This window comes from Halichoeres trimaculatus, unplaced genomic scaffold, assembly GCF_033239565.1.
Source record: "Halichoeres trimaculatus isolate MK-OKI-2021-1 unplaced genomic scaffold, fHalTri1.1 fHalTri1_scaffold_16, whole genome shotgun sequence".
In the NCBI taxonomy this organism is placed as follows: domain Eukaryota; kingdom Metazoa; phylum Chordata; class Actinopteri; order Labriformes; family Labridae; genus Halichoeres; species Halichoeres trimaculatus.
The window spans coordinates 1,033,776-1,266,288 of NW_027437194.1; the positions used below are offsets into that span (position 1 = coordinate 1,033,776).

The 232,513-nt window shown below is 40.1% G+C and overlaps 11 protein-coding genes across 20 annotated transcripts; 7 read left to right on the forward strand and 4 right to left on the reverse strand.

Moving 5' to 3' along the window:
- Window positions 1-9,038: 9,038 nt before the first annotated feature.
- On the reverse strand, window positions 9,039-108,464 carry adamts6 (ADAM metallopeptidase with thrombospondin type 1 motif, 6). The gene is made up of 25 exons (XM_074691111.1): window positions 107,970-108,464; window positions 104,549-104,969; window positions 101,133-101,515; window positions 95,982-96,186; window positions 93,912-94,102; window positions 93,739-93,822; window positions 91,170-91,315; window positions 89,403-89,446; window positions 82,074-82,179; window positions 77,144-77,290; window positions 68,657-68,798; window positions 62,156-62,263; window positions 56,095-56,240; window positions 52,701-52,764; window positions 46,889-46,991; window positions 44,665-44,798; window positions 37,724-37,847; window positions 37,031-37,111; window positions 34,061-34,224; window positions 28,651-28,789; window positions 25,638-25,767; window positions 22,366-22,570; window positions 22,105-22,281; window positions 17,457-17,613; window positions 9,039-11,549 (listed from the first exon to the last, which is right to left on the reverse strand). The coding sequence occupies exons 2-25, from the start codon at window positions 104,649-104,651 to the stop codon at window positions 11,440-11,442; spliced, it is 3,393 nt and encodes a 1,130-aa protein (XP_074547212.1). The 5' UTR covers window positions 104,652-104,969; window positions 107,970-108,464; the 3' UTR covers window positions 9,039-11,439.
- Window positions 108,465-111,736: 3,272 nt separating this feature from the next.
- On the forward strand, window positions 111,737-119,757 carry plac8.2 (placenta associated 8, tandem duplicate 2). 2 transcript variants are annotated; one of them, XM_074690698.1, is made up of 6 exons: window positions 111,737-112,073; window positions 115,289-115,422; window positions 115,576-115,669; window positions 115,762-115,886; window positions 119,118-119,226; window positions 119,312-119,757. In XM_074690698.1, exons 3-5 carry the CDS (start codon window positions 115,585-115,587, stop codon window positions 119,220-119,222), a joined length of 315 nt encoding a protein of 104 aa, XP_074546799.1. In that variant the 5' UTR covers window positions 111,737-112,073; window positions 115,289-115,422; window positions 115,576-115,584; the 3' UTR covers window positions 119,223-119,226; window positions 119,312-119,757. The 2 variants fall into 2 exon arrangements, 1 of the variants encoding a protein (XP_074546799.1); XR_012599717.1 differs by lacking the exons at window positions 111,737-112,073; window positions 115,289-115,422; window positions 115,576-115,669; window positions 115,762-115,886; window positions 119,312-119,757 and adding an exon at window positions 117,592-117,748 and having other exon boundaries at window positions 119,118-119,197.
- Window positions 119,758-123,650: 3,893 nt separating this feature from the next.
- On the reverse strand, window positions 123,651-129,962 carry cops4 (COP9 constitutive photomorphogenic homolog subunit 4 (Arabidopsis)). The gene is made up of 10 exons (XM_074690378.1): window positions 129,828-129,962; window positions 128,258-128,337; window positions 128,018-128,169; window positions 127,825-127,928; window positions 127,579-127,732; window positions 127,312-127,462; window positions 126,964-127,134; window positions 126,736-126,851; window positions 124,458-124,542; window positions 123,651-124,255 (listed from the first exon to the last, which is right to left on the reverse strand). The coding sequence occupies exons 1-10, from the start codon at window positions 129,899-129,901 to the stop codon at window positions 124,122-124,124; spliced, it is 1,221 nt and encodes a 406-aa protein (XP_074546479.1). The 5' UTR covers window positions 129,902-129,962; the 3' UTR covers window positions 123,651-124,121.
- Window positions 129,963-131,177: 1,215 nt separating this feature from the next.
- Window positions 131,178-141,859, forward strand: lin54 (lin-54 DREAM MuvB core complex component). Of its 2 annotated transcripts, none has more exons than XM_074691118.1 (14): window positions 131,178-131,291; window positions 135,592-136,345; window positions 136,529-136,640; window positions 136,746-136,876; window positions 138,889-139,038; window positions 139,138-139,339; window positions 139,422-139,495; window positions 139,576-139,770; window positions 139,852-139,943; window positions 140,048-140,119; window positions 140,210-140,312; window positions 140,398-140,535; window positions 140,624-140,826; window positions 140,912-141,859. In XM_074691118.1, the coding sequence occupies exons 2-14, from the start codon at window positions 135,611-135,613 to the stop codon at window positions 141,111-141,113; spliced, it is 2,409 nt and encodes an 802-aa protein (XP_074547219.1). In that variant the 5' UTR covers window positions 131,178-131,291; window positions 135,592-135,610; the 3' UTR covers window positions 141,114-141,859. The 2 variants fall into 2 exon arrangements, with proteins under 2 accessions (XP_074547219.1, XP_074547220.1); XM_074691119.1 differs by lacking the exon at window positions 131,178-131,291 and adding an exon at window positions 133,042-133,209.
- Window positions 141,860-145,235: 3,376 nt separating this feature from the next.
- On the forward strand, window positions 145,236-171,274 carry sec31a (SEC31 homolog A, COPII coat complex component). 4 transcript variants are annotated; one of them, XM_074690150.1, is made up of 30 exons: window positions 145,236-145,462; window positions 147,821-147,900; window positions 150,586-150,709; window positions 150,800-150,998; window positions 151,160-151,255; window positions 151,416-151,556; window positions 151,653-151,795; window positions 153,022-153,121; window positions 153,197-153,358; window positions 153,429-153,581; window positions 153,662-153,892; window positions 153,972-154,046; window positions 154,117-154,158; window positions 154,289-154,330; window positions 154,435-154,482; window positions 156,042-156,359; window positions 156,442-156,742; window positions 156,827-157,005; window positions 157,075-157,201; window positions 157,283-157,428; window positions 157,536-157,709; window positions 157,825-158,097; window positions 159,919-160,011; window positions 160,522-160,621; window positions 160,909-161,328; window positions 166,674-166,729; window positions 168,497-168,748; window positions 168,846-168,965; window positions 169,063-169,134; window positions 169,245-171,274. In XM_074690150.1, the coding sequence occupies exons 2-30, from the start codon at window positions 147,822-147,824 to the stop codon at window positions 169,422-169,424; spliced, it is 4,446 nt and encodes a 1,481-aa protein (XP_074546251.1). In that variant the 5' UTR covers window positions 145,236-145,462; window position 147,821; the 3' UTR covers window positions 169,425-171,274. The 4 variants fall into 4 exon arrangements, with proteins under 4 accessions (XP_074546251.1, XP_074546252.1, XP_074546254.1 ...); XM_074690151.1 differs by having other exon boundaries at window positions 160,909-161,283; XM_074690153.1 differs by lacking the exon at window positions 160,909-161,328.
- Window positions 171,275-172,082: 808 nt separating this feature from the next.
- tmem150c (transmembrane protein 150C) lies at window positions 172,083-175,548 on the forward strand. Of its 2 annotated transcripts, XM_074690633.1 has the most exons (8): window positions 172,083-172,301; window positions 172,492-172,574; window positions 174,099-174,152; window positions 174,234-174,260; window positions 174,341-174,408; window positions 174,556-174,683; window positions 174,755-174,932; window positions 175,025-175,531. In XM_074690633.1, exons 2-8 carry the CDS (start codon window positions 172,501-172,503, stop codon window positions 175,231-175,233), a joined length of 738 nt encoding a protein of 245 aa, XP_074546734.1. In that variant the 5' UTR covers window positions 172,083-172,301; window positions 172,492-172,500; the 3' UTR covers window positions 175,234-175,531. The 2 variants fall into 2 exon arrangements, with proteins under 2 accessions (XP_074546734.1, XP_074546735.1); XM_074690634.1 differs by lacking the exon at window positions 172,083-172,301 and having other exon boundaries at window positions 172,495-172,574; window positions 175,025-175,548.
- Window positions 175,549-177,804: 2,256 nt separating this feature from the next.
- On the reverse strand, window positions 177,805-183,504 carry enoph1 (enolase-phosphatase 1). The gene is made up of 6 exons (XM_074690232.1): window positions 183,175-183,504; window positions 180,989-181,090; window positions 180,711-180,913; window positions 180,383-180,515; window positions 180,157-180,280; window positions 177,805-178,648 (listed from the first exon to the last, which is right to left on the reverse strand). Exons 1-6 carry the CDS (start codon window positions 183,256-183,258, stop codon window positions 178,509-178,511), a joined length of 786 nt encoding a protein of 261 aa, XP_074546333.1. The 5' UTR covers window positions 183,259-183,504; the 3' UTR covers window positions 177,805-178,508.
- Window positions 183,505-184,600: 1,096 nt separating this feature from the next.
- Window positions 184,601-190,070, forward strand: hnrnpd (heterogeneous nuclear ribonucleoprotein D). 2 transcript variants are annotated; one of them, XM_074690231.1, is made up of 8 exons: window positions 184,601-185,099; window positions 185,184-185,352; window positions 185,680-185,841; window positions 185,952-186,083; window positions 186,172-186,271; window positions 188,047-188,202; window positions 188,317-188,410; window positions 188,729-189,576. In XM_074690231.1, exons 1-7 carry the CDS (start codon window positions 184,930-184,932, stop codon window positions 188,382-188,384), a joined length of 957 nt encoding a protein of 318 aa, XP_074546332.1. In that variant the 5' UTR covers window positions 184,601-184,929; the 3' UTR covers window positions 188,385-188,410; window positions 188,729-189,576. The 2 variants fall into 2 exon arrangements, with proteins under 2 accessions (XP_074546332.1, XP_074546331.1); XM_074690230.1 differs by lacking the exon at window positions 188,729-189,576 and adding an exon at window positions 189,589-190,070 and having other exon boundaries at window positions 184,602-185,099.
- LOC141805281 (vesicle-associated membrane protein 8) lies at window positions 190,045-195,047 on the reverse strand. Of its 2 annotated transcripts, none has more exons than XM_074690233.1 (3): window positions 194,915-195,047; window positions 191,696-191,866; window positions 190,045-190,446 (listed from the first exon to the last, which is right to left on the reverse strand). In XM_074690233.1, exons 1-3 carry the CDS (start codon window positions 194,915-194,917, stop codon window positions 190,309-190,311), a joined length of 312 nt encoding a protein of 103 aa, XP_074546334.1. In that variant the 5' UTR covers window positions 194,918-195,047; the 3' UTR covers window positions 190,045-190,308. The 2 variants fall into 2 exon arrangements, with proteins under 2 accessions (XP_074546334.1, XP_074546335.1); XM_074690234.1 differs by lacking the exon at window positions 194,915-195,047 and adding an exon at window positions 194,497-194,723.
- Window positions 195,048-198,748: 3,701 nt separating this feature from the next.
- On the forward strand, window positions 198,749-204,109 carry mat2al (methionine adenosyltransferase II, alpha-like). The gene is made up of 9 exons (XM_074690348.1): window positions 198,749-199,193; window positions 200,430-200,507; window positions 202,313-202,435; window positions 202,520-202,632; window positions 202,827-202,970; window positions 203,061-203,279; window positions 203,344-203,526; window positions 203,614-203,747; window positions 203,830-204,109. Exons 1-9 carry the CDS (start codon window positions 199,121-199,123, stop codon window positions 203,930-203,932), a joined length of 1,170 nt encoding a protein of 389 aa, XP_074546449.1. The 5' UTR covers window positions 198,749-199,120; the 3' UTR covers window positions 203,933-204,109.
- A 1,378-nt stretch (window positions 204,110-205,487) lies between these two features.
- Window positions 205,488-232,298, forward strand: LOC141805315 (aryl hydrocarbon receptor-like). Of its 2 annotated transcripts, none has more exons than XM_074690304.1 (11): window positions 205,488-205,851; window positions 212,863-213,041; window positions 222,833-222,942; window positions 223,016-223,105; window positions 223,273-223,390; window positions 225,149-225,285; window positions 225,368-225,573; window positions 225,656-225,765; window positions 225,855-225,996; window positions 228,020-229,442; window positions 231,529-232,298. In XM_074690304.1, exons 1-11 carry the CDS (start codon window positions 205,793-205,795, stop codon window positions 231,652-231,654), a joined length of 2,700 nt encoding a protein of 899 aa, XP_074546405.1. In that variant the 5' UTR covers window positions 205,488-205,792; the 3' UTR covers window positions 231,655-232,298. The 2 variants fall into 2 exon arrangements, with proteins under 2 accessions (XP_074546405.1, XP_074546406.1); XM_074690305.1 differs by having other exon boundaries at window positions 222,836-222,942.
- The last annotated feature ends 215 nt before the right edge of the window (window positions 232,299-232,513 follow it).

Here is a 232,513-nt window from a genome sequence, read left to right on the forward strand (position 1 = left end):
TTTGCTGTCTTTTCCTTTTAAGGTTATGTTTTTTTTGTTTTTTTTAATATTTTTAAACTTTTTTTTTTTTTTTACATTTTGCTGTCTCTTTTCTTTCTGAGTTTATGGGGTTTTTTTTGGTTTGTTTTTTTCCTATTTTTAAACTTTTTTTCACATTTTGCCGTCTTTTTTCCTTCTTAGTTTATGGGGTTTTTTTTGTTTTTTTCTTTTATATTTTTAAACTTTTTTTCACATTTTGCTGTCTTTTCCTTTTAAGCTTATGTTTTGTTTTGTTTTTTAAACTTTTTATTTTTTGCATTTTGCTGTTTCTTTTCCTTCTAAGTTTATACTTGTTTGTTTGTGTGTTTGTTAATGTGCTGTGGTTGTTTGTCCTCTGTTTTTTTTTTTAAATGTATAAATCTAAACTTAATGACGTATAAAAACACACTGATTGATGACATCAATGTGCCTTGGAATATGGAAGTACCTTTGCTCTTCTATACTCACCATACAAAATAAGAAACAGGAAGTTGACATTTTATCTTTTAGGAAAATCTTGCGGACTCCTCCTTTAAGTATCTCACACTGCGGCCAGTTCGATCATGGACTCCTGGTCAAAAACCCGTAAAAAGAATCTGTCAGAGAAAATATTGATGTTTTCAGGGTTGATTTTCACATCGTGGGTTTTTAAAGGCTGCTCAAGGTCTGATCTGCTTCGAACAGGAAGACTCTGCAGCACGCTGAGGCGTCATCCCTCAGGTTCCTCCCACGTTCAGGTTCAGCAGGTACCCGGGTCACCTCTGAGGGACGCCGCTCCACTCCTCCACCTTCCTCCGTCAGCAGAACGCCAGCAGGTAAATGGATTACCTGAATCAAGAATCAATAGCTAATCACTTAGGCCGGTGGAGGAAAGCCAAGAGGCTGTGTGTGTGTGTGTGTGTATGTGTGTGTGTGTGTGTGTAGCCCTCTCTTTAAGGACATCCTCCATCTCTTAAGAACATTATGAAATCCATCAGGAATGAATTATACCGTGATTCAGCCTCTTCTGCTCCGAGCGCCCACGACTCATCAATGACAGCGGCTAATGAGGACAAACGATAATGGCGCCGAAGGCAGGCCGGCTCGTGGTCGTTACGGGGCGCGCTTTCATTGTGATGCTGCGTCTGTCTCTGCTTCATCGCTCACGTGTCCTTCACTCCTGACGGGAGAAGGTGAAGCTTTGTTTCACACGTGGACACGCGCAGGACGTCCACGCCGGAGCTCTGTGATCCGGACCCTGTGAAGACCTGGTCTTCTTTAGGAGCCTGTCTCTGAGGTAACACTGTGTTTAATGGACAGATCAGTCCCTGTGTCTCAGCCGCCTTAATGTAATCTCTACACACTCTCATTACGCTGAAGAAGTGTCCGTGGAGAAGAAATGATCTGATGAACCATTTGGTGAATTAACTCCAGCTTCATCACTCAGTCGTTTTTAGGGAGCAGCGTCTCTCTGAGAGCGGCGTTACGGATGGACTCGTCCTCTTCTTTAGATATCTGAATGTTAGGGAGGACGGGCGAGAACGAACATCAGATCAGTCAAACTTGTTCCTTAGATCATTATTTGTCAAAAGTGGACACTAGGGGGCAGCAAACTCAACACAAAACTGATAAACCTCCAATATTTCTTTGTTCCACTGCAGCTAATCTGACAAATATTTGAATCCTTTGCTCAGTGGATGTTCCAACATCTTCGTCTCATCTCAGGACGTCTTCATCCATGTTGGGCTGTAAAACCTCAAACCTGTTTTCTTCTGGTCTGGCTCCGCCCATTATGTCCGTCTATCGTCGTAGTCAAGATAAATACGATCTAGTTTTGACACAGTTTGTTTTATTTTGAAAGTCATTTGGAGTTTTTTTTGGTAGTTTCCTGTCACAACTTCCTGTCCAGCTCCATCTTTTCTTCTCTGAATTTATGCGTCACAGCTCTGCGTCCGTCAGAAATAGGATGGATCAGACCACGACCCAGGGAATCCTGCTTCTCTGACACCGTTCGACGCCTTGGTCCTTGCCACTCTCCCTAGTCAATCCAGGTGTGGATGAGAGACCACTAGATCAAGACCCAGGCCGTTCTTCAGACCTGAACCACTTTGAAAACCTCTGAAGTGTGTTCAAGAAGAAGATAGACGGCCGCGAGCCGCCAAACGAAGCTGAACTGCTCCAATTTTGTACCAGGAGAGGCATAAAGTCACCCAACATCAATGTGTAAGACGCATGAAAGATCATTCATTCCACTAAACATCGATTTCTGACTCTTCCTGAGTCAAACATTTACTCTGAAGTGTTTGAAAAATCAGTATGAACTTGTTTTCTTCACAGTATTTAAGGCCTTGTAGCTCATTGGGAATATTTCCCAGCAACCCAGTGGTTTAACTTATTTTATTCTGGGGGACCAAACTGCAGAAATCCTGCTTAAATTTCTTCTGCAAGGTCAAAGTTTTTGCAACACGTCTGAGTCTCTGAGGTGGGACTGGTCGTCCTCCCTCAGGGTCCAGGTCCAGAGACCCGTGGTGTCACTCCTGGCTGCCATCCTGAGCCCCTCACTGAAAGCCAGCGTGTGTTTTTATTCTGCAGCTGGGAGGTGTGAGGATTAGCACGGTGACAAACAGCACAGCTTCCTGAGAGTTTCTCCTTCTTAATCAAAGCTGCTGTGGTACCGCGGCGCTGTTGACGAGCGCTCCGAGCGTTTCCGACACTCTCCGCTCTGAAACGGCTCAGCGGGACAAACGGCTCCAGATGGTGTGAGTGGAGACGGTGCACGCACAGACCTGGGGGGTCTGACAGGCAGGAATGCTGGCCTGGGATGGGAAGGTCACGGCTCCGGCACCTGCTATCTACCCGGCTCTGTTTGGGCTCTGGGCTGTTAAGCCGCGCTGCTCTTTCCCACAGCTGAGGCCCAGATTGAACCGCCGCCAAGGAGATCAAAGCCCCGGAGGGCACGGGCTGCACAGGAGAGGGCAACAGCCACCCCGTCACATCCAGCAGGAGGATGTGTTTTTTCCTTCACACCTTAAAAGACGAGGAGAAATGCTTCAGCTGCAGCACGGCCTCTTCCCAGAGCTGGTTCTCCTCTGAGCCTGAGAGCCAAAGACCCCACAGATCCACGTTCAGATCCCAGGAACCAAGATACAGACTGATGCAAGCGTCCTGATGGTCCAGACAGGAAGTGACGCATCAGACCAAGTGTGTGTCTTCAAACTCTCATTATCTAATAATAATAATAATAATAATAATAATAATAATAATAATAATAATAATAATAATAATGATAAAAGTAATAATAATAATAATAACAATAATAATAATAATAATAATAATAAAATAAAAATAAGAATATATTAAAAATAAGAAAATAAAAATATTAAAATTACAATAAAAAATAATAATAATAAAATAAAAACAAAATAATTTATAATAAAAATAAAATCAGAGTTATAACATCTCCCAACAACACATCTGCTGACTGTGCAGATTACGCTCTGATTGGCCGGTTTGGGAGTCCCTTTTTATCAGCAGCATCCATACACTGACGCTCCCCACAGGTGTTAATCAAAGCTAGGGTCTGCAGGAGTTTTGGTTCCTTTTCAGTAAACACTACATTGAAACTGGGCTCCGCCTCCTTGGCTCAGGGCCAGCTGCAGCCCACACCCACAGCCTCCACACTCTCTATCCCAGCAACCACCTGTAGCATCACGTTTCTACATGGGAAAGACTTAAGAGCCATGCACCTGTGATTAGCATGTTAGCACAAGCTAATCACAGGTATAAGACACATACCTGGTTAGCAAAAAGCTAACTCACGTCGCTCTTTGAGTTCCTGAAAGTGAGTGAAAGTTGAGCCAAGCTTCAGGTTCGTTTAAGAAAAAGTTTTATCTGTTTGGAATTTTGTTTCACTTTGGTTGTTTTTCTTCCTCCGTGCTACGTCTGCTAGCATAGCTGCTCTGATTAGCTTCTTCCACTCACTAATCAACTTGTAAAGTCACTTGCACACTAGGTACACTGTGATTGGCTGGTGTAACCATGCTTGCTCTCCACCCAGAAACGCCCCAAAACAATTAAAACATCAACAACCAGGCAGAGGAGGGGGTCGAGGCTGACACTGATACTGACACTGACACTGACACACATATGGTTTATGAAGACAGATCACAGGATGAGCTTCCTGGGCACGATATTTGACTCTTTAAAGGTCAAAATAAAAAACCCAGGTGGCCTCAACGATGCTCGAGTAGCACAGGGATGCAGAAAGAGGAGACACAACCGTCATCTTCTTAAGACGGAGAAGCTAACAGGACTAGCCAGGAGTCAGATTTTGGGGAATGCAGTGCAGTGACTCTTAAAGAAACATGGCTCGGAGGATTGCATCAAGATCTGCTGCCAGATGGAGAGCTAACTGTTAGCCGAGGGCCTCTGATCATGGTACCCTAAACTGGTCAGACTGGAGCTAGCGGGCCCTCGTCTCCCTCTGAAACCGGACTCTGTGGATCAGGAGGAGCCCGTTCCCAGCCAAGTGGGCTAGTTACTGTTTATTTGGACTTAATTACCAAGGAGAGGGGAAAGCTCCCAGCTCCCAGAGAGCCAATCCAGACACTCCAGGCCGGGATGAGAGGAAGGAGAGTGCCATACCAAAGCTATGGCAACAAACCTGGGACAGCTCAGCTGCGCGTTTGCCGCCGCCGGCCCAGAATAGCTGACGTTTATTGTGTTTGACTCTGGGATGATGATGATGCAGCTGGCCTGTGGGAGTTGGTGGATCAGGACAAAAGCTTTCACAAACGCTGGCCTCCTTCTGCCATCGTCGGCCTGAACTCCAGCAGCCAATGAATGGATTTCTTCAGCGCTGGTGACGGGGATCCTGGTGTGATGCCATTGGCTTTTCTCAGGCGGTGGGTGCTTTCCAAGAGCAGGGTGAAAGGACGGAGGGTATATCTGCTAAAGCCTGTGAGAACGGAGCGTCGCGCTGGCACCCACACTTTGGTTTGATCCAGGGTGGACGGAGAGCTTCTCCTCCCACGGGATCTCTGAGGACGGGAGGACAAACGGCAGGCGGACGTGTTTTCGTTTGTTGTGACAAGCTGTGGAAAAATGAGGCTGAAACAGATCCTTCTGGAAAGAAGCCTATCTGTGTTTCAGGCCTCGTCTGTCACTCTGAGAGGAGCTGATGGCACAAACTTCATGGATACTTGAGCGTTTGCTAAAAGCAGAGTTTTGAAGTTTCCTTATCCTCATGAGACCCAATAATGCATCACTTTCAGAGCTTTATTCAAATTAAAAGACCAAAAAGTCTGCAAGGATCAAACCTGTTGTTAACTTTAAACGATATCCTGGGCTTTCCGGTGACATCTGATATTTTAGAGTTTATTAAATTTAACAGATGGATATTGGATATTTCTTAAAACAAGAGTGTCTAAGCTGTATGTTCAGAAGTTTTGATGTCATACTTTATTTTTTTACTTACTTAAAGCAACATTTTTTCCCAATGGTCTCCACAGTGGACATCAGATCACTCGTGGTTTGCTTGTTCTAACGTGTTAAGTCAGGTGCACGGCTCTCGAGTTTCTCCCAGGTAGAAACCTGATGCTACAGGTGGTTGCTGGGACAGAGAGTGTGTTTGCGTTAGCCATGTCCCAGGTTGGGGTCTGCAGCCTACGAAGGCTGAATTTGAAGAGATTACGTCCCACATTACGGCTGACGGATACGGCCTCTCTTTCAAAGCAAGAAACTGAACTTTTGTCAAGTGTTTTTGTCTTGTTTTAAGTAAAAGTCCACAAAATTGTCTCATTTCAAGTTATTTAAAGACAAAATGAGGTCTGAATCTCTGTAACAAGTCAAAAAAATTCTGCCAATGGGACAAAATAGCTGCTGGAAACTAGAAAAATATCTTAATACAAGTAACTTTTCTCTTGTTCCATCAGCAGATTTGTTTTACTTGTTACAGTTATTCAGACAGAGACGCAAAACTACCCAGATCCCTGACTTGATTAGAAGTAAAATATGCAAGTATATAAAATGCGAAAAAACAGATGTGAGTACAAAAAGTAAAAATTACAGGCTCGAAAGTGTACCTGAAAGTATTTTTAAAAATAAAAAGTATTTCAATTGCCCGATTCACTGGTTGCAGGAAAACTTACTTGGTTGATTTTTTAACAAGGGATTCAAACAATATATTTAATCAATTCAGTCCTCAAAATCAATAAATAAATAAATAAATAAATAAAATTAAAACTAAAACAGCTGGCACTTTCTACACTTTGTGTATTTGATCTAACGCTAACTCTGGCTCTTGGTTAAATATTGAAAATGTACGGTATAACTTAATAAAAAATAATAATAAAAATAATGATAATAAAATAAAAATATAATACAAAAATAATAATGAATAAAATAATAAATAATACAAATAAAATAAATAATAAAAATTAAAAATTAAAAAATAAAAATAAAAAAAAATAAAAATTAAATAATAATAAAATAATAATAATAAATGATAGTAAAACTTAATAATTATAGGACAATAGTAACAAAATAAAAATATAATAAATAATAAAATAAAAATATCATAAATAATAATAATACATAATAATAGTTAGAAAATAATAATTCTTAGAAAATAATAACAAAATAAAAATATAATAAATAGTTATAAATAATTATAAAAATAAAGTAAAGCAGTAAAAATAGTGAGAAGAAAAAAAAAGCATCCTGTTTAAATCTAAGCTTTTGGTTTACTCCTCTTTGAAAAGTTTGCCATACTGATTTAATTTGATTTCACTGATGTAAGCCTTACAGGTGGGGGCACCGTTGCGTGACATCAAGAGTGACAAACAGGAAGTGCTCCGTAGACGAGACCATCACCACTCAGTCCAGTTTTTGTGGTCTACACAGGCTGGGAAGGCCAAGTCCTCCAGAGGCTGCAGACCCTGAATTGAGACACAGCTGTAGTCACGGTCGGAGGCAGTGGGTGTGTGCTGCCGCTGACACTGACCCGAGGAGGAGGAGCCAATTCTGAATGTTGTGTTTACAAACAGGTAACAGAATCTCCTGCAGACTCCACCTTTAGGAAAGTTAACAGTCGACTGAGTGGGGAGAATCCTGACCCACATGTTTTTTATTTTATTAAGCTCCTCCCAAAGGCAACAGGTGATTCACTAACACCTGAGAGTTGATCACACACACACGTGGTCTCATTAAAAGCTGCTCTTTTTATTGTATCTACTTTTTAAAAAAAGGGCTGGTGAAGGGCTGTACCACTGCATTTTTTCACTATGCTAATTCAGTTTGCATGCAGTGAAATAAATGTACAGGTGAGACAACGCAATAAATTAGCATATAATTTACATTTGAAAAAAAAATTAGTAACAGTGTACCAACATTAATACTGAATATAAAATATAAGCAAATAATCACGATGCTTTTCATTTCTCTTGCACTTTAGGTACAGGTTTAAGCAATGTGACATTCAGACATCCAAGTTCACAGCAATGAGTACCAGTTTGATTGATTTCACTTCTTTAACGGAGGCGCCGTTTCCCCACGGCGAGCGCACGGTCAGTCCAAGCTGTCCAAACCAAGATTCAGACGCTCCCCAGCACCCGCCGCGTTCAAGGTTTGGGAACCGCAAAACCTCGCTCCACACCGTCATACCCAAGGTGGCTACCAAAAAGTAGCAGCAGCAAAATTAGAAATTAGTTGTTAACAGCTTTGATGAGATTCTGGCACACTCCTCTGTCGTCTCTCAGGTTTCTCCTTCTGTTCCTCCGTAAAAAAAAAAAAAAGCGTGATGGAGACGTTTCCCTTTCGCCTCCCTCCGTGGAGGGAGCAGTAACATCCGGGTGAGTGTCCACAACAAGACGCGGTTAACAATGACATTTCCCAGTGTGAGGTAAAAACAGAGACACACAAACAATCACATGACCAGCATTTAACCCACAGAGATCCTGACCAGGATTTTTGTTCATCGTGTTTGGATCCAGCCTCGCTTCGAACACGCTGGACGGGGCTGGATGGAAGCACCCGAAGCTGGATAGCACCAGAAGCCTGGGGAGGCCGTGACCCGGAGCAGAGCGGGAGGAGAAAGGAGGTAAACACAGCGCTCCACGGAAACACACCCAGAGTCAGGGAGGGGAGGAAGCACCATTGATCCGGGCGTTTCTCTGCCAGGGAGGAAGTTAACGACTGGAGGGAGGAAGTTAACGACTGGAGGGAGGAAGTTAACGACTGGAGGGAGGAAGGTAACGACTGGAGGGAGGAAGGTAACGACTGGAGGGAGGAAGTTAACGACTGGAGGGGTTAAAAAAGAAAAGAAAGACAAGGGGGCTTTAACGTGAACATATCTGTGATTTAAAATCTGTTTTTGCTGAGAATGAGAGGAGGAAGTTGACTCCACACACCACTGAAACAGCAACTAGCCGACAGTTAGCCTAGCTTAGCATAAAGACAGGACAAGGGGAAACAAGTCGCCTGGATCACAGACTGAGAAAAACATGGATGCCCTCCTCTTTAGAGAGTAAAGACATCCGAAGTTTTCCAAAAGCTTCAAGTTCACGACTCAATCATTTTAACTTTTTTCTGTGTTTGATGAGCATATCGTTCATACTGCAACACGTTAAAGCTGTGTTTCGATGAACCTTTCCTAAGTGATGCAGATACATCCGTTGTGATTTCACTCTTTACTTTATGAAGCAAAGTCTCAGTATGTTCATAATAGGTGAGTTATTAAAAACCGTAGAGCTATGAGACCGTAAACATGTTTGATTTTGTAGTAAAACAAAGAAGTATTTTTAGGGACTGTTGAAGTACAAAGATGCAGTTCCTCCAGTGTCCACTTGAGGCTCACTGAAAGTGAATGAAGCCCTGTTTACACCCATTCAAATCTCCTTTTTCGCTACAAAATCATGTTTACAGCCTGTGACAGAAAAGATCTGAGGTCTAAAGAGAACATTTTCTCACCTCCTCACATCAGGGATTACATTTTTTTTAAAAAGCTCTTTCTTCTTTTAAAAGATATTACAGCTACTAATTTGTTTAGGTTCATTTGTAGTGATTTCCAATCATCAGGCTTAAGACTAAACTGGAAAAACTTAAATCTCAAGTCAAATCAAGTGTTTTTGTCTTATTTTCAGTAAAAAATGTCTTTTTAGACTTAATCTGAGCCACATTTAGGGATGGGTACCTTTTACATTTGAAATGATACAGTACCAATGCCTGGTACCTGTCAATCTGTACCGGTGCTCAACTGTACCAATTTTAGGTAATTTTTTGTGTTTATGTTGTAAAAACTATCAATTTTTTAAAAATTAAAATATAACATTTTTTCAATTTAACAAATTTATTCTTCAATATATAAACTTGTAATGCTGCGTTCATGTCCAACGTGGAAAATCTCCTACTCCTCCACTCCCTCACAGTCACAAGGATGCGTTTAGTTACCTAAACATGGTACCTTTTGACTCTACATGAATCAGTACCTGGTACTTTTGATATAATTCAGTCAGTACCTATTAAAGACCTAATTCAGTACCCATCCCTAGCCACATTCTCCTGAGCAGTCCAGAAAAATGTCTGATTTCAAGTTATTTAAAGACTAAATGAGGTTGAAAAATCTGCCAGTGGAAGTTTTTAATGGGAAAATGTCTCTTAAATAAAGTAATTATTCTAGTTGTAAGCAAATTTTTGAGCAAATTTTTCTTTTGAATTGGTGAATTAAAAAAAAAAGCAGATGCTGATAGTGCTCAAAATGCTAAATATCCGCGCTGATAATCAGTCTACCCTAATTTTAACTTCTTAAGGTGATCCAATGGTTTTATCAACCACTGTTTCTGTTTGAAAAGATAAAAGATAAAACCTGTTTTTTTAGGTTAATGAAAAGTGATTTCCAATCATCAGGTCTCAGACTTAACTGGAAAAAAACTGAAATCTTATTGAGTGTTTTTGTCTCATTTTCAGTAGAAAAGACCCAATCTGAGCCACATTCACCTGACCAGTCCAAAAAATGTCTGATTTTAAGTTACTCAAAGACAAAAATGAGGTCTGAATTGCTGTAACAAAATAAAAAATCAGCCAATGGAAATTTTAATGAAAAAATGTTTCTTGTATTAAGACATTATTCTAGTTTCAAGCAATTTTTTTAGCAAATTTTTCTTTTAAATTGGCGTCCTTTAAAAAAAAAGCAGATGCCGATAGTGCTCAAAATGTTAAATATCCGTGCTGATAATCAGTCTACTCTAACTTTAACCTCTTAAGGTGATCCAATGATTTTAGCCACCACTGTGTCTGCTTGGACCTTAGGCTTCCAGTTTCCCCCAGTTTTCATTCTTTATGCTAAGCTAGGCTAATCACCAGCTGCTTCCAAGAGTTCAAACCCCAAACTCTCCTCTGTAACAGTCTCCAGATTGATTTCACTCTCAGCGAGAACGTAAACAGCACTTCTGTGGTTTCAGGGCTGAAGAACGAAACGATGGCGACGATAAACATCTGATGGTGAAACCGTGAGAAAAGCTCAAGCTGCTTCAGAGTGAATCCTTCAAACGTGAACTGAAAGCTCCTCAGCGGGTGTTTCCTAAAGGCCGGTTTGGTCAGAGTGTTGGGTGCAGCCCAGGCGCGCTGATGCTCTCTCTCTTCACGCTACGTCTGGACCACTGAGGGAGGAGCTAAGGCACCCACGAGGGGAGGAAGAGTCTGTCACTCTCTGGTCCTGGGTTAGCATCACACAGAGTATACAATCCTTACAGTATATAAGGTTTAAGGTATGTTACAGTATGTTATATTCACTGAGCTCACTCAGGTCACATCCCCTCCCACCACAGTAGGCTACGATCTGACGCGGCGAGCCCACGGGACAGGCTCTCAGCTCCGTTTGGGTTTATAAATATACAGTACACCATACGAGCGGGAAGTTGGCAAAGTATTTACACAGAAAGAAAAGTGCACCCAAGACAAAAGTCTGCCTGCCAATAGCACCATCACAGTCATCCCAAAGACGGGAGTCCCACATGTCCAGCAGCCCCTCCCACAGCGAGGAGGCGTCCCCCCGTCTGTCCCTCTGTCCGTCTGCGGGGAGACGCCTCTGTGAGCGATGTGTCCAGCACTTTGGATTCATGAAACAACAACACAAAGGAAGACTAACAATGATATTAATAATTATTATTATAATAAAAATAACATCACCAACATAGAATCTTCCCAGCTCCACTTCACAGAAGTGAAAATTAAAAATAAAGTTTGTGTCAGCGCCGTGAGCTGAGCAGTGGTTGGATTCCACCGTGACAGAGGGCAAACAGGAAACTTCACGTCTCTTCCTCTTCTCTCCTCTTCAGCTGGTCCAGAGTTTGTTTTTATCATCTTCCCTGTTTTCTTCACCTCCTCCTTCAGTGCTGTTTCCTCCTCCTCCTCCTCCTCGTCCTCCTCGCCGTGTCTCCTCAGCGCTCAGTGGCCCTGGCAGGTCTTGCAGCACATCTGTCTGAAGTAGGCGCGGCTGCAGAACTTGAACTTCAGCACCAGCGGGCAGTAGGCCACTTTGTTGACGTCTTTGCATTCTGCAGAGCGGAGCAGACACAGGAGTGAGTTTGTAAATCAAAACAACAACAACAACAACAACAATAATAAAAAGCTTTACTTGATGTTTTTTTAATGTCATGTGCTTTTTGTCGTCAAACAATCCTTGAAATGTTGAACAAGAATCTAAAGAAACTGGAAACTAGCATGAGCGGCTAACAGAGCCCAGATCTTGCTTAGTGTAAGTCAGGTGTCAGGTGACCCGTCTCATCATGCTTTGCATTCAAAATTAGAGTTGCTCCTATCAGGGCCCGTATGCAATGGGGAAAATGGACCATTTGTGCTAACAGTGAAAAAAAGTTGATTAGCGGTATGCATGAGCCAGTTAACGGGCAAAAAAAAGGTATATCCAACCATTACAGGCGCTAACGGCAGGATTACAGCGCCTGTTTGGCTGTTTAAAGGAAAACATAGAGCGATGCATAACTGTTTGAAACAAAATGTGCAAAAACAGTGGACAATCCTTTGGAAAAGTGGAGCCGTGAAGCTGGTGCAGCAACTTTAAATTTAAGGGGAGCACCTTCTTTCAGTGTTCAAGCTCTCCAAACTTTCTCTTTCTCTTTGTCCACCTGATTGACTCACAGAAATCAGCTGTTTGTGTTTTCTTGGGATCAAATCTCCATTTCTACGGCTGAAAAATCTTTTCTTGATCTTCTCTCAGTCACACCGTTACCACTCCCCAGGTTTATTCCTGTTTATGAGCGGTAGACATGCTCAGTTCGACTTTGTTTGACGGGGTTTTCCAGGAGGTTCCCCTGAATTATGATGTAATCTGACCCTGTGTCTCTTTCATGGTGTAATTAGTTAACTAGATGATTATTTTAAGTCGTGTATGTGGCTAACGCTGCAGCTAAACGGGCTGTTCCATAACAGAACGTTAGGACCAATGGTCCCGTTTGTTAAATGCAGGTTTGGCCAACTAGTCAGAGACCGAGAGCCACAAAAATTACCGTGGTACCACAGAGAGCCACGTCACACACGAGGTCTTATGAACACACTTCCTCTCACACACAAACAAAATGACATAAAATGAAAATCAACACATTTCCAATTTTCAAAGCGAGATTTCCTGTGTGTGTTCTCAATTTGTACTAGAGAAGAGAAACTGAAACTTAAGTATCAACCTGTACACTCAAATCAACACTGATCCTAACTCTGGCATCAGTTTATCAATATTTCAGATTGATCAGCACACCACTACTCATAACTTTATATATATTTCTATGAATGGATCGAAGAGCTGCACACTGAAAGGCAAAGAGCCACATGTGGCTCGCGAGCCGCAGGTTGGCCACCTCTGGTTTAATGACTGAACGTGCATTCAGGCCCAACCAATAAAATTTGACCAAAGGGAATTGAAATGACCAAACTCTTAAGATCATAAGTTGAAACAAAAACTAAACTCTAAATTCTTTGTACATTGTGAACAAATAAAGTTTCATCTCTTCTCTTTGTATCAGACTATCTATCTGAAGTCCGTTCCCACCAAGTAGTCTGGTTTGAATCAGGACGGTTCATTACGGGTTGTATCAGTTAAGCCTGATCCTGTTTGTGTTTCCACAGCAAACCGTGTCCCCTCATGGTAAGCGGTTTATAAGCCAGGTGACAATAGCTTCGTCAGCTACGTGATAGCGCAACACAATGTACCTCGCTAATAAATCCAACGAAGAAGAAAAATGTGACACAGTAAACAAAGAGCAACCCTGTCCTCTCTGTGATTGTCATGTGTCTCTTTGTTACAAAGAACAATCAGGCATTTTTTCAGAGACGACTGTGAGCCGCCATCACACAGGAAGTGACCATTCTTTCCACCAATCAACAGACTGCAGTGTTGCTAGCTCCACCTTCTGGGATCGGATTGGTGTCGGCCATGTTTACACAAAGTTTTACCCCAAACACTGAGGAACTGAAACGCTGTAGTGAGCATGCCAGGCCTGTAGTTGGCGCTGATGTTGTGTCCAGAAGCTGCTTTTGGGAGATCTCTCACCCTTACACTGTTGTTGTGGAAACAGCCACAAAATGTGTGCCGTACTGAGACGAACTGAGCTGGTTTTTGTTGATATTCTGTCATCAGATGTTGGGCCTTGTGGATGTTCAGTGTCTTCGTTCCTTCTTGTAATTAATTTTGCAAAAATTACAAATTAAAAAAATAGTCAAGCAAAAAAAAAGAAAAGTTAAGAAAAGAAAGGATAGTATAGAAAATATAAGAACAGTGAAGAAAAGATAAGATTAGTCATTAAACGAAAAGGACAGAAACAAAAAGTAACATAAATAAAGGAAAATAAAAAGAAACTTACAAAAGAAATGAAGAGTGAAGAAAAAAAGAAATAAATAAAGAAAAATGAATAACAAAGAAAGAAACTAACAAATTAATAAATATCAAAGAAAAGAAACAAATAAAGAAGGAAGAAATAAAGAAAATAACAAAGAAAAGAATCAAAGAAAAGAAACAAAGAAAAGAAAAGAAACAAAGAAAGGAAAGAAATACAGAAACAAAGAAAAGAAAGAAAATAAAGAAAAGAAACAAAGAAAAGAAAGAAAATAAAGAAAAGAAACAAACAAAAACGAAACAAAGAAAAGAAACAAATTATAAAGAAAGAAACAAATAACAAAGAAGGAAATGAATAACAAAGAAAGAAATGAACAAAAAAATAAAAGAAACAAATAAGGAAAAAAATGAATAACATAAAAAAGAAATGAAAAGAAAAAAAAAAGAAAAAAAAAACAAAGAAAGAAATGAATAGTAAAGAAACCTATGGTGTAAAAGGCGTATTGGGGCCACTAAAGAAATAAAAAAATAAATATATATTTTTGAGAAAAAAACTCAAATTTTCGAGTTTCTAAAGTCGCAAATTTACGACTTTAGAAACTTAAAAATTTGCAAGTTTATTAAGTGGAAAATTTACGACTTAATAAACTAGTAAATTAGCGAGTTTAGAAACTCAAAAATTTTGAGTTTTCTTCTCAAAATTTTATTTATTTTTTTATTTCTTTAGTGGCCCTAATACACCGTCATAAAAAGGAGACAACCTTCAGAGCTGACGATTCAACTTTTTTCAAACTTTCCCCTAAGTTTTCTATGAAATATAACATCATTATCTGATTTTTAAAGGCTGTAATCATCATGAAAACCCTCATCCATCCATCCATCCATGCTTCTTCCTGTCTGGGGTCGTGGGGGGTGGAGCCTATCCCAGGTGTCACTGGGAGTTTAGAGTGACCAATCACTGACGAGCGTGATTTCGGACAATGGACCGCAGAACAAGACGATGACAGCTCCAGTTAGACGCTCTGTGTGTGCACAGATCCTGGTGTTTTTCTCCTCAAATGAAATCAGCTGTTTGAAGCAGCTGAAACCAACACGTGAAGCAGAAACTGGAGCTCAGACCTGAGCGCTCGAGCGTCTTCCTCCTTCTGCAGAACAAAACTCTGAAACTGTACTTGGACCCAGACTCTGGGACTGAGTCGGATCCTGGCCTCATTCACTTGCTGGGCTATCTGCCATCCCTACCACACACACACACACACACACACTCTCACACACACACACTCACACACACACACACACACACACACACACACACACACACACACAGGCAGCGCTCTAAATGCCTTATCACGATCAGAGTGTCTTCCCTTATTAGGCTTTGGCCCCGGGCTCCTCAGAGCCAAATGAAACGAGACGTTGCCTCACTGCTGTCCGTAAAGGAACAATTAGCCTCCAGCTAATCCCATTAGCCCGCCTGTAAACGCTGCTCACGTTTTCCATTCAGGCTAATCGAAAGGCCCTTCTCCATGCATCCCAGCAGCCATCCATCATGTGTAAGCGTATATGGAGGGCTGAGCCGTTTGGCTTTGACCAGCAGCCAACCCCACTGGAAAGATTAATGTCGCTGGCAGAGCGTGGAGGAGTGTGTCATCCCGCCGTGTTTGGGTCATAGCAGAGCGGCGAGGATGGAGATACAGAGCGTTTGTAACTGGTGTGTGAGTGTGTGATGTTCACAGCTGTGTTTGGTTTTTACCTGAAGCTTTCTGCGTTTGCTGCATTTTCATCCACGACTCATCGCGTGATCGCCATAAAAATGTGACGCCGCGTCAAAGCCGTGCAGCAAGGATGTTAACGAGGGACAGTGATAAAACTTTATGTGGACGATGATGAGTTAGTGACGTTTTTACAGGATACAGAGATCAAACTGAGTGTTAAAGACAAACAGCTTCGACAGAGATTTCACTGAGTTTGTCTGACCACTTCAGGACTCCTGATCTTCAAATTAGCTCGTCTTAATCGAGTCACAGCTCAGCTCACAGATTCAGCCCATCCTGTTTCTCCTGGTTTTTAGAGAGAAGTTGTTTTTCTTTACTTATTTTATAATTTTATATTTTGTAGGTGTTAATCATCTTCTCTTCAAATAAATAAATCAAAATTGATCAAAGGGTAAGGTGCCCTTAAAGCTCCTGTGTGTAGCTTTCTGTTTGTGTTGGTTTTGGTGCCCCCTGCTGGTTGTTGTTTTCAAGAAGTAACAATATATGTCCCTCTTTGCACACCGTCTTCAGTTTCCCGGCTAATTAATATCACCTCCTTCTTTTTTTAAAGAGTCTGCTTCAAAAATACGTAAAAGGAGTCAGTTCTGTCCAGATCATCTGACGTTAAAACAAGCGTCTGTTAGCGGGTTAGCATCGCTCATCGATCTTCAGGCTCTGAGTGGAGAATTTAAAAAAAAAAAAAAAACAGAAGAAAAGAAAAAGTAAAGGAAAAAAATAAATAGTAAAGAAAATAAAGGAATAGTCAAGCAAAGAAAAAGAAAGGAAAGGAAAGAAAGGATAATAGAAAAAAAGAACAGTTCAGAAAAGATTAGTCAAAAATGAGAAGGAAAAAAGAAAAGAAATAGATAAAAGAAAAGAAAAAGAAAGTTAAAGAAAGAAATGAAAAGTGAAGAAAAGAAAAGAAACAAATAGCAAAAAAAGAGTATCAGTGAAAAGAAACAAAGAAAAATAGAAACAAATGAAAAATAATTAAATATCAAAGAAAAGAAACAAAAAAAGAAAAAAAGAAAAAAATAAAGAAACAAAGAAAAAAAGAAACAAATCAAGAGAAAAAACAGACAAAGAAAAATAAATAAATAAAGAAAAGAAACAAATAAAGAAAAAAGAAACAAATAAAGAAAAAAAGAAACAAATCAAGAGAAGAAACAGATAAAGAAAAAAAACAAATAAAGAAACAAATAAAGAAAGAAATTAATAACAAAGAAAAGAAAAATAAAGAAAAAAGGAACAAAGAAAAAAATGACAAATGAATAACAAAGAAAAAAAACATATAAAGAAAAAAAATAGAGAAGAAACAAATAGCAAAACAAAGAAACAAATAAAGAAAGAAATCAGTAACAAAGAAAAGAAATCAATAGCAAAGGAAAAAAGCAGTAGGATGCAGAGTTCTGTCAGGAGAAACAAGGACGTTAAAAAAAAATTGTTAGTTTCATAAATCAGTGAAAAGGAACAAAATAATCTAATAAACAGAGAAAAGTTCAGGGGAAAGCTTTGCAATGGGAACGTTAAAGCTCCTGTGTGGAGCTTCCTGTTTCTGTGGATTTGGTGCCCCCTGTGGTTGAGGTGGGAACACGTCTCTCTTTAAAAATTTGCCAAAGATGAAGCTGGAAATGGCAGTTTCTTCAGCTGTTTGTAAATCTGCCGCCCATCCTCCCCACAGGAAGCTACAGACATTCACACAGACCAAGAGGCGTCATTGTTCATGTCAACCCTTAAAAATCCTTAGAGGAGCTTTAAAAAGTGAAGAAAACCTTTTTGGTTCTCCTGGCTTCCTGTAGTTACGGTGATGGTGTCTGCTGACCCAGATGTGTGTGAGTGTGACGTGTGTGTGTGTGTTTTCTTACCGTCACCGTTGGAGACAGGCGTGGCGTCACACTTGCTCTCACACTGCTGCATGGTGGTTGGTCGGAGGGACTCGGCGCAGTCGTTCGACGGCTGCCCGGTGTACGACAGACACTGCACCGTCCTCATCTGCTGACCCAGGCCGCACTGCGCCGAGCACTGCCGGAGAAAGACACCGAGTTAGCGTCAGGGTCAGCCAGGAGCATCTCTCCTCAGTGACACACACACACACTCTTTTTAAGGAAGCCCTGCACACACACTCTGATCCAATCAACCAATCAGGAGGCCAGGAAGGCATGCTGGGTCACCTCCCTTTGGTCAGATTTTAGCAACTGAGCGTTTCTTTTCCTACTCGATGAAGAGAACACAGACATAACACAGTTTCTCCTACTTCTCTGGCCACAACCATAAAAAAAAAAACACCTTCAACATTTAAGTTTTTCAAATTATGAAAAATGACGCTGATGGTGCTTGTTATCCTCCTCATAATCTGCTGAAAGCCAGTCAACAAAAAGAAACCTCTGTAAGCAAAGACTTGACAAGAAACTGACCCAGAAAATACTCAAATTTAGACCTTAATCTGCAACCGTTTCCATCCTGCACAGACTCCTCTTCTTTATGCGACGCCTGTTTTTATGTCTTTTTATGTCTAATCAATAATTTAAAACCCATTAATCAGAGCTAAAACTGTTTATTTCTAAACCCTAGTTCTCAGTACAAATAAACACTCTACCTTCTCGCTTTGAATCCTGGGAAAAGTTGTCTTCAACAACAAAACATCAGCTCTCAAAAGCATGCTTCGGCAGGAGTCACGTCTTTATGAGACTGGGTGCTAGTACTCATGGGAAACTGAGTCCTTCCCCTGGAAAACACTGGCTTTGAGTTTCTATATTCATAGAAAATTGTATTATTACTCTGCTACTTTTACATTGTCACCGTAGTAACTCACAACAAAATAAAATGAGAATATAACTGACTAATTGTAGCTGAGACTCATCTTGGTGAGACCACACCATGGCACACAGGCCGGGAAAAGCCTGCACCAACACCAGCAGCTTGTTAAGCTTCAGAAGAAGGTGGACACCTGTCGCCATGTCTCAAAAATGTTTTCAATTTTGTCAGGATTTAAGGTTCATCATACAGGAGGAAATTCGTCCTGTGTTTGCTGAAAAACAACAAAATATTGTTTCAAAAACTTAAGTCCCTTTAATTGAAACTGCTTGAAGACTTTCACTTTTACAGGAGTAGGTTTCAAGTGAGATACCTTTACTTTTACTCACTTACGTGTAGGGATGGGTACCAAATTAGGTACTTTTATAGGTACCAACCTAATTCTGTCAAAAGTACCTGGTACTGATGCACGTAAACCATAAAGGTACCATGTTTAGGTACTTAAATGCCTCACTGTGACTGTGAGGGAGTGGAAGAGTAGGTGATTTTCCATGCTGGTCATGAACACAACATTGCAAGATTATAAATTAAAGAATAAAATTGTTAATTTGAAAATTTTTACATGTTGTTATTAAACAAATTGATATTTTTCTACCACATAAACCGAAAAAAGTACTGAAAATCTGTACTGTTACAAATGTGAAAGGTGCCCATCCCTAGGTCTGTCTTTCAAGCACTTAACACACCACTGTTTGTTCAGATAGTACAGCAATATAGATAGATATTAATTTATCACAACAACAGGAATAAACTCTGACACCTTTCGATGAAAAAGGAGCTCAGAGCAAACACTCATTTCTGGTTTCCAATTTAAAGACTTGAATCAGAAACTTTATAAAAATCCTGATTCAATGACCCCGCTTTGACGACAGAGCGAAGAGAAAACACACACACACACACACACACACACACACACCGTTATCCCCCCACAGAGTGAGCCAGTTGTAGTAAAACCAGCTCTATGTGTGGTCATTAAACCTGATTAACAGAACGATGGATCAACAATCGACCACCTGCCGCTACAGCTCGTCTCAAACCTGGAGAATCATCAGAACTCCTGGACGCTGAGGACGCACCTGTCAGTCATCACTTCACATGTGTCCGTGTGTGTGTGTGTGTGTGTGTGTGTGTGTGTGTGAACGTGTGAACCCGGCCACCCCGCTCCCCGCTGACGAGAGAAGGCCCAGGCTTTCTGTCAGCTCCAATGATCCTCTCTGACCGCCTCAGATCAGAGCGCCGCGTGTCATCCCTTCCCAATTAGAGCGTCTTTATTAGGACCCACTGCCGGCCATGACAGATGGCGTACGTCAGTGGAGCGACTTAAGTGGGATTTGAACCGGTGACCTTGTAGGCCTGGGAGAGCAGGGCGTGCAGTAGCTGGCAACAATCTGCCCGTTCACTGATGCTGCGGCGAGGAGCGGAGGGCGAGGGCGAGGCCTGTAATTACTGATAGAAAGGAGAGCTACACACACACACACACACACACACACACACACACACATGAGAAAGTGCTGTGTCAGAGCCGGCTCCAGCTGTTGCTCTGTGAGGTATTAACCCAGAGAGGACGCCGCTCTTTGATGGCGCTCTGAGGTTATCAGGCGGCGCTGCGTTGTTTACAGCTGCTCCTCCTCAGATTGAATCATAAAGGTGCGTTATTGATGTCTGTGTGAACGCACATGTGGACTTTATGAGCAGAAGCCGAGGGAGAGCCGCGACCTGGACCGCCTGACTCTTAACCTTTGACCTCTGTGACCCCAACGAGAGCCCAGAAAGCATGACATCACACCGTCCACGGAGCAGAGTGCTCTCCAAACGCTCGACTAAACACCAGAGAGTCTGTTTAAAGATTCCACTTCTCCCCTCAAACGTCAACAAACCTCTCAGAGCAACGGGCCAGACGCTGCTCTCTTCACTCTCTGACGCACGCCGTTTGGCGACCTCCGTCCACCGTGAGTCAGCTGTGTTGTAAAGCCATCAGCGGCGTTTTTTTCCTGCGCGCTAAGTCGTGTCAGAGTGAGCCCAAGAATGCGGCTCCTCGTCTTCCTGGAAGAGATAGCGAGGCTCTGACTGATGGCAGATAAACTTCAAACACCCAGGAGGAAGTTACCGCTGCAGATCACTCGCCGCAGATCACACGCTGCAGATCACACGCTGCAGAATCTGGAGCACGTGTCGGAGCCACAGGTTTGTCACACACACGTAAATATTGTTTACAAACCTATGGGAGCTATCTGATGGTCAGATTACCCAGAACTCTCAGCAAACTGGAATCTTACTCCAGATAAAAAAGGTCAAAGGTTAAAATGCAGCCATGATATCAAGGTTTAACAAGTTTCCAGCAGAGTGCAGGCAGCTTTGTGCAGAGTTAAACATCAGTTTTTGAGATGTTTGATCCAGAGTTTGAGGAGGAAGCAGAGGCTGTAGGAAACAGCTGAGGATGCTGCACCTGAGGTGGCGCTTTAAGCTAAGCTAATCTGCTAATAAGTCTAATTTATCAACCTTTAGCTTCTCAAAACCTGCAGCTAACATTACTAAACTGCAGCATGCGACTTTTTTAAGATTGCAGATTTCTGTGTGTGGATAGTAGTTTCCCATAGTTACTAGCCACTTAGCATTTCCATTAGCCACAATTTTAATGATAAATATTCATGTTTAATATGATTAAAGCTAATGATGACATGCTAAAGTTTACCTGAACTAGATTAAAACCTTTTTAAATGTAAATGACCTCTGTTCACACTCAAATCAAGACAACAGAAATGTTTAACGCCACAGTTGCGCGTGAGGTTGTTCTCCTTTTTTACGAAAACACACCGTCCATGAAGGCAAAGTCATAAAAGGAGCAGTTTATTATTACAGTTAAAAAAACCTAGCAAGAAACGCTGTCTACTTAAATATTTACTTTAGTGCTGTCAGGCGATCAAAAAATGTTATCTAATTAATTACAGGATTTGTAATTAATTAATCGAATTAATCGCATTTTAATCTCATATCTGCTTAAAGTCCTTAAATAAAAAATTTGAATTCAAGGAAGAAAACTTAAAACTTTCCTTTTTAGTGTGGCCTTACTTTTACTTACTTATTTATTTATCTAATTATGTTTGTATCTCCGTTTTTTAAAGGCGTATAATCCTTACTTTTAGTATCTTTTTTATGTGTCTTAACCTAATTATTTATCTTCTCAGTTACTGCACTGTTACTTTCAGCTTTTTCATTTTGTATCTTAAAGTTTTAGTTCTACATCATTTCTTTTTTTCTGCTTTAACCTTTTTAATATTTTATTACCTTATTTGTTTCTTTTAGCTTGGTTGTTTTATTTTCTTACATTTGAGTCTGAGTGCAGAGGAAACCTGCAGAGGAGCAGGGAGGGGGTGTTTGGTGCGAGCGCTCTGGGCTTCTGCTGCACTAAAACACTGCTGTAGGGGTAATTTCTGCCCTAAACCTTGTGATAGGACCCAACTTGTTCCATCCCGGAGGATCACTTTAAGCTGGTTACTGTAATGCAAATGAAACCTCGCGTAAAATCAGCTCGAGGAAAAGGGTAACGCTGAAAATCCAAATGTTTGCTATGTGAAACTGACATTAAGTGAGAGGAAAGAAAGGAGATCCACCTCCCATCAGACCTGAAACCCACAGACCTGAACACACCCTGCTCTACGTGGCGAGCAGACCTCTAAAAAGACAGAGCTGCTCCTTTACCTGTCCCCAGTCCCCAGGGATCCATCGAGGAGGAGGACAGCGCCCCAATGTGCAGCGGATTCGGACCGGAGGTTTGTTGTGGCTCGGGCAGTGCGCGGGCGGGAAGGTCTTGGTCAGGTCGCTGCTCTTACACAAGGCGATGCGGTGCTTGAAGCCCGGTCCACATTTTGGCGTGCACTGAGGAGGAAACGGACAGGAGGAGATTAAAGAGACAGTCTGACTCGACTTTAAACTGAACCCAGACTCTGGACACCGTCTCACCTCGGACCAGTCCAGGGTGACCCATTTGGGCGGGCAGGACTGGTTGTTGCAGGACTCCTGCTCGATGGGTCTGTGAGTCAGGCAGTGAGTGTCCTCCAGCGTCTCCTCCTCAGCCGGGCCGATCCTCCTGATGCAGAGCACCGTTCTCGTCCTGATCCCACCGTCACACGTCTTCCCGCACTCCGACCAGTCGCCGATGAACCACCTGAGGAGAGGACGCAGAGTTAAACGATTGGACGGTAAGGTTAGCACGCCACGCCGCGCCGCTCTTCACCTTTTCACCTCCAGAGTAAGAGCCAGCCTCATCCTTTGTCTGCAGACTCTGGAGAATTAATATGATAAACCTGGCCCAACAACAGCGCTCCAAACACATCCAGCCGCTGATATTACATCATGAGGAGGAATGTATACAGAATTAACGACGTGTTCAAACATCTGTGTTAGCTTTCATTACTGGAGCCCATAAAATCCTGGCCGGTCTAAAACAATCCTGTTTACACGGCCTCCTTTTAGCCGGCCTTTCCTGAGGCTGCCGAGGGGGGGGCGCGTTTCTAACACACACTAATGTTATGTGCGGTGTAACCTAATACACACACACGCTAATCAAAACAAATGAGACAGCACAGGTCTGCGTCGGCCGAGCACTCCTGTGGAAATAAATGCTCCCTGACTGTCGTCTGAATGTATGAAAACAAATTTCCACTTATACAGTAGATTTTGGCTTTTCCTGCTCTGAAACTGACACCGCCACACACTCCACTCACAAATAACTGTCAGATAGTCTGAAACTAATTACGCCGATGCATTTAATCCCTCTTTTTCCAGACGTGTTTGAAGTGAGTCTGGCCTACAGACATTTGGCCACCAAACACAGGTTCATGTTCCACCTGTGTACGTGTGTGTGTGTGTGTGTACGTGTGTGTGTGTGTGTGTTACCCCCGCAGGACCGGCCCGAGACGCCAAAACAATCAAACACAGGTGGTCATTTTCAAGGCTCTAATTTTTGGCACGAGGCGAACTCTGAAAATGGTTAACACATGAAGTTATAAATCACTGACGTTTTATTTTATGGTGTTTCTCCAAACACGTCTCGCAAAGTAAGGCTCGTTGGAGGCGGATGGTTATCATGAGTCAGGCTGAAAAGATAATGCAGACAAGGGGAAAAAAAAAGAAAAAAAAAAAAAAAGGAAAAAAAAAGAAAAAAAGGGAAAAAAAAAGAAAAGAAAAAAAAGGAACAAAAAAAAAGAAAAAAAAGAAAAAGAAAAAAAAAAGAAAAGAAAAAAATATATATATATATCATGAATCAGTTCGAGAAACTCGACTTTACGTCCGCGTGGTCGTAATATCGGTCAGGGTAAAGGTGCCCACGCTTTAAAAAACTCCACGTACGCGGTTGCGTGTGGCCAGGCAGGAACTAATGAATTTGTAAAACCAAATGTGGTGTGGCGTGTAGGTCGTTTCATACGGTGTCATCATTTTAAGACATGTGACCCATGAAATGCGCTGTGATTCGCTGAAATACAGGTGGAGGGAGTGGAAAGTCTGCTAATTGTGATTTCTTTTTGGGATCTGACCGACACATCACACCCGGTCTTAAAAGTACAGAGGGATTATCAGTCTACGCCATCATCAAGACGCGAGTTCAGCGTCATTCATTCAGACGAGTTCGCGTTTTTTAAACACTTAGTTCAATCTGTTAGCAGCATCAAAATGAAAACTCTAGAAACGATACCATTAGGGATGCACAATATATCGGTACCAATATCGATATCGGAAGATATTCACTCATTAGCTGCTGGCCATTTTCAGAGCATCTTTAATGATCTTTCAAGACCTAAAAAATCTTGTTTTCTCTGACTCTGTAAACACCAAAACTAGCTAAGAAGAGTGGACTCTCTTTATTTTATGTCTACTTCCTGTTTTTGATCCAAAAAACAGACAAAACGTACTTTCTTAATCATGTCCATCTTTTTTTTTTGACCAATATCGATATCTGTAAATATCGGTTATCGGCCATAACACCAATATTAATATTGAATATCTGTATCGGCCAAAATGTTTTTATCAGTGCATCCCGAGTTACTATACAACAGAGGCAACGTCTGTCAAGTCCGTCACAGAGCAACCAGTGCTTTGGAGTTGGTAGCAACCAGACTGAGAGTCACCAGTTAGCAGGGTCACACTTTACACTGAAACACCAGTGATGTCTGCGGGTGAATGATTAAATGTGCCGTCTATCTGATCTGGTTTTCTGGACGTAGTTTTCTGATTCTTTTCTTATGAACCGGGTCTCAGACTCAGCAGTCTGTGTAGGGATGGGAATTGATAAGATCTGATTCCCTTATCAATTCCTGTTGTGAATTTTCTTGGTACAAAAAGTATCTTTACAGGTTTTCTGTGTCAACAACATTTAATTGAGTTTATACTGTAAGTGAATAAAATGTAATTGGTCTGAGTCTGGATATTTCTGGGCACAATTAAACAGAAACAGGTCAAAATTTCACTCAATGTGACGTTGATGTACTGTGTTGTAATATATTAATAATTGAAGTAGGCCATCTAGTGTCTGAAAGTGGTTATAGCAATGGTTTAAGTTGTTTGGAACCTTTCAGTCAGCCATTAGCCTTTCATTAGCCTGTTAGCTTTAACATTTGAAATTCTCAGTATTTTTTGCGAAGAGTTGATGTGATATGTTTCTGTGATGAAAGCTGAAATTCTATTCTATTATGCTAACTGCTAGCATATTAATGCAGTTTCCCATATACGTTAGCATCAAGCTTGTGCTGTTTTGTTATTTTGGTAAATAAGGTGATTTATACCATGTTGAATGTACTGAATATGAATCTCCTGAGAGAGAGTGATGAACATTTCTTTATGAAGTCAGTTCTTCAGGAAAACTTCAAGCTGAAAATCCTGAATCAGAGTTTTCTTGGGAAACGTTAGCTAACTGCTAAGCTAAGCTAGCTGCAGCAGGCTAGTCGACGTAAGGCAAATTTTCGAGCTTAAGTCTGGGAGCCCTGGCCACAGACCATAAGGTGAGGTAAAATGCAGGTTAGTCAGTTAGCATGCTAATTCAGCGGGCTAAACAACACAGATATTTACAAACTGGATCTATACAAAGTTGCCCGGTGATGTCCTGCTAACCAAACGTTATCCCTTCCTGTATCATATCCAGATGTTTCTTTGAGCTTTCTTTGTAACCCAAATATAAAAAGATGATCATAAAATGAGTGAAGTGCTGATAAAACCCAGCAGGACTCAGAGCTACGTACTCTGGGGGACAGGGCTCGGTGTTGCAGTCCCTCTGGTTCTCGGGGGGTTTGCTCTCTGGGTCGCAGTAGCTGTTCTGAACCACAGAGTTGTCGTCCAGCCTCTTACACACCACCTCCTGCTTCTGGGAGCCTGCAGAGGAAGAGAGGAAGACACAGATCAACAAGAGGAAGCAGCAGCGTTAAAAACTCCTTCCAGAAAACATGGACGCCGACGGCCTCGCAGTAAATCCAGACGTGTGAATTCCTGATTCCTGCAGGACGTTTCAGCAAATCACTTCCACAGAGCAGGGAGCTCTTTGCTTTGGCCTCTGATGGAGAGAGCCAGGGCTACTGGATCAGCGTCACACCTCCCACTGTGTGTGTGAAGAAAATTTACCAATCTGAGTTCAGCAACGCACAGGGATGAAGTGTTTTTAGTTTTATCTGAGGAAACGTTTCATCCTAACTAAGGATGAGGACCTTTCACTGGAGGTGTCCCAGACCGATATTGATATCAGATATCGGTCTGATATCAGCAAAAAAACAAGTATCGGTATCGTATCAGAATGTATCTAAAATCTCTGATATAAGCAGTTCCTGTTACCCATTGGTTAATGATAAATGGGTCAGTTTTTCCTCATACCTACTGTTGCTGACTACTGTTCTTTGTTTGAATAATATCACTGAATCAAGCCTTTTCTAACACGACAGACACACTACAGAATGAGTAATAAAAGTATGCATGTTTAATGCTGATATCGTATCAGATTAATATCAGCCAATACTCAATGCTGCAGTATCAGTATCGTATCAGGAGTGAAAATGTATTATCGGGACATCCCTACCTTTCACATTAAAACAATAGGGTACCGATGCCCGGCAACGGGCATTAGGTATTGGTACTCACCGGTACTCATTTTTGCAACTTTTATGTGCTAAAAATGTTATTTTTTACTAATAAAAATCACAAAGATTTTTAATTTAACATACATAATCTTCATATATAATCTCTGCCTGTTTTTAAATCCCTTCTTAAGACCCACCTTTTCTCCCTGGCCTTTGATGCACAGTAGCTGGCGATTGTATGATTATCATTATTATTAATTAATTTTATTTATTCTATTTTGCTTCTTCTGCGTTTTTATTCATTTTATTTTGTTTCATGTCTTTTATATTGCTCCCTGTCTTCTGTCTTCTGAAAATGGTTAACACATGAAGTTATAAATCACTGACGTTTTATTTTATGGTGTTTCTCCAAACACGTCTCGGAAAGTAGGGCTCGTTGGAGGCGGATGGTTATCATGAGTCAGGCTGAAAAGATAATGCAGACAAGGGGAAAAAAAAGAAAAAAAAAAAAAAAGGAAAAAAAAAGAAAAAAAAAGAAAAAGAAAAAGAAAAAAAAAGAAAAAAAAAAAAAAAAGAAAAAGAAAAAGAAAAAAAAAAGAAAAAGAAAAAAAAAGAAAAAGAAAAAAAAGAAAAAAAAAAAAAAAATATATATATATATATATATATATATATATATATATATATATATATCATGAATCAGTTCGAGAAACTCGACTTTACGTCGGCGTGGTCGAAATATCGGTCAGGGTAAAGGTGCCCACGCACCTGAAAAATTTTGTGTTTTATGTCTATTCTTTTATCTTGTATCTTATTCGTTCTCCTGTACAGCACTTTGTTTCAACTATGGTTGTTTTTTAAAGTGCTTAACAAATAAAGTTGGACTGGAAGTTCTGCAGAGTATCAACCTGTAAGAAACTCTGCATGGTGACAAATTTTTTTATAACTGACAGCATAAACCTGTAATGTTCCAATCTTATTTTAGTGGAAATTGTTGAACAAAACAATAAAATCATTATGTTTTAACTCAAACAACCAATAAAATGTCCTGAGTTTTAGGTCTCAGAGCAAAAAGCAACAAAGGTTGGCTGTCAGAGCTTCCTGGAGGTTTATAAGATCAGTTTTATATGTAAGGATGGACCAATCACAGAGGAATCACCGTACTGCTCTACAGAGAAGAGTGATCATATTTCTGTTACGTTTCCCCGCCCCCCAGGACCAGCTTTGGTATCCGTCCTCAGAGTCCAGCATCCATCAGGCTCTAACTCGAAGCTCGGCCTCAGACGCTCATTCGATTACTTTGGATCGATCCTGCAGAGGCATGTTTACAAAACAGGACGGCCATGTGTGTCTCCATCTTCAAACGCCTGCTGCAGCCTCTCATGCTTATTCAGTCGAGCTCTTACTAAATATTACAAACCCGTCCAGGCCGCATTTGACAACTGGGAAGAGACGCTATTTATTGTTACATGAAACCCATCGCTTTGGGTCTAAAAGGTTTGGTTTAGTCATTCCTGAGGCCATGGTCGACATTTCACTGCGGTTACAGACTGAAACCTGGGGCTCTGTAGGAAGAGCGGCGGCGTGAGTGTGTGCGGCGCCGCGAAACCAGAAGCTATGCAGAGCAGCTCATTCACAGAAATTACAGCATATTCATTACTCCGGCTGAAATATGGAAAATATACATATTGAATTTATTAGAGGCTGAAACTCCAGCTACAAAGTAATGATTTTGGAAACCAATGGCAAATTATGATACTGGGTTTCCACACACAGCTCTTCAGCAGTTGTGTAATTACTGGTTGGGGAAGATTTACTGAATGACACCACACACACATTATATGAGGCATTAAATATTTGAGAAGGTTAGAAATATTCAGAAAGAATTTAAACACCCGCAGCGTGTTTTGGTATTCAGCAGCGAAACGCTCAGAGGGATCGTTTCGCTGGAGGAAAGCGGGAGCTCGATAAACGTTTGACAAAGAGACTTCTTTGTCTTAAACACCTTAAATCAGCAGCTGGAGACAAATGAAACTGGACTTTTATTGAAGCACAAATCTGCTTTTCTTGGGAGTCCAGAGCTGCTGCTTTTAGGTCGGTTTGCTACGTCAGAAAGGAGGTGTTTCAGGTGTGTTTCAGGTGTGTTTCAGGTGTGTCTGTGGGTGCAGGAGTCAGCTTTGGAGTCACTCACCTCCAGCGCAGGTAGCCGAGCATTCAGACCACGGCAGGTGGTGCCAGGAGAAGCCCACCTCGTTGTCTCCACTTCCTGTCCGCTGGATGGGCACGTTGAACTTGTAGCGGATTCCCAGGTTCTGCTCCTGGAGGAGGACCTGCAGAGGAGGAGGAGGACAAAGAGGGTGAGGATAGAGGAGGAGGAGGTGGGAAGTGTTTGGCTGAAGGTTTGTTGTTTGTGTCCATCTTTACTGCTACTGAACGTTATGATCTCCAAAAGTTGACAAAGGATGTTTTATTTCTGTGCCACAACAATTTTTTCCCAGGATGCAAAGTGACGAGTTAAAGTCTCCTTTCTAGATATCTGCCTGATCCTAACCCACACTTTACAATGAGATTATCAGCACCAATATCACAGGTTATAGGCTATTCCTAAATGCTACTTCCTAGCTCTCTGTCCGGATTGACTGAAGTTTAGCAGAGAGAAGAGAGATCTGAGTTTTTCTCTTTCTGTGATTAATGTTGTAGTGATGGTGGACACTGGAGCCTAACTGTCAGACAGGAAACGGACAGAAGAGCAGAAGAAAGAGAAAAAGAATCAGAATCAAGTTTTATTCCCAAGGACATTTGCACATTGTCTTGGTGTATTGGTGCTAACAATTAAAAAAATAATGAAAATGCAGGTAGAATATAGAAAAAGTTAAGATATAAGATATCAAAATATGCAAAAATATATAGAACAAAATAGTAAATTAAAATAATAATAAAAAATAAAATTAAATAATGTTAATAAAAAAATTAAATAATATTAAAAATAAAATAATAATAAAAAATAAATGAAATCAAAACAAATATATATATGGGAATATTTACAGAAAAATAAAATAATTATAAGTATAAACAGGAAAGAGATAGAGCATGGGCTAAAGGCTAAAACACAAGCTAAAGGCTAAAAGGGATAAACTGTTTGTGCTAATGTTCATTCCAACCTACAGTCAGATTAAATTAGCTCTGATTGGCTAGCGCTACATATGGACAGCTGCTAAACCACTGTACCAGCTAACAGTTAGCTTGTTGCCATGTTAGCCTATGGATACGTCAGAGCACCAGGCTGCCGATAGTACCACATATAGCCAGCTACCACAACGTTAGCTTGTTGTCACTTTACTAACAACAACGCTACCTAACTAAACTGATAAATACCTTACCTCGTGACGTTGTATCTGGGAAAAAGTTGACTAAAACAAAGGAAATTGTTCCAAACAAACACACGCCTGGCTAAAAGTCACATCTTTACAACAGTGTGTTTGGGACTTCAGGCCAGAAGGTGGCGCTGCAGCACATCAAAACAAAAAAACTCCTCACAGGATGAGTTTTTTTTTTCCTCTCCAAAGTGTTGATACATTTACAACTGTCATGCACTTGAATTGACAGAAAAAGTAGAGTTTTCCTGAAATAAAGACTCCATTTCCCATGAGCACCAAGCAGAGCTAACGTAACCTGGCTCTTCATTTTAGTGATAGACTCTAAAGTTTGAACAGACCACTGCAGAATAACTGCTGATTGTGGGTTGGAGTCAACATTAACACAAACAGATTAGCCCTTTGAGCCTTTAGCTTGTGCTCTATCTCTCTCCTGTTTCTAATTATAATTTATTTATTTTTCTGTAAATATTCCGATATATATTATTATATTTTACTTTATTCTATTTTATTTTGTTTTATTTTGTTTTATTATTGTTTTATTTTATTTTATTTTATTGTTTTATTTTATTTCATTTTATTTTATTTCATTTTATTTTATTTCATTTTATTTTATTTCATTTTATTTTATTATTGTTTTCTTTTCTTTTTCATTATTATTTTTTTCCATATATTTTTGCCTATTTTGATATCTTATATCTTAACTTTTTCTATATTCTACCTGCATTTTCATTATTTTTTTAATTAATAGCACCAACACACCAAGACAAGTTCCTCTTATGTGCAAATGTACTTGGCAGTAAAACTTGATTCTGATCCTGTTTCTCTTTCTTCTGCTCTTCTGTCCTTTTTCTCTCTGACAGGTAGGCTCCAGTGTCCAACATTACAACAAAATCAATCCAAAAAATCCTTTTCTTCAGGACAAAGTTCAGATGTTTCCTCTCCCTGTCGGCCAGCGTGGTGTCATCAAATACTCAGGTCAGGTCATAATTCTGTTGTGGATCAGAGATGTTTCCATCTCACACTCTTTTCACTCGGTCTGATTATGAAAACACTGATGAGGCTTCTTAAAGTCAGTTTGTAGTCCACATCACTGGGACTGTGCTGGTTTCATGTCGGCGCTGGCTGCAGAGGGGGGCTGAGGGAGCTGGGTTTGTAAGCCACAGAGAAATGGTCAGCGGTGGAGCGGCCGGTTACTGCTCTATTCCAGTGGTGCTGTGTGGTCTGGTATTTCCAGCGTGCATGTCGAGGCAGAAAACCGCCGAGTATTACGACAAAGAAATGCTCGGTTGCCTCACAGTGACACAAACACACAGACATGCAGAGTGAGACGTGCTCTCAGACAAAACATGTTTCAAACTCCCAAATCCAACGGCTTCAAGCCCAAAAACCACCGGACGGACAGACGGACGGACGGATGAGGGTTAATAACCAGATGCTGAGCAGCACGACATCACCAAAATGTAAAAACACGTCTGAGCAAAGGACGCTGAAGCTTTGGCTGCGTCTCTGACTGTTTAGTCTCCGTGTTTTGGTTTACTGTCAATGCGCTGGTGGTGTTATTTCTGGCTGCAGCAGGCAGCTGGAAACCTTTGATTGGCGTGCTGAACCAACAGTTATTTCCATCTCCAGCGGAGAATGCAAAAAGAGAAGGTGCTCTGTAAACTCCACCACGCTGCCAAATCCCACCAGCTCCTCCGATCACCACATCTGGCCCCGGTGTTTAGACAACAGGAACATCCAGCTCAGATTTGGTATTAACAGTGTCTCAAATAGCTCTGTACCATGTGGATGTGTGCAGCCATCAGATTTCTTTTTGCAGTTTGAGCTCATTCTGATGGTTTTATGGTCACATTTTTGCCCTTTGGTTCATTTTTACCATTGTTTTTGTGTTGATTTTGACTTCAGCAAGAGACTATTTTAAGGTTTTAAGAAGAAAACACTACTTTCTGGGGAACAAACAGCAAACAGGCACATTTAAAGACTTGAAAGTCAAACAGGAGTTTTGAGTGAAGCAGAAATTTCTCTCAGGGTGGTGGAGACCAAAAACAGAGCTAAAAGAAGGGGAAAGTTGGGCTTAGCCTCTTGAGTTGGGGAATGTTATATTAAAGTTGATAAAAGAGGTTTATTTTAAGTGGTTAGGATGGATTTAGTCAGTGAGGAAGCAAACACAAGAAAGGTAGGAGGACAGGAAACAGTTAGGACGAGGTCTAGTTTCATTTCACCCTCAGCTTTCATCGTACAACACATTAATCACAGGACTACAATTAACCATCAGAAAAATGTTTTTTGCTGATGCTGACGCAGCACGTAACACTGCAGGAAACTGATACTGGTCATCAGGGATCAGAGACACCCGAGGGATAGGTGAACTGTGATGTCATCAGTTTGTATTGAAGGACTGAGGAGGTTTGACCACACTTGAGTCCGTTTTTCCGGTTCGTTTTTTTGATCCGTAATCCAAAAAAGAACCATGGCCCAAAATGTGTAGAGAAAATTTGTCAGAAAATGCGAAAATGTGAGCCTACAGAGTCTATAAATAGTCAAAGTACCCAGGAAAAATGCAAAAAAACAAACCTGTTCGGAAAAAAAAGCTCATTTTTTTCAGCCTACATCATAAATTTGTTTATTTATTTAAAGGTAATTTCTCCCCTCCGTGTCAGCTTGCTATTAGCTGGAGCTGCTACGTGAGACTACGACAGGCTGTAAGTGTGAGTGACAGGGGGAGAAGCTCCACAGCTGTAGCTGTAGCTGCTTGTTGGTGAAAAGAGAGAGAATCTTTAAACACAACGCTCGTCGTTTTTAAGAAAGATAAACTCTCTGGGGATCAATAAAACCTCTGGATCAGTCCAGAACAACTGCCTGTAAAACTGAGAAGATGCTCTGGTGGAGGGTTATACTTCAAGATCTCTGACTGGTTCATTTCACTGTCAATCAAAAAGGGATTCAGCCTCAGACAGATCATCCAATCATCATGCAGAAGCCCAGCGTCCAGGCCAGCCCACTGCCTCATAGACCCCCAGAGACGCTGAGCGTCCGATGGGCGGGACAAAGCCCAGCGTTTATCCAATGACCGTCCAGTTTCCACAGTGGAACAACCCACTCTACGCTTCCCTGCTGAAGTCAGAAGACGCTCAGCGTCCGACTGTGTTAAAGCGCTGAGACGCTGCGGAGATGAATGAGAAGGAGGTGGAGCCAGTTACCTGTGATAGGAGCTGATTCTGAACTAAAGATGAAGGAGTTCTAGCTCAGATTTTATCAATGAAATGTTCATACAGCAGAACATATCAACACTTTTTAGGGACATTTTAGGGGAAGCTGAGCTTCTCTTGCAGTCTTAGAGCAATCACCACTGGTGTGCAAAGACCTTTATTTATTTAACAGAGCATTAGCATGTGTTAGTTTCACAGTTGGTGTCAGTAAGAGCTGCTGGTCAAATGTTTCCCTCTTTGTAAAAGTTTGGACAGCTTTGCTTTAAGAAAACGCTGATTCGACTGTGTATCACAACACGGAAATACAGTAAAACCCTTTTTTATAAGACGTACTTTATATCACGGCTTGTTTTTTGAAGTTTCTCAGGGAGAATTTCCATCAAATCCAGTAAACTCACAAAGTGCAGCTTCAGAGCATCTTTTTGCACCTTCCTGCCGTCTAACAGTGATGGTGACCAATTCTGCAAAACTTGACCACCCACGTCCAGCGGCCATTTGTTGTTTACTTTCCTTTCTGAGTGCCATCATAATCACAGACCTTTGTTGACAACTTGATTCAAAAGCTAAAAACTGGCCACAAAGGTGAAATGGTAGATATTTTAATCATGCAAAAGACTTCTGTGCTCCTGAAACAAGGAGAGCTGAGGCTTTTTAAAGGTTCGGAGGTGACGCACAATAAAAAATGTGTTAAAGCACCAGAATGTTGGTCTCCAATACTCACAGTTTTGGGTTTTTTTTAGTGATGAATTGGCAATTTAATATTTACTATCTCTGTTTTATTGGATTTTATTATTGTTTCATTTTTTATCTTCTTGGATTTTGAATTTTAGCATTTTAAAGAGTAGACTTTGAAATTTAATGAGCAGTAAGTTCTGTCTGTTCCCATCTTTGATGACTGCTCTCTGCGTCTTTGATGGGGATAAATAAAGTTATTTCAATCAATTCAACTGTCAAAGCAAACTTAAAGAGTGACATTTTTTTAAAAAAAAGTGGATTTAATTGGTGTTTTCTGTACCATGACCACCAGGTTTTCCGTCGTGGCTCCGAGCGCCTCCAAAGACTCGGGCTCGTCCGTGGGTCTCTTGTAGTGGAAGGCCGTCCCTGCGATGTCGAACTTCCTGGGCCAGTCGATGGTCCACGCTCCGTTGATGTAGTACTCGTCTCCTTCGGCTTTCAGAGCTGGAGGATCAGAGAAAAACAGAAAAACTCTGAATCCACAGAGACGGGAACGGTAGCAGAGACAACAGGTGGAGACAATCACCACCACCATCATCATCATCATTTTCAGTCCCTGTGTCGTCAAAGCCACTTTCATTCCCTGGAAAGACACAGACACGTGCCCGTACATGACGGCTTTCATGTGTGCAGACATGTACATGCGTCTGATTCAGGAAGAGGGGAACACACTCCTCAGGTGAAAGCCTGGACGGCGCTGCTGAATACCGCTCTGTCTGGTTGTCAAAACAAAGCCAGTCTCCAAGCACAACAGATCTGAAAATATCCACTCTCCCCGCGCTGAAACGGGGCCAAATTGAGGAGAAAGGATCCAACCGCTGGCTGTTCTGTGTCTCTGGCTCGTGCTGCAGATTCCCCTCTGCTGTATTTACGCAGATTAGATGAACAATAGTTTACTCCTCTTTAACGTATCACGATCCCTCGGCGTAATAAAATCAGCACATCTGGCTTCGATTAAAAGCATTGTGATTTCGTAAGCTTTATAAGCAGTCTGCGTTTTTATACCGTCTCACTTCGTTTATGCTTTCATAAAACATATAAACCCAAACTCTGCTGACCTAAATAGCTAAGACACAGACAATGCAGCAGAAGAACAAGGCTTTTCCAATCAGAGATGGGGTCAGAGATGCAGCAGCGATCTGCACGGATGGGAAAACGGCTCCAAAAAGCCCAAATCTGGCTCTTTAAAGGGAGATATATGGAGGTTATATCCCCGTAATCCTGGTGGAGCAGGCAGCTGTCACCACAGCCCTATAAATCTGATGCAGCTCTCTGCTTCAAAGTGTTACTTAAGCCCTCCATCAACACCACGGGCTGTAAATCCAACGCGCTGTCACACGTCTTTCTCCGCTTAATGAAAAGACACAGAGCTGCTTTAATTGAATCCGGTTGTTTGATTGTTTTGGGTCTGATGCTGCCCAGTGTTGCAAAAAGTTTTTGTTTAGTCTGGATCAGAGCGGATGAGGCTGGTGCCAAGATGGCCATCGCATGTGTGAGGATTCAGGGGGGTGCAGTTTACGGCAACAGGAGATGAAACGGCGAGAAGACACGACAGAGATCCCTGAAACAGAGCTGAGCTGATCGTAAGAAACAGGATGAAGCTGCAGATCAACATCCATCAAATCAAAGTGTTATAAAATCAAGAAACATCTTCAGGTCACATCTCAAGATCTACAAACGAAGCCGTCCTGTTTCTTCTTCCTCGAGTCAAATTTGTGATTTATGAATTGAGCTGTAATAAAACAAATAAAACGCTGACTTCACTGAATTTCCTTCCTGAATGTCTCAACCAAAAGTCACCGCAAGCTAATCCTCCAGCTCCAACCCCAGTTGTCATCAAATGTCGACATCAAAATTTGAGTAAAGTTGAATTTATTGACATTTATCATCATCCAACCATGAACGTCTTAAAAAGAAAACTCTAGTGCCAAGTTATTTGGTTGATGTAGAGATTTTTCTACAGGATACGTCTGAAGTCCGGCTGTGAAATACAAACTGATTTTGACACAGTTTGCTTCGTTTTGAAAGTCTCTGGTGTTTTTAGGTAGTTTCTGGTCACGACTTCCTGTCCTGCTCAGTCTTCCCTACGCTGAAGCCGTCACATTAAGGCTGCTGGTGTGAAGTTTGGGGAACACAAATCTTATGATTCATCCATGGCACCGTGAACATGGGGGCAAAGTTTTACAGCCACTCCAAAGTTGAGAATGCCAAAGTTGAAGAGCCATCACTGCTCTGTTTTTGGCTGTAATCAGCCACATAGCTCCATGCTCAAGCTTCCCATCTCAGAAGAAGACAGACTAAGTGTCTAGAGTTCATTTATCAGGAAATGTTCCAGCTACACTCAGTAAAACTGTGCATGTGTGTGCTAGTCACTTCACGGCCGACTGCTTTTCCAACTTTGGACAGTCCAACAGAGGGCTAGCCAATAGACTGGTCCTGAATCCAGGCGCATTACCAACCATCCTCCAACAAACCTGGGACCCTGGAAATGTGAGTATTTTAAATGCTGTGTGCTGTGGAGCAGATGGAAGAGCTTTTCCTCAGTGTCCCCCCTGTCTCTGTGTTAGCTTCAGGATGCTAACTTTAGCTGCAGTTAGCCTGTTGTTTTAGCCTGTAATGTTACGGTAAACCAGCTTCTCTGTTTTCTAAACATTGTGCACTCGGAGCTCGTGGCGCCGCTCTCAGTGACGTGGAAGAGCGGGGCGGTATCAGCGGTGGCTCATTTACATATGAAGGCCACGCCCACTAAATCAGAGCGTTCTGAACAGAGGGGCTATGAGAGCCTGGAAACAATGCTGCTGTGCTTGATTTATTGGCTTTTTGGACCAAAACATGTTACTACCATTTCATGAAGACATCAATGATCCAGATTAAACTGCTGAAAAGGAGCAGGATATGGTTTATACTCTGGGTACCATGAATATCTAACCAAAAATTCAAGATTAATTCCAGCTTTATGAGTTTGGCTAGAAAAACTGACATATTTGATCCGAGAATCCAAAATGTCAATATTTTTTCCCTCATGAATATCAAAGAAAAAACTATAAGACAATTTATCTTCAGGGTCTTTACCCACCAACCCATCCATAGCAGCAATATTAAAATCAAGATTGGCCAAAATTTCCACATCAGTGCATCCCTCCCATGAATATCTGGACGATTAAAAAGTAACAGTTTGGTTTCTTGAATATTTCCCGTTGGTTCATCCTGGACTTAAAATCAAACTGGTCGTAAAGAGGCTTTCACTCACCGATATAATTCTTAGAGATGGCGACTTCCTTGATTTCGATGTGGACTGATCCTTTGGGGATCTGGACCACCTCCATGTATCCTGTAAGACAAAGAGCAGGGATTATTACAGTGTTGTTCCTCCTCCAGGATCTCCTTTCTACGAGACGTTTGTAGCATCAAAGAGCGGGCGCTGAGTTACAGATCATGTCAGGTAGGAGCACCTATAGGATAAACTCCCAAACACCCAAAAAGGACAAAGCAGGAGGACAAAACAACCCCCTCCTCTTTCTTTTTTACAGGCTCCTGGACACACACATGCACACACAGTATTTTTAGATGGTTTACTGGCCATACCATAGAAGGAGAAATATGTTTTCTGCTCCTGCTCTCTATAGAGCAGTTCAGGCCGTAGCCAAAACCAAGTCCTGCGTCTCCTCCTGGTTTCCTCGCTCCATGATGTAATTAATGGGAAAATAATTATGTTTTGATCTATATTCTATCAACAGAGCCAGAAACCTATGCTCTGCTGGCCCGTGACAAACGCAAAGGAGTTATATTTTCATCAAGATTATCTTTGAGATGTTTTGGCTTTCGGACAACGAAGGAGGAGGAACTTTGAGAAACTTTAGGACTCAGCTGCTTCACTTTGATTTAAAGACGGATAAAGACGGCGGAGCACGAGGAGACAAACAAACAGACTTCCTGGATTTACCTCCTCGTGGTAGCGACTCGTTGAACAGCCCCTCCGTCGCCTCGCAGGTGCTCCCGTCCCCTCCGCACACACGGCATCGATCTTCTTTTGCATCAGAGCCCAGGATGTTGTCGCAGCCAACGTGCTTGAAGCCAACAAACAAAGTTGGAGAATTCAAGTGAGCGTTTATTCGACTGAAGACTGGAAAATGAATTCAGGACTCAGCAACATTGTACTCTGCAGATTGATACGAAGGCCAGATCCAGAGGCAGAGCGAAAACACTGCATAGTTTTAAAGCATAACTCTCTTTGTTGGCCGCAGTTAGGATGATGTCACCAAAGTTTAACTACTGCTGCACGATCATCTGCTTTTTTATCATTTCCCAAGAGTAAGCACTCACAATAAACTCAGTTTAAGAGTCTGATTATGCTGCAAAGTTTGTAAAGATTATGTAAATCTGTGAGTTTTACTTCCCTGATATCAAATTTAAGTACTTCTCTGTATTTTATTCTGTTATAGATGAATGACAGTCACATTTTGATGCAACTTTTATACCGTACTTGGCAGTTTGGCTCTGTTCTGGGAGCTCCCTGCCTTTCCACACACGTATGTATAATACAAAACCCTGAGGAAGGGAGAGCACACCTCTCTTCTCCTTTATGATTTTCTTTTAACCTTAATTAAACCAGCAAATTGAGACCTGATGAGATTAAAAATCTTTTTTTTTCAAGAGTACCCTGGCCAAAAAAAAATCTATGTGCATAAATGTGAAGCCAAGGCAGGTAGAGCATCAGCAAAGAGACTCAGGGCACAGAACAGAGCGAGCATCAGCAACTTTATGTATGACACTGATAAAATCAGACACAGCAGAAAAGGAGGTGCTGAGGTGGAGGAGTCAGCTGACAGGAGCTGGTGTTGAGAGTTGCTGATGCTCTGTACGCCGAGCTGGACTCTGTGACCTGCCTCAATTTAAATCATACAAATCTGACGTCCAATTAAATAATTTCTTGAGGTTTACGTCTCTAGTATCATAAAGCAGTGTTTCTCAAATTGTGGTCCGCCAGTGCCCCCTAGTGGTCCGCAACAACCGTGAGGAAATTGTGTTTCTTTTTAACGGAACATTGGAGAAAAAAGAAGGGAGTGGGGGGGTGGGAGTTGTTCGGCTGCTACACAAATTGATCAAATCTACAAAAATTGGTTCATAAAAATTTTGAGTAACTTAATTTAATTATTCAAGTATTTAAATACTTGAATGATATATCAGTAATGTAGTTATAATCAGATTTCCAGGTCCATTTTCTCTCTCATTCTGAAAAAATAAAAAAAATAAAAATAAAAATAAATAAATAAAAATTAATAGAAAAAAAAACATACACAAAAAAAATTAAATAAATAATTTTTAAAAAATTGAGGGACTAAGTACACTTTTTTACTCTAGTCACGGTTATTGGAAAAAACACTTGTTCTGAATAAAGCAAACTAAAGAAATAAAATGTATATTTTTAATCGTACAAATAATTGGCATATTAACCCAATTTTCAAAATAATCGATAGTTGCAAGTTGTATGTGTATGATTCAAGTTTATAGTAGATCAGTTTATTCTCTGAGGTGTTGTTCTGGGGCTGTTTAGCTCGTGGTGGTCTGCAAGATTTTTCTGGGGGGATAAGTGGTCTTTTGGTCTGAAAAAATTTGAGAAACACTGTCATAAAGGACGTTCTTGCTAGATTTGAGCGGTTGCCCTCCCGTTTCAAAGGAAGCAGTTCACTTATCTCATCATATGAACAGAAAAAAACAGCAAAATTCCTGTTTTTGCTTCTTTAAATCATTGAAATCAAACATACTTTCCATTTAAATTTATTTTTATTTTATTTTCTGTAGTTTTTGTAATTTAATCCTTGCACATCCCAAACTAACAGAAATACCTTTTTACCATGATATCACTGATGAGATTTTTCACATGGACTGTAATTGGTCCAATTAAAAAAGGACTTTTTGTGTTTCAATTTTCTTTTAAGAATAGAGTTTGATTATCATTATATAGCCAACGAGATTTTACAGTGTATCTGGGGAAAAAGCTGCCAATGAACCAATAAAGAGAGATGCTTGTGTCTAACTGTGTTTGGGAACTAAACAAACTTAACATCAGTTGCTAAAAAAACTCAGAGCTCCTCTTTTAAACACTCCCTGATGTATGAAAAGTGCTCCTGAAGTCTCCAACAAAAGCCGAATTTACTCCATCACCAAACACTTTACGGAGCTTCTTCTCTCGACTCGAGCAGCACTGTATCTCTGACCTATTTCACTTTCCATCCGGGGAAGAAACGAGGCTTTGAGTGCTGTTAAAACCCCATGAACTGTGGAGAGACGGCCTGACATGATGTTGTTGTTTTTATTTGATTGGAGACAAATATAAAAAACGAAGCCAGCAGCAGAAATCAGCGATGATGAAGAATAACTTGGCAGGTTTCTGTTGTTATTAACGGTGATAAAACATGATGAACTCTGAGTGTTCGAAGCAACAGATGAAAACAGCTGTTAATTCAGGGCCCACATGGAGCCAATAAAAAGTAACTAACTAATCAGACTAACTCGATTTAGAGTTATTGCCACATCGTTAGTTGATTGGTAATGCCTGGAGCGTCACACTGTGAGGGTTTGACTGAAGGGAGGATCTGTGTTTTTATTACCCTATGATCTGCTCCATAAGGGGTGATTTTTGAGTTCATGGAGCTCGAAACAAACACAGAAAGTTAGAAAACTTCACCGTTTATAAGAATATACAGCTTTATATCACTAATACAGTGGGGAAATAAGTATTGAACGCGTCACCTTTTTCTCATCACATTTATTTCCAAAGCTGCAATTCAAACAAACTTTCTCCCAGACATTGGTATTAACTCAAATAATCCACACATGAAAAGAGATCACAACGTTCAGGTCCATAAATAATGATGATGGTGAATTAAGAATGATAACACAGGAAAAAAGTATTGAACACACTAACTGAGACTCATCTAATACTTAGTGGAGAAGCCTTTGTTTGCAGTGACAGCTTCCAGAAGCTTCCTGTATGTGGCGGTGGAGGGCATTGCCTGTTGTTTTCTCTGTAACAATTGTACCTGCTGCCTCCAAGTCTTTCTGGAGCACTTTCAGGGTGGTCCTTGGCTGGTTGAGTCCTCTTCTGACTATCTTTCTGACTCCCTGGTCAGAAATCTTCAAGGAGCTCCTGTGCGTGGCCTGTTGATGGTAAGGTGGTGCTTCTTCCACTTGTGAATAATGGCCCCAACGGTGCTGACTGGAATATTCAGGTGCTTTGATATAAGTCTGTAACCAGTTCCATTCTGATGCTGAGCTACAATCAGGTTGTGAATGTCTTCAGAGAGCTCTTTGCCTTTACCCATCATGAGGTGTGTGCTATTTAACTGCTTGGTGAAAAAAACACCTTTTTTATAGGACCATCAATTTGCTCTAGCCCAGCTGATGTTGGTTTGCACTAATTGGAAGTTCAAGTAATAATTACTGACAGATTTCAGGTGGTATGGAGCATTTCCTGTCCACAGTATTCAGCCTTTCCATGGTGTGTTCAATACTTTTTTCCTGTGTTATCGTACTTAATTCATTATAATCATTATTTATGGACCTGAACGTTGTGATTTCTTTTCATGTGTGGATTATTTGAGTTAAAACCAATGTCTGGGAGAAATTTGGTTTGAACTGCAGCTTTGGAAATAAATGCAATAAAAAAAAATTTGACAGGTTCAATACTTATTTTCCCCACTGTACATCCCTCTGATTCCAACACAAGAGTTTTTTCTGAAACAGACAGAAACAGACGATGTGTCAGGGATGTTTCGGTTAGGGATAGACTGATATTTAGCATTTTGAGGTGCAACAGCCTTTTTTATTAATTATTTAAATTTCAGCCTGTGTCATTTTGGCTCCTCTCTGTCAGCAGTCTCTACTCTGTCTCTGGCAAGTGTTGGAGTTCATATTATCCCAAATTTTGACGCCAATATTTTCACTTTTACTGCAAGTAAATATCAACCCTGATATTGGTTATCGGCTTCACTGACTACCAATAATCGGTATCTGGCCTGGAAAACTATATCGGTCTGTCTTAGTTTTGACTTTTGCACAATAAAAGAACGGTTTGTTTTGCCTGTGACTCTGCAGAAATAACCGTTTCATCAGTCGTCGTTAAAGCTTTGGACGACGTAACGAGGAGGATTACTGTTATCACTGATGCTCCCACTTTCTTAAACTTCATCACCATCCCTCCTCTTCCTCTCTGTTATTTCTGATCTCTCCTCTCAGTCTCTCCAGACTCTCTCCAGACTGCAGCGCAGCTCTGAGTGTTTCTGAAATCCCGCCAAGCAGACGGTGTACCAGAGATTTATCACAGCGTGGCAGCACCTCTGAAATAAAACGCTGGATCCAGTCTGGAAAGAAAAGCTGCAACGCTCCTCTGGTAGCAAATATTCCACCTCTCAGGATCTCTCTCCGTTAAAGCGCACACCGTGTTGTGTTTTTATTTTAGAATCAGAGTACTGTTGTTGGCGCGGACGCCGCGCGCTCGTGCCAACGGTACGGTCAGGTGGAAGTCAAAGCAAATACTTAAAGCGAGGGAGCAAGAAGTTATTTCAGCTGCTTTTTTGAAAAAGGCACAAAAAATGACACACACACACACACACACACACACACACACACACACACACACACACACACACACACACACACACACACACACACACACACACTTAGCGCTGTACAATAATGATTTATGCTCATGAAAACAAAGACAGAACAAACTGCCAGCTCCTTTCAATAAAGAGTTTTTATGCTCTCCATTAAATCAAACATATATAAAAATGTTATTCAATCCAAACAATGATTTTTGTTTTTTATTTACTGCCAAACAATCCCGCTCCAGGCTGCAGAGCGCTGATAAGAGTCAGAAAAAGAAACGCCAAGATTTCATTGTTCTCATTTGGAGAATGGTGAAGTTTAGAGTTTACACAGTTTGTGTCTGAAACTCACACAGAGGACGAGGAAACTCTGCTCGGCCACAGAGATTTCACTGATGTTTAAGGGGCAGTTACTGACAACTTTAAGGATGTCTTAGAAACCAGATGGATTAATTATGGCACTGAGGAAGCGACGCCTAAAAACTGCAATCTGGGATGTCCACAGGCTGCTGTATGAAGCTGAAGCTGTACATTCTGCAGAAACTCAACAACCCTTCCAGCTGATGTGTTTAAATCAGGGGTCTGCAACCTTCACCTTCGTAGGAGCCATTTTTCCTCAGCTCACCTGGATTAAAGTCATTCAGGAGCCACAAAATCTACTTTACCTTCACAAATCTAGAGATAAACTATCTAAAAAGAAGTTGTTCAAATTTCTAATATTGTACATGTGATGTTTTAGATCTCTTTTTAGTAAAAAATGTTGGAAAAAAAATTAAACATTCTAAAATTTAAGAAACTGCAAAGAAATTTCAAAAAGTTGCAAAATTTAAAAAAAGAAACAAAGTTAATTAGCAAAAAAGAACTAAAAATTTTGCAAAACAATGTGTCATATTTGAAAACAAATTCAAATTTAAAAAAATTGAAAGAACTAAAAAATATGTGAAATATTAAAAAAAAATGCAAGAATTTCAAAAACTTTTAAAATTTAAAAATTGTGCAAAAATGTCAGATAATTTTGAATTTTCATTATTTCTAAGAAAAGGAAATTAAATTTAATAGGTTTGCGAAATGTTCCAGCTACACTCAGTAAAACTGACCATGTGTGTGCTAGTCACTTCACGGCCGACTGCTTTTCCAACTTTGGACAGTCCAACAGAGGGCTAGCCAATAGACTGGTCCTGAATCCAGGCGCATTACCAACCATCCTCCAACAAACCTGGGACCCTGGAAATGTGAGTATTTTAAATGCTGTGTGCTGTGGAGCAGATGGAAGAGCTTTTCCTCAGTGTCCCCCCTGTCTCTGTGTTAGCTTCAGGATGCTAACTTTAGCTGCAGTTAGCCTGTTGTTTTAGCCTGTAATGTTACGGTAAAGGAGCTTCTCTGTTTTCTAAACATTGTGCACTCGGAGCTCGTGGCGCCGCTCTCAGTGACGTGGAAGAGCGGGGCGGTATCAGCGGTGGCTCATTTACATATGAAGGCCACGCCCACTAAATCAGAGCGTTCTGAATAGAGGGGCTATGAGAGCCTGGAAACAATGCTGCTGTGCTTGATTTATTGGCTTTTTGGACCAAAACATGTAACTACCATTTCATGAAGACATCAATGATCCAGATTAAACTTAGGAAAGGAGCAGGATATGGGACCTTTAAGCAGGAAACACTATTTTCTGGGGAGCTAACAGGCAAATTTAATGACTTGAAGTAAAATACACAAGTGTTAGGTTTAGCAAATATTCCTCTCAGAGTGGTGGTGGAGGCCAAAAACAGAGCTAAAAGAAGGGGAAAGTTGAGCTTCTTCGTCAAATATAAGTTTAAAGGAAATCCTCTGATTTCAGAGTGTCTAAACTGATAGTAATGGGCCCAAAAGGGACGGAGACGTAAACTCAGAGATTATAAATAAGCTGAAAAGGGAGTAAATGTAGAGGATTTAGAGTCGTTTAATGCATTTTTACAGTCACAGAACTTGTGTTTTGTTCTTGTTTCTCTGTGTTTCTCTGTGTTTGCCTGTCCAATCGTGCTTGGAGAAACCCCATTTCATCACACTGTGGTTTTAAAAGCTGACTCTTCATGTCTGCTGCTGTTTCATTTTACATTCTGACTTTTCAGCTCGCAGCTTTATTGCACTGACATCATTGATACGACTGATGAAAAACAGGGCAGGAAATAGGTCAGATAATATAAAACTGTAGCCCCAAAAATGTGTCACTCCTCTGAGAGCGTCATGAATAAACAGATGGGGACGGATATGTGCGGCTCTCTCATGATTGCTTCCTTACCTTGCACTCTCCGTTGATGCAAATGTCCAGAGAGTCGGCCTGACACCGTGTGCCGTCTATGACCGCCGGCGAGCGCTCGGTGTAGAAGTTGTAGCCCTCTGCCAGGCAGTTCAGCGCGCAGGGCTTAACACCACCTGGAAAACACACAGACACAGACAGAGCAGACTGTTATCAGCCTGCAGCCCTGACATAAACAACACACACGGACCAGGAATGACCGGCGCTGCCAGCTCTGGGATCTCCGTCTGACTTTGTTGACAATAAGAGTCATGTGGAGGAAATTCAGCAGATCTAAAACTCCAAAGCTGACGTCACTCTGACACTGGAGCTCGCTGCCAACAACAATTACACTGACACAGGTTATCTGCTGGGTTAACGTGACGGCCTCCAGCTCGAGGAACGCTGCGAGTAAGGAGGTGATGGATTTGACAAAACAGACCCCTGAGATAAAAGAGATCTAAGTCAAGCTATTCCATCTCTCAAGGCAAATAAAGCCGTGTTTACATGCTTCAGACTTTTATCGCTCCTTCTAAGTGGATATTTTCCATGATCTGCAGACTTCAAGAGGAGAACCGAGGGGGAGGACGACACCGGGCCAGAGCTCCCAAACTCCTGCCAATGACTGCAGCACAACAGCACTTCCACTAACTCTGGCTCCGTCTGAGACGCAGCGATCTAGAAGAGAGCAAATAACCAGGCATGGACCGAGGACATTCCTGTGTCTGGAAGTCTGTGCAAAATGTAAAACAGTCCAGGTAGGACAAGAAGTAAATCCAGAAGACCAGGGAGGGTTTTAGAGCAAAACAGGGTGTAGAGGAATCTGAAGAATTCCCAGTCCATCAAAGAGACCTCCCCTCCGCTGGTGTTAACTCAGCGCACAAGACAGGCGGCCTGCAGACTGTCATCTGAGGCGCAAACAGGATGACAGGAAGGTTTTACAGCTCAGCACTTAGGCTGCAGGAATGATCGAGCTGGGTTCAGCATTTTAAAGCTGAGATGCTGTGAGCGCAGCTTTGCTCTCTATGTCTTAGTTCATCAAATTTACAGAAAAGAGTCTGCAAAATTAAAAACATGTTGTTAAAGAAATACTAGTTGTTGCTAAATACTCATCCCCAGGATTTCAAGGTGGAATCTAACTGATAAAATTAATGTTAAAAGATTTGTGCAAGTAATAAAAAATCAAATTAACTTCATCAGAGAAACTTTCAATGATTAAAAAAAGCAAAATATAAAATTTGTAGCAATAATGACACCATTAAAGACAAGACTGACTGTATTTTACACTGCACCGGCCAGAATCAAAGCAACAGAGGGCTACTAATCTTGTTATTTATGAGTGATATATTAAAAACAACACAATTAACAGTGTAAAAGAAAGGTTAAAAACAACAATGACTACGCTAACTCATCAAAAACTGATCTAAAATGACAACTTCGATTCAGAAACATTGATCAAATTCACCAAAAAGTAGAACAGAAGCTAAAAACATCTGTAAATAAACTAGCTAGCACAGAAGCTACACAGTCAGATTGAGAGTTAGAAAATAAAACACTTGTACATAAACCCCAAATATGTCTAAAAAACAGCATATTAACCATTAAAAAAACAATTTAAGACAAATTCTCTGAACACTAATCATTTAGTACATGAGTAGTTCCCTGGCAGTCATGCTAATGTAGCTACGATGACTTGCAGTTTTTGTAGAAGCCTAGTTTAAAATTAGAAAAATAAAGAGATAACTTTAACTTCAACAAACTTGTGAAAAATTGTTAAGACAACCTTTAAAAGTCAGGAAATTGACACAACATACCATGAACTTCAACAAGAGCAGCTGAGAATATGAGCTGAGCTAATTTCGCTAGCAGCTGAGCTAGCACTGCAGCTACAGTACACAATGCAGCAGCATAGCTGAGTCAGCTAGCTACATTAGGAGGCTAAATGCAGCTTTTGGTGCAGAAGAGATTATTTGATCTACACTAAACATTTATAAAATGATGGAAATTAACAGGATTATGATTAAGAAGATCATAATTTATTTATAATTTAAAGATCATGGCAGACAAAGTGCTCCCAGCAGATTAACTCCTGATGTTTAACTCTTTTCTAACCGTTAGCACACATCATACTAAACTTGAAAAATTTGAAAGAGTAAAACATACAATAATTAATTCTGCATAAAAAAGCATCATTATAGATTTTTTAAGATGATCCAGGCTGACTCACCACCAGTATAAGGCTTCCAGTTGTAGTACTTCCCTCGAAAAGGCATGCTGTCAAAGTCTGCACACTGCTTCTCTCGGAAATCACGGGCTCCAGCCGGGCAGGCCTGCAAAAACACATCATTTACTTAAAACAATAAATAATCATTTTCTTTCAGTTTCATGTATAATAAGACAAGATAATTTTCAAATATTTTATTGTATTTTATTTTATTTATTTATTTGTTTTTATTTTTATTTTATTTTTTTCGTATTTTTTTGATTTTTTTTTTATTTTTTTTTATTTTTTTTAACTATTTATTTATTTATTTATTTATTTATTTATTTTATTTGTTTTATTTATTTATTTATTTTTTAATTTTAATTTAATTTTATTTTTATTTATCTATTTATTTATTTATTTATTTATTTTATTTTATTTATTTATTTTTTAATTTTAATTTTTTTTTTTTTTTTTTGGGGGGGGGGGGGGGGGGGGGTTCTTTTGCATTATTTACCAAAAACAATTAATAAATCATTCTTTATCATTCTATAGTATGGAAACCAGGCCTGATGAAATTAAATAGATTGAAGCATGAATTGATACGAATAATACATCTTTATTGAACTATTACAATCACAGAAGAATATTGACTGATTTTTTTTTTTTTTAATTGCAGACTCTGCTTTTTGAAAATTGCACTCTGTTACATTGCCATGTCCATTTAAATTCAATTAATTGTTCAGCCCTATATAGAACCTAAGTAGAGCTATATAAAATAGAACATAAGCACAGGCAAAGCAAACTTCTTGATTATCTTGATCTGAAACACTAGCTGTGTTTACATGGAGCATTATATTCCAATTAGAATTGGTTTAGAAGCCCAAAACCAATGGAAATGCTCCATATAAATACCTCAATCAGAATAAACAGGCTGAAACCAAATGGGATTTCATTCACAGAGGCAAAATGTTCCTTTTTTCCAAACCGATCCAAAGGAAAATTCTGTCCTGTAAATGGAAATTTATCAGGCTGGGATCTGTCTGAGCATGCTCTGTCTTGACGTACAAGTGCAATACAAGTAGGTCTCGTTTCAGCCATCAACTTAGTGACTCTACAGACCTCTCTAGCCACTTTTTATTTATTTATTTGTTTGTTTGTTTTTCAAAAAAGTGACTAGCAACAAATCTAGCAACTTTTCTGGAGTTTGGAAACTCTAAGAGGCACGTCTGGATCACTTTGGCCAGTTCCAAGCCCGTAAAAAGAAGGAGGGTTGATATTTTGGTTTTGAGATAAAAACTCAATCTTACAATGTTATTCCTCTCCCATACAGTATCAATGACAACTGCATGTAAATGACTTATTATGCAATGAAGGTGATGGCGTCATGTAGCGACTTTTAACTTCTGGGACAGCGAAAAGTGACTCTTCTTACTGAGGAGCTGGCAAATAGCTGCAGGCCTTCATCCACAGCTTCGTGGTGTAAAAACAACCTGAACTGCTGTGCTAAATAGATGATAGACCTCCATCTTTGATAATTAGGTGATGTTTTTACAGATTCATGCATCACATGTCTGAAAAACTGCTGTTCTGATTTAAAAGATCACCTCACATGTAAACAGTTGACCTGAGATGTCAGGGAATAAAACAATTAAGACTTTTCTGTCTTATCTCTGTTACTAAGCTGCCTCACTAAGCTGTGATTACATAACCCTGACAAAAGGAAAAAGTCAGTGGATGTTAGCTCTAATGGATTTTACAACTCTCAGGAGTCTGCCAATTGATTTTCATGCCATAAGGAAATGAATGGAAACCAATGCATAACTGGAACGGCTGGAAAGAAACCATTCATAAATCTGAAAACCTGCGGCGAGCATTCACATGATTTGTTGTGGAGGAGCTAAATCTTTCAGGAACTATTGTTGTGGTCCTGCGATGCCTCCAGATGAAAGTTAGCATCAGAGAAGTTTTGGCAGCGCCTCCCTGCTCCTCTTCTGGGAAGTTTTTATTTTTAGAGATAACATGATAATCAAGTACAGGAAAAAGTCTGTAGGAGGTGTCACCACGCTGAAACAGACTCACTTCTCAGAATCTTTAATCAGGAAGAGTTTACTTTGAGTCTGGATGGCTTTGTTTCCCTGAGTCCACGTTGCTCCAGCAGAAACACTTTACTGGTGTGAAAAGGTGCTCAGAAACCCTCCAAACGCTCTCCCATGGGACACATGAACGCTCTCAGGTCAAAGCCGTATTTCTCATGCTGAAAGCGTCCCAGGGTGGAGCGGGTCGAGCCACTTTCACGACCACTCCAGTGTTTGGGCAATAAGGCCGCTTTAAAGTCGCACATCAAACATGCAGATCGAGTCGGAGGAGACAGAATAATATTATTACAAGTGTGTGTTGAAACGCGACACGGGGTCAGATGAGCTGCTCGTGTGCCAGGGAGGAAAAAACCTGGAGATGTGGAAAAAGTTAAGCTGTGTTAAAGATTTACCTTTACATCTGCTGTTGACGTGTTGATTGTGTCACAGCTTACTGATTATTAACAACGACCACCGTGGATTTTACCTTTTTAGAGCCGTTTGTTTCTGAAGCAGAGCTTGAAGCCTGTCATTAGCATTATTAAAAAAAAAAGCTCAAAAAAGTTAAATGTCACTCTTGTTCAGGATGTGCTGATGGAGGAACAAGCTACTCAGACCAAATACTTTTTGAACAAGAATGAACTCATGTTAAATTTTGATGTAAAGATCAGTTTTTTTAAACTGATGTGTATGTGACTACCACTACTTTTGCACTCAACCCCAAGTGGACACTTAAGGAACTGCATTTTTTCACACTTCTGCATATTTTAATACCGTAGGTCGCCGCTTGATGATAACATTTTGGAGGAAGAATCTGATACATTTTGGACCAAATAAGATTCATTAACTGGCAGAAATAAAGATTTAAGAGGAAAGATTTTCAGACACAGGGTTTGGATGTTAAAACAGCTGATGGATAAAGGTGATCTAACGTCTCTGAGTCTGCACTTCCTGGAAATGAATTTAACAATAATGAATCTCAAACCCTACAGAGCCCAAACAGAAAGTATCAAACAAACTGGGACAGTTCACGATCCAAAGTACATCAAAATAAATGAATAAATTAATTTTAACGTCATCATAAATAACAAGTTATAAAAACATCACTTATGATGCTCTTATATGTGATACAATGTGATACCATACCATAGGATACAACCATAGACTGCGTAAAACACTAAAGTAGTTTCTGTGATGTCATCCATCAGATTCTGAAGCCAGGTTTTGAAGCCCATCGTCGCAGGTTGATGCCATTGAAAGTGCTGACTCTAACTTTGGGGCTTAGTAAAAAAATGATGATTTCACCATTTGTTTTGTTTTCATTTTAGACAGTTTAAAAAAATTGTAGTTTCTATGTTCAAACATTCTGTTTGACAGAAGTTTTTTTTTTCATATTTTTTTAAAATAAACATTTTAAACAAATCAATCAAACATCAGCTGTAATTCTTATTTAACAACACTCAAAACATTATCATCTCAAAAAACTAGAGTTTTTAGGTCGTGCCCCATGAGGTTTGCCCTCTAACCGGTGGCCTGAGTTCAAGTCCAGCCTGTGGCCTGTTTCCCAAATGTCGCTCCTCACCTTCACCCCCTTTCCTACTCTATCCACTGTCCTCTACTCTATCTTTAAAGTGATACTCCAGGATGGAACAAGTTGGGTCCTATCTCAAGGTTTAGGGCAGAAATTACCCCTACAGCAGTGTTTTTGTGCAGCAGAAGCCCAGAGCGCTCACACCAAACACCCCCTCCCTGCTCCTCTGCAGGTTTCCTCTGCACTCAGACAGGGCCATATTTAACTTGACCAAAAACACAAATAAACGGACTCCCACCGAAAAACTCTATCAGTCTGCATTCACGCTTTATGTAGAGAATTTTCAGCGCGTTGCTTTCACACAAAAACACCGCTAAATAAGGCTCTAGTTCTCATCGTGTCTCTTCGTCCTGGCAGACTCCCACCGAAAAAATCTGATATCAGTCAGAGCCACAGCTGGCTACGAGGCACTCGCCACTTAGTGTATCAGTCCGCGCGCGGCCAGATATAAACAAACGCAGGTAGTCTGCCAGGACAAAGAGACACGATGAGAACTAGAGCCTTATTTAGCGGTGTTTTTGTGTGAAAGCAACGCGCTGAAAATTCTCTACATAAAGCGTGAATGCAGACTGATAGAGTTTTTTGGTGGGAGTCCGTTTATTTGTGTTTTTGGTCAAGTAAAATATGGCCCCGTCTGAGTGCAGAGGAAACCTGCAGAGGAGCAGGGAGGGGGTGTTTGGTGCGAGCGCTCTGGGCTTCTGCTGCACAAAAACACTGCTGTAGGGGTAATTTCTGCCCCAAACCTTGTGATAGGACCCAACTTGTTCCATCCCAGAGTATCACTTTAAAGGCGTATAAAGCCAAAAAAAAAAACTTTAAATAATAATTTTAAAAACATACATAAACATAAAAGTATCAACCCCTTGACAGTGTGTGCTGTTTTTTTGTTTGTTTTTTTTTCTTAGAACTAAGCTGTAAATATTTTTATTCCTGCTGTAAATATCGGCTTTTTGAATGGGTGTGTATGTGGGTTCTGGAACTTCTGCAGCCAGCCTCTAGTGGACACTCAAGAAACTGCAGTTTTTTAACACTTCTGCGTTGGCTTCGTGTTTTAAGATGAGAATTTCAGGAATGTAGCTCCCTTCCTCCAAAACTATCGCAATTTGGACGAAACGGGTTCATGAACTGGTGAAAATGTAGACTTTTGTGAGTCACAGAGAAATATTTCCAGACGGGTTAAAACACATTATTGCCAACAAGCTTCATTAACCATGAGGCATGTTTTCATCGTCCTCTGAAACAAAAATAAGAAAACGAACAACTACAATATTCTCCAGAGGATGTATTTACTCTAATTTATGATGGTCTCAGTGGTTTGATGGTAAATATGCAATCAGGAAAGCTGACACACCAGTAAAATGTTCATTTGTCACATAAACTCTTTTATTCGGTGACTCGTGGAGCAAATTTCATGACTTTTAGAAAAGTTTGTTCCTGTATTTTTGATTCTGGGAAGTGGAAATTAATTTAAATTCGTGACTATTTCAGGTTTTTCATGACCACAACGAAGCACGGACTAATAAAGTCTGACAGCTGATCAGTGGAGAAATATCAGGGATAAAAACATCAGTTTACGTGTGTGTGTGTGTGTGTGTGTTTGAGCTCACACACACACACACAGATCTCCCCTGACGGTCTGGTCAGCGTGATGAAACAGCGGGAAGAGATGCTGTTTGTTTTCCAAAGAAAACACTCCGTGCTCGCTCTCAGCTTTTATTTTTAAGGCGTGCGGTTTTAGCGTCCACCAGGGCCCCAACTATTTCAATTTTCACCTTCTGAAAAAAGCCCACCTAGAAATATTTGAGCAGAGATCTCGCGCTGCAGCCACGTTAAATATTTGTTTAAAGCTTCGCTCCAGACCTGAAAAAGAAAAGAAATCTGTGAATCGCTTTTCCCGGAGCGAGCTCTGAAACTGTCATCATGCTGGGCTCACGTGAAACGTCACAAACGATAAACCCGCTCCAAAGTGACGGACGGCGAATAAACCTAAAGTCACCGCAGGGAGTATTGAATCGCAGCCTGCTCGTTTTTATCGCCATCCGCGCGGCGTTCCAGGAAGGAGGCATGTCAGAACGCTTAACGGCGGCGTGATGCTGCTCTCTGAGATAACGCGCAGCAGGAGGAGAGGAGCAGGGGCTTCTGGGAAATAAAACAGGAAGAGACTCACATCAGTGTTGCAGGATCTGTAGCGTTTCCTCTCCCCGAGGCAGTACTTCCCTCCTCCAGACGGGCTGAGGGACAGAAGAGGAGTCAGTCAGTGAGAGCAGCGTCTCCTGTGGCGTTAGAAAATCACATCAAGTCTTCATGGAGGAAGTTTCAGGGGAGGAGGAGGAGGAGGAGGAGGCGCTGTTTGTTTGTCAGGGATTCATTCACAAAACTTCCTCCTCACCTTCCTCTGCACCTCCTCCTCCCGTCCGTCTGTTTCCCCTCGCTGCCTGATCACCTTACACAGGTGTTACACATTATCCCCCCCCCTCCCTTTCTCCTCCCCCCTGGTTCACCCTGGCTCTCCTCTCGTGTCTTCCCGTGACGTGTCTGACGTAATATCTGACTTCCCCAGCTGAAGGAATGCAGCAGCAGGATCCAGAGCGTCTCTTTGCCAGACAGAGACGCAGCAGACGATGATTTGTCTGCCGAGGACACGAGCTCCTGAAACTAAACTAAACAAGGTACGAAGAGGAGTACAGCGTGTTTTAACTGAGAGCACATGTTGTATCAGTCCATCTCTAACAGCACAAGGAGCATGAGGAGGAGCGGCTGGTTTATGAGGAGCAACCTTAGGAAACCTTCCTCTGAGGGTTTTTAGACGTCAGCAGCTTCACTCAGCGCGTGGAGCCGCCGATGGATGATGTGTGCTGACTTTAAGGACACGTTACTGTAGAGCAGTCTGCATCCTGTTGTTTTTGAATGTATAATATAAATAATAAACACTCACTGGTCACTGGTCTGAGTATTTCAGAAACTGCTGATCTACTGGGATTTGAACCCACAACCATCTCTAGGGTTTACAGAGAATGGTCCCAAACAGAGAAAATATCCAGTGAGCAGCAGTTCTGTGGGACAAAATGCCTTGTTGATGCCAGAGGTCAGAGGAGAATGGACAGACTGGTTGGAGCTGATAGAAAGGCAACAGTAACTCAAATAACCACTGGTTACAACCGAGGTCTGCAGAAGAGCATCTCTGAACACACAACACGTCCAACCTTGAGGCAGATGGGCTACAGCAGCAGAAGACCACACCGGGTGACCCTCCTGTCAGCTAAGAACAGGAAACTGAGGCTACAATTCACACAGCAACACCAAAACTGGACAATAGAAGATTGGAGAAACGTTGCCTGGTCTGATGAGTCTGGATTTCTGCTCCACATTCAGATGGTAGGCTCAGAATTTGGCCTCAACAACATGAAAGCATGGATCCATCCTGCCTTGTATCAACGGTTCAGGCTGCTGCTGCTGGTGTAATGGTGTGGGGGAGATTTTCTTGGCTCACTTTGGGCCCCTTAGTACCAACTGAGCCTGGTTTAAAGTCCACAGGAAAAAAAAGAGAAAAAAAGAAAAAAAAAGAGAAAAAGAGAAACAAGGGGGACAAAGGAAAAGAAAGAAAGAAAACAAGAAAAAGAAAGGGGGGAAGAAAAAAAAGGAAAAAATAAAAAAGGAACAAAAAAGAAAAAAGAAAGAAAAAAGGGAAAAAAGGAAGAAAAAAGAAAAAAGAGAAAAAAGAAAAAAGAGACAAGAAAATAAGAAAAAAGAAAGAAAAAAGGGAAAAAATGAACAAAAAAGACAAAAGAGAAAAAAAAAGAGAGTAAAAAAGAAAAAAGAAAAAAAGAGAGAAAAGAAAAAAGAAAAAAATGAAAAAAGAAAAAAAAGAAAAAAAGGAAAAAAGTAAAAAAAAAAAAAAAAGGAAAAAAGTAAAAGGAGAAAAAAAAGAAGAAAAAAGAAAAAAAGAGAAAAAAGAAAAAAATGAAAAAAGAAAAAAAAGAAAAAAAAGGAAAAAAGTAAAAGGAGAAAAAAAAGAAGAAAAAAGAAAAAAAGAGAAAAAAAAGAGAAAAAAAGAAAAAAGAAAAGGAAAAAAAAAAGAAAAAAGAAAAAAGAAATAAAAAAGAAAAAAAGGGAAAAAAGGAAAAGGAAAAAAGAAGAAAAAAGAAAAAAGAGAAAAAAAAAGAAAAAAAGGGAAAAAAAGTTTAAAAAAAATAAAGAAGAAAAAAAAGAAAAAAGAAAAAATGGTTTCCAGGACCTTGTTGAATCTGTGCCACCAAGGATTAAGGCAGTTCTGAAGGAAAAAGGGGGTCCAACCCAGGACTAGCAAGGTCTACCTGATAAAGTGGCCGGTGAGTGCTTATAATAATGTAATATAAATGAATTCGGATTGGTTTGGATTTGTCCATGAAGATTATTCTTACCATCAGTTAAAGGCATCGTGCCGTGGGAAAGTATGCTATAGGAGAAAAAAATCCATCTGGTATTCTTTCTGACATGAAAAGTCAAACTTAAATTAACCCTATAATCTCCAGCGTAGCGCCACGCTATGATTTGCTAAGTTACAACTGGAGGTAGATTTGAAGTCACATGAAATACATCAATGAGACTTTGTTGTATATGAAATCTGAGAGTTACACTTTTTGTTTTGTGTTTTCAACAAGTCCCAGAGCGCAACAACATAAACATCACGCTATGTTGAATAAACCTCATCACGTTTTTAACATTTACATTTTTGAGAAACAGCTGTGAAATTTCAGCGTTTAGAAGTTTATTTAATCAAAGTTTGAAATATTAGGGTTGTATCGATGTAAATCAAATGTTTTTTGCAAAAAATAATAGTACAGCCTGTAAAAATGTGAAGATCTGCTCTGGCAAACTTGGTGTGGTAGGTTGTAAATAAATAAATCTAAATTTGTTTTGAATCTTGTTTTGAAAACTGAATCAGTTTAGCATTTTTCTCCGAGAGGTGTTCAGATGAGATGGTCTTGAAGACAGGAAGCAGAAAAAGTCAAACCAACGTCTAACTTTAGTTTTCAGTGTTTAACTTTTAAAGGACGGGTTTCCACTCCTCTCCCTAACCATGAACTCACTTTCAGGTTTCATGGAAATGGTGAAACCTCCTCGAAAAACAAAGGAGACCTCCTCCGGCGTGGAAAAGTTCAGACGTTTCCCTTTCTTCTCCTTCTGCTCCGGAGCTGACGGGTTTATAATTGAGCACTTACTGACCCGTCACATCAGGAAACGCATCCCTTCAAAGACCGTCTGATGCTGCTCAGCTGAGTTTTCAAAGCGTTTCTAACTCTTCACAGTCTGTTGGGCTTTTGATGCTTTCTAAAAAAGGGTCGGTGGTTAAATCTGGAGAAGACAAAGATGGGAAAACATCTCTGAAAGAAGAGCTGGGTTTCCCCGGCTGGGAGGCTCGACTCTGGAAACGTTTGACAGTTTGTTTACTTCAGAGAAAATCAAGTTAGCTCCACTCCCACACACACACACACACACACACACATGAACACAAACACACACCTGTAGGCAGGACCTGGATGTGTGTGTTCAGCTTGCTGTGGCTTACTTTGCCTACTTACGCTGGGCTGTCACAGTGCCTCATGGAGGAGGAAACTCCGCCCCCACAGGTCCTGCTGCACTCCCCCCACATGGACCAGGGCCCCCAGCCTCCGTCCACGCTCTGAGGCCAGGTACCGAACGCCACGCACTCGCCCTGGTAGCACCACTGAGCACAGAGGCAGACAGAGAGAGAGAGAGAGAGAGAGAGAGGTGTCGGACGTTAACCACCGTCTGAGAGAATCACAAACTTATGACGAGAGTCACTTCAACCGTCCTGACACGCTACGAGCTGCTGATAAAATCACCTTCATCACTTTATGCTGAAACGTAGACTATACACACACACACACACACACACACACACACACACACACACACACACACACACACAGGCCTCACTGAACTTGTGATTAGCTTATTACTCAGCCTATAATTTCATTTCCGCCTCAGCCTGTTATTTTACCTCTCAGCTGGCGTTCGTTGTTATTGCTGTCCTCCTTTCCTCCTCACTCAGCTCCATTGTTTCGCTCCTGTGTCAGTTTCATCATTAAAGGAACAGTCCAACATTTTAGGAGGGAAGTTTTGAAGCTACCATAACCCCAGACGTGGTGTTAACTGAGTATTTTATGTCTTTGATATAATTTTTTGAGCATTGAGGAAAAATTGTCATCACTGTCATTGTTACACAACCGTTCGTTAATCACATACAGCAGGTGCAGTTCCCCACCTGTCCACTTGAGGCACTCAGAAAAAAACAAGGGAGGCTCGTGTCTGATTTGCCATTTTAAGTCTTATAATCTCCTTCTCCCTTCATAGAAAGACTTTTATTTTGAAAGACAGATAACTGATATCACAAAGCTGGATCAGAAATCAGGGGAAAGGATCAGTCTGAACTTATCTCTAAGTCTAAACTCTGATTTAGTTAAAAGGGTATAAAGTTTTACAGTTAGCTAGTCATCTCTGTAAATTCTGAAGCTTTGTTTTAACCAAACTGCTGGGAAACATTTAAAGACATTAGGTTTTAATAAATATTAACTTCAGTAATTACATAGATGCTATTACTTTTTCCTTTAATTCAAACATTATCAGTCTGATCCCACCGTAGGGCGCACAGGTTGGTATTTAAAAGTGACAGGCCAAGCCAATTATCAGCGTAGGCAACTATCGTTATCAATAAAGGCAATTACAGCTGTCAATATTAGATGGTTATCGGTGTTGATTTGAAGCAATTATTGATGTTGATTTAAGGTGATTATTGGTGTTGATATTGAGCAATTATTGGTTTTGATTTTAGGGGATTATTGTTGCCGATATTAGATAATTATCAGTGTTGATTTAAAGCAGTTATTGGTGTCAATATTAGGTGATTATCAATGTTGATATAAAGTTATTATTGATGTTGATATTAGGCTATTATTTGTGTCGATGTTAATCAATTTTGATGTCGAAATTGGGGGGGTTATGGGTGTTGTTATAAAGTAATTATTGGTTTGATATTAGGGGATTATTGATGTCAATATAAGAAGATTATCAGTGTTAAAATTAAGCATATATTGGTGTTGATATAAGGTAAATATCGGTGTTGATGTCAAGCAATTATTGGTGTCGGTATCAGGGGGGTTATGGGTGTTGTAATCAAATAATTAGTGGTGTTGATATTCGGGCATCATTGTTGCCGATATTAGATGATTATTGTTGTTGTTATTGAGCAGTAATTGGTGTCAATATTAGGTGATTATCAATGTTGATATAACGTTGTTATTGGTGTTGATATCAGGGAATTATTGGTGTCCATATGAGGTGATTATCAGTGTTAAAATTAAGCAATAATTGGTGTAGACATAAGGTGATTACAGGTGTTGATATTGAGCGATTATTGGTTTTGATATTTAGAGATTATTTGTGTCGATATAAGTCAATTTTTGATGTCATCATTAGGGGGGTTTTGGTTGTTGTTATAAAGTAATTATTGGTTTGATATTAGGGGATAATTGATGTCGATATAAGAAGATTATAGGTCTTAATATTGAGCAATTATTGGTGTTGATATTAGTCAATTATTGGTGTCAATATCAGGTGATTATCAGTGTTGATATTAATCAATTATCAGCTTCAATATTTAGCAATTATTGGTGTTTTTTAAGGGGATTTTTGGTATTGATATAAATCAATTATTGGTGTTGATATTAAGCAATACTGAGTGATTATTGGTGTTGATATTTTGAGTATATTTTGTTGATATTTAATAATGAGCAATTATCAGTGTCGATATTTGGTGATTATCAGTATTTAGCAAGATTCAGTGATTATTGATATTTAGCTGTATTTGACTTTCATCCAGTTGATATTTTGTCAATATTTGTTGACATTTAGCTACAGTTAGCATTCTATTAGTGTTGACATTCAGCAATTTTTAGCATTTTGAAGCAGATCAGCAACAGATTATTTTTTTTTAATACAGCGGCCAATCAGAAATTTAATTACAGACTGTGTTATTTTTGCTCCTCTCTCTCCACAGTCAAATTTTGACGCCAATATTTTCACTTTTACAGAAAATGAATATCGGCCCCAAATATCGGTCATCGGCTTCCTTGGTATCTCCAGGTATCGGTATCGGCCCGGGTATCGGTATCTGTATCTGTATCAGACCCAGAAAAGTTGGATTGATCCATCTCTGAAAGCTGTACAGAGGAGACTCTGAGGATTTGGGATGATTTGGGACGTAGTCTGCACTTTTCAAATATATCAATCTATGGCGGTTTGCGTTATCACCTGACACTTATGTGCTCTCTGAAGAAAACATCTTTAGGAAACACATCCCTTCAACTTTCTGTAGTAAGTCTGTGCTTCACCAGATAAAACTCAGTAGAGTGACTGAGCGTGTCCGTGTCTCTCTGCTCGCTGCCTCCAGCTCTCTGAGGGTTTCTCAGGTGAGGGCTGAAGCTCTGTGCAGCTTTTCAGGGAGCGTTTTAATCCTCTGGCTAAGCTGTTCAGAGCTGCAGAGTGAAGAGGGGATCAGAGACAGCTCTTTGTCTCTCCAACTGTGTCAGTAGGCTAAGAGCCAAGTGACACCGGGACAGTCAAGGTGAGGCCGGGCCACTCTCCTCCTCCTCCTCCTCCTCCTCTGACTCGCTCCGACCTGAGACGCTGTCCAACAGGATTACCAGAGGGAGGGCTGAGAGAGGAGGAGGAGGTCGGGGTGGACGCAGGAGAGGGTCTGAGCGAGTCTGAACCACATTAAAAAAAACATCTCTCATGGTCAGTTTCTGTGCCTCCTCCTCCTCCTCCTCCTCCTCCCCCCTCGGCGCTCCCCCCGTCTCCCTGCTCCTGTTGAAGGGCCTCTCTCCATTACACGCTGGGTGAGAAATGGCTGACATTCGTATTCCTTTGAAGCCGACCCAGGCAGGGGCAGACAGGGTACGCCAGTGGCTCTCCTAAAGCTGTTCCAAAGCCCCCCTGGCTCAACCTGGGGCCCCCTGTGTTGTCCAGGACCCTGTCCGTGGGCCCCGGACCTCAAAGGCTCCACTGAGCTAATGGTAATCGCGGGTGACAGCTCGTGACACTCTCCTATTCTTCCCTTTTAGAGCTCGGACCATCGGGCCACAATGGCCGCCGTAATCCGTGTTAAAACTGTCTCCACTAACCTGGCTGGCATCAACAGCGGGCCCATGACCTCAAGCCTGGCCTGGTTACATGTGTGTGAGAGAGTGTGTGTGTGAGAGTGAGTGTGTGTGCGTGGAAACTTCAATCGGATGAGTTCAAACTCGGGGAACGGTGCTCCGACCAAGATCTGAGTCCAAGCAGTGATGTAACACAGGCCGAGCTAACGGGCGGAGGAGGAGGACGCCCCGCTGTAGAAACACCAAACTATGAAACGGCCTCTGCAGCAGCCAGGCACGGAGATATGGAGGAAGGTTGATTTCTGATCATTTAAAAAAAACTTCTGAAGAGAAAGGCTGAGCTGTTTATCGATTCTGAGATATAAACTTATTAATTCAGATCCCCCTTGTCATCCGATCTCAATCTTTGTTTGCTTTCTAGGGAGGTTGTTTAGGTCAGCCAGCCACCGGTGTCGCTGTAGAGCATCCATCTAGATACCGTCTTTACACTGAAGAAGTCAGAGTGAGGAGATTCAGTTTTAAAACGAAGAAGGAAAGCGTCGATTTAGATAAAAGTTTGGCAGTTTGCATGCTGTGTCACTTTTAACTTAAAATACTCTGGAAATAAAACCAACCTACGAATGCCCCTAAAGCGTAACCACCCGGACAAGCTAACGCTAACTTGGGACAGGAATTGATAAGATTTTATCGATATTGATGTAATAATTGATTGTGCTTATCAGTTTGATTCTTTAAAATGAAATAATCAGGCCACAAACTATTTGTACAGCGTTAACTTAGTAAATCGAATACATAAAAATACATAAATTATTTACTTCTTCTATGTTATGCTAACGCCTTAACTGTTTTATCCTTTGCTCATGTGTTATTCTAATTTATCTTTTCTTTATTATTATTTTATCATCATTATCATTTCATCTTTTCGTATTTGCTGTCCTGCTTTTTGCTTTTAACTGCTTTTTATTGCTTTCTTCTTTTTTCTTAATGAGTTTATGTTTTAGTCTTTATTTCAGTCGTCATGGTCTCGTTTCATGGTTCCTGTGTTGTCTGGGTTCCTATGACATGTGCTTCTTGCTAGGGTTTGGTTTTTGTTTCCTTGAGCTTTTTGTGTTCCTTTCTGTTGTCAAAACACTTTGTAAACTGCTATTTTTAAAGATGCTACATAAATAAAATATTATTATTATTATTATTATTATTATTATTATTATTATTATTATTATGTGATGTTAAGTCTGGCATGCGTACCTTCCATGGCGTGCTGAGATGGAGCAGCAGCAGCTGACGACCAGCTGATGCTGTGCCCTATTGACAAACGTTAAAGCGTTAAGTTGGTGTTTCCACCTCTGCACATTATCACTTTTTTGACAAACGCTGCACGTCACTCTGTTTTCGTCATTCTTTGAAAAACAAAGCCACAATTTAGATCCTTTTTGCCTACTTTTTGTGCTTTCTGGATGTTTTTTTCCTCAAAGTCTCTCCTCTCGACTGGCTCCAGCGAGACCGTTTTCCAAGGCACTGTTAAAGTAACTGTTTAAATAAATGGGGAATGCTGTCGTTGGTTGGAACCATTTAGAACCGTTTCTCAACAAGAACCAGTTCTCCACTCCCATCCCTACGCTAATTGAGGAGCCAAAGAAACTGCGACGTGACCCAAAACAAACCCTGCTGGATGGCTATGGCGGTTGTTCCCACAAGTTCAATCAAACAAACTTTATTTCTAAAGCACTTTTCATGCACAATAACGGCATCACAAAGTGTTTGACAAAAGAAACAAAAACAAAAATATCAATAATAATCATAAGTGACCTGATAGATCCACATAATCTGAGGTCTCAGAAGTTTACAGAAACCTTCTTTATTTGTCAGGATTTTGTGAACGCCATGGAGCTTCGCTATCCCATTCCTACCTCGAACACCTCACAAAGGTTAGCGTTCCCAGGCTGCACGCTAAGACAGTGACACACGTCAAAGCCTGAGTTTACCTGAACCATCAACTGTTTTAGAGAAGCAAAGATGGACGACCTGAAATGTGGAGTTTAAAGCTAAAGAATCTGTTCACAACAGGCCACTAACCGTTCGTGGTGATGCTGTTGGACTTTATTTACTTTTTTAAGACTTGTTGAGACTTGCGTTTGCCGACTCTAAACTCTGTCTCTGTCTCGCTGTCTGGGGCCAGTTCTGGAGACTTTTGTGGCGCGTTGGGGTACGAGCTGTTAGCCTGTTTTTATAGTTAAAGGGAACCCACAGGTAAAGGCTCATTTTCAGGTTTTGCAAAAACTTGGTCAAACTTCCAACACCATGGTCGACTTCTCTCGTTGAGCCCGTCCTGAGCTCACAGCGTGGGGAAGGAGAGGATGGACGCAGACGTCTCTGTGGACATCCTAAATCCACAGACATGCTCTGACTGACTGGGTAAGAAAACGTGGTGTAGTTCATGTGAAGCAGGCGTCGGAGGACTTACCCCTTTCTCGATGCTGCCCGTCTGGCACAGAGTCCCCTCCGCCGCCGGGATACTGTTGGTTACACAGCGGTTGCTTTTGCTAAGGCACCAGAGCTCTCTACACACTTCCTAGGAAAGAAGGCGAAAGCAAGTTGGTCAGAATAAATCATTTCAGCAGTTTGGAGCTTTGTGTGTTGATGAGGGAGGGTGAGGATGATTTATCCGCAGCCTCTGAGGTTTTCCTCTGCGTCTTTTATCGTCTGAACACAAACATCTTCATCTATAAATCTGCATCGCTCCAGATCCAATCAAAGGCTGAGAGGAGGAGGAGGAGGAGGAGGAGGAGACGGCTCACTTTGGGAGCCCATATGCTTTGGATCAGGGTGCATCTTGAGCAACACGCCAAGGGTCGCCGCTCGCCGTTAACGCTCTTATGAGAAATGAAGAGTCAGCTGGATCAACACCACCATGACTAACGTTTGCTCACGTTCGCCTCGGGACCTCAGCAGAGCGTGACATCAGCTCGAGAAATCCAATTTCAGCTTCTTAGGGGAAATCAAGAGTGAGCAACAGGCCCCCCAGGTCCCGATGAAGACGAGTCGTCGGCCCGACAAATATCTGCAGAATTACCCAGACTCTGTGTCAACAGGCCGCGCTGCGCGGTCTGCAGCAGGAGGAGAACCCATTTAGATCAGCAAGGAAGTGTGTGTGTGTGTGTGTGTGTGTGTGTGTGTGTGAGACAGCTCCCAAATAAATAAAACCACAAAGTGAACACATGTTACAGCCACAGCTCTGCTCAAGCTCGCATTAAGTTTCCCGTTAAAGCGAACCGGGTCGACTCGCCTCTTAACTTCAAAGGCTGTGCCCGGACAACGTGTACGGCAGAAGAGCAGCCCATGAAGAAGAGTTACGACCCCGCGCGTACATCCTGACCCCCGGGGTCAGTAAATATGCCACGGCCCCGCCGCTCCCTGAGCCTATCCAGATTAAATAAAGCGGCAAACTGCCACTCTCCGCTCTCCGTGGCTCCCCTCGGCCAGCTGGTTTCAATAAGCCGCCCCGCTGCTCCGTTCGCCACCCCGGCCCCGCTGAAAGGTCAGCGTCCCGGGCCCTAACGAACGTGGATGTGAGCCTGACGGATTTACGCTAAAGAGAGAACAAGCAGGCAATAAAGAGGGCAGAGGCGCTCGGCGAGGGTCCGGCTAATACAGCCATCAAAGCCTGTTTGTTTTTCAGACCTCCAGCTCCCAGAGCGGCGGCTTTGAACGCAGAAGAAGACTTCACTGAAACTAAATTATTGCTATAAATTAGCCCAGCTTCCTCTGCTGACGTCTGAGTTACTTTTCCCACCTCGGACAGAGTCTCACGCTGGGATTTAACGGCTGTGATATCCCCTCGGTCTAAAAGTGTCGTCAGCTATGAGCGGTGAGTTATTACCTCGGCGGTTCACAGCCTCTCTCTGAAATGAGCTGGAGAACAAAGCAGTTTGGTCTTTGTGTGGACGTTAGCTGAAGAATCATGGTTTGATTCTTTCAGTGCAGACAGACTGGGCGGACGCTTAGTGAGCAGTTCATCAAGAAAGATGCTGAGTCATCTTCCCAGACCGTCTCAGGCTTTTCTCAAAAATAAAAGGATGTGATTGTTATTTAATTATTGAGATTAAAGTTGAGGAGGACACAAAGCAGAAACAGAACCCTCCAGAGTCTGAGTAATGCTAGCATCTCTGTGTGACGTTCGTTAGCTTAACGGTTATAATGGCGCTGACACATCAACTCTGTTCTTATGTTTTGTCATCAGGACCAATCAGGTGTTGTTGTATTCTCTGTGTTGTCTCCTGTCGTCATTAAGTCAAACATTTTGCTTTATCTTATCAACCGTATGGTTTCATATCAGACTGACTGTACCGTCCTCTGTCTAATCAAATCGAATTAAAGCGCACTGATGCAAATCATATTTTACCATATTGAATTTAACCATATTAATTCATATCATTTTGATTTGTAATGTTTTTATTTGTATCGTATCCTTTTTATATTTATATCCCTTCATATCATAACAAATTATACCATATCATACATATTGTTTTGTATTGTGACATATCATATCCCTTTGTATCGTGTCTTATCACACCGGTTCATATTGTTTCGTTCTGTATTTTTTCAAATCGTTTCACAAAGTTTCGTGAAATTTCTTAAATCGTTTCACATTGTACCATGTTGTTTTATTGTACCAAAATCATATTAAATCGTTTTATATTGTTTCGTATCATATTGCATTGCATGGCTTTGTATCATTTCTTATAGTTTTATATTGTCTCGTTTCATATATTGCATCACATGGCTTTGAATCAATTTGTATCCTTTTGCATCGTTTCATATTGTTTCTTATCATATTGTTTCATATCTTATCGTTTTGCATCATTTTGTACTGTATCGTATCATATCGTAGTGTACCGTATCATTTCCATATCATTTGTATCTAGCATAAAGTTTCATTCTGTATCGTTTTGTGCTATATTGTACCATGAAGTTTCATATCATTTCCTATTGTATCATACCGTAGTGTACCGTACCATTTCATATTGTAGCATGATGTATTTTTCGTATCGTATCCTTTTGTATTGTATCACAGTGTAGCGTATCGTTTCATATAATTTCGTATATCTTATAGTTTCTTCCGTATCATATTTTATTGTAGTGTACAGTACTGTTTCTTACCATTTCATATCACATTGTATAGCATCATATTGTATTGTATCGTAATGTACTGTACCGCATCATTTCATATTATTTTGTATCATATCGTAAAGTTTCATTTCATATCCTATCTTATCGTAGTGTACCGCATCATTTCATATCATTTTGTATCATATCGTATAGTTTTGTATCAGATTATATTGTATCTTATCGAATCATAGTGTACTGTATCGTTTTATATCAATTTATTTTGTATAGTATAGTTGTATTTCGTATCATATCATATCGTAGTGTACCGTATCATTTCATATCATATCGTATCACCTTGTAAAGTTTCGTATTATATCGTATAGTTTCATATCATATCATATAGTAGTCATATCATTTTGTATTGTATCGTATAGTTTTGTATCATATTGTACCGTATCGTAGTGTACCGTATCGTTTTATACCATTTCGCGTTGCATTGTACTGTACCGTTTCACATCATTTGGTTTTGTATTGTATTGTATTGTATCATATCATATCACATCCCATTGCTTTGTATTGTTCATTTCAAATTTGATCATATCATTTTATTTCATATTGTCTCATATTGTCTCATATTGTTTTTGTATTGTATCATTTTGCATTGTATTGTATGGTTTCATATCATATAATTTGGTATCCCTTTATGTCATATCACATATGGGGTGTATATGAGGCGTGTTGGGGATGGGGACTGGTATCAGTATCAGGTATCAGGCCCATACCAGTCTTAATTCAAGGTATTGGCACTCATGAAGCCTGCCGATATCAGCAGCTGATACTCAAGGCAAAAAAAATCTCACTGTTGGTAAGTCCTCCTTGCCAGTAGTTGGCGCTACATTGCTGTTGTTAGACACTACAGGAAAGAGGGTCAGGTCTTAATATCGGCTTCTTTGAGTATCAATAATCGGTATTGGTATCTCTGTCTCTAACTCCTGCTCACAGAGGAATGACTAATCTGTGACTGAAGTGGTCCTGACTGAAACAAACGAGCTGTTTTTGGAGTAATTGGCGTTTTCAATTCCAGACTACACATGGGTGAAGAAAAATGAGGGATTGGCTCGGTCCCGTGCAGCAGGGTTTTGTTCTTTCTTGTTTCCCTCTCTGATAAAAATCTTGTGGCCTTTTATGGGGTTTGGATCCCGTGCCTTACATTTCTGAACACAGTCAAACAGGACGCTCTCGGTCATGTGCGGTGATGGGATGTGTGGTCCCAAAGATGAGCGAACACAGCGAAGATTTGTGGCCAGACATTTAGAGTTTCCTGTGGCTGAATACGTAATAAATCATCCTGTCATCTGCAAACCAGTGAAATATTAAAAACCACATTATGAGCGTGTCAGATTATTTATTGTTATGTTAGTGATAAACTTTGATTGGCTCTGGCAGGACTTCCTCCACTTTCCCATCAGTGTTTTTCACTAAGCTAGGGCTTCAGAAACCAGACTCTTCACTCACTGGAGCTTTTATCCATCTCTGTGGTCACGTCCGTCCAGAGTCACAAAGGGCATCTCTTCACAGACCAAATGGATGAGATGAAAAGGTCTAATAAAGCTTCGTTGGAAGCCGAGCCGCTGGTAAATGTGTGTCTTTCATGCTGATATAAAACCACAATTATAAGCTTAGGGGCCAAAATAACAGAGCTTGATTTGAGGCCTGTTATAATCTGCTGTCAGAGATTTCTTTCAATGAAACGAAATAACTCTATGATCTCAGATAATCTCTGCCCGCTTTCTTTTCATCGTTTGGTCAAATATTTGTGTAATGCAGAACAATATGGCCTTATTTTCATTAACCTCTGAGGATTTTTGAGGATTCTGTCTCTTGTTGCTGTTTTTTCTCTGCCTGTGGTTCCCAGTATGAGCTGTCTTATGACGCATTCAGAGAAGTCTTCTCCAGGATCTGCCTTCTTATTACAGCGATGCTGAAGGATTTGAAGGTTGAAATGTGTCCATGTGACAGAAAGTGACTCAGATCTGTTCCCTTTATTGTAAAAGAAAGATATTTTCTCCTCCCAGAGACAGAAAACTTCATGTTTTCGAAACATCAACAGCTGTTTGTGCTCCGAACTTAACTGCTGACTTCTCTGTAAACTAAGACCAGAACGAGCTGGATCTGCAGTTTTAACTTTTACTGAAAGCTGGGTCCTTTCAAGAGGATTCAGAAACACAAGAACTTAGCATAAGCTAACAGGGCTAAATAAAAAGCTTAAGGAGAGGCTAACGCTAGTTTTAGACGTGGTCTTGAAAGGTTGAACTTTGGGGTTGATTTATGACTTCATCTACCGTGTGTCACTTTATAAAACTTGAAAATAAGCCAAGCTAAGAGTTTCAGACAGGATAAAGACAGGATGCTGAAATCGTGTTTTATGTTGGCAAACATAAAGACGATTTGTTTTATCTGCAAACCATGAAAAGCTACTCACTAAAAACAGCTGAGTTATGAAAGGTTTAACCCATTATGGGTGGTTTATATGGGTTTTGGGTTGTTTTTGTGCAACTCAAGCACCGAGTTAAAATCCATCAACCCAACATACATCAGCTGACCCTGCACCAATCAGACACCACACCAGGCTCCTGCTTTTTTTTACTTCTTAAGACATCAGTTTTAGCAAAGTGTTTTTCGTCATGACTGCGTTTTGTAACCATTAGTGAGGAGGGAACGCAATGCATGTGAGACCCTGCTGTACGTCTAGGTAGTGTCTGCGTGGGGAGCTCAGGCTGTATCTGCCACTGATGGCGTGGATTAACTGTCTGAAAAACTTCACCATGAATTGGTTGTTTGGGATCTGCAGCACAGACCAGCTGTCTACGCTTTACAGTAAAGACCTGCTGTCCATGTTCCACAGCACAGACTGGCTATCTGCGTTTTACAGTAAAGACCTGCTGTACATGTTCCACAGCACAGACTGGCTATCTGCGTTTTACAGTAAAGACCTGCTGTACATGTTCCACAGCACAGACCGACTGTCTGCGCTTTACAGTACAGACCTGTTGTCCATGTTCCACAGCACAGACTTGCTGTCAGAGCTTCACAGCAACATGAAATATGTCTAAAATGAAGCTGAATTTAACTACTCTTTTTATGCAGGTATTGGTTCAAATATATGGGGTTGAAACAACCCAGCATCGTGATTAAGTTGAATGCTCTGAGCATTTGGTCAGAGTATTTAACTCATCTGCTCGGTTAAAATGGACCAACCCATCTTGCTGGATCAAACAAACTCCTGTTGGGCTGGTGCTCTAATCACCCGAGGGTTGAATCATAAAACAGCCCAAAATGGGTTATTTTCAAAGAAAAGAGGCAAATAGGTCTTATTTTTAATTACTCTCAATTTTACCCCTCTTTAATCTTGTCTAAAAAATCTAAAGTGTTTTAATCCAAATAAATTCAAAACAAGAGCACGAGATCTTCACCAAATCTGGCTGAAATGATGACATCATCACATAAGGATCCTCTAACTGGTTCATGACACATTGGATGAGTGAGGCTTCAAAGGTCTGACCATGTCTTTGCCCACTACAGGCTCCCAGAGGGCCGGCCAATCAGAGGGAGGGGGGTTTGTGGAGCAGGGAGCGTTAAAGAGACAGTACCTAAAACTAAACATTTCAAAAAGAGGAGAAAAAAACTACAACAAGAGCAAAATAAAATGAATCTAGGATTAAAAAAGTATGAGTTTCATTCCTGTAAGAACTTGGATTCTCCACAGTCAAAGCATTCCTGTGAGTAAACTCCAGTTTCAGTCTTGGTTTGTCAGAGATCAGGGGACTGGTTAGTGTGGGAGATGCTGGTTTCTTACCCCATACTTGCACTGGCGTGAGGAGGCTCCGTACTGGAAGCGACACTGCTCGTCTGCGTCGTACACCTGCCCCGGGGCCACTGTTGGGTACAGGAAGTCTCGTTTCAGAGGTTCATTGTCCAGACACGTCCCCCGACCTGAGCTGTCAAAAAGACAAACCTACAATGGGATTGTTTCTTACACAGAGGAGCGTTTCTACTGAACGTATAAAAATCTATAAAAAAGAAATCATATAAAACATTTGGTGTCTGTGGTTAAACTTCAGCAAACGTCATCGATGTCATTTCCTGTTTTGATCCAATTACACTGTTTTTATTACACACATTTCTTAATGCCAGTTTTCCTTTTCTCAGTTTCAGGATATGTTTTTTAACACCAAACATTAAAGCCATCATAGATAATAACGTGTTGGTGAGAGCGTCCAAAGCTAGGCTAACATCTGGAGCAGCTCTGATCTTTATTTAGACCAAACCGGAGTAAAAATAGCATCAGGATCACAGATCCTGGAATCCCCCTCAGATTTATTTTTAGCAGCGAGCCGCCGCGGCAGGAAGCTGGTCCAGGGTCTCAGATGACATGTAGTTAATGCTGATATCACACATCAACACCTCCTCATCAAAGGCAGCGCTGAGCACGAGCAGTTTCACCAGAGGCGATCTGCCCGCCCCCTCTCTGAGATCCTGTGTCAGTCCTGCTTCAGACCCACAGAGGGGAAGAGAGATCTGGAGTCCAGGACTTGGATTCTGTTTAGTCTGTTGTGTCAGAAAGAAATGTTTGCACTCAGGAAGAAGTCATACACACTCCAGCTCTCGTCGCAGTAGCTCACAGATTCCTCCTCAGCGCGTGTTTACTCTGAGAGCACGGACACCGGCGGACTCTTCCAGAGAAATTTAGGATTATTCCTTTGACCTTTACAAACATTTAAGACACTTGAATCATCCCAAAGTGCCTGTAAACAAGCACAGATGTGTTTGATTTGGACGTGGACCTCCCCGGCTCCTCCCTGAGTCAGAGGTTCCTCTCCCGGCGAAGGATCGCGGCGAGCGTTTACTATAACACTGTGTTCTTTCCAGCTGTGGCAGCTGCAGCGTGCAGCGTGCAGGAGACGCTCCCAGTCCCTCGAAAGGAGAAGCTGGCGCGCTGACAACAATAATGCAGACGGCAGCCCGGGCCCGGAGCGCGCTCAGGCTGAATCGTTTTGACACATTTGTCTGCCTGCTCCTAAATGCAGAGAGGATGAATCGAAGTTTCCCTCTTAGCCGTTCTCCAGGGGGCGCTTAGCGAGCTCCAGAGGTACCTGCACGGGCCGTGGAGTCGCTCAGCTGAGAAAATGAAAGTGTTGCTTTTCATTTGAAGAAGAAATCGTCCAAAGATGTGTTAAAGCGTGCTCTGTGGATTCTCTAAAGTTGCTCTTAGAGGTTTTTTTTAGCTTTTTAAACTTGCTTCTCATTTTCTTTCAAAGGTTTCAGATCAGATTGTTAGAAGTTAGTTTTGGTTTTAACCTGGATAAAGTTAATCTGGCTCTTCTTTTTGATTTCATGACTCAGTGATGAAGTTAAATCTACTTTTTAAAGACTTAAATTTAAAAACTTGGACTCTGATCCTGGATTTAAAGACTCCTGACTCGACTTGGACCAAGTGTCGTCTGCACGACTCAGAAAATGGAGACGATTTAGACCAGTTTATCCACACAGACTTTTTTTTTTTTTTTGTTATGTGTTCATATTTCTTAACCCTGGTTTAAAGCTGGGACATTCAGACTCACATGTCGTCTCCATTTCTGACCAGGAAGCTCAAAGAGGTGCAGATTGAGGGGTCGCAACTGTTTTAGGGTGAAACCCAAAAGTTTTGTTGTGTTTCACCCTCATGTTAACACGTAAAACGACGTTTCAGCCGACCTAAAATGCAAACTTTTGGAAACGGCCTCCAGAGTGGGATTTTTCTGAAACGCTGCCGACACCGTTGCCGTGTAAACAGTAAGCCGGCGTTTTCAGTCACGTTGTAACTATGGTGGTGATCTACCGTATTAAGCTCGTTCTGCTCGATCTGCTGAATCTGTGACTTTTTTCACTGTGTTTTAGCATTTTTAGATGAAACGTTGTGTAAATGGGACCTCAAGCAATGCTGAATCTGGGCAAAAACAACCAGTCCCTCCAGGATGTTACGGCCTTTTTTTGTGATTGTTGTGGCTAAAATGGGTGATTTTGCAGCAGTTTTTTGGAGAAACTGCAATGCATGTCGCGATGATGTTTTTAGATGTTTTTTTGATGAAACTGCGGCAGTGAGCAAGATTTGCAAAAATGAGATAAATACATAATTTGTCTCTCTCAAAGCTGATTTATGCTTGATGCATTCAGCTCCACGCAGCTTTGTGCGGGCAAATGACATCACTTTTGCACCTACGCCCCCTCGCCTGGTCCTTTTCACGTGGAAAATTTTTAACCTGTCTGACGGAGACGTGCAGAGATCACCACGATAACCGAGTGGTAAACAATTCACGGCGTGAAATTGCGGCCGCTCTCGGTAGAGAAGAGAAATTGGTTGAAATAACTTCGAAAATCTCTGGGACAGATATGTCATGTTGTAAACAAAGTGGTGCTGTCAGGCGATTAAAAAAATTAATTTAATTAATTACAGGATTTGTAATTAATTAATCGAATTAATCGCATTTTAATCTCATATCTGCTTAAGGTCCCAAAATAAAGAATTTGAATTCCAGGACATTAAAATTACATTAAAAGACATTTAAAAATAAGGTGGGAATATAAACAACACATTTTTAGGTACCCTGAAGCATAAGGAACACATGGAAAAAGTTTTATGGTTCTATCTTTACAAAATCTACACAGTCCTGCACCTAAGATAAACTGATTTGATTTTTAGGGCGGTTTTTGCTTCTGTCACATTTTTACTCGATGTGGACTCAATTTTCACTGCAATATGAACTTCTATACTTCTATGAGGTCAGGAGAACCAGGGCTAAAGGCTAAAAACTGTGAGGAACTATGTACAAAACACTTAATTCAAGTCTTGGATCAAAGAAAAGTGAAGTATGCTCAGTTTAACATGTTCTGAACACAAACTGTTGCTGATTGGTGCAGAGCAGCCCCAAGCTGAAACATGACACCAGGAAGATGGAAGCAAATTTTCAAAGAATTCTTTAGACTTAAATACAGGACAAATATCGATCATTCAGGGCTTGTTTGATGCAGTAAAGAGTGTAGAATTACCTGTTTTTTACAGATTTGAGCAAACGGTTGATTTTCTGCAGATTTTCAAAAAGGACGTGTGAATTAACGTGATGTGGACGGCAGTCACAAATAACGCGTTAATATGCGGTGTAATTAATTAATCTAATTAACGCGTTAAAATGACAGCCCTAAAACAAAGGCAAACTCCTTCTCTTGTTCAGTACTCTGGTAGACGTACGTTTGTGATACATCGCCCCCTGCAGTTTGGGAATGGACACCAACAGACGCCGCGTGGGATAAAAAAAAAACACAAAAAGCCTCTCGTGCATCTGAGTCTTAGTCTTAGCCTTAGTCTATAGTCAATAAAAAAATTAAAGTCCATATAAACCATAAGAGGATGTTGAAGAAGTGGTTTTGAGATCAGGTGGGCTATCTATGGAGGCCCTAAAGGGACACAGGCAAAAAACATAGAACTATATGTTTTTCATACGCATGTGAAAGTTTTCTTTTACATGCGTACGCGTTAGTTCCTAAAGTGCTTGAGAAACATGTTTTTATTTTTTCTGCCTGTGTCACTTCAGGGCCTCCGTAGATATCATTTACTTTCACTTTCTATGAATGTTTCCCAGCACTCGACCACCGCCTGGAGCTAAAACTGTCTCTAAACCAACTCCAAACGCTCCAGATGAGGAGGAACACAGACTTTCTTCCTCTCCTCTCCTCATGCATCCTCTCTCCTCCTCCCTTCATCTCTTTCCTCCTGTTTCTGAAAGGATTAATCCCATTTCTCGGCTCTTCCTCCTTTGAGGATCCTCCTCGTCGTGCAGAGAGAGGCCCCGGGCTCCCTGCACGCTCAGAGCCAGCCTCACTATTTATTGGTTTGGAGGAGACAAAATAGTGGGAGTTTAAACACAGAGGCTTTTCTTTGACTCGTCGCAGAGGCTTCCTGTCCGCCGGCTTCAGCCAAATTCATTTGTCCCAGCGGAAATATCGTCTAATAAGCGAGAGCATCAGCAGTCCCCTGAGCTCTGACAGCAGCCGCTCGCGTAGACGGCGAGCAGCGCGATCGCATCAAACCAACCCAACAATTATCTCAAGGAACACACGTCTGATTCTCCAAATGTGGTCTGTGGCTCGAGCGCAGCCAAACAACCCGCTGCCTGTTAGCGTTTGGAGGAGAATAAACTGTGACTGAACTGTGAGCGCATTCATAAACCATGCTGAAAAAAGCCAAACAAAGGCCGCATATTGCTTTAGCAAGACGGTGAAACTAGGCCAGCGCCGCAGCCAAAGCTGTTTACTTGGCGAGGAGATGCATGAGCGATATCCAAAACTGTGATTCAGGGAGAGAATGGGAGGATAATTGGAGTTTACAGAACAGACAGATCCCTTTGTGACAAACATAAAAGCTAAAGGCAATAAAACCAGGAGGACAAAACAACAGACGGCTACAGTTAGCGCTGGAGCAGAGCGTCAGGACGACTTGACTCCTCGTCTCCTCTCTCAGCGGCGGATGTTCTCAGACTCTGGAGCCAGAACGAGGACAGGAAGCCGGCCGAGCGGCAGAGAAGCGGCTCTTTGTGCTCGCCGTGGGGAGCTGGCATAAAATACTGTCATCTCTGTCACAAGTGGCGCTCAGCAGCGCTCCTCTGACAGCTTTCAGCCGGAAACATCATCTGACAGCCACAGGCCGCTATTATCGGCTTTCTTGGAGGGCTGAGCTCAACACAAACACACACACACACGCAGAGACACACCACACACTCCAGCTGAAGCCTCGCACAGAGGTCACGAATTAGGATCTGAACTCTGCTCTGAGCTGGATCCAGAGAGGAGGAAAGACCAGATCCAGGTTTCTGGGTGCAGGATTCACACTTTTTGTCTTTGAATGCGTTGCTTTAGATACGCAGGCGAGAAGCAGTTTTTGTGTCACTACGTTTGGACATGAAACTGAAAAGTTCAAAGTCCAATGTGCACATTTAGAGCTGGGCACCTAATGAAACGCTTTGGTAGCATCGAGTATCAAACGGCAAACTTAGCGGCTCTGTCAACTTTTCAGACCTTTCTAGCATCTTTCAATCTACAAAAAAGCAACTAGCGACAAATCCAGCTTCTCAACGCTAAACTTGATGCATAAGCACAAACATGCGGACAGAATATGATCCACAGTTTCAACAGTTTCATTTATCAGACGCTTTTGTCTAAAGCGACGTATCACTGAAGCGACGTCTTTAGTGATATGTTTACTACTTTTCTCCTGTGTTTGTCTGGAGATCCTACATGTAACCATGGCTGCATTGTTCACATGTGAAATCAGCTGTTAGCAGCCTGTAGCATGTCAATGCTAACTGGTGCTAGGCCAGATGTTTCCCCAGAAGGTGAGGAGAAGGAGGTGAGGACGATGTGCTGGTTCTCAGGTGTGAGCTAAGAAGTGACGACATGGACCTGTCCTTCCATCCATCGTTATTGGGAACGTAAGCTCTATCTCCAATAAGATGGACGAGCTAGCTGTGCTAACCCAGCAACAGAGGGGATACCAGAGGGGATACCACTTGTCACTTCCAACTGTTCTTTTGCTTTTTGATTATTTGTTATTTTTAAGAAAACTGCTCAGAGTGGAAAATACTACAGCTAAAAAATCAAAACTAAAGATTTGTACCGTTATTTCCTTTTGTCTAAACTAACGTTATAAAATTGGTACTAAAAAAAGTATCCTTCAGGAACCAGTGTTATAAATTTCTGTTGGATAGACGATTTGTCTCCACCATTTTTATTTTTGACGGTCACAATGACCTCCGCTGTTTGTGTGTAACGCTGTGCCGGTTTGCGCCAGCCTTTCAAACATACTACTTCAACTTCAACTTTATTTTATTTGTATGGCACTTTTCATGCTTGTGCAACACAAAGTGCCTCACAGAGGATAAAAACAAAAGGGAAGACCAAACAAACAAACAAACAAACAAACAAAAAAAAATTATATATATATATATATAGAGATGCTACAACAGCAACCGCTGTTTACAGGTTTGATAAATCACTCAGTTACTTGTTTATGCCATTTAGCAATGTGTTTAGCCTCTTGTTTCTGTCTTGGCCTTTAGCTTGTGTTTTAGCCATAACTTCTTTCATAGCATGTAGCTCATGTTTTTAGCCTTTAGCTTGTGTTTCAGCCTCAACTTATTTTTTAGACTTTAACTCATTTATTATCTTTAATCTTGTATTTTAGTCTTTAGCTATTTGTTTTAGCCCCTAGCTTGTTTGTTATTTTGCTTGAAGCTTTTGTTTTAGCCTTTAGCTAATTTTTTAGCCCCTTGTTCGTGTTTTAGCCTTTAGCTCGAACTCTAGCCTTCTCCTGTTTAGCTGTCTTCCAGTCTTGAGATTATCAAATATCAATTATCAGCGTTTGTGTGTAACGCTGTGCCGGTTTGCGCCAGCCTTTCAAACATGCTAAATATAGATGCTAAAACAGCATTTGCTGTTTACAGGTTTGATAAATCACTCAGTAACTTGTTTATGGAATTTAGCAATGTTTTTAGCCTCTTGTTTCTGTCTTGGCCTTTAGCTTGTGTTTTAGCCATAACTTTTTTTATAGCATTTAGCTCATGTTTTAAGCCTTTAGCTTGTGTTTCAGCCTCAACTTATTTTTTAGACTTTAGCTCATTTACTATCTTTTAGGTTGAATTTTAGTCTTTTGCTATGTGTTTCAGCCCCTAGCTTGTTTTTTGCTTCTTGTTTGTGATTTTGCTTGAAGGTTTTATTTTTGCCTTTAGCTAATTTTTTGGCCCCTTGTTCGTGTTTTAGCCTTTAGTTCGAGCTCTAGCTTTCTCCTCTTTAGCTGTCTTCCAGTCTTGGGATTATCAAATATCATATATCAGCGTTTGGGTGTAACGCTGTGCCGGTTTGCGCCAGCCTTTCAAATGTTTTAAATATAGATGCTTAAACAGCAACCACTAAAATTTTCAGGTTTGATAAATCACTCAGTGAGCACTAAATGATCACATTAGCATTCGGCTGATGCCCCTCTCCTCTCACAGCCCAGGCTCTTCATGTTTCAGTCTTTAAGTATTTTCCAAAGTGCCGCTGCTTCAGAGTCGCTGCTGTTTCTGGAACAAAGAGGAACAAACTCTCGAGGGACGACAAAGATGGTAACCCACAAAAACATCAAACACCAGCTCGTTTATGCTCCAAAGGAAACGTTTAGAGACGAAGTTAGAGGAGCGGAGCTGGGTGTGGGTTTGACTCATCTGACGTGACACGCTCATTTCATCCATTGTTAGAGCGCAGATATTGATTTAAGTGGCTTTAACAGCTCCATGACTCACTCCGAGCTGAACGCAGCGTCTGATTTCTGTTTCTATTTTAGCGTTTGGACGTTTTGCCACGTTATTCTTCAAGCCAGCGTGGCTCTGCAGCAGAAAGGAGAAACTCTTCGACAAACAGACCTCGTTGTGATTGTTGTTTTCTGCACCCTGAATCTGGGTCCCACGGCGGGCACGGCCCACCCAGGGGCGCCGTCCGTCACTCACGTTTCATCTGAGACCACTATGACTGCTCTGTCTTTTGTTTCAGAGAGGGGAACTCCAACAACCCGACACATCAAAGTGTGTTTACAGGTCAGGGGGAGACCAGACCTCTGCAGACCGGCTCACACCTCGAGGAAGGATCGGCCACCAGCGGCGAAGCAGCCCAGTCCCTGACCGTGTGTTTACAGTGGGTCTGCTCTGCGGGGATGGAGGGGATTTTGACAGGAAGGTGGATTCAGGGATTATTTCTGATCCTGCTGCACCAAGAAGTCCAGAGATGACCCAGAGCTCAGCTTCTTCTGCAAACTTCCTGGATGTGAGGATGCAAAAATCCTTTGGGCACATCAACGACTGACAGCTTTCTACTCTCACGCCTGATAAAAACTCAGACCGACGACCATCATCTTCCTCTCAGAGTCGTCCCTCATGCCAGGCTGGCAGCTGCCGCCCTCATCCTGCCACATGTCACCATTACCGTCCTCAGTTTATCCGTCCTCTCCAGGTTTTTGTCTCCTCAGACCAAACCCACAGAGCGGCGGTCGGAGGCTGGCCGACTCATCGCTGCGGAGCACCACAGGAGCTCTGACATCGCCCGCCTTGTGGTGCAAGGAGGCAGGAGGCGAAGGCACCCGGCTATCAAACGCAGCCACAAAGAGGTCTGGCAGCCGCCGCCACGATGAAATGGATGTGAATAAAAATGAAGAGGGACGACTCGCAGGAGACACACACACACACACTCACACACACTCGGAGAACAACCATCATCCACTTACTCGAGGAAGCTGGTGATGTAGTCTTTGCTGCACGCCGACCAGGAGAACGGGTTGGTGTTGGCCGTGATGTGAGCCGCCATCAGCTTGGCCGTCTCGTGGCCTTTGGTACCGCAGGAGTTCCCGATGCCGTCGTGGTTCATCCCGAAACTGAAACACAGAAAAACAGGATTTTCGTTCATTTAAGTCTTTTTTATGTTTCCAGCTTTTTTCCAGTTTTTAGTCTTAAATTCACTTTTAGTCAAAGTGTTTTTTTCTAAAGTTTTGCATGTGTTCAGCTGTCCTGTCATGCACTTCATGTAGTGTAACAGAAAAGGTTGTGTTTTCCTGAGATAAAGACTCCATTTCCCATGAGCACTAGCACCCACTGTCATAAAGACACGACTCTCACCACTCACTGCTGCATTTGTTTTCTTTAAGACACATATAGCCTTTAGCTCATTTTTAGCCTTTAGCTCATTTTTAGCCTTTAGCTCATTTTTAGCCTTAAGCTTATTTCTTTAGTCTTCAGCTTGTTTTTAAAGCTTTTAGCTTCTTTTTTAGCCTTTGGCTTGTTTTTTTTTTTAACTTTGAGCTTATTTTTTAGCCTTTAGTTCCTTTTATAGTCTTAAGCTCATATATTAGTCTTCAGCCCCTTTTTTTAGCCTTTAGCTTCTTTTTTTAGGCTTTAATTTGTGGTTTAGCCTTTAGCTCATTTTTTACCCTTTAACTCCTTTTTTTAAGCTTTTAGCTTCTTTTTTAGCCTTTAGCTAATTTTTTAAGTCTTTAGCTTCTTGTTCAACCTTCAGCTCATTTTGTAGCCTTTAGCTCGCTTTTTATTCTATAGCTTGTTTTATTGGCATTAAGCTCATTTTGTAGACTTAAGCTCATTTTTTGTCTCTAGTTCATTTTTTATCCTCAAGCTTGTGTTTTAGCCTTTAGATTGTTCTTCACCCTTTAGCTTTTGTTTTTGCCTTAAGCTCGTTTAAACCATTTTGCTCATTTTTTTAGCTTTAGCTTCTTTTTAGGATTTAGCTCGCTTTTTAGCCTTTAGCTTGTTTTATTGGCTTTTACCTCATTTTTTAGACTTTAGCTCATGTTTTAGCCTCTATTTCTTGTTTTTGCCTTAAGCTCGTTTAAACCATTTTGCTCATTTTTTAGCTTTTGATTCATGCTTTAGCCTTTAGCTCGTGGTTTAGCTTTCAACTTGTTTTGTAGCCTTTTGCAAATTTTTTAGCCTCTAGCTTGTGTTTTTACTTTTACTTATTGTTTAGACTTCAGCTTATTTATTATCATATAGCTTGTATTTCAGTCTGTAGCTTTTTGTTTTAGTCTCTAGCTTGTTTTTCGCCTCTTGTTTGTGTTTTTAGCCTTGGAAGTGTTGAGAACTTAAATCCACAGCAGCACCTGTTGCAGGTAAGCGATGCTGCTAACTCAGAGAGCCTGTTACAGGAAAACATCCCTTCATGTTGATAAATTAAACACGTAAAAAGGGAAATATCAGGGATTTGATGAAGTTTAATGGTCGATTTCCAACATTTTTATCTTGTGGACAAAAACAAAACAAAGGTTTCTCTGAGTTTTTATCATCAGTGAATTATTTCAGCTCATTTTCTAGTCTTTGACTTAGAAAACTGGTGATGATGTTTGTTAATGGACTCCCACAAACCAACAGACATCATCACGGTCTGATTTATAAAGCACATATCAGAAGAGACACGGGAGAAGCTGCAAATGTTGGTGTAATTTGCATAAATTGGAAGAATCGAGCCTCTTTTTTTCTGTTAAGACGGATCAGAATCAGAGGCTGGACTCAGGAAGGCTCTGAATCCTGATCCTCTGTGACCTCTGGTCTCCACGCGACCCCCGTCTCCAGCGGTTAAACACACGGTTCAGACGGGCTCAGGGTGGACGCTGGCTCGGGTCGCCGGCTGCAGGACGTGTCTCTCCGCGGCCCGAGCTGTAAACATTCAGCTCCGTGGCTCTGAAACAGCTGTGAGGAGGGGTCAGAGGTCAAACCCCGTCTGGGGCACGGCAGGAACGAAGAAAAGGTCCTAATCACCACTCTGATGCCTGGCTGTCAATCAGCGGCTGCAGGTCTGAGCAGGCCGGGGGGAGTCTGTGCAGACGGAGCGAGGACACTTCAAACACACAGACCCAAAGCCCGTCCCGAGGCCCCGGAGCTGCTGGAGAATCCATCCCACACCGAGGGCCGAATAAATCTCCCCAACAATTCATTTCTGCTCATCTGTCTGGGTTTCATCTGCGAGGGGCTCTCACTTTCCAGCAGCTGCAGTCGAAGCTGACTTCTCCTCTCAGGCTCTAATGCAGAAACCAAACCCGGCACATCGCGCAGACCCAACCTGTTTTTCTAAGACCGGCGTTTATGACATTTTAGCCCGCTCTGGAAATAAATCAGCCCGCTCCGAACCCCGCTGCACAGCGTTTTTTTACACGTCCTCAAGAAGCAGAGACTATTTTTACAACTGCCCCACAACAGAAGCAGACACGAGACATAATAAAGGAAATCGCCATCTCGCTGAGGTCTCCCGAGAGGGATACGTAGACTAATACATCATCATTATTTAGCTTTATATTCAGGAGGACGGAGCCAGAGGTATGTGGACGCTGACATTTGCATGAGGAAGTATGTGGAGGAGAAAGAGGAGGGCTGAAAACAGAGGGTTAAGATCAGGTATTACAGAAACAGACGAAGGAAAAGAGGAAAATCTTCAGCAGAGTCCTTTTCTTTCATGAACTTTGATTCGACTTATTTTGGCTTCAAACTGCACGGGAAATAAAAATCTGCTGCTGAAATCTGATCTTTTCAAATGTGTGAATCAAAAATCTGAGCGTGTTTCAGCCTCAGGATAATCTGTGCAAATTTATGCACGCGCTGGATTATGTCAGAGCAGATTACATAATGCAGCAGACTCTGACAACAACATGAAGGAGACGGTGGACGGGAAAAGACGCTCCGGTTTAAATGCATTCATTAAATTTTGTTGCATTTTATTCATTTATGTCATATTTTTAAGTTTTTTTCTAAGTGCATGTTATCTTTTTTTTTATAAGACGGCTGAACAAAGAATTAAGAATTTAAGAATTATGGTGATGGATGTTTTCTTTCTGCTTCTGCCTCAAATAAAATTTCTGTAATCCTCCTCATTTTGCTCAAATTCTGCAAAAACTATAATTGATTATGTCTTATTTCCTGAAGAAGTTGTCTTATTAGGCTCAAAATGAGCCACAGTCACCTGACAGGTCCAAAATAATGTCTTCATCCAAGATATTAAAAGACCAAAATGACGCTTTAGTTGGTTTTTAAGTGTAAATAAAATCTGCTAATGAAGCGTCAGAAAAATGCACTAGTTCAGCTTCTTGTGAAAAGACATTTTTCTGGATTTGTCAGGTGATTGTGATTCATGTTGAGTCTAAAAAGACGACTTTGTTAAAGATGCTTTCAGAAGGGTCTGTTTTAATGTGACTGCAGCGCCACCTTCTGGCCTGGAGTCTCACACACACTGTCGTAAAGATGTGACTTTTAACCAGGCATGTGTTTGTTCTGGAACAAATTTTCTTTGTTCAAGTCAAATTTTAAGCAACTTTTTCTAGCAGCCCGGTGCTACGACGTATCAGTAGGCTAACGTGACAACAAGCTAACTGTCAGTTTGTACAGTTGTTTAGTAGCCGTCCATATTTAGCGCTATAAGCAGCGATGCTACAACGTATCTGTAGGCTAACGTGACAACAAGCTAACTGTCAGTTTGTACAGTAGTTTGGTAGCCGTCCATATGTAGTGCTATCGGCAGCCCAGTGCTACAACGTACCAGTAGGCTAACATGTCAACAAGCTAACTGTCAGTTTTGTACAGCAGTTTAGTAGCCATCCATATGTAGCACTATTGGCAGCAATGCTACAAGGTATCTGTAGGCTAACATGTCAACAAGCTAACTGTCAGTTTGTACAGCAGTTTAGTAGCAGTCTATATGTAGCGCTATCGGCAGCCAAGTGCTACGTATTTGTAGGCTAACATGACAACAAGCTAGCTGTCAGTTAATACAGTAGTTTAGTAGCTGTCCATTTGTAGCGCTATTGGCAGCCCAGTGCTACAATGTATCTGTAGGCTAATGTGACAACAAGCTAACTGTCAGTTGGTTGGTAGGGTAGTTTAGTAGCCGACCATATGTAGCGCTATCGGCAGCCAACTTCTATGACGTATCTGTATGCTAAGGTGACAACAAGCTTACTGTCAGTTTGTACAGCAGTTTAGTAGCAGTCCATATGTAGTGCTATCGGCAGTCCAGTGCTACATTGTATCTGTAGGCTAACATGTCATCAAGTCAACTGTCAGTTTGTACTGTAGTTAAGTAGTCGTCGTCTGTATGTAGTGCTATCGGCGGCCTGGTGCCGTAAGATGTGTCTGTAATGTGTACGCTAGAGAATCCTGGTTCTGTCCGTCCAGTCATCCACCAATCAGCGCTAACGTAACCTCACTCTGCATTTTACTGATAGACTCTCAAGTTTGAATCAACATTAGCACAAACAGATTAGCCCTTTTAGCCTTTAGCTCGTGCTCTATCTCTCTCCTGTTTCTCTTTCTTCTGCTCTTCTGTCCTTTTTCTGTCTGACTGTTAGGCTCCAGTGTCCACCATCACTACAAAATTAATCACAGAAATCACAGATCTCTCTTCTCACGACTAAACTTGACGTGTCGTAAATCGATCTGGTCCCGTTCGACCCGATCAGGAAGCTAAGAAGTAGCATTAAGGAATAACCTGCTGTGCATTAGTGCTAATAATCACATTTTAAAGTGTGGATTATTATCTTCAGACTGAATCTGTGGCTCCTGCTTCAGGACCTCTGACTGACTCTATCCCCTCGCTGCTTCCTGCGTCAGCGTAAAGTCACATTTTATATTTTATATGAGCATCCTAAAACTCTGAAAACTCACTTGTGGCCGATCTCGTGAGCGATGGTGAAAGCAGAGCCGAGGCCGATGTCTTCATTGATGCTGCAGCTCCGCTCCGGCTCGCACATTCCAGCTACTGAGGCCAGGCCTGGACACACACACACACACACACACACACACACACACACACACACACACACACACACACACACACACACAGAGTCAACAGGAGGCAGGTTTAGGATTCATGCTCATAAAACCCAGATCTGATCATCTGGACGCCGCGGGGAGTTGACTTAAGGATCCCGTCCAGACGTCTTTGTTCCTCTGAACACGCTGGAGAAGTCTAGACACGGCCAGATTTACACATTTCAATTCATGTAACAAGGGATCGCCTCAGACCCGGGCCAAGAAAGGGGATATAAGGACCCGTCGAGCAGCGCCGCAGAGAGCTGTCAGAGAATATAGATGTTTTCCTCATTTCAGCGCTGGACTCGCAGGACGAGGGGAAAGGAGAGGAGGGTGTTAGAGCTAAAAGCGCTCCATGATCCAGGTGTCGCGGCTCCTTTTTCCTCCAGCCTGACAGGTCAGGTAGGGAGACAGGAGGCCATTCTTCACAGATTACATCTACAGGTGACTGCAGAGCAGATCGGGTGACGGCTCAAAGCAGGTGTGTGTGGGGGATGTGTGCATTAACGGGTAAGAAAGAGGGGAACACTTAATCCTGTTTTCACAAGAGATCAACCGATATAGTTTCTTCAGGGCCGATACTGACACCGATAATCAGCAGTGAAGGAAGCTGATATTTGGGCCGATATTCATTTACAATAAGAGTAAAAATATCAGCGTCAAAGAGCTCCCAGCCTCAGCAGCTGTCTGATAAAGTTAAATGAAAACTTTAGAAAAAATAAAAACTTCTCGAAAGTTTCTACAGGAAGTCAAGTTTTCCTAAAAATGTCTCTGCGTGTCACAGATCAGATGGTGCTGTGGGTGGGACGATGCTAGAGTGAATAAATATGTAATTAGTCACCAGAGCTGGATATCTCCTGGCGTAAATATACAGAAATAAAAAAAAAATGTCACGTCATGTGACATTGATGTACAGTTTTGTAATATGTTATTGACTCAAGTAGGCCATCTAGTGTCTCAAAGTGGTAATAGCAATATTCTAAGTTGTTTGGAACCTTTCTGTAGCTATGAAGCTAACCATTAGCCTAACTTTTCTTTCATTAGTGAGTAACTGTGATATGTTTCTGTGAAAGAAGTTGAAATTCTACTCTGAAGCCAAAGTTATACCTATGTATGCTAACTGCTAGCGTATCAATGCAATTTCCCATATACTTTAGCATCAAGCTAGTGCTATTTTGTTTATTTTGAACGTATTGAATATGAATCTCCTGTGAGAGAGTGATGTAGATTTTTTTGTGTGTTCAGTTCGTCAGTAAGACTTCAAGCTAGAAATCCTCAAACAGGGTTTTTGGGGAAATGTTAGCTAACTGCTAAGCTAAGCTAGCTGCAGCAGACTTGTCACATAAGGTCCTACAGCTCTAGTGTAGTGTGAAGAATTGATAAGAGAATCGTTAAGCACACAGGCTAATGATATCGATGGATTGAAACATTTTTTATCGATTCTCAACAGGAACTGGTTTTCGATTCCCATCCCTGCTCAAAATGCTCAATATCAGCGCCGATAATCGGTCTGTCCCTATCTTAGGTTATCACCTTTAACCTGGAACAATCCGCAAAACTCAGTCTAAAACATGATCCCTGATGTTAGAGAGACTGACACCGCTGATAACACAAACCAAAACTACATTTTTTAAAGTGGATGCACTGCAAAAACTGAAATCTTATCAAGTGTTTTTGTCTTATTTTCAGTAGAAAATGTCTTTTTAGACTCAATCTGAGCCACAGTCAACTGACCAGGCCAGAAAAATGTCTGATTTCAAGTTATTTAAAGACAAAACAAGGTCTGAATTGTTGTAACAAGTAAAAAAAATCAGCCAATGGAACAAGAGAAACATTTCTTGTCTTGAGACATTATTCCAGTTTCTAGCATATTTTTCTCGTCTTCCATTGGTCTTCTTATTTTTATTTGTTACAGCAATTCAGGCCTCATTTTGTCTATAAGGCTGTTTACACAACGTTTCATCTAAAAATGCTAAAACGCAGTGAAAAGAATCTGCGTTTACACGGAAATGCCGCCGTAGTAAGCATGCCAGGCCTGTAGGTGGAGCTGTAACTGTCTTTTCCAGAAGCAGCTTTTGGTAGATCTCCTCTGAAGTAGAGTTGGGCCGATCATCTGGTGTGTTGGTGAATGCTAAGAGCAGAAGTGGAGCAACAGATGCTCATTTAGTTAAAGACAGTCACAGATTCAGCAGATTGAGCAGAACAAGATCAACACGGTAGGTCACGACGATCTCATACGTCAGGCCAACATTGGGTTGTTGGATGCGCCCATGCGTATGGAAATGTGACGTCAGCGTTTCCACTGAAAAGAGGCTGTTTTCAAAAGTTTACATTTTAGTTCGACAAACACTGTCCGTGTAAACGTGAGGCTAGAACGCAACAAAACTTTTGAGTTTCACTCTAAAAGCGTTGTCATGTAAACGGCCCCTAAATAACTTGAAACAAGACATTTTTCTGGACTGGTCAGGTGAATGTCTCTCATATATATGAGTATAGTTAGACATTTTCTACTGAAAATGAGACAAAAACACTTGATAAGATTTCATTTTTTGCAGTGTGTAAAGAAGAGGAAACCACACCTACACTTTCGTCCAGTTTTTGTTAAAATTCAAAAAGTTCAGATCAAATAAAAAGCATAAAATGGTACAAAAGTAAGTGTTGAACTGTCAGAGGTGAAGAAAACAGGTAAAGTTCCCTAAAACTGAAAAATACTGGACATTTCTTAAACATCTAGAAGCTGCTCTGCAGTGATTTAGATCGATTAAGCTTTTAAGGTTGGTGCCACTAGTTCCTCCAGGCGTCCCAAGTTTTCCTGATCCCTCCAACATCTCTGTGGGGATAAAGCAGAGCTGGACACAGAGCGGTTAAGCCAACAAGCAGTCCGGTTCGGTTCAGTTCGGTTTGGCACGGTTTGGTACAGTTAAGCCTGATCCTGTTTGTGTCCACAGCAAACTGTGCCCTCTGGTGGTAGGCGGGGTGTACGCTGGATGCCGGATAATAGCATGAAGCCGTAGCAGCGCGACACAGTTTACCCCGCTAATAAATCCAACGAAGAAGAAAAATGACACAGTAAACAAAGAGCAACGATGAAGACATGCAGCATTTTGTCCTCTCTGTGATTGGCATGTAGCTCTTTGATACAAAGAACAATCAAGTTTTGTTTCAGAGAAGTCTGTGAGCCACCAGGAGAAATACAGCAGCTTTCACACAGGAAGTGATGATCCTTTTGACCAATCAACGGTCTGCAGTGTTGTAGCTCCACCCTCTGAGAGCGGATCGGTTCAGTCTAGCACCCATACGAAAGGGTCCCAAAAAGTGGGACGGCTCGTCTCGGTTATTTGGGGATCTGTCCCTGGATAAGTCAAGGGAAACGCCACAAAATGCACACCGTACAGAGACGAACCGAACTGGTAACGTGGCGCTAGTGAACAGTGTTGCTCTGCAGAAAGTGTGACGCTCTGAAAACGAGCAGGAAGAGAGGATCGACTTATTGGCTGCTAGTGACGTCAAGCTTGTAAACTGGTGTACTGGCAAACTTAGCCCTGTAGGTGGCAGCAGTGCTGTCTTTGGATGAGGGATCGGCGTAGACCAGGGGTGGCCAACCAGTCAGAGACCAAGAGCCACAAAAATTACCGCGGTACTACAGAGAACCATGGGGTCTTACAAACACACTTCCTCTCACATATAAACCAAATGACATGAAATGAAAATCAACACATTTCCAATTTTCAAAGCAAGGTTAAGTGTGTTTAAATTCATAGTAGAGAAGAGAAACTGAAACTTAAGTATCAACCTGTACATCCAAACATTGATCAACACTGATCCCCACGTTTGAATCAGTATATCAATATTTTAGGCTGTTCGGCACACCCCTACTCTTAACTATACTATATTATTATTATTATTATTATTATATTTTTATGAATGGATCGAAGAGCCGCACGCTGGCCACTCCTGGTGTAGATTATCAGACGATGCAAGAAGACGAGAGAGACAATGGAGACATGTTCAGGAAGCTCACTGAGCAGAGTATGTTTCGCTGTGGTCTGGAAAGTTTTGGGATCGTGGGAAAAATGATGATTTTCTCTGTTTTTTGGACCAAAACAAGAATTTCTGGTGAAATCAGATTCAGAGAGGAAAGGAAAGGAAAGGAAAGGAAAGGAAATGAAAGGAAAGGAAAGGAAAGGAAAGGAAAGGAGGGGAAAGGAAAGGAAAGGACAGGAACGGAAAGGAAAGGAAAGGAAAGGAAAGGAAAGGAAAGGAAAGGAAAGGAAAGGAAAGGAAAGGAAAGGAAAGGAAGGGAGAGAATAGGTTAGGAAAGGAGAGAAAAGGACAGGAAAGGAAAGGAAAGGAAAGGAAAGGAAAGGAAAGGAAAGGAAAGGAAAGGAACGGAAAGGAAAGGAATTGAAAGGAACGGAAAGGAAAGGAAAGGAAAGGAAAGGAATGGAAAGGAGGGGAAAGGAAAGGAACGGAAAGGAAAGGAAAGGAAAGGAAAGGAAAGGAAAGGAAAGGAAAGGAAAGGAAAGGAGGGGAAAGGAAAGGAAAGGAAAGGAAAGGAAAGGAAAGGAAAGGAAAGGAGGGGAAAGGAAAGGAAAGGAAAGGAAAGGAAAGGAAAGGAAAGGAAAGGAAAGGAAAGGAAAGGAGGGGAAAGGAAAGGAAAGGAAAGGAAAGGAAAGGAAAGGAAAGGAGGGGAAAGGAAAGGAAAGGAAAGGAGAGGAAAGGAAAGGAAAGGAAAGGAAAGGAAAGGAACCAAAGAACGGTAAAAGGTAGGAACAATCTTTTCAGGTCTTGATGAAATAAGAGTCAACTCTTTGTTTCTGTGTCACTAAGGTCAGAGAAAGTCAAGGGGAGCTCAGGGAGCCCAGGTTCAGATCCAAAGACACTCAGGAACTGGGACAGGTAGAGCCAGAACAGAACCAGGAGACCAGTTTCTGGTGGTCTGGGCTGTTTTTCCTGAACCAAAAACGAGGAGGTGTAAACATTTAATCAGACTTCCTCTCCGCTCAGCAGGAGGCAGAGATATGCATCATAATGCAGCGTGGTTTAGGCGGAATGACCCTTTAATCTGAGCCGGCTCCTCCAGGTCAGCGTACCTGGATGTTTCTGCAAACACACCTGCATCTGCACGTGTGCGAGGCGGCGGCGGCGTAAATCTCCGTGTTTGGGCGGTCAGCGCCGGTCTGCGTGAACTCGGCGCTAAGCGGCAGCGCGGCTTTGTATCCTCCTCGCTAAGAGGCTAAACAAGAATAGACTCGCAGATCAGGGAGCGAGGGAGCCTGAAGGTGAAGAAAGGAGGAGGAGGAGGAGGAGGAGGAGGAGGAGGAGGAGGAGAGGGCGGCTGCTCCACGGCCACTTTAAGAATGTGAGAGTTAAGTCTGAGCGTTATCTCCAGCCCCGTGATTACTCAGCGACCCCGAAGGCCACAATCTGACCCCGGAGCATGATCTCCTCAGAGGAGCGGGGGGAGGAGGAAGAGGAGGAAGAGGAGGAAGCCGAGCAGATGCCCGGGCAATTAAAGCGAGCGGGGAATGTGACGAATGCGGTCAATCTGTCAAACCTCCCCCGAAGTCACAATATTACCTCCAAGATATACTGAGGAGCCTGCGGGGCTTTGACACAGATAAGGAGGAGGAGGAGGAGGAGGAGGAGGAGGGGGAGGAGGAGGAGGAGGAGGGATGAGGGTCTCTGCCACAGCCCGCCTATCAGCCTCTCCATCTCTCCTCAAACACTCCCTGTAATTGTTCTTTTCCACTTCCATTTTCAGCTCCTCCTCCTCCTCTCCTTCTCCATCTTCTCCTCTCTCCTTCCTCTCCTTCCTCTCCTTCCTCTTTCCTCTCCTTCCTCTCTGTCTCCTTGGCCCTAAAGGGAAGAGTAAACACCGTGGACAGAGCGAGGTGCAGAGAGACACACGGCTCAGGCCAAAGCCGTCCCGTCCTGGCTCAGGGGGAGCGGAGGAGGAGCAGGAGTAAGTGAAAACATCCTCCTCATTACTCCTCACAGGAGCCGTCTGCTGCTGCTCCTCAGCGACCGGCTAAAGCAACCAGCTAAAGCAACCAGCTAAAGCAACCGGCTAAAGCAACCAGCTAAAGCAACCAGCTAAAGCAACCGGCTAAAGCAACCAGCTAAAGCAACCAGCTAAAGCAACTGGCTAAAGCAACCAGCTAAAGCAACCAGGTAAAGCTGACTGAATAAGGTTTGTCTGAGGACAGCACGCAGGCCAAACGAGAAACTGAAAACCCTCCAGAGAGAGGAAGAAGGAAAGGAGAGGATAGGAGAGGAAGAGGAGAGGAAAGGAAAGGAAAGGAAAGGAAAGGAAAGGAAAGGAAAGGAAAGGATAGGAAAGGAAAGGAAAGGAAAGGAGAGGAGATGAGAGGTAAGGAAAGGAAAGGTAAGGAAAGGAAAGTAAAGGAAAGGAAAGGAAAGGAAAGGAAAGGAAAGGAAAGGAGAGGAAAGGAAAGGAAAGGAAAGGAAAGGAAAGGAAAGGAAAGGAAAGGAAAGGAAAGGAAAGGAAAGGAAATAAAAGGAAAGGAAAGGAAAGGAAAGGAGAGGACATGAGAGGTAAGGAAAGGAAAGGAAAGGAAAGGAAAGGAAAGGAAAGGAAAGGAGACGAGAGGAAAGGAAAGGAGACGAGAGGAGAGAAGAGGAAAGAAGAGGAGAGGAGAGGAGAGAAGAGGAGAGGAGAGGAGAGGAGAGGAGAGGAAATGAAAGGAGAGGAGACCAGAGGAGATGTGAGGTAAGGAAAGGAAAGGAAAGGAAAGGAAAGGAAAGGAAAGGAAAGGAAAGGAAAGGAGACGAGAGGAAAGGAAAGGAGACGAGAGGAGAGAAGAGGAAAGAAGAGGAGAGGAGAGGAGAGAAGAGGAGAGGAGAGGAGAGGAGAGGAGAGGAAATGAAAGGAGAGGAGACCAGAGGAGATGTGAGGTAAGGAAAGGAAAGGAAAGGAAAGGAAAGGAAAGGAAAGGAGACAAGATGAGACGAGAGGAAAGGAAAGGAAAGGAAAGAAGAGAAAAGGAAAGGAGAGAAAAGGAAAGGAAAAAGGAAAGGAAAGGAAAGGAAAGGAAAGGAGAGAAAAGGAAAGGAGACAAGATGAGACAAAAGGAAAGGAAAGGAAAGGAAAGGAAAGGAAAGGAAAGGAAAGGAAAGGAAAGGAAACATCAGACAGACACAGGATAGGGTCTGACTCACCTAAGGTACCACAGGGTTTGTTCTTGTAGGTGCAGATGTCGTACCTGACGGAGGAAACACACAAAAACATCAGCTCTTCATCACATCCAACGACAGACGACTCAGCTCTGGAAGAAGAGAGGCTGAATATTCCTGGTCTGAAAACTGATCACCCATAAGAACATTTTGGCTGATACTGAAACCGATATTAATATTACTGTGGCTGATAACCAATATTATGGTTATGTAATGATTGGAGTGGATCATTTGTTGGTCATGGACACCAAACTGGTTTTATCTTCAGCAATATTTTTACTACTTTTTTCTCCTGTGTTTGTCTGGAGATCCTACATGTAACCATGGCTGCATTGTTTAATGCTAAGTGGTGCTAGGCCGGATGTTTCCCCATAAGCTGAGGAGAAGGAAGTGAGGACGACGTGCTGGTTCTCGGGACATGGACCTGTCCGTCCATCCATCGTTATTGGGAACGTAAGATCTATCTCCAATAAGATGGACGAGCTATCTGTGCTAACCCAGCAACAGAGGGAATACCAGAAGGCAGAGTAGCATCATGCTATTCACAGACATGGCTAACGGAGCTAACACCAGGCACATTCGATTCTATGCTATTGCTTTACAAATGTGGTAAGTGAGTAGCATCCTGCGTCCCTGATTGGTACGACCTCAGTCTGGACTTTAGAGTCACATCAGGTCTGTGAAACACCTGACTCTCCTCTCTTTGTATAGTGTGAGCCGTAGCTTAGCATCCCTCAGTAAACACACTCAGAGCTTATGAATGGGAGGACAGCGAGAGGCTCAGCGTGCTGCGCTCCTGCCGCTCACCCCCGTAACTCACGTCCAGGTAATCCAATCGAGCAGAGGGCAGAACACTGCGCCCAGCGCCGCACCAACACGTCCTACGCCTCAGATAAATGATCCAATCATTCCCAGAGCTTTTAATCTATTAAAACCAAGGACACCGCAAACTTAATTTCATTCTCCTTCCCTCCCTCCTTCACCCTCCTTCCTCCTTCCTCCTCCTCCTCCTCCTCGGTGGAGCCGCTCCAAACCAGAGGTACAATTCTGACCTTGTTGGAGCGTCTGTTTGTTTGGATTTATTTTTCTAATTTCCCTCCGTGTCTTTTTTGGAACGTGACAGGCCGCATTCAAAACAGGACAGCTTTAAAAATACCAGCAGTGCAGCTGAGGTCAAACGAAAAACGGCGAAGAAACGACCTTTCACGTCCTGCTGATGCGTCTCTGCAGGAGACTGAAAACGACTGATACATAATGACGCTGACAGTGGATGACGTCTGCTTCCTGTAAGCGTTTGGGCCGCATTCCAAACGTTTGTTTGTTGCCAAATGGTAATTCAATTTATGAGCAGAGATAAATAACCAACTTTAATGAGATTTATTCAAACTGCAGCTGAAAATTTAATGAAAACGTCTCATTTTAAAGCTTTAGAGTCATAAACTAATGATTATTTTTGTTTGTATCGGTGAAAAACGGTCTGTAGCAGAGAAAACGTGGCTTTAGTCCACCTCGCTCCCAGCACACCTTCTCCGCTCTGCAGGAAACCACAGGGAGAAAAAGTGGATTTGCTGCGTGTGGAGCCAGAACTGTTCTGGCAACAATGAGGCCCGTTCCAGGTAATGACAGAGTTTTTATGGAAACACATAAATCGTGGCGTGACAGGTACAGTACGTCCCAAACAGCATGTTTCCTCCCAGAGCCCGGCTCTTTGTTCCCGCCCTGGTTTCACAGCGACAGGTCGGGTCCACTCACCGAGTGATGAGGACAGCGTTGTCGTGGTGAGCCATCCCGTTTTCAGGGATGCTGTTCCCGTCGCTGTGATGGGAGAGGATGGACTTCTGCCACTTACAGAAACTGTCCAGAGACTTGTCGGCGTGGTGGTTGATCTCCAGGTTCGGCTGCAGGAATCACAACAAAGACAGAAAAACAGGGACTAATGTTAAAAATTCAGAAACAAAACCTGTGACAGCTCCAGATCCTCAAACCTGCGTGAACCATCTAAATATTACACTTTAGGACGACGAATCTTCCTGTTTGTGAGAGTTTCTTCACATTGCTGATTGTTTTTACTGTGATGTTGGGTGTTTTAGTGCAGTGTTTCTCAAAGTGGGGTCCAAGGACTACCAGGGGTCAGTGAACCAAGGCTTGGGGGTCCACAGAAGACTTTTCAAATTAGGGATGTACTGAAATGAAAATTTATGGCCGAAGCCCAAAAAATGTAAATGTTTGGCCAAAAATCAAATATTAAATGTGGATGCTGAGTTTAACAGCGCTCAATGCCCTCCATGACACTGAACAGATGATCATCCAAAGATATGAAGTCCATGACTTTCCTGCACTGAGCAAAACTTTTTCGTCCTCTTTAAAAAAAAAAAAAAAAAAAAAAAGAAAAATAAATAATAAAAAAAGAATGTTTTTATTTAATTTTTTAAATTATTTTGATGAAATAAGGAATAATAATAACAATGAAAATATAATTTTTTCACCACCTTTTTTGAATAGAAAATAAAATTAATAGAAAATTTAAAATAAAAAAATAACTTTTTGTCCTCCCTTTTTAAATAAAAAATAAAAAAAAATTGAAAAAATAAAAAAAAATAAAAAAAGACATTTTTCATCCTCTTTTTTGAATGAAAAACAAAATAAAAAAAACTGATAATTTAAAAAAAAAAACTTTTTTGTCCTCCTTTTTTGTTAAATAAAAATGTAAAAAAAATAATAAACATAAAAATAACAAAAAGAATTTTTGCCCTAATTTTTTTAAATAAAAAAATAACAATAAATAAATAAATAAAAAAAGACATTTTTATCCTTCTTTTTGTTAAATAAAAAATAATGCTAAATAATAATAAAATCAAAATACATTTTGACCTCCTTTTTTAAATAACAATAAAAATATATAAAAAAAAAACAAAAAAAAATAAAAAAGAACTTTTTCATCCTCCTTTTTTTTTTAATTAAAAAACAAAAAAAACAAAAAAATTAAAATAGAACGTTTTTATCCTCAAAAACGTTGGCCACAAGTGAGACAAGATGCTTTCCTTTTGGCTGATGCAGCCGTCCCTGTCTTGTACTCAGCATGCTGTTCAGGGTGTTTGACTTTTAAATGGCAAATTTAAGCAGTTGTATTAAAAGTCTTTGCAGATGAACTCTGATGTTTTTTTTTAAAACTATTTGCAAACTGCAGTTCTTTTCTCACTTTCCAACACTTTAAAATATCTCCACACCCCGACACTTTTCCTAAAGTGAGAGGTCACCATGTCACTGCACTGTGTTTAATTGTGTCACACTTTATCGTTCTGTGATATCCTAATGAATCCTGCTGTTTTGTAAGAAATTGTAGTGTAACGTATCGTGGGATTACGTCTCACAGCCCAAAGTTTCGTAGCCTAATGTATAAAGGTGACAGGACTTATCAGACTTATCTCATACCGTATCTTAGAAAATAGACTGAGCAGCACTTTCCTGTCACTCCTGGTTCTCCATCCCTGGGCAGAGGGTAACAGATCAGGTTTCTGTGATTCCTCTCACTCATCTCCTGCTGCTCTCAGCGGTTTGAAACTGTCTCTAAAGTCAGAAAAACTAGCTTGTACTCGCTGTGGTGTGTTGACAGTGCTAACCAGCGATCTGCCAGAGAGGAAAGATTACCCAGATGAATTATTCAGAGGAGTCTGTCACGGGATGAGAGGCAGATTTAAAGACGAGGGCTTGGAAAAGTTTGTGTCTGATTTAAGAGAGGCTGAAGCTGCAGTTAGAGTAAAACCCACTGATGTCAGGAGGAGTCAGCTGAGTCTAAGAGGAGCGTCTGCAGAAAGCATCTGCTCCTACAGACGCTGATTTCGCTCGCTCGATGATTGAGGAAGACACAGCGCTGAACACCTAAACAGCCCATCAGTGACTCACTCTCACCGTAAAACGTTGTGTGCTTTGTAACTTTATTTTACATCCAGGGTTTCCAAAACAAACGTCCTCCTGGATCAAAGCGCCGCGTCCCTACATGAAGACTTGTTTCTTGGACGTGAAGCTGAGCGAGGAGCGGCGATGGGAAAGAAACAGATGGACGCTCTGTTTCTCCCATCACTCGTACGTACACATGTAGTCGGCATGTAAAGAGCCTGAATGGAGGCTCCCTGAGGGAAGACGCCTGAGCACATCTTTCATCTGAAGTGGTGGCCATATGGTGAGAGTCTCTGAGTTCCCCCGCTCCGAGTAATCACATGAAATACAGCCCAGCACTCACGCCAAGCGTACGCTGAGGATACACGCTGGTTACCGTCACACAGGAGGAGAAAAAACAGGAAACAAAGGGAGTTTTCCTCACCTGGTCTTCTGTCAGGACGATCAGACGAGTCACAATAATGTTCACAACATTTCCTAGACTGGCATCACGGTAAAGTTTGGCAACCTGACCTCCAGAAAAGAAGAAAAGACACAAAGTCAGACAAACTGTGTCAGGTCAGAGTGTGATGAGAGCTTTAGATGATCAAAACTTACAATATTCATCACCGACAGGATGTAGTGCTCGATGTCTTTGCGCCCGTGGTACCCAACCATCATTTTATCAGCCACCACCAGCGTCTCCACGAAGCGCTCGCTGCTGATGGAGCGCTTCTTTCTGCGAGTGTCGTTGGACTGCGTGCTGGCGTTTAGGGACACGGGGGAAGGTGCGCTGCTTTTTGTGAGGTCTGTGGACAAGTGACAGGCAAACAGAGACACGTCAGGGTGAATTATTCAGCAGTGAAATGATTTACTTTCTTCTCAGCTCACCTGAAGCTCACTGAGGAGCCACAAAATCTACTTTACCTTCACAGTAAAGACAATAGTGTGAATACATTTCTATACATATTCAAATTTAGTGAATGATCATTTAAAAGAGAATTTTTTTCAAATTTGTGGAAACTATACTTTATGTGATGTCTTAGTTTTTTTTATTTTTTTAATATATTCGCCAAGGTTTCAAGAAATATTTCAATTTCAAACATTTGCTAAAGTTTCACAAAAAAAATATCAAAACTTAGCAAAAAGTTTTAAATAAATTTTGAAATTTCAAAAATTTGCTGAAATTTCTAAATATTTTAAAATCTAAGAAATTTGTAAAAAGTTTCAAATAAATTTTCAAATTTCAAACATTTGCTAAGTTTCCAAAAATTTTACAATTTAGAAAAAAATTGCAAAAAAATTGAAATACAGTTAATTTTGGAATTTGAGTTTTTTTTTTTTAATATTTGAAATTACAAACATGTAAAAAATTTGAAGAAATTTTTACATTTCAAAAATTTGCAAAAAGTTTCAAATAAATTTTCAAATTCAAACTTTTGCTAAGTTTCCAAAAAATTTTAAAATCTAGAAAAAAAAATTGCAAAAAAAAATTCAAATAAAATTTATTTTGAAAATTAAAAAAAACTTTGTTTTTTGGGGGGGGGGAATGTTTGAAATTACAAAAACGGAAAAAATTAAAGGAAATTTTTAAATTTCAGAAATTTGCAAAAGGTTTCAAATAAGTTTTAAAATTTTAAAAACTTGCTAAAGTTTCAAAATATTTTAACATTTAAAAAAAATGCCGAAAGTTTCAAATAAATCTTGGAATTTTCAAAAAAATCCGAAAGTTTCCAAAAATCCTGAAAATAAGAAAAAAAATGCAAAAAATATACAAATAAATTTTGGAATTAAAAAATTAGCCAAAATTTTGAAAAATGTTTGAAATAAAAAAAATGAAAAATTACAAGAATAAAATTGCAAAAGTTTCCAAAAATTCCAAATATTTACAGAAAAAAATAAAATTGAAAAACCAAATTTTGCAATATTTCATAAAACAAGTCAATTTTTTTTTTTTTAAAGAATACTATAATTACAAGTATTAATAGTATGATAGTACCGCTCTGAATATTGAGTTCAACAAAATGTTAACGCATGATTTTATTTAGTGTCAGTGTCTTTAATCATCAACACCCTCTCTAAGAAAAATAACAATTCTCTTATTTAAGTAATAATGTTTTTTAAAGCTATAAGGAGCCGCTGCAGAGGAGTCAAAGGGCCACATGAGGATCCAGAGCCACAGGTTGAGCACCCTTGGTCTGGCCCTTTGAACCTCGCAGCTAAAGCCTGGTCTTTATGACCCAGATGCTCTGGGAAAAGCTATAAGATGCTACATGTTGGGGCTTGCTGGTTTCCTGGGGATGACAGTCTTTGCTGTTTCTTATAAGACCTTGGCCCAAATACCTAAATCTCCACCTGGTTCTTTCTCCTGATCCGTCATATCTCTGCAGACGTTTGGTGCAGTCTGACTCTGCAAACCTGAACCTGATCGTTGGGTCTAAAAACAGGATGAAGAGCCTGAACCACACGCTCCATGCACTGAGAGGCTTTTTATGAAAGCTGCAGCTGAGGCGTCTTCTTCTTCTCTCAGGTTGAAAGGTGTCCACACAGCACACAAGAGGCCCGGTTATACCCACCAGAACCTGGGCCTAGAACCAAACCAGCACTTCCTCCAACCTGCTATGTATAGTTGTTCCTTTACGTCAGTCCCACCCACACAGAGTCCGGCCCAGATGGAGGTTCACCAACCTGAAATGCCACAGCTGAACTCCTGGCTTGGCTCTGGCGGCGAGGGAATGGCAGACATTTTATAAATAACATGTTGCTGTGCTTCGTCCAGGTTCCACTCACTGGACGAGGAGGAGGAGGAGGAGGAGGAGGAGGAAGAGGAGGAGGTCATGTTCTTTAACGGCTCTATCAAATACTGCTCGTCCTCTGTGGTTATGACACCGTGCTGCAGGCAGAGAGACACAGGTGAGGAAAATCAATGCGTGTGCTAAGCGTGTGCTTTCTTTTCATTAAAGACAAAACCTGTTTACTGAGTCTGCAGGATGGAAACAAAATGAAGTTCAGTGGATAAAAAAGTCTACACACCCCCTGGTTAAATGTGAGGTTTTTGGTAAGTAAAGAAATGAGACCAAGAAAAATCATTTCACAGTTTTTCAGAATACTGTGAAACATGACCCTGAGTTACACTGTGACGAGCTAAGCTATGCTAAGTAATGCTATGATCTGTTACACCTAAAGTTACACCACTTTATGTTTGTTTTTTTTTAATGCAAAGTGTCAATAAACAATGACCAACACTACAGACATGTGCTCGATACAAATCTAAATAAAACTGAATAGAAGAAATAGATAAGAGGGAAAAATCAGAAGGAAAAAAACAGAAAAATCAAACAAAAACATGAAGGGACATAGTTACGCTCCAACAGCTGTGACAGTGATTGAAGGACTATTTTCTTTTTCACTTTATACAAATCAATTTTCCTTTTTTAACTTTGTTGAAGTGTTTTTAAAATATGTTTTGTATGGCGTCCTTGGATGCCTTGAAATAAAATGTATTATTATCATTATTATTACTATTATTGATATATGTTACACCTCTATACATTACTTTGTAGGGCCAAAAATTAAAAATGAATAAAAATGAAAAAAATAAATAAATAAATTAAAAATTAAAAACATAAGTAAATAAATAAATAAAAGTAAAAGTAATGATAAATTAATTCTATTTTCATATTTATTTTGTGTTTATTTTTACTTTTATTCACTTATTTATTTACTTATGTATATATTTTTTTTATTTTTGCTTTTATTTTCACTTTTATTTATTTTTAATGTTGGCAGTTTTGGTCCTCCATACCTGGTGTGCCTTGAAATAAAATGTATTATTATTATTCCTATATGTTACACCTCTATACATTCTATGGAGGACCAAAACTGCCAAAATCAAAATAAATTAAAATGAAAAAACAATCCAAATAAGAAAAAAAATAAACATAAGTAAATAAATAAATAAAAGTAAAAATTTTGATTAATTAATTCTATTACCACATTTATTTTTGTATTTATTTTTACTTTTATTCACTTATTTTTTCACTTTTTTTTTTCACTTTTAATTTTTTTTGATTTGGCAGTTTTGGTCCTCCATACATTACACCATAATATGGCTCTCCATGGTTTGTTAAACCACTGTAGCTATGCAGGGATATGTTAGGCTACAAACTTTAAGGCTACAATGTGTCACACTTTGAAATGTTACGAAATGTTACACTGACACACATCTCTCTGAGATACGCTACAATACAGAACATTATGATACATGATGAAACACTACCAAGGGGCAACATCCAGTTAGTAAAAATGAAGTCTATGCTGAAGTGCTAAAAGTTGCTGTTCATCAAGGATCCGCTTGAGACTTTAAGGCATCAAATACATATTTACAGCTTGGGTCTGAAACACTTTTCTAACTTAGAGGTTTAGAAGTTATTAGGATCGTCTGATTGTCCAATCAGAGACACAGCTCAGCTCATATGACTGACAGGCGCCCTGTAGCTGTTAGAAAGACACTCAAAGCTGGCATCATATCCAACATGGCTGCGTCCGGGAATTGACTTCATTCACTGTTTCAGGAACATACGGTGACACCACAGAGACTACGTTTATGTTTTTTACCGTCTATGAGCCAAACGTATTGCTACGATATGTTGCCTTGTTCATATAGTGGACAGCTGTACGGTTCAGGTTTTTTGGCTCATGTCAAGTTTTGGTTCGACACAGCCCTGTAACTCCCACACCAACGTTTAAAATAATTGTCTAGAGGAGCGGTCACAATGGATCATAGCCACGTCCTTGCTGTGTATGCGTACTTGCTCATGCATCACGTGTACCGTACAGCAGCAGAGAAGTGTGTTGTCCCTGAGCACGGCACACACCCTCAGAAACCGGTCTGGCTCTGATTTGGCTCTTCCTGTCAGAGTCTCCAGTCCCAGTTCCTGAGTGTTTTTGGATGCTGAAGGAACCTGGACTCCCTGAGCTACCTTCACTTTCTCTGAAGGAAAAACCTCTTCCTCCAAACATCCTGATGTTCAGTGTCTCTTTCATAAATCATCTGTTCCTGCTCATTTTTAGAGCATTTCCTATCATTTCTCACTTTTCATTTTAACAAAAAAAAGGAAACATTACGTCGTTCTAAAACTTTTGTCCTCAAACTGTTTATTAGACTTTTGAGGCAGCTCCTAGTGGACACTGGAGGAATTGCAGTTTTAGGGGTTTTCTCACTGAAGGTTGCTGCTAGTTTCCAAATTGTGTTTAAAACACAAAACAGAAGTAATCTGATGGATATGCTCTTAAGGTGCATTATGGGAAATGTAGGCCCACGCATCTTTGAGTGTTAGGACCTTAAAGTCAGACTGTCTCTCTGCAGCAGAGCTTCATGTCGTCTCCCCCTCCTTCCTGTAATCATGCTGTCTGTAGTTAAATCTAATAATTCAGCTCCCTCATTAAACTGTACTCCGCTCTTCGACACCCCTCACGGCGCATAAATGAAGTCGACTCGCGTTTACCGAAAGCCCTGCCTTGGCTCTGAAAGCCGACACTGAAAGCGATTAAAAATAGTCAATATTTTAACAGTGTGTGATGTCAAGGCCTCGCAGCGTCCAGACAGCTGATTACATTAAAGCTCAGACACAGCTTTTGTCCATTTTTGGTGCTGTTAGAAAAAAGAGCAAACACTAATTCAATTTATGATACTCGGCGTAGGTCCTGCCAGCACATTTGGCTAAATGTTTTTTCTGCATGATTACATTTGCCAACAAGGAGCAGGGCTTGTTTTTCCCTTCTTTAGAGTTATTCTCCACAGAGGAGGGGTATTAAAACTTCTTCCAGTTTCTTGATGAACAGAGAGGAGCTGCACAGTCACACAGTGCGTGGATAACGAGCCGAGCTCTGAGCGTGCGGACAGGATAATCAGACGCCGTGTTAGCGCCGTTTGTTCCTGAGCACAGACAGCTGCAGAAATGTGAGATTAAACACAAAGCTCATCGCACACAGATCACACACAGATCGCTCAGATCGCTCAGATGATGTGGTTTCTCTCCTTGAGCATCACCTCGCTCCAAGCTGCCTGCAGACTCGGCGAGCCAAGTGGACGCACGCCAAGACTCTGTTAAGCACACTACAATTGGTCTAATCCTCTGGCGCTGCAGCTGAAAGGTTGGCTGACATGAGAGCAGCACCAGCGCGGCATATATTACTTATCTGACATTAGTGTCGGGGTTTGTTTGAGGTGAGCTGTGTGAACTCTTTGTGGCTCAAAGGCCAGTTGGAGAGCTCGCCACTCGGAATAATAATGGAGTTGTCTAAAATCTTCACAGGTTAAAAACCTGCAGCTCAGGGCGCCGTTGGTCGAGCGGTCTAAGCGCCTTGAGGTCAAAGTCTTAACTGCAGCGGTTGCTTGTTTGGCTCGTTGCTTCAACCACTTCCTGCAGGTCTTCCCTCGCTCTCAGCTGTCCATCTGTACCGTACCGTACTTTAAGATGCTCCCACTTTTCTTCCTTGGAGTCACACGTACACTGTCATGAAGACTTTTAGGGAGGCGTGTGTTTGTTTTGGAACAAATTTCTTTGTTCAAGTCAAATTTTTACTGGATACAACGCCACAAGGTGAGGTATTTATCAGCATAGTTACGTAGCATTGTTGTTTGAAACGTAACAAGCTAACTGAAGTTTGTACCGTACATCAGTAGCCAGCTATATGTAGTGCTATCGGCAGTCCGGTGTCACAATGTATCTGTAGGCTAACGTGACAAGAAGCTGACTGTCAGTTCATACAGTAGTTTAGTAGCTTTCAGCCTGTGTTAGCCTTTAGCTCAAGTGTTTTAGCCTTTAGCCTGTGTGTTTTAGCCTTAAGCTAATGTGTTTAAGCCTTCAGCTTGTGTGTTTTAGCCTTTAGCTCATGTTTTTTAGCCTTAAGCTCATGTGTTTTAGCCTTTAGCTCATGTGTTTTAGCCTTTACCTTGTGTGTTTTAGCTTTAAGCCTGTGTGTTAGCCTTTAGCACGTGTTTTTTATCCTTTATCTCTTGTGTTTTAGCCTAAGCCTGTGTGTCAGTCTTAAGCTTGTGTTTTAGCCTTTATTTCTTGTGTTTTAGCCTTTAGCTCATGCGTTTTAGCCTTAATTTCTTGTGTTTTAGCCTTTAGCTTGTGCGTATAAGCCTTTATTTCTTGTGTTTTAGCCTTTAGCTTGTATGTTTTAGCCTCAAGAATAGAACAGATCTTTATTTGTCATTGTAACAAGTACAACTAAATTGCTAGCTGGTCTGTTTTAGCCTTAGCCTTAGCTCTAGCCTGTGTTTTAGCCTTTATCTCTTGTGTTTTACACTTTAGCCTGTATGTTAGCCTTTAGCTCATGTGTTTCAGCCTGTAGCCTGTTTGTTAGCCTTTAGCCTGTGTGTTAGCCTTTAGCTCATGTGTTTTAGCCTCCCAAATAGAACTGAACTTTATTTGTCATTGTAACAAGTACATCAAAATTGTTAGCTGATCTGTTTTAGCCCTTAGCCTGTGTGTTTTAGCCTTAAGTTCGTGATCTATCTCCTTCCTGTTTAGCTTTTTTCTGCTCTTCTTTCCTTTTTGTGAGAAAATCAGAGAAAAACACAGATCCCTCTTCTCTCTGCTAAACTTCATCAGTTGGCGTGGTGTTATCACGGAGACCTAGATATGCCGTAAATCAATCTGGTCCTGCTCGACCTGATCAGGAAGCTAAGATGTAGCATTTAGGAATAGCCTATGTTGTTGCATCCCTCCCACGTGGGTTTTCGTGTGTAGAGAGGTGAGAAAACTTGTCGATCTGTGATTAGAAACGCGTAAAGTAACCCCAAACAGCCCCCCCTGCTGTACTCACCAGGCCTCTGCAGTTGCTGAGCGCCACCTGGGTCGTACTGTGCTGGTTCTGCAGGAATCCCACATAGTGACAGTTCTCCACCACGTTATGACGCCACTCCAGCCCGTCCCTGCCCCAGTACTCCACCGTGAAATGTTTGGACACCAGGTTGGGGCTGAGCGTCAGGTTTAAGTGAAAGTGCTTTCCGTAAGCCGACAGTCTGTAGAAGAGCCGGGACTCAGGGGGGCCCGACGCCGGCTGCTGCTCCATCACGGGGTCGGCCACGCCTCGTCTCCGTCGGCCCGGCCGGTGGTGCTTCACAGTGTAGCTCAGGAACTCTCCGTTCTGGTCCACCCGCACTGGGACAGTCAGCTGGTAGTGCTGCAGGTAGGACAGGAAGTCCTCTTTGACAGGAGGAGAAGAAGAAGAGAGGAGGTGATTATACGGCGGTGACCGGCTCTTTCTCCTCCAAATCACAAAATAAAACAGTTTAATTTAAACGTTTGATCTACTGACAGTGATGGAGATGTGGTGTGAGACATGTTTCTGTTATCGCTAACGCTGCTACAGAAAGTGTTTCTTTAGGTTTAACTGTTTATATTTCAGTAAAATCATTGTTTATTTACACTTCTTCTAAACTTTTCATTTCTGTGATTTCAGAGACAATGATCTCCTCTCTAAACTCAACTTAAAGCTTGATCTAGACCCAGGTTTTGTTTGAAGTCTTCCTCTTTCCTGTGCTCCCCATCTTTAAACTGCAGAGTGTTTTCTCTTCCTGTGTCTGATGGAGGCGTTTTTATCGCCCACAACCCCAATCTTAGCGCACTTCTCCCCCTCCCGTACTTCTCCTTGGTCAGTTAGTTAGTCAGACTTAAGTTGCTCTGGATGCTATGTCCCTCTTTGATGTGATAGGGGGCGCTGGTGTGGTTTTGGATCACATCTCCTGCCTGAATTTCCCCACTCTCTCCCTGTTTCCTCTGAATAAAGCCATAAAAAGCTTAAAAATGTAAACCAAAGGAAGAAACAAGAGATAGATTTTTTCTGTTGTAGCGTTAGCTTAGGCTGTAGCCTCGTTTAGTTTCTCCTTATCCTGTTAGGATAAAGTCTTTGGTTTGTCTTTCGAGTTTATGGTTTGGATTTTTTTTTTGTATATCTTGTGTTTCTTTGTGGTTATTCATGTTTCTTGTCTCGTGTTTTCTGTGTTAATCTGAGTTCTTCTTGTGTTTCCCTCAAGCAGCAACCTCCAGTCTGAGAATATGAGACGATGCTGAAGTGCTAAAATCTGATGTTTGTCGAGTGTTCGCTTGAGGCTGGATCCGGAAGTACCGAAAGTCACAAACACACCCAGCCAAAAAAAGCTGTTTTCAAAGCAGAAATTAACCTGTTTACAGCTGAGGGTCACATGACCAACAGGCGCCCTATGGCTGTTGGTGACGCCTTTGCCACTACCAATATGGCCGCTATAGCCGATCTGCTTCATTTTCTGTTTCCCGTGTGTTTCATGGTCACTTTGTTGCTTCCTGTGTTTGGTTTAGTTCTTGTTATGTTTCTCTCTTCTTTGATTGGCCCTCATGTGTTTCACCTGTGTCTTGTCCACACCTGTGTTTGATTCCTCTCCTGCCTTTATACTCTGACTGTTTACCAAAATACTTACCACAAACTACATGTGAATGTACTGTTTTTGCTTGTAGTATGTAGTATGACTTTTCTGTTGGGTCTGTTTTATAGTTAACTACTCTGGTTTTCAGTTTTGGAAGGCGGAGCTACAGATGTTTTTTGTTTTTTTTTACCTTTATTGTAAATATACAAAAGAAACTTTGGGTTGATCGTGATATTTTAGTTATTTTCAGTGGCGGCTGGCCAATAGAGGGTGCTGTGGTGCCACCCCACCGTATTTAACGTCAACATTACCTTGAAGAATGAGACATTAAAAAAGAAAAAGAAATAATAAAATATAAAGTCCTGAACTATATGTTTATATATTTATATATTTACATTATCTGATTGGTGACGTGTTTCCGCCCCCGGGGAGCAGAAATCTTTGGCCATAGACCCTCGTTATAAATTGACCATGTCGGGGTGCACCTTTCTCGCGCCCAGAGCTGAATGCAGCTGGATTTGCAAACCACCACCCTCCCGCTGTGAAGCCGACGTCACAGCCATCTGTTACTAAGTGCGGTTGATGGAGAGAGAAAACATAAATAACACAGGGAAGTCGCTCGTAGCGTTACCTTTTGAGAGGAGAACGCATCAGGAGAAGGTGAATGTGAAAGGGCGTGACCTTAATGGTATAAAGATGCTTTTTGTTTGTTTGTTTTCATTAATGTAAATACACAGGTGTGATACCTCAGCCGCCACTGTTGTTGGGTCTGTTTTGTAGAATACTACTCTGGTTTTACGTTTTGGAAGGCGGAGCTACAGATTTTTTTTACCTTTATTCAAAATTTTCAAAAGAAACTTTGTGTAGATTGTGACATTTTAGTGATTTTGTTAATCATTTCACAGCAGAATCATCATATCTGATTTTTAATCTTACACCAAAAGTTATATCCCTAATTTAACAAAAATCTGGAAGTGATTGATTTTTTATTTTTACACTGATGGAAAAACCACTTCCATATAATCCACCCATGGTTAGAAAAAAAGGTAATTAGTCTTTTATATGGGGCTTTAATGCATTTGTAGAAGTAAACACTTCTTGAAGGACCGTCTGACGTTAGTGTTGTTGTATTGTAGTTGTAATGCAAACTCATTCCAGTAGATGGCGGTAATTCACTGAAACCTGCCATGTACATTGATAAACAGCGTCAGCGCCATGCATTGTGGGAAACAGTATGTCAGGTTGCATACTGAGAAATTTTCCTAGCTCAGTTGGACTTCTGGAAATTTTTGGTAAACTGCAGATTTTGCAAGTTTTCGTAGACTGACGACTACAGACTGCTCACATCTTTCCTAGCCTGAGTTTTTGGGTGTTTGGGTTTTTTTTTTTTAGATTTTAAGTTTAGTTAGATAAAACTATTTTTGTCCAATCTTGTTTTTTCCCTGTGGATCATGACAATCAAGTCCCGCCCCCTTCGTTCTGATTGGTTAGTGATGGGAAGCATCATTATGTTTTTCAGCTAAGAGCGTTTGAAACAGAAAACTGGAAACAAAAACAGCCAGCACTGAAGCTGTTTCAGCACTTTGATGACTAAGAGCTGAGGAAAAAGCGGTTAGTGGACACAGGCCCTCAAAGGTGGGTCTCTCTTAAAGACGTAAAACAGGATCAAGGTGAAGACTTGCTCCAAACACCAAGTGTGACCTAGATCAGCTGGACTATCATCTCCTTTTTCAAAGACCCAGGTCAGACCAGGACCCATCAGTGGACAGGCTTCAGGTAGAAACTTGCTGATAAAAACTCTCGGTTAAAGTGAAGTATCCCCGTCCGCCTCTCGTACCTTGAGAGTTGTGTGAAAGTCTGTTGATGCCTTGAGATTCAGAAGCGGCCATCACCACCAGGCTCAGCGTCCAAGTCAGCGTCTTCCACAAAATTTCCATCATTCAGAGGAAGCTGTGACATGAGGTGAGGGGTAGGGGGCGCTACGAACGGGCTAAGAGCGCGCGATGAATCCGACGCCACACCATAACAAGTCCATGGCTCGACTCCTTCACTGGAAAGTTCTCGCGGCGCTCGGGGGGTCATCCAGGTCTCAGACGGCTCCTGGAGAAGAGGGCTTCCTGGACGCTCGGCCGGCCTCTGGATTCATGTCAGCAGCTGGGAGAAAACAGCGTAATCCATCAGACGCGCTCGCTCTCAGGTGTAACTCCAAACAGGAAGCTCTACGCCGGGAACTTGCCTTGACCGATCCATCTGCATTCCTGTGAGGGGAGACCAGGGAGAGGTTAAGCAGAATATCAATCCACAGTTAGTCTAGTAATTAATGACAAGTTAATTAAATCATTAAATCATCAGCTGTGTCTGATTTCTATCTCACTTTCACACATTTAACCGACCCAAGAAATGACTTTTATCCCAGATTTGTGTCTTTATGTCAACTAAAAGTTACAGATCAAAACAAAGTCAAAGTTAAATGAAGCAACAACCAACTTTTTCTCAATGAGTGAAGCTGATTCTGGGAAAAGTTTGAGTTTTTAAAAGTTTAAAAAATGACTGACGTTGATCCCAAACTGGATTTTTCACCAAGTAAAAAATCTGTTGTTGATTTCTCTGGATAAACTGGATGATAGCGGTCAAAACTGAGATTAAAAAAAAGTTTTTTTTATCATTATTTAAATTTTTAAAAAATAGATTTCAAACAAAAACACAAAACAAAACAACTTGTAACGACATGAAACCAGAAAAAAAAGTGTTTGTTTTTTTTTATCGATGAGGATTAAAATTAAGTTTCCTGTCTCGTTTATGCAATAGCTAATATTTTCTCCAATTAGCAAAGCTCATAGCTCTTAAAAATGTTCAAATTTCTCATGAAATAATGATTGAGAATGAATCTGTTGTTGTTAGTTATCAATTTACCTGTGGATCTATCTAGCTATCATCAATAAGTATTAAAAAAGAAAACATTAGATTAAAAATGTGATTTTTAACTCAGAGAAAACAAAATACCCTCAATGAACACACTAAAAGAGGAACAAAACTCATCAAATCATGGCTTTTTGAAGGTAAAACAGGAACTTTTTCTGATATTTGCTTTAAAAAATGACAAAACAATCACATAATATTCCTGCTAATTTAATTTCTGATGATCAGAGTCGATCAAACAAACTGCAATGACTAATATTTTCTCAAATTAGCAAAGCTGGAGCTTGAAAATGTTTAAATTTCTCATGAAATAATGATTGAGAATGAATCTGTTGTTGATAGTTATCAATTTACCAGTTGATCCCTGTCAAAAATAAGTATTATAAAAGAAAGATTAGCAACAAGATGTGATTTTTAACTCCAAGAAAAACAAAATATTTAAAAAAAAGAGGAAAAAAACTCATCAAATCTTGTCTTATGAAGGTAAAACAGGAACTTTTGGGATACTTACTTTAAAAACTGACAAAACAAACCTTAAACAGTCCTGCTAATTTAATTTCTGATCATCAGAATCGATCAAACAAAGTGCAATGACTAATATTTTCTCAAATTAGTGCAGCTGGAGCTTGAAAATGTTGAAATATTTCACATAAAATGACTGAAACTGATCCAAAATTGGAATATTACAAAGAGTAAATCTAATTTTAGGCATCAATTCACTATAAAAAGAAAAAAATGCTCAAAAAATGTGCTTTTTAACTCAGTTAAACAACACATAAACAAGATATCCTCAGTTTAACACACTAAAAGAAAAACAAAACTCATCAAATCTTGTCTTTTTGAGGGTAAAACAGGAACTATTTGGGATATTTGCTTTAAAAATGATAAAACAAACATCAAATATTCCTGCTAATTTAATTCCTGTCAATCAAAGTTGATCAAACAAATTTCAAACACTAATAATTTCTCGACTAAGCGAAGCTGGATCTTAAATATGTTGAAATATTTCACGTAAAATGACTGAAATTGATCCAAAATTGGAATTTTACAAAGAGTAAATCTACTGTTAGGTATCAGTTCACTATAAAAAGAGAATATTGCTCAAAATATGTGATTTTTAACTCAGTTTAACAGCATGTAATCAAAATATCTTCAGTTTACAGCTTTAAAACAAACAGCACTCATCAGATCCTGACTTTTTGAGATGAAGACAAGGAAAATTTTGGATATTTGCTTTAAAAAAATGACTAAACAAATGTCAAAAGTTGTTAAGAATAGATGAACTGACTTATTATTGAAGCTTCATGAAGAATAAAAGATGATTTTAAACTTTAGTTTGCTGCAAATGAATGAAAAACTTTGAAAAAGTTCAGTTTTTAAGTTGTTAAAGTTTTACTGATGGTGTATCCTTTTGTTTCTCTTCTTTGTTTTTATTTTATTTGTTTTTTTTTCAATAAATGTTCTTTATTTTTGTACATTTTCATATTTTCCATCTTAATTTTTTCTATATCCTAAGTCACAGAGTGTAAAACTTGTTATTCTTAATGATTTAAGTAATTCACTAAGTCAGATTCATGCCTGTGTAAATGTGTTTGGAAGTAAAACCTGGTTCTGGTTCTGATTCTGGTTCTGGTTCAGCATCTAAACGCTCCTGTACCGTCCACAGTGAGACTGATCTGTTATAATGAGACCAGATCAGACGCATCAAACATGATATCATCCGTGCACGCCGCGCTTCCTGCTCGCTGACGCGCTTCATGTGTGAACTCAGACCGGATCAACAGACGCCAGCGGACCCAGGTGAAACCCGGGAGCCGGGACCGAGCTCTGAACACAGTGTCAGCCTCTGGAGGTGGTTTTTCCTCTTTGAACCGGAGTCTAAGTGGTCTCCAGTTCCCCTGCAGGTCTCCAGCAGCAGCAGACAGACAGCGCGCTACTTACTTGGCCACTCTGACCCAGACAGCTGGCAGCCGGCCCGCCTGCAGTACTACACCGGTACCTTTAAACACCAGCTCCACGGAGCGAGCCCCGCGGGTCCGGACCGAGCGCCCTGACGTCGCCTTCATGTGTTTCTGCTGCTCCTGCTAAAGCCTCTGAGCTGTCATGAAGTTTTAAAGCCACCGTGCGGAGCCGCTACGCTGCGTGCGCTGCGTAAATGTTTCCAAAAGTAGCAAACTTTCCACGCAAATGCCCCCAAACACTGCGTCCGCTCTGTGTGCCAAAGCGAGCAGCTCTACCGGGTAAAACCGAGTCAGGAAAGTCAGGCTGAGAGGCTGGAAACGCTCCGGTTACACTACCTATGAGAGCTCGTCCTACATTCAGAGTACACAGATAGTTACCACGCTCATCTTCTCTGCCAGATCCGGTCCAAGAGTGCAGGCAGAGCCCAGGACAAAGGGTTTCTGCAGCTCTGAAGTTCCGCACACAAACCTCTGCTGCTCCTCTCCTCTCTTCATCTCCTTCTGGACTCTGCCATCCTCCCAAAAACTGCAACGTGAGTCCCCTCTTCCAGACCAGACCAGACAGCCGGAGCAGGAGCTCAGACCCAGACACTGTCACACACACTCAGACAAAAAAAAAAAAAAAATAAGAAGGCAGTTATTCAGCTTCAGAGCTGGATCTGCTCCAGCTGGAGGCTCTATTTCCAGCCTATCTGTCCTCTTTATAATCTACACTCTGTGTTGTGGCTCAGAGGGGCTTAAAAAGTGAGTTGAGGTTGCAGGAGGTGTTCTGCCCCCTCAGGAAGCCGCCGCAGCTCTCTGCTTTTTTAAGAAAAGTGCATGCAAACAGCAGCTAAAGTTGGCCTGGAGCTGCTCCTCCTCACTCCGCTGCAGAGGGAGGAGGGAGGAGGAGGAGGAGGAGGAGGGAGACCGGGTATGTCCCCGTCCGGACAGCTTCAAATTGGCAGCTTTTTCACAGAGGGTGACGTCAGTGCAGATGTGCCTCTTCATCAGCTGTGCGCATGTCTCATCTGCCCTGAAATAACACGAGCTCAGTCCGACTCCTGCTCCGTCACCCCCGATGGAGCACCTGAGGGAAACTGATCCAGCAGCTTTATTCATGTGTTCATGTTTTCATGTGTTCATGTGTCAGCGTCTCAGAGTTTGACTTCATTAAAGTTCAGAAGAATCCGGCACAAAGTCACATCCAGAGAAATATCTGTTAGAAGATAAAAACATCTGTGCTCAAGATGTGAGAGCTACGGAAGCCCTAAGAGGCCATAATTTGATAAGATATATTTTCTCTGTTTTCTCAAGAATCTCAACTTAATTTTGATAACGAGAAAAATAGGTCAAGATTTTGAGAGATCAAGCTTTGTTTTGTCGAGATAACAAGAAAATAAAGTTGAAAACTCAAAAAAATGAAGCGCAAATTCTCAAGATAAAGAAAAATTAAGCCGAGATCTAGAGAAAATAAAGCTTATTTTTTGTCAAAGTCGCTACTTTTTTTTGTTATCTTGAGAAATTGAGTTTGTTTTCTAGAGGTAACATTTATATTTTGTCCCAAATAAACTTTACTACTACGACTATCAATAAAAAAATTTCGAGATAAAAAGAAAATTAGGTCGGGATCTCAAAAAAATAAAGCTCAATTTCTCAAGATGATGGAAAAGTAAGAAAATAAAGCTTATTTTTACAAGGTTGCTACTCATTTTTTTGCTATCTTGAGAAATTGAATTCGCTTTCTAGAGATACCAAGAAAATTAAGTTGGTATCACCACAAAACAAGCTTCATTTTCTCAAAATAAAAAGAAAACTAAGTCAAGATCTCAAGAAAACAAAGCTCAATTTCTCAAGATAAAGAAAAATTAAGTCGAGATGTAGAAAAAAATTAAGCTTGATTTCTCAAGATTGCTTCATATTTTTTGTTATTGTGACAAAATTTCTTAAGTTTTATTGAAATAACAAGAAAATAAAGTTGAGATCTCAAGAAAAAGAAGCTTGTTTTCTCAAGATAATGAAAAATCAAGTTGAGATGCAGAGAAAATAAAGCTTATTTTTTTATCAAGGTTGCTACTTGTTTTTTTGTTATCTTGAGAAATTGAGTTTGTTTTCTAGAGGTAACATTTTTATTTTGTTCAAAATAAACTTTACTACTAACAAGAAAATTAAGTTTCGTTTTTTCGAGACAAAAAGAAAATAAAGTCAAGAGCTCAAGAAAACAAATCTCAATTTCTCAAGATAACGAAAAATTAAGTCGAGATTCAGAGAAAATGAAGCTTGTTTTCTCAAGATTGCTAATTATTTTTTTCGTTATTTCGAGAAAAATACGTTTTTTTTTAGAAATATTTAGAAAATTAAGTTGCGATCTCAAGATAATGAGAAAATTAATTCCAGGTTTTGAAAAACCAAGAAAATATATTTTATAAAATCATGGCCTTTTAGGGCTTCAGTAGTATCTGCATTTTGCAAATAAATTATCAGATAAAAACTGAATTATAGAAGTTACACTTTGTGCATAAGATAATTTACTTTTTGCCATGATCCACAAATTTTTGTATCAATTGATCGATTGTAACAGATACTCAACTCATCCAACAAGATTATAACTTTTTTCAACAAGGTTTTTACATCCTGCCAATAAATCAATACTTTGTACCAGGTGTGGTGTCATGGGTGAACTTTGTAAAGTTTTTTTTTTCTTAATTTATTTAAAAAAAAATATTTTTTAAAGAGGTATATGATACAAATCTATCGCTTTACACTTGTTTTGTTTTTGTTTGATGTCCTGTCTTTATAAAATGAGCCAAGTTTGGCCATTTTCAGCCTGTTGGTGAAAAAGTGATGAGTCATTTTTTAGTGATAGGACTAGAGAAGGGTTTTGGAAAGACAGTAGGTTTTTTGTATTTTACTCAACTGTTGCTGCTCTTACTGAATATAACACATGAGAAGTTAAGGCAGAGCAGCCTATTGGTGTGTTAGAGCGCCCTCTTTGGTCGTCTGATGCACTACAATATTATAAAATGTTATCAAATATTAAAGGAGCAAAAAGCTTTAAAACAAATATGATAACAGAACTATATCTACATCTGTAGGGTAAAAGTTATTTACTAACTTTTGTTGTTAAAGACACAAAAATGCTGAATAAAGCACATTTTTTGTGTCTTGTTTTGATGTTTTTGTTCAGTGAATCTTCAGTTAAAGAGCTTAGTATCGTTATGATTTGCTGTAAAGTTACGACACTCTGATTTTAATGATCCCAAGTCTTTATTTTTTCCTTTTTTCCTTTAAAAAATACCATAATCTGACAGATTTTCACATTGTTTCCTTATAAAAATCTCCTGTCATCCTATCACTGGGTCTAACTTTGTAGAAAAGTGTCTCAAAGTTCATGTTTTGGTGAAATCCTTTGAAATTTAAGAGAAGAAATGAAAGCAGTTTAATGTTTATTTAAAACAGCAGGTCAAACAGGTAAATAATCATAATTATCATAAAACAAACACTATAAAAAGTAGGAAATGTTAAATTAGGCGTGTTGAAAAGAGTAAAAGTAGGTCAGGAAATTATCACACTTTCAGATTTTTTTGATCTTTCCTTCCCATCAATCGTCCCATGAGCCTTTGCGTCTATCTAGTCGTAGCTCTGACCTCGTAACTTCTGACACTTCTGAGTTCGTTTTCTTTGTGCTGCTTGTGTTTGTCAAACTGTCACAGGAGGATGAAGCTCGTCAATCGTTGAGAAATGAGAGCATCTGAGAGCATCTTTGAAAGTTTGATCATAAATGTTGATCTAACTCAGAGATCAGACACTTGGAGCAGATTGGGGTCGAATCTAAAAGAGCATTTCTGCCAAAAATGAAATGAAAGACGCTCGTTAAGAAGCTAAGACTCTCAGTAAAGATGTGATTGCATCAAGGTGATTTCCACTCAATATTCTGCTCAATACTGTGGATATAATCCCACACAGAGGAGCTTTGTGTGTGTGAAACTATCACCAGGCAACCGTAAATATCAACAAGCATCAGGATGAGAGGAGAAAACGGCGTCCTGACGTCTTTTTGGCAGCAGCTCCAACGAAACTAATGAAAAGTGCTGTGGGGCTCGACGGGAACAAGTACCACTTCGTCTGATCGTCTGATCGTAACGTTAACCCAGAGGTGTCCAGAAACACGTCAACGAGGAGGATAGCGTCCCCGCCGTGCTGTAATCTGACCCTCGTCTATCTTTAGTCTGAGGGGAATTGAAAATCATACCTGTCCCTGCAGCTCCAGCTGCTCATTAAGGAGCAGTCGTGTCATTACACCTCTCTGCTCACACACACACTGACTCATCAGCTTTCCTTTGGAGGCAGCGCCATCTTGTGTCTGAAGAGAGCATTGCAAGGGGTGGAAATTCTGGGAAAACCTGTGGAGAAAGTTCAAGAGCATTTTTTTTCCATTTGTCGGGAATTTGACAAGACGTGAACACGACAGGACACAGGATTCCTGGAGCATGAGCAACAAAGGTAAATACTAAACTCTATCCATCCTGCACAGGTGAGTAACAACACTTCAGACCAGACTGACGTTTGATGTTGACGTTTGATCTTCTAAATGTGGTCATGTGGACAAAAGGTAGGAGCAGGTGCGTCACTCCACATGCACAGTTAAAAAGTAACCGCTAAGGTCAGTCAATCACAATAACTCAGACGGTTTTATGATTGCATAACGAGCAAATACAAAGCTGCTCATGATACTGATCGGCTCATGACGGGTTAGGATCCAATAAAAGCAAAGCAAATAATTATCCAGGAGTTGAAAAGAGGTTATTTACCTTGGGAATGTAGAAAGTCAGTCACGTGTTAACGTTTTCCAGGAAAGCTGCGAAGCGGGTTCTGCTGCTCGCCGTCGGTGGAAATGTCAGGAACACTTTTATTTATCCTTAAACACTTTTTAGACGCCTCAAAGGAGCATCTTTGTTGTGCTACTGCTGCATGTTTAAGACTTTTTATGCTCACAGAATAGAATAGAATAGACTTACTGCATTGATCCCAAACTGGGAAACTGTGGTGTTACAACAGCAATCATCAGAACCAGCAAAACAATAAAACATAAACATCAGACCGTGTGAAAAAAGATAATAATGATGATGATGATGTCTACGAATTATATCAGGAGACCAGTGGCGGCTGCTGGTCAGTCAAGGAGGGGAAGCTCATTTTATTCCGGCCTACATCATGAATTTGTTTATTTATTTAAACGTAATTTCTACCCTCTGTTACTTTTCAAGAAAATGATCCCTGACCCTGTCAATCAAAAAGGGATTAGGCCTCAGACAGATCATCCAATCATCATGCAGAAGCCCAGCGTCCAGGCCAGCCCACTGCCTCATAGACCCCCAGAGACGCTGAGCGTCCGATGGGCGGGACAAAGCCCAGTGTTTATCCAATGACCGTCCAGTTTCCACAGTGGAACAACCCGCTCTACGCTTCCCCGCTGAAGTCAGAAGACGCTCAGCGTCCGCCTGTGTTAAAGCGCTGAGACGCTGCGGGGATGAATGAGAAGGAGGTGGAGCCAGTTACCTGTGATAGGAGCTGATTCTGAACTAAAGATGAAGGAATTCTAGCTCAGATTTTATCAATGAAATGTTCACACAGCAGAACATATCAACACTTTTTAGGGACATTTTAGGGGAAGCTGAGCTTCACTTGCAGACTTAGAGCAATCGCCACTGAAGGAGACATATTTTCCCATAAAATGCTCGTCACGTGAGTCAAACAGAAATATTTTGCCCTCTGCTGGAATAAGTGGGGAATTTTTTTCCAATTCAGTTTATAAACAACGACTGAAATGAAAAATTTGAATTTGAAAAAGTCAGTTTTTTGATTAAAGAATCCTGATTTTGATATTGTCAAACAAAAAATACTGATATATTGAATCTCACATATCATCATACGCATCATAAAACTTGAATCATGATATTGTGATATATCGCGATATTCAACATAGTCAACAAAGAAAAAAATAGAGATGTTTATGTAAATTAGACAATATAACTCAAAACCTGAAATGACGAATTAATTCAAAAATATTTGATTAAAAAAACTTTTCTCTTTTATTATTTTTGAAATACAGTTGGTTGCAGTGTTTCATACAAACACTGAACTTAAAAACATAAAGTTCTTCAGTTTTGTCGTTTAACTCCTGTGATATTAAACTGATGTTGCAAAAAAAGTCTATCACGTAAAAAAAGTTCATATAAATATTATTTATCAGTCTGCTACACTATAAAAAATTAAACTTTAAATAATTTTATACTAACTGACCTAAGAACACAGCGAAAACATTAACTACAATGGCATCAAAACAAAGTTCATCAAGGTTGGGAATAAAGTATTTTGAATTTACTTTTGTATTTATTATCCAGTCTGTGGGCAACAGACAGTGGAGTAGCTCACTGGCGCCATCTACTGCAGTGGAGGTGCAGATGTTGTATTCAACTTCCAACTTGGTTAAAATATGAATTTTCATTTTACAAGAATATAAATATTAAGAGTTGGAAAATTGATGTTGTATCACAAGTCAAGCAGCCTCCTCAGAAAGTAACGTCTGCTCCTCCCTTTCTTGTAACAGCCTGTGTGTTAACTTTCCAGCTCAGTCTGTCGTCTGTGTCGACACTTATTTGCAATAATTTCCTGTGCACAAACAACCAGAGAACGCAAAGGGGGACAGGAAGCTGAGAAAACCACTGTGAAGCTCTGCTAACAGCTTTAGCTCCACCAGTGGTTTTCTCTGTGGTAGACTCTCCTGTCCTGCTTTTGAAACCACAGCTCATTGTTTTTCAGATGCTCTTTTGGGTTTTCCATCTTTAAATGAGCGGGCGTCCAGATGCGCGTTTAAATTCGCCAATTCGCGTCTGGTGTGACCGCGAGCTGCAAATAAAATGTGGAAAAAAGCATCACACAGATGCATAATGACAAAAACAACCATGTTGACGCGTCTTTAACAAAAAGCTGAAGCTAAAGTCAACTTTTCAGCTACAAATCTCACACAGCTACCTGTGAGCGTCTGTGTAACCTCAGTCAGAGAGGATCTCATGCAGCGTCTTTGGATCAAACCAACTCCAGGGAGAGGAGGAGGATGCTTTTTGAGGTTTGAATGTTCGGCACAAGAAGCCAACTTGGAAAATTTATCAAAGATAAAAGAACCAGACTTAAAAATAAGGAGTTAATCTGGAGAAATTGCAAATCGGAGTGGATTACATCATGTCCCAAAGCAAAACCTGCTAAAACCTGACTTCTTTAGCAAAATTAAAGGTTTTTCAAAGACATAAAACAAGGATTACTTTCCCTAATAACTCATTTCACCCTGACCTCTCTTAAGGTGAGTTTCTCTGAAGGTTAAGGCGTGTTTCCTGATGTCTGTATCTGAAATAATTAGAGATCAATCACCACTTATCTCTAACCTTTGATATGCTTGCCGGGAAAGGGTAAGGCTGATTGTTCAATCTGTTTATGGGGTTATTCAGAGGGTCAAAGCAGCAGTCTGAGGCTATGATGAAAGCTGTTACTTGATCTGGATTGTGTCTTTTCTCGAGAACATTTGCTCCACAAGTCGAAAAAAAAAAAAAAAAAAACAGACCACAGGAGGACAAAAGAGAAGTGTAGTAAGTGAGCCGAGGCGTGTTGCAGCGTTGTGGTCTGGGCGTTGCCGTGGTTGCTGACTCTCCCCATATTCACAGTGATAAAGTCCATGACCACATAAGTCACCTGCTTTGATTGGTCGCATAAAAAGGCTCGCACAGCTGCTGCCACAGTCAGTCCGTCGTCCTGGAAGTCCTCTCAGCGTCTGCGTCCTCACCTCTGCAAACATCTGGTAAGATCTCCCTCCTTTCAGCAAACTTCAGTCTGTGCTGTTTCCTGCTGTTTGGCTCTGAGAAGAGGTGGAGGTGGAGGTGGAGGTTGTTTTCATATCTTCAGAAGTAAAAAAGACAACAATGAAGTTAAAGACAGATATTTCCTCCCACAGGCTGCGATCATGGCTGTGACAAACCAACCAGGGCAATACCAACGCTCTGAGTTTCAGACCTCGCTGTTCGACTGCTGCGACGACTGTGGAGTTTGTGAGCTCTCCTCTTTACTGGGAAACATGATAACACGCTAACATTTGCGTGCAGATTTCGAGTTTTTCTTCATGACGCCCTGTCTCTTTCAGGCCTCTGCGGGCTTTTCTGCCATTGCTGCCTCGGCTGCACCATCGCCAGCGACATGGACGAGTGCTGCCTGTGTGGTCTGGGCATGCCCATCCGCAGCGTTTACAGGACCAAGTACAACATCGAGGTAAATGTGTGCAGGAAACATGAAGCTGGATGACTGTGGACAGAGGAGGCGCTGCGTTTAGTGGCTGTAATAACCTCAGAGGAGGGTAAAGTTGAAACTTAGAGAAAAAACATTCACTCAGATAAAATGTTAACAGAGAAAAGCTGAGCTGCTGAGGATAAACCAAACATTTGGTTTTAATTTAATCTAATTATGTTACACAATCAAGATCTCGATTTTTTACCCAGGATAAGTTTGAGAAAAAGTTTTTAAAAAGATTTAAAAAGATTTAAAAAGTTAAAAAATGAAAGGTCCAGTGTGTCGGAAAGCAAATTTAAATTTGTGCTTATCTCAAATTCAAATTGTGTACAGGACAGCGGTGTCAGAAAATTATTTTGACACGCTCTGGCGCCCACGGCGGCGTGTGATAAGTGTGATCCCTGATATGCAGGAAGCTGCGCCTGTAGAGGCGTCTGTATCCACGGTTTACCACAAAAGAATGATTATATGAGGCTGTTAGACGCTAATGATACATCCAGTGGTGGTAGAAGTTGTTTGAACAGCTGACAGATCTAAAAGTGTTGACCTTTTTTTGCTTTTAACTGATCTGATAAAGCTCATTAAATCTCAGAGGAAGTGAGTCCTTTTGGCTTTATCTACTTTTAACTCTAATATTTGGTTCATCCACTTCTTACAGCAGTTGTGATGACCTAAAACTGCTCACAGTGATTCAATTCTATGTTTTATAGTGCGTTATAAAAAACTCTTTAGATATTTCATTAATTTTGGGATATTTTAAAAAGAAAATTAAAAAAAAAACAACTGAAACCTCACAGCACAAACACCACAACAGAAGTACAGCCACAACTGAAGCTAAAAGAAGTTAGTTATACTAACAGACACAGAAAAGTTGCGAAAGTAAGTAAAACATAAAAAAAAGATAATTGACTGCAGCTATGATAAATAAAGCTTTATAGGCATCTCAGTACCTATATTTCTTTTTTTACCACTGGTATCAATCAATCAATCAATCAATCAATCAGCAGCAACCCATACACAGTGTTAATAAAAAGCAACATAGATAAAAGACAGTAATAAAGCACACTGCTGTACCCAGCACGTACTGAGGAAATGCTGTGTTAAAGGTTAAAAAATGAGAAAACACTGGAGGTTTGGTAAAAAGTATAAAATTAAATATATCATAATATAAAATAAGAAAATTATTTTTAAGAATTAAGAATGAAAAATGCTTGAAATTAAGTTAAAATATACGTTTATATATAATGATAAATAAATGAAGAATAAAACAGGAAAACTAGAGAATAAAATACGGAAAGTATAAAAGATTTTAAAAAGAAAAGATAAATAAAATAAAATTAAATCAAATGAATTTAAAAAAAATAAGACAAGATAAAATAATAAAAAGTGGTATGTCATATTATATTTGACTATGAATCAGTAAACGGATAACGTTAGCATTGTAGCCATATTTATCATAGCTAGAGCTAAAAAAGAAAACAATTACTTACCTACTTTAAAAGCTTTTCTGTCTCCGTTAGGATCTGTCCTCTTAACTTCCGGTTTGGCCGTACTTCCGTTGTGTTGAGGTTGTTGCGTTCGTTTTTTTCCGTTTGCATTCGTGTTGTTGCTTTTGCTAATCGGCTAACACCTACCGGCCACCGTAGATAGCGGTCCGCGGTAAAATGTGATTCTCAGACGTCTTATCCGCTAACAAACGTGAAAAAAAAAACGCACGGAGCACACTGAAACCTACAGGGAATGACTCAGCCAGCAGGAAACAGAGAGGTTTTAGTAAAATAACGGCTAAAAAGCGGGAGAAAGCCATACGAGGAGTTAGCATCTTTCTCATCATCGACCCAAAGGTTTGAAATCAAAGATGTTACTGCTGTATTTCTCATTAAGGTCCGCGGAGCAGCACTTTAAAAAGCTATTTATCGTCATGAATTCCCTCTCAATCAAAGTTATACTCTATCATTTTACTAAAGAGTGATTTTTAGATGCTATGGACGGAAAACATGACCTACCTGACAGGAAAAGCTGTGAACAGACTCGAATGTTGAGATCCATGACAGATTGACGCCTTGGAAATCCTGATGGAGTTAAGCTAGCTACGATGTTCTCTATTCTTCAGGCACTTGTTTGCCCTCCTCACCGTGATTTACGTTTTTATTTTGGAAGTCAAAAGCGTATGAAATGTTTTTTTTCTAATTAAGTGCAGCTTAAACGCGGCAGTAATTTACCACTTTGTGCGCCAGTAATCCTGTTTACCTGCATTCTGAAGGTAGAGTGTCTCCAACACGGTCGAGTTCGAGTTGATTGCGTCACGTGACAGCAGCCAATGGCAGTGATTCCCAACCTATGGGCCGCGGGCCCCTGATGGGCCACAAAGGCATTGAAGTGCAAGCGTACCAAGTCATTAAGTCGTTAACAAAATTATTAAAAATTCTAAATTATTATAATTATTATAATTTAATATATATTATATATTATTAAAAATTATATACAATTAAATTACATAAATTATTTTATAATAATAATAATAATAATTATTGTTATATATATATATATATATATATATATATATATATATATATATATATATATATATATATATATATATATATATATATATTTATATATATATATATTTATTTATTTATTTATTTTTATATATATATATATATATATATATATATATATATATGTTTTTTGTTTATTTCTTTTCTTGTTTGTATGTGTGTTGGGGGGGAATTTGTACAAATGTCAGTTACTGTGCAGCATCCATTGGCTGCAAAGTTTTTGAGACTGTAACCTGAGCTTTAGCCTGAGTTGGAAAAGCTTAGGAACTAATGCTCTGTGGCAGTTAGAAGCTAGATCTTGACTTTTTCTTGAGGAAAATAATTTATTGGGATGTATTTTGTTGTTATGGTGGCCCCTGGAGCTTGACTGTTGAAAAGAAAAAGGACAGACAAGCAGAAGAAACCAAAACAGGAGACTGCTATCGGGTGATATGTTAGCTTTGCAAGTGTCATCAACGAAATGCCAACAGATTTTACCAAGCATTAGAAGAATAGTTTTTTTATGTTTATGAGATGAGAAGCTGCTGCGTCATCTCTAGCTGAGTAAAATGTTGAAGTGAAAACTGTAAAACCCAACCTTGAGAAAAAGTGGACTGTCGGGTGAAAAAGAGAAGGAAATCTTGTGATGTTGACTTCATGAGTTTGTGTTTAGGGCTCCATGTGTAATGACTTCATGGTGACCTGGTGCTGTTCGCCTTGTGCCAGCTGTCAGCTGAGGAGGGACATAAACCGCAGGAAGGATCAGGGCATTTTCTGAGCAGGTACCATCTCCTGGAACATTTCTCCCTTTCTCTCTCCACAGATTGTTGAAAAAGTCATATTTACGTCCTTTTTTTCTCCTTTAAGGTGCGTCAACCACACCTGACGGTCCCACCCGGAGCCCCCTGCCTCTCATGATGATGTAAAAATCATGTTGTGTTTTTCCAATGAAGTTTATTTTTGTATGAACTTTAATCCACTGGCTGCGAACAGACTGATCTTGATGGAGTTAAACATTTGTTTGTGTGGGTGCAGCTCCAGGATGATGACCTTGTTTTACTGTAACTGTCATAAATCCTGTTTTATGATCTGATAGGAAGTGAGCAGCACTGTTGGCTTTTATTGTGTAACTAAATCATGTCGTTCTTGTTTCAGGGATTAAAATGTGTCAAACAGCAGCTATGCATTTCCAAGTTCCTCTGTTGCTTTTCCCGCAGTTTCTGCTTCCTGTGATCAGACTGGGAGCTGAACTTTTGAACTTAAATATAAGGAACTAAATCAATTCCTGAAGTTTATGAAGCGTGTGTAAAGTTTGTAACAATCCTTTTGAATTAAAATATCCTAATTAGTGAAACTGTCCTTCATGTTTTTTTTAATTCTTCTTTATTGTAAAATATTTTAATGCTTTAAGGCATCATTTATAGTTGAAGAAGGAGTGGAAGTAACTTGGTGGAGGACAATCTGCAGACAACAGTTATAAGGAGATGCATTAACTTTTTACCACAATATTATCTCTCTAGTTCAGGGGTCTGCAACCTTAACTTAATCTAAGCCAATTTGCATCAGCTCATCCTGAGTTAAAGTCATTCAGGAGCCACATAATCTACTTTATCTTAAAAAAAAAACTAAATAGTGTAAAAATTTCTATACATCATTAAAATCTAGAAAGTAATTATCTAAACAAGAAGTTTTTTGAATTCATGAAATTATAAATGGGATGTCATAGTTTTTTTTTAACTTCTAATAACTTTGCAAAAATGTCCAAAATAATTTCCTAAAGTTTAAAAAAAAATTTTAACATTTAAAAAAATGTGCAAAAATTGTAAAAATATATAAATAAATAAATAAATAAATCCTATAGTTACGAAAATTCTGACATTTAAAAAATTGTTAAAAAATATCCCTAAAGTTACAAAAATTCTGACATTTAAAAAATTGTTTAAAAAAATCCCTTAAGTTTAAAAAATTTTGACATTTAAAAAATGTTCAAAACTTGTAAGAAAAAAATTCTCAAACTTACAAAAACTCTGACATTTGAAAAATTGTAAAAAAAAAAAATTAATATATATATATATCCTAAAGTTACAAAAATTCTGACTTTTAGAAAATGTGCAAAAATGGTAAAAAAAAAATGAAGTTACAAAAAATTAAACAATTTTAAAACTCTTTTAAATTAAAAAAAAATTATAATTAATTTGCGGTTTAAACATTTTTTGAAAATAAAAGTAATTGCATATATTTAAACCAAAATTTCTAAATTTTGCCATTCTTTTTATTTTAATATATTTGCAAAAATTAAAAAAGAAGTAATCCAATAACTTGGCAAAGTTTTAAAATTGTTTTTAAATTTACAAAAAAAAATCTATATTTTTTTAAAAGAAAAAAATTAAACTATTAATTTAAAAATTTGACATTGTAGAATTTTGCAAAAAAGAGATGTAGTTATCTTCCTAGGGCTGTAAAACTTGAGGTTAGCCACAGGTGCATGGAAAGTTGGTGGGCTGTTGATGTTGTAGGAGGTGAAGTAGAGCGGTGGCAGGCTTTATTGACAGATGGGATGAAGATTTAGTTCAACTAAATGTTAATGCAGGATTTTATTTAGTGTCAGTGTCTTTAATCATCAATACCCTCTGGAAGAAAAATAACTATTCTTTATTTCATTAATATTTTTTAAAGCTACAAGGAGCCACTGAAACAGAGTCAAAGAGCCTCAGGTTGAAGACGCTTGCTCTAATGTGACTTGCTTGACTTGTACTTGCTTGTTATTGTGCTGTTACTTATTTCCCTTTTTGTCACTACCTAGGTAGTGACTAATGAGGATCCAAATAAACAACAATAAGTAAGCTGTCCTGCAATCTGGACACCTCGTACTAAAGTCTTGATGCAGGACTGACTATCAAGTGCAAAATAAAGACAGAGAAGAAACTGAATATTCAGGAACTTGAACCTAAACCAGTGTTTCTCAATTCCGGTCCTGGGACCCCCTGCCCTTCATGTTTTAGATGTTACCTGAATCCAACACACCTGATTCAAATGATCAGCTCGTCATCAAGCTCTGCTGGAGCCTGGTAACGAGCCATTCATTTGAATCAGGTGTGCTGGAGTGGGGTAACATCTAAAACATGCAGGGCAGGGGGCCCCAGGACCAGGATTGAGAAACACTGACCTAAACCATGCTGAGGACTGTGATCATTCAGGGTTGAGAATTTTCTGTCCACAGACAGGATGGAGGGAAAATTCTGCTGTTAAACTTCCTCTTTTCAACGCCGCGTATGCTAATTCAGTTCTCCAACTGACCCCCAAATGTTCTGCTTTTCAATGGTTTGGTTCAAGTTTCATCACTAAATTTACTTGACCTGAGCTCCGGGAGCCTCTGCAGCATCAGCACAGCAGTGGTGGGAACCAACGGATTTACCATCCTGGTAACTGTGTTAGCTTAGCTTGATTTTATGCTTCAGCATGCATTCATGCAGCCAGGGGCGTAGCTACAATTAGGCAAACACAGGCAGTTGCCTGGGGCCCCAAGATTCCCAGGGGGCCCCCAAAGCATCTCTTAAAAACTGATTTATGAAGTTCTCTTCAACTGAAAGCATTTCTTTTTTCTAAATCTTACTTCACATGCTTCAAAATCCATCAAAGGCTTAATCTGTAATGATGGTTTTGGCTCCTCCCCCTCCCTTCTTATTCAATGGGCTATTCCATGTTACAACACATCTGAACATTTGATTCAGGAAGAAAGTGGTAAAAACACTTTTTCACATTTTTTTTCTTATTTTCAACCAAGTGTGAAATAAAACCAATGTTGCTCTGAGATCTGAGATAAACATATCAGACTTTTAGGATTTTAAGGACTTTATCTAGCCCAGGAAACAGGATCATTTTCTCTAAATCAAACTTTTGGAGTTGGTGATAAACATTATTGTACAAAATCTCTTTTTTGGAAACATAACTCACTGGACAGGGGGTCAAATAAAAATACATTCACTTTAAAATAATAGGACCAAAAAGTATGCTAACTGTAAATATCACCTCTTTCAGTAGATTTTTTTCCAGTTTGATGTTGTGCTTGATATTTACATATTTTTTCTTTACTAAATTATTTTTTCAATATTTACCTATTGTAATGTTTTTCACTTCATCCTTTCTTGTTTGTTCCTGTTACTCTGTAAATTCCCCACTGTGGGACAAATAAGCTTCAATGGACCATCAAAGATTTCAGATCCAGGACAAAGTGGACTAAATGATGGATTCACTTTTTTCTAAATCAAACTAAAGTACAGAACTTGAGGAAATGCATTTAGTTGTGTTAAGTTAGCATGTACAAGATTAGCTCTGTCTCATGCCTTGATTCTGGGAAAGAGACAGTGGACCCAGGGAAGGCCAGTCTAGCTCTGAGGAAGAGGAGTTACAAGGACATGGAGGGCCCCACTGACTGGGTTTGCCTTGGGCCCCCAAACCACTAAATACGCCCCTGCATGCAGCTAATACTTGAGAAAGTTTTTGTTTCAGCTCACAAAAACCAAAGCTGAAGATGAGCTAACCCTTTTGCCATGCGGTAAACACCAACAGGCCTAATAAAAATCAACAAAACAGGCTGAACACGCTAAATTTAGCAAATCACTAGTAAATTATACGTCCTTTGTGCACATATTGCTGTGTTTCCTAAATCTAAATACCGTCTGAGATCACTGTTATCCTGGTTTAGTCGCCACAGGGCTCTTGTGGCAACAAACGTAGAAACACGCTATTTTAAACAAAGTTATGCTTTGAAGCTTGGGCTGCATCTCCACCTAATGGCGGATGCTGCTTTACTACAACGCTTTACTACCAGGATGTAAACAAACACAGGCAACATCTTGCAGCGCAGCAGTTTTTGGATCTCTGCTTCAGTGGATATTGATGTTTAAACTGTTAATTTGCTTTTGACGAGCCACTTAAAATTCACCATAAATTCTGAGTTGACAGGAAACAAGGTGTCCTCGCACTCCCACATCATTAACCTTGATCTTTTCTTATCCTTTCACAATCGTTTTATGATTTCCTGGCAATTCATTATCTAACTCAAAGAAGAAGATCATAAGTATCCCTGCCTCTAGCTCTGACTTCCCGTTTAGCCTCTGGATCCAAAGACACGTCAGAGAAAAAGCACAAATTCAACATAAACTGGCTCGAAATGAAGAAATATTAAAGACTAAAGAGACACGACCAAGATACTGAAAACTTTATTTCAATTTTGAATTTAATTGGTTTTGTTTTGTAACTGTGGACTGGAAAGTTTACATGACACCATGAACAGATATTGCTGTGCCTCTATAAACCAGAATGTGCTGATCTGACAGGCGAACACAGACCAGCTCATTTGTTTCTGAGTTTACAGCACGTCAACGATTTGCATCATCAAATTTATAACATGCCAAGTAAATATTGTAAAGTCACACCTAAATGTTACATAACGCCCCTCCCCTGCTCGTATCTAAGGCGGACACAGGTCTGACACACTGGGAAACGTCTCCTGTGGGTGAAGTGCTAAAAGTGTTCTCCGAGATCCATCCAGTGATTGTGAAAACTGAAGCTTCCTCCTGGATGTTTCCGTGAGCGCTGACGTTTCTGACCAGGAAGACAACACAGAGGGAGAGGCTGAGGGAGTGGGGTGTTGGTTTCAGAGGGGTCTGGATGCTCACTGGGTCATCTGGGTTTCCATGGCCTGAGCGGCCCACTCCGGAGCCGCCTGACGGATCTTCTCTAACAGGTTGTTGACTTGGAAACACAGAGACTGGATTTGTTTGTCCCAGGTCGGAAGAGGCTCACGAGCTGCAAACAAGGGACGAAATGTTAAAGGCAGGGATTCATTTCTTTATTGATGAGGCATAGAGTATGGTCATCTTTTGTTTGTCTGTGCTGCCCTCTACTGGCTGCACACAGTTAGATCACTGACTTTAAACCCACTGAGTAACAAATCATAAAAAGACCATAAAAAAGAGGTGACATGTCCCTTTAAACCACTAAAACTCACTCTCAAAGTGTACTATGCCGTCTATCTGGTCGATGAAGCCATTCATGCGTCCTTCTGTGATCATCTGAGAAGCTATTTTTTCAGCCTGCAGAAAAACAGAGAAAGAAATGTGACAAAAACATTAGGCAGAAACATTCACACAGATTAAAAACGTAAAAGATGTTTTTGGTTTAAAAGATTTCATCACAGGGCTTAAAAAGGCCTTAGAAGGCAGGTATCTAACTCATTAATACTTCAGTCACAGCTTGTGAATTAGAAGACAAGCATCAGCTGTTTTAGTGGATCTGCTGTGAGGAACTGGGTCGTGACCACAATTAAAAAATAAAAACTTCTCACTGGAGGTTTTAAAGTGCACAGACTTTGTACCAGAAGCTCTAAAACAGCCTGTTGCTGTAATCTGAGCAGCCAGCGTGAGGAGGAATAAAACCGAGACACAAACAGTCTGAACAGACATGAAACTTTTGGTACATGAGCTGAGATGAGGGATTTGAGCATACACACATTTTTTGGTCATATATATGTTTGATAAATGAAGTGGAAGTAAGAAAAAAAGAGTATTATGTGGAGCTCTCTTTGTCTGTCGAGCGACCAGAAATGTGTTGTGTCATGTGACGCTGCGAGCAAGAAAACCTGCCAAACAGGAAACAAAAAAATCCTCCAGCTTATTAAGTTTTAATGGATGATGTAATGAATGAAACACTCGCACTTAGAAAAAATGAAGTTCACCTTGAGAGGAAAGATAAATACGTTCTACTCAATACTGCAGCCATTTATAGAACATTAGAATAAAAACAACTCCAAAAACTTATAGTTAAAGCAAATTAATTAACTAAAGAAAATTTCAGAGAACACACACACACACACACACACACACACACACACACACACACACACACACACACACACACACACACACACATGAAACACACACACACACAATTATTTTGGAGTGTATAAAGACATCTAGGTGTGTGAAGTTGAAGTATTAATAAACTTGCTTTGGATTAATACTGTTTTTTAAAATTATTGGATCTGTATTCAAAAAAGAAACAACCCAAAACAGAGGAAGAAAGAAAGAAAGAAAGAAAGAAAGAAAGAAAGAAAGAAAAAAGAGAAAGAACAATAGAAAAATGAAACAAGAAAGAAAGAAAGAAAGAAACAACCCAATACAGAGAAAGAAAGAAAGAAAGAAAGAAAGAAAGAAAGAAAGAAAGAAAGAAAGAAAGAAGGAAAGAAAGAAAGAAAGAAAGAAAGAAAGAAAGAAAGAAAGAAAGAAAGAAAGAAAGAAAGAAAGAAAGAAGGAAAAAAAGAAAGAAAAAAGAGAAAGACCAATAGAAAAATGAAACAAGAAAGAAAGAAAGAAAGAAACAACCCAATACAGAGAAAGAAAGAAAGAAAGAAAGAAAGAAAGAAAGAAAGAAAGAAAGAAAGAAAGAAAGAAGGAAAGAAAGAAAGAAAGAAAGGAAAAAAAGAAAGAAAAAAGAGAAAGAACAATAGAAAAATGAAACAAGAAAGAAAGAAAGAAAGAAGAAAAAAAGAAAGAAAAAGAAAGAAAAAAAAGAAAGAAAAAAGAAAGAAAGGAAAAAGAAAGATAAAAGAGAGAAAGAAAGAAAGATAGACAGAAAGAAAAAAGAAAAAGAGACAGAAAGAACAAAAGAAAAGGAGAAAGAAAGAAAAAGAAAGAAAGAAATAAAGAACAAAAAAAGAAAGAAATAAAAAAGAACAAAAGAAAAAAGAAAGAAATAAAAAGGAAAAAGAGAAAGAAAGAAAAAAGAAAGAAAAAAGAAAGAAAGAACGAACGACAAAAGAAGGAAAAAAGACAAAAAAGAAAGAAAAAAGAAAGAAAGAAAAAATGAGAGAAAACAGAAAAGAAAGAAAAAAGAAAGAAAAAGAATGAAAAAAGAAAAAGAAAGAAATAAAAAAGAGAGAAAGAAAGAATGAAAAAGAGAGAGAGAAAGAAAGGAAGAAAGAAAGAAAGGACAGCACAATTAAACAGGCTCTAATTGTTTCTCCTCACTGAAAAGAACTTTGACTCTAAAACCCAGGAACACACTGAGTTTACCTATAGGAAAAACATGACTTTTTAATTACATTTGTGCAGCTGAAAGAAACCAGAAAGAACTGAAAGGGCAGACTTTAGTACGATAATTAAATCATGGGAATGGTTCATCTAACCCACAGCCTCTCAGATAAACAGCTGGAGAACCTCCAGGAACTTAGCACTGTCTTACTGTTGAGGCAGCAATGATACACACACACACAGTCTGAACCGTCTCACCTTTGCTGGAGGGATTTCTAAAAGCGCTCCTAATTCTTCAAACGTGATGTTGTTGTAGAGTTTGCTGGCAGAGAGGAGGTTGTGTTCAATCACGGCTCTGTCCAGGATGCTGGAGCCTGTGAGGACAAACACAGCTTTATTAATATTAATACTCACACAGGTTTGAGCCGTTAATCTCCTGAGAACGTCTGTTTGTTTTTTCTCCATCTGGTGAGTATCAGGACTCACCGTCTGCTGTGGTGGCTTTCTGGTGAGGCATCAACATGGCAGCAAACTCCTGCAGCTGGTTTCCTCGAATGATTCGATCCAGGTACATCTTCTCCAGAATCCCGTAAGCAGCCAGCTGCTGACAGCGCTCGTCTTTGAAGAGAGTGGCCAACATACGGGAGCGCTGCTGGCCTAAAACATGGAGAAAACACTTCACTGAGTTTCTTCAGGATGCAAAAAGAAAACCTAATGGACTGGTTCTGGTCTTTGATCGCAAGATAAACGTAAAAGCATGAAATTCTTTTATTTCACATAGAGCTGAAACCAAACTCATAGATCACGCTTTCAGCAGGAAATCTTTGTATCTACCTGCGGAGGCGAGTATGGTGCAGTTCAACGCGTGCTTCAGAGCTTCCAGCCGTTCACTCTCGTGGACAATCGACTTATACGACAGCTCGTTGTATCTCTGTGCAGCTTCGATAAACTTCCTCCTGAAGTCTAAAACTCTGGCGTAGCAGACCTGAGAAAGAGAAAACATCATTTCCTGAGAAGTGTAAACTTTTCTGAATTGAGGCACTCATTTCAGGCGCTACGCTGACGTTGGGACAACTCTGAAATAAGACCACGTTCATGTACCTTATAGTGGATCTGCAGCTGTTCGTTAGAGGACTCATTCTGAAGTAATGAGGCTCTGTTGATGTAAGCTTCGGCCTGCACAGGATCATCATCCTCTAGGTAGAGCCGCGCAATTTTTAGGTATGTATCCAACTTATAGTCAACGTTATATTGCCTAAGAGAGGAGACAATGAGTTATTTTAAAACCTGGGTAATCATCTGAAATAGCAAATGTAAAGAAAGAAGGCCTGTCAGCAGCGTACTTACTTCTGTCCTGTCTCCAAAGGAATACCAACTAAAACTTGGGCAGCATTTCTCCAGTCTCCCTCTTTTTCATAAATGGTTGCTAAGTGCTGTCTGATTGAAGCTACCTGGAAACAGGTGAGCGCATATTGTCATGGTTACAGACAGATTCAAACCACACATCAAATCCAAACCATAGGTGAGTGTGAGAACACACCTGTTCCTCAAACGAGATGACCCTGGGCTGAATCTTCTCCAAGGTGAAGTGGTACACTGCTTTTGCTGTGGCGTCCGGCAGGTTGGGAAGGTGTGTGCAGAAGTCGGTGAGCAGTTGTCTGGAGATGACCAGGCTGACGTTTTCATTGACCACTGTAAAAGAAGGATAGGATGACTGCTTAATGTGCAGTTCAACTTCAACAAGGAAAAAAGCGGTCTAAAGAATGCAGGCACTACGTACTTGCTTCAACAAAGGCCTTCAAGGACTCCAGTTGGTCTGCATCTGTAAACTGTATGGCCTTGTCCAAAATTTGTCGATATCTGCAAAAACAGATAATCAGATCTGTAAGCAATAAAAATATAGAAAGCACACTGACCTATGGGCAACTTTGTTTAATGTCTAAAATGTTTTTATATCCACACCATCATGGATGCTTTGGTTTATGAACTGATGAACATAGATTTCTCTTTCTCTTTCTGGAGTGGAGGGCTTAGCAGACATACATTCAAAGTAAAATGTCAAATTTTGAAAAATATCCGCTCATTTAGGTCTTTTATTAACTGAAAATGACAACTGGTTTAGATATCTATAAGATGTCGCCTATTACTGTCTTTTACCATCTTTAATGTCTTTTATCGCTCTTATTTTGTTTTACTGTTTGTTTTTCTTTACCTTCTTTTACTCCTTTTTGTTAATTTATTAATACTATTATGTGCTATTAATTATGATTTTAACTTTTTATTGGTTCACCTTTTTAAACGCTTTCATAGATAATTTTTAGACCTTTTTAATTGCCTTAACGCTTGCTCGTGTTTATTACTGTATTTTATCATCGCCACTTATTTTTTATTATTTTGTAATTTTATCATCATTGTTCATTTCATCTTTTTATATTTTCTAACCTGATTTCTGCTTTCATCCCTTTTGTATTGCATTTCCTATTCTTGTTGATTTTATGTTTTTTTATGTTTGGTCCTCATGGTCTCTTTTTAGGCTGCATGGTTCTTGTATTGTCTGGGTTCCTATTAAGTACTATAAATTATGGAAAGGACCTTTCCACCTCATGTCTTTTTACATTGTCTCTCTCTGTTAGTCTTGATTTAAGCTGTGCTTTTTGTTTTTACTTTATTGTGCTCATTGTTTTGATTGTGTTTTATTAGTTTGTGCTGAATGTTTGTCAAAGCACTTTGCAAACTATGTTTTTAAAAGTGCTATACAAATAAAAAAATATTATCATTTATTATTATTATTGTAGAAACCGGAGTCTAAAAATATACGTGATACCTGTATGAATAACTGCAAACCCTTAATAATGTTAATAACTGCACATTTACAGCCATAGTATGTGGAGCTACAAGTAAACCAAGAAACAACTAGAACAACTACCCCATATAGGAGAAAAATAACACCCAAAAGATCATCTTAGGAGGAAATGAGACTTAGATTTAATTCTTATATACCTGTGTTGTTAACTGTGTATTAGCTTGGTATGATGCTAACTTATATGCTAAAGAGTAATAGTACAGTAAGTGAAAGCCTCGCCAAATTCACAACATTCAAATATGAATGAGTGATAATTTGTATAATAATATGTGATGATAATTACTCGGTTTGGAAAAAGAAACCTCACGTTATTCTAGCTGGGTTTATAGCTAACGTAGCCACCTAGCTATCTAACGTTAGCTTAGCATTCTGCTGTCAGTTATCTGTTAGCTCGCTCTCAGCTCCAGCAGCGGTCTCTATCTTTACTCTGAATCAAATACCGCCAATGTAAGAGCGTGTTGTGTGAGTGGAGATTGTTGTTACGTACTTGGCAGCGAGATCTTTGTGAGATCCACTTGAGTTCATCAGCTGTGAGAGCTCCTGCCGCACTTCGGTCGCCATTGTTGCTCCTCGGAGTGTCAACAACAGCGGCTTCCGGTGACAAGAAGGGCGCGAGACTACCGGTCAGTGAGAAGCAGCGCGTGGAGCTCCATCTGGGGTGAGACTGACTAATATTTCATCTAAATAGCAAAAGAAAGCATTCAAAAAAGTATTAAATTGTGCAAATTCCAACTTTTATCAGTCGAAGTCGTATGAAGTATTCCCAATATCATTACCTAAAGTTCCAATCCTTAACTTTTTCTCAAAAAAAAACAACCCTCAAATTTTAAGATCTAAATTCTTAAAATTTCCTGTTGCACCTAAAGTGAAAGAGATTCAATTCAACACTCTCAGTGGTATTCATCCTTCTGCGGATTTTCTAAGTCAACACTTTGGCTTTGAAACAAATAATTGTTCCTTTTGTACTGACCATATTGAAACTACAGAACATGTATTTTTTAAATGCGTGTAATTAACATCACTGGTTGTCAAAAAATGTACCAACTCCTCATTTTAAATGTGAAAATATTTTGTACGGCTTCATAATTAAGAACTCCTTGCATGATCTATCAATTAATACCATTATAATCTTAGGGAAGTTCTTTATTCATAAAAACAGATTTCTGAAATGTAGACCAAACTTTAATGTATTTCACAAAAATCTGTGTTCTTTTTTTTTCTCATCTCTGAAACATGAAAAAAGGGACTGATATGAAGCTCCCTGTTTATTTTGAGAAATGGGAGATAGCTGTGCACATGTATTACAAGAGGCTGGAGGAAAGGACAGAAGACACCAAAATTAGTAGAAACAAAAAACTCTGTACAGTTTAACACGCAGATAAATTTAAAAAGCAAAATATAAGTACTAGACTTCTATCAGTTATTTTTTTAAAATTGAAGCAACATACTTGCTTATTACCTTAATTACTTTCCATAAATTTACATTAGTTCTTAAAAATCAGATTTTACTTTGAAATGAAACTACTTTTTTTTTTTTGTTCTTAGCAAATTCTTGTCAATAAAAGCTGAATAATTTTGAACATGATTTCATGTATTGAGCATCTGAAGGGGAAACATACAGGGAGGTGATTGCTGTGTAAACGAGGTGAGTAAGGCTTCTCAAACTCTTTAACTTCCGGAAGTGTTTTTAATATTTAAACCCCACTGATTTTTATTTTTATTTTTTATCATTATTCATTATTTTAATAAAATAATTTCATCCAAGCTACAGAGTTGACTGAAGTAAAGGTGCGCGCGCCTTTAAGAGCTACGCAGTGATGACGTAGAACACAGAGGGCGTGGTCGACTTGTGAAATGTCAGGGAGGAATGGCGCTCGGCGCGGTATTTTGAACAATCGTCTTTTCCTTTCCTCGGATTATCTGGAAACGTTGTCCAGTGTGTAAACCTCAGGTAAGGGCGACTACACGCTGGTTGATTCTATGATTCACATCAGTTTGTTTAAAAGAAAGCCTCAAAGTAAATAATGTGTTGAATGTTCAGGTTTAATGTTGTGCTAGCTAGCCTGGGTTAGCGAGCTCAGCAAGTTTGCTAGTACAGTTGTCCTGATGATGATGAGGATGATGATGATGATAACAATGGGTAAGGTTAGATTCGGGTGAAGATTTTAGAGGTCGAGATCCCTCTAGGTTTGAGAGTTTGTGTTTAGAGATTAGATAAAAGTTGTACTAAAAGACACTAACGTATAGGGAAATGTACTGAACTGCTAAGTGAAGTTATAACGTCCGCAAAGTCCAAACGTTTCATTCTACAAACAGAGATCGTTTTGTTTATTGCAGGAGATTTACAATTTCTGCAGTCACTTCCTATTTTATGTCAGAATGAAGAAATCTAACCTTTTCACATTAGCTTCAAACATCGTCCTGAGTTTGGATGTCTGCTCGCCTTGAATATGGCTTTTTCATGCATCTGGACTGTTCATAATTAGACAATATTATGCTTAGGCCAAGCTAAACACTGGCGAATGATGCGTTTACGTTCACATTTAAAGCTCGGCGTTTCTAGGTTTGATAGATGCTGATTTAGGGATGCTGATGACCCTGAAAGAACGAAATAACTTTTAGTTAAGTATTTTCTTTGATACTATTTAGCATCTTACATGGCACCAATTACAGAGTGAATATCTAGTTATACACAAGCTTAATGCATGACAGCCAGCTGACTGCAGAATGTCTTTATTGCAGAATTCTCAAATTTAGCAAAATAACTTGTCTCATTTTTAGTCAAATTTATGTATTTTTTTTTTATTTTTCAGGGACCAATTCATGGAAATTTGTTTCCAAAGTAAATAAAGTGGGTTTCAAATGTGTCTAGCAATTGCTGATTTGCAACCCCTGTCCTGGTTGGGCTTGCAAACCAGATACCACATCCATAAGAACATTAGATAGGATCAGTGTATGAAATAAAATGTAGGAATTTAACAAATATGGAGACCAGTTGACATGGAGAAGAAGGATTTGACATGTCATCACACAGTATAAAATACTGATCTGACAGGCACAACTGTGTACTGTACTCACTGTACTTGTAAGTAAGTAGATTACTATAGTCCTTATTGACATAAAGGTTTCTCATCATTATTTCCAACAAGACCTGGTTGAAATAACGAAAGAAGGAGAAAGCCTCATGCCAGGAGTGGGTAGGACAGGTGTGACGTTGTAAAGGAGGAGACCTGCAGCTGTCAAAAAGTCCTGTAAAGAAATTGTAATAACAAACTGAGGCTTTGCTGGGTTAAACTAGCTCTCCAACAAGCTACACAGCAGCTGTGTACTAAGAGTGAGATGCCCAGCTGCATGGGGGGCGGGAGACTGATTAGTCATTAAACAGAATATGAGGATGATAAAATGTGTTGAATCGCTTGAAACGGGTTTAAAATTCTACATTATGACCCAGAAATAATTTAAACCAAGCAATGAAAATGAACTTGAGTTTTTTGCAGTATGATTATTCTAGTTAATGAATAAGCGTTACGTTGGATCGTATAAATTACTTTTGCAATTTATTTCATTCAAACAGCTTTAACACAGTAGTTTCCCCCAATGGGAGATGGATAAAATAGTCTGTTATGATCCCTAATATCATATTTTAAGCTTTATTTTCGTTTTAGATGTCCCATATCTCCGTTTGTAATGAAGCTGTTTAAATAAAGTTTGAAAAGAAAAAAGTGACAGGAGGAATTACTGAAAGCTAGCATTGTTTACGTTGTCAGAGTGCGCTAAAAGAGTTTATTTCTTACAAGAAGCACTCACTAACCAGCAGGTATTAAACTCAGCTGTGTGTTTTCTGCATTTTTCGTGGTGGTTTAATGCCGGTAAGTGTTTTAACTCTACGTTTGTTTTATTAAACGCATCCCTCATTCTTCGAGGCTAAGTGTTAGCCGCGGAGCTAACAGAGTTGATGACGAGGTAAAAATGGCGGATCTTTCGAAATCTAACCCCGGCCTGAAATAGAATCACAGCCTGCAAACAGCTCTCTGCTGTTTCCCAGCTTCAACCTCAACCAGGACTTCTTAAAAAAGGCAGGTTTTATTAAAAAGTGTTCAGATCTGTCTGTGGGGATCGCTGCATTCAGAGGCAGGCTGAGCAGTTAGCAGTGCATGCGTGTGTGAGTGTGTGTGTGAGTGATTGTGTGTGTTTCAGAGTGTTTTAGAGGATCCGTGTTGAACAGCAGGACAAAATGAGCCTGAGATGATCGATGAGGCCTAACGAAACTAGCACCAGCTGTCAGGATGAGTAAACGTGACTCATAGTAACACCTTACGTTGTTGAAAGCTCACGTGACCTCTTCAAAACTCATCTACCCGGGCTTTAAATGCTTTGTTGCTGCAATTAAGCACAGCCTAAATTAAGTATTTGATTAATGCGCATGTGCCAGGTAGTCAGTGGTTTGTCTGGCAACAAATTAAGAGTGTAAAGGTTGGATATAAAACTACACATGGAAACACCACAGACTACAGACACGTTTACAGCAGAGGGATGAGAAGGAGAGACCTTTTGCACCATATCCATATTCCTTATTGTATTTATCAGATTTTTTTTTCTTTATCTTATCTATTTGTATAATTTATTGCACAGCGTTCAATGAAGATAGAAGCATTTCATGTTACAGCGAAACACATTTCCTTTCTATTCACATCACACACCCTCCACAACCCTACCTTAAAAAACAAAAACAGTGTCTTGTCGTTTCCCAACATCTACTGATTCATTTATGAATATTTTTGGTTAAACTTTTTCTTACTTGTGACGTTTTAAACTGTTTTCATTAAAGCTGTACATTTTTACTTTGCCAACATACAACATAATTTCCCTGTTTTGCACTTTTTGGATGTTTTTTTTTTTTTTTCAAATTAAAATTAAAAAGCCAAGCGAACAAGTGGCCCCTCTCTAACATCATCTTCAAAGACATGGTCGCAACTTAACTGACAATAGTTTCATTAAGGAGTAACAACAAAACAATAATGATAATAATAATCAATAAATACTAATAATATTAAATTAAAGTGTGCAGAATAAACTTAAGTACAGTGTAGATCTCATTAAGTAACGCCGCTACGAAGACGGTAGAGTTGTTACCCCCGACAATCCTGATGTTATGACGGCGAGATCTCGCCTCCAGATCCTCGCAACTCCGCGTCCGTTGCTGCTCTATCAGCGGTTAACTGCGTTTTTACTGCCTGCAAATAATTTAATTGCGATTTATTTAGACCAATATTGCGGTTGCGGTTAAGCATACCATTTTTAGGGGGGATGTTTATCTTCTGCGTTGTTCACTCAACACAAGTTTAAAGTAATTTTATAGTACGACTAACCAACAAAAGATACTGTTAGCATCTAAACAAGTATTTTTTTGCATTGCTTAATTAAAAAAGAAAAAGGAAAACTGTGAAATTTTACTGACTGTCAGTAAGAGTAACAAACCATACAGAAAAAAGTGACGAAGGGGTATGGCTCTACGATCTTCTGGATGGATCTTTGTAGCTCACAGGAGTTTTTTTGGCCAGAAAAAAACCCTGAATTTTGGCTTTTTCTGGTTTTAAAGGAGAACAAGTAAAAGTTACTATATTCCCTCCAGGTCTGTGGACATAAAACTTTTTTTTTCTTTAATTGCAGTTTTGCGATTTGAAAATTGCATTGTATCACATTGCGCTGTCGGTTTAAAATCGATTAATTGTTCAGCCCTAGATTTGATTGTAGATAAGTTTTCACCAAAAGCAGCACGTACTTCGGTTTTTAAAATGTCCGCTATTTCCTTATGCATCTCGGTAAGGAGCTCAAGTTTCAGGACGGAGGTGTCAACAGGTGCCTGAGGCGGGGTAGAGGTGCTCTCTGAGCGGGGAGTGATGCTACCTGGGGACAAGGCCGGAGTACGGTTTGAGTAGTCTGACGTCCACCTCTGCTTCTGCTCACCATTTTTGAGCCAAACTGGGAGATAAAGCTCAACCGGAAGTCCTTTTTGGATGTTTTTAAGCAGTTTTTATAAAGTATTTTTATTTTTTAAAGGAGGGAGTAAGCCCTGCAGCTCAGTCATAGCTTTCAGGGTGAAGATAGTTAATACACAATCAGAATTTAGCTCGTAAAGTGATGTTTGAATCTAGCACAGGAGTGCATGTCACTCTTACATGTGAACTGAAGTGTTAATGTTTGAATCTGGTGATTAAACTGATCATTTGTTGTGTTTTGGGGATGTTAAGGCAGCTGAGACTTTGCATCATGGACGTGGTGTCGCCGGAGCTCAACAGCCTCCTTCCTGATGAGATCATGGACACTGAGGCCATCGAGGAGATCCCTCAGTCCCAGCCTGACGCCACCACGGCTAAAGCGGCGCCCAGTGATGACACATCAGTCCCGATGGAGACGGACACACATGTAGCTTCAGAAAGTCTTTCTGCTCCAGCTGAACAGGCTCTCACCACCTCCATCACCACAGACTCTACTCTGAGCATCAGCTCCGGCGCTCAGCTCCCTGTCTCCATGTCCTGCACATCCTCTCCCCTCCTGACTCTCAAACCAGCCATGGCTACATCCACAGCCACCACGAAAACCACAGACAGCGTGACAGGAACCAGCGTGACCACGAGTGGATTACAAAAACTCACAGCACCGTTCACCATCTCCGCTGCAAACCACCAGATCATCCTCAACAAGGTGGCGTCGGCTCAGGCCTCAGAGGCAGCGAAGGCAGCAGGCACGCAGCCTCAGATCATCAAACAGGAGGGACAGAAACTTTTGGTCACAGCCATCGGGAAGTCGGGGCAGCCTATACTGCTGCAGTTACCGCACACGGGGGCCAAACCGGGGGTTTCACAAGCTGCAGGAGACGTCAAATCTGCAGCGCCGCAGTTTAAAGTGGTGACGATCGGTGGGAGGTCGGAGCTGAAGCCGGTGGTGGGGACGACGGGCAACCAGCTGACCACGCTACAGGCCCAGCAGCTGAAGACCGTGCAGGTAACATCAGCTTTTGTTTTGGATAAACAATCTACTCTGTCACTTTGATCTCAATAAGGAAATGTGATTGAGGTGAATTTGTTTTCCTGGAGGGAGTACAGGTTTTAAAAAAGAAATCTGGATAAACACACAGAGATAAACATCAAGCAGAAACAGAATAAAGTAAAGCTGTTATCTCCTCAGATTGCCAAGAAAACCCCGACGTCCTCGGCTGCATCGATCAAGTACATCATCACAAAAACCGTCAACAGCAAAGGTCTGAGTCCTCAGACGTCAGTGTCTCCTGTCATCGCAGGTAACCTCACTCGTACTGCTCTCACCGTGACGTTACTGCTTATTAAAACTGTTAAAAAGGACGCACTGAGTCTGAAGTTAAAATCCCGATGACTCTTTCTTTCAGGTCGGGTCCTGACGCAGACGTCTCCGGTGATGCCCGCCAGGACCATCACGCTCTCTGAGACCCACAACGCCAGCATACAGAGCATCGCCGGCAAAAAGATCGCCATTTCACCCCTCAAGACCCCGAGCAAGGTTAGGCCTGAGACGCACTGCGTCTTTACCGAAGAGGGGACCGTTGTCTCCTTTTTCCTGTTTGTTCCCAGTCTTGTTTTCCTCGTTTTTAGTGATGATTACGAGCTTTCAGGATGAGAATGGTTGGAGGTTGGTTTAAGTCTGTGTTTGGCCAAATGAAGTAAAAAAAAAACAGGATTTCTGCGACTTCATCTTGGCTTGTTTGGATGTTACGCTCTGCTGAATGAAAAAAAAAAAATGAAAAAGATGACAGCAGGTGTTGAATGTTTCCTCGCCCAATTCAATATCGATTCAGCAAATCCTCTGAATCGATTCATCTCCTGGAAAATGGGGGAGTGTGCGTGTTATTCCCGTTGTGTGGACGACGGCCACAAGAGACCAAACAACAAAAAAATGGCAGCCAAAGCAGCAGCAGCAGCAGCATAAAGCCAGATCCTTCAGCTTTAAAGTCTGACGTTTGGGTTTTTTGTTGCTCCAAAAGGTGAGGTGACATACCACATATGTTCACATGGGGCATGAAAATCAATAATTGAAGCATTTAAATCAATCAGTGAGGTTCTTAGCAATACCCAGCCCTATTAACTACAAAAAGCCTCTCAGGCCAGACTTTTTTTTTTTTTTTTTTGTTTCTAAATTTTTGATTTTCCTGAGCGCCTCTCCTCGCCTTTAAATGCCCTGCAGCCGAGGCGCAGCGTCTGATTGGTCTGACTGATCTCCAGCACCGCGGAAACAGTGCTGGTAGCGGAGACGGTCAGAGCCGCTGTCCCTGCAGCAGGAGAATGGACAGCGGGGCACATCGGAGGACACGAAGCGCGTCACCGTGTGGGCCAGCTCCCGGGACAGATTTAATCTGTTCCTTTGTCATTAATAGGAGTAAAAAACGAAGAGACAGTTACACAGCTGGCTTATCCATTCAGAATACTTTTGATCCACCTGCACTCCTGGTTTGTCATCGCCAAGCAGAGCCTTTGGTGATATACTGTATTCTCTCCCAGTGTCTCCACCTCATCCTCCTTACAATAATGTACTCCATCTTTTTAGATCAGGTTAAAAATAAAGACTAAAACGTCTTTTCTCTCCCTCTTTTCTTTGAATTAAATGAAATGAGATAACCAGATATATACTCAGTATCAGATGTTAAGGCTGTTTATTGTTTAATTGTAAGATGTGCATCAAACTTCCAGCTGCCGTCAGGTTAACTTTCCATTATGACAAACGGCTTTAATCTGACATCAGATGTGACGGGACATTTAATATAGATATAAATGTATATGCTGGTTCAGACAGTTACATTAAATAGTGGCTGCTGTGATTGTTTACTGCATAAAATGTGCCTGACACTCTGGAAACCTGCCTCTGAGGCTTTGATGACATGTGTGCACATGTGCCCCTGGCACCAAATTACAGCTGCAGATCGTGCGCTCCGCCTTGCGCCGAGGATAGACCAGGTTGGAGCTGGAACTGCGCCAACATGAATCTGCTGACACCTCCCCCTGGCGCGCAGTCACACCCATCTCTGCGCAGACGGTCTACCAAATTGTCAAACTGGCAGCGCACGGTGGTGCGCCGCACAAAATTAACACTGCACAGGGTGCACCAGGCTTGCACCCCTGCACTGCGCCACGAAATTAGAGCCCATGATCTTTCCCACCTCTGTTTCCTTTGTTCTGTGTGTTGTTATTGTGTCCTTTAAGTTAAAAAAAGGAAAAATAATGTGACGTTTAATACAAACAAAAATGTGAAGTTTAGAAGCGTTTAAGTGTTTTTCCATAAAAGGTTAATTTTAAAAAATGAAATGACACAACATGAGTTACATAAAACATATTCTAAAAGCACTTTAAAACTTTTTTTAAAATTAATTGCAGCCTTTTGATAGTTGCATTCTGTAACATTGCGATGTTGGTGTAAATTTGACTAATTGTTCAGCCCTAAAAGCGTCACACACCCAGTTAATCTGGTGTCTGACGGGGTCAGAATGTGAACTAATCTCTCTTCATCTTCGTCTCTCTCAGGTGACCGTTGTGTCTGTGGCGTCTCCGACCTCCAACGCCTCCCAGAAGTCTGTGGCTCTTCCTGTAAACGTAGCGCTCGGCCAGCAGATCCTCGCAGTCCAACAGTCGGCGTCTCCGGTGAAAGTGGCCACCAGTCAGACCACGACACAGGTACATCATGAAACCGATTGTGCCTGGTTTTTATTTTGTGGACTCAACAGAAACCACCTGACCTGAATCTCTTCTCCGTGTCGTACCTGAACGATCCAGGGCATTAAACCCGTGCAGTCTGTGGCGGTGGGAGGAGTCAGCGGCTCCCAGTTTAAGACCATCATCCCTCTGGCCACCCAGCCCAACGTGCAGCAGATCCAGGTGCCGGGTAGCAGGTTCCACTACGTCCGCCTCGTCACCGCCACCACGGCGAGCAGCACAGTACAGCCCAGCGGGCCCAGCACCAGCTCCATACAGACAGGTAAACACACCTGTCAGAGACTTATCCTCCGTTTGTGATGTGATCGCTCTTCTGTGGAGACTCACGAGGCTTCCTGTTGCAGCTAAACCCATGGTGGTGAGCACGGGAGCCGTCAGGATGTCCGTCCCCATCGTCCCCGCACAGACCATCAAACAGGTAACCCCTCACCCCCTCGCTGCGTCTGTCTCCGTTAGAGCTCTGTGCGAGTCTTTGTTACGAACCGTTTCCTCCTGCAGGTCGCCCCCAAGCCCCTGACGTCGGCGGCAGTCGTCACCACCACTCAGACCCAGCAGCGGCTCATCATGCCGGCCACGCCTCTGCCTCAGATCCAGCCCAACTTCGCCAACCTGCCTCCAGGCACCGTCCTGGCTCCGGCTCCAGGAGGCGGGAACATGGGCTACGCAGTCGTGCCAGCACAATACGTCACGCAAGTGAGTAGATTTTATTTTTATCAGCTCGTACTTTAAAGAAGTTTTTATGGAGCATTTATGATTTTTTTATTCAATCTGCAGATCCAGCAGTCTCCGTTCGTGACCCTCGCCAGCAGCTCTGGTTTCGCTGCAGGTACCGGAGTTCAGACTCAGGCCAAGCTGCCGCTCAATGGGTAAGAAAAACGGAGAGGGCGTGGGATCATAAAAACATGCACAAGACAAATAAAAAACTGAGGAATAATGTTTTAAATTTGATGTTTTTTCCTTTCGATTTCAGTTTGTCATCAGCAGAAACAACTTCACGACCGAGGAAACCGTGTAACTGCACCAAGTCTCAATGTCTCAAACTGTGAGTTCACGTTCAGGTGTTTCATGTTTAAAGTTTTATGTTTGGGATTCCTGAGGATTCAGATGTGTAACAGGCTGTTTCCTCCCTCAGATACTGCGACTGTTTTGCGAACGGAGAGTTTTGTAATAACTGTAACTGTAATAACTGCTTCAACAACCTGGAGCACGAGACGGAGCGACTCAAAGCGATAAAAGTAAGCAGGATGTTTGACTGATGAATCTAACTCAGCTGCTCTCTGCTGAACGTGAATCAACGTGGAAGTGTTTGTTTGGTTTCAGACGTGTCTGGATCGAAACCCAGAGGCCTTCAAACCGAAAATCGGTAAAGGTAAGGAGGGAGAGTCGGACCGAAGACACAGCAAAGGCTGCAACTGCAAACGCTCAGGCTGCCTGAAGAATTACTGCGAGTGCTACGAGGTGGGGCTCCTCTCTGCTTTGTTTTTAAGGCTCAGTTTCCTCAGGACGATTATTTACGTCTCTTTATCTTCTTCTTCTGACCCGACAGGCGAAGATCATGTGCTCGTCCATCTGTAAGTGCATCGGCTGTAAGAACTTTGAGGAGAGTCCGGAGAGGAAGACTCTGATGCATCTCGCAGACGCAGCAGAAGTGAGAGTCCAGCAGCAGACGGCGGCTAAGACCAAACTGTCCTCGCAGATCTCAGACCTGCTCATGAGGACGACGCCGGTGATTTCCAGTGGAGGCGGGAGGTACAGCAACACTCTTCATCTGCTGCGATGTCATGAAGGATTTCCTGTTTCCTCTCTCACAGATCTTCCTTTTCTCCCGTTGCAGGTTGCCGTACACCTTTGTCACGAAGGAGGTGCTGGAAGCGACGTGCGAGTGTCTCATCGAGCAGGCCAAAAAAGCCGAACAGACTCATCAGCCTCAGGTGGAGGCCGAGCGGATGATCCTGGAGGAGTACGGACACTGCCTCATGAGGATCATCAGCTCTGCGGGGAAAGCCAAAGCAGACTGCGCCTCCATAAACTGTTAGGCCCAGCTCTCTGGCTCCTCCCCCTCCAAACTTTGACCCTGTGTGGGCTGTGGGGGCTGAGGGACGGATCACTCTGCTCTCTTTGCTCAGACCTCCTTGGTTTCCTCCCTGCAGGGAGCAGGTTGTGTCCCTCGTCAAAGGCGGGACAGACTGACAGTAGATCGTCTGCCTCTGACAGCTGGCGTAACAAACGTGGAGCAGCTGTTCCCACCGTGGGTCTGCGTGAAGGACAAACGGACAGAGAAAACGGACTCTGAGGGACCTTCAAAGCCTCTGTTCACCTGGATTTAAAGGACAGAGAAAAAGTGAACAGGGATTAAACATTTCTTTCTTTCATTTCTCCTCCTTCAGTTCTTCCATTTCTCCTCTGTTTCTTTTACTCTTTCCTTCATTTGAGGATTTTAAAAATGAACTTGTCATTTTTTAATGTAATCGATATATTTGTGCTGACAGTAGACAAACAGAACACGTTATCTTTTGATATTTATTTTGACAAGTATTTGTAATCATTGTGGGCGCTGATATTGTTATATTGGCTTCTAGTGCTGCAGATTGTTTATTAATTATTAATTAACCGAGCCTAGGCTTCATTGATCAAATGAGAATGAGTAGGAGCGATCTTTAGGTTTTGTCCTAAAATGAATTTGTAATTTGAACACGTTTAATTCGTTATGCACACACAGCACTGCTGTCCTCTGGTGCTGGTCCTGGCTATTACTCACATGCTTCCTGTACATTAAAAACATGAATGGAAAATGTTTCAGACTGCTTTGATAACCCTGAAAGACGGTAACAAGAAACACACAAACTACTTTTATTAGTGAGATTTCGTAGCAGGAATCACAGATAGCGCTTAGAGGATGCAGGTCAGGTTCATAATTTATAGATAATGTCAGGATATTTTTTTTTTAATCCACTGATCTGAGGTTTGGTCGTGGGGGCAGCTGTCCCAACTAGCTGACACAGACATGGGTACACCTTAACATTTCAGTTACTAATCTACAAAGAGATTGGCAGATGAAGCATTTTATATAAACAAATCAGAGATAATCAGAGTTAGAGCTACAGGAAAACAACGGACAGGTCAAAGTAAAAGTACATTATTTTAAGAATAAAACAACTTGAGCTCAACTAAACTCTTTAGGGAAAAAATAAGAAATATTTTTGATAAAAATGCACTGGAAATGGAAAAATTGCAGGTGAAAATAGTCAAAGACATGAAACAATCCTAAAAATAAAAAAATAACAATTGAGATCCTGATCCTGCCATTAAAAAAAAAATTGTATTTTCCCCATATCGCCCCCTCATGGAGAACATTTTCCTGGTGCAGGAAAAAATAAGAAGTATTTTGATTTAAAAAAAAGCATTGGAAATGGAATAATTGCAGGTGAAAATAGTCAAATACATGAAACAATCCTAAAAATAAAAAATAACAATCCTGATCCTGCCATAAAAAATCACATTTTCCCCATATCGCCCCCTAATGGAGAACATTTTCCGCAAGAAGAAGCAGCGTCTATTAAAAGAGAACGGTCACATGAATTGTCTTCAAACTGGTTTTAGGTGTGTTTGTTTTGTTGGCGTGGGGAGAAATACATTTTTTAATTGATTTTTGTGAAATACCCTGCCTCTTCTGACGTCTTAGTTAATGCACATTCAGCCTGTACGGTAGGTGGTGCACATAGCAAGTTTAAACCGTAGAAGAAGAAATCCAGCACTTGGGCGGAAGCAAGCGTTGCATGCTGGTGGTTGCATGTGTGGTTGTATGCTGAAGCTCATGAAGAGCTGTGGGATTAAATGATAAACAGATATTTTTTAAAGGTTAAATCTGATGTTATTTTGGTTTGTTTGGGTAAATTGGTAAATGGGAATAAGTTGGAATGAGATTTCATTCAGCACCATTGTTTGGGAAACCACCTCTCTATCTTTATCAGGAATTAGGTGAGTAAATTTATATTAAGTCCGTTTAAAGTCACATTTTAATCATAATGTGTCGTTAAATCAAATCCAGTGCAGCGTTTTGGTTTGACGTTTTGTAGCTGCCTCGTTCGGAGCACGTGGCCACGAAAAGTCCGCGTGCTCAATAGCTCAACCTGATCGTCCAACCAAACTCCACTCAGAAAATGAAGAAATTTGGTTAAAACTCAACTGCTGACCATTTCTTAAGATTATACAACATAACTTGTACTTTTTATGTAGCATAAGAAGCAACTCTTCAATTCGGTTGTAAATTTGTGCCAAAAATCTGCCTACACATTTAAAAATGGCTCATGGTAGCACGACTGCACAATTCAATCCACTAAAAGTTTAATAACATTATATAACTGTTTTTAAAGGTCAACTGAAGAAAACTGTTCACTGGGTCCAATGTGGAGTTTACATGCATGTGAGTACTTCACTCTTCACTTATTAACAATGAAAATAGTAGCCATCCCAATGATTATACCAATCACTACCCATCTGACCCATTCACAAGTCTGGGGGAGATTATTCATGAAAGTTGAATGAGGGTTTTGGCATTTCTTTGTATTCACACAAAAATACCTTTTGTTGCTGTGAGTTTAAGTAACCATATCAATCTGAATCTGTTTTTCCTTCAGGGTTGCTGAAGTTTCACACGACTACATCTACAAGAATGTCTCAACAGCTATAGCTTCTGGTTTGTTTTTAATCTTGTTTAAAGTCAGTGCAACCTAATAAATATCAATTTGATGCAAAGTTGTTGCGTCTGTGTTTTTTTGTTTGTTTGTTTTTTTTTTTTTAATGAAGGAGAATCTGTTCAGGGTTGAAATATATTCCATATTATCTACATTTGTGGCAAGACTTATTTGCTTATTTGCGTCCTTTTACCTTAAAATCATGCATGGACTGCTCAAACCATAACTACTCCAACAGGGACCTTCCTTTCATTGTTTTGGTTATTACTGAGATAAGCATACTTCAGTGTCTTTTTGTGACTCGTATGCCCCTGTTTGTTGGCCAAGCAGTAAGAGGGTTCAGCAGTGTTTTTATTATAAATAATGTTTACGAATAAAGAAAATTGTTGTTACTATGATATTAAAGACACTATTTAATTCAGAATCAGAAATACTTCATTAATCCCAGGGGGGAAGTTTAGTATTACTGCTGCTGTACACATAATACAGCAGTTGTAAAATAAGATGTAATCGGGTTATAAAATAGGGGATCGATATATGATAAAATAAGCCATTAAGAAAGCAGTAAGTACCAGTAAATACTAAAACTGAATTGAAAAACTAAAACTAATTATATTAAGTAGTAAGACAAAGCAAGATAAACTATGTTAAACAGTTATTGCGCTAAGTGAACTGTATTAAACTGATATTGCAATGTGTTAACCAGTGTACAGACGCCCAGTTTTAATCAGAGTAGATAAGTACCAGTTAAATTCTGAGTTAACTTTTAACATATTAAGTTAAATTAACTAAATTAGATCGTATATATATTTTTTAGTTTTTTATTTTTTAAAAACTATAAAGTAGTTTTTATTGTAAATAATGTTAACGAATAAAGAAAATGTTACTATGATATCAAAGACATTATTTAATTCAGAATCAGAAATACTTCATTAATCACAGGGGGGAAGTTTTGTTTCACCACTGCTGTACACAAAAAACAGCAGTTGTAAAATTAGATGTTATGGGGTAATAAAATAAGTGATCGATACACAATAAAATAAGCAATTAAGTGAGCAGTTAGTACTAAAATAATCAGTAAGTACTTATATTAAAACTTTTGACATTAAGTAGCAAGAAAAGGTGAGTTTAGTGAATTGTTTTAAATAGAGTATTGTACTAGTTTACTGAAATTAAACAGATATTTCACTTAATAAACTGTATTAAACAGATTTTGCCGTGTATTAACCAGTGTTTACAGATGCTCATTTTTGTGAGTGAATAATTACCAGTTAAATACTGAGTTAACTTTTATCATGTTAATTTAAATAAAATAAAATAAATTAAATTATAAATATGTTGGTCTTTCTTATTATTAAAGCATTAAAGTTAATTGTTTTCGATGTGTTACTTCGTATTAGCATAATTAGCATTTTAGCCTAGTTAGCACTTCGCCTCGCGACGTCCCCGGAAGCTGTTGTTCTTCTTCGTGGGAGGAGTGGATTGTTGTTAGTGCCACGTTGATGGAGACCAGTGGGGACGTGGAAATCTGCCTTGAGTCCGTAACCGGGACCCGGTAGCCTCTTCTTCTGCTTTTACAGCCGCTATTCTTCAAGAAGGAGCAGAAGGGGAAGTTAGAGAAGAGGAGGCCGTTAGTGTTTGTGTTTGTCAGCCTGTGTATGTGTGCGTTCATGTGAAGAGGAGAAGAGAAGGTAAGCAGCTTTAGAGGAGGAATAAGATCTCTGTGAGTAACTGTCTTCTGTTTTATTCTGCAGCTAGCAGGCAGGCAGCTACACAACGTAACGTCCTCCTGTAGCTTTGGGACATGCTGTACTGTTCCTAAGTCAACACACAGGAAAAGCTCATTAAACCGCAGCTTTAATGTGTGTTTTACTCTAATTTCCCCAATAACAGAGGCTTGTTATCTGCATTACTCTGTGGGGCTTTTACTGTAAATGGCCCATCAGCTGTTAGCATGCTGCTAACCTGGGTTGTACTTTTTGTTTGTTTGTGCCAACCTTTAAATCACAAGACAACAAAGATTTAAAAGTCGCCTCCAAAAGCTTTTTATTAGTATCATAGGAAGTGTGTGTAACTTCATAAAAACCTGTATTGATTTTGCAGATTTAGAGAAATGTGCTGCACAAAAGTAGGAGTAAAACGTTATAATCTCTGTATTACTTGTAACAGTAACTTGTGGATTCAAATCAAGCTTTAAAAAAACTGATTTAACTATTGTAATACCAACTTTAAGCCTGTAGCCACTTTAAAATGCCAAAAAATGATTGAATGGGACCAATAAAGGCTTTATTATCTGATTGTTTGCACACAAAAGCAGATAATAATAATAAGAAAAAAAGCATGCAAACTGTTTGCACGGTATTCCCACAACAGAGCCCTGTTAAAGTGTTAAATAATAAGTTAAACTATCGCTCAAAATTTGGAAATTAGTTTTTATTATGGGGACTTTAGAGGGGGAATTAAGTGGACCAGATTGCATAAAAACATATAACTGCAAAAAGCCTGAACTGATTGCCAGACCAACCTGTTACAGCTCTGTGAGCGACAAAGCAAGGCCAGTTTTTCTACATTGTAAACGTCAGCCACAAGGCAAACCAGAGAGCTTCTCACAAATATAACAAAGGAAAACAAGAAAATCTTTAAAAGAGGACTTAAAACTCAGAAATGACAACAACAAAAGGTCGTTAAGCTAATAGGAGACTTAGAAATAACTGCGCTAATGCTTCAGTGCACAGGTGAGTCTTTAGTCCTTAGTGAATCCTGCAGCTCTCACACAGACACCAGACCACCTGAGCCCTCAGAATGGTTGTGTTTCCTCTTATTTAAAGTAATTTTTGAGGCTTTATTTGTCAAACAACTAAAGAGATGTAAAACATTGGGAGCAGTTAGAAACTTTGTGAAGACATGCAGCAAATATTCAAAGCTGGAATCTATACGTATACGCGATCCACTTAAACCACCAGGCCAACAACACCCTGGTTGTAATATTTTGTGTTGTTTGGATACTTTGCTTCACTTCTGTCATAAAAACAGAAACTTGTCTTCATATAAATGTGAAAAAAAGTGCTTTAACATTATTTTTGGTGTGAATGTAAGCTGCAACTCATGAAAACAAGAGGAAAAAAATGTCTCTAGTTTATGAAAATGGTTGTCCTCAACTACTCTGCCAGCCTTTAAAATAATAAAAAGTAATAATAATAAATATAATAGTAATCATAATGAATGAATGAATTAATTAATGAAAGCTTATTTTGAAAATGTAGAAGAATAACATTACAGAGAAAAACAGCTTAAGAAAATAAATAATAAAAAAAGGTTAAATCCCTAATTCATTGTCTTTTACATGTACAAAAAGGAGTGGAAAGAAGTTAAACTTATTAATTTCACCCCCTCTCCAGTTTTAATTGATTACCATACTGTAAGCCAACCTATGTATATAAATAATAAAATAAACAGTAAAAAGAAATAAATGAGAAAAGGTAGAAAAAAAAAAAAAAGAGAAAAGTGAGAAAAAATATAGAAATATATAAAAGCTAAGAACCACCACCAGGTAAAAGAAAACATCTGTAAAATAAAAACAATAAAAGATAAAGGATGACAGCACGGCTCCTCTGAATGGGTGAAGAACACAAAAGCAGAGCTGTTCGACAACTTTTCATCCATGCATGTGAAAAAAAATGAAAATTTGTGATTTTTCCTTCAATCCATACTCACTGTAGAATTTTTATAACGACAAAAGCTGTTTGGGAAAAAAATCCCTCATTGTTGTGTGTTAAAATGCTTTAAGAGCTGTTTGGTGGACGGTAGTTTTGATACATCAGGCCACACACTCTCTAACACACACTGTACACAGCTCCATCTATCAATAACAATCAGTCTATTGATGAGCAGGAGAGGATTGTGAACCTTCCCACTGTCAAAGCCAAAAATACCCACACTATTATTTCCTGCAAACGCCACATGAGCACAAACTAAAAAAAACGATTGTGATCACTCAGAGGTAATTACTGCACGTCTAACTCTGCACGTGAAACTTCTGTTTTTTCCAGGATGAAACTCAAGGAGATCAACCGCACAGCCATCCAGAGCTGGAGTCCAGCACAGCACCACCCCATCTACCTGGCCACAGGTGAGAGAGAGCACGCAGCGAGCGTAAATCAGCTGGTCCATGTTTGACAGGGCGTCTTTTCATTTTGGTCAAATGCTGCAGCCACTTAGAGTAATGAGTCATCAAGCAAGCAGCGCTATGAGAGACGGAGAGATGGAGAGGTATGATTTGGTCTGCTCAGTGGATTTGGTGCCTGGACTCTGTGAGTCATGTTGGAAACAGATCAGGATGAATGTGAGGCTACACGAATGCAGTATGCACACACATCTGTATCAGGGATGAAAACAAAACGAGAAAACACGTCAGAGGTTTAAATTGCAACAACTTAAAACCAATACTTTTATTATTCCACTAAATTTTCATGATTTTACTGTTTTTTAAACCCACAGCAAAATATATTTCCTGCTTAATTTGGGTTTAAAGCCAATTCTGACGTGTTTTCCTTTGATAATCTGTTTGGTTTAGTTCAGTTTGTCTTTATTTCATTCATGTTTGCAGCTGCCATGCCAGGTCCCCCTTGAAAAAGAGATTTCAAATCTCAATTAGGCTTTTATCTGGTTAATTTAAGGATATAATAATAATGTTTTTGTAAAAATATGTGTACAATCTAAAAATAAAAAATCTCAAACGAATGAAAAAGAGCAGAAAGAAAAATAAATCTTGTTTTATCTGATCCCTTTTCCCCATAAAATGTTGAACACATGATGGAAAAACCTGAATGAAGGAATCGTAGATGAACACAGACTGTGAAGAGTTTGTTGTTGTTTCTGTAGAAATGAAGCAAACAGAAAAAAATCAAACAAAAAAAGAGAAAGAAACTACTCCTTGCAGAAGAAGTTATAAAAGTAAGTTGATTCATATTTATTTACCGTAAAAACAGATTCTTGTAAAGTGCTTTGACAGCGAAAGGGAGCGACTCAGGAGGTCGACAGAACAAACAACCAAGAAGAAAACGAAGATCAAATCTTAACGTTTTATGTCAGAGGATAAAAGACATGCCTGATTTGGTCTGGCTGGTTTGTTCCTCTGTACGCTGAGCAAACATGTCAGACATCATGTGACGGCTGAGGAGACAGAGAGCTGCTCCAACAGGTTAGAGAAATCCTTCAGAGCACTTAAAGACGACCAGGAATCTATGTGTAGCTTACAGACACAGAGGAGAAAGATTTTATAATCTGACGTGTCCAAACTGTTAAAACTCCAGATTTGAGCTTTTTCTTGAGCTGCAGGCAGAGGGCACTATCGGGTTTCATCCGTTTCTTTCTTATTATTGTTCCACACCGTCAATGAACGCTAATTTGACCCCCTAAACATGCTCAAAAACCCACCAAAATCTGCACCTCGCGGAAAAATTCGATAGAATACCGAACATGACCTCCAACATCCCAAAATATGCTCTGTAGCACCAAAAAAACCTCTCAAAAACACACTGAAACGGCTTTAGCTGGGGCTAGGTATGTTGTAGAAAGATGAAACCAACACCAAAATGTTCATCTCATTGAGACGCAAAAATCATACACTGATACCCCTGACCTTTCTCCAACAGGAAGCCGGCAATTTGCCTTTCAAAATAAGATTTTGCCACTTTTTTACCCTTTCTGCAAAAATTATCTCGTCCAAAACCACAAGTAGCTGCGGCTTGAAATTCACTCACATGACAGACTAGACCCTGCTCTACAAAAGTTGATCAGGAAGTTGTTATTTCAGGCCCGGTTTATGAATGGCGAGCACTCAAAGTCGCCGACTGCTTTCAGCTTTCTCCATGCTCACAGATGGGAGAACACTTTTCAGCTCCACGCACGCACCCCCCTGCTGCCGCATTTGGGCCTCTAGACACATAAAGTAAAAGTCGTACAGCTTTATAAATTACATGGTTGGATTCCTGACAAAATTTCCTACAAAAATATCATATTTTTACACAGATGAAGTCATCATTCTGGCCTTTAGGACAAGTAGTTTGGACTCTTTTCTAAAATAAATCCTCCATTTTCAGCACTCCGGGCCAGGATTTCTTACGCATTTGGACCTCTAGAGAAAAAAGTAAAACTCTTTCAGATTTAAAAATGCCAAAAATGGATTCCTGACAAAATTTTCTACAAAACTATGAAATTTTTACACAGGTTTGGGTAAAATTGTAGACTCTGTGAGGACTTTTTCCAAAAAAATTCTCATAAGATGTCCCTCCCCACTCTCCTTGATTTCCATCTCACACTTATTAGGAGTTCCGTGCAGCTGATGATGTCACTCAGCATGACAGAGGATACGTTACCATGGTATCAACTGACTCTCCGACATCCCATAACATGCTCTCACTTCTAACTAGGCATTAAAACGGCCATAGCAGCCAGTAGGAATGTCCTAGAGAGATGAAACCAACGGCAAAACGTTTGCCTCATTGAGACGCACAACATGACGAACAGGCAAAAGTCTCGAGGACCCTTCTATCGCTGCTTGCAGCTTTAATTTCTGATGTTTCTTATGTTTCTGTCAAAGCATCATTCTGTTGTTCTGTAGTACAAAAAGAATAACTTCACTGATATTAAAAACAGAATTTATCATAGTTAAAGAGTGAGACATGATTCGGTTGGATTCAGGTCTAAGCGTCCTGACCATGAAGCCAGCTGTGATCGCCTACGTGGTTGTAGAAAAATCAGAGGATTCATTGAGTCTGGCTTTAATCGTTAACCTCCCTGCGTCTCTCTGCAGGAACTTCAGCTCAGCAGCTGGACGCCTCCTTCAGCACCAATGCCTCCTTGGAGTTCTTCAAGCTGGACCTGACTGATCCCAGTCTGGATATGAAGTCATGTGGCAGCTTCGCCTCCCCTCACAGGTGTTTGTCCCTCACAGTGCAGACCCAGAAATTACGTTTCAAAGCGTCCGTTAAAGCGTGACGTTCCCGTCTGCTCCCTCCTCTCCACAGATACCACAAACTGGTCTGGGGTCCGTACGGGATGGACTCTGCTGCCCACCCATCGGGGGTGCTCGTCGCAGGAGGGGAGAACGGTAATGTGATCCTGTACGACCCGGCGAAGATCATGGCCGGAGTGAGCGACGTGGTCATCGCCGAGAGCAGTCGGCACACGGGACCTGTGAGAGGACTCGACATCAACCCGTTCCAGGTGAGACCGGTTTACCCCACACCGCAAAAAGTCTAATCAGGTGTCGTTTTTGTGTCTTAATATCTTGAAGTTTTTCTTGACTTGTGCGGTGGATGTGGCTCATATCAAGCCACGGCTTCGTTTTTCTGCAGTGACTTATTTTCTTTCTCTCCCTGCTGCAGACAAACCTGTTCGCTTCAGGCGGGAACGAGTCTGAAATCTACATCTGGGACCTGAATAACTTCGGCTCTCCGATGACACCAGGTCCCAAGTCTCAGGTACGACAAAGATCCTCCTTCTGAAACAACTTTCAGCTGCTCAGTGAAGAAACTTTAGGTCTTAAGGAGCTACAGATGTTATCGTAAACTTCATAAATGTCTTGAATAAGAACTTAAGGTGTTGTAAATTACAATAATCATGTCTCGTTCTGCCTTAAAGCCTCAGGAGGACATCAGCTGTGTAGCGTGGAACCGACAGGTCCAGCACATCCTCGCCTCGGCCAGCCCGAGCGGCCGCGCCTCGGTGTGGGACCTCCGCAAAAACGACCTCATCATCAAAGTCAGCGACCACAGCAACAGAGTACGTCAGGTCACATGCTCCAGCTGTCTCAGGCCCCCCCCCCCCCCCCCGGCCGCTGTGTCCAGCCTCTAAATCTGTGTCTGTGTCTGATTTCAGATGCATTGCTCCGGACTCGCCTGGAACCCTGAAGTGGCCACTCAGATGGTCTTGGCCTCAGAGGACGATCGGATGCCGGTCATCCAGATGTGGGATTTACGATTCGCTACCTCTCCTCTGAAGATTTTAGAGAACCACACAAGGTAAACAAACTTTTGACATCAGACTCAGAAACGTAAAAACTTCTGAAAATACCAAAACTGCAAAAGCACGGATTGATTTGAGGAAGATTTTCTCTGCGTCTGTGTTTGACTTTATCTTTATTGACTTAACTATCAAAAACAAGGCCAAACTAGAGATCCAACCCAGGTTTTATTAATGAATTGTGTCTAAAAGAGAGTTTAAGTATGTTGCATTCACTGGAGGTGCAGCAAGATCTGCCTTAACCAATAGGTGGCGCTTTTCCTGTTCTCCAAATGTACATGATTTTAAGGCTAAAGTGTGACCGAGAACAACTGTAAAATTTGGAACAGATTGGAGAATGTGTGTGAAAGACAGTACCATGCATTCCCAGAGGGTGGCGCTGTTGCAGTAGCAGAGATTTGAGCTTATATATGTGATGGAAGGTGGACCTTGATGGTGTGTGTGAAATTTGAAGCAGATTGGAACTCATATGAAAGAGTTAAAATGACTTCCTGGTTCATGGAGGGATATCAGAGTTTGAGGCGGCACCACAGACAAAACGTGACTTCATGTTCACAGTAGGGGGCGCTGTGTTTTAAAGCTCCCATCTCCTGCTCCTTTCCTGCAGTTTAATCTGGATCATTGATGTCTTCATGAAATGGTAGTAACATGTTTTGGTCCAAAAAGCCAATAAATCAAGCACAGCAGCATTGTTTCCAGGCTCTCATAGCCCCTCTGTTCAGAACGCTCTGATTTAGTGGGCGTGGCCTTCATATGTAAATGAGCCACCGCTGATACCGCCCCGCTCTTCCACGTCACTGAGAGCGGCGCCACGAGCTCCGAGTGCACAATGTTAAGAAAACAGAGAAGCTCCTTTACCGTAACATTACAGGCTTAAACAACAGGCTAACTGCAGCTAAAGTTAGCATCCTGAAGCTAACACAGAGACAGGGGGGACACTGAGGAAAAGCAGTCGGCCGTGAAGTGACTAGCACACACATGCTCAGTTTTACTGAGTGTAGCTGGAACATTTCCTGATAAATGAACTCTAGACACTTAGCCTGTCTTCTTCTGAGATGGGAAGCTTGAGCATGGAGCTATGTGGCTGTTTACAGCCCAAAACAGAGCAGTGATGGCTCAAATTGGTCAAAATATCACATTTTGTGGGCTGGGAGGAAAGACAAAGACCCACAAATTTCACTAAAAGACTTAATAAAGTGATTTTTGTATAATATGGGACCATCAGGGGCATCCTGGCCATCGCCTGGAGTCTGGCGGATCCTGAGCTGCTCCTGAGCTGCGGGAAGGACAACAGGATCCTCTGCTGGAACCCAAACACAGGAGAGGTAGGTGGTCTGAAGACGTGAACACATCAGGGGAAATTTCTCTGCTGTGGGTAAATAATCTGCCGGACTCCTCAGATCCTGTACGAGCTGCCCACCAGCAGCCAGTGGTGCTTCGATGTCCTGTGGTGTCCCAGGAACCCGGCGGTGCTCTCTGCTGCAGGATTCGACGGACACATCGACATTTACTCCATCATGGGAGGAAGCAACCAGGCGCAGAGCCAGCGACACGCCGACCAGGTGAGGAGAAACCACCGCTGCCGTCTCACCTCAAGCGTCTTCAGCGTCTCACTCTGCGTCTCTGTTCCAGATCAGCACCTCGTTTGGGAACATGGATCCTTTTGGGACGGGACAAACTCTCCCCCCGCTGCAGCTTCCTCAAACCACAGCTCCCTCAGCCACAGTCCTGCCCCTGAAGAAACCCCCGAAGTGGATCCGCAGACCTGTGGGGGCGTCGTTTGCAGTGAGTCCTCCTCCTTCGCTCCTCGTGTCTCTGTAATCTTTAATCTTTCCCACAGTCTGAACTCGTCCTTCCCTCCGTAGTTCGGCGGTAAGCTGGTGTCTTTAGAGAACTCAAAGCCGGGTCCTCAGCAGCTCCAGCAGCCCACCGCACACGTGGTCCACGTCAGCCAGGTGGTGACGGAGACGGACTTCCTGCAGCGCTCCGACCGGCTGCAGGCCACGCTGAGCGCCGGCAGCTTCGTCGACTTCTGCCAGGGGAAGATCGACGGGGCGGAGAATGAGTTTGAGAGGACGGTTTGGTCGTTTCTGAAGGTAAGATGTCTCCCAGAAACACCCAGACAAATTAAAACGACTATAAACGTATAATGTTTACGTCTTTTTTATCTTTCAGGCTAATTTTGAAAGCGATATCCGCAGCAAATACCTAGAGCTGCTGGGATACAACAAAGAGGAGCTCGCCTTGAAGGTGAGACACTTCCTGACGTCTGCAGAGTTTTTCTTTTTAAAATCTGGTCATAATCAGATTCTCTTTCCAGATTTCAGCAGCGCTGGAGGAGAAACCTGCAGATCCTCCACAGGTGAGACAAACTCTTACCCTTGTTGTCCAGTTAAAGGTGTGTGTTGTGTGTGTGTTTGGAGGCAGACGATGCTCAATCCTCTGAGCTGTTTCAGTCGTTCTTGAGATAATTTTGTGTATTTCATTCTCAGATTTCAGCTGCACCTGAGGAAACACCTGCCGTCCCTCTGGAGGTGAGTCTGTTCAACACATCTACTCCTGTTCATTGTTTAAAACTTTTGTTTTTCCAAATATCTTTCTGCAGGTTTTGAGATAATGTTTGTTTTTTTATCTGCAGATTTTACCAGAACCAGAACCAGAAGAGATCCCTGCAGACCCTCCACAGGTCTGTCTGTTTTTTTTAAGGACAGTTAAATTTTCTGAGGCGCTGATTTTTGAAGCAGAAGTTAGTTTTTTTATTTACACCCCCAAGTATACACATATGATTTTCCCTCTGTATATATATCTTATAATATCTGTGTGGTTAAACCAGCCTCTGACTTCTACGGAAGCCCATTTCTGTCAAATTACCTAAAGAATTAAACTCATGATCAAATTAAAAAAACCATTTTAGGCTAGTTATGAGATAAAAAATGTGATTTATAAATAAGAGATTTATAATTATGGGATAAAAAGTCAGAACTAAAAGAAAGTCATACTCAACTCAGATAAAATTTGTGAAATTAAGCAAAAAAAAAAATCAGCTTAAATATTTAATATAATATTTAATAATATATTTTATATAATATTTAAGGTTTAAATTTGACCTGATTATCAGAGAGTGAGTCTTTTTCATTTGGTGACAGATCTGTCTGTGAAATAGAAAATAAACATAATGAGAATATTTTATAGTTATGAGACACAAAGTCTGAATTTTAGGATGAAAGATAAAAATAAAGTCAATAATTAAGGGATAAAATGATAAATTAACAGATAGCTGGTCAGAACGTCAAGAAAAAAAATCAAAATAACAGAAAAGTAATTAATCCCCAGGGATTTAAAGTTTTAAAATGAAATGAATATGAGAGTGTTTGTCTGTTAGTTATAATTATGACATTAAAGCCAAAGTCCTGGGAGAAGAAGTCAAACCTACAACATTTTAATTCTGAATTTTCTTGTATTTTATGACTTTGGATTTTCCTCTCATTTTTTATTTGTCTAAATCATAATTTTGATTTTTCAACTTTTGACTGTGACCCATGATGTTGACTTTTATCTTATCATCAAGATCAGGGGTCTGCAACCTTCACTTTCACAGGAGCCGTTTTTCTTCAGCTCACCTGGATTAAAGTCATTTCAGAGCCATAAAATCTACTTTATCTTCACAATAAAGACGAAAAAGTGTATTTAACTAAAACACAGTGAAAATCTAGTGAAAAATGATCTAAAAAAGAAGTTTCTTTGTGTTTATAGAGTTTTACATCGCACATTTATAGTTTTTTGAATTTTAATAAATTTGCAAATATTTTAAAACAAAAAAATAAATTAACATTATTTAAAAATTTTGCAAAATTTATAGAATTTCAATAAGTTGCAAAATATTTCTTAAAGTTTAAAATTAAAACATTTTTTTTATTTTTTTTGGAAAATGAAATTTAAAACATTTTTCAAAAGTTCGAAAATTCTTCAAACTTAAAAAAAAAAAATCATAAATTTGCAAAAAGTAAAAAAAAAAATAATTTCAAATATTTGCAAGATTTTTTTTTAAAATAATAAAACCTTATTTTTGGAAAATGAAATTTTTAACAATTTTCAAAAGTTCGAAAATTCTTCAAACTTAAAAAAAAAAAAATCATAAATTTGCAAAAAGGAAAAAAAAAAAAAGGAATTTCAAATATTTGCCAAAAAAATTTAAATATTGTGAAAAATGTTCCCGTTGAAGTCTGACCTCCTCTGAACCTTCAGGTGGACGCTCCTCCTCCCGTCTGCCTGCCGCCTCCTGACCTCAGCTTCATGCCTCCCATCGACACTCCTGAAGCGGCGTTCGACATGATCGCTGCAGCAAACCTCCAGCCTGCCGCCACGCTGGAGCTGGACTCCACTCCTGACCCACAACCTGCAGAACCTGAAGAACCTGAAGAACCTGAAGAACCTCTAAAGACTGAAGAACCTGAAGAGCCAGCAGCCGCACCAGAAGAGGCTCCTCTGGGAGATCTGGGACAAGAAATGGAGCAGGTCCTCCTGGAGGAGGAAGCAGAGGAGGAGGAGATCCCCCTGGAGGAGGTTTGTCTCGTCACACTGTTAAAACTCGTCAGCCAATCAGTTTGAAGGAAACTTTGGGTCTACTGTTTTTCTGCTGTTTCAGGAAGTGGACGCTGTTGTGGAGGCGGAGCTTAATGCTGCTGAGGTCTTAGCTCCTCTGGAGGAACCGACTGAAGCTCCAGCTGCAGATCCAGATCCAGATCTGACTGAGGAGCCCATCGAGGTCCCCGCCCCAGTTCTCATTGAGGAACCAGTCCTCATCCAGGATCCCATGGAGGTCCCAGCTCCTGCAGCAGATCCAGTCCTGATGGAGGAGCCCATTGAGGCTCCGTCTCCTGTTCCTGCTCCGGCTCCCGCTCCGACCCCAGCTCACGAAGGAGGCGTCAATCTGAGCATCAGTCAGGGTAAAGCTCCTCCCACAGGCGTGACGCAGCAGGTCTCAGGTCAGCGCGTGGCGCGGAAACGTCCTGACGTGTGTTTCTCTGCAGACGTGGACGGGCTGATCACTCAGGCTCTGCTGACCGGAGACTTCGAGGGGGCGGTGGAGCTCTGCCTCCACGATAACCGGATGGCGGACAGCATCATCCTCGCCATCGCCGGAGGGCCGGAGCTGCTGGAGAAAACCCAGAAGAAGTACTTCTCCAACACGCACAGCAAGATCACCAAGGTAAGAGCAGCTTCAGGGGGTTTGTTTCTCTGAGGGTCACAGGAGTCGCTCAGTCTGTGTTTCCTCCAGCTGATCAGCGCCGTGGTGATGAAGGACTGGCACGACGTCCTGAAGACGTGCGACCTGCACAACTGGAAGGAAGCTCTGGCCGCCGTCATGACCTACGCCAAGCCGGAGGAGTTCTCCTCCCTCTGCGGTAACATCCACATCCTCCTTTACACCGTCCTGTTTGAGGTCCGTCAGATCTCCTCGTTAACCTGTCCCCTCTGCCCGTCAGATCTCCTCGGAGACAGGCTGGAGGCAGCTGAGGACGCTGCGCTGCAGGCTCAGGCCTGTCTGTGCTACATCTGCGCTGGGAACGTGGAGAAGCTGGTGCTGTGTTGGAGCAGAGCGCAGAGCGGACACAGCCCCCTCTCCCTGCAGGTGTGTGGGACCGATTGGACACACGGGGACAGTTTCCTCTGGTTTTAGTCTCTAAAGTCTTAATGTTTCAGTGCAGCTCGTCCTGAGTCTCTGTTTTCGTCCCTCAGGACCTGGTGGAGAAGGTGATGGTGCTGCGGCGTGCGGTCGAGCTGACGCAGCAATCTGGAGCTGCCGCCATCGGCATCCTGATGGCGGAGAAGATGAGTCACTACGCCAACCTGCTGGCCTCTCAGGGGAGTCTGTCCACTGCCATCACCTACCTGCCCGACAACACCAACCAGGTGAGGAACAAACTCTGGAGCATGTTCTCCATCAGGGGGCGCTGTGGGGGCAGGATCAGGATCTGGTTTTCTGATTCAGACTTGATGATAAATCCAGTTTTGGTTTGGTTTTCAGGTTGCCGTTCAGCAGCTTCGTGATCGTCTCAGTCGAGCTCTGGGAGTCACATCCGCGCCGGCTCCAGCGGCTCCAGCTCAGCCTCAGAGGGTCCAGCCCCAGCAGACCCGGCAGGCCCAGCAGCCCGTACCTTTCCAGCCCGGTCCAGCCATGCCACGGCAGCCTTTCATCCCAGCTCAGCCTCCCATGGTGCCTCAGCCATCAGCGGCTGCTCCAGCACCAACACCTGCTCCTCCTGCCTCCGCTCCTGCACCGCAGCAGTACTACCAGCCTGTACGTACCTCCTCCTTATCGTCACAAAGATCCAGGTTTTACAGAGCTCCACTTTAACTAATCTGACTCTTCTGCTCATAAAAAACTCAGGAATAAGAAAAGATTTATTTCCCATCAGTAACTTTTGAGCTAGATTAAAACCGCCTCCCTTTAGTCTCCTCTGGTGGAGTTTTCATCCCAGTTTGTTCGTTTGAGTCATTTCATTGATTCTGTTTTCATTTAGCTGGGGTTTAAATCACACACTCCCCTCTTAAAGCTCTTATCAAGTATTGTTTTTTGTTATTATTATTATTATTACTCTGACTGTTGGGGCTGTTTGCTGGGAGTTTCTGAACCAGGGGTCTGCAGCCTTTACTTTGATAGGAGCCGTTTTTCCTCAGCTCACCTGGATTAAAGTCGTTTCAGAGCCACAAAATCTACTTTATCTTCACAATGAAGACAATAAAGATTATGAAATTCTATACATGATAAAATCAAGAGAATAATTATCTGAAAGAGATTTTTTTTATTTATGTAATTGTACATGTGATCTCTTAGTTTTTTAATTAAATTAAATTGGCAAAAAAAATCAATTTAGGAAATTCTGTAATCAATTTTGAAAGCTCAGAAAGTATTAAAAAAAAAAAAAAAATTTTAATAAAAGATTTTGTAAAAATTTGCTTTTTGAAAATTAAAGAAATAATTGATTTAGTAAAACTTGCGATTTTTTTTTTTAAACCTTGCTTATATTCAAAAAGTTGCAAAATTTTCAGACTTGAAATTTAGTAAATTTGCAGAAAAAAATCAAATAATTTTGAAAGTTCAAAAAGTAGCAAAAAAATTTTTTTTTAAATTCACAAACTTGTAAAAAATGTGCTTTTTAGAAATTAAAAAAAGAAAAGATATAGTAAAATTTGCAAATTTTTCAAAGAACTTTTAAAATTCCAAAAGTTGCAAAATTTTCAGACTTTCGAAATTAACTAAATTTGCAAAAAAAATTCTAACAATTTTGAAGTTCCAAAAAGTTGCAAAAAATTCAAAAAAATAAATTTTCAAAAATGTTGAAAAAAAAATTGTGCTTCTTTAAAATTAAATAAATAATAGATTTAGTTAAATTTGCAAATTTTTCAAAGAACTTTTAAACTTCAAAAAGTTGCAAATTTTTTAGACCTTTAAAAAAAATCAATTTTGAAATTAAAAGAAACCTCAAATTTGAAAAAAATTGCAAAAATATATTTCTTTGAAAATTAGAAAATAAATTTACTGCATTTGCAAAGATTTCAATTTCTTATTGAGGTTAATTAAAAAATTTAAGTAAAAAAAATGCAAAAAAAGAAAATAAAAAAAAAGTTGATTAATGTGTGTAGATGTAGTTATCTTCCCAGGGCTGTTAAACTTGAGGTTAGCCACAGGTGCATGGAAAGTTGGTGGGCTGTTGATGTTGTTGGAGGTGAAGTAGAGCGGTGGCAGGCTTTATTGACAGATGGGATGAAGATTTAGTTCAACTAAATGTTAACACAGGATTTTATTTAGTGTCAGTGTCTTTAATCATCAATACCCTCTGGAAGAAAAATATAAACTCTTTATTTCAGTAACATTTTTTAAAGCTATAAAAAGCAGCAGGTTGCAGACCCTGGGTGTAAACTGTGGGATGTTGGTGTTTCATCATTTGAACCCTGGCTCTTGTTGTTGGTGTTTTGGTATTTGGTGACCTCCCCCTCCTCTCCTTCCTCCCCCCTCCTCCCTCTTCATCCTGCGGCCGTCACTGGTATGTGCCGTGTGTGTGTGTGTGTGTGTGTGTGTGTGTGTGTGTGTGTGTGTGTGTGTGTCTCTGTGCTTCAGGTGAGGGCTGCCTCCACTGTCACCTCCTGGAGTAACCAAACTCCCACAGCCCTCCCCAATGTCCCTCCTCCTCCTCTTCAGGCAGAGCAACAGGTATAAACTGACGCCCATCCTACCACCTGACCCCGACACTCACCAACCATGAGGTTTTTCACACAGGCCGACCTTTAACGAACCTTTAACGAACCTTTAACAAACCTTTAACGAACCTTTAACGAACCTTTAACAAACCTTTAACGAAACTTTAACGAAACTTTAACTCCATCAATCAACACCTGACTCCCTGAACTTTTCCCTGAACCTCTGGTTTGTCTGAGCGAACTCCTCTCACCTGCTGCTGCTCATCGCTCCTCCTGGTGTTTCTCCTTACATCCTCACCTGTGATGCTTTCACTCCTCCCACATCGTTATTTCCATTTGTATTTTGCATCTGTGTTAAAAATCTGACAAATAAAGTCACAATCTGAGGTTTATTGACAGAATTTGAGGACACAAAAGCAGAATTCTGCATCCTTTATCTTCTCTTTCAAAAAGTGCAACATTTGGTTTGTTAAAGTTTTCCTCTTTCATTCTGACTTTATGTTTATGTTTGTTCTCCCTGCAGGTGGAGCCTCCTAACCCCATGTACGGGATGCCTCCTCCTGCCTCTGCTGCTCCTCCTCCCTCCTCCACTCCTGCGTACATGCTCTCCCATCAGTACCAACGTGAGTTTTTCACATATTTACAACTTTTTTTACAACTTTTCTCCCTTTAAACCATCGTCTGTGAATGAAGAGAGCCTCACTTTTGAGGAGCTGACGTGTCGTCCATCTTTTCATACATTTATAACGATGTCAAACATTTCTTTCAAATGTTTGACGACCAAACTAACTGAAATGAGACTTTTCTGTTTGATAACATTTAAATCTCAACCATTAGCATGTTAGCATGTTAGCACGTATCTCTCTGCTCTGACTAACAGCGTCTTGTTTGTATCCTGTGTGAAACCCAGGGTACCCCCAGGTCAGCCAGTACCCTCCTGGAGCTGGGGGGGCTCCTATCTATCACCCTCTGCAGTACTCCTCCTCTTCCTCTGCTCCTCCTCCTCCTCCTCCTCATGCGGAGCCTCCGGGCTTCCTGTCTCAGTACACCCAGCAGCCCGTCCCCTCTCAGTCCGCTCCTCCTCTCTATCCGGGCCAGCCTTACAGCAGCCAGTGCCTGTCCTCCTCTCCTCCGTCACACCCTCCTTTCTTTCCAAACGCTGCACCCTCCTCCTCCTCCTCCTCCTCTTTTCCTGCTCCTGCACCGTGCGGAGCGTCTTTCCAGCATGGTGGGCCAGGATCTCCTGTGTCGTACATGCCTCCTCCTCCACCGTGCGGAGTCTCAGGTACACAACCGGACCCTGATCCGGTCCCGGCTTCTCGGAGAACAGGTCTGCATGGCTCTGATCACTGATTGACTCCTTATTTAAACTCTTTCAGTCTGTGTTTGAAGATTTTACCAGCCTCAGGTTTTCCCTAAAGCTAAAGTCTAAATCACCTCACTCTCCACACACTGCTGGAATAAATAATCATACATAATCAAACTCAATATTTATTCAAATTCATCCTCTTTTCTTCATTTATTCATTTTAAAATTCCTTTTTTTCCATTTCCTGAAATTCACTGATGATTAGCTGAAACGATAAATAAAATCAGCTGCTTCGTTTTTGTTTCTCCTTTGCTGCGATGGAGATTATTCTGATGTTTTTAGGGTCCTCGGCCTGAGCCAGGGCACCTTCTAGCAAGAGCTAGAAGGTGCCCTCGGCCGAAGGCCGAGGGCACTATTGTATTTCGTCCGTTTCTTTTTAGGGTCCTCGGCCTGAGCAGAGGGCACCTTCTAGCAGGGCTAGAAGGTGTCCTCCGCCGAAGGCGGAGGACACTATTGTTCCTGCTGCGTTTCTTTCTTATTATTGTTCCCTCCTACGCGTGTCCTCAAATTTGACCCCCTAAACATGCTCAAAAACTCACCAAAATTGGCACGCACATAGTGTAAGTCCGAAAATTTGATAAAATGAAAAAATTATCCCCTGACATCCCATAATATGCTCAATAGCGCCACCTAGGCACACGCTAAGAGCCCTAGCTCGGGCTAGGAATGTCGTAGAGAGATGAAACCAACACCAAAACGCTCGTGTCATCGAGACGCAAAAATCGTACGCTGCTACCCTGGACCTATCTCCAACAGGAAGCCGGCTATTTGCCTCACAAAATTAAAAAAAAAATTTTTTAACTCTTTCTGCAAAAATTATACCATCTGAAACCAAAAATGGTACATGCTTGACAATACCATCACATGACAGATTAGACCCTGCTCTACAAAAGTTGTTCAGGAAGTTGTTATTTCGGGCCCGGTTTTCGAATGGCGAGCCCCCAAAGTCGCCTACCGCTTTTGGCCGTTTTTGGATTTCTCCATGTTAGCAGATGAGGAGAACCGATTTCAGGTCAAAACACACATTCTACTAGTGCCGCATTTGGGCCTCTAGACAAAAAACTAAAAGTCAAAGAGCTTTAAAAATGACATGGTTGGATTCCTGACAAAATTCCCTACAACAACATGATATTTTTACACACATTAAGCCAACATTGTGGCCTACAGGACAAGTAGTTCAGCCATTTCTCTAAAGTAAAAAATCCATTTTCAGCACTTTTCCAGCGCTTTTACAGCATTTTTGTGACGCATTTGGGCTTCTAGACAAAAAAGTATAACTCGTACAGCTTTAAAAATGCCAAAAATGGATTCCTGACAAGCTCTTCTATCAAATATGATATTTTTGACACAGAGTGGGATAAAATTGTGGACTCTGTGAGGACTTCTTTACATTACATGCCTGATAAACTCTCAGTCTCCACTCTGTTTGGGGTTCTGTCACGCTAATTAGAATTCCAAGCATGCAGCAGGTGATGTCATTCAGCACAGCAGAGGATACGTTGCCATGGTATCAACTGACTCCCAGACATCCAATAATATTCTCTCAAGGCCATTAGGCTCACTTTCACCCTATGCACACCAAAACAGCCCTAACTGGGGCTTGGAATGTCGTAGAGAGATGAAACCAACGCCGAAATGTTCGTCTTATTTTGATGGACACATTGGAGGGAAAACCGGCAGGAGCCCGAGGACCCGTCTAATGCTGCTTGCAGCTTTAATTAGGGTCCTCGGCCTGAGCCAGGGCACCTTCTAGCAAGGGCTAGAAGGTGCCCTCGGCCGAAGGCCGAGGGCACTATTGTATTCCGTCCGTTTCTTTTTTCTTATTATTCCACAGGCTCCGAAAACGCAAATTAGACCTGCTTAACATACTCAAAAACTCACCAAAATTGGCACGCACCTCACAATTGCGAAAAATTGCGTAATGATACCAAACATGACCCCCGACATCCCATAATAAGCTCAATAGCGCCACCTAGGCACACGCTAAGGGCCCTAGCTCGGGCTAGGAATGTCGTAGAGAGATGAAACCAACACCAAAACGCTCGTGTCATCGAGACGCAAAAATCATACACTGCTACCCTGGACCTATCTCTAACAGGAAGCCGGCTATTTGCCTCACAAAATAAAAAAAAATTTTTTTTAACCCTTTCTGCAAAAATTTTCTCCTCTGAAACCAAAAATGGTACAGGTTTGAGACTACCATCACATGACAGACCAGACCCTGCTCTACAAAAGTTGTGAAGGAAGTTGTTGTTTCGGGCCCGGTTTTCGAATGGCGAGCCCTCAAAGTCACCGACCGCTTTTGGCCAATTTAGGATTTCTCCATGTTAGCAGATGAGGAGAACAGATTTCAGGTCAAAACACTCACTACTAGTACTTCTACTAGTGTCGCATTTGGGCCTCTAGACAAAAAACTAAAAGTCATAGAGCTTTAAAAATTACATGGTTGGATTCCTGACAAAATTGTCTACAACCATATGATATTTTTACACAGATTAAGCCAACATTGTGACCTACAGGACAAGTAGTTTGGACGTTTCTAATAAATAAAAAATCCATTTCCAGCACTCTTCCATCTGTCTTGTGACGCATTTGTGCTTCTAGAGAAAAAAGTAAAACTCGTACAGCTTTAAAAATGCAAAAAATGGATTCCTGACAAAAATTCCTATCAACATGATATTTTTGACACAGATTGGGGTAAAATTGTTGACTCTGTGAGGATTTCTTTACATTAGATGGCTGATAAACTCCACCTCTTCACTCTGATCACACTAGTGTCACGCTAATTAGAATTCCAAGCATCCAGCTGGTGATGTCACTCAGCTTAGCAGAGGATACGTTGCCATGGTATCAACTGACTCCCTGACATCCCATAATATTCTCTCAGAGCCACAAGGCTCACTTCCACCTATGCACAGCAAAACCGCCCTAACAGGGGCTCGGAATGTCGTAGAGAGATGAAACAAACGCCAAAATGTTCGTCTCATTTTGTTGGACACATTGGAGGGAAAACCGGCAGGAGCCCGAGGACCCGTCTAACGCTGCTTGCAGCTTTAATTTTTTCTTATTATTCCGCCCCGTCAATGAACGCTAATTTGACCCCCTAAACATGCTCAAAAACTCACCAAAATTGGCACACACATCAGGATCGCGTGAAATTGCAATTTGAAATCAAACATGACCCCCTACATCCCATAATAAGCTCAATAGCGCCACCTAGGCACACGCTAAGAGCCCTAGCTCGGGCTAGGAATGTCGTAGAGAGATGAAACCAACACCAAAATGCTCGTGTCATCGAGACGCAAAAATCATACGCTGCTACCCTGGACCTATCTCCAACAGGAAGCCGGCTATTTGCCTCACAAAATTAAAAAATTTTTTTTTTAACCCTTTCTGCAAAAATTTTCTCCTCTGAAACCAAAAATGGTACAGGTTTGAGACTACCATCACATGACAGACTAGACCCTGCTCTCCAAAAGTTGTGAAGGAAGTTGTTATTTCGGGCCCGGTTTTTGAATGGTGAGCCCTCAAAGTCGCCGACCGCTTTTGGCCGATTTAGGATTTCTCCATGTTAGCAGATGAGGAGAAAAGATTTCAGGTCAAAACACACATTCTACTAGTGCCGCATTTGGGCCTCTAGACAAAAAACTAAAAGTCATAGAGCTTTAAAAATGACATGGTTGGATTCCTGACAAAATTCCCTACAACAACATGATATTTTTACACAGATTAAGCCAACATTGTGACCTACAGGACAAGTAGTTTGGCCATTTCTCTAAAGTAAAAAATCCATTTCTAGCACTTTTCCAGCGCTTTTACAGCGTTTTTGTGACGCATTTGTGCTTCTAGACAAAAAAGTAAAACTCGTACAGCTTTAAAAATGCCAAAAATGGATTCCTCACAAGCTCTACTATCAAGTATGATATTTTTGACACAGATTGGGGTAAAATTGTGGACTCTGTGAGGATTTGTTTACATTAGATGGCTGATAAAAACTCCCTCCAGCCTCTAGTCACACTGGTGTCACGCTAATTAGAACTCCAAGCATGCAGCAGGTGATGTCATTCAGCACAGCAGAGGATACGTTGCCATGGTATCAACTGACTCCCTGACATCCCATAATATTCTCTCAGATCCATAAGGCTCACTTCCAGCCTACACACACCAAAACAGCCCTAACTGGGGCTAGGAATGTCGTAGAGGGATGAAACAAACGGCAAAATGTTCGTCTCATTTTGTTGGACACATTGGAGGGAAAACCGGCAGGAGCCCGAGGACCCGTCTAACGCTGCTTGCAGCTTTAATTATGATTGCTAATTATGGAGTAGTGAGAGTGCCAAATAACAAAAAAAAATCTATAAAAGAATAATTAAATAATTAAACAATTTATACAAGAATCTATAAATAAATAAATAAATAATTTATATAAGAATCTATGAAAGAATAAATAAAAAATTAATTAATAAATGAATTATAAGAATCCACAAAAGACAAGGCAAATAAAAACGAATAGATGAAAAAATGAATAGATAAATAGAAAAGTGCTTAATAAATAAATAAATAAGTAAATGAATAAGAAAGAAAGAAAAAAAATACTTTTATTAGCCTTTTCTTTTATGTATTCTAATATAATTTATATATAAATTCATTTTTTAATTCTTTTATAGATTCTTATATAATTTATTTATTGATTCATTTTATAAATAATTCTTTTATAGATTATTATATTATTTATTTATTCATTCATTTTTCCTTTCATTTTTTAATTCTTTTATAGATTCTTATATATTTTTTATTAATTTATTTATTCTTTTATAGATTCTTATATAATTTATTTATTGATTTATTTTTGTAATTATTCCTTTATAGATTGTTATATATTTTTTTTTTATTTATTTATTCTTTTATAGATTGTTATATATTTTTTTATTAATTTATTTATTCTTTTATAGATTTTTTTATAATTTTTTTATTAATTCATTTATTTATTTTCGTCCTTTATAGATTTATTTTTGTAATTTGGCACCCTCACTACTCCATAGTTAATGCCCTCAGTTTGATAAAGTTAATCCCCTGTAGTGAAATCAATGATTCATTAAGAGGCTCTTAAAGAGTTTCTTTTACATTTTAGCCCAAATGTGTTTGTTGTTTGATTCGGAGAGTTATGTGGAAGTTGAAACTGCTCTGTTTGTAGTTAAAAGTTTGAGCAACCACAGACTGTGACCAATCAAAAAGGTTTATTCAGACTTCACTCGTACTTTGAACCAGGCAAGTGTCAATTAGTTTATTTTTCGTTTTTATTTTCAGGACCTCAGAACGGCTGGAACGACCCTCCAGCTCTGAGCAGAGCATCCAAGAAGAAGGTACGGCTCTGAAAATCACTCATAAAAACCTTCACACAAGAAGTCTGAAACATCATGAGCTTAATGAGCTTAAAAACTTAGTTGCTCTGAAATTTGACTAAGAATCAGAAATTTTACAGTTTGGGGAAGAAAAGATCTTTTATTTACTGTTACGCTACAAAAAAAGGCAGCTCAGTGAGTCTTTAAAGGAGACATATTCCGCTAAATTGGCTTTAATATGGTTCACTGACAGAAATATGTGTCACTGACGTGTCTACAACACCGCCTGATATAAAAAATAAATCCACACACACCCCTCTGCCAGCTCCTCCTTTCTGAAAATCTCTGCTCAAGCTGTTCTGAAAAAACTGCCTAAAGTGATGTCATTCTGAAATGATGTCATTGCACACATTGAAGCATTCCGGAATGCTTCAATGCCTGGCAGTTTGTTTGTTTGTAGTTAAGTTACCATGAAAATGGAACACTTACCAGTACTGCAGATCTACCTGTTATTGGCTGATGCCTTATTCGCGCTGCTGCTCATTTGCATAAAGTTGAGCTTCTCCCAACTTCAGCTCATCGCTCGCTCTGCTCGCAACATGCCGCTCCATTACGCACGCAACCCGCAACATGCAACCCGCAACGTGCAACCCGCAACTCGCAACGCGCCACTCACAATGCGCCACTCGCAACGCGTCGCAACGCACCGCTCGCAACGCACCGCTCGCAACACGCGGCACGCAACGCGCGGCACGCAACGCGCGGCACGCAACGCGCAGCACGCAACGCGCGGCACACCACTCGCAAAGCACCACACGCAACGCACGGCATGCAACGCGCCACTCGCAACGTGGCGCTTACAATGCGCCACTCACAATGCGGGACTTACAATGTGCCACTCACAACGCGGCGCTCGCAACGCGGCGCTCGCAACGCGCCACTCGCAACGTGGCGCTTACAATGTGCCACTCACAACGCGGCGCTCGCAACGCGGCGCTCGCAACGCGCCGCTCGCAACGCGGCGCTCGCAACGCGGCGCTCGCAACACGCCCCTCGCAAAACGCCGCTCGTGATTGCCGCTGCCTCAAACACTGGCGATCATAGAAAACGAATGGCAGCTGGACGCCGCTGACGCTCAGACCGCTTCTGATGTGAATGTACAGTTAGGCTGCAGGTTACTTCCTGAAGGGGATCAAACTTTTCTTTGGGGGGAACAACACCACATACATGATTTGGGGACATCAGTGTTCTAAATCAGTTGACTTTTAGGTTTTTTTAAAAGTACAATATTTCACCTTTAAAGGAGCAGCAGGTAAAAAACGGTCACGATAGGATTACACAAAATAAGAAAAACAGACGGTTAACAAAAATAACAAAAAGATATTAAAAACTTCTGATGATTTTTAAAGGAAAGAAATCAGTTAAATGTAAAAAATGTAGAAAACTTTACAAAAATGTTGATAAAACATTTGAACAGTTGGGTTAATGTCGTTTATAAGAGATTGAATCTCCATCTCTGTTACTTTTTAAACAAAGACAGTTTACTTTACGCTCATTATTGAAGTTATGTTATTGTTTAGGTTCATTTTTCTGACTTTATGATGCTTTTATGTTCAGTTTTTTATCTTTCATTAAGAATTTGGTTGAATTTAATCCATCAATTTAATTAAAACTCTTAAAGTCTGAAGGTTACAAAGCACTCTGGGAATAAGAGACCATACCTCGTATTCAACCTTTGATTCTGTATCTGAACTGACCTTCATGAATTAACACTTTCCTCCGTCTCAGCTCGCTCCTCAGAATTTCACGCCTCCTGCTCCCATCACCGCTCCCATCATGACTCCTCTGGGTGCAGACCCTCAGGCCCAGCCTCCTCCTCCTGGACCCCCTCAGGCCATGGTCCAGGGGGGTCCTCAGGGAGCCCAGGTTCCTTACTCTGGCATGCAGCAGCAGCCGCTCGCGCCTCCAACCATGAACCCCGCGATGCCCAAAACCAGCATGGAGGGAGCACCTGGAGCGCCGACTGGAGATTTCATCCAGGTAGCTGCACTTCCTGTTTGATATGACACAGAGCAGAACACCAGAGGAATGAAGAATAATGAAAAACTTTTCTTGGCTCTGTGTTTAACTCTCTCAGCCTCTGAAGTCGATCCCCGCTGAGAAGATCCTGAAGAAGCCGATCCCCGATGAGCACCTGGTCCTGAAGACCACGTTTGAGGGTCTCATCCAGAAGTGTTTGGCTGTAGCCACAGATCCTGTGAGTCAAACGGCTAGGATATAAATCAGATTAATCTCTTTTCTGTAAAAAAACACTCGTCATTAGACCCGTTCTTGTGCTTTTTGTCTCCTCACAGCAAACCAAGAGGAAGCTGGACGACGCCACCAAACGCCTGGAAGCGCTCTACGACAAACTCCGAGAGCAAACGGTGATTTCCTCCTTTCACTGTGACAAACACGAGACGTGTGCATCCTCGCGTTTAGGTTTAGGTTTTCAAACACGTCAGGTTTCTGATCTCTGCCGTTTCCTCCTCTCCAGCTCTCTCCTGCCATCGTGGGAGGACTCCACAACATCGCCCGCAGCATCGAGTCCAGATCCTACGCCGAGGGCCTCAACATCCACACACACATCGTCAGCAGCAGCAACTTCAGCGAGACGTCGGCGTTCATGCCCGTCCTGAAGGTGGTGCTGACGCAAGCCAACAAACTGGGAGTCTGACCGGACGAAGGAGCTCGGAGGAGGAGGAGGAGCCTTCAACGGGACGCGTCAGAGGTCGAGCTCATTTCACAGGGACTCAGTTTGACCGGTTAATGGAACGACGAGGAGCTCAGAGATTTACAGAAGTCTGGTTTAAACTCTTCTCTGTGCCATTCATGTTTTTTATTTTACTTTGGAGGAACTCAAACACAAGCCATGGTATCAGCCGCACTCAGTGGTGAAAGTAACTCCAGCCCAATGCAAGCGTTTCTTTTACACGTGTAGTCAAAGGGAATCAAACCAGTTTTTAATGAATGAAAACAGGAAAAGCTGACGTCTTTCAGGGCATTTCTCTTCTCTCGTGTTACGACGATCAAATAACTGAAGTCACTTTCAGAGTAAACAACATTTCAGACAATAAACGAAGGATGAACGGCATAAACAGCAGCATGCTCGGCCTCAAACTGTGCAGTCTTTAACAATCATTTCAGAAACAGCAGCTTTTTTATCACGCTTTGAAATTCATGCACTACAGCGTCGTGTTTAAAGCTTTCTCTCTGCGCATGCATGCACTTTGAGACTCACCCTGAAATAAGGCAAAATAAAAAATTACTACTTCTTTCTAACATCTGAAGCAGTATTAATGCTCGCTTTGACTATTTTCTTTCTCCTTTTTTAGTCTTCGTCGCTTATTTCTGCCAAATAGAGGAAAAAACAGATACGTGAAATCAGTTTTACAAGAAACTCTGCTCAAAAATATGTCCTAAAAATATTCAGGTTTGTTAACACAATGAACTAGCATAAAAACATGACTTTTATTTTGAAAAGCTTCTTCAAAGTCAGTTATTATCAGGAAATAAAGTGTTTATACTTCGATTATGGATTAATTCTTTAAAGAAAATGAGTACAACAATCCTCAAGAGTTATTACGCCAAAACAAAAATGAGTCTCTTTGATTTTAGAGATGGTATTAATATTTTTTGATTTTTTTTTCGTGAAGATATTGAGATGATATCTTAAAGTAATCTATTATTATCTCAGGATTAATCAAAAATAACTTATAGAAAAAAAATCTGGGTTTGCTGATCTCAAAAAAGGAGTTTGTTTTGGGGAATTAAGAATTTAAAATCAAATTAACAAGTTTCTTGAGGTAGCATCTCCAGATCATGAATGTTGTATTTTGTAGCTTAGAGTTAAATAATAATGAGTTATGATCCTAAAATAATGACGAATAGAAGAGACACAGGGGATCTCAAACAAAGACCTTTCTTAAAAGAAAAAAAAAAAGTAAAAAAATAAATTTGCTTTAGTTCATGTCTCAAAAAATGACCCCATGATTTGTTTGATGGGGTGTTTTTGTTTACTGCGTCTAATCTCAAAGTGACAAGGCTAGTTTTTTTTTATCAAATTGTCAGCTTTGGGCTTCCATACCCCGCCGTGCTCCATCTGCTTTCACCTGTCTTACTTTCACCACTGGTGTCCCTGCATACAGCTCATCGGACCAAGATCATGTCAGTGTGGGAAAAGTCAGCGCAGCACAGTACAGTTGCGTCTGTTTCACATGTTTTATTTCTGTTTTAGTTTGATTTCTTCGTTGTAATCGTGCGGCTCAGCTGAGCACGATGGACTTTTTAAACAGGAAGCTGTGCTTTTATGAATCTTTACAGTATGCATGCTCAAATAAATGCTACCGGCCTTCTTCTCTATCAGCGTCGGAGGTGATTTTGTGCTAATTCATCAGACCTCTGAGAGAAACTGGATGGAGACTTGATTTTTCATTCCAACTACGATGAGGGCTGCAGTCTGAGTGGTCGACCTCAGTTTGTGTTGTTAATACAGGAAAACAAGTCTTTGTTTCAAGATTGACTACATGCAATATTTTCAATAAATAGTATTTATTTACTTTTGGATGTTGGGTTTCTTTTTTTTAAGGCTTGTTCTTGCATACATTTTACATCATCCTAGTTTTTTATTTAATTATTGAGCAAATTTTGTAAAAATAGGAATAGAAAATACTTTATTTTTTTAATAAATGTATTTTTATATATTAATTAATTTATTTATTTTTATCCCAGTTTTAAATTAAATTATTGAGCAAATTTTAAAGAATAGAATGGAAAAAACTTTATTTTTTATGTATATATATATTTCTATTTTTTTATCCTAGTTTTTAATTTAATTATTGAGCAAATTTTATAGAATAGGAATAGAAAAAACTTTATTTTTTATATATTTTTAAAATTATTTTTATTTTTTTATTATTATTTTTTATTTTTTATCCTAGTTTTTAATTTAATTATTGAGCAAATTTTATAGAATAGGAATAGAAAATACTTAATACATTTATATATATATATATATATATATATATATATATAGAGAGAGAGAGAGAGAGAGAGAGAGAGAGAGAGAGAGAGATTATCCTAGTTTTTAATTTAATTATTGAGCAAATTTTATTTAAATTGAGATAAAAACAATATGATTTCCTTTTTTTTAAGTGTACTCCTTCCCTAAAAGGCTCTTTCTAAGTTAAAAAAACAAAATATCTTAACACTCAAGTCTTATTTATATCATACAAGTCTTGTTTGAGTTATATAGGATATCTGCGTACCGCCTTGTGTATCCCTGGTTACGTTTTCCATTGCTGTGCTCTTATTTTGAAAAGCCGCCAACCCGGAAGTCCCCGTAATCTAACCAGTTTGGGAGCAAAACACCAGAAACGCGGAGTAAACCACTTCACCGTGCAATGAGGAGGAGGGGGAGACATCCAGGGTCATGAAATGATATTTCTATGAGGGATTAACCCAGATTAATGTAGATTATAGATTATAGATTAATTTATGATTTTAAAGGTTGGACGATCAGTGTCAGTTGAAGGATAAACAGCCGGCGGAGCAGGTGAGCTCTTCAGTTACCTGTTATGTACAATCCAACCAGAATATCCAGTTTCAGACACTGCCTGTTTGCACTTATTAGCATTTCGTTTGTTTCCGTTTTGTTTTTGTGTTTTTTTAATGCTCACGATGCTTTTAATGATTTTAAAAACTCAGGTTAAATAACCCAGACTTCCTCTTTTTTTTGGTTTCAGATAATAAAGATGTGGAGGTGCAGTCCCTGGGCTCTCCTCCCTCCTCTTTTCTCTGTCCTCACTGCAGCCGGACTCTGGATAGTGTAAGATCTCTTCTCTTCCTCTGCTTTAAGGACGAATTTAGAGCTAAAAGTCCCCTGTTTTTAATAACATGGGGTTCCCTGATGAGTTTGGTTTCATTTCTGAGGAAGAAGAAGAGTTTTATCAGACATTGGTCAGAAAGAGATAACACTATGAGAGTGGACACAACCACAAAATGTCAAGAAAATAAACCCCAGTTAATATTAAGTCAAATTCTAGTTGTTGGAATCCACCTTTACTGTGACACATTTAAAGATTTTTTTTATCTCAAAAATATGAGCTCTAATCCATAAGTTTACATTGAAATTATGTTTGAAACATTTAAAGAAACATTAATACAACACAAAAACAAATAGTTACAAAATGTGCAAACTCAAACATATGTAAGCACCTTTATTATTTGTATATTTTATGTGTATAGATAATGTTGATCTATTTCTAGGGAAGATATACATAAAAATGCATGAGTAGATGTAAAATAAATGCAAAAATTATTAAGGTCAATGTATTTAAAAATAAAAAGTTATTAAAAAAAGACAAAAACAAAGATGTAAATGAAAATTATAATGATAAATTATTAAATCATAAATGAGAACGTAACTGAACAGGTCTTGAAGTGATAATGAGATGGAGGAATATATTTTATATCCATATATGGACCTACATCTATTATTATAAATAATAACATCAATAATTATTAAAGTGATGGTATTGTCAGAAGATTAAAAAAAGACAAACAAATAACAATAAAAGCAACAACGAAAAAGGATAAAATGTAAACAGAACTTGACAAATTAAACTAGAAAATAATAAAAACTAACCTAATAATACTTTTTTTTCCTCCTGTGATAAAATTATACTGGAATGTTGAAAAGTAATATGTTAATTGAATGTTTTGTGAGAGAAGCGGGAGATATAATAACAAGTTTCCTTCTTTCTGCTCCTTTTCATTACTTCGAGATTTTTTTTTATGTTGAATATATATTTTTATTATACAATGAATAAAATACAGACCAACTAAACTAAACTAAATTAAACTAAACTAAACTGAACGAAACTAAAAAAAAACTTAAATAAATTAAAATAAACTTAATTAAACTAAACTAAAAATTAAAATATATACATGATAGAGATATAAAAATAAGACTATTTAAAAAAATGCCAGACAAAACTGAAATAAACATATAATTGTCACCTGATAAAAGGAATGTTGTGACAGAATATATGAGAGCTATAGGAAACCTATTAGCTTTACAAAAGGAGCAGATTCACACGTACTACAGCAGCTGCAAGGACATGAATCAAAACCAAAACGTCCAATAAAGAGACACAGAAATGTTGCTGAAAGAAGCAAAAAGAAAAAAATATTACAGTGGCACAAAAATGAAGTAAAGCAAAACAAGTCCGAACAAAAAAATGAGACAGCTGAGAAAAACAATCAGACTGAAGTGAGGTCTGTCGACGTCCTGTTGGAGAGTTTGAAGGAGTGTTTAATAATCTTCTGTGAACATCTCTTTGTTTCAAAGGTATTTCGTAGCCGTCCATGATATGAGGATTGAACCTCTGGGATCAAAATACACGTGAGATTTATTCTTAACATGATGTAAATGTTGATAATCATCACATTACTTTCCCCTGATACTTATGGTCTTTATTTCCAGGAGGGAAAAGCGTCCTCCCTTCATCAGGTGTGTACCTCATCAACGCTGATCTCATGGTTGATGTTGGTTTGAAGCAGAAACCAGACGTCTTCTCTTTGCTCTGTCAGTGTTGCAGGAAACTACGCTCCAGCCAGCTGCATATTCAGCGAGGTCATGAACTTGGCGGCATTTTTGGGTAGGAGGAAACGTCTCCCTTCAGTACAGCCCTTCTTCTGTTCTTGCTGTCTTTGTGTCGTCGGGTTGTTTGAGGACACCCTATGTGCCGTGTTTGGTTGTTGATCAAACTTCATCTTCTTTCTGTTTCTGTTTCTCTTGATCACAGGGTTCATGATCGGTGTTCTCAGGTACGTCCAGCTGAAGAACTACTCAGTCAAACCGTGGCTGAACGTCTGCAGCTTGGTGACGTTCTCTCTCGGCTGCTTTGGGATGACGCTTGTGGGAAACTTTCAGGTAAAAACTCACAGTTTGTGAGCAGATCTGAGTTAAGCTCCAGAGATCTGAGTCTTTGATTTTGCTTTCAGGTGTTTGCAGAAATGGCCGTCCACAATGCCGGCACCTTCATGACGTTTGGCCTGGGGACGTTGTTCTGCTGGATTCAGTCCTACGTCACTCTGGTGGTCAACATAAAGAACGAGGGAAGGACAGTCGGTATCATCCGCTTCGTGTTGGCTGCCTCCATCACGATCAGCATGATAACCCGTATCCTTTGACCTAAGCTCAAACTGTCTGGACTTTTCTAAAGGTGAGATGAGCTGTAGCAGACTGTCTCTGATCCTTAACTCACCTGTCAGACTTCTCCCTCGTCGCTCAGAAGCTCTTCATGCAGGGGGCGCAGTGCCAGTGGGCGCTGGTCATGTTCTTCCTCCTCTTCATCGGCACCTTCGCCGTCGAGTTTCGTCACATTCGCTTCCACATTGTGTGCACCGAGAACTGCAGGGGTCCTGAAAGCGGGTCGGGGGTCTTAACCGAGGTGCCCATGTACCATCCGGACCAGCTGTAGGAGGGAGCCATATTGTCTGTGTTTATCAAAGTGTACATGGTATTTTATCAACACTGGATTTATTTCGTTTCTATCTTTCAATGTCAACTCCAGCCAAAATTATCTGGTCCATTCGTTGTGTTCAGGGTACATTTATACTTCATGAATCGTCCCTTTTGAACAGAATACTTGTTTGTTGAAATTTGGGAATGTAAATTTTTCTGAGTTATATGAAGACAATCAATGAAAATATGAAGATTATTTTTTAAATAAAGCACTTTTGAGTTGTTTCTTATTATTTCTTCAGGAATCTGTGGTTAAAAACTGCCAGCAGCAGCATCAGGGGTCACCAACCTTCAGAGACAGAGCGCTACCTGTCTGATACAAACTTCCTGAACACTTTACTTTTTAATAACAATAATAACATAATATGATAAATATAGCTTCATAGTGGTGTCATCTTGTGATATCCTTCATAGTACTTATACTTATTTATTGACCAGTCATACGTCATGTCATATTTAGCTTTATGAATCATTCATTTCATAACGTTAGCATTAGAGCTATATTTATCTTAGCTAAGGGTTAAACTAGAAAAATATCATTACTTGCTTGAACATTTTTCTGTGTCCACCAGGATAGCTGTCTTCTTAACTTCTGTTGTGTTGTGGCTTTTACAGCCTGGTTTACAGTAGCATAACATTCCAGGTTTTAGCATAAATGCTAAAGTGAATCTTTGATTAGCTGATATAAAACAGATAAAAACAGTTAAGAAGCTTTTTTTTTCTTTTCAGGCTCATATGATATTTTACTTGTTGAAAATTTGACAAGTGTTTGACTTGGGACAAGCTGCTCTACAAAATTTTGTGTGAGTGAGCACATACGGTACAGTACACAGCACACTTCATATTAATGGAAGGACAGGATTTGATACGCAGTTTGTGTTCTTGCTAGCTTAGCCCACAAGTTTTTACAGGTAAGTGTCTCAGAACAAACACAGCTGCTTCTCAATTACTGGAGAAGACGATCGTAATCACAGCCGTTCACGGGTCTTCATCAAATATCCGTTAATTAATCGTTAACACTCGTTTGATCCGTTCGATCCGTTCCCGCCCTTTCCGCTACGTAGCCAAGATGGCGACCCTTGAGGGTGAGAAGTGTCGAACGTCCCAAACTCTCAAGTTATTCACCGTGACTGCACTGAAACACTCAAAATAGTAAGTGTGAGAACAAAGATACACAATTTGAGACACAGTAAAGCCTTTTTCCTCCCAGAACTCGGTCAGAAGGATGCTACCTTTCTCATTTATTGAAAATAACTCGATATCTGTAGCCTACTCTACCTACCGCTAAAACAGGTGTCTGCAACCTTTACTTTCAAAAGAGCCGCTTTTCCTCAGCTCACCTGGATGAAAGTCATTCAGGAGCCACAAAATCTACTTTATTTTCACATTAAGACAAAAAAAAGTGTATAATCAGGCAAATAATTATCTAAACGAGAAGTTTGTTTATAAATTTGTACATGTGATTTTTTAGTTTTTATTTTCATTTATTTATTTATTTTATTTATTTTTTAATAATTTTGCAAATTTAAGAAAAAATTTGTAGTGTCATACATTTTATAAATTTTGCAACATTTGGAAATTGAAAAAAAAAAAAGATCAAAAATTTGCAAAATAAAAAATGAATTTAAAAAATGTGCAAAATTTCAAAGAAATTGATGAAATGTCATAAATTTGGAAAAAAAACAAAACAAAACAAAAACCTTAATAATGCAATTTCAAAATTTTGCTTGATTTCCAAAAATTGTAAAATCTTTCTAAAATTGCAAAAAAAAAAGAGGGATATAAAATAAAAATTAAAAAATTTGCCAAATCTTGAAAAAAATGTGGAATTCTTTTTCTTAATTTGCAAAAATGTCAAAAATTGAAAAAAAAAAAAAATCACAAAAAAATTAAAGCTTTGTTTCAGGAGGTGATGCATTTTTAGTTCAAATTTTATATTATGATTTTACTTGGTGTCCGTGTCATTATCATTAAAATAATAAAAGCCCTTTATTTTAATAATATTTTTTTCGAAGCTTCATGGAGCCACTGCAAAGGAGTAAAAGAGCAGCATGAGGCTCCAGAGCCACAGGGTGCAGACCCCTGCGCTAAAACCAGAGCACGGTAGAAAACTGAAATCTTATCAAGTGTTTTTGTCTTATTTTACTTAACATGAGCCACATTCACCTAGACAGCCCAGAAATGTCTTGTTTTAAGTTATTTAAAGACTAAATGAGGTCTGAATTGCTGAAACAAGTTTTAAAAAATCTGCCAATGGAACAAGAGAAATTTGCTTAAAAATAGATTAACGTCTGGAATTAAAATAAGACATTTTCTGGACTGGTCAGGTGAATGTGGCTCATATTTAATCTAAAAAAGACATTTTCTACTGAAAATAAGACAAAAACACTTGATAAGATTCCAGTTTTTCCCAGTGTGTTCACAAGTCTAGCACAAAGGATTATCGAGTATTCATAGCCATGGCCACAGTGTTAGCATAAAAAAAAAACATGTTTTGGAGGAGGAAGGAAACCAGCTTCAGTGTAAGACAAGGCATTTATTGGAAGATTTTCAGATTACCGTTTCCTGAATAACACCAAATATGCTCACACATAAATTATCAGTTTGGCAATATTTTGGGTAACTTTCCAACACGGACAGTACGTCATGATGAACGAGGATGGCACATTTAAATAGACATCATTCACCTGTGAGGGGGTTTATTAAGACATTCAAAGAAAAATGAGAACTTAATGTCAGCAGCACCAATGCTCAGTACGTCTCTACTTTGGTTCTACTTCCTAAAACATGGACAGGGTCCTTTCACGGGGTGGTTGGTGTGTGTGTGGAGGGAGAAAACAGCACATGAATGGAAAATGTTGAACATCACAAACAGCTGGAAAGTTTGACCAAGCACAGTTCTTCTGAACAGGTAAAAAGGTAACACCAAATGTTGCGTGCTGTGTTTTTTCTCTTCTCTTTTGGATCAATGGAGCGGTCCATGAGAGTGACGTTCCTTACATGGTGACCAACGTTTGAAAGGCATTCTGAATGAAGGGAAAGGTACATTTCTTACAGGGTGGGACTCCAGCAGCCTCACAGGCTACCTGCAGTCCCAGAAGCACCTCAGACACTTTCTGAACAGTCAAAGCGGAACAAATAAAACATCAGAAAAAGTATGGGGAGGTGTTGAAGGTGGGAAGGGGCAGAGGGAGCAGGAGCGGGTCAGTAAACAGAGCCATGCTCTCTGCGTTAAGCACGGCCCGACAGTTCAAGTTGGCTGAAGGATGTGATGAGGTTATAGTGGGCCCTCTCGTCGTCTGTCAGCTCCATGTTCCCAGGTCGGACCACCACCACCACGTTAGCACCAGCTTCCTCTGCTGCTTTAGCCTCTGCAACCACAATTCAAGAGGGTAAATACACAGGAAAAGCACGTGATCTCACAATGAAAGAGCCAGAGGTCAGATTTTAAGACTGGAGAAATACAACTGGGACGTTCTTTGAGTGCCACTCAGTTCTCTAAACCAGATGTGTTTTGTGTGTATAAAATTGTACATGTGATGGCTTAGTTTTTTATTTTTAATACATTTACAAGTCTATTTAAAAAAAATGCAAAAAATTTGTAACATCATGAATTTCATAAATTTGCAAAATTTATATCTCAAAAAATTACATAATTTTTCAGAAATTTTTTTATTAATGCAAAATTTTAAAAAATAAAATAAAGAAGTGTGCAAAAAAATTGCAATTTTTTATGCCATAAATTAACAAACTTTTTCAAAAAATTAAAATTTCAATGATTTATAAAAAGAAATAACTAAAAAAATTGAAAAGAAAAAAAAATCAATAATTGCCAAACATTTCAAAATTTGCAAAAATCTTCAAAAAATATATTTTTTTCTAAATTAAAAAAAAATTTTGAAAAAATTGAAATAAAAAAAAATCACAAAAATCTAAAAAAAAACCCAACTGAAAATCTGTTTTGCAAGAGATGATGCATGTTTAGTTCAACAAAATTTTAACACATGATTTTATTTAGTGTCAGTGTCTTTTATCATCAATCCCCTTTGTAGCAAAAATAAACAAATCTTTTATTTCAAAAATGTTTTTTAAAGCTACAAGGAGCCACTGCAGAAGAGTCAAAGAGCCGCATGAGGGTCCAGAGCCACAGGTTGAACACCCTTGGTCTGGAGCATCATCTTAGAAGTCACATTCATTATCAACAGAGGTTTTTTCTTGTGAAACCAGCTCGTTACAGTAAGGTAAAACCCGTTGTTATGAAGTTTTATAAAGGAAATACATGAACATGCAAACATCTGGGGGAAGACAACTGCAAGTTATTTAACAGTAGAGGTTTCAAACAGGAAAGTACTTTGCAAACATTTAACAGGAAGAAAAAAAGCACTGAACTAGTTTTTTCAACCTCCAGGACACAGTGTTGTTTGTTGAGCATGACTGAATGTACACTTTGTTTACATCCACTCACACTCCCCAGGGAAAAAAAAACCAAACCAAATGCTAATTTCAGGGTGCAACTTTTCTCAAACTGAGTCCAGTAGTTTTAATACTTGTTGGCCAAGTTTAGAGCAAACAGACGTTGTGCATGGATAAATAGTTTGAGATAAAAGTGTAAGGTACCTTTTTACTATTCAGCTTCTAGGATCTCTGAACAGAAAGCCAAAAGATTTTTAATAGGAACACTAAAATGTAAATGTCAGATTTGGCTCAGAGCTTCTGCAGCCCTCTTCTCTCTTTCCTCTCAGCTCTACACACTGCTCTTTACTTTCTGAATATCAGCATAAAAGCCTCAAAACCTTTAAAAATGAACCAAACAAAGCATAAATGTCAAAGCAACAGCTGCTGGATGTTCATTTTAGTACACCATCCTAAAAACACTGACCTCGAGTGACGTCTGTCAGGAAGGTGATCTCCTCGGTTGGACAGCCGATCCTCTCAGCAATCCTCTCGTAGCTTTTACTCTCCACTTTGGCTCCTATAGTGGTGTCAAAGTGACCGTCTAATAACTGAAGGACACGAAAAAGATCACATCAAGCATAAATTGACAATAAAACCATGAAAGCCATAAATTCAAAGTGTCTGTATGTTTCTTTTCCTGATTTACTCACATCTAGGACGTCTCCCTCCACAGAGTATCCAAACAGGAGTTTCTGTGCCTCCACACTTCCAGAGGAGTAGATGAAGACTTTGACTCCTTTTTCTCTCCATCTCTTGATAGATGGCATCACATCCTGGTAAATCCTGAGAGAAACAAGCACAAGGGTGTGTATTCAGGATCATTCCCAGAGTGGATGATAAAGAAACAACATATCAACATATTCTACCCTTCGTCTCTGCGCCTGCATTTAGGAAGGATGTTAATTATTCATGTTGATGATGTTTTGGAGACCCTGGGGGATCCGTATGAAGTTGTAAAAAAAAGCTCATTGTACTTACTCGCCTTTGATTCTCCCTGAAGAGTACGCCGCTCTCCACATGTGACCCTGGAGCTGTTTGAGAGCTGTGGACTTCCTGTCTGCCGCCATCTGCCACAGCACGTTATCCACCACCTCCCTGATGGCCTTCTCCTCGTCTGTGTGGACTGTCTGATCCACCTCGTGGACGGGACAGGAGCGGTTCTGTCTGATGTCCTCCTCAAACTGAGACACAGACGTTTCAGAAACAGAGTGTGTGAACGGTATGTGACATATGCTGATAAAGTTTTGGGGGTTTACCTGTTTCTTTAGGAGATGAACATCTTGTTTGCACTCGTCTTCTTCCCAGTGGGCAGACAAATAATCCTCCAGATGCTCCCTGATGTATGGAAATAAAACATCCTGCAAATTTTAAAAAGATGAGTCGTTGAGGTTATTATGAAAGCTCCTCATGTTGATATACAGTTTATCACTTACAAAATGTATCTGCTTATAAAACCAGAGTTTCTAAGATACCCAGCCCTCTTCATTCATGGATACTCCTCTAATCATACTGTGAAACTGCTGCATCATGTTGCAGGTCAGTAAGGAGCCCAGATGTATTGTTGTAATTAGTGAGGATGCATTAATACCATATGGAGAAGCTGGGAAAGACGAGGGATGTCTCCTTATTGCTAAGAGCTGTGTGATAAAGTGGGTTTAATGGGATTTAAATTAAGTACACTAACGATATAACTCTATTACAGAGAGGGATGTGATGTATTTTTGTTGATTTTAGTTTTCCATAATTACTTAATAGGGATAGACCAATTATATTCAGGATTTTGAAGCATATCGGCATCTGACTTTTTTTTTCATACAAGTCGAAACAATTAAACAAAAATTAAAAACTGTCTCATTTGGGATCTACTCTGTCACACCCACAGTACTACACCTTAAGTACCTTAAAACAAAGATAAATGAACAATAACATAACATTTTAGTTTTATTGAAATTGTAGAAAACTTTATTTACTGTAGAAAACTTTAGCGTGCTATTTATTTTTACAGTTTTCATTTAGCTTTATGAGAAAAAAAAGGCTTTTGAACAAAGTTAACTGTTATTCAAAACTTTGATGCCAATATTTTCACTATTACTGCAAATGGATATTAACTCCACACATGGTTATTTATTTTATTTTATTTTATTTATTTTATTTTATTTTATTTATTTGCACCATAAAGTAAAAACAATTACATTGGCATTGCAAAGAAAACACAAGATAGTGCAGGAGAGGTAAAAAAAACCCCAAAGTGTTTTATCAAAGATACCTCCCCAAATAGAGTTAATAATAAAAATATAGGAAGAAAAAGAAATAAGATTCAATACAATGAAATAAACTCAAAATAATTCAACAACAAACAGACAACAAGCAAATTAATGAATTATGAATGAGAACAAAAAGAAGCTTGAGGATCTTGATGAATTATATATGACTTTAGTCTGAACTTAAAATTGGTCAGAGATGTAGATGTTTTTGTTAAATGATAACATAAATTCCAAATTAATGAAGCTCTGTAAGTAAAGGAAAACTGACATTGAGAAGTACAGCAAAAGGGAGTATGACGTTTAATGGCATGTCTCCTTGACCAATAATCAGTCTCTAATGGTGGATTTTCAGAGAAAACTCTTAAGGAAAATAAAAAAATGGCTTTCAAAATACTTTTTTTTCTCTGGAGCTGGTTTAATTCATTTTACATGAATGATGTCTAATGGGAGGAAATTTGGAACTACTTCGCAACATATGGTTTAAGGTCCCAGATAGTGTGTAATGGTTCTAGTATTAATATTATGATCGGAGAAAGTTCAATTTTACATATAACCAGTCTTCAACCAGGTTGGTTAAATTTAAAAAAAAAAAAATCTCATTTCATCTTATATTTTAAGTCATTTAGAGACACCAGTTCATTGAGTTTCATGTTATTGTGCGAAAAGGTAGTTAATAATGATGTAATAATTACAAATGGCTGATTCATAATGTAAATAATTTTAAACAAATGAAAGTTTTTAGCTTGGCCTTGCTACGTGTTTATAATTGTTAAAACAGCGTAATTGTGCTGACAGCTCCTGGTGGTGTTCCGGTTTAACTCGCGACCCTGTCAACTGGCGACTCTCGGCGTCAACGGTTGACGTACAGCTATTGAAAGCGAAGAAATGATACGCAGCAGCTCACGAGAGTTTTTCCATTCCCATTTAACAACAAGATTAATCTCTTTTAAACTTCCCCTGTGAAATGTATGTTAACGTATCATTAAGATGGCTACATATCCGCTTTCCGTCTCAAATCCGGCCGAGGGTCGTCAGTTAAAAAGGTCACTATTAACACCGTAACACTGGCATCTGCTAGCATGACCCCACCGTAAAGAGGCGTTGTAGAGCGCTACACGTATCACAACAATGCTGTTAATTTTTAACCAAAATCTACTGTTAAATAAAAAGAAACGTACCTTAACAAACGTGATTGGCGTAGTCGTCCCCTCAATATCCAGTAAGAGTGCACTGGTACATGCAGGGATTGAAACAGAGGCCATTTTTAAGGAGAGATTGCAGCTGCTGAGCTACTTGACGTTAGCTTTGTTAGCTGCAACCACAGTGTTAAAGAAGGAAAGACGGAGCTCCTCGTTCCTGTCTCACACGGTCAGTCCGAGCAGATGAAAGTAATCCACGCGCAGGAAAAGGCAGCACCTGTTTACCTGTTAGCCCCTAGCTGACTTGTCTAGCCATCACCTCGCAGCTAACTGACTGCTCTGTATGAGGAGTGCACACGTTCAGAGCTACGGAAGCCTCAAGCGGACACACAGCGGTACAGTTCATTCAATCTATATTACAGTTAGTTACATAACTCCCCTCATTTATAGAGAAGAAAACATTGACCTGGTCACATTTTTTTTTTTTAATCACTAGAAAATTTTCCTGTTTCTATATACAATTAATTTTGGTGCAGTACGAGATAAAATTATTAAGTCAACTTTTTTTTCTCTCTCAAAATCAGACAGAAATTACAATAAGATCTTAAAAAAAAGGCAAAATAATGTTTTGTTTCCAAACTTAATTTCTATTGTGTTTTAAAAATGTTTAGAAAACAGAAATGGCATGATGAAATACTGCTTGAACACCATGCAATAAAAGATAAAATAGATGAATAAGGGCAGAAATAAACTAGAATAACGAGTAAGAAAAATATGGACTGTTTGTTCGCAGAATGATACATTATGTGCAACATGAAATATGGGATGTGTGATGGAGGAAGACAAACGGCATCAAATCACTAATGCTGAAAAATCGCTGCTGTCATGATACAATTATTGTAGCATCTTCACAGCCACCCTTTTGTCTTTCCTGCAATCTGTCATTTTATACTTGGTTTTATACTTGACCATAACACTCAACATGTGTCTCTCCTCTGTTCGGGGAACCTCATCAGGTTTGTTTCTTCTTGAGTTGACATGTTAACTCACACTGGAGCCGCTCTGTAGCAGTGCACCTGGATGCTGGAGCTGTGACGCATGAATGTACAAAAGCAGGAAGGGACAGGAACACTGTAGCTGAAGGATGCATTCAGTGTATTTCTCCTATAAACCCTGAAAAGTCAAATTCAAATCACATATTTTGTCAATTGACAAGGATACCTGCAAAGCTGCCTCTTGGAAAAAAAAACGGTCTGGTCTACCAAAAAGTGGCTTTTAGAAATAACCTTTTTTTGTGCTGATCTTGTTTTAAATTAAGTATTGTGAACAAGAAAATATATAAAAGTGAGACTATTTCGATATCACTTAGAAATTCCTCACCGTGTCTTTAATAACGCCCGTTGAGTGAAATAAGTAGGTTGTTTTATTGTCAGTTCATGCTGCAGCCCGGTAGATGGCGCTGCAGCCCTGAGTCATGATAAGAACACTCGAAGAAGAAATAAAAGGAAAAGAGGCTGCGATGAAAACAAACCGATGCGCACAAAATACCTCTCTGTTTTTCACTAATCCTGTCTTACTTTATCACACTTCTGCCTAATTTTGGTCTTTAATCTGATTTAATTTGAATAATTTGTCTCTAATTGACCGTAGGAGCTGTAAATAAGAGATACTATAGAGGATATTAGCTGTAGCTATTAGCTGACAGCAGGCTAACGAGCTAACTTGGTGATTTTTTTTGACGTAGCGAGTTGAGGAAGTTTTTTTTGGACAACTTTAGATTTTCAGGAAGATTATATGATGGCAGACGATTACGAATTCACTGATGACACAAGCATGATGAGGATGGAGGAGGACGGAGAGGCGAACAGTGATGACCCGATGTCTGCGGCCGGGGACTGTGGCCTGATGGGGGGCGAGGCCGAGGGATCGAGGATCGACGCGAGCAAAAACGAAGAAGATGAGGGGTACGGTGATAAACACACGTACACAGCTAACATCTTAATGTTAAGACACTTAAACTAACAGCTGTGCTTTCTTTGTGTTGGCAGGAAGATGTTTGTTGGAGGGCTCAGCTGGGACACCACCAAGAAAGACCTCAAAGATTACTTCTCCAAGTTCGGAGAGGTGGTGGACTGCACATTAAAACTGGACCCCATGACTGGTCGCTCAAGGGGCTTTGGGTTTGTGCTCTTCAAAGACCCAGAGAGTGTTGAAAAGGTATTACCTGCTCACAGAAACTGCAGTCTTTTTAGCTACACTTATTTTGTTCTTATTGTAAAAGAAACCTTGTTTTTTTTGCACTCATCACTTTGCTAATTCTGTTAGCTTCAACCTCAATCTAGAAAAAAGGTCTTCTGATAATGCAGAAAACTAAATAAAATACAACAAAAAGAACTGCAAAGTGAAAGTGATGAAATAGAATTAAAGGAAATTAAAATATCTTAACACTTTGTCCAAATGTCTGATGTTTTTAAACCTAAAACCTTAAAAGTGATGATCCTGAAAGACCTGTTTTTGATGGAGTGGTCATCTTCTCTCCCAAAGGTTGCCTTGCAGAAGGAGCACAAGCTGAATGGAAAGGTCATAGACCCCAAAAAAGCCAAGGCCATGAAGAGCAAGGAGCCGGTGAAGAAGATCTTTGTGGGTGGTCTCTCTCCTGACACTCCTGAGGAGAAAGTCAGAGAATACTTTGGTGCCTTCGGAGAGGTAAATGTTTCCACGCTCAAATCTTGACCCTTAAAGCTTAACATTCCTTTTTTTTTTTACATAATTAAACTATCAAAGTTTTTAATCAGCATGTTGGATGACCTCGACAGGTGGAGTCTATTGAGCTTCCTATGGAAAACAAGACAAACAAACGGAGAGGCTTCTGCTTCATCACGTTCAAGGAGGAGGAACCAGTCAAGGTGATCATGGAGAAGAAGTACCACAACATCGGACTCAGCAAGGTGAATGGAAACAGAAAACATCCTGCTTTGGTTGGGCTTGATAAGTATTTTCTTTTCACATAACTTCATGTTACTGTTTCTCCTTTAGTGTGAAATCAAAGTGGCCATGTCCAAGGAGCAGTACCAGCAGCAGCAGTACTGGGGAGGCCGAGGCGGATACTCATCCAGGTCCCGAGGAAGAGGTGGTGGTGAGTACACAAGATGTTTTTTACTATCAATATAATACAAGGATCTTTCTGTGTGTGGTTCTCTGTGTCCTCGTCACACACCCAGCAGTACGAGAGCAAATCTGTGAACTCTTCCTTTATTTCCAGCTGTATCTGTGTTGATGTATAAGGCCATAAAACTCGACTACTCGGATGTAAACAAGTACAGACAGCATCATACCAGCCCAGTTTGTGTTTACATATTGGGAAATATGAGATGAAGTTAAATGTAGTCTGTGTCATGTGTTGAAGGAGTGATACTTTCCTCTGGTTTGATGAGTGAAGCCAGTGTCTAGGTGGTGGTTACCTGCATTACCTCCACAGACCAGCAGGGGGACTCATAACTGAACTGAAAAGCAGTTGGAGGCTGTGAATAACTCAGTGAACTTTAACCTTTATGACCCTAATAAACATTTTACTGATGAGATAATGATCTCAGCCACAAGTTTCAGTCTTCGTCTGTTGATTTTTATTTTGTACAGGAAAAAAGTCTATAAAAATGTAATTAAAATAAAAAAATCTATAACTAGGGAAGTGTGATTTTTAATGCATCAAAGCAAAAAAAAGAAACAAAAATATGTAAAATTAAGATAAACTTTAACCACTATTGAACTATCAATATTACTATTGTTGAAGTTTTAAAATCCTGAAAAGATTAATTTTTTTTTAACCAAATCAAAATAATATATAAAAAGAAAAAAAAATTAAAAATGTTTATGGTGTTCTTGTATTTTTGAAATACTCAAGAAATGATATTTTCATTTAAATAACATAAGAATAGTAATATAAATAATATAAAACTCTGGGTGAATTATTCAGTATCATAAGATATATTTTTTTATAATATTGTTAAAAATTTAGAATATCCCAAACTTGAAAAAGTTTTAACTGATAAAATCAAAAATAATTTAAAAAAAAAACTGTTAAAAATATTTTAATCTATTTTATATATGATTTTTTTAATACGTCAAAGTAAAAAAAAGTAAAAAATATAAATAAAAAAACATAAAATTAAGATAAAGCAAATGATTTTTTTTATAAATCAAAACTAGATTTTTTAATTACATTTTTCTAAGTTTTAAATCCTGAAAAAAAAAAAATTAACCAAATCAAAAAAATAATTAAAATGGAAATAATAAAAGAAAACGTTAAAGGTGTTTTTAATTTTAAAAATGCTCCAGGAATAATATATTTTACTTAAATAATGTAAAAATAATAATATAAAAAAAAAAAAAAACTTTTATGCTTTATTTTAATTTTTAAAATACTCCATGAATAATATATTTTACTTAAATAACATAAAAATAATAATATAAAAATAAAACTTTGAGTGATGTATTCAGTATTAAAAGATATATTTTTATACTATTAAAACTGTTAAAAATTGTACATACCCCAAACTTGATTAAGTTTTAAATTGAAAATCAAAAAATTAAATAAATGAAAAATACTATTTTTTTAAATCAATATTTTTGATTTGAAGTACATTCAATAAAAAAGTAAATGTAATAAATTTTATGATTAAAATCAACATATCAAATTAAAAAAAGTTCATATTGGAAAATTCAAAGTTTGAATTTTAAAATTAAACAAATGGTTATGGTTGAAACTACAGACTGCAAACTACAGCACTAAAAAATGTGTTTATGGTGGACCAGAGTTGATGATGCTTTTTTCTTCATTTAGAGTTTAGTGAATGAAATCTGAGGCCATTTGTCGATAAAAAGTGATTTAACTTGATCCCTGTTTGGTTTCAGGTCCCAATCAGAATTGGAACCAGGGTTACGGAAACTACTGGAATCAAGGCTACGGAAATTATGGCAATTATGGTTACAGTAATCAAGGCTATGGAGGCTATGGTGGCTATGACTACCCTGGTTACAACAACTATTATGGATATGGTGACTACAACAGTAAGAAAGCCTTCAATAAAACGCCCTGACGAGCTTCAGTTTCATGTCAGTTATTTCATTTCTTTTCTTCACGCCTGAAAATGTCTGAAACTAAATCTTGTGCCACACCTGTAGATCAATCTGGTGGATATGGCAAGTCGCCACGGCGTGGTGGCCACACCAACAGTTACAAGCCGTATTAAAGGGGATAAGCCTCTTCTTCAAGTCGGTATGTAAAGACAGAAATACTCCACTTCCTGTTAACTTAAAGTAGTTACTTTGACTTTGCTGTTTTGGTAACGTAATGTGTAATTTGCTGTTGTAAACTTCCTGACAGTAGTGGTAACATAGAGGCTCCACTCTTTGTGGCCATGTATTTTAACAGCCGGCCTTCTGCTGCCTCTTTTGCACCTTCTTTTTTCTTTCTTTTTTTAAAGTGTAAAGTTAACAGGTAAAGAACTGCTACTACAGTTAAAGGATGTGCAAGGAAACAGAAAAGGAAGTATGTTGTCTCCTAACTCTGACATACCTTGTTTGTACCTGCCAGCGGAGCTTCCTTGCAGGCCATGAGCTGACTCCCAGATACTCTCAGGGCCCGCTCAATGCGGACCGGGTACGAGAAGCATACGCTCTCGAATGCTGCCGTTTGGTATGGTCTTACAACATCCTGTATCAGCATTTCTAATCTAAAACAATATGGGACACGTCCAGCTTTGTCATCTTTCTTTCCATTTTTAAGTTGTTGCAACTGTTTGTAATGTAAACGTAAAACATACACGTGTAATTGTCATTTTTTACAGGCCCTTACTCCCCCACAAGTAATCTGTAAATATGAATAAAATTAACTACTTGCTTTTCAAAGGATACGTACAGCTTTCTCTGGACTTTCCAGGTCGTAATATTTGCATTCCTAATCTTAATCTTAAACGCTTGTTTCTTTATTTAGCTCTTGTAGCCAGTAGTCCATGAGCTAAAACCTGGATGCTCCAGTGTTGGGGGATAAAGTGCTTTCTCGTTGTGTACTTGTATTGCTCTTGTTTGTGTTACTGACAGCGATGGAAGAGACTCCTCTTTTGTTAATTCTCTTGTAACAAATTTTCCTTTTTTGATGTAAAACACTGAAGAATCAAAGTGTGGCAGAAACGTACCTGTAATGCTTTCTTTAACGTGTATTTTTTGACCAATCGAAGGTTTCTTCCATTAAGTATTTTGACTTCTTCGATTTATTGCACTTCAGGATTTCTAGCTTATGGACTAACTAATTTTTTAACTGTAAAATAATTGTTCTCAGTTGCTTTTTTCTTTTACATTGGACATAATAAACACGGGGGATTCCTATATTTTTTATTTTTCTGTCAGACCTCAGGTTTCCTCTTGGACTGATCAGTGTCTGTCTGTTTTTCGCAGGTGTCAGAGCGAGGAAAGACGGCGTTGGCCGGGCAGATGATGATGATGATGATGATGATGATGATGATGATGCTATCCAGCTAAAGCTGATTGTAAGAAAAAAAAACGAGGAGCACTTTGACCCACCAAACGTTTTCCTCTAAACTTACCGGAGTATTCGTTGTGTCTTTGAACCTTTTGGGATTTTTTGCATTCTTTAGACTCCTGCAGTTGGCGTTTCTTCCTCATCCCTCCTTGGTTTTGTATTTATTGTCCTCTTACGCTTCTTGTGAATGCTTCATTTATCAGAAACGGTAGATTGGTTGGAAAACAAACACATATATTCAGTCATGTGGTAGAAAAAAACAGCTCTGTTGCGATTTATCCTCCCTTCATAATCATCAGTCTTATAATACATGTGTTATTACAGAGTTTGACAGCATTCAGTATATACACCCAGAATTAAACAATATGATATGCAACAATAAAAATATTGAAACATTCTCTGAGTTCCTGATCTTTTCTGAAATCCTGTGAGTGGTGCATCACTTTTTAAAGACTGTTGGAGTGTTTCAGGAAAGTTTAAAAACTTCTTCATTCACTTTCATCAAAAATCATAAAAATGTACAAACATTTCTCCTGTAATATCACGTCTGGTGAAATCTTCGAAAACTCTCATGTGAGGTAAATTGAGGCGATCACCTTCAGTCCTGAGCTGGTGGGAGAGCAAAGTGTGAACATTTAAATCGTATTAGTGGCAGCGAGGATGATGAGGATGAGGATGATGAGGACGACCACGCCGATTATGATCATCATTTTGATGTTTTTCCACCAGTACTTCCTGGCCACGCGCTGCGACGTTCTTTGGAAAGAGTCGGCCTGCAGGAAAATACCAGAGATCTGATCAAACACCAGCGACGGAGGAAAAAGACCCAAACATTTCCCCAAACAAAAAATCTGTCTATTAACGTCTCACTAAACTACATTTAGATTGCGCAAAGGTTACTTGTACAAAGCTGCAGCACTTTAAACTCTGCAGAAATTCAACTGCTGACGCCCCTAAATGAAAGGATTTATCAGGATGAGAAGATGTGAGAGTTGAAAAAACAATTTGGAGGAAACAAGACCAGATTAAAGTCATGAAGTGATGCAGAAAATAAAAAAATGGCGCATAAAAATAGTTCAGAAAGCAGAATCATTAATAATTGGGGCTAAAAATGATTGCAGGTCAAAATACTCTGAATCTGTTATTTATTTCTCTATTTTATTTTATTTTTTTGAATATGTTTATACACATTTATTTATAAACATATTTACTTTTTGTTTCTCTATTTTATTTTATAATTTATATGTTTTAACATATTTTTTGTGTACATATTTTTTTATTTCTCTATTTTATTTTATTATAATTTTTATATGTTTATACGTTTATTTATACACATATTCATTTTTATTTCTCTTTCTTATTTTATTATGGATTTTGTTATTATTTATATGTTTATACATGTTTATTTATATACATATTTTTATTTCTCTATTTTATTTATTATTGTTATTATTTTATGTTTATTCATGTTTATTTTTATACATATTTATTTTTATCTCTCTATTTTATTTTATTATTATCATTGTATGAATATATATCGTTAATATATAATTATCTAAATGTTTTTGTATCAGTATGTAGATATATTTGCAGATCATATCATATGTAAGTATGTGTATGAAATCATATATTTTCTAATTTCGGAGTGCATTTATGTGTGTATTAATTTAAAGTATGAAATAATTTGCCTTCAATCTATTATTATTATCATATTATTCTTATAATTTTTGTATCTGTATTTAAAAATATAAAAAAAAACTCAAATAAAGAGAATTAAAAATAAAATGAATTCAAAAAATTAAATCTGAAAAAAATAAATGAAACTTGACAAAATCCTGATCCTGGTCCTGCCATGAAACCACCCTGACCTATTTCCCCTATATCGCCCCCTACTGGAGAACATGCTCCTTGGTCTGAAGTAGAGTTTGCTGATGTTAAAGCAGGACATAACCCTGCAGAAAACTGATCATCATTGACACCTGAGGGACAGGTGAGCTTTGATCGTGGTCGTCTGACACTCACAGAAGCCTGCAGGTCGTCGGTTTTTCCAATCAGGTCGTCCAATCGGTCTCCTCTCTCCAGAACTTTGCTGATGTTGTCGGTCAGGATCACTTTCACCTCGTTCACCTGACTCTGCACGTGCTCCATCTTGGCAGCCGAGCCAGAGGCCGGCGTCTGATTGGGCGGCTCAGCCTGAGGAGGAACAGACGACGACAGAAAGATTTTTACATCGAGGAGTTTTTCACTGAGAGTTCAGACGTCTCACTCTGGAGGGAAAAATTAAATCAATCAACAAAATCTGTGTAAGTTATAGGATACGGAAGCCTGAAGAGGACATGGACGTAGTCTCTGTGAGGTCACTGTTTCTGAAACAGCTTTGAAGAAAACCATCAACAGTGAGTGTTTTGGAAATGAGCCTCTTCTCTAACAGCTATTGGTCGCTTGACTGTCAATCAGCTGAGCTCTGCCTCTGATTGGATAAAATTGTGATCTTATTATCTTCTGATATGTGAGTATGAAATTCACTCCCCACACAGTGTTCAGTTTTTTTTATAACCTGGCTGTAAACATTTATTTCTGCTGTGAAAATGTCTTTTTTTTTTTTTTCTTTTTGCTTGGTATGTTTGTGGTTTCTGGTTCTTCTGGGCCAGCCTCTAGTGGACACTTGAGGAACTGCAGTTTTTAACACTTTCACATCACCTCATATTTTCAGACCAGAGGTTGATTTTGTCTACACTTTCGTCCACAAATAGCTTCAGGCTGTGTATCCTAAATGTTTGGAGCTCCCTCTACTGGCTGGTTTGAGTGCAGGTCTTAAACCCCGCCCACTCCATTGTAACAGATGAGACATGAGTCAAACTTTAACACTGATAATTAATGTCTAAATATACTTTTATACACAGATTCTGTTGTTATTGATTGTTACTCATGTTGTGAAGTTTTTTTTCTGCGGGTCACATGATTCCCATGGGATTTCCAATAAGCCTACACTCTAAAGAACTACATTTCCCAGAAGCCAACAGTAATCTAAAAAAGACCTCAGCTGGTGGAAGTTTAAGACAGGACGGGATTTTTTTCTGTAGGAGATACCGCGGCACAGAAACATGTTCATCATCGAGAAACAGAAAAAAGAAGATAAATTCAGACTTATTGAAGAGACTAACTCGTCTTTTTTTCAGACAAATTAGTGACTTTCAACACCCACAAAGAAAGCCCATCATGAGGCTGGTTTGTTTCCAGGTGTTAAAGGTCCCATATGATGCAAAAATCCCTTTATTAAGTCTTTTAGTGAAATGTGTGGGTCTTTGTCTTTTCTCCCAGCCCACAAAATGTGATATTTAATGACCAAACCTGTTCTTAGTAGAGCTTGTTAATGTAAAATCCTGACCTAAAACCAGCTGTTTGGATTTTGGGGATTTGCTGACGTCAGCAATTTCCATTTTTTGACCAATTTGAGCCATCACTGCTCTGTTTTTGGCTGTAAACAGCCACATAGTTCCATGCTCAAGCTTCTCATCTCTGAAGAAGACAGACTAAGTGTCTAGAGTTCATTTATCAGGAAATGTTCCAGCTACACTCAGTAAAACTGAGCATGTGTGTGCTAGTCACTTCACGGCCGACTGCTTTTCCACCTTTGGACAGTCCAACAGAGGGCTAGCCAATAGACTGGTCCTGAATCCAGGCGCATTACCAACCATCCTCCAACAAACCTGGGACCCTGGAAATGTGAGTATTTTAAATGCTGTGTGCTGTGGAGCAGATGGAAGAGCTTTTCCTCAGTGTACCCCCTGTCTCTGTGTTAGCTTCAGGATGCTAACTTTAGCTGCTGTTAGCCTGTTGTTTTAGCCTGTAATGTTACGGTAAACGAGCTTCTCTGTTTTCTAAACATTGTGCACTCGGAGCTCGTGGCGCCGCTCTCAGTGACGTGGAAGAGCGGGGCGGTATCAGCGGTGGCTCATTTACATATGAAGGCCACGCCCACTAAATCAGAGCGTTCTGAACAGAGGGGCTATGAGAGCCTGGAAACAATGCTGCTGTGCTTGATTTATTGGCTTTTTGGACCAAAACATGTTACTACCATTTCATGAAGACATCAATGATCCAGATTAAACTGCAGGAAAGGAGCAGGAGATGGGGAGTTGAGTTTTTTTGAGTAATTTGATTTTAAGCCGAGGATTTGATCTGTATCGTCTGTATCGTCTGCTGTGAGCTGGACCCACCTGAGCTAATCTTCGCTGTGTAATCAGGTTACAGGAGACGGTGTGATGTCAGGTTTATGAGCGCAGCTTATCAGCGGTTATGAAGTCAGGATGATAAAAACACAGGAAGGGTTTTAGATTGTTTTTAAGTTGTGTCAAAGTCTGACCCATCACCGTTGTTGGATTACCAAAACAAGCTTTGTTATCACAGGATGAGAACATAGAGTTACCTCCTTAAAACTGAGGAAATAAACATAAATTCATCTAAAACAACAACATATTAAACTTTATTTTCACCCCTCAGTGTTTATCTGACAACACAAACACTGAAAAGTGACTTTCAGGAACGCTACCTTCTGTTTCTACTTTCTGCAACCAAGCCTCACTTCCTGTCGAGTTGACAGGAAAGCAGGCGCTATCAGCAGTAAAACTAGGCCAGTGTGAGAGTCACATGAAAACCTCAGACACCAAACTTCACCGTTAAAACCCCGATAAAAACACGCACAGCGATCAGGACAGAGTCAGCCTGGACGATCAAAGCCAGCAGATTATCTCTGATAGGTGAAATAAGGAGGTTTATCTCTGACTGAAGCTGTTTAAAGAGTCTCAAAGAGCAACACTCACCATCGCAGCACGGTCACACTCACAACCACAAACTGAATGTCATGAAAGACGCTGAAACTCCCACAAACTCCTGTAATCCCTGACTCCTGACGGGTTAAAAAACAAACACAGAGGACTGCTCCTGGTCGCTGTCAGAGCTGACAAACGTCTGCTAAAGGTTGCTCCTTCACCCTGTTACACATTAACCAGCCCCCGGCCTCAGTCAAAGTCTCACAGGCCTGACAGAGACCAGCAGAGAGACCAGCAAAGAGGGCCTCAAAGATCTGCTCTGAACGTTCACACCAGCTCTCATTTCCTCATTTTCACCAAACGCCTGAAAGTGAAGCTCAAACTGTGGCTCAGACAGAAATAAGACAGGTTTACTCTCCTCTCTCTACTTCTGTGTGTGTGTGAGTGTGTGTGTGTGTGTTTCACCTACCATCAGCTGATACGGATGCAGGCCAGCGCTGAGCTGATGTGTCTGGGCAAAGGGCTCTTTTCAACAGGCTGATATTTGCAGAGCAGTAAAGGAGTGAAGTCACTCCCGTTGCTTCATTTCCTCATCCTGTGAGCGCGCCGCTTGTTGTTTCAGCCGGCAGCTCATGCAAATATGCTTCATTCAAACTGGGTTAAAGCCTGAGTCCAGCTCTGACGGGCTGCTGGGAACAAACCAAACACTGACACTCCTCTGAGGAAACATGCTCTGCAACCAGGAGGTCAAAGTCAAAGACATTTGGAGTAAAATGTGTTTCACTCAGGCTACAATAAGACAAACTTTTACATTTTTACTTTCTGGATCATTGATGTCTTCATGAAATGGTAGTAACATGTTTTGGTCCAAAAAGCCAATAAATCAAGCACAGCAGCATTGTTTCCAGGCTCTCATAGCCCCTCTGTTCAGAACGCTCTGATTTAGTGGGCGTGGCCTTCATATGTAAATGAGCCACCGCTGATACCGCCCCGCTCTTCCACGTCACTGAGAGCGGCGCCACGAGCTCCGAGTGCACAATGTTTAGAAAACAGAGAAGCTCCTTTACCGTAACATTACAGGCTAAAACAACAGGCTAACTGCAGCTAAAGTTAGCATCCTGAAGCTAACACAGAGACAGGGGGGACACTGAGGAAAAGCTCTTCCATCTGCTCCACAGCACACAGCATTTAAAATACTCACATTTCCAGGGTCCCAGGTTTGTTGGAGGATGGTTGGTAATGCGCCTGGATTCAGGACCAGTCTATTGGCTAGCCCTCTGTTGGACTGTCCAAAGTTGGAAAAGCAGTCGGCCGTGAAGTGACTAGCACACACATGCTCAGTTTTACTGAGTGTAGCTGGAACATTTCCTGATAAATGAACTCTAGACACTTAGTCTGTCTTCTTCTGAGATGGGAAGCTTGAGCATGGAGCTATGTGGCTGTTTACAGCCAAAAACAGAGCAGTGATGGCTCTTCAACTTTGGCATTCTCCTCCACGCTGCTGGAGAGGGGGTTTGGGGGTATCTGCTCTGGTGGACCAATCAGGTCAGACTTGCTCCTGATTGGTCAAAAAAGGGAATCGCTGACGTCGGCAAACCCCAGAAAATCCAAACAGCTGGTTTTAGGTCAGGATTTTACATTAACAAGCTCTACTAAGAACAGGTTTGGTCATTAAATATCACATTTTGTGGGCTGGGCAGTCCATCCTTCCCTTGCTCACAGTGCCCCTGGTGGAGTGTGTGGATAAGGCGACTGAAAGAAAGTGTGTCAAGCACCAGGAGGGGCAGATCCTTGGGCAAAGGCTGCTGGGCCACAGGCCGGGGTCAGATCAACCACGGTCAGTTCACCTGGGCGAGGGCGTCTGATGTTAAAAGACCTGAACCACCCAATGACCCCAAGTTACATCACAGGTGATGTGTCCCAGAGCATCTGCAACAGGTATCTTTCACCAGTAAGAATATTTGAATAACAATAGAAAGAAAAAAAGGTATTAAATAAACAATAAAATACAGAAAAACTACAAGTATGAGCAAGGATAAAGAGCATCGTAGACCTGACCTGCTTACTGTACACCTGCTGGTATTTGGCAAGAGTAATGTTTCCAGTATGCACTGTAAAAAACATTGCAACACAGCCTCTGTGTGTGTGTGTGTGTGTGTGTGTGTGTGTGTGTGTGTGTGTGTGTGTGTGTGTGTGTGTGTGTGTGTGTGTGTGTGTGATAGCATGTATCAGTGCTCTATAAGGGGAAGTACATTCAAGCATGGAGGAAAGGACCAACTGTCAACTCTCTAACAGCAAATTCTAACCCTTAAATTTCTCCTGTGATATTGTTTCCATAAGTCTAAAACAAACAAACAAAATATTTAAAAAAAAGAAAAATAAAGACATGAACATAGATATTTTCCTAATGTCAAACTATTTTCTTCAGTGCCTTATTTACTTTTATTTTATTATCATTATTTATTTTTTATTTATTTTATTACATTTGATTGTATTTTATATTTGCTCTGGTTTTATGTTTTTAAGTATCTTAGTGCTGTATCTTGTTATTTTTACGTCTTTTTTTATCTGTGCAGCACTTTGGTCAACCTCCGGTGTTTTAAATGTGCTCTATAAATAAAGTTTGAGTTAAGTTGATTATCATGTTCAGAATTTTTTTTTCCTCTATAATTATTACGGCATTTAAATTGTTGCTTTTTTGGACTTTGTTGGATGTATGAATATACATGTTAATGATATCCTATTGGTATATTGGGAGAAAAATTAGTAAAATAAAGTTATTATTATTATTTTTTAAAAATGTACGACAAGTGTGTGAAAATTCTGAGATAAACATTGTTCACCTGACATTCTCCAAGTTTTATTATTTTCCCTTTCTAATAATTAATTGTATTTACTGTAATTGTTTTGTGAACAACTTTTTATTGAAATTTAACAATCTGACAAAAACAGAAAAAATGAGGACAAACAGCAAAAGTTACAAAAAATAAAAGTCACAGAGCTTGGGTGCGTAATTATAAAAATTTAAAAGAAAAACGTAAAAATGCATATAAAGAATATATTTTTAAATATTTTTATTATTTATGTTTATTTTTTATTTATTTATCTTGCTATCCTGATGATTAATCTGAGGGGAAAAAAAAGTTTGATTTTTTTTTGAAGAAGCACAAACTACTGTTTTTAGATCATTATAGTTTATTGTATTTACTGTAATTTTTTTGTGTGAACAACTTTTTATCGAAATTTAACAATCTGACAAAAACAGAAAAAAGGAGGACAAGCAGCAAAAGTTACAAAAAAAATAAAAGTCACAGAGCTTGGGTGCATAAATGTCAACACATATGTAAAAGTTTATCATCAGAACCATTGGAACCAAGATTGAATAGGAAAGCACCCAGCGTCCATAACCCCCTGCCCAACAGTGCCCATTACACAATAAACATATTTTAAAGGAACAAAATAAAAAAAGGAAAAAAAGGAAAAAAAACACAACAGGTCCAGGCTACACTGAACAACCTTTGTAATTTTTTTTAATGTACAGACATACGTCTGATTTCGGACGAGTATTTTGAAAAAAATAAATAAAAAAATCTTCGATAAAAAAGGAGAAAAAAGAGGTTAAAATAAAAAAATAAAATAAAATAAAAAAAGTAAATAAATAAATAATTAAAAAAAATTAAAAAAAAACAGGTCCAGGCTACACTGGACAACCTTTGTAATTTTTTTTAATGTACAGACATACGTCTGATTTCTGATTAGTATTTTGAAGAAAAAAAAGTTTAAAAAATTATTAAATTAAATAAAAAAGTAGAAAAAAGAGGTAAAGAACAAAAAAAAAAAAAAAAAACAAAAAAAAAACACAACAGGTTCTGTCTACACCAGACAACCTTTCTAATTTTTTTTTTTTTGCAGACATACATCTGATTTCTGATTTGTATTTTGAAATTAAAATGTTTAAAAATTTTTTAAATTAAATAAAAAAGGAGAAAAAAGAGGTAAAGAACAAAAACAAAAAAACAAAAAAACAAAACAAAACAAAAAAACACAACAGGTCCTGTCTACACCAGACAACCTTTCTAATTTTTTTTTTTTTTTTGCAGACATACGTCTGATTTCTGATTTGTATTTTGAAAAAAAAAATGTTTAAAAAATTTATTAAATAAAATAAAAAAGAAGAAAAAAGAGGTGAAAGACAAAAGAAAAAATTAAAAATAAAAATAAAAAAATACAGAAAAAAAATCGTCAGTAACGTTGTCGGCGTTACGTCATTACAGCACCATCCTCAGGCTGCCCGCGCAGGCGCAGCTGCCTGCAGGACTCTCACATGTAAACATTCCTCCTTCAGCACACACAGACCTCACAGAGAGCACACAGACTTGGAAGAGACCTTGAAGCCTCAGTTTTGTGAGTTGGTCTCATGGTTGGTCTCCTCTCGGGCTGCTGCTGTAAAGTTGCATCAGTCGTTTTCGGTGGATTTCCGTTAAACCCTCGTGTCCTGATCCGAACCCAGCGCGCAGATGCGTCCAGGCTCTGCCCCCGGAGTTAATGATTGCTTCATTGAACGAGTGTCGGTGATATCAGAAGACACGGTTATTCCAGAGGAGACGTTGGTCCTTTGAGGTTTGCTGATTTTTATACCGTTAAATTCAACTTTTGGGCTCCGAGCGACCTGAAGATGAACACCAGCGGAACCAGCGGCGGGAAGACCTTCCTGTTCACGTCGGAGTCTGTTGGAGAGGGACACTCCGGTAACTCATTCCAATGGTTGAACGCTGAGTATGACACATGTCCAGACCTGGTCAGGACTTGTTCTGGACCAGGTCTGGACATGCTGAGACTTAACAACATGTGTAATAAGTGTTTCTGTAAGAGATGTGAGATTAAAAAAAAAAGATTATTTAAAGTTTAAGGCACGAATTATTCAGGTTATAACTGTCTGTAAAACACAAAACACGTATTAGTGAACAGAAAAGTTCAATAAACCGATTTAAATTGCACAGATTAAAATTGCTAAACTACTTAACCCAGATTTAAAGCATTAATAACACAGCTTTGCATTGATATACACCGTAAACTACCAGCTGTTTAAGCATCCTGGTCCAAACTTTTCACTTTATGTGGCGAAAACTTGGCTTTATAACGATTTCTACATTAGATACACAGGCAGTTTTTCATTTTCTTCAACAAAGAAACTTTGCAATAGATATAAACTCTTAAATTTTAAAATTATAATCTAAATTTAGTGGTAAAACTGGAACCTTTTAATTAGATTTCAATAAAGGAAACAAGTTGTATTCATAACTTTACAAACCATGTCAGACTTCAGCCACTAATTTTCCACTTCTTTAACAAAGTTTGAACACTGGAAATTTTTTTAATATCTTATACTGATTTATAAAGTTCAACTACTTTGAATGGCTTCTCTAAATAAAGGAAAACTTTTCTGCATTATTAGATTTCTATGTGTCATATTTCTCAAAAATTAGAAATATTTCTCAACCTGTGAGCACACCTGTTTGGCGGTTGTCCTAGTTTGATGTTTTATTTCCTTCAACTGTCAGCAAACATTGATGCAGCTTATTTGTACCAAGTTCACTTCACTTTATTTGTCTTAACGTTAGATTATGTAAAACTAGAATTTTCATATCTTACATTAGAGGTGTGAAAAAATATGGATAGAGGAATAAATAGTGACACTTTGACTCTAACACAATAACAGCTCTTAATATCGATATTTTTGTTACAATAAAAATATATATTTTAGTTGAGTTGGAAGTAAAACCAAAGAAAGTACAACTTCCACACCTCCACTGTGGTAGATGGCGCCAAAGAGCTACTCCGCTGCATGTCGCCCATAAACTGTGTCATAAATATAATCCCAAATAAAATATTTGAAACAGTCTATCCCTTGTATTTAGTGTCCCATACTGAAGTAAATATATATCAACATTGATCTGTTTCTAATTCTGTTTTTTTATCCACAGATAAAATGTGTGATCAGATCAGCGATGCTGTTCTCGATGCGTACCTGAGCAAAGACCCAGACTCTAAAGTGGCGTGTGGTGAGTCTTCATCCTCATTTTATCATCATCGCTCTCATTATTCAGGTTTACATCTGAAGAAAACACAACATGAAAAGTGAGAGAAACTCTGTGCAGTTTATTTCTTAATATCGTCACACTTTTTTTTTTTTTGATTCATGGGGAAATTAAGCCATAAAATCTTATATCTTGTAGATAATTCTTTTATCTGGTTTCCATTGTTTCTTTATGATCCCATCTGGTCTTCTTCTTTCTGTTGCTGTAGAGGTGATATTTGTGTTGGACTTGCTTCAAAGGTTTATTGATAACGTTTAATTAAACAACCCTCTGAATCAAAGTTCAGCTCAGCATCTCTGCTTCACTGTTAGCTTGATGAGTCCTTGTTCTCTCAACATGCTCCCTGCTTTCTTCTTCAGTTTTCATCAGGATGTTTTCCATTAGGCTGCTAAACCAGGGTCTGCAACTTTTACTTTCATAGGAGCCGTTTTCCTCAGCTCAGCTGGATTAAAGTTATTCAGGAGCCACAAAATCTACTTTATCTTCACAATTATGAGGATAAAGTGTATAAAGTTCTGAACAAAGTTAAAATCAAGTGAATAATTATCAAAACAAGAAGTTTTTCTTATGTATGAAATTGTACATGTGATGTTTTAGTTTTTTATTGAAAATACATTTGCAAATACTTTTTCTTATGAAAAATTTGTCATAAATGTCATAAATGTGCGAATTAATGTTTAAATAAGCTGCAAAATTTTTCAAAAATTTTGGAATTTGAAAAATTTGCAAAAATTAAAAAAAAGGAAAATCTAAAAAATGCTAAAATTTCATACATTTGCAAAAAAATAAAAGCTGTCATTTAAAAAAATTGCAAAAATTGAATTTTAAATAATTAGCAAAAATATGCAGAAATTCAAAGAAATTTTAAATTTGCAAAGGTTTGAAAAGATCTGTTTTTTTTTTCTTAGTTTTTTATTTTATATAAATTGGCAAAAAAAAAATTATAAATTAATACATGAAAACATAAATTACTAAGTGAATTTTTAAAAAATTTCAAACAATCTTAACATTTCAGAAAGATGCAAAAGTTTTTTTAAAACTTTTCAAATAAAAAAAAAATTGCAAAAAAGTGAAATTTGAAAAATAGAAATTAAGTGAATTTGCTGAACTTGCAAAAATTTCTTTTTTGAAATTTCAAAAATTTTCCAATTTCTCTTTAAGTTTGTAAGATCTTAAAAAAATCTCAAATTCTTTTTTGAATTTCATAAAATTTTGAAAGTTAACAAATATGCCATTTTATATTTATTTATTTATTTATTACCAATTTTGAAGTTAGTAAAAAAATGCAACAATTCCAAAAAACTGAAATTTTTTCAATTTGCAAAAATTTTAAGTTTTTGTAGTGATACTTGAGTTTGAAAAACAAATATTTATACCATTGCCTAACTTGTCCTTTTTTGTTGTTTGCTAATGTTTGGCCACATATCAAGCCCGTGTATTAATCCATCACGTTGTCAGTTAAATGAATCCATCCACACAGAATTAAAATCAGTATTTTCTTCCAGATGAGTCTTTTTGTAGATGTAGTTATCTTCCCAGGGCTGTAACATATGATTTCATTTAATGTCAGTGTCTTTAATCATCAATACCCTCTGTAAGAAAAATAAAAAAATCTTTATTTCAATAATATTTTTTAAAGCTACAAGGAGCCACTGCAAAGGAGTCAAAGAGCCGCAGGTTGAAGACGCTTGTGCTGAAGCTTTAAATGATTTGTACAAAAGTGTATTTCTTCTTCTTCTGTCAAATAAAAACATGTTGTTTTGTTGCAGAGTGTGTGGCAAAGACAGGGATGATTTTACTGGTGGGAGAAGTGACCTCGAAGGCCATCGTGGATCTACAGTCCGTGGTCAGAAACACCGTCAAGTCGATCGGCTACGACAGCTCAGCAAAAGGTGCAGAGTGAGGAGAGCTATGGTGTTTATTTTTCAGCAACTCGAGGTGATTCAGGGATTAAAATCTCCTTCTCTGATCTTCAGGTTTCGACTATAAGACGTGCAACGTGCTGCTGGCGCTGGAGCCTCAGTGTGTGGAGATCACAGACTGTGTGTTTGAAGGCCGGGACCAGGAGGACATCGGAGCAGGAGACCAGGTTCAGTTTTTGACCTTTGAATCTTGAACTTTAAGACCACACAGAAGCTTTAATGAAGTCTCTTTTATACGGTGAGGATGGTCGTAAAGAAATCCTGATAAGGAGCCATGGGTCAAACACAGCTCTGTCTTATGTAACCGTTACTGTGGCGTGTTTCTGATTGTACGCCTGCTGTGGCGTCTTCGTCTCTCCAGGGTTTGATGTTTGGGTACGCCACCGATGAGACTGAGGAGTGTATGCCTTTAACCATCCTCCTGGCTCACAAACTCAACTACAGGATGAAGGAGCTCTCCAAATCCGGAGAGTGTCCGTGGATACTCCCAGACTCCAAATCACAAGTTAGCCTCCACAGAAACCAGAAAAAAGCGATTTGATGAGTTCCTCCTTCCTCCGAGCTCAGCGGACGCTCTCCTCTCTCTGTCCTGCAGGTCACAGTCGAGTATAAGGACAACAAAGGCGCCATGGAGCCGCTGCGAGTCCACACCGTGGTCATTTCTGTACAACACACTCCAGACATCACGCTCCAGGAGATCAGACACCTCCTGATGGAGAAGGTGGTGAAGGTCGTCATTTCCGCCAAGTACCTGGACGAGAAGACCATCTACCACCTCCTGCCCAGTGGGAAGTTCCTCATGGGGGGTCCTCAGGTGAGTCCAGACTTAACCTTGGAGGTTTCTGGTTGAAGTGATGCTCACTGGGTGTTGATTTCAGGGCGACGCAGGACTCACCGGGCGTAAAATCATCGTGGACACGTACGGCGGATGGGGAGGTCACGGAGGAGGAGCGTTCTCTGGGAAGGATTACTCCAAAGTGGATCGATCCGGAGCCTACGCTGCACGCTGGGTCGCCAAGTCTTTGGTCAAAGCTGGACTTTGCAGGAGAGCTCTGGTCCAGGTGAGGAGCGGCAGCCTTGAGAGAGACTTTGATTGGTTTCTGCTGAGTGTGTCTTTACGTTTTGGTTCGTGTCCTCTCTGCCTTCAGATCTCGTACGCCATCAGTGTGAGCCACCCGCTTTCCATATCCGTGTTTCACTACGGCACATCCAACCGGGACGAGGACGAGCTGCTGCAGATCGTGCAGAAGAACTTCGACCTGAGACCTGGAGTCATCGTCAAGTCTGTATCACCTAACGAAGCTTCTGACGCTTTATTTTCCCTCAGATCAAACACGCTAACGTGGCGCATTCTTCTCTCGCAGGGAGCTGGGGCTGAAGCGGCCCATCTACCAGGCCACGGCCTGCTACGGCCACTTCGGCAGAGACGAGTTCCCCTGGGAGAAACCCAAGCCTCTGGTCTTCTGAGTCCCGTCACATTCCACTGAAACATCTCAACAACCATCGTCTTCTTTCTGTGTCTGACCATAAACTGTGAAGGCAGCAGTCAGGGCCTTCGTTAAATGATCCATTTGATTTAATCAAACTCACTTTTATTCTTTGAAAAAACTGTAGCGCTTGAAAACAATCACAAGATAAATGTGTTGATGAATTCTGTAAGAGATCACATATTTTGGTAACATGAAATAAACAGTTTATATTGATTAAAGTCTCACTTTGTTTCTGTGTTTGTTCCTTAAAGCTCCTGTAAAGACTTTTTGACAGATTTAAAATTTATTTTAATGCCTCTTTATGACCTTGGTGGGGAGAAAAAGACCCAAAAGCTACATCAACACCTTCTGCGTAATTATTTTTAATTTAATTTTTAATTTTTTGATCAATCATTATAAACTTTTTAAATATGTTTATAATTTTATAGTTTAAGTATTCAGTTGAGTCTTTCTTTTAATTATGCGGGTGGATTTTTTAGTTATCTCAGTGTTCTTCACTTCCTGTTTTGATTTTTGATACTTGTATTTTACTTTACCTTGGGTGTTTCCTCCAATAAGACCTCATAATAATGCACTGCGAAAACTAAAAACTTGGAAAGTGTTTTATTTTAAGTAGAAAAAAAAATTATTTGGATTATTTATGGAAGCCTATTTGCATAGGTTAAAAAAAATCAAAAGAGGTAAAATTATGAGATACAAAGTCATAATTATAAGATACACAGTCGAAATTAAAGGTGATTTTATTATTTTTATTTTATTATCCCATAAAAAATGTATTTTAAATCTTAAAATTATGTATTTTAATTTAATTTTATTTTTTTTATTTTTTAAAATTTCAATATTTATTTTTTACGTCCTAATTATGAATTTATTTTCCCACAATTATGACGTTTGTTGCATAATGTCAACATTTATGTATTTATATTTATTTATTTATTTTTAACTGGCGGAAATGGACTTCCATATTTATATAAGCTACAGCCACCAGACGACTTTGGAAAAATGTAATTATTCAAAACTTTTATTTTTGTTGTTTTTTTTATTAACATAATCTATTTTTCTGTTTTTATTGTATTTTTAGTTGTGTTTTATTTCTTCGTAATTACTTTTTAAAGAATCTATCGCTTGGTAATTTTGCTTTTCAAATGTGCTTTTTGGGATTCTTCCATAAATAGATCCTGTACTCACTAGCGCTACCACTAGATGGCGTTGATACTTTAATAATATTTGGTGCAAGGGAAACATGGCTGCGGCAGAAACGGTTAAAAAATAAAGTTTGTATTCATGTTTTACTACTTAACAAAAAGTAAAAAACAAAATTGTGAGGTGTTTTGTCTCCCTTTAATCGATTCAAATGCAGCCGACTACGTTTTCATGCTCCCTTTGTGTGTTTTACACTTAAGGACAAGGAAGATAAACAGAGGTGACGCTTCCCGCCAATCAGAAACGTCAGCACAGAAATATGGGCGCTGAGAAGATGTTAGAGCGGTTGTGATTGGCTGAGACAGACACAGCCACACAGCGCGAGGGCTGGCTGCTCTGTGTATGTGTGTGTGCTCCTGTGTGCACTTCCCCAGCTAACTTAGTTTTTAAATTTAGTCTTTGACCGAGAGGCTCGCTGCTAAAACCCGCTGCACTTCACAGATGTGGATTATATCTTCAGATTACTGGGATTAAACCGGAATATAGCGACACTTCTCACCTCTTTTGAAGGTTTGCTGTACAGAAACGTACAGGGTGTGTCCGTGGATTCAAGAAATTAAACTTTTTTTAATGTATACTTGGAGTTTTTTTCTCTGAAGTGAAACCGAAGAGCTGCGGGAAGCCTCCAGGCACCATGCCGGGAAATGGTGGAGTGTACGCGGTGAAGAGGAGGAAGAAGCCCGTCCAGAAAGTGTGAGTTTAATGAACAAACGCGTCATATTTTGACTTCTTTATGTCTCCGCAGGGTATGTTAGTACATTAAGCCACAGGCCCGCGCTGCGTGGGCGGGGTTTGAGCTGGTCACTGGATCAGTCACTCATCACCATCTTTAGGCCTGTGCTTAAAACCGTGTTACTGATCCATTCACCCCGTGTTTCCACAAAAACAAAGTGGCTTCAGCAGGTCTGTGAGGTTCATGATGTGCGGAAGGTTACCCGCAACGAATGTCACGCAAAGGTGATGACGTCAGGAGTAGATAAGGTCAGAGAGGTCCAGCAGGTGATGGTAGGGATGGAAAGGTTGCTCACTTAGGTACTCAGTTCAATCCAGAAATCTTGTATTTTAATCATTAGAATAAATTAATATTTTCTTTCCTTTTTGGAAGTAGTTGGAGGGATGGTATTACCTTTAAATGGTTAGTTTTAAAATAAAATGACCTTACAGTTGTAGAAAAGCTAAGTTTTTATTACATTTTGGTCCTATACATTCACAAAAGCCATGATTTTCTGCTTTTTTCAGCTATATCTATCAGAAATAAAGTGAAAATCCTGTGAGAATAACTTAAGCATCTCATAACTCCTACTGAAATTAAAACTGGTGACGCTTTGTGACCTAAAAAGCAAGCTAGGTAATCAGCACAAAGACTGGATGTTTATTTATTTATTATTTTTTTAATGACTGAAGTCACTGAGGTGGTAGGCGACAAAAACCCCGTTTCCACCAAGCGGTCCAGGTTGGATCAGTTAAACCTGGTCCTGTTTGCATTCCCATAGCTAACTGTGCCCCCTTGTGGTAGGTGATGTGTATGCAGGATGCTGATAGCAGAGTCAGTCATAGCAGCGTGACTAGGGATGGTTACTGAAGTACATACTTTTATAAGTACCAACCGAAATCTGTCAAAGTACCGGGTACTGATTCACAAAAAATCTAAAGGTTCCATGTTTAGGTACCTAAACGCACCCTTGTGACTATGAAGGAGTGGAAGAGTAGGTGATTTTCCATGCTGGACATGAACACAGCATTACAAGGTTATATATTAAAGAATAAATATTTCAAATGGAAAAACAAAAAAAATATATAATTAAACAAATTGATATTTTTTACCAAATAAGCACAAAAAAGTACCGAAAACTGGTATCGTTGAGTACTGGTACTGATTACTAGGTACCGGGTATCTGTACCGTATCGTTTCATATGTAAAAGATACCCATCTCTAAGCGTGACACAGTGTACCCCGCTTATAGATACAAGAAGAAGAAAACGTGACACAGTAAAAAAAGATTGGTTTAGTTCATAGACTGTTAAAAAAAAAATGGACGTCCGTTTGCTCGGCTCAAAGTGAGGTCTCCACAAAAACTGCTCCCCCTGGTGGCTGGCTGCAGTATAGATAAAAAAACTCATCTCCCCAGTCATTCCAGATGGGCTGTGGTCAAACTTTAAAAAATCAATACACCTTGTAGAAATGTTTCACACGTCCGGTTGTTGTGGTGATTTGAAGATATCATTTGGCTGTCTTGTATTCAGGTCCTCTTTTTTTCTGAAAAGTTTTGTTTCCATTAGTTATAAGAGGTTAAAAATGAGGTTTTACGCAACGTTTAACAATGATTGACAGCTGACGTTCTCGTGTATTTTCCCTCACAGTCTCTACTGCACAGACTAATGGTGGCGCCTGTGACGGGGGCATTTTGGCTTCAAAACCGTACAATAATAGATAGTGGAGCCATGCTGTCCACTCTATATACGGTCTATTATTTAGTCTGGTTCCCCAACAGAAGGGAACCATAAAGTGGGGCGGCTTGTCTCGGTTATTTGGGGATCTGTCCAGGGATTAGTAGGTGGAAACGTACCAAGACGAACCGAACTGAACCACTTGGTGTAAACAGAGCTAAAGAAAGAGAAGGACTTCTTCAAGACCAGTGGTTCCTGGAGTGGAGGGCTGCAAAACACTGAAACACACATGAAATACCTTCCAATTCACAAACTCAAATAAAAAATAGGGGTTACATTTGATATAAAATCATGAAAATAGAAAGTTTTTGACCTGTTTTCCACAAACTGTGGAAACTTAAACACTCCAATAACATTACATGATGTAACGGTGAAATATAGATAGACCAGTCTCATGTTATCATCATAATACTCCAGTTGGAACAGGATAACTTGACCTTATCTTTGAGACATACACTGTCTGAAGCCATCTGAAGATGTGAATGGATGAAGACAAAGGACAATGAGTGTCTTAAGATGTCTTAAGACACAAACATCTGTCCAGGTCCATCCATGTTCTGCTCTGTCATGTTTTAAGTAGGGATGGACGAGTACTGATGCCAGGTATCAGTATCGGGCTGATACCAGCCTTTTTTTAAGGTATGGGTACTCGTGAAGGCTGCAGATACCATCAGCAGATACTGTAGAAAAGAAAATCTTATGTTGAGCAAGTCCTCCTCACCACTAGTTGCTGCTAATTGCTGCAGTTTAACACCACGGTGAATGTGTGCCAGGTCCTGTTCAGACAACATGACTGAACCAGGGAGAGTTAACAGTTAAACTGTTTTATTTTGCACTTTGCACTTCGATACTCGGTATCGTTGTGTACTCAAGAGGGAGTACTTGTACTAGTATCGGTCTGCATAAAAAGTGGTATCAAACATCCCTAGTTTTAAGACATGAGTGGCAAATTTTTGTCTTAAGATGTCTCGATAAACAAAAATGTCTTAAGACGCCTTGATTTTGGATATTAAGACACTGAATTTTTTGTTGAAACTCCTGAAGTGACTAAACCAGGATAACGATGGTGTCAGTGGAGGCACATTAGTTAATAAAACACAGCGTTTATGCTAGGAGTAGAAGAAATAATCAAAGTATCGTGACCATTTTGTTCAAAACTTGACTTTTTCTTCAAATTTAATTTTTTGGTTTTAGTCCTTGTTTATCAGCTGGGTTGGGAAAAAAATGAGATGTCAGATCCCCTGAATAAATCTTAAAACGGACTCATTTTTAGGGATAGTATGGCTCCTGACATAGCCTGTAGACATCATCATCATTTATCTTTTTCACTTTGTCTGGTGTTAAAAAAGTGAACTAAAAATCAAAAACATTGAAGAATTTGAATCGAACCAGCACCCAAAAACCATAAAGAAATAAATTAGAGAAAAGCACATCGTCCCAGCCCTGATATGTGCAGTTCAGATCTGATAACTGAAGTATTTTAGTCATTTTTTGTTTGTTTTGTCTGTTTTTGGATCCGCCTTTCACTGTTGTCTAAAAGGAAGGGGGTCACCAGTCTCTGGATTTGTTTTTTCTTGGGTCTCGGGCTGAAAAGTTCAAAAACTCCTGAGATACATGATCCCATAGGATTAGTGCGTCACAGGATTGACTTTAGACTCAGATGCTTCAGTTTTCTTGGTGTCTGATGAAAGTGTCGCTTTAAAATAATCCATAAAATCAGACCACAGAGGAGAAAAACTTCTGTTTTATTCAGAAAAAGTTGAGTTAAAGTGTTAAACTTGTAAGAAGCAGAGAAAAAGTGCTTTAGATACTAAACTCAAGTGTTGCACAAGTCTGAAAAGTTTTCCTGAACTTGTGTTTCTCTTGGCTCGTCTTCAGTAATCAGCTGTCCGTCTCCCTGTCAGTGAGTTCATCTCTCATATTATTCACCAGCAGCTGACAGGAGTGTAATTTCCTACAATAACTGCTTCCTTTCTTTCTAAGTTTGAACGCTGAGGCTGAGTTTTCGCCCCCTTCCCTCCTGCCCTCCTTTGTCTCCTCTCCCCGTCCTTTCCTCCGTCTCTGCTCTTAGATCTCCGTGTGTTTAGTCAGGGAGGGATGGCACACAGAGCCGCTGCGTGTCCCGACATGTCAGGGAGGAATTATGTTGTGGTAAATTTGTAGTAACAATGGTGCAGGCCAAGTGGAAGATCAACAGAAACACGCTGTCACAGAAATATGATGTAACGCTGTGTTTGGAGGCGCTTTGCTGCTTCCACTCCAGAAAGCGTTACTGTTCAGTCACGATAGCCGACAGTCAGGCGGAAAAAATGTAAAGTGTTATAATTTCAGACCAGAAAGAAATCATGAACAGATGGAAGAAGAAGAAGAAGAAGAAGAAGAAGTCCTGGTCTGTAATGAGCTGGAGTATCTCTGTGTGCTGCTCCTGCTGCAGCTCAGAGAGTTTTTACCCAGAGACTTTGGCAATCCCTTCACCGTTATAAAACATCCTCAAAGGTTGGTGTTTGAGTTCCCAGAAATATTTGTGGCTGACTTCTAGCTCCACCACTAAACAGACCAGAAGTACCAGGAACTCTAAACCAAACCAAAGGTGCATTTGGGGTAACAACAGCCCTGCCTGGGAGTTAGTACTTTTAGGATCCCCAGGAACCTAAGGAGTCGAGGCAAGTAGTATGAAAGTTTCTGATTGGTCGATTAGCCACAGTGTTTTTTAATTAACCCCTCCCTTTGTCCAAAATAAATGAATCTTCATCTTGTTCATTTAGACGTCAACTTTAAAGGTCCCATATTCTCAATCAATCAATCAATCAATCTTTATTTGTATAGCGCCAAATCATAACAAATGTTATTTCAAGACACTTTACAAAAACATTCACAGGTCTAGACCCGTAAATAAAAAAAAGATAAGGAGTCTTATCTTATCTTAATCCACCATGAGTACAGGACTTAGCAGCATTTAGCAAGTTACAATGGAGAGGAACAACTTCCCTTTAACAGGCAGAAACCTCGGACAAAACCAGACTCATGTTAGACAGACATCTGAGGAGACTGATGGGATTAGAGAGAGACAGATAGAGGAGAGAGAGTGGGAGAGAAAAGTATGGTGCTGTGGCGACAGTTAAGGTGAAACCAGCAGGCAACAATCCAAAGCCGTAGCAGCTGGAGTCTGACAGGAGCACAGCAGCAGGCCGTCTACTTCACCGATCCTTTCCTGCAGTTTAATCTGGATCATTGATGTCTTCATGAAATGGTAGTAACATGTTTTGGTCCAAAAAGCCAATAAATCAAGCACAGCAGCATTGTTTCCAGGCTCTCATAGCCCCTCTGTTCAGAACGCTCTGATTTAGTGGGCGTGGCCTTCATATGTAAATGAGCCACCGCTGATACCGCCCCGCTCTTCCACGTCACTGAGAGCGGCGCCACGAGCTCCGAGTGCACAATGTTTAGAAAACAGAGAAACTCCTTTACCGTAACATTACAGGCTAAAACAACAAGCTAACTGCAGCTAAAGTTAGCATCCTGAAGCTAACACAGAGACAGGGGGAAATACTCACATTTCCAGGGTCCCAGGTTTGTTGGAGGATGGTTGGTAATGCGCCTGGATTCAGGACCAGTCTATTGACTAGCCCTCTGTTGGACTGTCCAAAGTTGGAAAAGCAGTCGGCCGTGAAGTGACTAGCACACACATGCTCAGTTTTACTGAGTGTAGCTGGAACATTTCCTGATAAATGAACTCTAGACACTTAGTCTGTCTTCTTCTGAGATGGGAAGCTTGAGCATGGAGCTATGTGGCTGATTACAGCCAAAAACAGAGCAGTGATGGCTCTTCAACTTTGGCATTCGGGGGTATCTGCTCCGGTGGACCAATCAGGTCAGACTTGCTCCTGATTGGTCAAAAAAGGGAATCGCTGACGTCAGCAAATCCCCAAAATCCAAACAGCTGGTTTTAGGTCAGGATTTTACATTAACAAGCTCTACTAAGAACAGGTTTGGTCATTAAATATCACATTTTGTGGGCTGGGAGGAAAGACAAAGACCTACAAATTTCACTCAAAGACTTAATAAAGGGATTTTTGCATAATATGGGACCTTTAATATATTTATGTCTCAATATATAAACTTACAATGCTTACATGGTACCTTTTGATTTCACGCAAATTGGTACTACAGATGGAATTTGGTCAGTACCATAGACTGTAAAAAAATGGGAGTTATCTTGCTCGGCTCAAAGTGAGTTCTCCACAAAAACTGCTCCCCCTGGTGGCTGGTTGCAGTATAGGTCAAAAAATCCATCTCCCCAGTCATTCCAGATGGGCTGTGGTCAAACTTTAAAAGATTAATCCACCTGGTAGAAATGTTTCTCACGTCTGATTGTTGTGGTGATTTGAAGATATCATTTGGCTGTTTTGTATCCAAGTCCTCTTTTTTTCTGAAAAGTTTTGTTTTCATTAGTTATTAGAGGTTAAAAACGAGGTTTTACGTAACGTTTCACGATGATTGACAGATGACGTTCTTGCGTATTTTTTTCAGGGATTGTAAAATATGTCTGGAGGTAGAGTCAAGAAGTGATCAGACTCTTGATAGGAAAAAAATAGAAATAGAAATTAGATTGAATTAGCAGCTAATAACACAGCTGAAAGAGTTACACAAAGCAGAAAGATGCAGTCGTTGATATTTACAGTTATAGTCTTATTTTTGTTTCACTCAAAGTGATGCTGAGTCTAATTCTGTAATCTGTTTTTCGGAAGTAGACAAAGTCAGTTTTTGCGTCTTTGACACACAAACTAAGTTGTAAACACTGATAATTGACTCATAATGAATCTTAAACTCTTAGCGACAAACAAACTTGTGAATGAAGAACCCAGCTCTGCCCTGTCTGTGTTTCTCCAGTGAAGCAACAGTAAAGAATGAACGACTCTTCAAACCAGGAAGCTGAACTTTGTTTGATGTGGTTCAGAGTTTATTTGGGCAAACTTTGTCTCTTAGTAATTCGAGACTGGAGTTTCTGGCACACACACAAACACACACACACACATACGCGCTGTTTCTGTGGTGAGGAGTCAGTATGACACACACAGGCCTCCTCCAGCTCAGATTCACTGCTTTGTTACAGGATATGAAAAATCTGTCTTGTATCAAAAAACTCCCTCTTCAGCCGAGGATGGAAATTCCTCCGAGTGCTGCAGATCGTCAAACAGAGCGGACGTGTTTTAGCAGGCGCTCAACGTATCCTCTTTGTCTTGTGTTGTTTTAAAGCCCAAAGCCTCCGCCGGTGAAGACGAACCCGTCCAAAAGACACCGCGACCGCCTCAACGTGGAGCTGGAGCGCCTCACCGGCATGCTGCCGTTCTCCGAGGAGGTCAGAGGCCGCCTGGACAAGCTGTCGGTGCTGCGGCTCAGCGTGGGATACCTCAAAGTCAAGAGCTTCTTCCACGGTCAGTGAGCTGGGAAAGCTGCACAGAAAAGGTCAAATGTGTGTAATATTGAAAGTGAGAGGCAGTGTGTGTGTGTGTCAGGTGTGCAAACACGCAGCTCCAGACATTTTTGTGGCGGGCGCTGAGTGTGTGGGGTGTCAGAACGAGAACCTGACACTGTGCATAATGAACAGTCGCCCCGCTGGCAGAGAAACAGGAGAGTGTGCTGCGGGGCAGATGGAGTGGAGGCAGAGCAATATGAGACCTGCAGACGGGAACAGTAGGTCTTTATTCTGACACTGATCAAACACACACACACACACACACACACACACACACACACACGAAGGCGAGGGGGCCGACACAGACAGCGTGTTGTTCAGGTGTCAGAATGTGCCGCTGACATGATGGAGTCGACTTTTCCTTCAGCTGGAGGTGTCAAAGTGTTGAACTTGTGCTCGCTAAATCCCTCATGAGGTTTCATTGTCTTAAAGGTACATTACACTGTTTCTTACCCACTGTATGACTGTACAGTGCATTTGGCCGCCATGTTGTTTTTTTTGGAGTAAGGAGTCACCAAAAACCATAACCATTTACAATAACTAATATTTGTAAGCATGATTCAGTTTAATTGCCATATCAAATGCCAATGTGGAATGCCAAAGCTTGTGGCAGGGAGAGCACACATCCCCTTTATTTCACAAGCATGCTGGAAGATCCAAGGCAAGGAGAGCACACCTCCTGATGCTCTTGTGTAAAAATACAAATCACAGGCAGGGAGGGCACACCTCTTCTTTCTGAAATGTGATAACAAGAAAAAGCCAAGGCAGGGAGAGCACACCTACCATCTCTTTTATGTAAATACAAGAAAGCCTAGGCAAGGAGACAACACATCCTGTCCCTCTCATGTACAAATATCAAGCACAGGTAGGGGGAGCACACCTCTTTTTGATGAAATGTATTTAAAACAAAAAGCTAAAGCAGGGAGGGCACACCTACCATCTCTCTTATGTAAATACAGGAAAGACAAGGCAAGGAGAGCACATGTCCTGTCCCCCTCATGAATGAATAAAAAAGCAAATGCAGGGGGAGCACACACTTCCTCTTTCTGAAATGTGATTTCAAGAAACATCCAAGGCAGGGAGGGCACACCTACCCTCTCTTTTATGTGAATACAGGAAAACCAAGACAAGGAGAGCACGTGTCCTGCCCCCTCATGTATAAACAAAAAAAGCACAGGCAGGGGGAGCACACCTCTTTACTTTTTAATGTGATTACAAGAAAAGGACGAAGCAGGGAGAGCACACCTACCCTCTCTTTTATGTGAATACAGGAAAACCAAGACAAAGAGCCCACACGTCCTGTCCCTCACATGTATAAAGATAAAGCACAGGCAGGGGGAGCACACCTGTTTTTTTCTAAAATGTGATAACAAGAAAAAGCCAAGGCAGGGAGAGCACATGTCCTGTTTCTCTCATGTATACATAAAAAGCAAAGGCAGAGGGAGCCAACCTCTCCTTTCTCTGATGTTATCACAAGAAAAGTTGAAGGCAGGACAAGCACATGTCTTGTTTCTGTCATGAATAAATAAAAAGCACAGGCAGGGAGAGCACATGTCCTTTCATGTCTTCCATGAGCATACTGGAAGATCCAGGGCACACCTTCTCTATTTCACATGTACATACATAAAAAGCAAAGAGAGGAAGAGCACACCTCTCCTCCCTTCCATAAGCAAACACCAAAATCTGTGGCAGGGAGAGCACTCCTACCTTCCTTCACATGTACATACAAGGAAAGCTAAGGCAGGAAAAGCACACCTACCCTCTCACTTATGTATAAATGGAGAGCCAAGGCAGACAGAGCACACATCCTGTCTCTTTTATATATACATTAAAAGCCCATGCAGAGAGAGCACACCTCTTCTCTTACATAAGCACTTGTACTGGAAGGTTCAAGGCAGAGAGAGTACACCTACCCTCTCTTCAATGTGAATACAGGAAAAAGGGAAGGCAGGGAGAGCATCAGCAAAGATTCTCAAGTCACAAAACGATAAAATATCACTTTATTATTTATTTGGTACAGAAAATTGCATCGTCACAGCAGAAGTGGCAAAAATACATTTAATGCATTCTAAACATGCAACATATTTTATTTTATTAATCAATTAATCAACTGTAAAACCGATTAATTGATTAGTTCAGAAAAAGACTCATAGAAGTGAGGTTAAATCTGAAATAGCTGCCAAATCAACACTGTAATATTTTCTACATTTACTCTGATTCTTCTGGAGCTTGAGCTTCCTACACTTCCCATAATGCACCTCATCTTCTGTAGGTAAATCCTCCTTGTTGTGTTTTCAAACAGTTTTCCACCCTGGCTTTTCCGTTGAGCCTGAGTCTTGTGTCTAATCGACATCACGGTGTAGTCATCAGCATCAGGAGCAGACGTTTAGACTCATGAAGAGCGTCTTTAGTGTGGAAAAACTTTGTAGTTTCACTCTGACTGTTTGTGCCGAGTGCTCAGAGATGCCTCCACCAGCTGCTGTCTCAGACCGACCTAAATAAAGGCTCGGGCTGACTAAATTAGTACGTAGCTGGCTCTTTTTGTGGCCACAGAGTGGAGCAGGCTGCTCCCCTGCCTCTGTGCCTCTGCGGCTCCGCTATCAGCCGGCCGATCGCTGCTGCTGATGGAGCGGAGGGGCAGAGGGGGCGGCTCTGAGGCACGGTGGCACGACATGAGGGCTCCTGAAAAGATGGCAGAGTTTATGAATGGAGACGCACATCTGTGACAGTTGAACCAGAGAAAACGTAAAATATGAAGTTTTTAAGACGTCATCAGCTGAATTAGTAAGAAATGTAGATGTGAGGTGAAAAGAGAAGTAGCTAAAGATGTAAATGAAGAAGAAGTCATCCAAGAGCCTATCAGATGGAGTCTGTATCTGCATCAGCTCGTTCTGCATCGCACCGTCCAACGTCATATTGTGAAAACGTTATCTCTGCTCAACTTTGATGTTCGTCCAACTGACATCACACACAAGCTGTTGCCTAGCAACGCTGTCCTGTTGAACTTTTGAGTGTGTGAAGCTTTTGAACCACCCTTTAACAAACTGAACCCCTGCACCGTGAGTACGGGCACTTCCTGCGCTGACAGAGACTCACTGACCTGCAGTGATTCACTGTGAGGAGAATCACAAGGTAACTCATGATGTGGTTCAACACATAAAGATGTGTTTGTAACTAACGGATCTGTTGTTGTCTAAAAAACTGAGTTCTCCTGAATGAGTTTTCAGAGAATTAGAGAAAGTAAGTTTTCATCCTTCTAAGTGCAAGGACTCATGGGAAATTTTAACCACAGAGTTTGTTGCAGCTGCTTTTCACCGTCCAAAAACAAAACCTAGGATGAGTTCGTTAAATTTACGTGCTTGATGAATTGTCACAATTCTATCTTTAACTCACATTCCCTGATTTCACACTAGTTTTTGGCTACAGTTTTACAGTCACTAGGGGGCGCTGTGAAGTGCATAGTGGCAAAGAAGTACTTCATTCATTTTTTGGTATTTTTTCCAAATGAGGGAAACATTTTTTTAGCATATTGATATCACACACTTTGGGGTTTGAGCGAAAGAGAGAAAAAAAAATTAAGAAAGAAAGAAGAAAAAAGAAAGATGACAAATGAAACAAAGAAAAAAGAAAAGAAAAAAACAGAAAAATTTTATAAAGAAGAAGAAAATTGAAAGACAGAAAGAGAAAAAAAATAAAAGAAAGAAAAAAAAAAGAAAAGTAAGAAGGAAGGAAAAAAAGTAAAGAAAGGACAAAGAAAAAGTAGGAAAGAAGAAAAATAAAAAACGAATGAGAGAAGGAATAAAAAGAAAAAGAAAAGAAAGAAATAAAAAAGGAAAGAAAGGAAAAAGAAAAATTTAAAAGACAGAAAGAAAGAAGAAAATTCAAAGAAATTAAGGGAAAAAAATGAATGAAAGAAAGAAAAAGTAAAGAAAGAAAAAAAGGGACAAAGAAAAAAGAAAGAAAAAGAAGGAAAGAAGAAACTGAAAGAAGAAAGATAGAATAAAAATCAAAAAGAAAGGAAAGAAAGAAAAAAGAAATGAACGGAAGAAGGAACATTTAAAAAGAAAGAAGACAATTGAAAGAAAGAAAGATTAGAAAAATTAATGAAAGAAAGAAAGAAAGAAAGAAAGAAAGAAAGAAAGAAAGAAAGAAAGAAAAAAGAAAAAGCAAAGTCAGAAAAAAGAAAGGGACGAAGAAAAAATAAAGAAAACGAAGGAAAGAAGAAAAATGAAAGAAAGAAATAAGAAAAGAGACAGAAAGACAGAAAACAGGAATAAGGAAAGAAAAAAGAATCAAGAAGGAAGGAAAAAATGAATGATCACTTGAGCAGTGTAAAGTCAGGTCAAGCCAAACTTTATTTATGTTGCTAATTTCACAACAACCACAGTTGACCAAAGCGCTGTACAACATAAATTTATAGTATATAAAAGTGTGTTAAATGATTTAAAAAGAGCTGATAATGTGTCACCTTCAGTATTTATACCCACAGGCTGATGTTTCTGTGAGAGTCTGGGCGTGAAGCAGCTGAACATGACTCCTCACCCTGTTCCCGCTCCACACCTCGTTTTGTTGTTTCCGTCTCTGAGCGCTGAACGAGTCCCAGGTGATGCTGCTGCATCCATCACCAGGAGCAAAGGTTCCCATGGTGCACTCTGGTCACCTTGGTGAGGGCTGTGGGGGAGGAAGAGGAGGAGGAGGAGGAGGAGGAGGTGTTTGGCCTGGGAGCTGGCTGCTGGTGTCTGCTTCCTGTTTGTGGATACGAAGGGTGAACAAGGTCGCAGTGAGGTCAGAGCGGCTGTTAACTCCAGCTGCACTCTGCGCCCCGGGACAGAAAAGCTGCTCCTCGTTCTGTTTACGGAGAAAATCAGCAACAAACAACCTCATTTTTTACTCATTCGCTTCAGTGTTTGGTTGGAATTAGAGAGAAGGGTTCGCTTCATGAACTTTAATGACTCTGATTTAATTTCACATATTTTAGCCTCTCTGCACTTCAGAGTGAAGGGATAAACCTTTTCATCTCTTTCTTTTTCTAACACAGCTTGAATAATAACTTAAAATAATAAAAATACACAAATAATACAGTAAAATAGTGATGGGGTATCTGGTATCAGGCCAGTACCAGCTTTATTTCAAGGTATTAGTACTCGTGAAGGCTGCCGATACCAGGAGCCGATACTCAAAGAATAAAAACCTTACATGGAGTTAGTCCTCCTCACCAGTAGTTGGCGCTGCATTGCTAACTGTTTACGGTATAATTAATGGACGTGGTCTCCCTGACGTCATCTGTTTGTTTCTGAAACAGATTTTTTAAGCTAATCGGCTGAAGCGGCCATATTGGAAGTGATGTATGCTTCGAGTCTCCACACTAACAGCTAGGGGGCGCCCGTCAGTCACGTGAGCTGAGCCATGCCTCTGATTGGACGAACTAACGAGTGAAATTAGTAGAGATAGACTGATATGGATTTTTGGGGCCGGTACCGATACTGTTTATTAGTAGGAGAGGAGGCCGATAACTGATATTTGAAGCCGATATTAATTTGCAGTCAAAGGGAAAATATTGCCTTAAAAAATTTAGAACAATACAAACTCCTGCTCCTTTCCTCCAGTTTAATCTGGATCATTGATGTCTTCATGAAATGGTAGTAACATGTTTTGGTCCAAAAAGCCAATAAATCAAGCACAGCAGCATTGTTTCCAGGCTCTCATAGCCCCTCTGTTCAGAACGCTCTGATTTAGTGGGCGTGGCCTTCATATGTAAATGAGCCACCGCTGATACCGCCCCGCTCTTCCACGTCACTGAGAGCGGCGCCACGAGCTCCGAGTGCACAATGTTTAGAAAACAGAGAAGCTCCTTTACCGTAACATTACAGGCTAAAACAACAGGCTAACTGCAGCTAAAGTTAGCATCCTGAAGCTAACACAGAGACAGGGGGAAATACTCACATTTCCAGGGTCCCAGGTTTGTTGGAGGATGGTTGGTAATGCGCCTGGATTCAGGACCAGTCTATTGGCTAGCCCTCTGTTGTACTGTCCAAAGTTGGAAAAGCAGTCGGCCGTGAAGTGACTAGCACACACATGCTCAGTTTTACTGAGTGTAGCTGGAACATTTCCTGATAAATGAACTCTAGACACTTAGTCTGTCTTCTTCTGAGATGGGAAGCTTGAGCATGGAACTATGTGGCTGTTTACAGCCAAAAACAGAGCAGTGATGGTTCTTCAACTTTGGCATTCTCCTCCCCACTGCTGGTTAGGTCAGGATTTTACATTAACAAGCTCTACTAAGAACAGGTTTGGTCATTAAATATCACATTTTGTGGGCTGGGAGGAAAAATAAAGACCCACACATTTTACTAAAAGACTTAATAAAGTGATTTTTGCAGAATATGGGACCTTTAACTGCATTCAAATACCTCCAAGCATATGTTTATTAAACAGCTCCCACGCTTAGCAGCATGTTTTATAAAGTAAAATGAAAACTTAATAAAAAAACAGTTAAAAAATAAAAAGCTAAAGTTTTCTACAGTAAATAAAGTTTTCCCAATTTTCAATGTAACTGCAATAAAACTGGACAGAGTTGAGTTTGTGCTGCATTTTACAGACGTGTAATGCAGCTGAATTAATTTTCTGTTTGGTTTTACACGTCTGATTTTAAATGACCATCTAGGGCTTCCATACTGTAGACAGAGAATATGCCCCAAAATGCCAAATATCAGCCCTGATAACGGAATAATCAATCTATCCCTAGAAATTAGCGATACAGATGTGCAACGTTTTTGTACCAGACTGCTAATATGTTCATCTCTGCAGCGTGAACAGCTTTTTTTGCTCAGTGTGTACGTGACTTCCTGTTGTTGCAGAGCCAACCTCAAGTGGATACTGGAGATACAGCAGATTTTAGCGCTTAAGCACTTTACAGTTATGCTAATCTTATAAAAACAAATAGTTAACTCAGAGAGAGTTGTTTGTTTTTTATTCTGGACTTAGTGTTAGATTGACTGTGCTGTCTGAATGATCTGTGACTGTTTGTTGCGATTATATTTTTTTAAAGTCCTAGTAGTATCGGTACTTGGTATCGGTCTGAAAAAAGTGGTATCGAGCATCCCTACTGTAAATGATGAAATAATTAAAAAACAGTTGTTATAACTTATTATATTCATGATTTATTATCGTTTCCGACAATATTTTCACTATTACACAAATGAATATCGGCTCCAAATATCAGGTATCGGCCCTGAGAAACCACATCAGTCTATCTCTGCCTGTTACAGCGCACACTCACAAAGGCACAGAGTGGCCGATCAACCAGAGGAGCATGTTTTTTAGCTGAAGGAAAAGAGCAAACTCCATAACGGCACCTGCCTGGTCCTCCTCGCCGTGCGGCGTCAGATCCATCAGCACGCTCAGATTTATTTTCCTTGGCAGGTTTGGTCTTTCTGCAGATCACAGAGAAACTGTTCATCCAGCATCAGACTCTGATTCCTGCTGTTAGCTTCCCGTCAAACACGGAAAGTAAACCTCATCAGCCGTCGCCTGCAGCTCGTTCCTCTCTCAGCTGTTTCCACAAACTCTGACGGCTGCGCCCCCCCCTCTGAGCACGCCTCCATCGCTGTTTGGCAAGGTGCGCTGACTCTGCGTGTGAACCCTCTTCCTTGAAACCTCCACAGCGCCGAGCAGGAGGAAGTCAGGGGGGAGGAAAGGATGGAAGTGAAGGAAGGAAGGGGGTCAGATTACAGGCTGAGGATCAGACTTTTCTGGGACGGTCTCTGCGTGCTGCGCTCGTCCTGAGCCCAACACTGCAGGACTTGTTGATGTGTGGCACCGGTCCCAGCAGATCCCCGAGTCGGTTACAGTTCGTGTTGCAATAACAAACGAGAGATTCTTTCAGCCGCCGGAGCGCGGAGCGAGCTGCTCTGACCGAGATGACAGGGCAAATTCCTGGGACGAGAGGCAGATCCAGCGGGTTTGTTTTAAAAAGGGGAGGGAGAGCGGAGGGAGAGCGGAGGGAGGAGGGCTGGGAAGTTTGTTAGCGTGCCATAGAGTCATTACTGCGGGGAAAGGAAAGGAGGTATTACTTAACTGAATGAATGCCAGCGATCACAGATTAGATTACACAAGATTTTGCTGAAAACTCACATCAGAAAAAAAACAGCTCCATCCTGTTGGAGCAAAATAAAACTCCTTTGTGTGAACGTTTCTGTGGAAAGCCCCACTTTTCAGCAAGTCCTAGAGTTTTAACTTCTGTGTATGAGACGTAAAGACTGTGTCCAACGCTCAGCCTGTCGCTGATACGTCGTTTCACAAATAAACTGGATACCCTGCAGTGTTGTGCTTTTGTTTGCTTTGGAGAGCGTTTGGCTGCGTGCAGTGACGAGTTTGAAGCCTCTCTGAGTGAAATCGAAGGATCTTTCAGCATCAGTCCTGTCAGATATAAAACATCATCTTCATCTGTCTGTTTTTTTAGAGATGTCTTATAGATTTATCAGAGTTATAATCATTTCTGATCTAACTTTTTTCTGAATGAAGCCAGAAAAAAAGCGTTAAATCCCAACTCAGTGAGCTGCAATCTGCTGCAAATGAAATGTTGGTGTATCTTAGAAGACAGAGCAAAATCTTTGCATCAAAAAAGCAAAAAGCAAGAAGAAAAATAAATGTTTAGATCAGGGGTCTGCAAAAATTACTTTCACAGGAGTCATTTTTTCTCAGCTCAACTTGATTTAAGTCATTCAGGAGCCACAAAATCTACTTTATCTTAAAAAAATAAATTAAGTGTATAAAATCATGTAAAGAGTTAAATAAAAATAAATAAATATAGAAAAAAAATGTTTTTTTAATTAATAAAATTGATCATGTTAAGTCTTTCTTTTTTATTTTAAATTAATTTGCATAACTTCATAAAAATAAAAGTAATTGCAAAAAATGCAAACATTTAAACAAAAAAATTCAAATATAAAAAAATTTGCAAAAATGTTTTACAAAATTTTGAGAAAATTAAAAATTTAAAAAAATTAAAGCTTGAAAATTTTGCAGTTGTGAAATGTGTAAAAGATTTGCAAAAAATTAGAAAAAAAAATAAAAAACAGAAATTTAAAAAATTTAACAAAAAATAAAAATCAAAATACAAATCTAAAATTTAAAAAAATTAACAAAAAAAAATTGACAGTTTTTGATTCTAAAAAAAAATACAAAAATTGACTTTTTGAATTTTTTATTTTTTTGAAAAAGTTAAAATTTTGAAAAACAAAAAGAAGAAATTTCTTAAAAAATTTACTGAAAAGGAATTTTATTTTTTTTATGTGACTTTTATTTATTTGCATTAACATTAAAACTCAGGGAGGAATACTTGAATTTGATAATGTTTATTGATGACATTGTTTAACTCATTTTATTAGTTCTTTTGCCTACATTCTGTCACGTATCAAGCATGTTCATAAAGCCCACATGTTTAATCTTTATTTTCTTCTGTCCTTTACTTTGTAATTTACTCACAACTCAGAACAAGTTCCTGGAAGGCGTACAAACCCAGTCTGGACTTTGTGCCAGAAACGACACAGGGGAAACTTGGGTTAACTTGCTCTGGTTAAGGAGATGATCATGACTACATGAACACACTCTCTAGCCCAGCAACCACCTGTAGCATCGTGTGTTTCTATGTGGGAGAGACTCGAGAGCCGTGCACCTGCCTCAGCCTGACTTTAGAAAAAAATCTCTTGTGATGTTTCTTTTCTGACGCTGTCCTTTGTTCGTGTCCAGCAGCAGCGCTCCAGAAGAGATTGGCTCCTCCGCTCCCTGCGAACGGCAGAAACGGGCAGTCTGTGTCTCTGGACGGAGTCAGCTTCTCAGAGGGAGATCTCCTCCTCAAGGTAAAAACGTTTTATCACCTTCAGCTCAGTTCGATGTTGTCAGTGTGTTTATACCGTGTTGTTTCCTCTGCAGGCTTTAAACGGCTTCGTCTTGGTCGTGACGACAGACGGCACGATCTTCTACGCCTCCCCGACCATCCAGGACTTCCTGGGTTTCCATCAGGTAAAACTGAAGCTCCACCCAGCTCAGACCGCGCTCAGAGGAGTGTAACACCGTGCGGTTACTCAGAGTCTATTTGTCCAATAAATGAAGCTGATAATTTGACTCTGACATGCTCCCTGATAAAAGCTTCGTCACACGGAGGTAATAATGTCTGAATTAACTTTCAGTCGGATGTGGTGCATCAGAGTGTGTACGACCTCGTTCACGTGGACGACAGAGAGATGTTCAAATGTCAGCTCCACTTCGCCCTCAACCCCAGCCAGAGCGACACGGATCAGAGAGGAGGTAGGAGCTCATGTTAAAACTATCCCACTGAAATATATATTTACATTTTCTATCAAGGGCACAAATAAAACCAAAGTCTGTGTAGTAACGTCTCACTAAACCACATTTGGACTGTGCATCAGCTTTCTGTACTCCTTGTATGAAGCTAAAGCTCCGAACAATCTGCAGAAACTCAACAACTCTTACAGCTGACGTCTATAAATGAACAGATTCATCAGGATGTAGAAATATGAGAGTTTAAAAAACACATCAGACGACACAAAAAGTGATTAAAGTGCTGAGCAGAAAAGGTAAAAACTGGTGCAAAAAAATTCAGATCCTGATCCTGCCATGAAGACGATAAATGATGATAATACACTTATTTATGAACCACTTTTTATCAGATGATTTCAAGGTGCAAAAGCTCAATAAGAGCAGAAAACAATTTAAAAATATTTTAAACAGTTCAATTTTTTTTAAGAATTTAAAAAGAATTACATTAGTAAAAAATTGACAATACAATTTAAGAACAAAAAAAAAAAAAAAATTGAACAGTTCCAAAATTTAAGAAAAAAATAAAAACAACTTTCTCTTAACATTTACAAAACAATTTAAGGGCAATTAAAAAAATATTTTTTTTTAACAGTTCAAAAGTTCTTTTTAAATAATTTAAAAGCAATTTAATTTTAAAAAAATTGACAATACAATGTGAGAACAAAAAAAAAAAAAAAAGAAAAAAATTTCAACAGTTCCAAAAATAAAAAATATAATAATAAAAACAACTTTCTATTTAAATTTACAATACAATTTAAGAGCATTTTGAAAAAAAAATTTAATAAGTTAAAAAAATTCAATTTTCTTTTGAAGAATGTTGAAAAATATTAATTTAAAAATAATTACAATAAAAATTAAGACCAAATTAAAAAAACATTTACAATATATATATATATTTAAAATTTAAAGAATTTAAAAACAAATAAATGTATTAAAAATTGACAATGCAACTTGAGAACAAATAAAAAAAATGACAATTTTTTTAAACAGTTCCAAAAACAAAATTAGATAAAATAAAACCAACTTTCTTTTTTCATTTACAATTCAATTTAAAAGTAATCTAAAAAAAATTAAAATAGTTCAAATATTTTTTAAAGAATGTTGAAAAATATTTATTTAAAAAAAATTACAACAAAATTTAAGAGCAGTTAAAGAAAAATTAAAAACATTTTAAACAGTTCAAATTTTTTTTTCTAAGAAATTAAAAACAATTGATATTTTTTTTTATTTACAATTCGATTTGAGAGCAATTACAGAATTTTTTTTTTTTTTTTAAGAATTTAAAAGAATTTGATTTTTTTTAAATTTGCAACACGATTTGAAAGCAATTTGAAAAAAAAAGAAAAAAAAAACATTTAAAAAATTACATTAAAAACAGTTAAAAAAATATAAAAACATTTAAAAATGTTTTGGTTAAATTAAACCAATTTAGAAACAATTAAAGAAATAAAAAATTAACAACAATTTTAAACAACTTGCTGTGGCAACAACTTTAAAAACATCAACAACCTTAAAAAGCATCAAGGTGTCCAAAGCTTTGCTAAAAACAAATGTCTTAAGCCCTTTTTTGGAAACAGTCGGTAGATTGTGGTGCCCTCAAGGTGTCCAGAGGTTTCTCCTTAAAAAGTTTGTCACAACCAAGACAAACTTTCTTGTGGGAAATTAAGATGCTCCTGAACCCAGAGCTCCGATCTGACTGGTTCTGGTTCTGGCTGTCCCCTTTAGACGGACAGTCCTGCAGTAAAGCTTCCTGCAGCTCTGCGTTGCTGCCTCAGTACATCCCTCCAGAAAACTCGTCCTTCCTGGAGAGGAGCTTCTGCAGTCGACTCCGCTGCTTACTGGACAACACGTCTGGATTCCTGGTACCGTAAAAACTTTTTTACACTTGAATCCTTTTAAACTTTATTTAAAAACTCATCATCTGACCTCATCTCCTCCATCCAGGCTCTGAACTTCCACGGCCACCTGAAGTTCCTCCATCTCCACGGACACACAGAGGTCGACGGCACCACGGCTCCTCCTCCTCAGCTGGCTCTCTTCGCCATCGCCACACCAGTCCAGCCGCCATCCGTCATGGAGATCCGCATAAAGACGCTCATCTTCCAGTCCAAACACCGGATGGACTTTGCTCCAGTGGGCATCGACACCAGGTGGACGGAGCGACTCAGTCTGAGTGTGGTTGTGGCTGGATGAAGCTTGTACCTTTGATAACGTGTCATTTCCTCTCCTCAGGGGGAAGCTGGTGTTAGGGTACTCAGAGACGGAGCTGGTCACCACGGGCTCTGGGTACCAGTTCATCCACGCCGCTGACATGATGTACTGTGCCGACAATCATCTCAGGAGTGAGTTCCTCTGCCGACACGTCCACCCATTGATCTCTTCGTCGATAACTCCAGGTTTTCTGTGAACTTTCTGTTTCACTCGTCCTCAGTGATTAAAACTGGAGACAGCGGCTTCACCTTCTTCAGGCTGCTGACCAAAACCGGACAGTGGCTGTGGGTTCAAGCCAACGCCAGGGTGGTCTTCAAGGGAGGAAGACCAGACTTCATCATCGCTCGTCAGAAAGCTCTAACGTAAGCAGCAGCTGCTGTCTCCATGTCTGTAACTGATTACCCAAACTCAGGGTCTGATTCACGACAGCGTTGTTCTTCTGTGGCCTGTGCAGAATCTGTGCTAATGAGCCAAACGAGGCTTTCTGCTAAGTGCTCAGAGCTGCAGAGCTTTGAGACAAATCTGGTTATCCCATAGAGGGTTCACGTAGTCATGGTCATCCCCTCAACCAGAGCAAGAGGTATTACGGTAATTAGTTTATACAAGCTGTTCTAATTACCGTAACTCTTCTATTATAAAAGCAAAAAAAAAATGCAAACAGTTCCTAAAAGAAGAAGGAACAAACTCTGACGCTTTTAAAGTCCCTGTAAAGAGTTTCTACGTGATCTGGAAAAAGTCTCTCTTCAAGATATGCAGAAGAAGTTTAGCAGAGAGAAGAGAGATCTGTGTTTTTCTCTGTTGAAAATAATTTCTGTGATTAATTCTGTAGTGATGGTGGACACTGGAGCCTAACTGTCAGACAGAAAAAGGACAGAAGAGCAGAAGAAAGAGAAACAGGAGGGAGATAGAGCACGAGCTAAAGGCTAAAACATGAGCTAAAAGCTAAAGTACTAGCTAAATGCTAAAAAAACATGAGCTTAAGATAAAATACTAGCTGTAGGCTAAACTACTGGCTTAAGGCTTAAAAAAACACAAGCTCAAGGCTAAAACACAAGTTAAGTCTAAAACACTAGCTAAAGGCTAAAATATTAGTTAAAGGGTAAAAAATCATCAGCTAAAGGCTAAAATACTAGCTAAAGGCTTAAACACGGGATACAATACTACCAAAGGCTTAACTACTCCCTAAAGGCTAAAGCATGAGCTAAAGTCTAAAACACCAGCTAAATGCTCAAATATAAGCTGAAGGCTAAAAAATCATCAACTAAAGGCTAAAATACTACCTAAAGGCTTACATACTAGGTGTAGGCTAAAACATTAGCTAAATGCTAAAAAACAGGCTAAAACATGAGTTGAAGGCTAAAACACTAGCTTGATGCTAAAATATTAGCTGAAGGGTAAAAAATCATTGACTTAAGGCTAAAATGCTAGCTAAAGGCTTGACTACTCGCTTAAGGCTAAAACATGACCTAAAGGCTAAAAACAGGCCAAAACATGAGTTGAAGGCTTAAATACTAGCTTGATGCTAAAATATAAGCTGAAGGGTAAAAAATCATTGACTTAAGGCTAAAATGCTAGCTAAAGGCTTGACTACTCGCTTAAGGCTAAAACATGAGCTAAAGGCTAAAAACAGGCCAAAACATGAGTTGAAGGCTTAAATACTAGCTAAATGCTCAAATATAAGCTAAACGCTAAAAAATCATCAGCTAAAGGCTAAAATACTAGCTAAAGGTTAAAATATTAGCCGAAGGCTGAAAAACCATTAGCTAAAGGCTAAAATACTACTTAAAGGCTTAAACACAAGCTACAAGCTTAAATACTACCTAAATGCTTAACTACTTGCTAAAGGCGAAAACATGACTTTAAGGCTACAACACGAGCTAAAGGCTATAAGGGCTAAACTTTGTGCTAATGTTGTCTCCAACCCACAGTCAGCAGTTATTCTGCAGTGGTCTGTTCAAACTTGAGAGTCTATCAATAAAATGAAGAGCCAGGTTACGTTAGCTCTGCTTGGTGAGGTTGGAGTTGGTAGATGAGCTCTGGTAGGACAGAACCAGGATTCACTAACGTTACACGTTACAGACACGTCTCAGAGCACCAGGCTGCTGATAGCACTACATATAGCTGGCTACTGACACATGGTACAAACTTTCAACGTTAGCTTGTTGTCACATTTCAAACAGCGCTATGTCCCTGTACTGATTAATACCTTAGCTCGTGGCGTTGTATCTGTTGAAAAGTTGACTTGAACAGAGAAACACGCCTGGTAAAAATTCACATTTTAAAATCAGTGTGTGTGAGACTCCAGGCCAGAAGGTGGCGCTGCAGTCACATGAAAACAGATCTGAACAGAACTGACTCTCCTTTCTGCTCCTTCCTCCTCTGCAGGAACGAAGAAGGGGAGGAGCACCTGCACCAGAGGCGCCAGCAGCTCCCCTTCAATCTCGCCACAGGCGAAGGCGTCCTCTACGACACCGCCCTCGATGCTTTCCCCCCAGGTCCTCCTGGCCCTGGTGAACCAAGCTCCACGGATCCTACTTCAGAGAAACCGTTAGACCCCGCCTCTCTCCTGGGATCCCTACGCCGCCAGGATCACTCGGTCTACACTCAGCCCCAGAACCCGGGTCCTCCACTCCCGGTCTTTGAGCAGATCGACGAGCTGGAGTGCGAGAAGTCGTCGTTTGAACGAGCCTTCCTGGACAGCCACGCGCTGCTGAGCGTACCGGGGCAGCCCCAGGCGTCCCAGAAGAGGGCCATCACGAGCGACCTGACCTCGGACGCCATGATCGACTCATTGGAGCAGATTCTGGGGGATTTTGGGGACGGCGTCATGGAGGGTTTGGAAGTGGAGGAGACGGAGCTGAGGGACTGGGAGAGCGCTCTCATCAGCGTGAACCACAAGAGGGAGGACGCATCGGCGGACCTCGACCGCATCCTGGCCAACGACGTGTTCTCGTACGTGGAGGAGGCTCTGAGGAGGGAGACCGCCGGGTTTCAGAGTCAAGGGAACAGTTTCACCCATCACGGACAGCTTCCTGGGTCTGTGTTTTCTAACAGCGCGCCGCCAATGGTTGACAGGACTTCTGGGTTTGTGGATCAGACTCTGGTGGGACCAAAAGGTGCCTCCCAAACTGGGTCAACCAGGGCGGCGCTCACGCCGTGTGGCAACAATCCACGGGAACACACCTCGCCGCTGTGGGCTCTCAGCAATCAGCGATGTGGCAACCGAGCGGTTTCGACACAGTCATTCCACGCCGTTCAATCACCGCCCGACGTGACGCAAGACGCCTGGCTCCCACCGCTACAAAACAACCTCCACCAGCCCCGCTCTGAGGCGGCCAATCAGAGCGCTCAGTACAGACTCAGCCACCTCGGCTCGCAGCAGGCGTATGTGGGGCAACCACTCCAGAGCCTGTCGGCGTGGCAACAACAACAGCAGCTGCCGCAACATTTTCCCCATCACACACTGACACATTCCTCTCACACACCAGGCGGCGTGAACTCAGCGGCTCCGTCCCTCCACCCGCAGACGCAGCCGCCATCCGGCAGCTGCATGTATGAAAAAAGAGAAGGTCACATACCGAACGCCGCTGCTGCCGTTCCTCCCAGACGGAGCGGACCTCCCCTGGGACCCGCCAGATCCAACGGTCCCACACACGGCGCTGAGAGCTCGCACTTCAGCCTCTCACATCCCTGTGTGGCTGGCGTGGGCGACCTCGGCGACCTCGGGTTGGGGGCGCCTCAGTCCGAGTACCTGAACGGGGACGGGGCGCTGCAGTCGTCCTTCTTCTGCTGGAACAGGGACGCTCAGGTAAAACCAAAGCTGTGAGCAGAAAAAGGTGATTTCAGGCTCGTTTAGGAGGAAATGAATCCTGAGCGTCATCGCGGCAGAAGTCTGGCTCAGGTTTGGGATCAGTGTCGGGAGTCCTCCCCGCCTGTTTGTGCAGATGGTTTTAATTTGTTAGGAAACACACGGAGGCCTCGGGCTCTCCTGGCTCTGTTTGGATAAGCCTCTCCTTCATCTCAGCCGTCCTGAACACGCCGAGCTGTTCGCCGTCTGCTCAGGGACCGATCGTTTAAAAACTCAAGGTTTTATCCTCGGTACAGGACGGAGAACATCTCGTTCTGTTTGGAAAAAGTTACAGATGCAAGTCTGAGCGTTTAAAGGAGCTCGATGTATCGCAGCCAAGAGTTTTTACCACAACTTTCCTCTTTAACAGAGACAGGAATGAAACAGCAGCATGAAAACCTCAGTTATTATCATCAACAAACTCTGAAAGTCTAAAAACTTTTTCATCAACTTCATCAAAGTTGGAAACCAGCTTTTTTAGGGAACGATAACCAACTGGAACTGAGCTGAATTAAAGCAAGGATTAAATCAGATTCTGACTTTAAAGTCACAGTTCAGACCTTAAAGAGAGGGTTAATCTGTAATCTGATTAAAAATGCTCCACCCTAAAAGAAATCACAAGATCTTCTCCAGATTTTAAAGGTAGACTTTAACAAAATAGAATAAATCTTTTTTGTCCACTGAAGTGGGAAATTGAGGAAAATTGATGGCAGTGTCGTTGGGTACAAAAGATTTTTTAGAGAAGACCTTTCCCCGGAGGATGGGAAATCCGTGTATGGTTCGTTCTTTCGTTATTCTGTTTCAAAACAAAATCAAAAAAACAAAAAACAGACTTGTTTTTTTGTTTTAAAACCAAAACGGAAAAATGGAATAAGAGAAAAACAGAAAAACACGTTTTTTCTGTCCTGGTTTTAAAAATGAAAAAACGAAAAATAATAAAAGATTGTGTCAAAATTGTTTGATATCTTGATATTAAATATGAACGTCCAGATTAAAACTAAACTGTAATGGAAAAAAAATGTCAAAACTAATTAAAACTAAACTATAATGACAAAACCAAAACCACGCCTACTCTGCGCCCAGAAACTTCCTGAAACAACCAAAACCTCAACATCCAGGCAGAGGAGAGGGTTAGAGGCAGACACAGACACTGACACACATGTAAAGAGACCCATAGGAGACGACTGAGCAGGATTATTCCTGTAAAAGTTGACTTTATTTTTTAGTAAAACCTTACAGACTCTACCTTTAAAGCCACAGTTCAGACCTTAAAGAGGGGGTATTTTGCAAATATTGTAAAAATCCCTAAATCTATCCTGAGACTCAATGAAATTATAGTTATCACATAATGATTTCCTAGCTGGTTCATGACAAACTGGAAGGGGGAGGCCTCAAACGCAGAAAGAGGGCTGGCCAATCAGAGAGAAGGGGGTTTGTAGAGCCAGGAGCCTTAAAGAGACAGGAACCTAAACAAAGTGTTACATACAGAAGCTGAAATAAGGGTTTATTAAAACATCAGGGAGAGAAAAATTCATTTGTTTTTTTTTTATAGTTTATGTAACGCTACTATGGCATAATACCCCCTCTTTAATCAGCCCCAATTTTAAACATTGTTGTCCATTTCAACCGTTTACCATAAGTCCTGCTCTTCTCATAGGTTAGAGTGTGTGGTGATGTGATGTTACGTTCCTTAAAGGTATCTTTTGGGTCTCCTGAGGTGTCCCATGATATAAAAAACTGAAACCAAGCAATTAAAAAAAAAAAAACAGCTTTAAATGTTTTTAAAACTGAGCAACAACTCGAGATCGCTCACGAACCTTAGGTGGATGCTGATAGACTGAGTTTTTGTAGCTGTTTTAATCACTCCCATAACTTTAGAATCAGACAGTTATTGTTACAATAACAGAAAATAAATCAGAAAAACTCAAAGTAGAAGAAATCAGGTATATTTGAGGAAACACGGCGTTCCTGTGAGCGCTCATCACGTCGCTCTGAGTCTTCCCTCTGATCATTTAACGACCATAACGTCTCCACTTCTCTTCCACAGATTTCCAACGCCGCCCTGAACGGCGTGGACGACTCCTTCCCCTTCGCTCCTCTCCCCTCTGGGAACATGGCCCTCGCTCAGAGCGGCGGGCCCCAGCCGCCTCTACGCTGCCCCCAGAGGCTCTGACGGACCCACAGACCTGACACGACCTGGACTTAATATTTTGAGGATGTTGTGTCTGCTGTGGCGAACCAAAGACTTTGGACCGTCTCATTTCAAACTTTGCTGCGTCGCCGTCTTCTGACGGGGACGTAGGGGGAAGTAACACCTCATTTTGGACGATGTAAACTTAAATATTTATCAAACTATTTTAACCCAGTTATCAGCTTTCTACCTGTACTACGCTCAGACCAGTTTGTGAAGAATGAACGGCACACACTCTGCATATGGAGGACTTCCTACACCAGTTTAACGCCTCAGACTGTTTCACCGTGTGAATGTGGGAACGTGTTCGTCTGTTGTTTGTTTCTGTGCTTCTCTGTCTGACGTTAAACTGACCGTCGGTCTGTAAACATCCATGTCCAGCTTTAAGACGAGCTAATCTTTGTTTTTTAGTTGAGTCATTTCAACTTCTTCACCGTGAACCAAACCAAACCAAAGTCAAATGAGCTGATACCGCCCCGCTCTTCCACGTCACTGAGAGCGGCGCCACGAGCTCCGAGTGCACAATGTTTAGAAAACAGAGAAGCTCCTTTACCGTAACATTACAGGCTAAAACAACAGGCTAACTGCAGCTAAAGTTAGCATCCTGAAGCTAACACAGAGACAGGGGGAAAAACTCACATTTCCAGGGTCCCAGGTTTGTTGGAGGATGGTTGGTAATGCGCCTGGATTCAGGACCAGTCTATTGGCTAGCCCTCTGTTGGACTGTCCAAAGTTGGAAAAGCAGTCGGCCGTGAAGTGACTAGCACACACATGCTCAGTTTTACTGAGTGTAGCTGGAACATTTCCTGATAAATGAACTCGAGACACTTAGTCTGTCTTC

What these genes read in the sequence shown, in the direction of transcription:
- adamts6 (XM_074691111.1), bottom strand. Translation starts at nt 104,651, where the DNA reads ATGATGGAAATTTTGTGGAAGACGCTGACTTGGACGCTGAGCCTGGTG. An exon ending in ACAGATCCTGCAACACTGAT is followed by an intron (nt 46,992 to 52,700) that starts GTGAGTCTCTTC and finishes GTGTTTTTGCAG; the next exon opens with GCCTGCCCGGCTGGAGCCCG. An exon ending in GCCTGTCTCCAACGGTGACG is followed by an intron (nt 11,550 to 17,456) that starts GTAAGAAAACAC and finishes TCCGCTCTGCAG; the next exon opens with AATGCAAAGACGTCAACAAA.
- plac8.2 (XM_074690698.1), top strand. Translation starts at nt 115,585, where the DNA reads ATGGCTGTGACAAACCAACCAGGGCAATACCAACGCTCTGAGTTTCAG. An exon ending in CTGCGACGACTGTGGAGTTT is followed by an intron (nt 115,670 to 115,761) that starts GTGAGCTCTCCT and finishes TGTCTCTTTCAG; the next exon opens with GCCTCTGCGGGCTTTTCTGC. An exon ending in GGACCAAGTACAACATCGAG is followed by an intron (nt 115,887 to 119,117) that starts GTAAATGTGTGC and finishes GTTTGTGTTTAG; the next exon opens with GGCTCCATGTGTAATGACTT.
- cops4 (XM_074690378.1), bottom strand. Translation starts at nt 129,901, where the DNA reads ATGGCGACCGAAGTGCGGCAGGAGCTCTCACAGCTGATGAACTCAAGT. An exon ending in CACAAAGATCTCGCTGCCAA is followed by an intron (nt 128,338 to 129,827) that starts GTACGTAACAAC and finishes CTGTTTTTGCAG; the next exon opens with ATATCGACAAATTTTGGACA. An exon ending in TAGAAATCCCTCCAGCAAAG is followed by an intron (nt 124,543 to 126,735) that starts GTGAGACGGTTC and finishes GTTTTTCTGCAG; the next exon opens with GCTGAAAAAATAGCTTCTCA.
- lin54 (XM_074691118.1), top strand. Translation starts at nt 135,611, where the DNA reads ATGGACGTGGTGTCGCCGGAGCTCAACAGCCTCCTTCCTGATGAGATC. An exon ending in AAGTCTCAATGTCTCAAACT is followed by an intron (nt 140,120 to 140,209) that starts GTGAGTTCACGT and finishes TTCCTCCCTCAG; the next exon opens with ATACTGCGACTGTTTTGCGA. An exon ending in ATTACTGCGAGTGCTACGAG is followed by an intron (nt 140,536 to 140,623) that starts GTGGGGCTCCTC and finishes CTGACCCGACAG; the next exon opens with GCGAAGATCATGTGCTCGTC.
- sec31a (XM_074690150.1), top strand. Translation starts at nt 147,822, where the DNA reads ATGAAACTCAAGGAGATCAACCGCACAGCCATCCAGAGCTGGAGTCCA. An exon ending in CTGTGGGGGCGTCGTTTGCA is followed by an intron (nt 153,582 to 153,661) that starts GTGAGTCCTCCT and finishes TTCCCTCCGTAG; the next exon opens with TTCGGCGGTAAGCTGGTGTC. An exon ending in CGACTGGAGATTTCATCCAG is followed by an intron (nt 168,749 to 168,845) that starts GTAGCTGCACTT and finishes TAACTCTCTCAG; the next exon opens with CCTCTGAAGTCGATCCCCGC.
- tmem150c (XM_074690633.1), top strand. Translation starts at nt 172,501, where the DNA reads ATGTGGAGGTGCAGTCCCTGGGCTCTCCTCCCTCCTCTTTTCTCTGTC. An exon ending in GCAGCCGGACTCTGGATAGT is followed by an intron (nt 172,575 to 174,098) that starts GTAAGATCTCTT and finishes TTTGTTTCAAAG; the next exon opens with GTATTTCGTAGCCGTCCATG. An exon ending in AAGCGTCCTCCCTTCATCAG is followed by an intron (nt 174,261 to 174,340) that starts GTGTGTACCTCA and finishes TTGCTCTGTCAG; the next exon opens with TGTTGCAGGAAACTACGCTC.
- enoph1 (XM_074690232.1), bottom strand. Translation starts at nt 183,258, where the DNA reads ATGGCCTCTGTTTCAATCCCTGCATGTACCAGTGCACTCTTACTGGAT. An exon ending in CGCCAATCACGTTTGTTAAG is followed by an intron (nt 181,091 to 183,174) that starts GTACGTTTCTTT and finishes TAAAATTTGCAG; the next exon opens with GATGTTTTATTTCCATACAT. An exon ending in TCAGGGAGAATCAAAGGCGA is followed by an intron (nt 180,516 to 180,710) that starts GTAAGTACAATG and finishes TGTTTCTCTCAG; the next exon opens with GATTTACCAGGATGTGATGC.
- hnrnpd (XM_074690231.1), top strand. Translation starts at nt 184,930, where the DNA reads ATGATGGCAGACGATTACGAATTCACTGATGACACAAGCATGATGAGG. An exon ending in ACCCAGAGAGTGTTGAAAAG is followed by an intron (nt 185,353 to 185,679) that starts GTATTACCTGCT and finishes TCTCTCCCAAAG; the next exon opens with GTTGCCTTGCAGAAGGAGCA. An exon ending in TGGATATGGTGACTACAACA is followed by an intron (nt 188,203 to 188,316) that starts GTAAGAAAGCCT and finishes CCACACCTGTAG; the next exon opens with ATCAATCTGGTGGATATGGC.
- LOC141805281 (XM_074690233.1), bottom strand. An exon ending in CCGACGACCTGCAGGCTTCT is followed by an intron (nt 190,447 to 191,695) that starts GTGAGTGTCAGA and finishes ATTTTCCTGCAG; the next exon opens with GCCGACTCTTTCCAAAGAAC.
- mat2al (XM_074690348.1), top strand. Translation starts at nt 199,121, where the DNA reads ATGAACACCAGCGGAACCAGCGGCGGGAAGACCTTCCTGTTCACGTCG. An exon ending in TGTTGGAGAGGGACACTCCG is followed by an intron (nt 199,194 to 200,429) that starts GTAACTCATTCC and finishes TTTTATCCACAG; the next exon opens with ATAAAATGTGTGATCAGATC. An exon ending in AGACCTGGAGTCATCGTCAA is followed by an intron (nt 203,748 to 203,829) that starts GTCTGTATCACC and finishes CTTCTCTCGCAG; the next exon opens with GGAGCTGGGGCTGAAGCGGC.
- LOC141805315 (XM_074690304.1), top strand. Translation starts at nt 205,793, where the DNA reads ATGCCGGGAAATGGTGGAGTGTACGCGGTGAAGAGGAGGAAGAAGCCC. An exon ending in AGGGAGATCTCCTCCTCAAG is followed by an intron (nt 222,943 to 223,015) that starts GTAAAAACGTTT and finishes TTTCCTCTGCAG; the next exon opens with GCTTTAAACGGCTTCGTCTT. An exon ending in ACAACACGTCTGGATTCCTG is followed by an intron (nt 225,286 to 225,367) that starts GTACCGTAAAAA and finishes TCCTCCATCCAG; the next exon opens with GCTCTGAACTTCCACGGCCA.